This window comes from Sturnira hondurensis, unplaced genomic scaffold (genome assembly GCF_014824575.4).
Source record: "Sturnira hondurensis isolate 20B ecotype Veracruz unplaced genomic scaffold, ASM1482457v3 Scaffold0022977, whole genome shotgun sequence".
Taxonomy (NCBI): domain Eukaryota; kingdom Metazoa; phylum Chordata; class Mammalia; order Chiroptera; family Phyllostomidae; genus Sturnira; species Sturnira hondurensis.
The window spans coordinates 2,088,659-2,375,594 of NW_028095608.1; the positions used below are offsets into that span (position 1 = coordinate 2,088,659).

Below are 286,936 nucleotides of genomic sequence, written 5' to 3' on the forward strand. Positions count from 1 at the left end.
TAGCTGCATTTAGGTATTCATGATGCATAGCACACTGCTCTCCATCAAATAGAGTCAAATATATGACATATTTGTTTACCATAGTATCTACAGCAATATATAGCTTTTCTATGTTTATTTTTTAATTTAATTTAATTTTTAAAAAACATATTTTATTGATTATGCCATTACAGTTGTCCCATTCCCCCTTCACTCCCCTCCACCCTGCACACACCTCCCCCCCATTCCCCCCTTTTGTTCATGTCCATTGTCACAAGTTCTTTAGATTCTATATTTCCCCCACTATTCTTACCCTCCCCCCATTTATTTTCTACCTACTGTCTATGCTATTTTCTGTATCTTCTCCCCGCTTCTCCTCCTCCCACTCCCCTGTTGCTAACTCTCCATGTGTTCTTCATTTCTATGGTTCCATTCCATAGAAATGATCTAGCTGTCCTCTTGGTTTGCTTTTGTTTTAGGTGTGGTTGTTAAAAACTGTGAGTTTGCTGTCCTTTCACTGTTCATATTTTTTATCTTCTTTTTCTTACATAAGTCCTTTTAACATTTCATATAATAAGGGCTTGGTGATGATGAACTCCTTGAACTTGACCTTATCTGAGAAGCACTTTATCTTTTCTCCCATTCTAAATGAAAGCTTTGCTGGATAAAGCAATCTTGGATGTAGGTCTTTGGATTTCATGACTTGGAATACTTTCTTCGAGCTCCTTCTTGCCTGTAAGGTCTGTTTTGAGAAATCCGCTGACAGTCTGATGGGAACTCCTTTGTAGGTGACTGTCCCCTTATCTCTTGCTGCTTCTAGGATTCTCTCCTTCATTTTAATATTAGCTAATGTAGTTATGATGTGCCTTGGTGTGTTCCTTCTTGGGTTCAACTTCTTTGGGACTCTCTGAGCTTCCTGGTATTTCCTAGAAGTTTATTTCCTTTGCCAGACTGGGGAAGTTCTCCTTTATTATTTGTTCAAATAAGTTTTCCACTTGTCGCTCTTCCTCTCCTTCTGGTACCCCTATAATTTGGATATTGGAGTGTTTAAAGATGTCCTGGAGGTTCCTAAGCCTCTCCTCATTTTTTTGAATTCTCATTTCTTCCTTCTTTTCTGTTTGGTTGTTTCTTTCTTCCTTCTGGTCCACTCCCTTGATTTGAGACCCAGTTTCCTTTCCATCACTGTTGGTTTCCTGTGCATTTCCATTTATTTCAATCAGGTTAGCCTTCATATATTCCTCTAATTTGTGGCTAAAATCAACCAATTCTGTGAGCATCCTGATCACCAGTGTTTTGAACTGTGCATCTGAAAGGCTGGCTCTTATTGATCACTTAGAATTATAGGCTCTGGGGCTTTGAGCTGTTCTTGAGTCATAATGTTTGGTCTGTTCGCTCCTGTTACATATGAGAGGCGGAGCCTTAGGTGTTCACCAGGGCGGGCAACCCAGTTGCTGGGTTGTGACGTGGTCTGGCTGAGTGGCTCGTTGTTGTCAGACTTCCGTACAGTTTAATTTTCACTGTTTTGGCTGCGTTTTGGTTTCTAAAACTTAGCTGTCTCCAAATGTAGTTGTGAGAGGGGGCACAGTGTTTCCACCTATGCCTCCATCTTGGCCAGATTAATTTTAGTAATTAAAAAATTCAAAGTGTAGGGTTCAAATTTTCAGATTTTAGGGATGTCCATATACTTATTGGTTTATTTATTTACTATATTAATCATTATTAAATCATATCAATTATTAATAAATGAAGAGAAACATCTGAAAGTAATTCAAGGGTAGACTTTAAAAATAATATATAAGAATATTTAATTTGTTGGAAAATGTCACAAGACTATGCTAAATATAGAAGAGATACAAAAATGTTTATCTCAAATTATCCCTGTTTAGTAATCACATATTTTTAATCAACCATATATGCAGGGAATAAGATCTTGAAAGAAATGAATGTAAATATTAACTGGACAGTTAGACTGATTTCTGTTTTCTTCTCTATACTTCCTGTGTTTTCTGTTTTTTCATTTTGTCAAAAGTGTTTTCATTTGATATCAGAAGAAAATTTTTTCACGAAAATCTGGAAGCCAATATAATCTAAAAACAATATTTCCTGAATGTCTTGTGTGTGTGTGTGTGTGTGTGTGTGTGTGTGAATAACAGTCAACTTTAGGCAGTCCTGGAATACAGTGAGCTAACCACGTGTTAATTTATGTGTACTCTTACTAGTGAAGGAGTTGAATGGAATTTTGATCTTTTCAAAGAAAAAATGGTTATCAACAAAGAGAAAAGGAGATCAAAGGTCAAGAAAAGATAGAGAGAAGGCGAGTAGGCTGCTTGCTGGTTCTCCTGCTGGGACTCAGATTTTAGATGCAGAATGTACAAAGCCAGGGGGCCTCCCAGCTGAGACTCAATGGAAGAAGCTTAACAAAAACAAAAGAAGGAAGTGTACTCTGGAACGACGAGAGCGAGCGAGAGGGAGGGGGAGGGAGGAGAGAGGGAAGGGGGAGAGAGAGAGGGAGAAAGAGGGAGAGAGAGAGAGAGAGAGAGGGAGAAAGAGAGGAGGAGAGGGAGGGAGAGAGAGGGAGAGAGAGATGAAAACTGTTTGGGCACAGACCAGGAGCAGGCAGCTGGGCTGTCTCTGCTCAGTTGTCCTTTCCTCCCTCTTCCTCCAGCCGGACTCAGCACAGCGTGCAGCACGGGCAGCCTCCCATTCACTGTAGGATGAGAAGTGGGGAAGGTGCAGCAGCAGTCAGCCTCGGTGGGATTGAGGCCGAAGTCACAATTATAGGGGGAAACCCACCAAGAGGCTGCACTACATGAAGATGTTGTCGTTGGGTAACTTTGTTACTCAGCTGACATCGGAAGAGTCTGTCATTTAAAGAGCTCTCTGGAGCCCCGACATATCTGTTGAGCAAAGAGTAAACTAAAAGGAATATCTGAGCTAATCATCATAAAATATTAGAATCTCAGGAAAAAATAGAGAAAGAAAACAATGATCTATTTAGCTATTTCTTGTTTTATTTTCTTAAACATCAAGAAACTGGTGAAGAGGAGGTAAAAATGATCTCAGCCCCACCTAATACAGATAGATTGATCAAAAATATTAACATCTGTTATTTGATGGGCCACTTTGCAAATCATCTGTACATTTTTCTAGCCTCTTTCTGTGCTTCAAAATTCCCCTCTGAAATAGGATTCAAATCATACTTGCCCGTTATCCTTAAAAAATGACGAATTAAGCATCAAAGTGCAACAACTGACAGGACAACACGAACATCATGATGTTACCATTTTGTATGTATCTCTTACCCACTCACTCCTGGAGAGTGATGGTTTATTTTGGCTGAACTGAAAAATAGCAAGGAATCATTTACAGTAAGTTCCTGATGTTATAAGTGTTGTTTATTTGGCCCTTTAGTTTTCCTCTCCTCCATCCTAAAGCTCAAAACCAATTAAGTGCTCATTACCAACTCCTACAGTGGTGGTCCCAATTCGGAAGTGTGTTGACAATTCCATCCATTTTTCTACCCATCAGTACTTTTTGCAAAGTTGTATCAGGGAAGACAGCTGAAACCATGGATTAAAATTAAACGTCAGATTATCTGTGAATTTCACTTGTTCAAGCCATCCTTCACCACAGCCACTCAGCCTGCCGCCCTGACCTCCTGCGCCCCTGGCTGCGGTGGAGAAGGCGGAGTGGAGCTGCCTCCTAAGAAGCAGAGGGCAGGGCTGGGAGACTTTGTTTTTGTTTTGTTCGTAATCGTGCACATACATTTTTATTATCTGTGTATTCACAGAATATCTTAGTATTAGTTTTAAACCTCCTGAAATTCATGTGTTTGTTCAAGAACATTTAATTGTTTGTTCAAAAACATCAAATTGTTCAGGAACCTAGTTTGTCCAAGGGAGTTATGCTGGGGGCTAGAAACAGAGATAAACTTCATGGGCCTCAACCTCAGATAGATTACACTCTAAAACAAAAACTAGCGAAAGCTTCTGAAGCTTGGTCCTTCAATAGCAAAGTAATATGCCTCATTATATATTTTTTGCCTCATTATGTTTTTGATATGGCTAAGGAGGAAACATAACATCACTCATCACCCTTACCACCTACAGATAACCACTTTCAATATTCACACATACGTCCATGCATACATTTTAAAAGAACCATGTTTGAAATACTTACTGTCTTTTAAACTGCTTCCCCCAGAATATTTTTCCATGCCAAACCCTTTTAATAGCTACATAATTCAAAGGTACTAAAATGTGTGTATATCATAATTTACAGGGGTTGGCAAAAGTAGGTTTATAGTTGTGAGTACACAAAACAAACTTTATTCTTGTATTATTTGTTAATTATTGAATTATTTCCTATAGGAACAACTGCAAACCAGCTTTTGCTCAACCTTGTATTTAAATCCTTTGCAGCCCTGACTGGTGTAGCTCAGTGGATTGAGCGTGAGCCTGAGAACCACACAATCACAGTTCGATTCCCAGTCAGGGCACATGCCTGGGTTGCAGGCTAGTTCCCAGCAGGAGACTCACGAGAAGCAACCATACATTGATATTTCTCTCCTTCTCTCCTTCCCTTCCCCTCTAAAGATAAATAAATAAAATCTTTAAAAAAATCAAAAATAATAAATCCTTTGCAAACATCGAGACTGTAATTTTAAAAGATGTACAGCCGGGGATTCTGGGGATGCCAGTAAGACTCACTTATGACTTGGCTGTCTGTGCCTCATCTGTACCAACAGTCACAGCAGCAGCTAGGGAAGCAGGCCCTTTGCCCTGCGTGAGGTTTGCCTGCCTCTGGGGCCAGGGAAGGGCAGGGGGCTAAGAGCACCAGCAAGCTCTGCATGAAGGCCGTGGAGGGGAAGCTTCTTGGTAGAGCATGTCCTGCTGGAATCTACACCCCTCCTATGGTGGGTTGCCTTCAAATGCCTGAATGTGTCCAGTCTTCCAAGCCCCAAGATGCCAAGAAGAAACTAGTGGCAGATGGACTGTCAAGTGGTCCCCATGGCCCCTGGACTGGGGCTCATGCCTTTTTCTAGCCCCTTCCTTTTTGTGGGCATGGGAGCTGTGACTCGCTTCCAACCAACAGAATATGGTGGAGGTGGCATGATGCGATATCAGTCCCAGGAATCTCTCTTCCTGGCTGGCTTTCAGGATCAGGTGACTGCTGGGAAGGCCTACAGGACAAAGAGCAGAGGGCAGCCTCCAAATGACAGTCCTCAGTCCAACAGCCCACAAAGACCTGGATGCTGCCAACAGCCATGTGAGCCCAGACTTGGGTTCGTCCCCAGTGGCACTTAAATGGTCCCGCTGCCCCCACTGACACCTTACTGGCGGGTTGTCAGATGCTGAAGCAGATGGCTGGGTGCCTGACCCGCAGAAAGTGTGAGGTAATAAATGTGTGCTCTTTTGAACCACTAGGTTTGCAGTAATATTGTTACGTAGCAACGCTTACCAATGCAAAGCTCAACAAGGCTTCATCAGTCCTGAGACTAGGAAAGTAAGAAGAAAGTGTGAACAGAGAGACATCATCTGTGACCATCAGCAGAGCTGTTCCGCACCACCTTCCACCTGCCAGCCCCTGGGAGGGGCAGCTGCCTTCTTCACATGAAGGGGGGCAATCCAACGTCAGGCCAGAGCCACCCGAGCCAACAAAGAAAAAGGCATCTTACCTAGGAAGAACTATTACTAGCCAAGCAGAGACTTTTAAAAACACATAGAGACCAAGAGAGAGTTGCCGAAGACAACAGATAACTCTTGAAATAAAAAATAGTAATAGCCCTGGCTGAGTGGTTCAGATGGTTGGCGCGTGGTCTCAGACACTGAAAGGTTCCGGGTTCCATCCCCAGTCAGGAAGAGTGTGGGAGGAGGCCCCATTGCTGTTTCTCTCTCAGCTGGATCTCTCTCTCTTTCTTCCTTACTGTCTCTCTAAAATTCAATAAACATATCCTCAGGTGAGGATTAAAAAAAATAATAATAATAAAAGTCTCACTTCTCGTCCTGGTATAGTAGCTAGAATGGACTAATTTTCTCACAGATAAACATCATAAAAGCTTGCCCTGGCTGGTGTGGTCCAGTGGATCGAGTATCGGCCTGCAAACACCAGGTCACCAGTTCGATTCCCTGTCAAGGCACATGACTGGGTTGTGGACCATGTTCCCAGTTGGGGGTGTGCAAGAGTCAACCACACTCCTTCCCTTCCCCACTCTCTAAAAATAAATAAATAAATAAATAAATAAATAAAATCTTTTTAAAAAGATCATAAAATCTTCACAAAATATAGACAGCAGTAACATATTGTATAGAAATGACCCAAAGCAGACAGGCCCCGAAGAAAGGTTGTTCCTTGGACAATGAACTGTGTACCAGTGACATCTCTTAATACAATCTCAGCCCCTTTCCTTGTTTACTGATTCTCTGCAATGCCAGCCAGGCTCTGCTGAGCCTCCCGTGTCCTGGCCTTTCCCAGAATCGTCTCGTCTTTGTGCACTCAGTGCTCCCCTCCCCGATCAGCCAAAGGTGGAGGGTCCAGGTGTGGCCCCTGGCCCTTCCCGTCTCGTGGTTGTTCTTTCCTTTCCCCTTAGGGCTGCAGCACACTATTCTTAACTACCAAATTACAAGCATCCTCCTTGTCTACACCTAAGGTAAACTTGGCCTCTGAGTATCACTATCCCAGATTAGGATAGCCTAGGACACATTATCTGTAGTTCAATGACATAGAAGGCCCTAACCCCTTATATCTCTTTGCCCTCTTCTCTCTGCTTTTCTCTCTCAACTTCAGCCACATTGTCTCTTCTCTGCTCACTGTTTTTGCCGCCCAAGAGACACACTTCCACCTCAGGGCCTTTGCACTTGCTGTTTGTTCTGTCTTAAACGCTCTTCCCCTATATTTCCACAGCTCTCTCTGCTTTTCAGGTCTTTGTCCAAGTATCACCTCTTTGGCCAGTTCCTGCCTGGAAATGGCATTTAGAACTGCCAATCCATTACCCCAGTCCTGCCGCTCCTTCCCGCCCTCTCTCAGCATTATTACCTGACATGCTGGACGTAGCTGGTGCACTGTGTGTGGCTCCATCTAGGGCCCAAGTGCCGCGTGTGTGTGGCTTTCTTTCCTGTGTTGCTTCTGTCGGGTTTGGCACACTGACACATATCAGGCACGTGGCAATTATTTGTTTGGTCTCTCGGTTTGGCTGAAGACTTTTCGTGTAGTGTAATTTCTTCCTGGATGGGCGGGCTGGGACTATAGGGCAGTGGCATCTTGGTGACCCATGTCATGGTCTCCATGTTTCAGCTCCCTTTGGCCAGCAGAGGTACTTTTGATCCTTGGTGACTAGAGGAGAACGAAGTAAAACAAGGGCTCCCCAGTGTACAAAGTCATGGGTTCACAAGTTCACTTATAAGTCAATTGTTTGGACATCCTGCACTTATTTTCAGAACATGATTGGGCCCAGCTGGTTAACTGCAGGGAGTCAGAGAAGAGTGGAAGGTGCCAGAACTTGGAACCAGATCTGCCCACTGTGATGGGGCAGGCCCGGAAGGGACAGGAACAGGTGCGCTGAACTCTGGTGGCATCCAGTGGGGCCAGCAAGAGATACTGTCCCGAAGGCAAGGGCGCAGGCACCAGGCAGCAGGCAGCAGGCAGCAGGCCAGGGTTTCAGAGGAAGGGGCCGGCCCACTGGAAAGTGATCGGCAGCGGGGCCACCTAGGAGTGGCAATGGGTAAAAACAAGTGGACAAAAATCACCATTAAGACAAAGGCAGGCCAAGGGTAGAGAAAATACTTGCAATGTGTATATCTGACTAACGACTCGTGTCCAGGATAGTTAAGGAGTGCTTTCAATCAACAAGGAAAAAAATAGACAAACGGCCCCATAGAAACACGGGCTCTTTTAAACAGTCACTTCAAAAAGAACATAAACAAAGGCTTTCCTATGATGTGGCAGATGCACACACTTCTCAAGTGTGGAAATCCATGGTAGGGAGACACGGAGTCTGCCTGGGGAGAAAGGGAAGAGTGGGTCCTGGAGGGAACCTGAGGGGACGTTCAGCTGCTCCTGGAAGAGCGAGAGGCAGACGAGTAGCAGGCGCAGGGAACTCGGTCCGTCCAAGAGGAAGCGCAGGAGCGGACACCGCAGCGGTGTGTTGGATGGGGTGCGGGAAGCATGAGGGGAGGGGGAGCGGCCGATGCCGTGGAGGGCAGAATGGAACTGGGCTGTCAAAGACCTGTGGGTCACGACCAGACCTGGACCTTGTCCTGCAGGCATTGTGGACATGAGAGCAAGCCTCACTTTGGCAGCGTCCTAACTCTGCCGTCAAGAACGATGTCTCCAATGCTACCACCGACCCAGAACTGGATTAGGAACCCCTCAGGCCCTGGCTGGGTGGCTCAGTTGTGCATCATACTGTACACCAAAGGGTTGTGGGTTTGGTCTCTGGTTGGGACACATAGGGGAGGCAACCAATTGATAGTTCTGCTTCTCTTTCCCTTCCTCTTGCTCTAAAATCAATAAAAATGTCCTCAGGTGAGGATTTATAAAAATAAAAATAGTAAAAATGTAAGAAGAACCTTCTAAGTCTATACCACCAGCAAGGATCCCATAGTGTAGGACAGAAGTTACTGAGCCTTGGAAGCTGGAGAGGAGTGCGGGCAAGGACCGGCAATCCTAGAGGACCGGGCTGTGGCAGGAGAGGGGGCAGTGGAGGCGGGCTCCCACAGGGCAGGACCAAGGTGTAAATTAGAGAAAGCATGCTAGTCATTTGCTGGTAAGCTGTCTCCTCCTCCTCCTCCTCCTCCTCCTCCTCCTCCTCCTATATTAAGAACCTTAGAGGACATGAACAGACAGGGCAGGGAGAAGGGGCAGAGGCCACTTTAAGGGGTGAGGGTGATGGAGTGGCCCAGGGGCTTAGGAACAGTGTGGGACAGCACTGGACCCAATTCTCATCTCCTTCTTTTCACCAGGGACCTCCGGGGTGGGTGGGGTAGCAGAAAAGGGAGGGAGGTGCAGTGGCAGGACATAGGGGACAAGATGAGGGTCTTCCTATTCCTCCTCTCTCTACGTTCACTGTCAGGCACTAGTGCTGGGGTGGAAGGACCAGAGGGGATGGAATGAGAAGGTGGAGGAGAGGTAAATTCCCTCCCTCTCTCCATCTCTATCTCCTCCATCTCCATCTCCTCCATCTTTGTGTCTGTCCCCCGCCCCCCCCCCACTTCCTCCTCTTCCCTCTCTCCCTTTCCCCTCCTGAAGGTCTTATTTCCAACAGACACTCCAACTAGAACCAGGACAGGCAGCTGGGGCTTGGTGGTCTGAGACAGTACTGTCTGAAAGCAGACTCAGTACTACGCAGCAAGGATTCTGCAATGGCTGCAGAAGGGGACTGGGAGAGGCTAAGCGCGTGTGCGCGGGTACACATGCTTCCAGGGTCACAGGGTGAGGAAGTGGAATCTCTGGGATCACGAAGTGTGGGTGGGAGTGGGAATGTGGGTGGGGAGCGGGTGCCACTGTGCAGGTCAACACATTGTCGTCCAGACAGGCAGCACATGGCAGGAGCCTCCTTGTGGGCAGACAGGGTGGCAAGCAGCCTGGCATTGTGGTGCCACCCCTCCCGACCGTGACGCTGAGGTCCAGAGCCAAGTGCTGATGGACTTTCCCAAGAGCGCTGCTGGCCTTTAATGGAAGACGGGCTCCCACAGCGCAGGACCAAGGTGTAAATTAGAGAAAGCATGCTAGTCATTTGCTGGTAAGCTTGCCTCTCTCTCTTTCTTAAAAAATATTAAGATTGTTAGATGACATATTTCAAATTTGCTTTTGTGTCTTTACACCAAACTCCTAGAAAAGTTCCACTTTGATGCACTATTTTTTTAAAAAAAAACCCACGAAATATGTTTTGAATTGAACACTCATCTTCTCCACCAAGACCTCATCCCACTATTATTAGAAATAGCTTTTCAAATTTAATTGTAATGGAGTCAGTTTAATTAAAAGTTTATAAATGAACAGTATTTAGATTTAAAATAACACCTGTATATATTTTAAAAGGTTCAAAATATTTTTAAAATTTGGCTCTACAACACCAGTATTTTTTTATACATCGAAACGTCAAAATACTGCCTTGGGGAGACCTTATGCTAAAAAATGTTCCCGTACGATATGCACACGTCTCATCCTCACAGCAAAGGAAATCCCTCCATGTAGCCTTGGCCCAATGAATTTTGCATTTTACCTTCCCTGCCCGGACTCAGGATGATGTCGGGGGGATGGCGTGGACGACAAACCTTTGAGCAACAGATGGCTAGGCGGTGGGCTGTGTGTCCTCTCTGGCGTCCCGTGGAACTTGCTGTGGAAAAGGAGGGATGTGCGCTTACGTTACACGGTCATCTGATAAAGGCATGACTCCTTCAGTGACAGAAGGAGCCACACATACACTTACAGAGAGGACTCACTGTAACTTTTGTAATACAAAATCTTTATTGGAAGGAAGGTTCTGGAATCTTTCCCTGGTGTCCAGAATTCCAGGGGTAAAGAGTCTAGAAGCATATTCCTGTGAGTCCTCCATAAAAATAGCCCTGCCCACGTGGACACGATTCGTTCACTTACAAATGTCCCACCCAGCGGAAGGTGCTGTGGCCGTACTCTGGGACCCTCATCTGCACAAATGTGTACTGTTATGTGCGCCTGAGGAGCAGCCCTTTGTGTACTCATATATGTCCTCTCTGCCAGCCAGCAGGTGCCACGTCTGTTCTACCTTTATCTTTCAGCCCGCTGCCTTGACTGTGGCAGGGACTCTGTTGGCCCTTGTTGGCTGGTGCATTTCGGCCAGAGAAAAATGTCAAAGATGACGCAGAAGAGGTGGGTTTGGACAAATTTTGCTAAAAGAAATATCACTCTTTAAACGCATAAATACCATCCTCTTCCAGAGCACACGTCCAACACCAAATATTGATGAAGTCCACGAGCTTTGCTGTGTTTTCTCCATAACAAGTAGGCTCGTCGGACAGGACACTTTGAGCAGGGAACAATATACGATCCCATAACGTTCTCTGTGCGCAACGTCGTTGCAGCACGCAGCCGCTCAGCCGGTGTCTTGCTGGCTCTGGGTGTCGCCTGAGGTCACAGTATCTACCGCTCCGGCACCTCGCGTCATCACTTTCCATTCCCTCCAGCCCCCGGAGTCTCATTTTAGCTGTGGGTCACGCGGTATGGCATGTCTATCATGTCACTTGTAGAGATACCGTGACCCTTTGCCCCGTTGTCCAGGGCCCCCACTCCAACGTCAAGTGTCACGTACCGTGCACGTGACTGAGGAGCAGAGGGTCTAATCAGAGGGCTTTGCCTGCCACACGATTCAAAGAGAGAGTGTGGGCAAACAGAGTCTCGATGGTCGGCAACACATGTGGCCACGGTGCCGGTGCAGCTCTGGGCTACATCACGTTTTCCTGAGGAGGTGACCGCAGAATAAGGACGCCCCCTCAGATTAGCAGGGACACCACTGACCCAGAACGCGGGCCGCTGGTGGGTTTGGGTAACTGCCCAGGCAGGGAGGCCTCCTCAGGACAACGGCTTCTTTTCACTGCTCTTCAGTTCCAGACCCACAAACGCCGAGAGGGAAAAGCAGAAACAGAACCAGAGGCACGAAGAAAGCAAGCAGCGGGACAAAATACTTCTTGAGAGCTGCATGGACTTTACGGAATTTCCTCTTTAAATAATCCCCCGGGATCGTCCAAAATAGGTCCCGACTGCCCTTCTTGGTCCCTCGAAGTCCAAGGTCGAGGACCCCTCCTAACCGGAACGCCGAGTTGGCCGGGTGGGGCTCAGGGCTGGGGTCCCTGGCACAGCAGCTGCTCAGAGCTCGGTGAGCCCAGGCTGCCAGTCCTGCCTTCCGCCGTTGCCAGGCGTCTGCGGTGTTGGAATAGCAAACAGCTGTTTCTCAGAAACAGCGATAGGGTTATCCACAGCTTCACAGGCTAAATTTAAATTTAATAAAGCTCTTTCCTAACAACCTAGATCAGGGCTTTGCAACCCGGGTGGGGCCAGGAGAACTTCTCCTCCAAGGGTTTGGGGGAAGGGACCAGCACGGAGAGTGTGAGCAAGTTCTAGGCAATTCTGAACCTGACTTGCCAACGCGAATACCTCCTCTGGAAACCTGGCTGGGGGCTGTTTTCCAGAGCTTGGAGGCTGGGGGTGGGGCTGTCCAGCTTTTCCTGCAATTTGCCGACAAAGCTCCTGACACTTGAGAATTAAACTCCTGAGCTCTCTGGGGAAGGTGGCAGCGGGAGGTGTCCTGAGTCCTGGCCCCTCCCCATTGTTGCCCTGTGAACTCACAGTGCTGACGGAAGAGCTAAGAGCTTGAGTAGTATAATGAGAACGAGGTGGGTATAATTAAACGTTGACAACAGTTGACTGAGAGTCTTAGGTTTGATCCTAAGATTTAGAGAGTGACTTTGGATGTCATCAACTGTGTCTTCTGTAAGCCCTGTAAACAGGGCCGTGCACACACAAGTGTCCTCACAACCTGGAGAGAGAGGCTGAGGTGGGAGTGGGCCTGCTTTCCCTGCCTGAGTCTCCCACCCAGCCCGCCACCCAGCCCCGCTCAGTGCGGGAGCTGGGGAGGGAGGCTTCCTGCTGGCAGAGGCTCCTGAGAGGAAGAGGGAAACCGATGCTGTCTGAGTCGGGACTGAAAAGACCCTATGACCTTTGACACCCAAATGCATAGAAGGAAAACCCAACGAACCCATGCTTTCAAAGTGCTGGTAGTTCTCTGTGCAGTGAGCCATGAAGACTCGTATATACTGTGGACATGACTATTTCTTAGTTCTGAGACTAACACTTGAATTGGCTATTTAGTTATGCAAATAAAAAGCAAAGGCCAAAATTGGAAACGGGGACCGTGGCAGACACTCTTTGATGGCTAGCTCAGGGCTTGCTGGCTAGTGAGCAGCTCCAAGTCACACTGGTTCTTGGGGTGGGCCTGAGGCCCTGTCAGGGGTGTGGGAGCGAGAACTATTTTTATAATAACAATATTTGATAAGAAAATGAAGACAGTGCCTCTCTTTTCCACTCTCATTCTGTGTGAGCCTGCAGTTGGGTTTCCCCAACGCCTTGTTGTCTGAGACAATGACAGATTGAAGGAGCAGAGGAGAGCCCAGCTCCCTTCTAGCAAAGTGTGTGATAGAGATTCGCAAAATTGCAAAAAAAGGCTGCTACTGATTTTTTTGAAAAATAGAGTTATGTTTCATAAAAATATATTCTTTGAAATCTGTATTCACATGTAACAGGTTCCTTATTGTTATATTTAATAGTCTTAGAGTTTCTTGGCTTTAATGTCTTGTATGGTAAATATGGATAGATATAAGCCAGATAAATAACAGCTCTTCATGGTTCCCTGATTTTTGAGAGCACGAAGAGGGGCCAAGATCAGAAAGTGAGGCCCACAAAGTGAACTGGGGTAGGCCTAGGGCCAGCAGCAGCCTGCCCGAGCTGCCCTGAGGGACTATTTCTGCACAGTGAGCTGTGCCTTGGCACCTGCAGAGAAGCTCCTGGACCCACAGCCATTCCTGGTGCCGCTTTCCCTTGTCTCCTCTCACTGCAGAAACTGGGGACAATAAACAAGCAAACAGAGATTTGCCCTCCTGGCCTACTCTGCAGTCAGCGGTGACCACGCGTCTCCAATGAACCCCAAAGGGAACTGGGTGAGAGCTGTTCCTGAGAAAGTGTCCACTTCCTTACAAAAGGAACAGGTGGGAGGAAGAACAGGCTGGCGTCACCCCTTGCCCTCCTTCTTGCCTGCAATGCCTAGAGCAGAGGCAGCCCTATTGCAACCGTGGGGGCCAAGGACATGAACTCTGGATAGTAGAGCTGTCATTGTTGCACAGCCTTCACATTCTTTTTGTCACATCAGAAGGATGAATGCCCTTTGTTTCACCTCCTGCTATCACCACTGGTTGTTCTCAGCATCCAGAGCACTGCCAGGGATGCAGTTACCTGAGCAGCTCAGGAAGTGGAGTGTGGCGCAAGCATGCTGCAGACTCTGGCTGCCTTGAGAAAAACGTTTCATTCGCGTTTATCTTACATATGCTGAGAGATTACTTCATGCCTAGAAACAACAACAAAACAACACACAGAAGAAAATGTGTACTATGGCTGGAGGGTGTGTGTTCCGTCTGAGAGCTGGTGACAGAGCTGGTGACGGAGCAGCTGCTGAGCAGAAGCAGGGAGCTGCCCCAGCTCTGGGGAGGGCAGCTGCTCCAGAGACAGACTGTGGGGCACAGCAGGGAAAAGGGCCCAAGGGCCTGCCTCCCCTCGATGAGCCCCCCCTCACACTAGCCACACCCTAAGACCTCAGGAATGGCAACTGACCTGCCCATGCAGGGGCACTGAGACCAGCAGCTGGAGACAGACACTCAAATCAGCTTCCCTCCTGCATGAGCCTCAGCTGCTTTCCCCGGACACGTGACTGGTTCTAACTGCTCAGCTCTGTCTCTGATTGCAGCTTCTCTAGTCCGGTGTCCATCTTGGCTCTCAACTTGTCTCCGCATATGGAGTTCAGGGTTCCTTCTCCCTTTACCCACCCCTCCACCCACAGCATTTCCCGTCTATTTAGATGAAAACATCCTGCCCTTGGTTCCGGCCTCTGAGAACCTTATGACTCCCTCCGAGCCTCCTTGCCAGTCCTCTGCAAAGAGGAGGGGTGGGGAACATGGCCACGTGGATGAATGGAGCCGTCAGAGTAAAGCCAGGCTGTGGGCTTTAACAGAGACCTGCAAACAGATACTGTCGAGCAATACGATTATTAGTCCCACGTTCTGAGCTTTGGAGGGTGTTGAGGGTAGAATGGGCGGCTGGTTCTCATGCCTCATCCTCTTTCACGTTCCACTCACATTTTGCAGCTGCACATTTCCTTTTGTGCCTTATTTTTTTCTTAAGATGGCTTAATGCTTGCTTTTAGTTTGTTTCACCTGTAAAACTTGTGTGCCTGGGAGTGTGAGGAGCAGGTGGCTGCCTGTATGGGGTGGGATGGGGTGGGGTGGGGTGAGGTAGGGTGGGAGACAGTGTGACTTTCCCCAACCCTGTCCTTCAGGCGTGGGGCCTCGAACTGTCAGAGGCCACCTTTAGGACCCAGGACAGAAATCCTGCAGAGGAGGGGACAAGGGTGGGACCCAGGAGCATCTCCTTCTGTGAGACAGACTGTAGGAGCACTCCTCTGTTCATCTTTCTAACTGCCCAGTTCTTTCTTTCAGACGTGACTTCTATGATTCCAGGGCGGAGAGCTGCCCCAGGTGCCTGGAGTCTTCCTTCAGCCCAGTGGCCATCCCTCCAACTCTTGGTTCCCCTGCCCTGAATGTGTACTGGGAGAAGGTGGGTTGATAGAAGTTACTGAATGCCACCCACTTTCAGCTTAGGTGTGAACCAAGGGAGGTGTCTCCACCTGTGCCTTCTCACCTCTGTGGCCCAACCACATGATGGAACTGGTGCTCAGACTGAACCTTGGACCTCTCAGCTGTCGGCCCTCCTCTGCCCCTTCCCGGATCCAAACTGGAGCCTTACATAGACACTGTAAAACTGACTTTCACGCACAAGTTGGTACTGGAAAAAGGAATTGCTACAGAAAGAAAAAAAATCAAAGAAAGAGGGTAAAGGGGTTTTATTTTGTTTTGTTTTTAAGTTAATAACAAGAGACAGACTAAAACTAATTCCGAAACCTAAGGGAATATATTCTTTTATCTGTAAAAATGATCACAAGTAATGGATTCATGGAACTCGAATACTTACTATATTTTAGTTAAAGAAAGCAAGGCAGAATGGGGGGGCAGCAGGGGAGAGAAAGAGGAAGAAAAGGGTAAAGGAGCCAAGAGCAGCCTCAGCAGTGATGTCTCTACAATAAAGCTGCGATCTAGACGTAACTAGTAATGTATGTAGTGCACTATCAATAGACATTCACAATTAGTATGTAATTACAAACGTAATTTACTAGGTTATTTGGTATTTATGTTTAATTAGAAAATAATGATCATGTATATAATTGCACATATAAAATTAATAATAGCTTTTCTGTATTTATGGAGTTAGTAAAAATTATTCACAGATATCCTTCTAGAGTACTATTGGAATACATATAGATATGAGACTAAGCAAACAATATTTTCTCTTTCCAATCTGCTTTCTATTATTCGATTAAATGAGGTGATGTAAATGAACATTGTGCTCTTTGTCAGTGTATGGTATGTGCTTCACAAACATTGGTTGTTCATGTTCTGTTCCTGGGATCACACAATCAATATGTATTTTCCGAATGGTTCAACTGCCACGTACGGATCGGGTTTGGAAGACAAAAAAAATCAACTGCTAATCCCCGAGGTCATTCACAATGAAGCTTCTGTGTTTAGAATCGACAGCTCCACCTTCAGCGTCCTCCTAACATTCGCTCCTGCCTCCAGTGTGGCTCTCGTTCTGTTTCTGTACGGCATTTTGTCGCACGCGTGTCTCCTCTACTCGACTCTAAATTCCTTGAGGTCAAACCTACAGCACTGTCACCTGTGATTTGCACATAGAAAGTACTCAGTAAATGTTCTTGGAGTGAAAACTTGACTTACTGTGTCAGACTTTTCAGATGTCTTTTGATATGCTGTTTTCACGCCAAACATGCAACGTCCCGAAAGGACCTAGTTACCAAACTAATGTTTTCCTCTGGTATTTATTCATAAGGTGAAGACTCGCAAGTACAAGATTTTCCTTTACCGTTGAAAGTGTAAATGTTGATAAAAGGGTGAGTGAGATCAAGATTGAATTAAGAGTTAAAAGAGGCTCTGGTACAGCTAGGCTATGGAAGACCGCGCAATAATGAAGAAGAGCGCGGTATGTCTGAATGTCGCGGCACTGAAAGACCTCAAATACTGCTAAGAAGCCCTACTCCGGAGCTTCCCTATTTCTGTTCCTAGTGTTCCATCCTTATAATAACAGGGCTCGCTCCCTTCTTTCCTCACACCGGCGAGTCCCACAGCCCTCCCCACCTCAAGACCTGCCCCTTCACTCCCGCCTCCAGCACTGCGCCCCCTGCTGCAATAGGACAGCCAGCCTCTCTAGTGTCCTCGTGCTCTAAAGACGTGACGCTACACACCTCATGTCCTTGGCCCATGTTTACCCTGTTTTGCTGTATGTATAGTGTGCTCTCATGTATAATGTGCAGCCATGTTTTAGGTGCATTACACACGGTATTATTATATGCATGGTATGCAATCATTATACCTGTGTATGATGCATACCCTATTTTTCCCTCAAAATTTGGGCAAAAAGTATGCATGATACATGTCAAAATATGGTAATAGTTTTAGCCTAGCATTCAATAGTTTCATAATGTTACCCCTACATAAACTGGGGTTTTAATATTATCTCTCACATCTACTTGAGTTGTCTTCTACACAAACCCAGTTAGGGTTGTTCATAACACCTCACTCTTGTTCCCAGAACTGTGGTGACCATGTGGCCCTCCACGGTGACTGCTGTCATGGAGGGCACTGAGCCTGCAGCAGAGCCCCTGGCTTCTCTTCTGCACCCTGCCCTCAGCAGCAGGGAGGCTGGCTGGAGAATCCATCTCCTGTCTGCTGTTTCGCCTTTGAACCAAAAAGATGGCGTCTACCTCGCTAACCTCTCCTACTGGTAGCTGTTAGGAGCAACTGAGCTACATACTCCAGATTTGTAAGGTTTAATGACGTGAAAATGCAGACTGGGCTGGACCTCTTCAGTGACGCCTTTCATAACTATCTTCTTAGGCTCAATGCCCCTGATTTAGCTGCCTTGGGGTGCGTTTCTTTTTTGTAAATATCTTCTCTCCTCACCTAAAATTTTGGCAGCTTTTGAAAAAAGAAATTACACTTTTAGCCTCTTTACTCCCCCAATATGTCTTATAGTCCCTGCATGTAAGGAGTGCTCAATTCATAGGCACTGTCCCCTCCACAACTATGGACAGTCTCCCTTCTTCCACTTCCAGACACCCCAGTTTGGATGACACATTTTCTGGGCCCCTAATGAATAAGTGACTGTGGATGGTGATAGTGGAGAAGCGTGCCTCATGCTGCATTTTATGGCTTCTTTTTTTCGCTTTCCTTCCCATCCTCCATGTTACAGCTAGATTTTTGATGTTTGTTTCTGAAAACAGAACAAAACCATTCATTAGCGCTTCTTTCACATGGAAATGTAGCATTATAATTTTCATCTCAAGTCCAGCCGCACGTTAGAATGAGAAAATCATCTCCTGAAAAGCTGTGTGCAAAATATTGCTCTTCTCCCTTTGGCTTGGCTGGTTGGCACAGCGATGGCGGGGGATGGAGTTGACATTCTTCGGGTGCTGCCTTTGGGTGTCAGTGGAAAAGCAGCATAAAATCAGCAGAGGACACAATGGGACAGCAATTTGGTTCCCTGCTCTTTTAAAGCATCATTGTAATGACTTGCATAAAGAAGACATGTTTTCAGATATCAATTATCAGTGGTATCGAAGAGATTAATGAATTAGAATGTAATTTAGTCCCTTAGTAGCCAGTTAAGATGTGATCCATCAAACCAACATGATTTTTGGATTCAGATTCTTGTTCCAGTTCCTTTGGGAAGTGCAGATATGGTGTTGATCTGAAGGCAGCATGGTAGTTTGGCAAGAGGCACAGCTGTGAGAATTCTCCTGTCCGTGGGCACATAGGTCATCTCAGCAGCCATGCACAGAGGCCTGCCTTTGAGTCTGGCTCTGCTTCAGCATAAGAGCGTTGATGTAAGAACCACACTAAGTTCTGACGTGGAAGAGCCAAAGCCATTAGGGGCCAGGTGGATCCAGAACTGACACCTGTGGCCAGACGTCCCTCCTGGAGTTTGTGAGGCTCTGGTACAGTGATGCAATGAGAGTGTTCAGCGCGCAGGGCATTTCAGGGGTGAGAGGTGTGCTGGGTTATCCCTGGGCTGTAGAACGAAGGCAGCTCTTCGCTGAGAGTGAAGTGATACCACATTGCTTTGGATGATACCTCTGTCTTACCCCAGGGACAGGCATACTGATGCAAATTTTAATCCTCTCCTGACTTGGTTAGATGGAATCGTGACCTGGCTTCTGTTTTTGGTCCCCTTGTTCTGGGGAGTGTGTTGCATTCCCCACAAGGACCATGTAGGACCTGCCTTCAGAGGTGTCTCCACCTCTGCTTTTGCAAATGCTTGCTTGCTCTGCATTCTAACCCAGGTGTTCCGGTGAACTCAAAGAGCAGTGACTGTTTCAACCTTAAATTATTTTTTCCATATATATATGTGTGTGTGTGTATACACACACACACACACACACACACACACACACACACACATATATTAAAGTTAAGCAGTTGGAGCCCTGGCCAGGTAGCTCAGTTGTTTATAGCATTGTCCTAATATGCTAAGGTTGTGGGTTCAAATCCCCAGTCAGGGCACATGCAAGAATCAACCAATGAATACATAAACAAATGGAACAACAAATTGATGTTGCTTTCTTTCTCACTCTTCCTTCCTTTTCTTCTCTTTCTACAAATCAATAAATAAAAAAAGAAAAAACTTGGCCAAAGACAAAACGAATAAAAATTTAGCAAGAAACTATATGTTGATAGGTTTTCTGTTTGCCTTTTTATGCTCATACTGATTGTTATAATTTTGTATTGCATCTGTGAAATAGATTTGTCCTTTCTTGTAGTCAAGTTGTCTTGGTTTTGATAAGGGAACTGAATGTATTGGTAGGTACAGCGGCCAGCGCGGTGCAGGCACTTGGTCAGTGTCTCTGGAACCCTGATACGTGCACGACCATGTTGCCATCTTCCCGGAGAGCCTGGCGTTCTGCAGAAGAGTCTCCTGCCTCTGAAGAAGTCGGCGAATTGCCGACTGACAGAGCCTTCCCTGCCCCCTCCCCCACTAGGAGAGATAAGGAAGACCTCAACAGTCTCCACATTTTGGAAAACTGACCATCTTTGGCAAAATATGATTGCTGAAATAAGGCAAGAGCACACCTCTCTGTACAACCAGATCGTGAAAGGTAAGTGTCAGGAGGGAGGGGTTTCTCAGTGGCAGGTTGACTTCATGGTGGTTCCAGTACTGAATCTGGGCCCTGGATAAAAAACTGGGTGTTAGAAGCACAGGTATGTGGAATGAATTGCAGGGCAAATGCAAAAAGTGGGAAAGTGTGAGAGCAGACCCAGCAAACCTTGGGTTCTGTTTGGTGCCATGAGTTAAAGTGAACTGGGGCTCCTCTGGGTGGGAAGTCCTGCAGGCTTCGGAGAAGAGGTGAGGGTTGATTAGGTGAGCAGTGGAACCCACCAGAAGGTGTCGAATGGGATGAGATATGATGTGATAGAGCTGCTCTTTGGGACGGTCTGTCTGTATGCGATGGATTCGCTTCTCCTGCAGGCACTGGGTGGGGTGCTGTCATCTGGGGAAGGACAATTAACGGTAATTCCGTGTGCTTCTGAGTCCTCATTCCACAGCCATGCCAAGGTCAGTATGCAATAAAAATTAATTCTCGACAATGATCTGTAGCCACTACCCCTGAGGAAATAGTAGCTGATAGGTCTGCCCCAGTCCCTGTGACCTTGGGTCCTTGGACAGGGGCTCTGCGTGTAGGCTGGGTGCATTGTGCCATTCACTTCAGGGCATCAGATCTATTTGGCAAGGATGACAATTTTCTGGGTTATGGCTGCAGAGGTTCCTGAGGAAGTGAGACCCTTTTTTCTAAGTGCACATTCTTCCTGTATGAAACACTGGGGCTGCAGGCACCTGACCTTTCAGAGGAAGAGTAGGCTAAACTTCTTGGTATTCTTAGAGTAGCTTCTCCAAGTTAGATGGAAGCTAACTAGTTCCTTCATCTTAGGTCTGCTGACATCTCATCTTCCCCATCATTCTTTACTAAAACAGAAACTCAGGCGCTGGTCACATCACTCCATTCTTAGCATGTCCTCATGTCCCCAACTATCACTTTGAGAGCAAGACTCTTTCTCAGACAGTCTGATAAAATCGTAATCTAGGCAATGGCTTTTTAAAAAAATCCTCATCCAAGGATATGTTTATCGATTTCAAAAAGAAAGGAAGGGGGAAAGAGAGAGAGAAAGGAGAGCAAAACATTGATCGGTTGCCTTCTGTACGCATTTGACCAGGAATCAAACCTGCAACCTTTTGGTGCATGGGACGTCGCCCCAACCAAGGAAGCCTCCTGGCCAGGGCTAGGCAATGGCTCTTTCACTTTTTTTTTTGTCCTCTTGGAAAAGTTTCTTTAAATTGTCTGTTTCTACCAATGAAATGCCAGTTACCCCCCGGCAAGCAAAATAAGCGAGCTTTGGCTTTCCACTTCCTTACACTGTTGACACGCACAACTAGAGAACTATATAAAACACAGTGCTTTTATTAGCTCTGACGGAAAGGAAAACAAGTCAAGAGGTATGCCAGTGTAGGAAATCCCGTCCTAAAAAAAGAAGTGGGTGTCTTCATTTTGCTTTGCTGGCCTTGACCCTGCTCACAGTCAGCTCGCCCATGTAGCCGGTCTCACTTGAGCCACACCTAAAGGGTCTCTGGAATTAGGGCTAAAATGACAGTCAGCCTGGTCTGAGAGAGCCTGAGCAGACTGCCCTTGAATGCTGTCACTCAAAGCGTGACGTCCTCCACCCTCAGAAATATGTATAATTATACAATAATACTGCTTTCTCTCTGGAGGAATTCATCTCTGAAAGGCAGGCATCCCTGCTAGAGCCTCATCCCTGCTAGGTGGGGAGAGGAAGGAGGGAGCAAACAAGGGGTGGATGAGATGGGCCCCAGGGCACCCTGTCTTGGCTGAGGCTTGGCCCTCGTGCACACCAGCCTTTGCTGGGTGGATTAGCAGGGTGGAAAATGCCAGTAATAATAGAATAATTTCTAAACAAGCCTGTTTCTTTGAGTGTAGAGCAGCTTAAATGTTCTTAGTAGTTTTTAAGGTGTCTTTCCAAAATGACATTTGTTCGTTACCCAAAGTGTATTTGTAGAACCCGAACGAGGAACAGGAACGGCTTCGTAATTTATGGGGCCCAAAGTAAAATGAAAACACAGGCTACCCTGTTCAAAATTGAAGAGTTTGAGTGGCTGGTGACAGTCCGCACATTAACTGAGTGTGAGCCCCTCCCGAGGGGCTGTGGGCTGCGTGCCCACCAAGCAGCCTGGACTGTGCACCTAGGTGTTGCTCACCAGATCTCCTTCGGTCAGAGTTTCTCAGCTGCTGCAGCACTGAGGGGCAAGGTCCCCAGGAGAGCAGCAAGACCGTCTGTCTGTCCATCCATCCGGGACCTTGTCAGGAAGGCCCAGTCTTGGGCTCCACCGGTGTTTTCACAAGCCCTCTGGGGTCTGTCCCATGCTCAGGCCTGAGCAGCGCCACCTGATGGGCCGCAAGGACAGTGGGTGGATTTTGGGTTTTGGAATGGAAACAATCTTGGGGTCATGTGGCCTTAAATGGCTCACGGAGCAAGGCCTGGAGTTCGTGTTTAACTCTACCCATCCACGGAACAATTTACAGAGCACCAAGTGGCCTATTTCATCAGTTAATTACTCACAGTCACCTTCCCAGTAAAGCCAGCTCATACCCCACTTTTAAAGATGAGGAAATCAACATGCCAAAAGCGTTCAGTGAGTAGACAGCTGGACCTGGGATTAAAACCCAGAGCTTCTTAAATCCTTCTCTGTGGCCTCTGCCCCGCCCTCCAGGTAACCAGACACAGCTGACAGGTGAGCTCAGCTGCTCCCCGTCCAGCAGCTTCCCAACACGGCAGGAGCCAGTGGCCCAACTGTCCTGGGAAACATGCAGTTTGTAGTGGCTCAGCATAGTTTGTGGCTGACGACGAGCTGGTGTTCGCGGGACTGGCCACACCGACTCGGAGGCTGCAGTTTCCGGTCCCTGTCTGAGGGCCGGCGTGAGAGTGGGAGGCACCCAGGCCCAGGCGCTCACAAGTTCCCTGAAATCCTGCACTACAGCCCCTGTATCCTCAGGTCTGCCCCTTGCATTCCTGTCACTAAGTCACTTTGAAAGCCTTGGCCCCAGCGAATCATTTTTTCCACTCTGAGGCCAAGGCTATTTGTAGTTTCTCCACCTGTCACCGTACGCGTTAGGCTGCAAAGGGCAAGCCCGGCTTCATGAGGAGCACGATACCCCAGCCCATTTGGGACACCACGCTTTCTTGGAATGTTCCACCATGGGGACCCTTTCAGGGTCTTCACAGCTCTCCACCCGTGCAGCTTCGCTTGGGTTGGGCGACACATACTGAGTTAGATACACTTTGAGTTAGTTTCTTTCTGGGCCTGAATCACAAGCATTCCTCATTTGTAAACGACGAATCTTTGACTATTATTAATTGCATAATATGCTCATGATTAAAGAAGTTACTGCATGGGTCCAAGCAATACAGATGTTATAAAAGGGTCAGTACAGCCCCAGCCAGTGTGGCTCAGCTGGCGGGAGCATCACCTTATAACTGAAGGGCTGTGGGTTTAGTCCCTGGTCAGGGCAAGTACAGTCCCCAGTCTGGGCACGTACAGGAGGCAACCAATTGATGCTTCTTTCTCACATTGATGTTTCTTTCTCCCTCCCTCTCTCTCTAAAAAGCAATGAAAAAAAATGTCCTTGGGTGAGGATAAAAAAATAAACAAGATCATTATAGAAGGAATATCTATGGAAAGAAAGCAGGAAAACATAGTGCAATAGAGGAATACATAATTTTCAGAGTATAATTTATTGTGCAAAATGGAAAACAATCAGCAATGTAGCAATTAAAGTGGGGGAATTATGGAGAGTATTAATAAAAAGATAAAACAATGTATCCTAATAAACTCCTGGAAAATAACAGAGAAAATCTAGGTGAATTTAGGCTTGGTGAAAGTGTATAATCTGTGAAAAAAATGATGTTGGACTTCATTAAAATTTCTTTTAAACTTCTGTTCTATTAAAGACATTATTAAGAGAAAAAAAGAGAACACCCTGCTTGGGAAAAAATATTTGCAGAACACATACCCGATAAAGGACTGGAATCCACAATATGTGCAAAGAACTCAAAATTAAACAATAAGAGAACAAACAACACGGGTTTTAAAATGGACACAAGATCTGAACAGTCACCTCAAGAAACAAAATAAAGAGAAGGCAAAGAAGCATAAAAGATGCTCTACATCACACGTCATCAGGGAATTGCAAATTGGAACGACAATGAGACACCACTGCATACCTGTTAGAATGGCTAAGTCCCACCTGCTACCATTTCCTTCTGCCTGAAGGATTTCTTTTAACCTTTTTTGCTGGTAACAAACTCCTCCAGGTTTTATGAGTCTGAAAAAAAGTACTCGCCTTCATTTTGAACTATAGCTTCACTGGGTACAGAACTCTAAGTCTACAAATGTTCTTTTAATACTTCAAGATGTCCCCTGTTGTCTTTGTCTCACATTGCTTCCAGTGAGAAATCTGCTGAGGTCCTGACTTGCTTGTAACCTCTTTTCCCTCTGTGTAAAACATGCCTTAGCCCTGGCTGGTGTAGCTCAGTGGACTGAGCGTGGGCCTGTGAACCACACGATCGAGGTTCAATTCCCAGTCAGGGCACATGCCTGGATTGTAGGCCAGTTCCCGGTTCCTGGCGGGGGACGCACGAGAGGCAACCATACATTGATATTTCTCTCTCTCTCTCCTTCCCTTCCCCTCTAAGATAAATAAATAAAATAAAATAAATCTTTAAAAAAGTGTTTCTATAATAAAGATTTTTCCAAGTTTCAAAACATTAAAAAAATAAATAAATAAAACATGCCTCCCCCCCCTCCCCGCCTACTTTCAAAATGTTCTCTTAATCATTGATTTTGAGCAATGTGATATAGTTTTCTTCATGTTTCTTGTGGTTCAGATTCACTGTATACCTTGGAGCTATGAGTTAATAGTTTTTGTCAAATTCAGAACATTTTCAGCCATCATCTCTCCAAATGATTTTTCTGTTCCCTCCCTTCTGCCCTCTTCTTGAGGGATTAGTTACTGGATGTTCCACCCTTCACTGATTTCTGCTTTTGTTCTTTAAATTCTGTCTTCTTCCTGTTTTATATGTTAATGACTTCTCTTGGTAAGTCTTCAAGTTCACCCATCTTACTGATGACCATTTTAAACTAAACTCTCAGTCTGAGATTTTTAGAAGTGTGATTTGGGGCTGCAAGGCCACACTCACGTGAGAGCCAGCTTATAATTAGAAGTTCTTGAGGAAGAATGTCTTACTCTTTCCTGCAGCCCCAGCATTGAGGACGGATGGTGTTTGCTGCCGTCCTCTCCCAGGCATTCCAGTCGGCTGCTCACAGACGGGGTGGCCTCTGGAGCCGAGGGGAAAATCGCAGGCTGTCTGCTGGAGAAAAGAACCCGGCCTTTTAGTATATTCCCTAAATTCATACATTCTGTTTAAATTCAAACTAACAATAGCAATTTTGAATCTCCACTAAGGAAAGTTTGTCCTCCTTTGCTTTCTGTTGGCACCAGAACCTCATTCATACAAAAAAACCCTGAGCAGCACGTTTTTTTACTCTTTTTACAATTTTCTTTTTCAACTACAGTTTACATTATATATTATTTTGTATTAGTTTCAGGTGTACAGCATAGTGGTTAGACAGTTACATCCTCTACAAAGGGTTCCCCTTGATGTCTCCAGTCCTCACCTGGCCCCGTACATAACTAATACAACACTGGTGACTATATTCCTGGTGCTGTACTTTCCATCCCCGGGATGATTTTGTAACTACCCATGTGCACTTCTTAATCTCTTCACCTTTTCACCCCCACCTTCCCCTTTGGCAACCATCAGTCTGTTTTCTATTTGTATGAGTCTGTTTCAATTTTGTTTGTTTATTTTGTCCTTCAGATTCTGCATATAAGTGAAATCATACGGTATTTGTCTTTCTCCGGTTATTTCACTGAGCATAATGACCTCTCGATCCATCCATGTTGTCACAAATGATAAGATTTTATTCTATTTAATGGCCAAGTAATATTCCATTATATCTATGTACCACATCTTCTTTATCCGCACATCTAGTGATGGGCACTTGGCTGCTTCCCTATTTTGGCTATTTATACATAATGCTTCAGTGAACCTAAGAGTACATATATTCTTTTGAATTAGTGTTCAGATATATACCCAGAAGTGGAATTACTGGGTCACAAGGCAGTTTCATTTTTCAATTTTTGAGAAATCTCCATACTGTTCTCCACAGTGGCTGCACCAGTCTGCATTCCCACCACCAGTGCAGAGGGTCCCCTTTTCTCCACATCCTCGCCAGCACTTGTTGCTTGTTGATTTATTGATGGTAGCCATTCTGACAGGTGATATCTCATTGTGATTTTTATTTTTTTTAATTTTTAATTTTTAATTTAATTTAATTTATTTATCTTTAGAGGGGAAGGGGAAGGGAAGGAGAGAGGGAGAGAAATATCAATGTATGGTTGCCTCTTGTGTGTCCCCTGCTGGGAACTGGCCTGCAGCCCAGGCATGTGCCCTGACTGGGAATCGAACCATGGTTGTTTGGTTCCCAGGCCCATGCTCAATCCACTGAGCTACACCAGCCAGGGCTCATTGTGATTTTTTAAAAAGATTTTATTTATTTATCTTTAGAGGAGAAGGAAAGGAGAGAGGGAGAGAAATATCAACGTACGGTTGCCTCTCGTGCATCCCCTGCTGAGAATTGGCCTGCAACCCAGGCATGTGACCCTGGGAATTGAACCGAGATCGTGTGGTTCGCAGGCCCAGGCTCAATCCACTGAGCTACACCAGCCAGGGCTCATTGTGATTTTAATTTGCATTTCTCTGATGATTAGTGACATTGAACATCTTTTCATATGTCTATTGTACATCTGTGCACCCTCTTTGGAGAAGTGTCTGTGCAGGTCCTCTGTCCACTTTTTAATTGGGTTGTTTGGTTTTGGGGTTGTAAGTTGTATGGGTTCTTTATACATTTTGGATATTAACCAATATTGGATGTATCATTGATGAATATGTTCTCCCATTCAGTAGGTTGTCTTTTTGTTTTGTTGATGGCTTCATTTGCTGGGCAAAATTGTTTTAGTTTGATGTACCATATTTTGCCAAGTATAATGTGCACTTTTTTCCCAAATTTTTGAGGGATAAGGATATGCATTACACATGTGTAGTACCTGAAATACCTTGTATCTGTTCTTGTGTTTTGTAATTATTTGTTACATAAAATTTCTTGTACCATAATATGTTCAAAAATAAATGCTAAAATTCCTTTAGATACTTAAAAAAACAAGTATCTGAATATAAATAAATAAATAATTGAATTAAAAAATTAAAACAAAAGACAGATTTTTTCCTGAAAGTTTGGGCCAAAAATGTGGGTACACATTATGCATGATAAATACGGTAATCCCATTTGTTTACTTTTTCTTTTGCTTTCCTTTCCTTTCTTGAGGATATTTATTGGCAAAAATATTACTAAGACAAATGTCCCAGATTTTACTGCCTATGTTTTCTTCCAGAAGTTTTATGTTTTTGAGTCTTATATTTAAGTCATTAATCCATTTTGAGTTTATTCTTGTAAATAGTGTACGAAAGTGGTCTAGTTTCATTTTTAGCCTGTATCTATCCAATTTTCCCAACACTACTTACTGAATAAACTGTTTTTATCCCATTGTATGTTCTTGCCTCCCTTGTCATATACTAATTGATCATATAGGTGTGAGTTTTTTCTGGTCTTTTTATTCTGTTCCATTGATCTGTTTTGATTCCACAGATCTGTGTCTGTTTTTATGCCAGTACCATGCTGTTTTGATTACTATGGCCTTGTAGTATAGTTTGATGTCAGATAGTGTAATACCTCCAACTTTGTTCTTTTTCTCAAGATTGCTGGCGCTCTTCGGGGTCTTTGGTGGTTCCATATACATTTTTCGATTATTTGTTCTAGTTCTGTGTAAAACACATGGTACTTTGGCAGGGATTGGGTTGAATCTATAGATTTCTTCAGGTAGTATGAACATTTTAATAATGTTAATTCTTCTCATATGCTTCCATTTATTTGTATCTTCTTTAATTCCTTTCCTCAGTGTCTTAAAATGTTCCAAGCACAAGTCTTTTACCTCCTTAGTTAAATTTATTCCTAGGTATATACATATATTTTTGATGCAAATGGTTTTGATGCAGTATGGTTTTCTTAGTTTTCCTGTCTGATACTTCATTACTGGTGTATAAAAATGCAACTGATTTCTGAGTATTTATTTTGTGTCCAAGCAGCATGTTTTCAATGAGCAGTCTCCTTTCCACCAGAGCTGGTGCTTCCAAAATCTCTCCTTCTAACCATTCTCCCTCCTGTGCTCCAGGTCAGAAGTTAGGTGTGACTAGTAAACACGCCCCAGACTGAATCCACCATGTTGCCCACCCTTCCCCACATTCCCTGCTGATTTTCCTCTATTGTCTCATTGTACATCCACTCACTGACCAACTCAAGAACCAGTAGGAAGCCTAGGTTCTTTGATCTATCTTGCTCTGCTTCCATTTAATCAATTAGAATATTTCTTCTACTTTCCAAATGTTTGTCATAGCCCTCCCCTCCCCATCCTCATTGCCACTGTCCTAACTCCCACCTTATTATCCTTTGCTACTGGAATGATCTTTCACCATAGTCCAGTTAGGAGACCCTGAGTGACTTCTTTACGGCTCCTTCTCTTGAGCAAATCTGCACTGTCCAGGCTGGTACACAAGGCCCATCCTCAGGGTTTGCCGCAGCCCACGTGCCCATGTGTTCAGCCTTTTGTCCTGCTCTGCCCAACTCTGGCACCTCGTATTAGACTCTCACATTCAGGGCTCTGACAGGCCTCTTGCCCTGGCAGGCATTTCTCCTTCTTCCTAAACAGCCCCCTGCTTATGTACCTGGAAAACTCATCTTTAACATTTCAGCTCAAACTCCACCTCCTCTGAGATGTCTGCCTTGTCTCACCTAATTAGACCCAAGCCCCACCTTCCTGTACACCCACACACTTGTACACACTCCAGTACACCTGTTACATTATTGTACTGAGCCTTCACTTGTGTGCTTGTATCTGGGAGCTCCTTAAAGGGGAGAGCAATTTATATTCAGCACCTACCATGGTCCTTGATACTGAAAACGCACCCAAAGATATTTTCTGAATAAAGAAGTGAGCTTCTTGACCTGTTTGTCCACACTATTTGGCTGAGCCAGAGCTACTCAGAGATAACTCTAGAAATTCCTTTTATTATATGAAATATTCCTAAATTGGAGGAACACCTGGGGGGCAGTCATCAAAAACAAGAGTTGAGCACTGGCTGGGAAGCTCAGGTGGTTAGAGCATCATCCCAGTGTGCCAAGGTTGTGGGTTCAATCTCCCATTAGAACACATACAAGAATCAACCAATGAGTGCATCAATGTGTCGAACAATTAACTGATGTTTCTCTCCTCTCTCCCTCTCTCTCTTCCCTGTTTCCTCTCTCTTTAAAATCACTTTTTAAAAAAAGCTTGACTTCACAAAAAGGAAGTTTGTAAGGGATGATTTCAGCCACCACCCAAGTCGCAGTCAAAATCGTGAAGTGTGCAAAGCCTTCGCTTTCTCACCTCCTCCTTCTTGTCTAGCACTGTGCTGTGTCCTCTATGCATCCATCGCCTTACATGCCACCCCCTCAAGCCTTCCCCTTTTCCACACATCCAACTTAAACCTCACTACCCAAACTTAAATGCACCAAGTCTGTCTCAGACATTGCCTGGATGAAAGCCTACGAATGGGCAAATGTAATCCTGACCATTGCTTGACCTCCCAACCTCCATAGGTTTTGCGAATGCTCTCCTGGGCTAATCTGGTCTGAGTGGAACCTGAAGGGCAATTCTGGCAGGAAGAGGGTCCCTTCCTTGGAGATTCACATCTGGCAAGACAAGCATTAGGGAAAGTAGAGTCGGCTGGAAGGAAGAGGACCTAGAGGCGTTTCCAGAACAAGAGAAAAGCACTGAGGCAGATGTCAGAGATGGAGGGAAAAACCAGGGTGGGGAGCAGCCAGGGGCTTGAGACTAGAACCTGGTGGGCTGAACAGATAGGAGGGGACCTGCAGGAATGACAGAGACAGGCTGCTGCCGTCCAGGTGTTTGCCGGGCTGTGATGTGACAGTCACTTGCAGAAGCAACATCTGTATCCTAAATGAACTACCTATATACGGGGGACATGATTTTTGAGCAGGTGGACTTCCAATATTTCTTGCCTTCTAAAATTCAGGAGGACGCATGCCCTTCCCTTCTCTCCCCCTGCTCCTACTCCTTCTTCCTCACCCCTCCCACAAACACACAAAGATTGATCGTCAGGAAGTTAAACTGACATCACTGAGAAAATGCTGCCTTTAGGAAGAATGGTCTGCATGCAGTGATATAGAAAGATATCCCAGAAAGAATGTTACATTTAAAAGAGGAAGTTGCATACTAGTTCATATAGTTTAGTTTTAAGTTTTATAAAATAAAACTTATGTATGTGTGAATATGTATACAAAAATTCTGAAAGCATTCACCAGAATCTGTCAACACTAGTTGTTCGCAGGGTTAAAGAAAAGCATGACATTTACAAATGAACATTTATAACAAACAAATTGCAATACCCTCAAGCACCATTGAATAGCCAGGCCACCTACCTGTGCTTTATCCCTTAAGAGACTCTGAGCCTGGAGGCAACTCAAGAAAACCCTAAACATCCTCAGTAGGAAAGAGATGGGTGGGCAGATGCACGAATGAGTGTTGAAAATGCCATGGATTTCATGGTGTTCTAAGTCTGTTCTTCACAATAAGTAACAATAATGAGATTGAATTTTATCTCTTATTTACCCACGCTGCTTTCTGGTTCTGTGTAAGTCGAGGTGTTCTCATTGACAGCAAGTCCAATTGAAGCCAACTGTAGGCGGACAAAAAACTGAAAGCAAAGTTAAACTGGATTAATAGATGAGATTTCAGTTCTTGATGACATATTGTTCTCAACCTGGCGAGAACACCCCTGGAGTAATAGAGGCTATTATTTACCATAAAGTTAACAGGAAATGACTGGAAAAAACAAATAGCACAAAACCACGTGAGATAAATAGTTCAAATTCCTCCATCTTTCCACCCCTCTATTCCCTGTGGTTCGCTGTTTGTCTAAATACAAATATTTTAGAGACATGTAATTTTCTTCCACAAAGGAAGTCACTTTTGCAACTTGCTTTTTATTTCTAAATCACAACATAAAAGCTTAGAGATGTACCATAAATTCCTTCATCGGTCCCCCCACAAGCATGCTTGTCCATATCTGTAGGGCAGATTCATTAAAACGGGATTTTTGGGCCCTGGCTGGTGTTGCTCAGTGGGTTGAATACTGGACTGCAAGGCAAAGAAAGGGTCACCAGTTTAATCCCCAGTCAGAGCACGTGCCTGGGTTGTAGTCCAGGTTCCCAGTGGTGGGAGACGGGGGGCTACTAGAGAGGGAACTATGCAGTGATGTTTCTCTCCCTCTCTTTCTCCTTCCCTTCTCCCCTCTCTAAAAAGAAATAAATAAAATCTTTAAAAAGCATAAAATGGGATTTGGGAGCAAAGGGTCAATTTATAATTCTTGGTAGGCAGTAACAAATCCTTTCCAAAAAGACCATGTTGAAAACACATTTTAGAAAGTTTATATAGAAACATGCAGAAGTGTGTCCAGAAAAAAATTAAGAAGGCAATATGACCTACCTGTTGGATATATGGATTTTGTGACGACCCACTGCCTATTTGAGCTGTGTGACCCCGGACGGGTTCTATAACCTCTTCAAGTCTCAGTTTCCTCCTTTGGGAAATGAAAGCCACAGCTCCTCCCTCCTGGGTGGCTGGGCAGATTCAAGGAAATAATCTATGTGACGTGATTACCACAGTCTTCATCACGTACGGAGCCCGTAATAGATGGCATTATGGTGCAGAATCTGGAAGACAAGTGTCATGAGATACTAGAAAAGAACTTTCTGTGTATTATTGGCTGCATTTGGAAGGCAACTGTGTGGAATTACATCAGATGTCTACTCTGGAGCTCTAGGCAATGGGGCTCCTATGGGTAGGAGTTACATCACATCTTCCAGAAACAGGAGGAGTTCAGGACCTGGCCTGTAGTTTACTCAATTTGTGGGCCTCACCTATGAAAACAGAATGCACAATCGTGAATTCTAAGTTTGGCACAAAGTTTTGGAAAGTGTCATGCCAGTGAGGATCTCTGAAACTTGATATTTCTAATAAATCAATCGCAATATTAGTTATTATTCCTTAAACAATCAGTAGCTCTGAAAGTGTAAGTTTCTGTTGGAACAAGAATTGCGCAGTGGAAAATTGGAAAGTGGACTGGGAGGGCCCAAGGAAGGCTGGCAGGAAGGCCTGAATGTTAACACAGCGAAGGGAAGCGAGCCAGCACGGTGTGAGCATCCCTGGCTGCTCCTATGGGTGCTTATGCACATCAGGAATATTTGGAAACATGGACAGAGGTTGAGAATCTTGAGCCATGAAATTTTTCACAAGTTTGAGGTGAGAAAGTAGCTGGCCAAGAGTTTGGGCAGGTGACCTACAAGAAGTCCTGAAGAAGAGCCAGTGGAAATGAAGACATGGCCTCTAACTATGGTTCCGTCACTCAGGAGTTGATCTCAACCAAGGGCCCTAATTCCTGAGCTATGGTTAACAACAGTTCTGGGTTCAAGTTCTGATCTTACCACCTATTAGTCATATGACCTTGGTCAAATCACTTCACTTCTCCACGCCACAGTCTCCTTACATGTGCATGGGGAGGATTACACTCACTTCCTACATAAGGTTTTTGTGAGATTAAACTAGATAATATTCAAAATATTCTCCATTATGTCTGGAACAAATTAAGTGTTCAATAAACATTAGTTATAATTGTATGAAGTACCATTTTGTGTACCAAGGGTTGTGGGTAACCTAAATTGCACGAGGTAAGAGCCACAGTACTGAGGCAAGATCTTCCTAAGTACCCAACCGAGTGCTCTGGGACTTAGGAGTGTTGCGATCCTGTGGACGGTGGGTGGGGGGGGGTAGGGCATGCAGGGAACCACTGGCCTTGCCCTCTTCCCTCTAATCCTTCAGATGGTTCTTTCCTTGGACTTGGGTAGTTTCCTCACAGGCATGTCTGATCAGTAGCACTCTGCTGAATCCTCAGGGGGGACACTGAAGACCCCCAGAGCTCTCTCTGTGTGTGGCTCTCTCCTGATACTCTGTCCTGTGAACACCAGCAGCTGCCTTCTCCCATGACTCAGTTTACTCTCAACTCAAGGCATCTTCCAGACTCCAGCCCAATGCCCTGGCCCTCAGGTGCTTTCAAGGCTGCAAACTGATGCAGCTAGAGGACTTTCCTTTGTTTCCATCTCTTAAGATTCCTGTCCTTTGTTGCCTGGTGTCCAGTGTATTGGAAACCATGGTTTCATATGCTTTGTCTTCTTTTTTTTTGCGGGGGGCGGGGCAGGGATTGTTTCAGAAGGAAGGGTGATCCCAGTTCCCATTACTCTACCTTGGCCAGAAGTAGAAGTTTCCTCACTTCTATCAGTATTTCTTGAATTAAGCCATTATTCCTGCAAATATTGTTTCCTATTTTTTTGGTATCCTTCTACTTCAGGGACTCTGACTGCACAGACAACAAGCTGCTTGAAGTTTTCCCACACCTCACTGATCCTCTGCTTATCTTTTAAAGCCTTTTCTTTCTCTATGTGTTTCATATCGGATTGTTTCGATTGTGATGTCTTCAAGTTCGCCTATCTTTTCTTACGCAGTGTCTCTCCTGCAGTGTAGCCTGTTCAGTATATTTTTCATCTCAGATATGCTTTTCAGCTCTAGATACACAATTTGGGCTTTTAGAAAATAACTTCCATGGTCCTACTTAGCAGGTTCAGTCTTTCCTCTAACTTCTTGAAATATGGAACATAGTAATACCATATTTTGCCATGCACTTCTTCACCCAAATTTTTGAGGGAAAAATAAGGATGTGCATTATACACGGGTAGTACCAATACCACATTTATATAAATGTTTTTAATTCTTTTATTCATGCTTATACATTAAAAGCATAACTCTAGAAAGCAATAATGATATCTGTATGCAAAATAATACCATTTATAATACAAAAAAGAAGTATCTAAATATAGGTAAATAAATCATTGAATTAAAAAATTAAAACAAAAGATTTTCTTCTCTGAAAGTTTGGCCAAAAAGTGTGGGTGTGCATTATACATGGCAGTTATCACTTCTAATGCTCTTTTCTACTAACACTATCATGTCCATTTTGGATCAATTTTGATTGATTGTTTTCTTTATGGATCATACTTTCCTGCCTCTTTGCACACCTGGTAATATTTATTAGGTGCTAAAAATTGCAAATTTTTACCTTGTTAAATATTGAATGTTTTTGTATTCCTGTAGATATTTTTGAGCTTTGCTCTGGAAAATAGATAAGTGACTTGGAAACAGTTTGATCCTTTCACATCCTGCTTTTAAGCTTTTTCAGGCAAGGCCTGTACATTATTCACATTAGGACTAATTTCTCCCACATCTGAATACTCTACCTGATGCTCTGTGAATTATGAACTTCTCCACTCTGGCTAGTGGGAACAAGAAGTATTTCTGGTTCTTTATGAGTTCCAAGGATCTTTTGTTTTAATCCTCTTGGGCGCTCTTACTTGGTCGGCCTCAAGTACCTTCTCCCCTGCATTCACCCATCTGACTACAGTGAGCCCCTCTGTAAATCTCCCGGGTTTGCTTTTTGCAGCTCTCTCCTCTTCTGTAACTGGTCTTGCAAATTCTGGCCACACTGGTCCTTTACCATATTACATCTCAGAAAACCTTCTCCAAGCTGGGACAATTGTAGTGGTCACGTGGTTTATTTTCTGCTTCTCAGGGATCACTATCCTTCTTTGCCTTATGACCAATGTCTTGAAAATCTTTGTTTCATTAATATCCCCACATATTTTAGCTGTTTTATGTAGGATGGAACATCTGGTGCCTATTTCCGCATTTCATCTGAAACCTGGAGTTTCCACAGTTCATTTTGATGACTAAGGTGAACACATTTTATAATAGATGATTCAGTTTCTAATAGTGAAAACTGACTGATAAACTTGTTCAGAGAGCATGATTTCAATCTAAAATAGAAACTTTAAAATTTAAATTTAAATCCAAGCAAATTAGCCCAGTCACTGTTTCCAAGGATACATGTTCCTTCACCAAGTACTTGAGCACCTGGTATGAAATAGGCACACTTCTAATTGCTGGCACTACAGCTGTGAGCAAGGCAAAATCCCAGCCCTCGTGGAGTTCCCATTCTAGTGAGTATGCTTTTCAAAAATGTTAATGCAGTATACTGCTAATTTGCCAAAGGCATTTTGCAGAAAGCTTGAAAAAATAAAACTAAGAGATATAAAAATTCAAAGGAACTATGACAAATCCAGGCCCACTTTCACCTTGAAACACGTCACCAAAAGATGCAGTGTTTAGGTCACAGTAGGTGCGTAATAAATGTGATAAAAATTTTCAAACTGCTCATCCCAAGAGACCTAACCTTGGTTCCCTCAGGCGCATAACTGATAGGGGAGCGTGAACCAGCACTATGGGGATGAGAAGGCTTAAGGGTGACAGGTCAGGACAGCGTGGACATATAACACGAAGTTGCTTGTCCTCCATTGTCAGTTCCTTTAAATTTATGACTGGCAGGTGAGAGCTGACACTTCTTGTCGTGGTTTTGGTTCCTGACCTTTTAATGTGGTTGGTCTAAGTCCCATGCCTTGATTTCCCCAGGTGAGGATGTAGAGAAGGGGAAGAAGATTCTGTAGCTCTCCAAAGTTCCTTTTTAGGAGTGTATGTATTTTGTGTGATAGCTAATGAATACGTGCAAAGATATGGAAACCGTGAATATGCAAACGATGCACAAAAAACATGGACACGTTGGGGGTGGTCAGGGACTCAGGCTACGGGGGTCCCCGATGGCCCATGTACACCCACCCATCAGGGTACTCACCCAGGCACCCACGAATCCAGCCGCCACAGCCGGAGCTGGAGGAGCAGGTGGGCGGGGTGGGAACTCAGATGGCGGCGGAGGGGTAGGGACAGCAGCGGTAGCGGGTTGCGGGACCCGGCCCCGGAGCGGCCAGGAGCCGGTGCGCCCCAGCCCACCTGCTCCGACTCCCCCTGCGTGGGCGTGGCGCGGGCGTGGCCAGGGCGTGAACGGGCGTGGCGGGGGCGGGGTGCGCGGCCACGTGACGGAGCGCAGGTATTAAGCCGAGCTGAGCGGCTCTTTGCTCGAGCTGGTGTTTCCCCGCGACCCAGCGCCCGGCTCGCCGCCCAGAGGAGACGCGTCTCTGCCCGCGCCCGCGCTCCACCGCGTCTCCCATCTCCCGCCGTTTGCTTGTCAGTCCGAGTCCGCCGTCCAGCCCCCCAGACACCCAGCACCATGAACCAGGTCGAGCCCGGCGTGCAGTACAACTACGTGTACGATGAAGACGAGTACATGATCCAGGAGGAGGAGTGGGACCGCGACCTGCTGCTGGACCCCGCCTGGGAGAAGCAGCAGCGGAAGGTCAGTGGGCGGCGTGTCCGTCCTCGCGTGTCTGTGTCACCCCGAGTGTCTGTCGCCGGCCGCGGCAATGAGCGGGAGGAGTCGTGCTGCCCCGGGTCCTCGCAGCCGGGCGCCGTTTAGGGAGGGGAGCAGGTCCACCGCAGGCATGAAGCCAGGTATCGTGTGCGTGCGCACGTGCGCGTGTGACTGGAGAGCACAAACCGGTCGGTGTTCAGTGTTTCTCTTCTGACTTGCGTCTGACCAGACCCCGAGACGCCCGAGTCTGTGACCTTGGCCACAGAGTTACACTCTCCTGGCCCCGTGGTGTGCACGGAGCTACCCCAAACAGTCACTGAAAACCGTTTCTTAACTGTCTCAGGCTCCTTAGAGGGGTTGCCGTGTGAACACTGGATATTCACGATAAAGTAATGATTATCCACACTCTATTTATGGGTCACTGAGGTAAGTGCACAGGACGAGGGACTGAGCCAGCCCTAAAAGCTTCATGCCATCCTGGTTGGCACTCTCCCGGGCCCGGTGGAACATTCCACTCTTCAGGGTTTCTTCCTGATCCCCTTGGCTGGAACCAGCAGGGATGCTCACCAGGAGGATAAATTCACCTCCTGCTTGACTGGCAAGAGTTTGGCTGGGTCAGGCCTGCTAGCACAGACCTGCTCACTCAGCCTCATGACCCGCCCCCTGGGGGGGGGGCAAAGTGGATTCCCTTCTTAGGTCCTACTTTTGAGCTGATAACCTTATGTGTGCGAGGGAAGTGCTGTGTGTAGCTGCCACTGTGGGTGATCATGCAATAGTGTGTGGTGAATTAGTATATGATTGGAAAACACATCCCATACTTCCCTCCCAACAAAATGTTAGCTGGAAGAAGTGAGGTCCTATATTTAGATAATTATCAAATATCCAAGAGTTATTTTTATGTAAGGATTTCTCTTTTGTTGTCTGCCCTCTCTTAGAATGCCATTTATTATTATTATTATTATTATTACTATTATTTTTTAAAGCTCCGATTCAGCTACATTTCCTTTCCCATCTTAGTTTCCTAAGACTTCCAATCAATCCTACCTTCTTGGAAACAAGAGAATGGGAGTGATAAGCAGAAGTTGAGTCTACAAAGGAAAATAACATTTCAAACCTTCTACCAGGTTTATTGACTTGCTGTGAGGGAAACCCCTGGCCCAAGGGTTATTTATGTGTCATCTGGACTAGCTACTGTGTCACTAATTAGCAAGAAGTTAAAAAATAACTTTAATTTTTAGCAGTGAGTATTTCTTTTAAAAAAATTTTCTCATAATTTTCATTATTATATTTTTCATGGATTAAAAGAACTTAAGTCTGTTTCAAAGATTGCTTTTTTTCTTATAGGAGGAATAGTAAAATAGCTAATGAATGGGGCAGATAGTCATCTAATAATTTTTGGAAGTAACAGTCTAATCACAATGGCCTCTGTTGTTTTTTTAAAGTAATAGCAGAACAGAGCTAATGTCGGTTTCCACAGACCCCAGTGACATATGTCTTCTGATGTATTTAATTTTTTAATGTATTCACAATATTTTTAGATATAATGGTTTTGTGTTTTTTTAGGCTGGAAGCTTGGCTTCCAGTGTGAATATTATAATTATATAGCATGTGGAGTATGTCATTAAAAAACAATTGTACTTCCTGATCCTAGTTCAAGATAATACTAAAATGTTTAGAATGACAATTTATTTTTCTTCTTAGATAGTTGTGTATAGACGCCAGGGGGGGAAACACAACAGCACACTATGTTAGGACACAGGCCCGAACAACCCTGAAGATACTCTAGTTCCACTTTTGGTGTGGAACCACTCAGGCCAGTGAAAGAATGCTGAGCTCTGAGGTCAGCGCAGCCAGAGCCGTGGCCTCTATTTGCGTCCTATGAGACAAACCGCTGGAACAGGGTGAGGAGAAAATGCCATTGTTTCTATTGTGGGCCACCTTCTCCACACTTGCCATTTCAGTGATATCCTGGGTATGAGATCTGTCAACAGATGCAGGGAGCACACAGTGACGTCCGCAGCGTCGGAGCAGACGTGGTGCCTAATTATAGCCACAGTTCAGAGTCTCCTGTGCTGTGGTGATCCTTGCTATAGAAGGACTTAGTAAAAATGTAGTGCTTTGTTTTTTTCATGAGAGGTTTTTTAAAAATTGTGGTAAATTCATATAACACAGTTTACCATCTTAACCATTTCTAAGTTCAGTAGTGTCAAAAGTACATTCACTTTGTTGTGTTACCATCTCCAGAACTCTTTATCTTGCTCAACTCTTAGACCCATTAAATGACAGTTTTCCATTCTCCCTTCTCCAGCCCCTGGCAACTACCATTGTACTTTGTCTCTATGAGTTTTAACTACTCTAGATGCCCCATATGAGTGGAATCATAGAGTATGTATCGTTTTGTGACTGGCTTACTTTACTGAGCATAATGTTTGTAAAGTTTTTTCATGTGGTAGCATGTGTTAGAATTTCCTTCCTTTTTAAGGCTGAATAATATTGCACATTGAGTCTATCCATTCACTGGGTGACGGGCATTGGGTTGCTTCTGTCCTTTGGCTGTTGTGCATGGTGCTGCTGCGAGCGTGGGTACGCCAATATCTCTTTGTGACCCTGCTTTCAAATCGTTTTGGTTTTATACCCAGAGGTGAACTTTCTGGATCATGTGGCACTTGTCTTCAATGTTTTGAGGAAGCGCAGTGCTTTTTCCAAAAGGAGGCAATTCAGAGGATGTTGCATTCGGCGTGAAGAGGTACAGGCCTTTTCACCCACTCCCCTTCTCTCCTGGGGCTGTGTAGTAAATGAGTAGGAATATTCTTATTCACGTAGTTTTGGCTCTTTTCAGGGGACCTTAGAAACGCCTAGAGCTTCAGTGTTTAGAAGCAAGCTTGTCCTGGAACCAAGGAACACATTCAGCCCCTAATTCCACTGAAGCCTAATCAGGAGGTGACTTGTCAGGACAGCAATGCTGAATATGTGCGCTATCTCCCCAAGCACAGGGAACTGTCCTCCCCACTGCGGAGGCAGGCGCAGACCTTTTAAGGAAGCGGCTCATGTTTCCGTGCAGCAGGGGCCTTGTCGTATGCAGGGGCCTAACCTGTGTGAGGCAAGGTGATGGATAAGCATGTCTACCAGTTGTAGGAAGCGTAAGAGTCCTTCATTTGTTCTACATTCAGAGGTCTGATTCACTTCATCGTTCCTAAGGAAATTGAAGTTCGTCTGCATAGTCACAGTTTATAGATGGAGTAACTCACCATTCACCTGGGAGCACCTCCTGCCAGTCCTGTCATCCAGGATAAAATGTTGTCCTGTGGGGTCAGGCACATGGAAAGATTCGTATGTGGGAGCAGCTGCCCGCAGGGTTGGGGTTAAACGCAGAGCTGAGAGCCCAGAGTCACCCGGTGAGTGCCCCTTGAGAGCAGCTGCTGCTTAGAGGCTAAGGTGAAGGGCCTTTGCCCTGCACAAGGAAATATGTCCGCGCATGAATTTTTCCTAGAGAAAAGGCGCTAACAGTTCCAACAAGGTAAACAGTGAATAAAAAGCTTGTGAAAATTTCTCAGATTCGTGAGACCCAGATGACGACTCAGCCGGGTGCTCTCTGACCATAATCAAGTCACTAAACCATTTAAGTTTCCATGTGTCCATCTAGAAAACACCGATAAATGATACCTGTGACAGGGTTTTGCAGGATCAAATGGTTAAGCTAGTTTATGCTGAAGCAGCTTTATGCACTGTAAAATGATCTGCGGACGTTCAAATATTATTATCCTGTGCAGCAAATCTAGTTCATTGTATCAGGTGCTGTGATAGTAATCAGCACCACACTTGGACTTGAGAGGGCAAAGAAGCATAAGATTTGCCCCCTCATGGCTTTGGTGGGTTTTTTTATTGTGGTAAAATATACATAACACAAAACACACCATTTTAGTGTATAAGTCAGTGACCTTAATACACTCATATTATTGCACAGCCAGCCCCACAGTCCATCTCCCAAACTTCTCTGTCGTCCCAAACTGGAACTCGGTGCCTATTAAACAACTTCCCCCCATCTGCTGATGTACTTTAGGTAGGATGGACACATTCAGACACTTAGGACATAAGAAACTATTTTATATTAAGTTGCGGGTGCTTATTATATAAAGGTCAAATGAGGAAAATCATTGTGGATAAGAATAACAATATAACAGCTTTATAAGGAAGTAGAGCTTGGGATGGGCCTTAATTTCAGTAATAACTCAACATTAGCTGAGTGGGGAGGAAAGAGAAACGGCGCATTCCTGGCTAGAGAGGTAGTGTGAACAGCCTATTTTGGGTTTTTGGGGGGTGTGTGTGTGTGTGATAAGTGTGATGTCATAACAATAATGTGTTTACGTAACCCTTTAGCACTCTCATAGCCCCTCACCTCCATTATTTTGTGGGACCCCCTCACCCACCCAAAGAGATGAGGAAAGCCCCTGTGTCTGGGATCTGTCTGCTGCTTAAGGTGCGATGGAGGGATGGAGGGGGTGCAAAGAGGAGACGGCTTCACTGAAGCTAAAGATGCAAGTTTAGAGAGAAAGTTGGGTTGGTAACTGGGCCAGGACATAGGCATCGGGGTGCCGGTGTGAGTGTGGGCTTCACCCTCCAAGCAGAGCAGAGATCTGCAGGCTTTGAGCTTGGAAGAGACACATTCGTGTAGGGTATTGTTTGCAGAAGAGATCCGGGTGGGTGAGGGCCCCTGCTGGGGGCCCCAGGCAAACAGGTTAGAGGCTGTGGCAGCAGTGGTGAGGAAGGCATTCATTTGAGAGTGATCAGGAGGGATTATAAGAGTATTAAATAAGCCCATGTTGTTCCAGCGCAGGCTGTGGTATAAATCCAATTCAGCAGACAGGTTCTCACCATTAGAGCCCCTGGACTTAAACCTCAAAACAGTGGTGTTGACAAGTAGCGGACAGCTCGTGAACAGAGCCTGGATGTGCACCGGGAGACGGTGTCTGGACGCAGAGCTAAGTATGTACAGGATGCGTCGTCAGGTGCAGGACAGTGAACTGCAGTGCTGAGGGTCACATTATGTGTCCAGGTCGCCACCACGTGAAGGAGGGCTGGGGTCTTAGGTAGCCTTTGATGGCCAGTGGAAGTCGCTGATGGGCAGGCGGGCAAAGGCAGAATCCAGGATAAACCCTGAGAAACCTCTGCCCCCAGAGGGACGGTGTTTCCAAACGTGCCCTTGGTTTGCTGTGGACGGCCAGGTACAGGAGTTCTAAGACAGAAAGTTGTCTTTTGTCTTTTTGTTCTAGGGGGCTGCCCTACCCCTCGGCCCCAGGGAAGAGACTCGAACCCCAAGTAAGATGTTCCTTGAGGATGGGGTGGGGAGAGGAATAAAACACTTGGCTGGAAATGTAATGAATGCAGCTTCAGAAGCTGTCAGAAGGCGCTGCAGTGGCGCAGCTGGGGACACCTACAGAAACGCGGATCTGGAGTGGGCGGCGCTGCTGTGATGAGCAGAGGAGTTGACACGGAATACGTTGGAGGACAGTCTGGACTGTACCACCGTTTCCCTGGGAACGGTGCTGATTCTTCCAGAAAGAACAGAAAACAGAGATGAGGGTAAAGTGAGCTAGCTCCTGTGCTCAAGAAATTTCAAAGGAAGGAAAATCTTGAGGGCAAGACATTGGTCTTTCTAAAGAAGTCAGGGACCATGTGTCACACGCACCCCCCCCCAGTTTTTTAGATCAGAAACTAAGGGTAATTTTACCTACTGAAGAACAAAACATAAGGGAACACAGCCTGACTGTCCATTCTTTCATTCATAATACAGACATGTATTATGCCTGCTGGGCACCAGGGACAGTGACAGAGCTTTCAGTGAGTTCAGGGGACAGAGGTCAGGGTAAAGCCCAGAGGGGTGCCCAGCGCAACAGGCTGGTGAGAAAGACTGTTCCTCACTGCCCCTCCTGCATGGCTTCCTGACTAGGAGAGGTCTTCTTCCCCGGCACCCAGCCAGGAACCTGAGTGCCATCCTGAGGCCTCCTTCTCTGCCACTTCCTGAGGAGCCCACCCCAAACGTCCTCTGGACCCTGCTCTTTCTTCCACTCTGTGCTTTTGGGCCACAGGCTCTCCGTGCTTCCTGCCTGGACTTTGGTGGTGGCCTTGTGCTTTGTCACTCTCTGCAGACCATGCTTGTCTGCAGGCTTTTCTGCATGATGCTGGCAAGAGTGATCTTTGTGAAACACAAGCCTGGCCACAGTGCTCCCAGCCTCAAGTCCCTCTGTGATTCCTGTTGCTTCAGGAGGGCTGCTTACAGTAGCTGGGGGGCTAAGCCTGTGCTCCCAGCCCTCTGCTCTTCCACTCCCACAGGTGCTTTCTGAGCCAGCCCTCCCCCTCCACAGCCCTACTCCTCCACAGCTCCTCCATCGCCTCCTCAGCTCCTCCTCCTCAGCTCCTCCTCCTCAGCTCCTCCTCCTCAGCTCCTCCTCCTCAGCTCCTCCTCCTCAGCTCCTCCTCCTCAGCTCCTCCTCCCTTTTCTTAGCCCCTCCTCCTCCACAGCCCCTCCTCCCCCTCTACAGCTCCCCCTCTGCAGCTCCTCCTCCATAGCTCTTCCTCTCCCTCCATAGCTCCGCCTCCTCAGGTTTCTGCTGGGAGGCATCTGTCCTGGTGCCCCTGGGCCCACACTGGGCCTGGTCAGTGTGCACTCGCATTTGTGGAATGTTTTTCTGAAAAAAACTTAGTGTAATAAAATTTTTAAGCTTAATTTAAAAATAAAATAATTTGGAATTTAGAGATTTGGGAATTCAAAAAAAATCATACATGTACTTTTATTGAAATTATAATAAAATTCATTGCCATGTTAATGAACAAGGTTTTGATAGCCTAAATTTGATTTAAATGACTTTTTTCCAGATCAAAAATCTTTATCCACTTAAAAAAGAAAATTAAAAATTCACTTATGATTCAGGTAATTATAAATTTCAATTTTGTGTTTTCTTTTTTTTTTTAATTTTATTTATTTATTTATTTATCTTTAGAGGGGAAGGAGAGAGGGAGAGAAACATCAATGTATGGTTGCCTTTTGTGCATCCCCTGCTGGTAGTTAGCCTGCAAGGAACCGGCCTGCAACCCAGGCCTGTGCCCTGACTGGGAATCGAACCGCGATCGTCTGGTTCGCAGGCCCGTGCTCAATCCACTGAGCTACACCAGCCAGGGCTGTGTTTTCATATATAAAGCATGACAAAACAAAATTTTTGGAAGATGTGCTATGCTTCAGAGTAGTGGTGCGGGAAAACGCAGACTGCTCGCAGGCGATTCTGAAGATGTGTGCGGTCCTGGAGCAGAACCGGCCTGAGTACCTATCGGTGCCATCACTCCCAAGACTTAGAAGGGAGCAGGACTTTGAGTTGTGCGGTCTTGTTTGTTTTTGCTAGGGAGCAACTGTGCTGGTCATGGCCCTTAGAAATTATTATATGTTGAAAACACATTCTTATTATAGGAATTTTTCATTAATGAAAAGGCATGCTTTCCAAAGGCATGCTTGGGAAAAACTCATTTTTTAATGATTGTGAGGACAAGGTGACCATGAGATTGTTCTGGGGGAGTGAAAACAGTGTTTAATATGAAGCTATGTTTGAGTCTTATACAGACAATTGTAATTGCTATTGTAAACTAAGAAAGCCTGTCTTCTGAAGTCCTAAGGAGTCTTTTAGGTACTTTTCGTTCAAACAGGTTGTGAATAACTACTAGAATGTAGGTAATTTCATTGCTCTGTATTAGGACTTTGAGATACTATATATGTATTAGGTTGAATCATATGAAATTCTTGGCACAGTATTTTTTTCCAAAAATTGTAATTTTTAAAGGTTCAACCTAATAAAACCTGTTACCATTATGACATCATTACATTCAAGGCCCTTGACCCATTCTGTACAAGAACAAGCCATAAAACTGAGTTCTACTCATTTATACCCTTATCTTTAATGCCTTTCTTCTTCATTTGAGAAAATAGGAGGGTGAGTCGGGTTTAGATTGAGGGCTGGCTATTCAATGGAAGTATCAAGGTCAGAGATGTAGGTGTGGGAGTAACATGGCACTAGGAGGGGGGCGGCGGGGAGGGGAACAGACCTGGGAGGCGCAGCCAGGAGCTGAAGCAGGGACTCTTGGAGGGAGCAGTGGAGTGATATGATTGTCTGCATCTCTTAAAACTCGCATACACTAGACGAGTTGAAACCATTGAACTGTTGGTGGCCTTGGTCTTCTTCCTGGAGGAATCTCACCTTGGTATTCCATTGGAACTTTGCCAGTCGATGTGAATGTAGTGTTTCCACTGGTTAACTTGCTGGAACAGAAGCCCAGAGACTTGGCGCTGTGGAATGGGTGTCTTTTAGCTAGTGAGGTAAGTCATGCATTCGCAGGAAGTGAATAGCTGCAAGGCATCATTTATGGTGTTGTGCTCAAGTCTATGACATAGATCCTTCTGCAACCAGAATGGTCCTTGATAGCTTCACTGAGCGAGACTATTTGAAAATTGGTGAGGATTACTGAAAAAGGTCAGATTTGTTTCATCTTAACATGCTAAATGGAGAATTTAACTCCAAAATAGTTTTCCTTTTTCTATTTTATCATTTATAAAATTAAAAGAAAGAAATTGTTGTTCTCATTTAAGAGTTTTAAGGCTTAAAAATGTTATCAGTATTTTGGGTGTTGGAGAGTCCTGGAAGTGTAAAGGATAGACACAGAGTTGCATTCGGTTTAGACTTTACCCAGAGAGGGAATATTTGTCTGTTTTGAAGCAAACAGTTGTCAGGGAAGCAGGGTGAAATGGGGTGTGGGAGACCATAGTAGTTGGAAAAATGCTCAGAACCGGCCTGGGTACTGATAAGGTGTCGAATCCGAGACTTAGAAGGGAGCAGGCTTAGAGTTGCCCTGTCTTGTTTGTTTCTGCTAAGGGAGTAACTGTGCTGGTCATGGCCCTTGGAAATGCACAACTTATCTCACAAGCTAAAACATCATGTGTTTTACATTTTGCAAACTATAAACTTTCCATTGTGTATATCATTGCATGAAATAGGAAGTGTCTAGTTATTTTTGCATACTTTGATCTTTTATGTTAAATTTTGGCATGAAAGGATGTTTTAAAATTTCTTCAATGTGACCCCCCAAAAAAGAATGCCATAATACAGTAAAAGTGATATATTAATGTATGGATTTTTGTCACTGAGTTGAAAAATAAGGGGAGGCAGTTTGATAGTGTTCCTACCATCTATCCCGACTCTTCCGCCGTCACTGTTTTGACCATACGTGTCATTTTATTAGATTTTCCAAACAGCCGTGAGAGATGGGTATTGTTCTGCTCATTGTTTTATCTAGGAGGGTAAGTAACTTGCCCACAGGTGGCAGAGGGTGGAGAAGTGGTAGCTGAGAAAAACACACACAGAGTTTTGTCTAACTTGTGAAGATATAGTTCTGTCTCACAACTGGAATTTTATAAAATGTAGAGGTGCTACTTACTTCATTGCGCATTTTCGTTTACAAGTGGCAGAGCTTTTAACCACCAAACTTTTCTGTTTTTGTTGCTTTCTGCTGGGGTCTGTAACGGACAACCCAGAGCACAAGCCTGGGATTCAGCATTCCTGACGTTTCACTGCCTTTTGGAAGGGTGCATGTGTGTGTGTGTGTGTGTGTGTGAATTTTTAATTTCTAACTGGTAAAACCAGGAACACCTGATGAGAGTGAGAAGACTGCACTCTGGGGGTGGTGCATGCTGTCGCTCGCAGGTTTCTCTGTCAGGCTCTCGCCGTAGCTTTGTCCAGCAGAAATACTACAGTAGAGGAAGGGACCCCAGCAAAGCCAGCCTACCCTCCCCAACCTCGTGGTATGGGATGAGCCGTCGGGTGCACATCTTTGGGATTAACTGCTGGTCGGCCTGACTCAGTTCCAAAAGAACTGGAGCTCAGGATGCCTAAGTGTTTGAGTCACAATCCCTTTTGGAAAGAGAAGATGAGGCTTCCAGAAGCAAGAGATTAGTAGAGATTAGTCGACCAGAGTCTTCCCCCTTGGGCCTGGTGTCTCAGTGGACAGGGGTGCCTTTTGAGACTGGGCTCTGTGGAGATTTGCTCTAACATGCTGTGAAATGGCAGTGCCTAGGACCCCCTTGCATCCCCAAACCCTGCTTTTCTTTTATGTATCTCACTTATTATTGTGGAAAACTTCAGACGTACATGAAAACTGAGAGGATATAGAATGTGGCGAATCCCTCTGAACCCCACTGACCAAAGAAATCCCCAGTTTCCCGGATAAGGGGCGTCCAGTCCCCCTCTGTTCCAGCTTTATGGTGGTGTAATTGACAAATAAAAATTGCATCTGGTTAAAGCGTACAACATGTTTTGATATATGTAAGTACTATGAAATGATTACCACGGATGTCTGATTCCAAAAGGATAAAGGAGTTTTTATATTCAACAAATGCTTTACTCTCTAAGTGACATTTTGAAAGAAATCATCATGAAGCAAAACAGCAAAGCTGGCTGACTCACGCCTTCCCCTTGGGAGCCCCTCTTCACCCAAGACCCCACCCCTGGACCCCTTCCGGCTGTGCAGTCTTCCCCTGTCCCCTTCACCCGAACACCTTCTCTAACCCCCAGGTTCTCCAAATGATTTTGCCTGTTTGTGACAGTGTCATTTCCTCCTCCTAAAAACTAGATTTCCAAAACCTGCCTTCCCAGAGTTCACCAATGTTTGACAGGTGACTTGCGGAGACAGTGACCCTGTGATGGAATTCCCAGGTTTCTGGCACGACAGGAGGAGAGTCGTGCTACGAAAGCCCTTTTGTCTCAGGAAGCAGAAGTGGGGCCTTTTAGCCTCCTGGAGACGTGGGTGGTTAACCGCTACCGGCGCCCACGTGTGAAGTCAGTACTGACAAGGTGTATTCTCTGCTCCTGCTGCAAACCGACCTGATTAACCGACCTGTGACCTCCCTCGGATCTCCAGGTCTGGTCCTCTCTTCTTCGCTCCTGTAGCCATTGCTTTGACGGCTGTGAGCTGGGAGCCATGTCTGCGGATGCTGCATTACCTACTCGAGCATCGTGATTTCCATCTCCCCACCCCCAGAGCACAGCCGGAGGAAGGAGCAAGGCAGACATTTACAGGGTTCTTGAGGAAAGGTTATTTTTAGGGGCAGTCTTGCCAAGACGGCTTCCGGGGAATTTATTTAGACACAGATCAAGCCCTCCACCGCTGAGATGCAGATTTCTCGGGCAGCCTTGGAAGTGAAGAGGCCATTCCAGGGCACCTCATTCCATGCAAAGATTCAGTTTATTTTGTTTTATTATTTTCCTTTTTAAAATTGTAAGTTAATTTTATTTTCACATAAGTCGTTTACGTCTTAGCTTCATTGAGCCGTCACGGTGTATGTTTGTGTTCAATGTGTTGCTCATTACCGAGGGCCTCTGTTCCTCAGGAAGGAGATGCTGGAGGAGGGGACTGATTTCAGGGGCAGGGGAACCCTGCACCCAGGTGTGCCAGGACAGTCCCACTCAAGCTGTTGTCCTACGGTCATTATGAATGATCCCCTTGGACTCTCAGCAATGGTCCAGTGAAGACCACAAGCTCCGTGGCCACCGTGTGCCGAGGAGACACTCCAGACAACCTCAGAGAAGGTCAAAATAATGTGAGACCAGGCAACTGATAATATATGCAGGATGGAAATGCGCTTCCTCAAAGTACTGACTGGCCTGTTTCTGAACTTTAAAAAAATGCAAACATTGCAAAGTGCCATTTCTAAGGCTTTGACAAATTGATACCAGACTCTAGTAATTTCTGACTTTCAGTTCATGAACCCTTTAGACTTACAGGGTGTCCAGCCTGCAGCCAGTGGGCTGCATTTGGCTTAGGATGGCTACGAATGTGGCCCAACACAAAATCATACATTTTCTTAACACATTATGAGATATTTTTGTGATCATGTGTCACAGCACGTTTAATGTGTGGCCCAAGACAACTCTTCTTTCAGTGTGGCCCAGAGATGCCAAAGGGTTGGACACCCCTGGAAGGGGACCAAGCCTTGAGTCCGGAGGGAGCAGGACACCCAGCCCTGCTGGGGGCCTCCTGGGGGCCCGGTTCCCCCGTGATGCATGCCGCTGCTCCACTTTGGAGTTTTATATGCTCTCCATATGGTTGCAAATGGTAAATATGCTCACACATCAGACAATTTGATATTAGTATATGCTAGGCGTTAGGGTGCTAATTTTGCACATCTCAGAAGCTAAGAGTTAAACATGATTTAAATATCTGGACCAAAGTTAGAGCTCTAGGTTCGTTCTTCTGACAGTTTAAGTCTTTTGTTAAAAAAATAACTTACGTGTTCAGATAGTTGAAAATCTGGGAATGAAGTGGTGGTAGATATATTTACTGCAAGATAAAGACATGTCTGATGCAGAAATTTCCCTTGTTTCCGTGATGAGACGGGGGGGTGGGGGGTGGGTAGGGGAGGCGGGCACTGTCTCCCTTAGAGCCTTTTAACGAAACCCTGGTGGGCGGCAGGTTGGGGCCAGGGGACAAAAGATCACAGAGGAGCTCCGCCCTGTGGCCCGCAGGGTGGCCAGTGTGTGCCTTCGGCACCAGAGCTTTCAAATGTGGTGTCGAAATAGTCATTTGAAGTAGCACTCCACTGCGTGATTAAGTCAGCAATCTAGGGTTGCTGGGCCTTAGCGAGTTCCGGTTCTTTACTTCTTCAGGTAGAGATGCGGTGGGTCAGTGGACTGAAGCGAGGTGACATAATTACAGGCCACCAGGGGAGAGCAAAGAACCTGGGCTCACAGATTGGATGCACGTTCCGGTTACTGTTTAAAGATACGTTGTTAAATAATCGCATAAGTCATAGGTGTTCATGATAGAAAATACAGATACAAAAATGTTAAGTCATAACCTAGCGGAAACTAGTGTTAACGTTTTGCTACCTTGCCTACTGGACTACTTCATGCTATAATCTATTCAGTAGGAGTACATACCTATGGCTTTTATGTTCTAATGTATAATTGTCTGAAATGGCTCAGGATACAAACACTTCATTATGTATTTTTACAAGCACTCTCCGCCCAGCGTGAGCCTTAGTGAAGGGCTTGGAGGAAATCCCAGCCTGCCTGCCTCTGCTGTGGAGTGCGTGGGACTCCGGAAGGGCCCCGCTTCCCTGTTTTGACAGACCCTCTGTCAGGACCCAGAGCTCTTCCCTCGTGTAGAGATGCACCTGCCCGGGGCTGTCCCTGAGGTAGAACGTGCTCTGGTCCAAAACACCGATGATGCGGAGAGAGTGGCGTGCAACAGAGAGCCATCCTGTTGTAAACGAACACCCAGTCCCTCTGTGTGGGCAGCCGTTTATTTAGGCCCCTGAAAATAGTAACGGAGTGGCGAACTTGAATTAAAGAACACTTATTTTGCCGTCTGAGTAGTACAAGCTGCTTCTCCAGTTGCCAGGATGGGCTGGGGGAACATCAGTGCTTTTGGGGAAGCTTGAACCCAGCCTCAAGAAGAGAACGATGATAGTCCAATACACGTTGCCATTGCCTAGAGTGGAGCAGCAGTCGGGCCTGCCTGTCACAGAGCCACTGTGCATGTAATTCCCCGGGCTCCAAGGGAACAAGTTATTCTGGGAAGCACAGCTCAGAATCAGTCATATACATGGCTTTTTGCTGGGAGCCTTAAACGCTTGCTTACCAGAAAGTCCTCACAGGAATGCCCCACGCAGGTTGCCAGCCTGGGGGAGGCAGGTGTGACCGCAGGGAACTGCAGCCAGCGGCCGAGTCAGGCGCCTGGCTGCGGGGCTCTCTGAGCTCCAAGGACCAGGCTCCAACAGTGCGCCTGTGGTTCTTGAGCTTGCCCCTTTTTCTCTCTTACCTTTTAGAGCAAAATTGACTTTCATTCTGAAGATACCTGATCGGTTAGTTTAACATGTGCTTCCAACCCTAAAATAGTTTGATAAGAATCTGCACATCGTCCCTGGCTGGTGTAAGCTCAGTGGAATGAGCGTGGGCCTGCAAACCAGACGATCGCGGTTCAATTCCCAGTCAGGGCACATGCCTGGGTTGCAGGCCAGTTCCCTGCAGGGGATGCACGAGAAGCAACCATACATTGATGTTTCTTTCCTCTCTCCTTCCCTTCCCCTCTAAAAAGATAAATAAATAAAATATTAAAAAAACACTCTTTAAAAAAAAAGAATCTGCACCTCTCTAGTCTTAACTTGTTTTTTTCATTTAACAATTAAAATGGGGAGTTTCATCAAGATCATTAACTGTTCTCTCAGAGAGAGAATGCTATTATCTTTTTTTTAAATTAGAATTTTGTTTCAAGAGTTTTACAACACCCCTTGGAATTAACGCAGACACAGCCAGGATTGCACAACAGCCAGTGGCTCGGAGAAGTGTCCCTTGTCCTTGCTGCACCACCTGACTCCACCTCGAGGAGGACAGAAGTGCAGGGATGAGCAATTGCCGCCGAAAAATAAGGATTCGGAGGATGAGTGATGAGGACTCCTGGAAGTGGCAATAAAATGCTTGTCGGGTATTTTCCTGAGCAAGAAGGAAATTAACAGAGGGAAATACTTTGGTTTCTAGATAAATGTAAGATGTTCATGAAACAGAGAAAAGTGCTCAATAATTCAACACCAGCACAATGTCATTCATGGTGTGAGAGGGCACTTGGGGACACATGCTGGGTTTGATGTGGAGAACGGAAGTGGTGGGCAGAGCCTGAAGGCAGTTGTCATCTCCCCGGGGTGGGGGGTTGGGTGGGGAGCTTGCTGTGATTGAGGACCAGCCGTCCGCAGGTCGGTTAGGTCAGTGTGTCGTTCTTGAGAATTAGTTACTCTTTGTCTTCTGCGAAATCAGTCAAATTAGACAAGAATGATAGTGCATGTTTTAGCTTGTTTGATTTTTGACCTCTTTTTAGAAAAAAGAGTCTAAAACTGTGCATTAAAGGACAATTTTTAAAGGTAAAATCATGATATACAAATATAAAAGTGAACATGAATTAAAGATGTTAACGAATTAATGACAGCCTGGAGAGGGGTTATACCAGTTGCAAAGAAATCCAAGGGACAGGCACACCTGTGATGGGGGCCAGGGGCTGGCGTCTCACGGAGGCAGACCGCCTGCCGGAGGCGGGAGGTGGGCGGTCGCCTTGCATGGAGCAGAGCACACTCCTGTCTCCCAGGCTCAGGTGAGGGGGCTCGCTGTGCAGTGCTGCCCTGTGTCCGGGGAGTACGGGCTGGTCGGGTATCCCACAGGGTGCTCTGGACGAGGCGCGTGTTCCCACGGACACTCAGATTTTTCCCGATATCAAGGAGCCTTATTAGCCACTTTCCCTTTCCAAATTCCACACCATCAATCTGTTCCATTCTTTCTAGAAGTTAGGCAGGAGATGCCACCTATCAGAGAGGTTACTCCTTAAGCCAGAGCTAGTCTAGGGTGCGTTTGGCTTTGTTAAAAATCCCGAAAAGCCTTTTTTTTTCCTGTTAGGCAGTCTCGGAATTTTAGCACCTTTCTTCATGTTTTCCAAACAGCTCGGGATCTAAATGAAGTCAGTTTATGAGCCTGGCGATTGAAGCCTGAAACTCCTGGCCTGGGGTTTCTGAGTGAAACCAGGCCTGGACAGGACCATCTTCAACCTTGATAGCGCTGCCTCTGGCCTGCGCTCCTAAAGTCTCACCCTGGCCTGGTCCTATTTTTAGGTGCCCCTGCCGGGAGGTTGCCTTTTATTTTTTACAAGGTTGTACTGGTTTTCTTTTTTTGGCAAGATTACAGAGAGAGTCCTTTTTAACAGTTAAGGATTCTGTAGCTCAGTTTGACAGGGTAATGAGCAGATGCAGATTTTTAGCTCCTCCGTCTTTTTTTCTTCCAACTTAAAAAATCTGACGGATGTTCTCTCTCATTTGCCCCGGAAAGTCTGATGAACGAGATGCCATGCCACAAATAGTTACTGTCACAGTGTTCCAGGCACCGGCAAGAACAGAAAACAAACCGCCGCCCCTCCCTGTGTCCCTTCAGTGGCGGTGGCGACGTTTGTGGCTTTCATGCCCTCAGTATGGGAGTGTTAGGCATTCTAACACTGGCAGAAAGAGATCCGAAATCCTGCTCGTAGGCAGACTTTGTTGGCGTGGATCAACGGGAAAGGGCTGCCTCTCTCTTTCTTTGTCTTCGAGTAATTAAATTTGTATTTGTGAGTCTCCCTGGAACCCAAGGGAAAAGCAGTATTTTGGTACAAAATGTGCGGTTACAGTTAACTGACAACTGGAATTGTCACAGTTCCAACTTGAAGCACCGGAAAATTGAATAGGCACTACTTCTGTGCCTGTGAACTGAGGCGCACCTGCTGGGTGCTGGGTGGTTTGGATGACCCGAAGGCGGAGAAGGCAGGATTAGAGGCTGCAGTGTCCATCTGGTTCTTTAATGTAGGACTCACGAGCTCGCAGGGACACAGAGCTGGGGAGAACAGCGCGCACCTCCCCGTGGCCGTGGAGTGCAGTGGGGTTTGCCTTTCCCCACGAGCTAATTTTAAGTCTCTCTATACCTGCTGCGCTATGAACCAAGTCCTGATTCAAGCGTAACCCTTTATATTCACTGTCCCTTAGGGACAATAGTCCATTTTTTTAAATGCACAGACAAAATATTATTTTATTCCCATCAGCAAAACCTAACGTTCTGAAGCCTTGTCCCCTGAGGAAGTTGAGATATGCTTGTGCTGTCCTTTGTCCTTTGAACAGAGGTCATGCACTTTGGTGAATCCGACCTGGCGCCCTTCTGGGTTCTCACGTCCCTTCCCGCCTGCGCACAGCAGCGGCCTGCGAGTGTGCTGAGTGCGTGTGCTTTCTTCTTAAAGCGGGAATATTTCCTGTGCTCGAGTGAACTGCAGGCACAACTAACTGTCTTTGCTACTCCTTTGCAATGGCCTAATTCCACTTCAGTTTCAACCCAAAGCACCTCAAGTTTCTCTGAATTGCTGTCACTGACTGCCATTCTCCTGTGATTCTAAAGCGTTTTTATTTCTGAGATATTTTTCCAGTCTCTCAGAATTCATCAGACTTCTAGTTGAATTACATGAATAGTGCAGCCCTCAGGGGAAGAGAGAAGCCGCGGGAGAGGGGGGCTGACTTGCCCACAGCTGACATGGAGCTGGTCCCAGAGCCCAGCTTCGGGTTTTAGGGAGGCTGATTCTGAGGGGTTGCTAACCTGAGCTGTCTGTCGCCTGCCATTTTATCTAGCAGGATCTGGGAGGCAAAGCAGAGACTCGTGGGCGGAGAGTAAAAGTGCTGCTCCCTGTGGAGAGAGGGGCGTGCTTATGCAAGTTCTGAGAACAGTAGGCCCCGGTGGACTCCAAGGCATCTGGTAATTGATGGTAGCACGCACAGGATCCTCAGAATTAACACTCTTCCACTTACATACCTCTCGCCCCGAGGCCATTTCTTAAATGCTGTGCGAGTAGTTGAAAGGACACTTGGCAACCTTGAAGTTTCGGAATCTTTCAAGTCCACAGGATCACCCTGTGCGTGCTGAGGGTCAGCCACCACTGTGAGTGGCTGTGGGTCCGGGGACCTTCCCTAATCTTCCTGTAACGCCAGCAGAAACCTGTTACATGTGTTTGAAAGAAGGTTGAGTGTCCGAATACTTAAATTTAGGTCACGCTGCTGATTTCTCACATGACTTTGGGGCGGCCCCTTGTTTGGGTCAGTGTGGCATTTGCAAGGACCCAGAGCAGGTCCTCCTGTGATGGTGGGTCCTCCTGTGACGGTGGGTCCTCCTGTGACGGTGGGTCGGGGCTTCCTGGCTGTGGGGCTGTGCAGCTTGGTAGTGAACCAGCGCCTGCCGGCCCCTGCTCTTCCTCGAATGCCAGAGCTGAAGCCACAGTTACTTCAGAGAAGCATCCCTGACTCTCTGCCCTGACCTTACCCAGAGATTTTGCACTGGTGTGCAGCTTTCTAGAGCCCCTTACTTTTCCAATATGTGGAAAGGGCCAGAAAGCGATCGGAAGAAGTCTTGGCAAATTGGGAATTTGTGAGATGGAAGAGAAAACACTACTAGTGATTGCTGCAAATGGAAACGCCAATGGAGACACTAATGGAGCGCCTTCAGAAAACGAGCTCAGCAGAGTAGCAGTTGTGTTGACCTGCGGCACTTACATTTCTCCTCCTGATGAGCTTTGAACTGGGTCATACAGTTACTTGATTGTGACAATTATTATTCCTTTTTTATAGCTGGGGACGTGTCAGGATACAAAGGGCAAATAATTGCATGGTGTCAGAGTCAAAAATAGAATCTGAGTTCTGAGCCACACCTACAGCTGGGCCGGCCTTTGCCTGTTCCCCAGGCTCTCTCCCAGGGACCATGTCCCCAGTTTCCTGGGGCTCAGCTGTCCCACCCCAGAAGGCACAAGGCTGGAATTGGCACTGAGCACCTTGTGATGTCTTTACTCAGGGAGGAAGGTAAATGATATGTAAACCCCAAATCACAGAACACTCTGACGCTGCCCCAAACCTCTGGGCCCTACAGACGATGCTGTTTCACCATCGGCGCATCCGGAGGTGAAAGCATCAGGCCTGCCTGCCCCCAGCTTGTGCTGCAGGCCCTGCCCTGTGCCCCAGCCCTCTGCAGACCCCACTCTGTTTTGTTCAGAAAAGCCCCAAGACTGGGCGCATCTCCATTTCAAGAAGTGTGGTCTGAAATTAGTGTTTTATGTAATTGTTATCAAAATAAAAGCTGGCTTAAAAAGTATAAAGGAGATTCATAGATAACTGTGTTGCCAAATTCTTTGTTTGGAGAAAATGATAAAGTAAGTTGAGCAGCTCCGTGCCCAGGAGTCAGCCCTGGAAGATTTACCTAGAAACAGTGACAATGAACTAATCCCATGAAATGCACTGTGTCAAACTCAGGGCTGATTTTTTTTTTGTCCTCATCTGTGTATCCAGGTGATAAACTCACCCAGATGAAGATATGAACTTGTGTTATGTAAGTGATAGAAATAATCACAGATACTACTCATTTTGATTGAAAGGCCCTTTGCCCCCTCCCAGCGGGATGCAGGGGTGTCCACCCTGTGGCCTGCGGGCCACATGTGGCCCAGGATGTCTATGAATGCAGCCTGTCACGAAACTGTAGATTTACTTAAAACATTATGAGCTTTTTGTGATTCCGTGTTGCAGTGTATTTAGTGTGTGGCCCAAGACAACTCTTCTTCCAGTGTGGCCCAGAGACGCCAAAAGGTTGGACACCCCTGAAGGCAGTAATGTCTATAGAGTTAACTAACCTGAAAAGAAGCCAAATTCAAATGCGCAGCATTCAGTAACACAAGCTTATCTCAACATTTCAGCAAGGACCCCAGTGCTCTTTGCCGTTCAGCTCACTGTGCTGGTTGTCGTGTTGTATCATTTACCTTTGAGAGAAGTAGCGGTGTCACAACTCTTACGGATGTGTTGGTCTTTGCCAGTAGGTTCTTCATGAAGGAAGGAATGGCCTGGCCTGCCATCAGATGGGCTCACAATTTTTGGTCACAGACATTCTTGGGAAATTCCTTCAGCTAGTATTTTTTCTCAGCCAACATGTCTCAGGGGCTGAAGAGAATTTTCGGGCCTCTAGCGTGTGTCCAGAACCTAGCTGAGGACACACTGCTGACGGTCTGGGTAAGTTCCAGACTTACCGTGTGCAGATGCAATGCTGTGAGTCCTGGGGACTCACCCGCCATAGCCCCGGGCCCCTCCTCCACTTCTGGTGCTCGGAGAGTCTCTGGATCACAGCACTGGGGGCCATGCGGGGGTGGGGGCCAGCCTGCGCCCACAGGACTGCCCTCCTTGGCCTGTGGGTTGTTGTCGCTTATGCTTGGGGAAGAGAGGCTGAGATCTACCCTGGTGTCTGCGGGGCACATACAGTGGGGCAGAGATCCCCACTGCTGCCCACCTTTGCTTGGTGGCGACCTGGCACTGTCCCTTAGCTCTGTCATGAGCTTCTTTATAGGGTAATGAGGCCTTGAAGCACCCGCCTTTCCCTTCCACAGACAGAAGCTTCTGTGGTCTCCCGTCTGAATTCTCTTTCCCGTGAGGTGTGGAGCAGTGGGGGAGGGCTGCTCTGCTGGGGAGTGGAGTGGGAAGGGCTGAGTGGCAGCCTCGCCAGGGGGCTGGCCAGAGGTGACAGGGCAGCGTCCAAGTTCGCTGTGGGCTGGGAGGCTCGGCCTCTTTCCTTGATGGTCTGTGTCCCAGTCACAGACACCGTGCCTCTTAGGAAGGGTCAGCTCTTGGTAATCTGGTTTGAACCAGGGGGCCTGGGCCACCCTTTAGTCCATCCTGGTGCTCCAAGGTTTAATTCCCACAGGCCTTAGAGATGCCTGTCAGTCAGCAAGAAAATCCACAAAGAAGCCTTCGAGTAGAACAGGTGGGGTTTGGTTGCTGTGCTGTGGTTGCTGTTAAACCCTCCAACATTCAGGCTTTTCACCGAAACCTGGGACAATGGGAAACACTAGGAGCGGTTTCCACAGGCTGTGGGAACTTAAACTGTGGATGGAATGAATTGAAACATTTTGATGCCTGGTTGAATGAAGCTCCTTTTCAGAGTACACTGGCTTCTTTGTAGGCTGTTATCACCGGGCAGGGATCCCTTTCACATTTAACTTGTTTAGGCGCCCCTGATTGGCCCTGAGGGATGGTCTTTAAAGACGGGGACACTCACTTCCAGTGCAGACGGCAGTCCAGGTAAACGCTGTGCTCAAATCCTCCCACGGTCAGCGTTACACCTACACTGCAGAGCAACCCTCGTGGAGAACCAGCTGAAGTCTCGCCGAACAGATGCCCTGCAACTAAGGATTTACAGAAGAAACAACATCCAGACTGTAGGAGGGGTGGAGACATGGAACAGGCTGGACCCGCACCCACGTGTGGCGGTTAAAAATCAGGAGGCATAGTTCACCTGCGGAGGTACCCTGAGGAGCAAGGGGTCCCAGCCGGGACCCACGCCGGGCTTCCCAGACAAGAATCAGCTGCCAGTGCTTATAACCATCAAATCCATATTGCAGGAAATGTTAAAAGGACTTCTTTAAAGTAAGAAGAAAAAAAGATAAGTATGAGTAATGAAGTGACAGTATCAATAATTCTTTAAATGCAAATGGATTAAACGCTCCAATCAAAAGACACAGCGTGGCTGAATGGATGTGAAAATGGGCCCCTACACATGCTGCCTACAAGACTCACTTCAGATGGAAAGACAGACTGAACGAAAGTAAAGGGACGGAAAGGCATTCCGTGAGAACTGCAACAAGAAACATGCTGGGTAGCAATACTTGTACCAGACAAAATAGACTTAAAACAGAGGCTGTGACCAGACACAAAGAGAGACCCAGCAATTCCACTTCCAGGTATTTATCTGAAGAAACCCAAAGCATGGATTTGAAAGAGTATAAGCACCCTGAGTTGGATGCAGCATTATTTACAGTTGCCAAGATATGGAAGCAACTTAAGCTCTCATCAATAGATGAATGCTAAAGATGTATTGGTATACATACATACAATGGAATAAGACGCAGACATAAAAAAGAATAAAATCTTGGGCTGGCTGCTTGGCTCATATGGTTGGAGTGTTATTTTGTGCACCAAAAGGTTACTGGTTCGATTCCTGGTCGGGGCACATGCCTAGGCTGCAGGTTCAAGTCCTAGTTCAGGCACTTATGGGAGGCAGCCAATTGATGTTTCTCTCTCACATCAGTGTTTCTTTCTCTCTCTCCCTACCTCTCTCTCTGAAATCAATGAAAATGTGTCCTCAGGGGAGGATAAGAAAAAAAAGGGGGCGAAATCTTGCCACCTGCAACAACATGGTTGGACCTCAAGAGTATTGCGTCGAGTGAAAGGAGTCAGACAGACAGAGATAAATGCTGTATGATTTCACTCATCTGTGGAATCTAAAAAACAGAATAAAGGAGCAAATCACCAACTCGAACTCATAGATGCAGAGAACAAATGGATGGCTGCATGGGAGGGGGGTGGCAGGAAGGGTGACAAAAGGGGAAGGGATTAAGATATGCAAATTGGTGATGACTAAAACAGTCATGAGGATGGAAAGTACAGCATAGGGAATATAGCAACAATATTATAACAACTTTGCATGGTGTCAGATGGGTGCTAGATTTATGGGGGTGATTGCTTTGTGAGTTATATAAATGTCTAATCACTGTGTTGTACATCTGAAACTAATAAAATAGTGTATGTCAAATATAATTGAAATATTAAAATTGTTAAAAAAAAGATGGGGCATTTCATTGGACTTAACTCAAAAATTGACTTTATGATTAAATCTGTTTTCAGGACTTGCACAGCTGAAAATTACTTATGGTAATTTACCTTTATGGTATGTATACCTATGGAAAGGTAGCCACAGACAGACTTTGCAGGATTCCAGAGTGGGGTCAGGAAGCTTGCTCTGATTTCATGAGCAGCTTGGGGTTGCATCCAAAAGTGCTCCTGATACTTTCATCACGAAGGGACTTCACATGGTAACAGGGTAAGGTCATTTACACCAGCAATATTTGCCTATTTTAAGTAGCATCTAAGTAAAAACAACTGTATAAATATTTACCGTACTTTCTATCAATTCTATTAAAAAAATCATAACCTGCTATCCTCTTGTGCCTTTCCTGGGAGTTAGGCATGTGATTATTCATAGCATTGAGGGTGTGCAGGGTGGAGGGGAATGAAGGGGGGGGGGATAGGATGACTGTAATAACATAAGCAATAAAATATATTTTTTAAAAAAGAAATACCACCTTTAAAAGAGTTTTGCTTGTGGTGTATGGGGCCTGCAAAGTTTTTTTTAGTGGAAAAACTTAATTATCTGGAAACAACCTCACCATCCATCTATAGGGAGTTAGTTACGTGAAGTTACGTAAAGGATGGTGTATATACCACAGTGGAATATTCTTCTGCCATAGAAAGAAATGACCCTACTGATAGGGAACGCTCCCTAGGTTACATTTTTTACGTGGGTAAGAAAGCCAGGTGCAGAGCTGGGTGGGGTCCAGGCCCCACGTTGAAGGACTGAAGGAGAGGCGTGCGCCTGCGTCGATGCCCGTCCTCTGAGCAAGGACACTGTGGGGGGCTTCCCGCCTCGAGCCGTTCGTGCCACTTGAATTTTGAACTAAGGGAGTGTATTGCCTATTCAAAAAGCAAATACAAAGAATTCATATTTATGTAAGTAAATGATGGACTCCTGTCATAACGTGAGCTTCATGAAGCAGAATTTGTAGGGTGGTGCTGTCGAATGGAAATTCCCGTGATGCTGGAGGGTGGCTTGTGCAGCCGAGGAGCTAAAACTTGAATTTACATTTACATAGCTCCCTGTGAAAGGTGCCTTCCACACGGGCTGGACACAGAACTGGAATATACGGCCTAGAGTGCCTCTTCTATTTAGACCTGACTAGAATTTACATGAGTTTTAGGAAAAGTAGTTACTAGTTTAGGTTGTCAGGAAAACTTAACTGTTGCAAATCCAAGAAAATGTCTACATTTTCTTTTCGCTCTAGAATTGAATGCCGTCACATGTTTCTGGCAATAAGTGGCTATTAGTCAGATTTGAAAGTCCTCTTTATTACCCAGGAAAATCATTTTTATGGAAACTGCCTGTTTGTAATCTTCCTTGGAACAGCCTGTTTTTGAGAAATTCACTTCCCCATCTGTAACGCCGCTTGTTTGTGTGTCCCCGCCCGTGTGTGACACGCGGGCACTTTGTTCTTGAGCCCAGCAGCTGTTGAGAGACTGGGGACAGTTCGCATTCTGAGCCAGCAGCTGCTGGGAGTGTTTCTAATCTGGTTTTGGCAGGAAATTGTGCACAAGTGGAAGCCAAGTTCAAAGACCTTGAAAAAAGAAGCAGAAAGCCTTTGGGTGCCATTTCACGTGCAGCCCGCCTCTCCTCTGAAGGTCGCCTAGAGACTTGCTAGCTGGGCCGGGCTGGGAGCCCTTGCCGTGCAGCGCGGCGTCTGACCATCTGTGTAATCCAGGTCTGAGTCAGGAGGAGGGTATTATCACCACTGCTCTTGTGTTTTGAAGACTGACAATACTGCAAATTTGTTTACTTGACTAGTTAGTAGTTTAAGATTGTTGTTTATGCAGGATAACTCGTGGATAATTAGGGGTGATGGGCCCCTCCTCTCTTCCCTTTCCTGCTACACAATACCACTCACCCTCTGTCTGAAGTAAGACATTGGATGTAAGTAAGACAGTCTTCATACATTATTTACTCACTGATGTTGCAGGCAAGCTTATTTTTGTTGTACACGCAGTTTTCTGATGGCACAGTTGTAAACGTGATACCTTTTCAGACTGAAGGCAAAAAGCCCTCCGGTTGGTATACCAAATAAAAGGTCTTTGTCTCTAAAGAGGAAATTTTGCTACCATCTTTCCTTCGGGCCACACGTCCTTCCCATCACATTCTGTTTGGTGGCCCCAAAAGCTCCAGAAGGTGTGAGCCACCGTGCGTGGCCCCCACGGAGGGTCCCCCGTGGCAGGCTGTGCTGAGCCTCGTGCATTCTCTTGCAGACATTCACTGCCTGGTGTAACTCCCACCTCAGGAAAGCTGGCACCCAGATCGAGAACATAGAGGAAGACTTCAGGAACGGCCTGAAGCTCATGTTGCTGTTGGAAGTCATCTCAGGTTGGTGGCGAGCGTTGCTTCGGGGCCACACCCACCCCGCCCTCATGCATGTGAGCAGCAGACGGGCCTCCAGGTAGACGTGCTGCTTCGCAAGTTCCCTTGAACCCACTGGTCAAGCACATGGTGTTATTGGAAAAGAAAGCCTCTTGAAGAGCAGTCTACTGGGAGTTATTTTTCTGTGTAAAAGGGAAGTGTCTTCTGTTTAAAACTGGCATATTAGTGTTTCTATCACCCACCTTGTAACAAAATTAAAGAAGAAAAAATGAGTTATGTGACGACCCACCATGCTGCCCTCTGCATCCTTAGTCCAGCCTCTGTGTATCCCAGACGTTGTCTGTCGAGCAGAAGCCCAGTGTATGTGTTGGGCGTAACTAGGGGGCTGTGCTTTGCCCTGAATTTCAGCTGGCTGGTTTAGACTTTGGACTAGAGACTAGATCGCCCTGTGGAGGTGTGATGGGAAGGGGGATGGCGAGTCTGCCTGATCCATGTATCTTCACAATTCGGTGTCTGGGAGGAGCCCTGGAAGCCGCCTCTGTGACTTGGACTAGGCTGCCCTGCCTTCCTTGCACAGCTAGTTAGCAACCCCAGATGCTCCCAGACACCGAGCAGCTTCCTTCCTAACTCCTTTGTAACTGGGCTCATGGGCCCAGCTGGACACTGAGCAGATCTGAAAAGCACATGGCCTTAGTAACATGGCTCCCTACTGGTCTGTCTGCTCTTGGGAGTTTTGGTTAATGTTCCCTCTGTACTTTGAGAAGCCAGGGGCACATCAGAAACAGGAGACAGGTACCCATTTCCATGAAGGAGAGCATGACTCTGAACTTTGACATTTCGATTCCACATCCCGGGAGGTGAGGGTTGGGGGAGGGCAAGTACTTTCTCTGCCTACACCCATCTGTTTTCATCTGACAGGGGAAAGGCTGCCCAAACCTGACCGAGGAAAAATGCGATTCCACAAAATTGCCAATGTCAACAAAGCCTTGGATTACATAGCCAGCAAAGGCGTGAAGCTGGTGTCCATCGGGGCCGAAGGTGAGCTGTGACAGGAATGGCCTGACACCGCACTGGCTGGCCTCACAGTGGCTCTGGGCCCCAGGGTTCCCGGGTGGGTCAGGCTCCTGCTGGCTCTGAGCACAGACGGATGAGAGCAGGTGGTGCCGTGAATGGCCAGCCAGGCTCCAGGATTGTTTGCAAAGAACGGTCTATTATCATGCTCTCCACTCCAAATCTGTTATAGGAGTGAGAAAGAACATATGCGTCCCATCGGCTCTCGGTGAGAACTCATGACTGAGAAAGAGTGTCCTCTTCCTTCTCTGTGGGGCCCTGGGAGTCCCTGCCTGCCACTGTACACAGCTAACCCATGAACCTGCCAGTGGGGGCTGGAAGACGGACCAGGGTGACGATGAGGTGGAATTCTCTGTGTTTCATTACAGTGGTCCCCCCATGTCGGCTGTTTTTCTTTCCATGGTTTCCATTACCCATAGTCAACCATAGGCCAAAGATAGTAAATGGAAAATTCCAGAAATAGATGGTACCTAAGTTTTTAAATTGTGCACTACTCTGAGTAGTGTGATCAAATCTTGGCCTGCCCCACTCCGTCCTGGGATGTGAGTCCCCCCTTTGTCCCTCGGTTCCACGCTGCGTGTGCTCCTCGCCCATTCACCACTTCGTAGCCCAGCGGATATTGGATCCTCTGTGGTGATATCTGGGGCTTGTGTTCAAGTCACTGTGACTTTCTTAATCGTGGCCCCAGAGCAGGGAGCAGTGGGGCTGTCACTACCGATACGCCAAAGTCCTTAAACTTGGTGTATACCGATACTTGGCACTACCGATGCGCCAAAGAAGAAGTCTCGTGTGCTTCCTTTAGGTGAGCAGGTGTGTGGGTGTAGGAAAAACACAGTATGTACTCGGTTCAGTGCTGTCCTTGGTGTCAGGCATCCACTGGGGGTCTTGGAATGTACCCCCTGAGGATGAGGGGATACAACCGCATTTCGAACCTTAGCTCACCTAGTCCTTAAACTTGGGAAACTCGTGGGTTGTTTTCACTGGTTATGCATATGCGAGATTTGTGCTTGTTATTAACTCAGAATCCATTTAAACAGGAGACCTTTGGTTATGAGTGTCATGTTTGTAACTAGACACACTGCGACACTTATGAAAACATTAAGCTGTCTTTCCGTATATATTTTTTCCAGTAGCTCTGAAGTCAACACTTACGGGAAACGTAACTTACAGGAAAGTGTTGTGTACGGCATATGGTATCTTCACACTAATTTGCTGTTGGTTTTCCTCCCTAAAGAGATCGTCGATGGCAACGTGAAGATGACCCTGGGCATGATCTGGACCATCATCCTCCGCTTTGCTATTCAGGACATCTCAGTTGAAGGTGAGGGACACGGTGAAAAATCTGACTGTATTAAGAGACACAGAGTGACGTGTAAACTGAGCTTGCAAACTCTAATTTCCACGTTTTATGGAACGTAGTTATACAACTGAACAGTCACTTCTGGGACTGATGAAAGATCTGCAAACTGGCCCTTCACAGCTTCCCCTTTGGGTGGGGACGACCCCGGCCCTGCGGTCCCAGTCCTGGGGGGCAGAGCCACTTTGGAAGAGATAAGCGCCGGTTCCAAACAGAAGTTGCTTTTTTTAGATGGACACCTTTTTGAGCATCTTTATTGCTTAATATACTAGTACATTCACAAGTGGAACAGAATTGTGTAGATTCACGGCTGAGACACTGATTTTCAGGTGCAGAACCTGATTAAGTGAAATCCAAGTTTGTTCATTATTCTTCCTTCCTCCCCTCCTTCTTTCCTTCCTTACAGTAGTTCCAGTGCTTGGTGCTACAAGTGAGGGTGGAAATCTTTAGTCTTACGTCCACTGTACTCCTAAATATTTCTGATGAATTCAGCACTGTTGAAAATGGTGAAATTGACCTTCTTAAAATTAGAATATTTCATATGAAGGTCTCAAGTTACAGAACATACAGCTGAACATATTGAAGGGTGGTTTGAATCATCCACTCAGCCGGCTCTGACTTTGTCACTTAGCAGATAACCAGGTACCTGGATGGTGAGGGTGGGGCCATCATTTGTAACTCTGCCTAGGACCAAGGACCCTCTGACACTGCTCTTTTTAAGGGATTTTAGTTACTAACCAAACAACAAATAATGAAAATCAGCAATTTGCCACCTACTGTTTACCAGATGACGTGAAGCCTATAATACTTGCCCTTACAGAGTTTCTGATGCACTTAGGTTATTCCCAAACAGCACCGAAACTCCACTTATATCACCTGAAAAGCAAAGATGTGAGGGTATTAGCACCTCCATAATTCAGTCTCCACCAGATAGAATTAATAAATACTTTAAATTGGAAAACTTCGGACGATGTACGTTTATTAACGTACACTGCTTTCATGCTATTGAAAATAACAAGATGCTTCTTAAAAGTTCCTGCTTCATTAAAAAAGAGTAACTTATAATCACTTTATAAATTTGATATACTTCTAAATTTAAACACTTAAACAGTTGAACCTACTTCAAAGAACAAATGCCAATTTAAAAAATCTTGTTCATACTACTGCCTGTGTTAGAATAGCAGATCCTTTTTTACAGAGGTGAACTTGACCTTGGGTTTTTTCTGATTGGCTACATATTTCAAATTGTGGTGATATGATTTGAAAACTTAATTCTGGTTCAGGTGTAGCTATGAATGGTATATTATCTGTTAGAGAGTTTCCCCCAAATTATTACTAATAATTAATCAAACCACAGTATTTTGTGAATGATCATGATATACAGATATATTAACCTGCTTTTCAGAAGCTGCTGAAATTAAACACTCAACAGTGATCATTTCATTAGCAAAGTGCCTAAAACTCTTGAATCAGCTTTCAGTGTCCAACACAGCAGATGACGTTAGTTTGCTAACTTATGTTTTTACTCTTTTCACTTTATGAAGTCATTCCTTAACAACCTCACTTAACTTCTGCAAGTCGGTAATAAAATCATTTAATTGGTTTCAATGATGCATATTATGTAGACAGAGACACTGTTACCACTTGATTCTTTGAGGAGCCAGTCTCCTCCACGAGTGGGGGGCCTTGTCCCAGAGGCGAGCTCGAGGTGAACGTTTCGGCTGGTGAGGGCGGTCAGGTGCACGTGCGGGGGTTCCCGGTGCGTCACGCTCACCATGGAATGACAGATGACACGACCTGTTCATCACGTGCTCTTACACCCGCAGTCAGGGTTTGGTGTGTGGACGTGTGTGTGCCAAGTGGCCATGTTGCAGGTTTCACCTGCACCCGCGGGCAGTGGGGTGTCCCCCGGGCAGGGGGACAGGTCTGTTGACGTTCACTGAAAACCTGGACGTGGACTTGGAAGAGAGTCAGCTTCGACTGGAGCTGCCAGTCAAATGGGGAGAGAAACTTGTTCCACGGTGAGAGCCTCAGGGTGGTCAGGGCCGTCAGACAGGAAGAAATTAGGTGAAACTCACTGACTTGTGAGTCTAAACTTCGGTAGCAGTGATAAGATTTTATGGATCTGCTTCACATCTGTGTCTTTCCTAACATCATTTCCATTTAAACTGTAAAAATATAGTTTTATTTCCCCTTGCTGTGCTTTTTCTTATTAATTATATTGGGCAGAACTCAAAGGCAGGCAGTTGTATATAGCAAATCAACTAGGCATGGAGTTTCATATTTCAACACCTATACCAGTTCATATATTAATAAAGTCTTCATCTTTTTTATTAACAAGAATTTGCTAGGCAAGAGACATGAATACAAATCATTGAAATTATTCCTATAGCACATGAAACTTTGGGAGTGTATTTATTTCAACTGGGTTATGGGTCAGAGAAAAATCTGAACTAGAAAGACAATTTAGATAAAAAATGATGGAATATTTATTTGGATTTGGAAAAATTGACTAGAAGCCCCTACTAATGTGAAAGAGAGTCTATGTGTTCACAAGGATTCTCCAAACTGGTAGAACTCAACCAGGAGTAGAACCCTGGGTTCTAGCCGTGGCTTGGAGGAGCGCTGGGTGTGTGCAGCTGTGGGCGCCCAGAGGCAGCGGCTGGGGCGGTGTCTCATGGAGCGGCTTCCGCAGCAGAAACTTCTCTTCTCGAAGCCCTGGGGGCCAAGTCCAACATCAGGTTCCAGCACAGTTTCTGCTGAAGGCCCTCTACGGGCCTGTGGACGGCTGCCTCCTTGCTGTGTCCTCACAGAGCAGACAGACAGGACATGCGTGCGTGTGTACTCTGATGTCTCTTCTTTGAAGGCCACTAATCCCATCGTGAGGGCCCCATCCTCGTGACCTCATCCCACCCTGTTGCCTCCCAGAGGCTATATCTCCAAACACCATCACACTGGGAGTTAGGGCTCGAAAACATGGATCTGGGGGACACAGATATTCAGTCCACACGGAGGTGCACGAGAGTTGTTGGAGAAGTATCTGTGCAGGGTGAAGAGGGAGAGCAGGCGATGGCAGAGAGAGCCTTCAGGCCAAAACCCTGGCTGACCCCTGTGCAGGAGGAGGGCAGGCAGGCCGGGAACAAAGAGCCCTGTTCTGCAGTGCCATCCCCAGGCCAGTGGGGCGTCCTTAAGCCTTAGTCGCTCTTAGAGGAGTCCCCCACTCAGCAGGAAGGTGCCCTCTCTTGCTGATCTGTGTCTGGAGCTGCCTGAAGAAGTGTTGGGAGGGCAGGGAGGGGCAGCTGGGACTGCAGTGCCGCCCTGCGCCCAGGCAGCGGACGTCCCCCAGCTCAGCTTCCTGGTGCCCTGGGGCTGGGTGTGGGTCATCTAGTTGCTCAAAACTCAAATTTACCAATAAAAATCTTTAAGTATTATAAAATCTGTGGGTAAGGGTATACATTTTAGACATAGTGGCCTCTGTGGATTTCATTTACCAAAGAATGTGAATTATAAATGAGGTGAATGACAGTTAAGTCAGGAACTATATACGTTTTTATATTTTCACATGAAAGGTAAGTTTCATGTGTTCTATGTCATAACTTGCATTCGTTCCTACATGTGTCCTTTTTGAGTCCCTAAGTGTCCTCAGAAGTTGGTCACTGGGCCCAGGGCTCCAGCTGCCGTCCTCCTGCAGAAGCTAAGGGAAGAGAAGGCGTGGGAGGCCTGGGCCCCCTGGCAGTGTGGCTGACGTAGCGCGAGTGAAGTGGTAAGTGTGTCCCTGCAGACACTTTTCTTGGCTGTCATTCCAGAAACCTCTGCCAAGGAAGGCCTGCTGCTGTGGTGCCAGAGGAAGACCGCTCCTTACAGAAACGTCAACATTCAGAACTTCCACACCAGGTGGGCACGCCGGGCCTCCCCTCCTCGCTGGGATCCCGATGGCCCGGACCATGTGCATTCACACTCACGTTTTTGCTTCCTGCCTGAGAGGCCTGTGTGTTTGTAGCAGGACCACGGCTATCGGGTTTTTCATTCTCAGGGTTTCTCAGGGAAGGCGTGGTTAAGATGAGGGTTGCTGGTGAGACAGCTCTGTGTTTGAGTTTGACGTGGCGCCAGACTGGGCCTTCAGAAGGTGAGGGTGTAGGAAGCCGCCTTCTCTGGAGCTCACCTGGCATTGGGAGGTGGCGGCAGGGATTGCTCCTTAGTGGGGGGAGAGACCATAGCAGAGTCCAAGGTCCCCGGGGCCCACCCCACCCTGTCCCATCTGCCTCAGATCAGCTTCGTGCACTGAGATTTAGGAGCAATAGGAGAATTGTGTTTGAAAAATTGTAGAAAACTGGACGGAGATCCGGACGAGTCTGAGACCACAGTCTCGTCCCTTGCTTTGGTCTCTTTCCTCAGTGCAGATCTTCTGTGGCTCTTAGGTGTGAGTGCTTCAGTGTCTCACCCTCTGTATGGTGGTCAGCCTGAAAATACACGGAGAATCAGAGAGGTGGAGGATGAGCCCGAGACACAGGAAAACCTGGGGAGGTTCCTCTGGGCCCACAGACACTGTTAGAACATCTGCCAGGTGCCTGGCCCGGAGTGACCTCGAGCTGCAGAGGTGGCCCTGCACGCACTCTGAGGAGGGTGGGGCCAGGGCCAGGGCCAGGGCCAGGGCCAGGGCCCGGGCCCGAGGCCCCAGACGAGCTTCCCATGCACTTTCCTTCTCTTCTCCTGCTGAGAGTGGCCCAAGCACTGTGGCGGTGTGGCTCCAGCTCCGTTCCCCTGGCCCTTTGAGGAGCAGACACCCGCCCCAGCTGTCAGGGGACCCTCTGGTCACCCCGGCCTATGCCGTGGCTGGGAATGGGTAGGGCTGGTGTCTGAGAGGAGCAGACTGACACTCATGTCCTCTCTGCTGAGTCTCTTACATACCTGCATGTCTTTGCCCTTTTAAAAAAATTTCATTGCAAGGAAAGACAGTGGCTACCTGAGAACTAAGAGTGGCCCTGAGGGGTGTGAGAACTCACGGTGGGATGTGTGTGCTGGGCATTTGAGGTTGGCATCCTTGTGCAGGGCGAGTGGGCTGACTCTGGGTCCAGAAGGGAGATGGGAGGGGGCAATGGGGAATGGAGGGGCAGTGGCAGAAGAGGACAGCAGGACAGCTACCGAGAGACATCTTCCCTCTGGTCACTTCCAGTACTCCCAGCACTGAACCTGACTGGGGGAGGGTGACTGGGAGGAGGCCCAGCCGTGGTGGGGGGGGGCCTGAAGTTGAAGGTGGGAAGCGGACATCAAGGGGGTGGCAGTCCTTGGTGACCCCAGGAAGAAAAGGGGTGTTCAAGGAAGGGGCACAAGGCCACAGGGTGGGAAGGGCAGGAGGTCTGGGGGCCTTTTGTGCATGAAGCCAGACCGAAAGCAGTCAGGGGCCGTTTGGCCTGAATTTTAGGCCACCGCCTGAGCAGTGCGGCCCCTGTGGCTTTCTCTGCACTAACTCGTGTCCCGTTCTTCCTGATGTGGCGCAGCTGGAAGGATGGCCTGGGACTCTGTGCGCTCATCCACCGGCACCGGCCTGACCTCATTGACTACTCAAAGCTGAACAAGGTGGCTGGGCCCGCATGTCTGATCTGCCTGCCCCGCCCCCCGCGCCCCTGCATGTGGTCCCGAAATGAGCACATCAGCACTGAGCTCCTCCAGCCCCCGGGCAGCCCCAGGCCGGGCTCACCAAATGCGGGCAGGGCAGCCGAGAAGCTCCCGTTACCACGAGGACAGGACAGCCCCAAGCCAGTCACCCGTTTTGCCTCCATTAAGCCACTGTTGATTGGGCTTGACTTTTACCGTGAGGCTTTGTGCATGTTTGTTAGAGATGTTGCATTCCTACCCTGAATATGAGACGGGGACAGCAGGACAGCCGCCAAGAGGTGTTTTTGGCAGCAACGCTGCGCGAAGTGTATGTTTTGGCGCTGGGGGCTGAGGTTCAGGCCCTCCCGGCCGTCTCGCTCCAGACCCTTTGCCTTTTCCGAAGGCCTGAGTTGCAGACTAATCCACCCAGAACTGATTAACGTGTCACACAGAGGCGTTTCTTAATGATCTTGCTGTCGATGCAGATATTAGTTGCAACTTCAGAAAGAAGGTTGAGGATTTGGCAGGGGGCTTTGCTTGCTTCAGAAAACTCAATTTAGGAAATCTTAATTCTCCCTTTAGGCTTAAACTTCAGTGTGCTTAAGTAGTCTTTGAATTCTTCCTTTGAAAGAAGTGTAAAAATGTAATCTGTGCTGGAAAAAAGGAATCTGTGCCCATCCACCCATGGTGGACAGTCTCTGCTGCCCTAGAAGTAATGTTGTGAAAGGTGTAAGCCCGAGGGCGCCCCTCTCCCTGGCCACCGTGGTCCCCCACTGCAGTCTCCCATGGGACTGTCAGGGCCCAGGTCTTTGTCGCTGGTGTGCTTAGCTGTCCCCTCACATTGCAGTGCATGCTGCCCTCACCTGCGTGGCGTGCATGGTTGCTGGCAGCGCCCTGGCTGTCTCCACGTGTTAGCGGTCACCCACTCACGACCACGCCTAAGCCTCGTGCCACCGCTCTGTGCTGGAAGGAGGTGGCCTAAGGGAACAGAGTCACTGGAGTTTCTCAACTTTTCAAAGTGTGTATTTTATCCCTGAGCTTTTGGAATGTTTCATACATACAGACAGTGTATAAATTGTATCCATTAATCTTTATTTCATTTGCAAAATGAGGGGACTGTACTAGACACACAGACCTAGGTTCACTAGCAGTTTATAGTCAGTTTTTATTACAAAAGGTGAACAGACCTATGCTACTTGGCCATCTGTGATGGGTAAAAAAATGATAACAGTAGCAGCTAATGCTTATATAGCTCTAGATAAGACATTGTTATAAATAAATGCATACGCGTTTATCATATATGTATGCATGTATTTATGTGTGTGGTCTATAACATAGTAATGTACTTATACACATATACATTCATATTGATGCATATTAATAAGTACTACATGTATATTACACATATTAATTTAATCTTCATATGTACAGCAAAATATAATCTACTGTACATATGAACTAGGCATTATTATTATTAGCCCGGTTTTACAGATGAGGGAAGTGAAGAATTCAGTAATCTGCCCTAGGTCACATGGCCAGGTGCCGAGCCAACAAAATGCTTCATTGCCACACGGTCTCTGTGAGCGACAGTCTAAGTGAGGGGACTCCCACAGCCTCAGAGTCACTCCTCTCCGTTTTTAATGCTGAAGTTCTTCTCATATATCAAAAGCAAAAAGAAGGACAGCTTTGCTCGGCACCATGGCTTTGTGAACATTTGCGTGAAGCGGCCGGTGGGACTCCCTGTTTGGCGTGGCTGCTTTCTGTGTGGTGGTCCTGGTCTCGGTCTAACAACGCCTGGTCGAAGTAGCTTTTTGCCTGAGATAAGTAGGTGTTCTGCGAGGCAGGAAGCTTACTTTGGCTTCTTCCCTGAATGCTCTGACTGTGTTTTTGAAGCCTGCACTTTTGAAATGTTTAACCATATTCAAATGAATATGCTCATTGCAAAGCATGGCCGTTTCTAACATGTTTAAATGGCTTTGATGTTAAAATTCATCAGAGCCAATCCTGGACTAACACTGCTTTTCATTTTGATTTCTCTTTCTTACGCCCCCTCCCTATCCTAGATTCATAGTGTTCAATCTCTCTAATGGGTCAAAACAAGAGATGTAAATTCTTTTGACTTTTCAGTATTTCACTTCTACACCTTTGGTTAGATTTCTTTTGTTGCATTATATACAGGGTCTGGCACAAATAACACCCCCTTTTTATTACAAAATCTTTTATTATAAAATCCTAAGCACATAATTCTGTAACATAACAATATCACACTCAAGCACACCATATGACATTTTAGGTGAAATGTTCAAATCAAACCTATAAATTATTACACCCATATTACTACCCTAGCAACCACACTCAAGCAAGCCTTACTTCTGCCGGACCCTGTATATATAATCAGGTTTTACAGTGTAAGAGAAATGTAATCTTAAGAAGAAAACTTTCTTCACAGTTTTCATTTGCAATTTCAGGTCTTTGTAATTTCTTCTTATCTCTGACATGCAGAAACATGATTTTGCTCTTTGAGCCATTTGGTAACATTCATCGTGAGCGGGCACTCCCCTGGCGGTGGCTTCCTTCTCTTTGTCCCTTCCCTCTCTCACATTTAAAACCAGGGTGTCGGACTGATTCTCCGTGATCACCTTCCAGATCCTGCCCAGAGAAAACACCCAACCACGTTCCTCCCACCTGCAAGGCCTTTGTTCTCTTGAAACTTGGCTCCCATTTTATGAATTGCATGGTGCATGGATTGTGTGGTTTTTGTATCATTTTTGACATTCTCCTAAATGTTCAGAGTGATTGGGAAGAGAGAAGAAGAGAACTCACTTAGACTATTGCAGTTTTGTGTGTCAGGGAAGCTCTCCTCCCAAAGTGAGGTATAGAGAAGACATTATCTACATGTCTTGTTCAAAAGTGCATTTAAAAAAACTGATGATGCTGTTTTTCGTGCAGGATGACCCAATAGGCAATATTAACTTGGCCATGGAAATCGCAGAGAAGCATCTGGATATTCCCAAAATGTTGGATGCTGAAGGTGAGGCGAACTGTGTTACTGACTCGCATAAAATCTGGGCTGCATGTGGTGGCCACGCACGGGGCTGGCAGGACTTCCCAGTCAGGCCACGTCGGAAGCACTTTGGATTCCTTAGGGAGTATTAGGGGGTTTCCTCTGTAGCTCATTCATAAATTATTTTAAAAAATTCTGCACACCACACACACACACACACACACACACACACACGAGCCAGCAAAACTATGGTGAAAGGATTTGGTAAAATGTTCAGCTTTGACCAAACAACAGGATGCTTTAGTTTGTGGTTTTCAAAGAAAAAGTTCATGTTTTAATTCAACAAACTGAATTTTCTTACCACATCGAGACAATTTTAGTAAATAAATTTTCTTGTAAAGTGCTTAAGACTCCACAAAGAAAAAGTCCTTCCTTCCAACTGGAAGATATGGAATGAAAATGTAGATCGGACTTTGATTGGTCTAAGTTAAATTTTGTTTAGTTAGATCTGAAAGAACTTCTAAATACTCTGCAGTTTAGCATCGTTCCTGCAGGGAACGATGTGCCTTTTGTGCCCTTTATACACGTGCATTTGTGAGCTGTGCCTACGGCACTCCCTTCAAAGCACTGATGGAGAACATCCATTCAGTTCACTCATCACTCAGCAGACACTGACTGCACACTTACTGTTAACAGGACCCTGGGTACCGCAGGGCATAATGAGATGTGTAAGGTGGGGTCCTGACGTCCAGGAACCTCTGTCACTGTGTTTGTTGTGAGTGTTATTTCCGAACGGTCCATTACTTCCACTACTTGTGTTGCTTGGAAAAGCAAAGAACTCAATTATAGTCAATGGTCCGTCCATCTTCGGTTCCTCCTCATTTTTGGTGATTGTATTATGGTTGCTAACAAATTACCAAAAACTGGGTAGCTTAAAACAACAGAAATTTATTCTCTTACACTTCTAACCCAAGGGATTAGCAGGGCCACACTCCCAGCAAAGCCTTAGGAGAGCATCCTTCCTGGCTTCTTACAGCTCCGTGAAGCCCTAGGCCTCACCCAGCCTGTGGTGGCTTCACTTGGTCTCTCTCTCTACGTGGCCATCTTCCCTCTGTGCCTGTCCCTGTGTCTCCTTCCCTCTTCTTGTAAGGACACTCATCACAATGGACTAAGAGCCCACCCTGCTCCAGCATGACCTTGTCTTAACCTGTATATCTGCAGATCAGGTCATGTTCGCAGGAACTGGGGGTAGGACTTCCCCGTAACTTTTGGGAGATGTAACATTGATCTTTCCACTAGGATTCTAACTTTACCTACTTATTAATTTAACCATTATCAAACACCTGTGTTATTGGTGTTAACACTTGAGCACACCCTTCAGAGTTCTACTTACAGTTTCTTCACAACTCTTCAGAGGGAGAAAATAAAACCATGAGCTAGCACCGAGACAAGTTCCTGTCGCTGTTTCTCCATCTGTCCTCCCTAAGTTTGGGCTTGCGTGGTCTCCCCTTTGGTCTTGCCATACAGTAGACAACTACCCAGAGTCCCAGTTAATGGCTGAGATACCAAAGTGAGGACAAAGCTGGTGTCCTGAGTGCATGCATCTCACAGTTCACCCGTGCCTCCCTGACACTCTGCTGTTGGGGGAGCCAGGATCTGTCGCGCTCAGTGCTTTCAGTTCCCCCCGGTCCCCTGGTTTCCCCCTGGTTGGGGCACACATCTGCTCCATTTATCCTTTGCTCTTGATGGGATGTTTCCTCCTCCCTGTGACACACCCCAATCTTCCACTTTTTTTCTTTATCCTTCCTTTTGAATGGTTTTAAGAAAGCCTTACAAACTATGCTAATTCCTTTGTGGAGTAATTTCTCATAAGGATCTTCTGACCAACCGGGGTGTCGGGACACTGGGATGTACCTGCCAACCCAGCAGATGCCCCCACATCAGCCTTCGTACCTGGGACCAACGCGCACACTTACATCAGCACAGCATCACGCTGACTTGTCTTATGCCTGCCACCTTTCATTGTCACGTTGTGCCCTGGTCCCCTTCTCAGATCACTGGCTCCACCTGCTGCTGTTGACCTGAACCCCCGGTTGGAATTTTCTGGTGGTTAATTGGAACTGTAACCTGAGGCAAAAACTGGAGAAATGCTTCCTCATCCTATCTTTACATTTTAGAAGCTTATGACTGTTGCTTCCCAGTTTTCCTCCACAGACTGTTTTTGAGGTGGGCACAAGGTTCAGACGTGTAGGTGGACCTGTCCTTTGTGGGCTTTCAGAGGGTCTTGGCTGGCCCCGGCCTGCTATGTGCCCAGTGACAGACATCTCTGGGACTGTCAATTCCTTGATTCCTTGTCAGTTCTCAGAAGTACACAGAGGAGTGACTAGGCAGGTGTGACTTCTTTGGTTTGAAGTTTTCCCAACATAAATGAGTAGGGAGACAGGGAAGATTCGTTGCTCTGACTCCTCTGAGGCAGCTCAGCAGGAGCCCAGGGGTGTGAAACATCAGAGCGGTGGCCTTGTTTCCGCCACACGGACTCAGTAAACCTGGCCAGACCTGATGGGCGAGCCATAGCAACTCACATCTCCTGTCACCGTCATGCTATTGTGGTGCACAGGGGTGAGGACATCAAACTTGAGTCACCGCTCACCTTCACCTTGTGGGTCTTCATTTCCTTTCAGTTGTTTTTTTCTCTTTTCCCCTCTCCTGTGAGTAAGGAGACCCGTCTGGTTCTGAGGAGGCAGTTGTGTGTTTTTTTAAGTCTAGTTTTCTTTGAAACTTTCTTTCTGTCTGTGTACCAGTATGCCGTTCATGTTTGTTTTCCAGAAGATTCCACACTATTACACAACCCGGTGTCCTTTCTATTAATATCCTCTGGAAACCCAGAGACTGGGTTTCACTTCAGGGAATTTTAACTTCATTCCGTCCCGTGACTGAGTACCATGTAAAGTGAAAAGACAATTCAGCGAAAATGGCTTTGCTGAGTCGGAGGAGGAAGGGAATGTGTCACATGGTTCTGTCTCTGTCTTCCTGTTGGTCAATTCGGCAGCCAACACAGATGGTAGCAAGGGTCGGGGCGTGCACAAGCCATGCACACCCTTCTCTCTCAATGTTTGGTCGCCCCGGGTGACCTCTGTAAATGGCATGGTAAGTGTGCGCGCAGAGGCCTCACCTGCCATGCCTCTCTGGGGGGTGCAGCCAGTCGCCGAGCAGAGTGCGTGCAGGCAGCTGTGGGTGTGATGGGGAAGTGGCTGGAGAGACGGGGCTCTGTGCTTGGCTGCTGTTCCCAGCATCTCACAGAGGGACGCACGGGTGCCCCACAAGTCAGTGGGGAGTGGGCCCCATGAGCCAGTGGGAAGTGGCCACAAGCTCTGACTCTGACCCGCAGCCACGGCTCCTGTGGTAATGCCTTGATGGCATTTCAAAAGCCCACCAAGGGGAGGGAGGAAAAGAGGCCTCAGTGTGAAGACTGGGGAAACACTGGTTTAAATCATGCTGTTCACGAACCATCTGTCTGAGGTTTGGGACTGTGGGCCCGAGAGACACGGAAAATCGAGCGGTGCAAACCGACTTGTCCCTCCCTTGTTCACCCTGGTTTCTGCTCTCCGTGTGCGTGTGTGTTCTCTGTGCTGTTTTTCCCTCCCTCAGACATTGTGAACACCCCCAAACCGGACGAAAGGGCCATCATGACGTACGTGTCCTGTTTCTACCATGCTTTCGCGGGCGCGGAGCAGGTACCCACCACGCGTCCGTCGGGGCCACGCTGCCCCTCCGCATGGGCGTTGGTTGTGTGTGTGTGTGCGTGTGCGTGTGCGTGTGTGCTTCACATCTTACCTTGGAATCTTTCTGAGTGTTTCGTGATGACCTAATATGGCAAGTTCCAAACTGTGAATGCTCTTTTTTTAACAGCATTAACTTGAGATAGTTCCTGAAGCATTTGCACCCTGCCTTCCTTCTGTGATGTTATTTTACTAGTAAACTGTGGGAAACATGGTGCTTTAGGAACCAAAGGTGGAGTAAAGGGGACTTTCCCCAATGCGAGCGAGTGCCTCCCTGGGCCCTAGTCCCCAGAAGCTGCCTTCATTGCTCCGGCATTGCTTCTAGCATCTTTCAAGACAAATCCCATTTTAACTGAAATGGGGAAAAGATTACAGTGTTAGAACACCCCCCTAAAAAATTCACATTTCTTAGGACAAACAGCCTGAGGGGTGGACAGTATGGGTAAATGTGTTCTTTCCTCCGTATTTATCTGTTTCTGTCTCTGGCCCCCTCACTTGGCTCCCCTTGGAGAACCCTGGTAGACTGGGAGGGGCAAAGGCTGTGTTTCTCTTCTGGTCCCTTTAAGACCGTCAGCAGCATGTGAGGATAACTGGACATCAGCCCATACAGGGTGTTGAAGGCAAGGCTTTGAGACAGGCTGTAGGCCTGCGAGCCCGGATGGCATGCGGCTCTTCTCCACTCATTCTGTGACCGTGGATCGGGGCACGTTGCCAGTCCGGGCCCAGGTTTTCCTCCACAGAAGGATGATAGAGAGTGATTACCTCACCAACTTCTCATGCAAGTTAAACAAAGTGGTAAGGCAGGTTCAGCTCTGGGGAAGGATCCCATCTGAACTCCGTGCAATGACGTGTATACTCAGGACCAGTCATTTGAGCTTTGGTTCTCACAGGCTGAGGTCATTCAGAGAGTTCTCACCCCGTAGTCCTGAGGCCAGTAGCGTGCTCCAGTGGGCCAACGTTCAGGGACCTGAGAATTTGGTTTCCTCGACCCATACATTTCTGTTACTAACTTGCTTGATGTTTTACAAAGCTTGTGTTCAGACTAATGTTATCTCCCCATTGTTCCCTACAGTACATTCAGCCTGCCGTGTAAGTCTGTGTGAAAACTGTAAAAAAGGTGTGAAATGATTCATGCCCTCAGTCTTATCCTCCTTCACCCAACTCTGCACCATGTACGGCACCCCCACCATCCCCCTCACGCCCGCCACGCTCAGTTTTGTGTGTGCGTGTCCCATCAACGGAGCTGTCGTGTTTACCTATTGTGTTTTACAGGCCGAGACAGCGGCTAACAGGATATGTAAGGTTCTTGCTGTGAATCAAGAGAATGAGAGGCTGATGGAAGAATATGAGAGGCTAGCGAGTGAGGTAAAGGCAACGGTGACCCTCAGTCCTGTCTGTACCCACCCAGACGGTGAGGCGAGAGGGTGAACACGGGTTGTCAGTATTGTTTTCTTTGCATTTTTCATCCCAGATGGAAAAAAAGTAGGAAAATACAGTTGAACTGAGAGGTGGTTCATCTGTAACCACAGAATTATCAGCACTGAGGGGCTCCTGATGGGCTTTGCAACCAGCCCAGAGCACGGAGGCAGTTGGCATGTTCGGGAAGCGGAGTGTGGCATCATTTCCTGCTGGGCCCCTCCAGGGGAGAGTTCCCCGAGATGACATTTCACTGCATGACTTCTTCATGGTTCTGACATCACAGTGGCTGTGCTCCGTGGTCAGAGGCCTAGTCCACGGTGACCCGGCTCAGAGGCGCGCACCCAGCCTTGCTAGACATGGCTCAGCCTCCAGCATAAGTCCCTAGAGGGAAACACAAGGGAGGCCAAGCCCTCTGGCCTGGTGTCTGCACATGACCTGGTGCGCGGCAGCCAGCTGCTCGGTGAGGACAGCACTCTCCCTGGGCTCTTTCGCTCCAGTTTTAGCATCAGTCGGAACTCAGCAGCCTCGTCGCCCACGGTCCGGGCCCCTTTAGATGGAACTCGCTCACTATCACGCAGGCCACACACCAGATGACCTTTGTCCTGACTGCACGTAGCCCATACACGGTCTGTTCTGGGGAGAGTACCAGGACACTTGCTCCAGCCTGACCGGGGGTTTCTCTCTTCTCCCTGCTGCGGTGGAGGAGTCCGCCTGGCCTGTTGTTTGGTGCCAGCGAGGCACCAGGGGCTGAAGCCCGGCCAGGAAGGAGGACGATGAGCCTCGGGAATTGCGTCCCGCCCGTTCCTCCGCAGACTCTGAGGCCGTGGACGCATTGCCACTTTAACTAACTTTTATTGTGCTGCCATTTTCTAAGCAATCTTAAGTGGAAATTTTCTGTGGCTTTTCAGCAGGTCCTTTCTAAGACTTTGGTAGTAATTCAGGAGAGTATGCCTTGTCCTCAGGTATTCACTAGATATCAAATCAAAATATACTTTGGCATTGAGTCAGTCCCAGACTTACAATACATCAGTTTAGTACATAAATTCATTAGGTTGGAGCTTGAGTTAAACCCACTTCTTCGCTGATTTTATTACACTACATTTTGCCATGTCAGGTGATTTTTTTATTTTATTTATTTATTTTATTTAAAAGCTCCATCCAGCATTTGTCTGCTAATGTCTGGTCCCCGAGTTTTCTGTAAATGTCACACATTTGTACAACATGACTCGTGCTGACTCTGAGTTCTCGACTGGTGTGTGGTGTCGCTGGGTGATCGCTGGTGGCCCTGGGGGGGATGCTGGCCTGTCTGTCCATCACACTCAGACGTGCCTTTCCTCTCCCTTCAGTGGGGCATCGCACTTCTGCAGTGGTAGGAACATTAAGTTAATCCATCCCTAATTGTGAGGTCTTTTTTACGTGGGGACAGTTTGCGGGTGTGTTTAACAGCACTTACGTGTTTTGGCGCAGCTTTTGGAATGGATCCGCCGCACGATCCCTTGGCTGGAGAACAGGACCCCTGAGAAGACCATGCAGGCCATGCAGAAGAAGCTGGAGGACTTCCGGGACTACCGCCGCAAGCACAAGCCCCCGAAGGTGCAGGAGAAGTGCCAGCTGGAGATCAACTTCAACACGCTGCAGACCAAGCTGAGGATCAGCAACCGGCCCGCCTTCATGCCCTCCGAGGGCAAGATGGTGTCGGTGAGTAGCCCGGACCTCTTCCCAGGGGCTGCTGAGGGGTCTCAGCTCGGGAGCAGAGCTTCGGCCCGGCAGCCACTTCATTCTCGGTGTCTCCTCCCCACCGCCACACAGCTCTGACTGCCCTCTGCGCTGGTGCGGTGCCTCCCCAGTGGGGGCCTTTAATGAACCTTGATGAACGGCCTCATCCTCTCCTCCCTCTGCGTGCCTGGCCAAGTGTGCCAGCACCTAGGCCCCGTGACCTCTGCTCCCCACTGTTGCCTCCCCTGTTCTACCTTCCTCCCTTTATTGGATCTCTCCCATTGGCACACAGAGACCTGTAGAACCCACCAATCAAAAAGTAAGGCCTCTATGACCCCATGCCCCCGTGGAGCGTCCTGTTGCTCAGCTGCCCTTCACAGTGGAACATCTAGAAAGTGTCCTTAAGAGACTGGTTTTCAGCGCTCCACCAACTCCCCCACCCCGACTCTTTCTACTCTTCATGCTGAAGTAACCTGGCTCTGTCCCCTCCCCTGAGACTGTTCTCATCCATGGCAACAGCATCCATGTTGATGATCTGATCAATAGTCACTTTACTTTCTGTTCCCTGTAGCTGCCAGCCTGTTTACCGTTGCCTCCTCCTGAAACTCTTTCTGTCCTTGAACTTACTGTTTTCTTCCTCACCAACGGGTCCTTCTGTCGCTGCTACAAGCTTGGCCTCCTCTGCCCGGCCTGTGCATAGAGGTTCCTGGGTTCTGCTGGCCGTCTCCTCTGTCCTCAGGCCACTGGGTGATCCTGCCCAGGCGTGTGGCTCTGATTGCCTCCCAGACGCCTGTGCACCCAGATTCTACTCTCCAACTCCGAATGCTCCTGAGTTTAGGTTCATGGATTTGCTTGGATGTCTCAAAAGCGCCTCACGCAGCCCAGAATGCCCTGTAGTGCTCTGTTAGTGGATGGTGCCTCCCAGAAACTGAAGCCCCAGACCCTGGTGTCACTGCTGACCCTCCACCCCCTTTCTGTCATTGCCTCGAATCCAGTCCCTCACTTAGTCTCAGTGGCTCCACTTCCAGATCACATCTTAAACCTGTCCCCTTCTCTGCACTCACTGTCTTCCCCTGACCAGGCCACCAGTCTCTCTCCTTGGACCCCGTACTAACTTTCTCACAGCCTCTTCTTTTTCTTTTGCCCCTAAAATTTATGCTGTTCATAGCAGCCACCACTATCTTCCTGAAATGTAAGTTGGAGTGTGTCTCGTTCCTTCTAAAATCCCTCCAGTGACTTCACAAAATATTTAGAATAAGGTGCAGACTCATCCTCCTGGCCTCCAGGTTCCAACGTGCTCAGTCCCCTCCCCTCCTGGCCGCTCTGTCTCTCACTCATCACACGAGCACGCCCCCCAGGCCTCCGGCTTGCTCCTGGGGCCCGGAACGCTCACTCCACTTCTGCACAAAACTGGCTTTTCTGTCACAAGGTCTTTGCTCAGATGCCACCTCCCCAAATGGGAGGGCTCTTCTCTAAGTAACCTACCTGAAGGACCCTCCCCTGTGGGTTCTCAGCCTCCCCAGTCCTGCATAGTTTTTCCGTCACAGCACGTCACTGTCTGACACGGATGGGCTTAATCATTGACTGTCTTTCTCCACAGCCAATGTGAAGCCTGCACGGGACAGGGACTTGCTAGGTGTTGCTCCTCTTACATGCAGTCTCTGGCTCATGCCCACCCAGCATGTGCGTGATGTCTAGGAGATGGCAGCTGGCCACCGGCTGGCCGAGCCCGGTCACTGAGGGAAAGTGGTTGTAAACTGAGTCACTTTCTAAGTGGTTGTGAAAAGGCATCCACATCTTCTGGCCAGATTAGTAAAGCCCTGTATGCCTCTGTCCATATCTGGAGAGTCTCAGGCATTTGTTCACTCGTGAGGACAACTATGCCAGTTTTGAAGGGCCCTGGCGATAAGTAGACATTTAGAAGCTGGTACGTTTGACTGGTTATGGGGGAAGGTGAGGAAAGGGAAAGAAAACAGGAGGACAGTGTCCACCGTACAGTGCCCGAGAGGCTGAGTGGGACACCAGGCCTGGCCTGTCCTTGCCCCCAGGACATCGCCGGGGCCTGGCAGAGGCTGGAGCAGGCGGAGAAGGGCTACGAGGAATGGCTGCTGAACGAGATCCGGAGGCTGGAGCGCGTGGAGCACCTGGCCGAGAAGTTCCGGCAGAAGGCGTCCACGCACGAGACCTGGGCTTATGGTGAGCGACCCAGCTCGGGGTGGGGACAGAGCCATGGGCGCAGTTACTCACTCTGTCCTGATGTCGGGGACCTGCAGGCGGGGGTCCTCGCCTGTCTCCCCTTTGCTCTCTTGTACTAAACCTCTTCTTTTCTGATCAAGCGAATAATGTATCTGTCAAAATGCCTTCTTCCCACACTTGCCTACGCAGAGCCTCGTTCTGTCCCCCTGACTTTCTTTACTTGGTTCTACAAGTATCTGTTCATCCCCTAACTGTGCGTGAGATAGGCTGGCTTCTGCTGACAAGATGTTTGTTAAATGCCACAGAGCAGCCTAATTTCCTGCCTAGAAAGTTGCTTGGAATGGAAGAAGGCAGGCAGCACTGTCTACTCTTAGCATCCATGTCACCCAGACCTGCCTCCCTCCCTCAGCTCTGCTCAGTCCTGTTCCCGCAGCCTCGAACGGTGGTCCTGCCGTCGCCTGCAGGCTGCTGTTTGCTGCGCTAGGTTCTTGTCCTGTCATAGAATGGGGTGTGCCCTCATCCTGGGGTCCTGGGCGCCTTCTCAGGGTGTGACTGATGGGATTGCCCCCAGGAGACTTACAGCCCCAGCCTTGTCACCTGTTAGCTCTGTGTCTCCGAGGAGAGTCCTCACCTCTTAGTGCCTCGGTGTCCTCTTCACAGTGGGAGTGACAGAGATCACCCCCTACCCCACCTCACGCACCTACACACACAGAGTGTGGAGGAAGATGCCGTGAGTTCACATTTATAAAGCATTGAAATCAGTCTCTGCCACATAGCGCTAGGCTGTCACTATTAAATATGTGATCATTTGCTTTCTGTTTCTAGCTTTAAAGAATTAAATTCTTAAAGGTCACCAACCAGGGAAAGAATGTGTGTCTAGCCATTGCTTGATGTAAGAAATACTTGTGGGGAAATAGGTAGACATTCAGAGAGGAACTGTCTGATTTATTAGGAAAAAAAACTACAGACTACATTTACCATGGAAAGTAAAGCTTTCAAACAAAAAGGATTAGAGTAGTCAGACAGAGTTCAAGTGCTTTGCCTGATGAGTCCAGGTGACTGTGAGCTAATAATTACCAAGTTAACTGAGGGGCGCACTGGAGAATCACATCCTTATTACCAGGATCACAAACAAGGCAGGTGTGTTATTAGAAGCAGCCTGCCAGCTTCCCCTGTGTTTGGAGACCGGGGCTTTCATCGTCCGCAGAGTGATGCCTGAACCTGGGTGTGATGCTGCCACCCGTGTTCGGCCTGTCTCCCTGGCCCTCTTCTCCAGGTTAACAGTCCCTGAGAACTGTGCAGGCACAGAGAGGCTACTGTGTCACTTCAGAGTGTTCTCACTCTTGTGACAAACTTTGCAGGCAAAGAACAGATCCTGCTGCAGAAAGACTACGAGTCAGCGTCACTGACCGAGGTGCGGGCCCTGCTGAGGAAGCACGAGGCCTTTGAGAGCGACCTGGCAGCGCACCAGGACCGCGTGGAGCAGATCGCCGCCATCGCTCAGGAGCTCAAGTACGTGCAGCCGCAGACACCTGCAGGTGTGGGACCGTGGAAGGCTCCCGGGCCTGGCCTTCCTTTTCTGTGCATAATTTAGGGAGAGTGAAGCTGGAGGAGTCTGGGATAGGATGTGTCCTGTTTTTCTAAAGGACGAACTGTTTTGCCTTTGGTTCTCTGGTGGTGGGGGATCCCCGTGTGCCTCGTCCTGCAGCACCCAGTCCCCACCTGGGACTGCAGGCAGTCTACCTGCAGGAACATGTGGCACAGCAGGGGTCCCAGGGCGCAGCCGGCACAGGGCGCCCACCGGGTCCGGGTGCAGGTGGCGACCACACTCCCGTCCAGAAACTGAAACAGAGGTAGTGCCTCAGCTCTGCAGGAGGAGACAGGGCGGCCCTGCTTCACCATCCGCCAGTGCCGCTCTCTTCGGGATGCAGCCTGGGGCCGAGGCCGCCCTCCGGGAGAGGCTGCCCGTTGGTCTTTCCAAGTTTCTCTAAAGACCCTTGCCTTCTTTTCATAAACATAAAATTTCATCCCTACTCCTTTCCCCTCATCATAATCACTGACAGGTTTGCAAATTTTTAGAGCTTGTCACTTAATGATAACATAAATGTTTATTTCATTATGTTGTATTTTAAAATTCCCGTGGTCCGTATCTCTTAATTAACAGATTTGTCCTATTTCAAGAGGTTTTTTTTAGCTTAGACAGCCTCTTAGCAGCGTGCTGGTCTCCACATCTGTCTGCGCGGCAGTCTCACTTCTCCCACTGACACTCGCACACGAAACGGGGGGTGAAAGAGACTCAAGCCATTCAGTGCTCTGCAGTAGCTCCCAGGAGTCAGTTGAAATGGTCTTAAGTGTTGCTCATAAAAGTTAAGTAGTACTAGTTAATTATTCCTATGATTCTGGGTATATTCAATGCCTATCTCTTCACATAGTCGAGAGAAGAACCGCGTACAGAATTTAAATCTGGGCTCCTCTTCATGTTATCAGTGACCCTGTCCCTTTTAACTTTCCTAAAATAAGAACTCAAACTGTGTGTGCAGTTCTCAGACTGTATGTAAAACAGTGTGCCCCGCCGTGCAGGCCCCGACTCCTCGAGAGAGGTGTGTGTGGCTCCAGCTCGTGTGAGTTAAGAGGGTGGAATGCTCACCCTAAATATAACCCCAAGCCCCCAGCCTTGGTGCCTCCATTACTCAGCAGTGCGACTCCCGGCTTTTGTTTTGAAGTCTTTCTTCTCTTTAATGACAACATTTTGAAGAGCTGCAGCCTTTCCACTTCACATTCAAGGCTGTGCAAAGTGCTGGTGTGTTTGGTTATTTAGTTATAAAAACAAGCGTAAGAATCTTAGTTCCTCTCAGTGACACCTATGTGTGTGTAGAAAGCTGCTCATAAGTACCCAACGAACTCTAATTCGGTGACGGAGAGCTTCTCAGCCCCTGGAAGAACTCCAGGATCTCAGCCATATGCGTCTCCTTTACTCAGTGACAGAAACAGTGACATTCAGTGAGGACAAGTTAATGTTATTTAAGAGGGGAAAAACAAGTAATGAACAGCCACTGCCCAAATTTAAGGTCTTATTAAAAACAAGGTTTGTTAAGAACTAAACGTAAGTGTAGGGACTGGGTGTGGTCGGAGAAGGTGCCCTTGGCTGGGCTGCTTGGGGGGCGTCTCCTGAAGATGCCTTTAAACCTCTGCAAGTCTCACTTTGATCTTAACTAGAGGGTGTTTAAATTCTCTACAGCATTTAGTCTTTTTTATCCCTGGAGATACCAGGTTGACCTTCCAGTCGAAAATTTGCTTGGTAGTGGCTTCACATTACATCACAAAAGCCCCATTAGGGTGTCTAGACGGGCTGGTGGGGCGAGGAATCACTCGGTGAGAAGTCATCTTCTCGCTGCCACACGGTGGCCCAAGACAAGTTGGAACCTCTTTGTCCACCAGAGGGAGGGCTCTGTCCTGCCAGACATCAGACGTCCCTCCAGGGCCAGAGTCCCATTGCCCCTCAGCACAGGATGCTCACCTCACTGTGACAGGTGAGGCCCAGGGCCCTTGAGAGGCACCAAGGACACACGGGTGCAAGCTGACGCCTACGTCCCTTGACTCATTTTGACAGTCCAGTTGTCGTGGCATCAGCACGGCCTGCGGGGCTGTCCTCAGGTCAGACAGTTGGCTTCGCTTACCGGTACACTGCCACCTCACATAACGCTCTCTGGGGGTCCGGCCAAGAAATCAGAGGGAGAACAATCAACCTGAGGCATCAAAAAGACAGCCTTTGTCTCTGTTTAGAAACCTTTTGACCAGCAAAGTTTTGCTACTTTTTCTCAGAATTTGTCAGAATAGTGATAATGTTTGCAGTGGTGATGGTTAAGGAAACGCTGAAGTACCTGCCAGTTCTCTCAGAGCCTTTAAAAAATATATACGTGATCTGTTTATTTGGACCCATGTTCATTTTTCCTGATGTCTTCTGCGAAAACCAATCTTTCTTTTTACTTCTGACAGTGAGCTGGACTATCATGATGCCGTGAATGTCAATGATCGTTGCCAGAAGATCTGTGACCAGTGGGACAGACTGGGCACGCTGACACAGAAGAGGAGAGAGGCCCTGGAGGTGAGGTCTCGGAGCCACCGATGATGTGCAGCCTTATTTTTTTAAAGTATTGATTTGAGAGAGAGAAACATCAATTTGTTGTTCTACTTGTTCATGCATTCACTGGTTGCTTCTTGTGATGTGCCCTGACTGGGGATCAAACCCACAACCTTGGAGTATCGGGAAAATACTATAACCAACTCAGCTACCTGGCCAAAACAATGTGAAACCTTTTAATAGAGGCTTTTTTTGAGAGAGAGAGAAGGGGAAAGGGAAAGACAAAGAGAGAGAGAAACATCAGTGTGTGGTTGCCTCTTGAGGCACCCCTACGGGGGACCTGGCCTGCAACCCAGGCATGTGCCCTGACTGGGAATTGAACCAGCAACCCCTTGGTTAACAGGTCCACACTCAATCCACTGAGCCACACAAGCCAGGGCAAATAGAGGCTTTTTAACTAAGTCCCTGTTGTTTATTTCTCGTTTTTCTGTGGCACTACATGTATAAAACAAAACAGATTATCCAGTGAAAGGAGCCTCTAAAGAGAGTATGAAAAGTAGGAAAAAGAAGCAAATGGGAAGTTGGAAACTTTGTACTGTAATTTATCCATACAGCAGTGTATTGTACTTTTGAATTAAAAAATCCAGAGGTCACGAGATATGGTATAACTGATTTTGTATCCAGTAGTGATTACAGTTAATTTCGAAAAGTCCTTATATGAGAGTAAATTGAGCTGTGACAGAGTCAAGGTCAGGCAGAGCTTAACTCAATATGTGCAAAGGGAAATGGCAACAAATGTTGATGTAAGAAAAATAATAGAAAAAGAGTCAGGGTGAATTGGCTTTACTCAGGTTTAACACGTGGATACACAGCGGGCAGTAGCTGGTGTTTAACTGTACTGCAGCCCCCCCCCCATCCTCAGGGGAAAGACCAAGACCCCCAGTGGAGACACGAAACCTCGGACAATACTGCACCCTGTATATATGTTTTCTCCTATCGATACATACCGATGATAAAGCTAACTTTATAAATTAGGCCTAGTAACAGAGTAACAAAGACAATAACAAAATAGAACAATTTAAAAAATATACTATTGTAAAAGTTATGTGAATGTGGTCTCTCTCTCTCAAAATATCTTATTATCCTGTCCTCACCATCTTGGGCTAGTGTGAGATGACACGGCGCCTGTGAGGAGGTGAGGGGCGCTGAGCCATGCAGGTCAGGCTGTGGCTGACCTTCTGGAAATCCCCCTGAAGGAGGGTCGTCCGCTTCTGTTGATCCCGGATCATCGAACTGTGTGGATGCTGATGGTCGGGTGTCGGAGCAGAGGGTGTCCATGGTGGGGGAAGCGCAGTGTTTTCAGATGGTGCTTGACCGTGGGTAGCTGAAACCGTGGAGAGTGAAACCGCAGATAAGGGGGGGATGACTGTATCCACTTGCCTCACACCATGAAGACTCAGAGGACATGAAGGAAAGAAGCAGTCATCGGTTTTCTGAGACTTTTCGCCCTGACTGGGGAAATTTTAAAATACACGATACCAGATGCAATCCTAGATGCCAAGCGGCCGTTACATGTCCACCTAGAGAAAGCAGTGTTGAGAGAGGAAGGACCGGGTGTGTAACAGACACAGCTCATATATTTTAGAACGAGAGGGAAATGAATGTGATTATGGAAGACGTGTAGGTACCGGGTGCTTTTCCTGTTGTCTGCTCGCCTTCCTCTCCGCCACACGGCACAAGTGCTGCCATGCTGTGGCCGGAAGCCTTGTGCTTTCGTTTGCCTGAAAGGCAACCAAGGAGTCTGTGCTAAATGCTGAATGAGGACTGGAGAACATTACACTGTGGTTCTTCCTGCCTCCATGAGGTGAGTGGCTTTTGAGAAAGGCATCTTCTCCGCAGAGTATTGAGGAGAATGAGGAAGCTGCCCTGACTTTTCTGTTACCCAGCATGGCTGGGGAGTCACCTCCTCTAAGTTGAAAACCGGTTACTGCGGTTTCTGTGGCTTCTCAGTTTTCAGGGAGGTGGCACCTGGGGGCTCTGCTACAGACAGGGAGGGAGACCCAAGTCAGGAGGCCTCCCTTCCCCACCTTGGTTCTCATCTCGCCGCATGAGGTGAATTCAAGCAAGAGACAAACATGTAGAGTGGAAATGAGATAGCAAGTTCCTGCAGGAAACGCATATGAGCACAAAGCTGCAAGCAGGCGCCCAGCTAGTCGGAGTGCCCCAAGTATGGAGGAAAGGAAGTTGTTAGTAAGATAGTGAATTTGCTGTATACACTTGGTCTGAGGCTACAAATGGGTGGTTAGCTGATGTAAAGTACCCCGACTATTGGGGTTCAGGAGTTATGTACCTCAGCTGGCTTCTAGGTGCCTCCTCCTTCCCCTTGGGAATAATGTACAGCTGCAAAGGCTTTTTCTCTCAGTTAGTAAAGGCTCTTTGTCTTAGTGAAATTGTTACAGAAGCTCCCTTTCCCAGCATAGAGTCTCAAGGACTACTCACCCGCTCCCTGTATGATTCTTGATTGTGATGTTCAGGACAGCCAGCAATCTTAGTCATATTATTACAGAAGCCCTTTTTCTCAGCACTGTCTCAAGAACTCTCCCCTCTTCTGTGCAGTTTTGCTCGTCATGCCCGCGACACCCGACAGTCTCATCAAACTGAGCTCAGGACTGCTGAGCCAATTGCTGAGACATGCTTTCCTTTTGCTTCCAGCCTCCTGTGTTAAGTTCTTGGTTAGACAGGAATGGCGAGGGCCCTGGCTTTATTTTCACACTGGCTGCTCATTCCCAGCTGCTACCTAACAGATCTCTCTAAGTACTTTCAAAACCAGGCTACTTCAGAGGTTATCAGATCCTTCTTTGATTGAGAAGACCCTTCAGAGACCTGCAGGGCTCAGCCTGTCGGAACCAGGGCTGGGCTTGTGTATAAACACAGTAATGATGAGAGCATCGTGAGTGACCACATGTCAGGTGATGGTGCATTGTTCTGGAACACATGTACATTTTCAGATCATTTTTGTTTCATCTCTGACTACACTTGCTTCTGTTTCATCCTCAGAGAACTGAGAAATTGCTAGAAACCATCGACCAGCTCCACCTGGAGTTTGCCAAGAGAGCCGCTCCTTTCAACAACTGGATGGAAGGCGCCATGGAGGACCTGCAGGACATGTTCATCGTGCACAGCATTGAGGAGATCCAGGTGGGCCCAGTCCTTGCCATCCGACCCTCGTCAGTTTGTTTCGTTTTTCTGCTGAGAGAAATGTGGTTAGAAAGCCATGTTACCCTTTGAGCTTTAGCTTTAACATGTGCTGTCCACTGTCTGCTGCCAAGTTGACCGATGAACATCAGTCAGATGGTGGTGATTATATCTAAAAGGATCTGTTCTTTAACAAAAATGTGGGATCATTGAGCAAAACAGACATGAATGCTCTTGGCATCACTCATGGACAGTTACAAGTTTCCTGGCTGCTGAGTTAACTACGATGGAGAATGGGTGCACATTGCTGTTTATTGAAGTCTACCGAGTTTTGCCAGATGATAAACTATCAGCAACCACAAATCAGCACCGTATGCCTCCCACAATACAAATATTCTTTTTATTCCTGCTGGGCATAAAAGTTGTAAATAAGACAGGTAAGTGGCCATGTTAAGGGGGAGAGTTACTCTCCAATAGCCAGGACCCAATATAGTTAAAGATCATTGTACAGTGAATTTGATTTATAATAGAATATAAAAATAAAGTACTTTTAAATTCTTTTTTTACGTAAAATAGAGAGGTCATCAAAAATAATCCAAATATAAAGGAGATACTGAAGACTGGCATTTGAACCCACTTCTCCCTAGCAAGAGGCCTTCTAGAAGGGTTTGCACCTGGGTGAAAGGGAAAGAAATTACTTTATTGAACATTGCTTTTGTCTTGTGGAAGAGGCTGTGATGGTGTGTCTTGAGTGCACTCTGTCAGAGATTAGCCACCTAAACTCATTATGTTTGGAGTAAGTGAGGCTTCTAAGATGCCCAGGGAGCCATACTCAGTGCCCAAAGTAGTTTCTTTGTTCAGTGCAAGGTGCTGGCAGCTGGGCCGTGGTAGCACCTGAAATGAACATTACTTTGCACTAGAAGGTCGTCCACGTGCCGTCCACGTGCCGTCCACGTGCCAGCTGAACTGAGGGGCTGCTGTCTCACAGCTCAGGGCCAAATGGTCTGTTTGGTAGATGGTGGTTTTACGAAGCCTGGAGGGAACAACTTGGTTTCTCTTGGTTTCTGCATCTATTTTTTTTTTTTTGAGGAGTAAGGGAAATACTTCCTAGTGGTCTCTAGGTATAAAGGCAGCAAGTGCTGGGTTATTTTGTTGGACTTTAAAGGTAAAACTGTCATTAGAAAGAGCAGTGAAGTTCTACTCCTCAGTGGAGAGTAAGGCCTAAATAATAGCTGAGGATTGAAAATAATGAAAGCAAATAAGATTTTTTTTTAAAAAAAGAAAACATAGAAGACAGAAAACTGTACTTGAACAACAATTAAATAAAAGAGAAAAAAAATAAAAAAGAGAACATTGTTTTTTGAAGACTTTGTATAGTCATCAATTAAATAGTCATCCTGATACCTTTTGTTCCATGTCAAGGAACTTGACCTTTGTGCACAAAATAGCTTTTGCGAAACATCCAGAACTTGTTTCCCCCAGAGGTCTGTGCAGTTACAGAGACTTTTACACACGTGCCTGCAGGAACATGGGAGACTGTGAGGCTCACGTAAGTGAGATCGGTTTCCCCTCTGTGTCTCTGGTCAGAGCTTGATCACCGCCCATGAGCAGTTCAAGGCCACGCTGCCGGAGGCGGACGGCGAGCGGCAATCCATCATGGCCATCCAGAACGAGGTGGAGAAGGTGATCCAGAGCTACAGCATCAGGGTCAGCTCCAGCAACCCCTACAGCACCGTCACCATGGACGAGCTCCGGAACAAGTGGGAGAAGGTGGGTGGCAGGGGCTGGGCGTGGGGCTGGGCCCTTTGTGAACAAGCCAAGCCTGAGGGCGGTCATAAAAACCCAGAAGGTTAGAGTGACTGCTTGATTCTGCTTCGTTTACCCCACATTTGACAGACAAAGTATGTTCAATTCTTAGATTCCATTCAGCAACTTCTGTGGTTTGTCAGGAAAGCAGAGATGATTTTTCTTCCAGAAGGTCTTATAAATGTTGGCAAAATCTGTAAAAGTTATGATACTGGTACCATAAGGGAAACCATCTTTAAATCCCCAGCTGAAGATTTGGTGGCATCATCTTGCCTGTAGTGTTTTATTAAATAATTTTTTTTAAAGATTTTATTTATTTATCTTTAGAGGGGAAGGGAAGGAGAGAGGGAGAGAGATATCAACGTATGGTTGCTTCTCATGTGTCCCCTGCTGGGAACTGACCGGCAACCCACGCATATGCCCTGACTGGGAATCGAACCGCGATCACCTGGTTCGCAGGCTTGCACTCAATCCACTGAGCTACACTAGCCAGGTCTTTTTCTTTTTTTTTTTTTTTTTTTAAGATTTTATTTATTTATCTGTAGAGGGGAAGGGAAGGAGAGAAGGAGAGAAGGATCAATGTATGGTTGCCTCTTGTGGGTCCCCTGCTGGGAACTGGCCTGCAACCCAGGCATGTGCCCTGATCATTAAATAATTTTTAGAATATGGGATAAACATGTCCCAAATGTGTGTGAATTTTCAATTCAGAAGAATTGCTTAGAAAACTCTATCTGGGGAACTAAAGTACTCTTCCTACCTAACTTGCTTCCTTTTAAATTGTGGGGAACTACCCTTAAATTCAATAATAGCCCTGGCCGGTGTGCCTCAGTTGGTTGGAGCATTGTCCCATAACCAAAAGGTTGCAAGTTCAATCCCCAGTCTGGGCTCAGGTGCATGTGACCCCCTGGGTCCAGATGTATATGATAGTCAGTCTAGGCACCAACCCTTCCGGTCTGGGCACAGGAGGCAACCAATCTTCTTTCTCGCATTAATGTTTCCATCTCTCCCTCTGTCTCTAAGAGCAATGAAAAAAAAACGTCCTTAGGTGAGGATTAAAAAAATTTCAATGATTGTGAAAATGAGTTCATTTGAACCTATCGTCCCCTTCTTAAGAAAGAATCGTTGTCATGGTTAAGATTACAGCACAGTCATCTGTGGGCTCACACAGTTGTTAGGGAGTGAGTCCCATGGCTGTGAGGGGCTTGCTGTGAAAACACACACACAGTAGTTGTGTAGTTACAAACAATGCACAAGGGAAAACCAGGCATGAGAAGGGGACAGTGGGGAGTCACTGCTCCCTGGAGTGTTACACTCAGCCCCGGTCTTCTGTCAGCCAAGAGAAAAGGGAACATGTTCAGCTAGGCAGATTCCTCGAAAAAAGGGAAATATCATTTCTTCAAGGGAGACGAACTCTTCTCCATTCACTAAGTTATAAAGCAAATTGGCCACAAGGACTTCTGTGGAAGGGAAGTTGAATGATGTCTTCAGCAGCAGTTTTGCAGAAGACACCAAACAGACTTCTGAAGCAGCTCTTTTGTCTGTTGATTCAGAGAGAGAGTGGGGGATGGCATTAAAGTGCGTGTCTCGGGGCGTGAGTGGATGGACATGCAGGGGCAGGTGGGCACAGTGCCTTCCTGGTGCCAACATCCCACAGGACTGAGCCAGGGTCCTTGGCTTGGTCTGTCTTGGACCCTTTCACAGTCTGGGGAAGCCTGTAGATCCTTCCTGATAATACTATTTGTAAATTCAAATAAACACTTAAAGGTTACAACAGAAAGAAATTACATTAAACTACAGTCATTACAATATGTTCTAAAGTTGGGGTGTAGTAATGTATGTGCTGCTTACTAACACATTAAAGCCAAGCTCTAAGGGCGGGTCTGAGGGTGCTGAAGCCGAGGTGTTTTGAGAGGCAGGCCATCACCAATGTTATGTGAGAATGTCTGTGATTTCTATTGCGGTAAAGTCACAGTATTGCTAAATGCTACTGTGGACTTGCTGTCCACATTCATAATCCAAGGAAGTCTAACTTTCAATTAGAGAGTGAAAATGAAGATGCCAGTTTTCCCTCATTCAAGTTCATAAATCCTGTGTTGTACTCTGGACCTGGGCCCATGGTGTGAGAGCTGCAGCTGAGAGGAATTTCAGTGTCCCCAGTGCAGACATACTCAGCCTTAAGCAGGCACTGGGTGGCGCCGGGTGGCAGTCAAAGCTAGAATGGACTGTCCCTTTAGTCCTAGGGTTGGGACTCCCACACTCCTTCCTCTCTCTATACCCCACACCCTTCCCTCTCCCTCACCCCCTGCCGTCCCCAGCCTTTGGACCATCACTCCATCCTTTGGTCACCCCCACTGGACCAAAGCTGGCCCCTAATGCCCGTTGCCCTTGCCCCCGGCAGGTGAAGCAGCTTGTGCCCATCCGGGATCAGTCCCTGCAGGAGGAGCTGGCCCGCCAGCACGCCAATGAGCGTCTGCGGCGCCAGTTTGCCGCTCAGGCCAACGCCATCGGGCCCTGGATCCAGAACAAGATGGAGGTAGGTTGGAGCTCTCAGAGAGTTTTCCCCAACTTGGAAGTCAGTCCTGGAGCTGATGCAGCTGTGGTGCCTCTCGTGCCGTGGCTCTGGTTGTGCCCAGGCTTCTGCACAGGTGCGCCCATGGGCGTCGCAGAGCGTGGCACACTCATGGGGATGAGGTTGTTCTTGTTGCCACCCGTTCACTTCGTCATTAAAAATGACCGTGGGGCTTTTTCTCAGTTTAAACCCTGCAGGACCTGGGCTGTCAGCCATCCCCAGCCCAGGAGGAGGGACCCATGAAGGGTCACAAACACTTGCATTTTCAGAACTTTAAATCATACAGAGTGATCTTTGAACAGCACTGCTGTCTGGGTTCGTTTATTCACCAGGAATAGGCAGGAGATGTGTAGTGGCCCACTTACTCTTCTCCCTGCCTCCCTTTTGGTGATAAAGTGTTAAACTTTCTTCTGAGAGGAGCACATCTGAGGCCGGGAGGAATCCTTTCACCCCGAGGCTGCACCATTGCCCCGACCCACGTGGCTGATCCAGGGACCTTGTGGCTGGGAGCTGCCTCCGCTGCACCAAGGCTGGAGTGGCCCATTTCTTACCCCTCTTGCTTTGTTTTTCCTGATCCTAGTTGATTCGTTTCTCCTTTTCTAGATGGACCAGAACTAGAGCTGGTTCTGTTCTGTGGCACTTTCCGTTTTCCCACCTCATCTGAGATAGTGAAGTAGTGTTGGCTGCTGCCAGCCTAGCGTCCAGAGCAGAGGGGGGCGTGCGGACTCCCACTCACCCATGTGTCCCCTGTGCTTTGCATCAGGAGATTGCCCGGAGCTCCATCCAGATCACAGCGTCCCTGGAGGACCAGATGAATCAGCTGAAGCAGTACGAGCACAACATCATCAACTATAAGAACAACATTGACAAGCTCGAGGGAGACCACCAGCTCATCCAGGAGGCCCTGGTCTTCGACAACAGGCACACAAACTACACCATGGAGGTAGAGTCACCACGCACGCCGGTGCCACTGTTCCTGATTGTGACCATCTCACTTGGGGTGTTTTCTCCCACACCTGTCTCGTTCGACCCTGTTAAGTTCTGCAGGTGTGGAAGGTAGGGGTCTTTCCATCACCACTTGGGAAAAGGCTTGTGAACTACAACAAGCACTACATAATGGTACCATCAGCAACACCATCACAACAGGAAGTCATTGTGCAGCTTCAGAGAGATGACCAGAAATTACATGTCTACCAGTGTGACCCAGTTTGTCTCCCTGGGAGCCAGTGGGTATAACCAAGGGCCCCTCCTGCTACTTTGGAAATGGAAAGATATTTCTAGTGACAAGGAGACTGAACAGTCTGTATTTTGTTTACAAAGTGTCGATTGTCACTGTTAGAACCCTGGCCTTGCTTCTGAGTAGTTCCCACTGCAGAATCTTGCAAAACATGGAGTAAAATGGAGTAGAAAGTCTATAGTAAGTCCTACTTATCTCCCTGTGGGCAAGACTGATGTCCTGGGAGCCCCTATTGTCGATCGTTCCTTTTTCCTGGTAGCACATTCGTGTTGGATGGGAGCTGCTGCTGACAACCATCGCCAGAACCATCAACGAGGTGGAGACGCAGATCCTGACGAGGGACGCCAAGGGCATCACCCAAGAGCAGATGAACGAGTTCAGAGCCTCCTTCAACCACTTTGACCGGGTACGGCCCCCTCCTGGAGACATTCAAATATGTTAAAGATAATACCCATGCTAGTAGATTAAGTCTTAATGCTCTAGGAAGGCTACAGGGACAGGGGGTGATTAACACCAAAGGGAAATAGACACCACAGTGGAGTGTGTTAAGCTCTGATGTTGTCCGGGTAACAGACATCGAGGATTGTGTGCTGTTGTGTGCAGGTGACTCCGTAAATCCCTTTGTACTTGGCAGCAAAGCTAGTGAAGGTTCTACATGAACACTTACCCTTCACAAAAAGGGGTCTTTGGATTTAGGTCACTAAATACAAACCTCTGAGGTAGTTTTCCTAAGTAACTATCTAGGTAAAGTACATGATAGAAATATAACCCATTCTTGTGACACATAAAACTTAATTTTCTTTTTAATTAGCAAAATCCACTCTTGAAATGTTTTAACGAAAATGCACCAACAAATGGTGATCATTTATAAAATGTTAAGTGTACGTTGATTTCAATATTGACTAACACCAATTATCTATAAGAAAATTCCCAGTTTGTTTATCATAAAGGCCACATTCCATTTGTCAAAGATATGAAAAAAAGGCATACCATTACTTTGTTTGGGACCCCGCTAATGATTTACAAATATCAGTAAACGGTTAATATGCTTGTGGGCGGGCCTAGCCAAAGGCAGGCCCATTAGAGATCCCAAACAGTAGACTTCTGACCTGGGGCTGAGGCCTGAATAAGGAATTCTATGTGGCTGTAGAGATGGAAGTCGGCCTGCTTTCGGCTTCTTAGTGTGGAAACGTGCTGTGGTACTGCCCTGACTTCATTCATTGACAGTCGGGTTTCCAAGGTGGGAAATAATTGGTCCTTGTTCCTGGACAAACCCTTCTGGGCTTGTTGGACAGCTCTCGCTCATTTGGGCCATGTCACATTAAATACGCATCTTTATTTGAATCCAAGATAATGAGACTGTCCTTTGCAATAAAGTCCAAGGAGGCGGATGCAGACCCTTCCAATTTGGAACATTCATTTGAATGAAATGATAAGCATTATGTGTCTTGGAAGGAAACAGAGTTTGCTGGAAGTCATGGGGAAGTCAGGGACACAACCCACTTCACTTCCTCTTCTCATTAAAAAGGAGAGACAGGAATAGCAGAGGCCCAACCCTGGGGCCTGCAGGCATGTTGCTGGAGCTGTAGAGAGTAGGTGTGGTGGGTCTACAGGGGCTGGTTTCAGAAGAATGTGCCTGGCAGAGGTGGGTAAAGGGGCTGCATGGATGGGGGAGGGGAGAGACAGTGAGCAGAGGGTCAGATGTGAGGGGAGAGGAACAGAGAACTTCCCAGCTGAGGGATCGGAGCTCTGGGAATGAAGAGAAGAGAACAGACAGATCAGTTATCACAGAAATCTGACAATTTAAAGGCAGGTTGCTGAGGGAAAGATTAAAAATGACCTGAAAACTCAGCCTTGAGAATACAAGACAACGGTGCTGCTGAATTGGAGATGCCCTGTGCAGTGAGGCATCCCGTTCTGGACTTCAGGGCTGAAACCAACGGTCATTTCTGGCAAGAGAAGGTCTAGAGAGAAAGAAGAGAGAAAGCCCAGATCCCAGGGAATTAACCTGCCACAAGGAGGCAGAAGAGCCTGAGGGAAGCGGTGGAGGGAGGAGTGCCCACAGCGGGAAGCATCGCTTTGGAGACCGCTGCAGAGAGGGGCAGGGACTGGGCTGATCACAGAGGTGTGAGAACAGGCATTCACAGAAAAAGGAACCTCTGATGTGAGCTTTGGGGACTATGAAAACATCAGAAAAGAACCTCTACTTATTAATTGGCTTGGCTAATACTGATAATGTTTTCTTACCTTTAGTTGTGTATTTGGTGCTGGCACCTTAACTGTCCTCTCAAAACCCTCAAGGCAGGCTTCAGCGCAGCCTGTGCTCCACATCACACCCAGGGCTTGGGTGGACACCCGTGTCATTAGAACCTGGGCCACCATGCATCCACTTCATTGGGGGGGCCATTGTCCACTCGGCCCTGCTGCACGCTGCTCTGTATAGACCTTCACAGGATCAGGGCTAAGGCCAATTTTGCCACACGGAGGGGCCACTCCATCCCAGCCCAGGGCCTGAGAGTGGTGTAGGGTATGCTCTGTCATGAGTGGGTGGCAGTGGTCAGCTCCTGACTAGGTCATTTTCCATGGCACTGGGTATGTCCTTCCATTGCTTTCTTGAGTGCATGGTCTTTTTTCTTTTCAGTCTATTGTCCACCTCCCTTCTTAAGAATTCATTTTGTAACATCTGTGTGTTGGCTCCGGTTTTCCTATAAGTCAGTGGTGACCTTCACAGTCTCTTGGCAATACTCCGGGTGTCTCCTGTCTCACTGGGTTTTGTCCCTTGGATCAAGTACAGTTGCTCATTTGCCTCTAAGTCTCAGCTTGTCTGTTTATATTTGTTGGCAGAGGAAGAATGGCCTGATGGATCACGAGGATTTCAGAGCCTGCCTGATTTCCATGGGCTACGATTTGGTAAGGCAGGAGTGGAAATCTCACTAAGGTTGGATGTGCTATTGAACTTGGAATTTTTACAGGAGGTGGCTGCTGTAAAGGACAGTAGCACATTTGGGATTGGTCCGTTGTCATTGAATAGGATAATAGCTTTGAAGGTTGATTGCTACTATATAAAGTAACTTCACAGAACTAGAACATATATTTTTATTTAGTAATTGATCAGATTTTAGAGGGAGGGAAGGAGAGAGGGAGGAAAAGAAACATCAGTTTGTTGTTCCGCTCATTGATGCATGCATTGATTGATTCTTGTATATGCCCTGACTGGGGAATTGAACCTGCAGCCTTGGCATATCAGGACAATGCTCCAAGCAACTGTGTTACCTGGCCAGGGCAGTCAGATATTTTTTAGTGAAGGAAGAGAACATAAGCTTTCCTGATAATATTTAACAGCTTTATTGAGATATAATTCACATACTATACAGTTCACCCATTTGAAGTGTACCCTCAGTGGCTTATAGTGTCCTGATGATTTTTAAGTGGTGTTTCCTCTAATATTTTACAAGGTTAACAGGTTTTAGTAATAAGTCACTAAGAAAGTCTTAACATTTCCCTTTGGGCTGCGATGATACCTCTCACCTCACTTCTCTGTTACCCACTAATGTGTATTTTCAACACGAGCTGCCTCTCAGACCTTGAAAGTAAAAGTCATGAGAGCCATCTTCTGAACAGTCTTCTATTTAGCATGTTGCTTTTCTCAGTTGTCTAGAAAGGGCCCAACTCTCTCCTTGAATTCCTCTTCTTCTATTCAGCCCTGGAGGATGAGTGCCAGGGCGGAAGGAAGTCTGACATTCAGGAGCTTCTGGCTTGCAGCCAGAGCAGCTGTTACAGCCATTGGATGGAGAACCTAGGTCATGCTGGGAATTGTTCCAAGGACTAAAGGGGATGCAGGAATACTTACATTCTTTCACACAAAGGAAAATGCAGGCAGTAGGGAAGAGCCAGAGAATAGTTCTGTCTGTCACTGTGAGCTCTTGAAGTAAATGTTTCTTTGCAATCCTGCTTCAGGGTGAGGCCGAATTTGCCCGCATCATGACCCTGGTGGATCCCAACGGACAGGGCACTGTCACCTTCCAGTCCTTCATTGACTTCATGACCAGAGAGACGGCCGACACCGACACAGCTGAGCAGGTCATCGCCTCCTTCCGCATCCTGGCATCCGATAAGGTCTGCACGGACGGGTTTCCCTCTGTGCTTGCACCAGCCCACTGCATTCTTGTAATGAGCACAGGAACAGCGTTGCACGTAAAACCTGTTCAACACCAGTGCTTGTTCCACAGCAGCACTGAACCCAGAAAGTGGCAGGGAAACAGCAGTGGTTTGCCCAGACCAGAAAAACACATTCTCCCAAAATTTGAGCTTGAGCCTCACAGTGAGTTTATGGGAGAAACCAAGAGTGTGTATTTTATAGTTTTTTTTGTGTGTGTGTTTTACTGGTTCCACCCCATTTTGCATCCTGAGTTGGTAAATAAGACTCAAAAGAAAACACAATTCAGACATTAGGGAACTGGGACCTTCTCTTAAGGATCGATGACCCTAACTTTGTGCCCACACAAAGTTTAAAGAGCTGTCCAGTGGTTAAAAAACTGGCAAGCTTTTCATTACATATTGTCTAAAATTAAGTAAGAGTTTAATTGCAAGTCTAGAATTTTTGTATCATCCTCCAAACAAAAAACATCTCAGCAGCTATAAAGTCAGTTTGAGGTATTCGATTCTTTTACCCAGTGTTCTGGGTGAGGCGGAAAGGGAGGTGGGTAATAGAGCACATTAGCAGGGTCATGATAGTCCCTTATACCATCAGAGAAGGGAAAGTATCATAAGAGGACTGTTTATTTGAAAATGAATCTTTTCTCACGGGGAGGAAGTGGAGGGGAGATAGCCCACTTGGGCCTAGGAGGTAATAAGCCATGGCTCATCGAAGCCCCCAACCCCCTTTTGTAAATCACAGTGTGACATTTGCTATTCATTTATTGTGACTCTTACCAGCCAGTTTGTTTTACCAGAATTCTCCTATTTCCTGTTGGACATGTGACATTTTTTTTAAAGATTCCATTTTTGAATGGCAGTTTTTATTTTAGAGCGAGGTCTTCTCCATTGCAGCCTGTTTCTGGTATTTTAGTAAGCCTATCGGGGAACTGCTCCCCTTTCTCGTGCACAAGTCACACAGGTCACACGCCGCCTGTGTGTGGGGTCCCAGTATCCACCCCTCGCCCCCTCCGCAGCGGCTCAGGGTGAGGAAGGTGGGTGGGTTGTCGCTCCCAGTGCTTTCCACCCCCGACGTCCCCACGTGGCGACAGCAGCAGGAGCAGCAAGCTCCTGCACTGCAGGCTCCTGCACTGCAGGAAGCACTGCAGGCTTCCCCGCGACTGACCGGCAAACCCCGTCTCTTGCAGCCCTATATCCTGGCGGAGGAGCTGCGGCGCGAGCTGCCCCCGGATCAGGCGCAGTACTGTCTGAGCCGCATGCCCGCCTACAAGGGCCCGGGATCGGTGCCTGGCGCGCTGGACTACGCCGCCTTCTCCTCGGCGCTCTACGGGGAGAGCGACTTGTGAGCGGGCCACACCAGCCTGGCCCCGCCCCTGGCCCCGCCCACGCAGTGGAAACTGACAAGCCTCGTTAAGTGAAGGGAAAGGCTTACCTGCTGAGTAATGCCCGGCATTGTAACACCGATGAAGTTCAGTTTCTACGGCTTAGGACGCAGTGTGCTTCATAAATAGGATTCTTTATTTCTGAGTTGTTAGCTACATGCAATGAAATATCAGCGTTTGTTGTTTGTTTCTTTGATAAAACAAAGCAAATTGCTTGAGTAGTGTAAAATTAGGAGGAGCTAGGGTCAGAAAAAAAGTATAAGATGGGAAATTCCAAAATACCCAAAATTTAAGACCAGGAAAAGTATTGGTAAATAAATGTTTGATATCTTTAAAAATACTCTTGTATCTAATATGCTTATGTGATTTTCACCAGTGAAATATGTTTGGGGTATCAATGTTTTACTTTCTTGCTTATCCAAAGATTAGCAATATTAAGTATAAATGGTAGTATTGTCTCTTTAGCTGAATTTAACATTGTGAGGTGGAACTTCCAGGGAATAGAACCAGACTATCGAAAATATCGTTAGTACTTAAAGTTTAAATAGAGACTATAGTCAACTCTTCGTTGTTTAGGAGTATGCAGTCCAGTTAGCGGATTTCAATGCCTTATTCATCCTCTAAAGTAGAGGCCTCAGGAAACACAGCAGGCAGTCTGATTGCCAGAGAGGAAGATGGAATCACTAGGTAAAACTAGAATTTTAGAAGTAAGTGTTGATTTCAGGTTTCTGTGCCTTTGCTTGTTAGTATAGGTTCTCAAGAAATGACTGTAGGTACGTGCTCTGTTTGGAAATAAACAGGTGTTTGTAGGAGATGGGTCAGAAACCACCACCCTGACCTATCACTCACCAGGCTGAACTTCTTTATGCCTTTGGTTTTCTTACCTGGAGAAGGAGTTAGTGGGAAAGGACTTATTCTTAGCAGCAGCACAGATAGGTTCTTGAATTGCAGAGCCTTTACATATTTTGGGCAGATTCACTTTGTGTAGTAGGAATGACTAGATGCTTTTGCCAGCACCGGGCGCGTGGTCACTGAAGTGTTTGCATGCTGATCCAATGAGTGCTGTGCCTGGCACTGTCCACACCTGAAGCCCGTTACAGAGGACGCCACACGTGCTCCTAGCGTCGATCTCTCAGATGTCCGTTTGTTCCAATGCTTGAGCTGCTGTGTGCTACGAATCCCCTCTGTTTCTGTCTTGTCAACAGCTTATGGAGAATAAAGCAGGAATTCTGTTTCTGAGTCCTTACTGATCAGGAAATGGATTATAAACAAACAAAGAGTTGCAAGCGGTAATTCAAGTGTTACTAGAAAAGCAGCAATGTGCTTGTTACTCACAGTCTGTTTTCTCAGATATTTATGGATTTCCACCAACAGCTGGAAATGTGATGTTTTCCACTCATAACTGTGGGGTAACTTCATACTTTTACTACACTGGCTCATTTAGAACCTTCAACCTTTATAAATTTCATTTAATTTGCTTCATTTTATTAAGTGTTTGGTAGTTAGAAAATTCCTGAAATGCCCAAGTCCTTATGTTTAATACCGAACACTTTGGGTGATGTTTAGAGGAAACCTGACTTCCTGTTTCACTTCACACAGGTGCTATATTCCAGCCATAGACATTATGGAAAAACTGGGAAGTCATTCTTTCTTTGAGGCCACTGGGAGGACTTGCAGTGTTTTAGGATGGGTACGGGTAGCTCATCTACCTAAAATCTTAATTTCTTTATAATATTTAGGCAAGAGAATAGATTAGTACTGTCTGCTAATAAATGAAGAAAGGAGATAAACTCTGAAAAACACTTACTAAACATGTTTATACTCTCATTTTAGAAGTTATTTTTATTTCTGAAGCTGAATTATCAATTAAACTTAATTTGTAAAAGAAAAAAAGAATCCATGCTTATTTTTTTTCAAACAATAACCAGTTTCTTTGGTTAACCACACACTTCTTCACTTAAATTTTCCATCATAGTTAAAAACTCTCATTTGGGTTAGTATTCACCTTCCTTAAAGAATTAGAGACTGATGTGTTGGGAAAGGGTGAATTGGGGGGTAAGGAGTGAGGGTTGACTGAGAGAGGTGAATGGGTTGGGAAGGAGTTTTTAACCCAGGACATCACTCCATAATCCCCAGCAGGTATTTTAAAAATGTGTCCATATGGAGCCCTAGCCCTGATTTTAGGTTGCGGAGGTCTGAGTTAAGACCTGGATATTTGCGTTATTTTAGAGCTCCAGGGAGGATTCTCATCACCCTCAGTTGAAAACCACTGGGTCAGAGGGAAAGGGTCATTAGCAATCAATCAAAAGTCTAAAAGAATTAGAGAAGCTCTCACTGGCCAGGCTAGTAGGACATGAATGGACAGGCAAACGCTGGCACCATCTAGTCAGTCACACAGAAATGCCTGGCAGTGACTTGGTCTCTTTCCTGCCATGTCTCCAGTTCCTGTGTGCTCGTGAAATAAGTTGGACAGGTGCTCTCTGCAGCTTTGACGTGAAAGCAGACAAATCGACATGACAGAGTCAGAAACTTGTATGTTAAGAAGTTGCTGATTGTTAACAAGATGACAAATGCACCCAGTTTCCTGTATTATGTGACAAGAAGGCGTTGAGTGGGCCCAGCTGTCCATGAGCTTTCTCATGTGCCGGGCAGCCCACGCAGTGACCACACTGTCCGTCTAGGGTGCTTTTGTATTTCAGGTGGGAGCACAGAGGAGACAGGATTTCTTTCCTGTTTAGATTTGTTAATTAATAACTTACTACGTAACTGACAGACGTCATTCTTTTTAAGGTGAGAGCTGGAGATGTTGAGACTTGTCAGTGAGGAGCCCCCACCAAGGACCCCCAGAGCCTGAAAGTCTTTCCCTGTTGCCCCCTCAGCGGGGCAGGCTTCCCCGAGGGCACATGAAATGCTCAGGGGTCCTTCAGGCCCCACCCCCAAGTCCTTGTGCCTGATTGGGGCTCCCAAGAAGCCAAAGCGGCAGGTGTGCTGATAAACATGTGATATGTGTTTACAAGGCCAGCTAGGGATGGAGAAAGCTTCTCTATTTAAGTACGGGGTGGGGGGGGGAGGCTCACCATTGTTTGTATGGAAAAAGACAGGTTATGTTTATAACAACTTGATTAACATTCAAGAGACATTCAAGAGAATGTCACAGTGGCACAGTGCCCTCAGGTACAATGTCATAAATGCTTAAATTGCTGGCCTTCATTATGTACACAAATAAATAACATGATAATAATACAAGAATAAACTTTTGTCTATTCACAACTGCACACCTACTTTTGCCCATCCCTGTAGTAGCTGTAGAGGGAAAAAAGAACTTTCGAATACTCAGTGTGAACAATAAAATGGTATTATGGTCCACATTTAATTCTATTATTTTGACATGACCTGAGTGACCCCTGGCGAAAACCAAGAACGGCCACCCTTGCCAGAACCACCTTTCCTGTGGGCTGCATACTTTCTGCAGGCCCCTTTGAGCACTCACAGAGCTAAAAAATTTTTTAAAAACCTGCTCTGGAATTTGCGGGGCCTCTCCCCAAGCATTGTCAGGAACATCTCTTTCCCAGACTGGGTTTCCCCGTGTGGTCCATCCCGCATGTTTCCCTGAATGTTCCACTGGGTTTCCCCACATGGTCAATTCATCATTGAACCGAATTGCCTCAACTGCAGGTGCATATCAGCTTCACCAAGGCTGCTTTTAAAAATTCTCAATGAGCCCAAGGCTGGTGTGGCTCAGTGGATTGAGTGCCAGCCTGCGAGCCAAAGGGTCACCAGTTCAATTCCCAATCAGGGCACATGCCTGGGTTGTGGGCCAGGCTCCCAGTGTGAGGTGTGCAAGAAGCAACCACACATTACCTTTTCTCTCTCTTTCTTCCTCGTTTCCTTTCTCTCTAGAAACAAATAAATAAAAATCTTAAACAAGAAATTCCCGATGACCCCACCCCAGACCACTCTGACCAGTCTTTGGTTAGCAGTGGAGGTTCAGAAGGTGTTGGCAGCAAGGTTGAGAATCACTGCTCCAGGCAATTGAAACAGTCTCAACCCTCAGGCCTCTGTTCTCTGCTGTGTGACTCACTAATGGGAGATGCCAACAAATATGAGGAAATGCCTTTACATCAGTGAGTGCCAGTGAGCACCACCAGCAGGGAACCTGCCTTCACCCTGGCTGGCTGTGGTTTCTTCATGCATTTCATACTCAGCATTCCCTGAGCAGTGCTATTCCCAAAATGTCACCTTTTCTTCCAGTCATTGTTTCAGATGTGGGGTGGTTGCCCTTCTCTGAGTCTGTTCCTCCTTTGCGAGGCCTTCCCTCCCTCCCTGCCTTCATGGGCTTAATCTCCTCTACTTGTACAGCTTGTCCCTGCCCCTGCCATGAGCACCCCACACACTGCCCAGGAGGGATGCTTTGCTGGTCAGCCTCCCCTGCTAGGCTGAGGTCACTCAGGGCAGGCACGTGTCTCATCCCTGCATCCTTTATTTAGCACAGGACCCACACATGGCAGGTAGTAAACACTGGAGGGACAGTGGTGCGAGTCTGTGTGAGTTTGAATGGCACTGAGGAGCACCCACAGGAATGAGAAAAGGTGGGAGTCATCAGGCCAGTGGCAGGAGAAAGGAGGGAATTCAAACTGATGCGTGATGAGGGGAGTGGTCTTTCTAGCAAGAGCTCCTGTGCGCGGGAAGATGTCCAAGTGCTTCGGAGAAATGGATGCTTCCAGTGCACTTCTAGGTCTCCGACTTCCACACGTGCTCCTCCTATTATCATAGGGTCTCCGCTGCCACTTGGCTTGTCCAAGCATCTTTCTCCCACTTTTCAAAAGAAAAGACCGCTCTCCACCCATTCTAAATCTCACAAAAAGGTGTGCTGACCTAGGGTGTAACACTTTCCCAGGCACCAAAGAGGCCGTCTGAAATAGTGCTTATTTGGGGGCATGCTTAACAAAGGCACCACACTCCCACCCTAAACTTTCTATCTTTTCCTGTCTTATTCATCATTCTGCTGATGGTTAACTGTGGCATGTTTGACCTTAGTCAGGACATTCTGAAATCAGACATGTGGCTTATAAAGTCTTGGGGTGGCAGCGAAGCCAGGCCTCCCTTCCTGACTTCCTTCTCCTTTCCTTGATTATTCTCGAAAGAAAGAAAGAACTGCCCCTGAGGGAGGTTACAGAGAGAGCATCAACAGTGCGAACCATCTGAAATGAACCGCATCATGTATTGCAGTCTTTTCAACCACTCTCACGAACAAAGCTGATTAGAAGGGCACCACCGAACCCCCAAAGCAGCCCAGGCCAGTGTGGGAATGCTTTCTGAGGCTTTAACGGAGGGGGGGGGAGGGGGCGTCTGGCCAGATCGCTGGGGAGCAGGAGAACCCTGATGCCCCAGGGAGGCTGTGCTCCGGGAGTGGGGAAGGGAACCTTGAGATGGGAGAGAGCCTGTCTTCCCCAGAGAAGGGGGAAGGGTGGCAGGAAACTCCAAGGTGGCAGACTGAAGCCACAGCAGGCTGTGCCATACCCCGGGGTGAGGGTAAACAAACTGCGTGGNCTCTCACGAACAAAGCTGATTAGAAGGGCACCACCGAACTCCCAAAGCAGCCCAGGCCAGTGCGGGAATGCTTTCTGAGGCTTTAACGCGGGGGGGGTGGGGGGGGGGTGGGGGGGGTGGGGTGTCGTCTGGCCAGATCGCTGGGGAGCAGGGGAACCCTGATGCCCCAGGGAGGCTGTGCTCCGGGAGTGGGGAAGGGAACCTTGAGATGGGAGAGAGCCTGTCTTCCCCAGAGAAGGGGGAAGGGTGGCAGGAAACTCCAAGGTGGCAGACTGAAGCCACAGCAGGCTGTGCCATACCCCGGGGTGAGGGTAAACAAACTGCGTGGGACACCCCACTGGGCAGAGGCACTGTGTCCCCGCATGCCTAGAAATACCCTCCTTTCTTGCAGATCATGGTAGTGGGAGCAGGGCCAGAGCCACTGCGCGGGCTGATGCGAGCGGTAGACGTTAGCCGTAATTGGCTAGCAAGTTGGGCACTCCACGGCACGTAGGATTTGGGGACAAAAGATTTAAAACCGAGCTCGCGTACAAGCTCGCTCAGAAGCTCGCTCTCTTTCCTCCCCCTGACTATCCTAGTCGGGGCCGGGGTCCCACAGGTCCTGGAGACCCTGTGGCCAGGCTACAAGCCCCTCCCCGCACGAGAAGCAGCAGCAGTGCAGACAGGCAGGGGAAAGGGCAGCAGGCGGGAGAAGGACACCGGCGCCTACAGACGCCAAAAGACGCCTGGAGCGAAACTGCGCCTGGGCGTCAGCTAAGCGGCCTGCATTTCCCAAAGGGGAGTGTTTTTGATTGGAAGAAGGGAATCCAGGCACATCGTTGAGCCGAATTGGCAAGAGGTGGAGGGATTATTTGCCTTTGCGGGTATTAAAGGGAATGGACTTTGAGTCAGAAGTCCGTTATTCTTCCGAAATTGGATAGCCTTTAAGTAAAAAACCCCTTTTCCTTTTTGACCAAACTTCTGCCTCTGGACTTCGTGGGTGGTGGGCAGCAGGACCCCAGGTGGCTGTACAGAACAAGGCAGCCCCCCCGCTTTCAAGTTTTACTAGACAAAACATGTGCTAATTTTTACATTTCTTTTAGGTTTGGTGCGTATTATACAGGAAGGTATTGAAAACATACCTGTCCAAGCACACAAACTATTCCAGTTACAATTGTGAACTTACTATATTTTATTTTATAAAATATTTTCTATGTTCTATTTCATGTTAACAAAACATAACATTTATACATGATTAAAGGATTTTTAGAATCTATATTTTCATTGAATACATTGAAAAAATTTCACTAGTATGTCTAACAAAATTAACAGAATTACTTATTAACTTTATACATGACCTTTATTTAATTACTCCCAAACACCAGTTTAGGACGCATACATACACACACACACATTTACAAAAGGAGTGAGCTACACATCACACTGCACAATTCACGAAGGGAACTGCAAGGGATTAGGTGTATGCAGCTATTCAATGGCCAGGCTCTTTCAATCGGCTGCTCCCAGGGAGGGTCAGGTGAGTGATCACCTGCAGGAATGCTGACTCCAGGGTTCCCAGGTTTGAGGCCCAGCTCTTAGAAGGGTGACCTCGGGCAAGTTGTTTAATTTCTTTTGTGTGTTTTTCTTCCAGGTCAGTCAAGTGAAGCAGTGGGAGTGGAGCAGGAATAAAGAAATCTGGGACTCTGTGATCAATCACTTGTAAATAACCAGTGCACTCTGACCAGCCAACATTTTTTTTTAATCCTCACCCAGGGATATGTGTACTGATTTGAGAGAGAGACAGACAGACATCCATCGGTTGCTTCCCATACACACCTCCACTGGGGATGGAACCCACAACCAAGGTATGTTCCCTGACTGGGGCTCAATCCCACACCTTTTGGTGTGTGGGATGATGCTCGAACCAAGTGAGCCATCTGGCCAAGGTGACCAGCCAACCTTTGCCTTTGGTTTTTCATCAGTAAAACAACAATAAGGACAGCATGCGCTTGTAGAGATTCTCTTCCCTGGCCCTAACTTTTCTTTATTGTAACGTGAGGATTCTCATTTGTCCTGCCCTCTAGGCTGCAGGGCCTTGGTCTGCCTGTCTTGTCATTTTAACTCCAGTGATGGGTACATGACAGTGCCAATAAATATTTGTTAAATAAATACTCCACAAGTCATAGGATGTTAACAACTGATCTTTAATTGCCAGTGTACCAAAAACTCTTACCTGTTAATGACTTTGAATTGTGTCCCAAATACTACAGAAATTCCAGGTTTCAACTTGATTGTTTAATCGGAACTTCCCTTCCAGACAGGGCCAGAAGACAATACTGGCTAGTTCACTTGATTCTCTCAAGTCATCTTTATTTTAAAACTTGCCCTTTAAGGAAAACAAAAGCGAAATACTTAGTTTTGTGGGGAGCAAGAAATTTTCTTCTTCCCTCAAGGTTCTTCCGCCTGGTCCGACAATCAAACAGACATGAGACAGACCAACAACAGGAAATGACCCAATTGAAAACATATGCACTGGAACTGCACTTACATGAGTTCAGAGACCCCTCATGCACGGAAGGTTCAGAGGCAGAAAGGGAACATGGGTGTGTAAGGCATTCTGAGCCAGGGATGAGGGAAGCTGCCTTGGAGGCTTCAAAAGGTCACTTCAGGATGACGAGAAGAAAAGATGTTTGGTAAATAGAAGTTTGTCTTGACATATGTGTGGGTCAAAAAGAAAATCCGCATACCACAGAGGCTCATCTTGGAGGGACCAGCTCTGAATCCCCGCAGTTTCAGTTGATGAAGAAAAGCATTAAAAATAAGCATTGAACATTAATCAATTTCTTTGTGGAGAAAAGAATTTGTTCTCAGTGAACTAGTTCCAATTTAAACATTATTTCTGTTTTGGTTCCATGTTTATGATGTAAATTTGCAGGATTCAAAGACAAGACTTTAAAAAGTGTTTGTCAAAACATTTTCTCCTTCTTGTTCTTCTACCTCATTATTAAAGTAAGATAGATTAGCAGTCAGCAAATTTAGCCCTCAGTTCAACACCTGAAGCTCATTAAGTACCACATTCCTGTTTATGAAACAAAAATAATTTGCTGTATTCTTAGGCAAAACTGAAAAACAAACAAATGAAAAAGCCCATAAACACAAAATACTCCACACTTTGGATTTTCTAAAAAAGTTTAAAAGTAATCCTTACAATTAAATCCACAAATATTGTTTCCTGAATACTGATATTCATGGTATTTGGAATTAAATGTCTATTTAACTCATAAGTTACTGTGTTAGGCTCTGGGATCGGGCTGTTGGGGTCCCCACTCCATTGCTCTCAGGTTGTATGAACAATGGAATACTTTTTTCTTGCTTAATTTCTGCCTCCGAAATATGGACGAGGACATGAATCCTGTTTTATAAAATGAAGATTAAATAAGAGATTGCAATAAGACATTAAGTGTTCAACATTTGATACCTGGTATTATTATGAAATTAGATAAACCCATTTTTGCATTTCCTTTCAGTCAAGGGATGTCTATATTCAGGTGCTGATGTAATTAACCAGATCAAAGGTGAATGATCTTTTGGTAATCAAGAATGCCTGGGGGCTCTGGCCAGTGCTCAGGTGGTTAGCATGTCTCCTCCACACGCCAAGGTTATGGGTTTGACTCCTTGTCAGGGTGTTGTGGACCACTCTGACTGGTTTCAGGAATTGTAACTGTACCCCCCATGGCTAAGGATGAGTGAGTGACTCTGGAATTCAAGCTACAGGAGACAAAGCTTGTCTCTGGTAGCAAATGCTGCCTCAGTTTCCTCCCTGCCCCCAAAGCATGGTGGGAAGTCAATGACCTGTAAGACCCCTCACAGTGAAGGGCAACCTAAGCCAGACATGATCACTTGGGAGGTCATCATGGAAGAACTTGGGGGCTGCAACAAAGAGCGAGCAATAGATCCTTGCCCTCCCGGCTATGTGACATAGCCCGAGTCCCCATGCCCTCTGGGAGAAGTGCTTCCTGGCTCTAATCCCCTTAAGCCTGAATACCTGATGGGGAGGGGTGCAGTCCCTTGCCTTGCCCAGAGGGAGAAATCTGGCATCACAAAGAATTCCTCAAAACCCTGTGAAACCTGCTCTGCTAAGAGTGCTTTCATTCATATGTTAAGGGTCTGAGCAGGAGACCCTAAAGTTTCTGCCAACTACCTTCCAGACAGACTGACTCAGACTAAGCCCTCAGATTTCTTTGAAATGTTATCTACTGTTTGATCCTTGTAGCCCTGTATTCCTGTGTATTACAACCCAATAAAAGCCCCTGGAGGAAGGGGCTCGGGGCCCTTCCCTTCTGAGGGATCAGTCACCTCTCTTCCCCAAGCAGATCATGTCTTCACAGTGTTTACTTTCATCTGTGGCGGATGGGGGGACTTATGGGAAAAGTTGCCCCCCACATCAGGGCACATACAAGAATCAACCACTGAATGCATAAATAGGTGGAACAACAAACTGCTGTTTCTCCCTCTCTCCCTCTCAAACCAATTTTAAAAACAAGGATGTTTGGGAGTCAGTGGAGCAGATGGCACGATCCTTCCAGGTGTCGTGTCCTACAAAGAGAGAGAGTAATTCGCTCAGTGCAGAAGAGGGAGCAAGGCCTCCTGGGGTTGTTGGTGACAAAGTAACTGCAAAGTTCCTTTACATTCATTTTTACTACCTTGTACTGTTGTCAAATATATATCCCACAGACTCAACACACTCAGCTCATTTAGTACAATTCATGTGGGTAATCACAACATGACTTTGGGTGGGTGGGTCTAAGTCTTGAGATTATGAAAGGATTTTAGAAAAGGAGGTGGTGGGCTCAGCTTTGTGGCAAAGTCAAGGGTCTTCTGGGAAAAGCCAGCGGTCACCCCGATGGGCCCCAGAAGCAGAAATGCCTGTTCCAGAACTGACACAGGTAATATTCTTAGGACTAGTAGGATACAAAAGCAGCCTAATGGGTTTAACATTCATAACCAAGCCCACAGAACAGCAAGTAAAGCTGGAATGCCAGTTTACTACTGGCCATAACAACAGTGGGATAGTGAGGTTTGCTGATCAGTGAAGACAAATCCACTGGGAAAGAAGCCACAAACCACCGAGAATGAAGTCTTATCTCTTCCCAATGGGTTTATGTGGGAGGAGCTGAACGAGGGTGAGGGTGAAGGTTGCTGTGGGGCACCGGCTAGCCAAACAAGATGGTAGACGCTCTTCTACAGAGAGCAAGGAGGTTTTGCTTCTGTGTTCCCACTCCATCCACAGATACATTTTTTCCTAGGGCTACTATCACACGGTACCACAAAATGGGTGGCTTGAAACAACAAAAATGTATTGCCTCACAGTTTTGGAAACTAGAAGTCCAAATTCAAGGTGTCAGCAGGGCCATGCTCCCTTGGAAACCTACAGGGGAGAATCCTTTCTCATCTCTTGTAGCTTCTGATGTTTGCCGGCAATCTGTGGGTTCCTTGGTTTGCGGGTGCATGACACCAGTCTCTGCCTTTGCTGTCACGTGGTTGTTTCTTCCCGTGTCTCTCCTTTTCATATAAGGGTACCAGTCACATTGGACTAAAGGTCCTGTCTACTGCCGTAGGATCTCATCTTAACTAATTACATCTACAATAACCTCATTTCCAATTAAGTTTATGTTGGAAGTGCTGGGGTTTAGGACTACAACATACTGTTTTGGGGGAACATGATTCAACCCATAACAGAATTATTGGGACTCATTTAAGTTGTGAATTTGTGTACTAGTAGGCACCCACTGCTCCTTTAGGCACTATGTATTGCTTTAACCTTATTACCATTTTATGACTGAGAAAAATACTGGATTTGGTCAGTTTTAGCCAAGAAGTAAACTTCTGATGACCTTCTGAAAACAAAGACTGATTCACAGTTTCTGGAATTTCTGCTAGGATAAGCTGCCTGAAGGATTATTTTTTCAAGAGACAAATCAAAAAAACTTTGTGAGATTAATGAGAACTTAAAAATGGCCCTTAAAATCAGGGTCTTCAGTTATTAAGGGACATCTCATTCATCCTACACTGTTGTTTCATTTTCTCTCACTACTTACTCTGCCTTCCCCTGACACCCCCCAGGCATGACCATCTTTGCTAAGAATGCTACTCATAGTATTACTGTTAGTTTTGTAGACTATTGAAATATAATTACATACAGAATAAGAATGGCATGCAAACTTGTACTTAATTTCATCTCAATTTTATTTTTTTCTAGATTGGTTTTTCCTCCCATCTACCCTGCTCAGCCTCAGTGCTGTCCTGTATTTTCAAATTCTCTCAAGTGCTGAGTGGTGCTCTCCTCCCAGCTGGAATGGCCTTGCCCAGCACACACTGTCCTTCTAGGCCAGAGATTGTCCTCTGGTGTGCGGAGACAATTTTCACATGAAATACCTGACTACTTAGTCAGGGGGACCTGCCCTCTTTTCCCTTAGATTTTCAAATTTAAAAAATGACAACAGCCAAGAAAGACAATAGCTATCCAGTGTGAATGAATCAAAAGTATTCAGATTCACTTACTGATCTGAGAAAAATTATACCTACTTTTGTCAGATCAGTAAAAAAATATATTTTTGGGTGTGCCACAGAATTTTAGTAATTGGTTTATGTGCCATGAGATGAAAAAGGTTGAAAATCACTGCTTTAGACCCAGCTTCTTCCCGGAGGCTTCCCCTAACACTCCGGGGTCCTGCAGCTGTCTTAGCACACTGTAGGCACACTTTTATCTACTTTCCTGCTCAATTATCAGTCTTATCTAGGTCCTGAGTTCCTCTGAGGCGGAGGTGGTGGTCTCTGCATTCCAAGGCCCACACACGGTAAGAGCAAATAAACGTTTACTGCGGGTTAGAGGCCGTTAGCATGCATCTCACGCAGCCACAGGCAATACCGCGCCGCGACTAGGGCCTAGTCGTCTATGGAACAACACACCCTGTGCTGAGTCAGCGTCGGCCTCCACCCCAGCGGCCATGTGGCCGCAGTTGTGGAGGCAGGACCACACGACCTTCTCCCCGGCCCTCCTCGACCGACTACATCTCCCAGAGAACTCTGGAGCGAGCCTCAGGCGATTGCTCAGGCGACAGCCAATCGGAGGGCGGAGAGCTCGCACACACCAATCACAGCCCCAGGGCGGAGCTCCGCGCGGAGGCTCGTTGGCGGCAGAAACTCTGTGCGGCTTGAGGTGTCTTAGCCCTGCGGACCGAGGGCTTGGCCCGGCCTCAGTCCACGTCGTGCAAGCCGTGGTCCTCAGGTCCTCCCCGCGGCCTGCCCTGCGCTGGCCGGCGCCGCTCTCAGCCGTTTGCCGTGGAGACTTCCCCGCTGCGCCCCGCGCCTGAGGAGGAGCTGCAGACGCGGCGGCATGTCCCCCCCGCAGCAGGAGCGCATGCCCTCGGGTAACACTCTGTGTGGCCTCGCGTGCCGTGCTTTCCGACTCAGGCTGTGCGCTCCCAGACGCCTGGTGGTGCTCTCACACCCTCTTACGCCTCGCAAGTTTCTCGCGAGTAGACGGGCGGCCCCTGTGGGCGCCCGGAGTACCCATGTGTCTGGCCGCTCCTTTCTCCGCGGACACCCCGTCCCTCCCCTGCCAGCATCCAGTCCCGCCCGCGGCATCCAGTTCCTGCTCCCCAGCACCCGTCCCTCCCAGCCGGCACTTCCAGTCCCTGCCCGCGGGCATCTCTTCCTCCCCCGGCAAACCGGCTGTCACATCCTGAACACACCTGTTTTCTTGGGGCGACACACTGCTAACGTCCGAGTAAGAACTTTGCGTTTTGACAGCCGATTTCAGAGGGCAGTTTTGCCTGACTTTATGTTCTCATTCGGCAGGTAGTTACTGAGCACCTCCTGTGCTCAGCCAAAGAGAGTTCAGGTGCTGAGGGCAGGGGAGGAAACCCAGAGGCCTGTTTAAACAATACTGAGTGTTTATTTTGCACTCCGGAGACTGAGCAGTCGTTCTTCAAATAACAGCCACGCTGGATCACTATTAAAACACATTATCAGGAGCTCAGCAGGTGGTGATGGGGAGTAAAGACCTCAGGTGACTCTGACTTCGTCCCTGTGGGATCACCACCTGGAAAAACACTAGCCTGTACTGAGTATGATTTCCACTCTACGGGAAGGACAGCTGTGGGTCTCCGCGGTCATGCTGGTTGGAGCCCGTGCAGATACCTCCACTGAGTGTAGGCGCGAGGTGGGACGTGCAGCGACAAGGAACTGTAATGGGGGCAGAGCAGCAGGGCCCTCATCAGTGGGACAGGGACGGAGCAACGCCTTATCCCTCCGGCCGGCTAGTAAGGCCTGTACCTCTTAAAGGGTATCATATAGCTATTTGAATCCTGTCTCTAATTTGGGACTTCTGACTGTTCCCTCCCTGTTTAATTAGAAAGGAAATACGTGCTTTCTTTTTGGCAGGGATGCCTCGGTTCAGTGGGTGACTGCGGCACCAAACAGCAATACCGGGTTCACGGAAAAGATACCGGGGGAGTCTGCTCCAAGGCATGCACACTGTTCCGGACGTAACCGGCTGAGTCCTGATAGGGTTTGTGTAGGGTTTGGGTCGTGGTTCTTCCAGGAAGAGACGTTTCCCTGACCTCTGGCCTCGACTGACTTGTGAGAGGGTTCTGTGCGGTTAGAAGCCCCTGGAAGATAATCCCCTGGCCAAGGATAAGCACAGACACTTACTTTCAACCAACACATCTTATGCTAAGGATAAGTAAGGATGTGGGAACACGTAGAAGCAGTGGGCTTTTGAAGGACCTCAGTTGCAGAGGAGTTTTATATTCTGTCCGTGCAATTCCTGTTTATACTTGGTTTGTTAGGTTTCCCTTTTATGTATTTGCTGTTCCATAAGTAGCCTGTTTCAAATATGTCCAGGTATTTGTGTGTTTCTCTGGACTCTAGTTTGTGTATATATGTATTTTTAGCCTATGTAAATAGTATCATGGTAGTTAACCATTGTTGACTTCGTCACTCAGTATTTCAGCCTTGCCGCACAGCATCACAGTGGTCTGTCTGGTTACCACCGCATTTTATTCTGCGTGGGTGTCCACCCCATTCACTTCGCCCGTCCCAGCCAAGGTTGTCTCCATCTTGCCATTCCAGCAGTTACCCTGTTAGGTCGTTAGGTGGTCTCTGTGGGTCTGTGAGAGTTTGAGAAATACACCCAGAGTGAGATTGCTTGGTTTTCTGCATTCTTAATTTTACTGTCTGCCAGGTTGCTCTCCAGAATGGCTTGTCTGTGTGCCAGCGCGCGTACTTGAGGCATCAGATTTTCTTTGGCATTATCCAATCTTGTAATTATTGCCCATTTGTAACTTGGATGTGAATTGTTGTTGTGCTGTTTTAATTCACATTTCTCTGGTAGTTCATTAGTTTGAGTATCGCTTCATCTACTCCTTGGTTATTATAGTTTTCCCCTCCCTTCCTTGCCTATTCATATCTTTGGCCCATTTTTCTATTTGATTTCTTATTGATTTGTAGAAATTCCTTTTGTACGTTATAAATGTTAGTCCTTTGCAATTGTAGATATTGCAAAATGTTTCTCCAGTTCATAATCTATCTGTTTTGTTTGTGGTGAGTTTCTTTTAAAATTTTTAAAATTTTATTTTTTAATTACAGTTTAGACTCAATATTATTTTGTATTAGTTTCAGATGTACAAGGCAGTGGTTAGATAATCATGTTTAGTGGTCGCTGGCCTCTTTGGCACTAGGGACTGGTTTCATGGAAGACAATTTTTCCGTGGACTGGGCGGAAGGGGTAGTTTGGGGATGATTGCAGCACGCATTACATTCAAGCTCACCTCCTGCTGTTTGGTCCAGTTCCTAACAGGCCCAGAGGCTGGGGACCCCTGATATACTTTATAAAGTGTCCTCCCCCAATATTTCTAGTACCTACCTGGCACCATGCTTAGTTATTACAATATTACTGACTCTGTGCTTTGTGCTGTACTGTACATCCCTGTGACTATGTTGTAACTACCAATTTGTACTTCTTAATACCTTTGCCTTTTTACCCAGACCCTTAATCCTGCCTGTCACCTGGCAACCATCAATCTGATCTCTGTATCTATGAGTCTGTTTCTGTTTTGTTTGTTCATTTATTTTATTCTTTAAATCCTACATATAAGTGAAATCATCTGGCATTTGCCTTTCTCTGACTGACTCATTTCACTTAGCACAAGTACCCTCATGGTCCATCTATGCTGTCAAAAATGGTGTGGTTTCATTTTTTTATGGCCACTGTAGATTATGTTCAATAGCCTTTTTTATCCACTGTGGTGAATTTCATTTAATAGAAATTCTTAGTTTGTATGTAATCAAATTCATTTTTTAAAAACATTACAGGTTGAACTTTTTGAGTTGTAAGAAGTCTTTGTCTTTTCTAAGTAATGCAAATTTTCTGTATTGTAGATTACTTATTTTATGATAGGGGTTCATTATATATTATAATATTTGGTGGGCCTAGTAACCTCTTCCTATTTTTTCAAAAGTAGCTCTTTATGGGCTTTTAGCCTTTCACATAAGTAATAGAATAAGTTTGTCAAATTTTCCATAAAAATCAGATGTTTTGTTTAGAATAAAAAAACCTTTGATCTCTCACATGTATGATGACTCTTAACAAGATCTTGGAATTTGTATGTGTGGGGACAGGGCTTTTTTAATGGTAAATAGTGAACTGTCTTAAAGTATGAGAACAGTTTATATTTCTGGTTGAAAAGTAAATACAGTGCGGTCCCAATGGAAAAATGCTTAGACTTTTTAAGAAAATTAGGAGCAGAGTCACACTCCACTGTCGGATTTGCAGTGAGTAGAAAATGCCAAATACCCATGAGGTGGACTAGGATGGGGGAAGGTGTGGCAGTTTCCTTACGCCAGTCTCTCCTTTCTGACTAGCGTGTGCACTTACTCAGTGCGGGAGATAGAAGAACAGAGAAATGTAACTAATATGGTATCAATTGACCATTTTGCTGAAGCCAAAGGACATATTTCATTGTGAAAAATACTGCATTTTTTCCATAGAAAGTTTAGATACTTTTTAAATTAAATTACAAGTATACAACCTAATCCTCCCACATTCACACCCTGTTCCCCAACCAGTCCAATGAATCAGTCACCCACTTAGGCTCACATAATCTCATTTCAGGGTAGATTGCAGCTATAGTCCTTTTTTTTAAAAAAAGATTTTATTTATTTATTTTTAGAGAGGGAAAGGAAAGAGAGAAAGAGAGGGAGAGAAACATGGAACAGTTGCGTCTTGCACACCACCAACTGGGGTCCCAGCCCACAACCCAGGCATGTGCCCTGATAGGGAATTGAACCGGCAGCCTTTTGGTTCACAGGCTGGCATTCAAATCTCTAAGGCACACCAGCCAGGGCTATATTCTTTTAAAAAGAAAGGAATTCAGTTGGGCATACAAGTTAAAGTTTTTGAATTTTTTCATTCCCCACTTGAAACTCTGCATTTTATTTTTTTCACTGAGTATTGCCTTCTGTCTGCCAGACTAATGTTCATTTCCTCACTTGCAAACATGCCATTCCTGCCTTCTGTCCCAGCATGAATAGGACTGAGAGCTTGCAGGTTTATGTGTTGTTTTTTTCATGGCCCACTGGACTTTTATGAGGTTGGCCACAAAGCTCGTTAGGACATAGAGCTGAGACATCCCGGGGTGTTCGCCAGTTATTTCATAGGTGGAGCAGAGGGGTGTGAAGCTCTTAGTTCTGGCAGTAGGTGGAGAAGTCTGTCAAAGCTCACAATTAAATGGAGTTTGGAATTACTGATCATTTTCAATTATCCCGGTTAAATCTCCCTATGAAGGGAGCATGTGCACAGAATTAACAGTGGCAGAGTCAGCCCTGAAGGCGGCTCAGCAGCTTGGCTGGCCTTGCATCAGTTGGCTCATTGCTGCCCTTTCCTCCTCTCTGGAGCAGTAACTGCAGCCTGCTTTAACATCTGTTTGGTGCTTCACTGGTGATTTGTGTGATGTATAATCTTGGCATTGTAACAGCTTAATGAAAACATTTTTGCGCAGCAATTTTCTAATGTGGAGCTATGAGCATATCTTTTATGAGGCCTATTAACTCTATTGTGAATGGATATACATTACCTAAACTCCCTCTCCACACAGCATTTTCCCCTTTCATTTTTTAAAGTCAAATTTGCACTTTCTTTAAAGCAGGCATGAAGAAAACCCTGCAGGATGAGATTGAAGCCATCCTGCAGGAGAGGATCATGGTGATGGATGGAGGGATGGGGACCATGATCCAGCAGCACAGGCTCAGTGAAGAAGACTTCCGAGGTCAGGAGTTTCAGCACCACACCCGGCCACTGAAAGGCAACAACGACATTCTAAGTATAACTCAACCTGAGGTCATTTATCAAATCCATAAGGTAAAGTGTCACCAAGTGCTTGTTTATATTTTCAATCTGTCGTTCTTCACACCGTTTCGTGTACTGAGGGCAGAACTCTGGGCTGAGTGCTCTGGAGGGTTCAGAAGAAAGAGGTGCTTTGTTCAGAAGCAGGTGTTGGGCACCAAGTAGAAGTCATGCACTGTGTTGAGCATTCAGGGTAAGGACATGAGGAACGTAGGTTTTCTGCCTTTGAGGTGTTTCACCTCGAGTGAAAAAACCCACAAAATCCTGGACAAATTAGTTTTCACATCCACTATATTACTTAAGTCACCAAAACAGCCTTGATGAAACACAACGAAAGGTAGTTGTTATTTTCAGTTTTTAGATTTGGAAACAGGATCACAGAGGTTAAATAACTTGCCTGATGGGATAGGACAGAGGTTTACTGAGCTGAAATCCCATATTCTTTCATTCTGTTGTTTTTGTCTCCATAATATGCCTAGCCAATGTAAAAGAGATGAGGAGCAAGTAGCTGGGTATTGCTATACTTTTGAAGTTTTAAAATAAACATAGAACAGAGTTGTTTCATAGGTGATCATAGAAATTTCATAGAATTATGACTAGAAGAGATAGGTGATTTAATCCGTTTCCCTGGTCTGCAATCAGTGAGAAGGACAAAGCTTATTTATTATTTAAGTGAGAAGATTTTATTTTCTGGAGCCTTACTGTTATTATAGGTGTTTCAGACTTTTCTTAAGGGGAAAAAATTACCTAAACAAATCACTGGGTGGTTAAGTGATTCATGGAGTGGAAGGGATCATTTTACTGGACATTCAAAACTGTGTTCTAAGCAAGATTCACAATAGTTTTCCATTGAAGAAAAGCTAAGAATGCCTTTTCTTTGATTATAAAGGGAATTGTAGGTAGTGGAAGATTTCAAATTGGTCTTTGAAGAAGTTTGGTTCTGCAGAAAGAATAGTAATTCAGTTTTTCTGCTAGGTCTTGAAAATGTATAGTCAATTCTCATAAAAGTTCCAGTGCATTGAGACTGGGCATGTCATTGGGGGTATGAATTGCTTGGAGTGGTTACAAAACTCAGTTCTCCTAGTAGAGCTGGTGAGTTACACAAATACCGTGCCGTGTGGCTGCGTTCTTGTGGATTATCACTAGTGTCTAAGTTCCTAAGGGTAGCAATTCATGCCTGTGTTTCAGTCCTGAATAGCTACTGCCTAGAACAGTATCATGCATGGGGTTAGTGCTCAGTAGGCATTTGTCAAAGGAACAAATCCTGTCCTGTGTACTAGACAGGCCTCTAGACAGAACAACAAGATTCCCAGGATAGTTACATGAAGCAAAAATGGCTACAATCCAATAAGGTCTATCTAGCTATCTCATTCCTGGGAACGTATTTACTGACTGGAGTCTTTGAATGTAGACACCATGTCATGTTAAGAGCAGAAAAAGGCTGGGTTATTTTCACACTTAGTTATTTCTAGTGAAATTAATGACTGTGGATCAGATCCTCTGATATTTAAGTTTAATGGACTCTCTGTTATATGTGTAGTATAAGTACCTGACATTAAGCTTTTGATTACAGAGGCGTCTGTCTATTTTAAAGATATTTACCTCAAACAAGCACGTTGGCAGGTGTATAACACAGTTGCTGCCTAAACAATTAGATAAGGAACTCGGCCACTTTCACCTTTGAAATTCCCCTTTAAGAAAGCTGTGGGTAATCTACATAACTGACCGCTTGAGTGACAGTGCTCTTCCCTTTATGCCCCCTAATTCCCACTCTTATGTTTTAAATTTGCCGGGAAAGATCAAACTTGGAAAACCCTAGAGCCCCAACTTTGACCTTAGTAAAGGCTGAACTCCAGGTTCACGTGTGCTCACTTGCTCACATACACCTACCCCATGCCGCCTTGCTGTGTGGCCCCAGCAGTGCCTGCATTGTCCTGGAGTGCTGAACAATAAATCCTGCTTTGTGCAAGGCTCCCTGATGCTTGGTGTTGAAGTGCATCTGGCGGTCACAGCCACAGGCATTACTAGCCAGGCGCCTTGGATGTAGACCAGGACCGATGTGTGAAACCCTATTTCAAACATCTGTTAGTCCCTATAAGGGTCGTCTTTAATGTTCTCCTTTAATTTTGATGGCCTTCTTCAGGAGAAAACAGGAGCAGAGGAACTTCGCAGCTTGCCCCAGACCACACATTCCCTGAGTCCATGAGAATAGGATTGGCCTGGGGGTGTCCTCTGCAGAGCCCATGAGTGGGGCAGTGCCCGAGGAAAGGTGGAGAGAGAGGGCGACTAGCTAGAGGCAGCGCCTTTGAACTTTTTGTTATGGAAATCTTCACATCTGTGGGAATTGAGAAATATTTTTTTCTCTAATTTTAAAGATAGTATGTATTCACTGTTTTAAAAAAAGTAGGCTTAGTGCTCACTTCCACAGCACGTATTGAAAAAAAACAACAAAACAAAACAGGTCTAGGTAGATAATATAGAAAAGCATAAAAGAGAAAATAAAAACCACTTGTCATATCAATACCAAGAGATAACTACCATTCACATACTTTATTTTATATTTCAATCTAGTTTTCTGTATTTGGATTTTAAAAATTAAATTGTGACTCCATCCTATTCTAAGATTTTCATTTTTTACTTATATACCATGAGCATTAAATGTTCCAAAAATGGTTTTAATAACTTCATATTAATCTATTCTATGTATACATCATCTGTTACTTAACTAATCTGCTTATTCCTAGACATTAAGAAATTTTTCTTGCTCTTTTTTTAAAAATTAAATTTTAATTGATTCTCATAAAACCCACAGATAAGAATAAATTCCTTTTAAAGTTCTATTTTCCAAACTTCTATTTTTTTGCCAAGACAACCACTCATGTTAGTTGACATATATCTTTCCAGATGACTTTGTGGTGTACTTTACATAAGTATATGTGTGTACAGATATGTGTGTGTATGTGTATACATATATATCTAGGGAACTCACATACAGTTTTTGTATGTGTGTATATATGAAAGATGTCCTTTACATATCAGTCAATCTTGTTTTCCTATTCAGCAGTACGTTGGAGATCTTTTCGTGTTAGTATATGTAGATATACACAATGTTTTTTAGCTACCACATGGCATGTAATAAAATAGCATGTAATGTTACAGTGTATTTAGCTGTTTCTTTACTGATAGACATTTAAGAAGTTTGTGACTTATAAATGTGTGAATCTTGGTTTTCACTGCCCATCTCTTCTGCAAAGAGTTTTATCAGCTAGAAGGGACTAGGTTCACTCACTCTGGGAAAATCTGGGAGGTTGAGAGATCCCAGAGTGCCCATCGGGTGGAAGCTGAGAAGAAAGGCTTTAAACAGGGAGAGAGGAGAGCATTAGGCCCTCGAGCTCCTGGTGGGAGTGCCGGCCTGCTGCAGAGGGACAGGGAGAGGTGGGCGGGACTGCGGGGTCAGCTTCGAGGCCTAGAGACAGTTGGGTTCTCGGTGGGGCCAGCGTGCAGTGAAGCGGTGGGAGGGCGGGGAGGGGACTGCAGTCTGTCGCCTGCCATCCTGTGCTGGACACTGATGTGTTACTGTGTGTCGTCATGCAGCCCCCCTGTGAAGTAGGATTTGGGTTCTTTCAAATGAGGATACCGAAACTAAGAGAGTCTAGGGAACTTGACTCAGTTCAGGGACCTTAGTGCGTGAACTTGTCTGAATTCAAGGGCTGTGTTTATTTACACCATGTGCCTTCCTATGAAAGTCTTACATCTGTGTGCATCTCTACCCTCCAAGGCAGTGCTGTGTGCTTAGTGAGTGGTCAGAGGCTGCTTGGGGGTGATGGTGATGAAAAGGCATACTTATTGTTGGGGGAGACGGATTCTAAGACTCAGCATTGACAGTACTGTCTCGTTGCAGAATTACTTGCTGGCTGGGGCAGATATCATTGAAACAAACACTTTCAGCAGCACTAGTGTTGCCCAAGCTGACTATGGCCTGGAACACTTGGTAAGCCTTGCATCTCCCCTCATAACTAAGATGTTCAGGAAGCATGTACCACATTGCTAGTTGCTGATGAGAAGACCACCTGAAGCACATGCCTGGTTATCTGTTGTTTGTGCTCAGACAGGGAAATGGTTTGACCCTCTTCTGCTTGTGAATATAGCAGCCCATTTATTTTTCCAGCTGGCTCCTTTTATGGGTGAGTAATAATCAAATAGAAATGATGCTTATTACACAGTGATTATTGATAAAAGCATAGTGACTGGCTGTGTGCATTGTTTTGTGAGGCCTTCTTAAGTATTGCATGGTAAATTTGATTTCCTTTTTAAAAAAATATGGCAAAATACCTGTAACATAAAATTTACCTTCCTAACCATTTTTAAGCATAAGTTGAGTGGCATTAAGTACATTCAGTTGGTGACACCATCACCAACATTCATCCACAGAGCTCTTTTTCATCTTGCAGAGCTGAAACTGTCTCCATAGAACGCTCACTGCCCGTTTCCCTTCCCCAGGCCCTGGCACCCGCCATTCTCCTCTCAGTCTCTGAATCTGACTCCTCTAGTTCCTCATCTGAGTGTAATAGGAGATCATGTGCCTTTTGTGTATCATGGAAAAATTAGTGATTTTTGCCACTTTAGTAGTTGCCACTAAACTGCAGTTAGTGATTGCAGTTATTTTTGTGTTATTTTAGTGTAAGAGTTGGCAAACATTGTCTGTAAAGGGCCAGGTAATAAATATTTTGGGCTTTGTTGGCTACATGCAGCCTCTGTTGCAGCCCACTCCACCCTGTCGATGGGGCACAAAAGCTGTCCCAGAAGATGTGTAAGTGATGGGCTTACTTGTGTTGTGATAAAGCTTTATTTACAAAATTGTCAGCAGGCTAGATTTGCCCTAGGAGCCATAGTTTGATACCCCCCAATTTTAGGATGATACGGTTTCTTAACACACAGATATGAGGATCCAAGGCACAGAGGGTCTTTTAATTAGGTGGAATCTTGAAGATCACAAGTCTAGGGCTTCCTAACTTGGCTTGTGGAAGCCCTTCAAGAGGCCTTCAAACCTCTTTGAATTGTAGGCAGTACTTTGTGTATGTGTGCATACTTGCTTCTATTTCCTAGTAAGTGGGTTCATGGGCCTTTACCGAATTCCAAGAGGGTAATAATCTACAGAAAGTTCAGAATCATTGATTACAACCATTGTTTGGTGAAGGAAGTCAGGGCCTGAAGAAGTTGCCATGGGAACTGCCTGGCTGGCAGTGACAAAGCTGGTCTTATAAAGCCTGTGCTTTTTCCATCACTATTATTTTTTCTAAATCTCAGAATATTTGACTACATTATCATATTCTGAGACATGCCAGATGTCCAGAGATTGTTCTTTTGCCACCTCAATTATGGTTTTGGGGAAGAACCTAAAAGCATTTCCTCAAGACTTTTGTCTTTCCTGTTGCTGTTGAGGCTGGGGCAGCTGACAGGCCTTCTTGGCCAAGATTTCATTCAGACATCGGATTAATTTGCTTTCCATTTCCTATTGAATGATACTGGGTTTTAGAAGGTCATGAGTTCCTTATTTAACATGTGGAGGCAAAGAAGGGTGAGCTAACATTTGTAGTTCTACCTTAGGTCTACCGGATGAACCAGTGCTCTGCGCGAGTGGCCAGAAAAGCAGCCGAGGAGATAACTCTCCAGACAGGTAAGGAACATTGTTCTTCCTTTTTTTCTTTTTAGATTTAAAAAAAATATGTATTTATTTATCTTTAGAGGGGAAGGGAAGGAGAGAAGGAGAGAAGTCTCAGTGTATGGTTGCCTCTCGTGAGTCCCCTGCTGGGAACTGGCCTGCAACCCAGGCATGTGCCCTGACTGGGAATCGAACCGCTATCATGTGGTTCACAGGCCCGCGCTCAATCCACTGAGCTATGCCAGCCAGGGCAGATTTTTTTTTTTTTTTTTAAATTTAGAGGAGAAGGGAGGGAGAAAGAGAGGGAGAGACACATTGATGGGTTGCCTCTCACATGCACTCCAGTGGGGGACCTGGCCTGTGACCCAGGCATGTGCCCTGATGTCAACTATTTAATTTGCAGGGCAATGACCAACCAACTGAGCCACACTAGCCAGGGCTCTCCCTTTTATAGAGATGATTTCTTGGAAATTTTCAGCTGTAATATGCTGTCCTTATTGCACTTTTCTCTTTAATAATCATTGGCTTTCCAGCAACCCTGCAAACACTGTGTTGAACTTATTTGCAGGTTACCTCTCTGCAATTTCATAGTCAAGCATTCACTGCCTCTCTGGATTGACTGTCCCTGTGGGCCTTGGGCTCAGGGTTTATTCTGTGTTTACTCTGCTGCTAGCACCATGGCTCCTTGTACGTTACAGCTAAAAAGTTTTTTCTCCCGTTGGAAGCATACCATAAGGTTATTAATGCAACAGCTGACTGTTTTGGTCATTTGGGTTATTATTCAGGTATTTGATCTTACCCTTTAAAGCTTTTCCCATCCCTGTGGTTGGCTTGTCTAGGTAAAGAGATACCATCTTTGGAACATTTTCCACTCCATACCACTAGTGTCCTTGAAGGCTCTGTGTAGCGCACAGCAGAGTTTGTCAGTAGATTCAGTCTTGTAGGAACTTGGAAAGTGGCTCCCTAAAATAACCAGCCTCCTGGCTGGCTGCCGCAAGAACACTTGGGAAGCAGCTGGTGGGGAGGCTTTGAGGGAGGGAAAGGAGTAGAAAAGTATGTAGAGTTCTTTAAGACTTGAAAATGTGAAATTACTGCCAACAGGAAAGATGAAAGAAAAGTGTTGGAAAGTTAGACTCAGCATACTAATGAATGAAGGCGGGTCAATTTACAGGAACTCTGTTTCTGCCCTGGCTGGTGTGGCTCAGTGGATTGAGTGCTGGCCTTGAATGGAAAGGAACAGTATTTCTGAGAGAGAATGTTTAAATCCGTGGAGATGTGTAGACTGTTACCCCAGCAGAGCTGCAGGTCAGAGGATGTTCAGCCAGCAAAAGCTGGGAAAGAGAAGGATATTTTTCTTATTTCCACATTATTGTTCAGCTTTGGAGAAGATAAGGAATGTTTGGGCATGTAACCTGTTGAATGCTACTGCAAGGAGCCTTTGCAGAACCCATGTTAATTCAGGACCTTCAAGAACAGCGAGAGAGAATTTGTCCAAACATGATTATGGTGTTAGAAAAGAATTACTTATGGAAACACTTGGAAGCCAGACATGTGAGAATTCAGAGCTTTTGAGATTGGCTTGGTGGTAATATGTGCACATGCCCTGTATTCATCGTTTCCCCAGTGGGGTCCAGAGCAGCCCTGGGATCAAACGTGTATTTATAGTAAAATCGATAAACCGGCCCTCTAAGTGGGAGAAAGACGATAAATAAGCCTCTTGTTAGTTCAAGAGAGGTCAAGGTTTGTGGTCAAATGAAATAAGAAGAAAGTTTGGGTTTTTACACCTTTTGGATTTCAGAGTTTTGGACAAAGGATTAGAGACCTATATCCTAGGGAAATCTTATAACTTACTGCTTCACAATGAAAACCTTGAGCTATTCAGAGATTTCATGCTTGCTTTTCTTTCCCACAGGGATTAAGAGGTTTGTGGCAGGAGCTCTGGGTCCAACTAATAAGACACTGTCTGTGTCCCCCTCTGTGGAGAGACCGGACTACAGGAACATCAGTGAGTGCTCGTCATGTGTGGTCATTGATCTGGACCAAGTGCTGCTGTTTCAGTGACCTCTGAATCTGCGTGATGAGACCGATGAAGGAGTGTCCCAGAGTCTGTGGAATGTAGCATACATCTAAAGAAAAAGTTAGCTGGTGTTTGTTTTGAGCCTGCTTACAAATGTACATGGTGGTGTGTTAGTTATTTTTTTGTCAGCTGTGGAAATAAAACCAATCAAAAATAAAGGTTTAAACTGACAAATTGAGAAATTATGGACACCAGACCTGGGTGTGTTAGAGAACGACCTCCATTTTATTTATAATAATGCAGTCCAAACTGTATAAACATACCAGTACTATAAAAGTTATAAACTATTATATAGAAGCATATTTGCATTGAGATTTTACCAAAACAAATCTAAAAAGCTAAGTCAATTGCTTAAGCATCAGACTATAAAAAATGATTGAATTTTCAGAGCTGAATAGTAAGATACTATGTATGGTCATGGATTTTGTGTAGATGACAAGTTCAGGAAGCTGTGGTTTCTATTGGTTACATTGGTTTTTGGTCACAGAACTTCCCATGCAGTGATTTCCACTTTGTCTGCACATTGTTCATGCTCCCACTCCCGTGGGCTAGGCGTGACAGTGAGGTCGCGATCTCCCTGATTCTGCGCTGTGTAAGATGAGGTTCACTTGACGTGCTCTTCAGGCTTCTCTGCCAAGTACCTGAGCATTTTCTCTTTTGGTTGAAAAGTGAAATGGGGAGAGGGATGACCCCTCAGATGGCAATAGACAACTCAGCATGTTTCTAATAAAGACTTTGCCTGCAAGTGACGGAACACTTTTCTTTGAGGCGGAAATTGCCCAGGAGGCAGGTTTGTTCTCTGGCAGAGATGGGGTCGGAGGGCAGGAGCCAAGTCCACAGGACTGAGCCTTTTGCCCCGGGGAGCAAGAGGATGGGACTCGCCCTGCGATGAGTCTGAGTCAGTGTGACAGGTTTCTGTAGTTCCTCCTCATACTCCTCCCTGTGAACTGATTCAAACTGTCCCTGGAAAGGATGGTCTCTCCTAAAGATATCCGCAGCTGGTACAGGGCTCAGGAAATCCGGAGCTTCCCATTCACTCGCTCTACCTCTGCCCACACACGGGAAGTGCAGGCTTCGTGCAGGTGTTTGGGGGCGACTGTGTTCGGTGACTGGTTTAACTTCCATCTTTGTTCCACTGCCATGTTTCTGTATTTTGTTTCTTAACAGAAGGTGGCATTGCCCTTAAACTGTGCGTTATAAACCAGCACTGTGTAGTTCACAGGTGCCAGGCCTGAACTCAGTGTGTCCTGGCCATTCAGAGGATCTTGATGATTGATGTACATACTGGATGATTGATGTACAAAAATTTTCTTTTTTGCAGCTTTTGATGAGCTTGTTGATGCGTACAAAGAGCAGGCCCGAGGGCTTCTAGACGGCGGGGTGGATATCTTGCTCATTGAAACTGTTTTTGATACTGCCAATGCCAAGGTGAGTTAAGGGAGGAAAAGGGACAGGGCTGGGGTTGGGGAGCTGTGGTGAATCCCCTCTGTAGTGAGAAGACAGTAAGAGCCATTAATGAAGTTAAATGAAATTCCTCTGTTGCATTTTATTCTCAACTCTTAACTGAAGCCAGTAGAACAGGAAAAAAAAAACTTCAAAAGGTTTTCTTTTAACTTTTAGAAAAGGTTTATTATTTTAAATTACAAAAGTATATTTTTTCATGTATAGACACTGTATATACATATATGCATAGGTAATAAATGTATACACATGGTTCTAAATTCAAGGGATGACACGTAAATGTATGCAGTGAAAACTAACACCCTCCCACTTCCTGTTCCCTGGGGACAGCTACTCTCACCTCAGTGGAAGTCCTGATGGGCATTCTGTGCAGGTCTCCGCTCACGCGCGCGCGTGTGTGTGTGTGTACACAGGTATATAAGTGTATGCAGTCAAAAGGAACTGGCCTAATATGCGTGTTTTTTATTTGTTCACTTGTTTAATTTTCAGTTACAGTTGACATACATTATTAGTTTCAGGTGTACAACACAACACAGTGATTAGACATTTATATAACTTTCTTTTTTAAAAAAATGTATTTTATTGATTATGCCATTACAGTTGTCCCATTCCCCCCTTCACACCCCTCTACCCTGCACACCCCTCCCCCACCATTCCTCCCTTTCATTCACATCCATGTGTCACAAGTTCTTTAGATTCTGTCTTTCCCCTACTATCCTTGCCCTTCCCCCTGTCTATTTTCTACCTACCATCTATGCTACTTATTCTCTGTACCTTCTTCCGCCTTCTCCTCTTCACACTCCCCTGTTGCTAACCCTCCATGTGATCTTCATTTCTATGTTTCTGCTCCCAATCTAGCTATCTTAGTTTGCTTTTGTTTTAGGTGTGGTTGTTAATAACTGTGAGTTTCCTGTCCTTTCACTGTTCATATTTTTTATCTTCTTTTTCTTAGATAAGTCCCTTTAACATTTCATACAATAAGGGCTTGGTGATGATGAACTCCTTGAATTTGACCTTACCTGAGAAGTGCTTTACTTGCCCTTCCATTCTAAATGAAAGCTTTGCTGGATAGAGCAATTATGGCTGTAGGTCTTTGGATTTCATGACTTGGAATACTTCTTTCCAGCCCCTTCTTGCCTGTAAGGTCTCTTTTGAGAAATCCTCTGACAGTCTGATGGGAACTCCTTTGTAGGTGACTGTCCCCTTATCTCTTGCTGCTTCTAGAATTCTCTCCTTCATTTCAATCTTGGCTAATGTAATTATGATGTGCCTTGGTGTGTCCCTTCTTGGGTCCAACTTTTTTGGGACTCTCTGAGCTTCCTGGATTTCCTGGAAGTCTATTTCCTTTGCCAGACTGGGGAAGTTCTCCTTTATTATTTGTTCAAATAAGTTTTCCATTTGTGGTTGTTCCTCTTCCTCTTCTGGTACCCCTATAATTTGGATGTTGGAATGTTTAAAGATGTCCTGGAGATTCCTAAGCCTCTCCTCATTTTTTTGAAGTCTTGTCTCTTCATTCTTTTCTGTTTCTTTCTTTCTTCATTCTGGTCCACTCCCTTGACTTGAGTCCCAGTTTCCTTTCCATCACTATTGGTTTCCTGTGCATTTCCCTTCATTTCAATCAGTTTAGTCTTCATATATTCTTCTAATTTGTGGCTAAAATCAGTCATTTCTGTGAGCATCCTGATCACCAGTGTTTTGAACTGTGCATCTGAAAGGCTGGCTATTTCTTGGTCACTTAGAATTATAGGTTCTGGGGCTTTGAGCGGTTCTTGAGTCATAATGTTTGGTTTGTTCATACCTGTTATGTATGAGAGTCGGAGCCTTAGGTTTTCAACAGGGCTGGGTGACTCAGTTGCTGGGTTGTGATGCTGTATGTGGGGGCGGGGTCAGAGAGGGAAAAAAATGGCGCTTTGCTCTGTTCCGCTCTCTCTCAGATTTCTGTCCCCTCTGCGGCTTCCCACAAGCAAATTGGGCCCCTCTGGTGCTGGTTCTCGGGTATGTGGGCCTGTGTACTCTCCAGGACCCTGTGGGTCTCTCCAACAAACTCTCTGTGAGCCTGAGAGCCTCTCCCAGCCCCTCGACCCTGAGAAAGTCTTTCCAGTTGGTGCTTTCAGGCTCTAATTGCCATCTCTGGGGCCCTAGCCTGAGCGGTCTGTCTCACTGTTTGCTCCTTTCCTTGGTTTATCTGCGTGTGAATGTGTGACCACAGTCAGCCAGCCGCCCTGCGCCCTCACTGTGTCCGCCCATCGCCACCCCATGCCTGGGATCCACCAACCGCCTCTGCCTCCGCTCCTGGGACCGAATGGTCTTTCCAGCCCAACCCTGCTCCGCCGCTGACTCTGCCCCTCTTACCGGCTGAGTGGTTTGTTGTTGTTGGATTTCCGTACAGTTCAATTTTCACTGTTTTGGCTGTGTTTTTGTTTCTAAAACTTAGCTGTCTTTAAATTTAGTTGTGGGAGGGGGCACAGTGTTTCCACCTATGCCTCCATCTTGGCCGAAAGTCCATTTATATAACTTTCAAAGGGATCCCTTCTGTAAATCTTGCACCCACCTGGCACTGTAGGTGTTTGTGACAATATTACTGACTATATTCCCTATGCTGCACTTTACATCCCTGCGACTGTATTATAACTGCCAATTGGTATTTCTTCATTCCTTTACCGTTTTCACTTAACCCACAACTCTTTTCCATCTGGTAACCAGCAATTTATACATACGATTTTTTGGACAGTGTATCTAAAGAATAAACTTCTACAAGTAAAATTGCCAGGTCAGAGGGTTTGTTTGTTGTTAACTCTGATCTTTAGTGTCAGATCAGCCTCCTTCGATGTGTGCTCGTTCAAACCCCCGCCAGCAGCCAGTGCACAGCATGCTGGTCCCCTCACGCCTTGCTGACACCACCTAGTGTTACACTTTTTAAAAAAGATTTTATTTATTTATCTTTAGAGAGGAAGCGAAGGAGAGAGGGAGAGAAATACCAATGTATAGTTGCCTCTGGTGTGTCCCCTGCCGGGGACTGGCCTGAAACCCAGGCATGTGCCCTGACTGGGAATCGAACCGCGATCCTTTGGTTTGCAGGCCTGAGCTCAATCCACTGAGCTACACCAGCGAGGGCATGTTACACTTTTTGATCTTTTCCAGTTTGATAGATGAAAAATGCTTCCTCACTGCAGTTTCATTTGTCTTCTTCTGACTGTAAATGAAATAGAGTATCTTTTGTTTTAATCCTCACCTGAGGATATAATTGTTGATTTTAGAGAGAATGGAAGGAGAGAGGGAGGGAGAGAGAGACAGAGAGACAGAGAGTCAGAGAGAAAAATAAGTGTGTGAGGGAAACATTTATTGGTTGCCTTCTGTACATGTTCCAGTTGGGGATAGAACCCACAATATAGATATGTGCGCTGACGAGGGCTTGAACCTGCAACCTTTTTTGGTGTATGGGACAACACCCCAACAAATTCAGCCACCTGACCCAGGCAGATAAAGCATCTTTTTAAAGTTTTACAACCATTTATATTTTTTGTCCTGAGATTTGTGTCTTGTGCTTTATTTTCTGTTGGACTTCTGGTCTTTTTTTTTTTTTTGAGTCTTTCCCTAAGGAAATTATCCCTATTAGTGATGAGTAGCAAATATTGTCTCCAGTTTGGTGTTTGACTTTTGACTTCTTATGTGGTTGTGATAGTGATACAGTTGTAGTGTTTTTTATTTCTTTGATTTAGTTTTTAAATGGTGCAAGAAAATTTTATAGATTTTGAAAAATTTTCTATAGATATAGAAAAATTTATAGATTTTAAAAAATGTTCTATAGATATAGAAAATTTTCTATAGATATAGAAAAATTTTGGTTTATAGATTCTGATTTATCTGGTGGCGGGGAATTATATTTGCAACGTCACTTGCCATTCTGAGATAAGGATAAAAAATGGTCTCTTTTTATCACTAGTACTTTACATTTCATCAAATGTTTAATTGTTGTGAAATAAGACCATCGAGTCAGAATTTTTTATAATGACTATTCTGTAACTATGAATTTATGCTTTAAAAAAAGATTTTATTTATTTATTTTTGGGGGGGGTGGGAAGAAGAGATGGAGAGAAACATGTGCAAGATCCATTGGCTTCCTCTCACACACTCCCACCTAGGCACCTGGCCCACAGTCCAGCCATGTGCCCTGACAGGAATCGAACCTGTGACCTTCCAGGTCACAGACTGGTGCTCAATCCACTGAGCCACACCAGACAGGGCTGTTTTGTTTCTTAGATTCTACAGATAAGTGAAGTCATTTATCATTTGCATTTCCCTCTCTGACTTATTTCACTCTCTAAGTCCATCCTGTTTTTACAGATAGCATGATGTCGTTTTTTTATGGCTGAGTCATATTCCATTGCATATCTGAACCACTGGTTCTTCATCCATCCATCGGTTGATGGACACTTAGGTTGCTTCCATATCTTGGCTATTGTAAGTCATGCTGCAGTGAACATATGGGTTCATATGTCTTTTCAGTTTAGTATTTTGGGTTCCTTCAGAAAATACCCAGAAGTAGAATTTCTGGGTCCTTCTTTGTCCCTTGTTACAGCCTTTGTTTTAAAGTCTGTTTTGTCTGATATAAGTATTGCTACTGCAGCTTTTATTGTTTTTTTCATTTCCATTTTCATGAAGTGTCTTTTTTCATCTCTTCACTTTCAGTCTCTGTGTGTCTTTCAAATGAAAGTGAGTCTCTGGTAGATAGCATATGTAAGGGTCTTGTTTTGTTCATTTATTTTCCATGTGTTTTTTGACTGGAGCCTTTAATCCATTTGCATTTAAAGCAGTTGTTGGTAGATATATTATTATAGACATTTTATTCATATTTTAATTTTTTTCCTTCTTGAAGAAGTCCATTTAACATTTCTTGTAATACTAATTTGGAGATGATAAACTCCTTTAGCTTTTTCTTGTCTGAGAAGCTATTTATCTGGTTTTTGATTCTGAGTGATAGCTCTGCTGGAGTAGAGTAATCATGGTTATGAGTCCCTGCTTTTCATCACTTGAATACTTCTTGCCAGGCCCTTCTGGCCTGCAAGGCTTCTATTGAGAAATCAGCTGATAGTCTTATGGGAGTCCCCTTGTAGGTAACTAACTGCTTTTCTCTTGCTGCTTTTAAGGTTTTCTCATCGTCTTTTTCTTTGGCATTTTAATCATGATGTGTCTTGATGTGGGCCTCTTTGGGTTCATCTTATTTGGAACTCTGTGCTTCCTGGGCTTGTGTGTCTTATTTCCTTTGCCAGGCTAGGGAGGTTTGGGTCATTATTTTTTCACATTAGTTTTTTAAAATAAAGATTTGTTTACTTATTTATTTTTAGACAGAAGGGAAGGGAGGGAGAGAAACGTCAATGTGTGGTTGCCTCTTATGCGCTCCTATTGGGGACCTAGCCTACAGCCTAGACATATGCCCTGGCTGGGAATCGAACTGGCAACCCTTTGCTTCCCTGTCTGGTGCTCAATCCACTGAGACATACCAGCCAGGACCCATTCTTTTATTTTCTGATGAGAGGAATCATGTGGAATATCACCCACATTGTCTAAATTCAGGAGTGCATCGGTCTAATCTATTCTAATAATCTATTCTAATAATCTGTCTGCTGATGCCACACCACTGTGCTATTATTTACAGGACAGCATTATGCCACGATACATAGTGTTATAATTACAGTGTGTCCGAGTAACTGGTAGGCTGGCAGGTTTTTCATTAAACTCATCTTTTCTTCCCACGACTTTTCTTGCTATTCTTTCTATGTTCATTTTCTGTAAGATCTTAAGGATCAATTTGTCTAGTTCTAAAAAGAGAAATTCAGATTTTTTTCCAATGGGGAAAAAAAATCCCACCACCACAGTGAAGGTATGCATAATTACAGGTTGCATTCTTTTTTTAAAATATATTTTATTGATTATACCATTATATTTGTTCTATTCCCCCCTTCATTCCCCTCCCCCTGCACACCCCCTCCCCCCATTCCCCCCTTTAGTTTATGACCACATGTCTCAAGTTCTTTAGATTCTGTATTTCCCATACTATTCTTGCCCTCCCCCGTATCTATTTTCTACCTACCATCTATGCTATTTTCTGTACCTTCTCCCCTCTTCTCCTCCTCCCACTCCCCTGTTGCTAACCCTCCATGTGTTCTTCATTTCTATGGTTCCACTCCTGATCTAGCTGTCCTCTTGGTTTGCTTTTGGTTTAGGTGTGGTTGTTGATAACTGTGAGTTTGCTGTCCTTTCACTGTTCATATTTTTTATCTTCTTTTTCTTAGATAAGTCCCTTTAACATTTCATATAATAAGGGCTTGGTGATGATGAACTCCTTGAATTTGACCTTACCTGAGAAGCACTTTATCTGTCCTTCCATTCTAAATGAAAGCTTTGCTGGATAGAGCAATCTTGGCTGTAGGTCTTTGGATTTCATGACTTGGAATACTTCTTTCCAGTCCCTTCTTGCCTGTAAGGTCTCTTTTGAGAAATCCACTGACAGTCTGATGGGCACTCCTTTGTAGGTGACTGTCCCCTTATCTCTTACTGCTTCTAGGATTCTCTCCTTCATTTTAATCTTGGGCAATGTAATTATGATGCGCCTTGGTGTGTGCTTCCTTGGGTCTAATTTCTGTGAGACTCTAGCCTCCTTGAAGTCTGTTTCCTTTGCCCGATTGGGTAAGTTCTCCTTCATTATTTAATTATGATGTGCCTTGGTGTGTTCCTTCTTGGGTCCAACTTCTTTGGGACTCTCTGAGCTTCCTGGATTTCCTGGAAGTCCATTTCCTTTGTCAGACTGGGGGAAGTTCTCCTTTATTATTTGTTCAAATAAGTTTTCCACTCGTGGCTGTTTCTTTTCCCCTTCTAGTTACCCCTATAATTCGGATGTTGGAACGTTTAAAGATGTCTTGGAGGTTCCTAAGCCTCTTCTCATTTTTTTGAATTCTTGTTTCTTTATTCTTTTCTGGTTGGATGTTTCTTCCTTCTGGTCCACTCCATTGATTTGAGTCCCAGTTTCCTTTCCATCACTATTGGTTTCCTGTGCATTTCCCTTCATTTCAATTAGTTTAGCCTTCATATGTTTCTCTAATTTGTGACTATAATCAACCAGTTCTGTGAGCATCCTGATCACCAGTATTTTGAACTGTGAATCTGAGAGGTTCGCTATTTCCTGGTCGCTTAGAGTTATCGGCTCTGGGGCTTTGAGTTCTTCTTGAGCCATATTTTGGACTGTTTGTGCCTGTTATGTATGAGGAGCGGAGCCCTAGGTGTTCACCAGAGCGAGGCAACTCAGTCTCTGAGTTGTGACGCTGTATGTGGGGGCGGGGTCAAAGGAAATCAATGGTGGTCTCCTCTGCCTCCTCCCACCACCAGGGCCGCGTGGTCCATCTCACTGCTCACTCCTTTGCTGGTTTATCTGCGCGTGGGAATGTGTAGCTGTGGTCAGCCTGCCCTGCAACCTCACTGGGTTCGCCTCTGGGAACTGTGGGGTTCGCTGCTGGGGCCTGCCCAGTCCGCCGCTGGGGCCTGTGGGGGGTCCGTCTCACTGCTCACACCTCTGCTGGTTTACCTGCACAGATGTGTGACCACGCTCATTTTGCTCCACACCCTCACTGGGTCCTCGATTCTACCCCAGCTGCCTGCGCACCTGGGTCGCCTGGGTCGCCTAGGTCACCTGGGTCACCGGGGTTGGGGGATCTTTCCTGCCCGACCCTGCTCCACTGCTGGCTCCACCCCTCTTACCGGTCCTGGTTGAATAGTTCGTTGTTGTCAGACTTCGTATAGTTCAATTTTCTGTTCTTTGGCTGCGTCTTTATTCTCCAAACCTTTGTTGTATTCAAACTTGGTTGTTGGAGAAGGCACAGTGTTTCCACCTACGCCTCCATCTTGGCGGAAGTCCACAGGTTGCAGTCTGATTTCAGCAAACTAATTATGCAAATATGTACATCTTAGAGTCAAATATAATGATGAAAAGAAAGAGAAGACATCTTGCCTAGAACTTAACAAATACGCTCAGTGCACAGTAACATGGGGTTTGTGTCTGTACAGCCGGTTCTGAGCTCACACTGGTTTTGACATGGCACACAGTGTTGGTTCACTACCTTCCACGTATGGGAGGGTGCGGAAGGCAGGGGCATTCTGACTTCAGTTTTGGTTGAGCAGCTCTCGTTGGCTCCCCCTCAGAGGAAATACTAGTTCCTAGGTGGATTTTCGGCCAGTGTTTGTTTTCTTGTAGCATGACAGTGTGATCTTGAGATGGGTACTGTGTTGTGCATTATAGGGAGGACACATTTCTTCTTCCCCGAGAACACGATGTGGATGTTACCGGAACTGGTCTTAGGCCCTGACTGTTGGGGCATCGTCTGCAAAGTGAAAGGTCGCCAGTCTGATCCCTGGTCAGGGCACATGCCTTGGTTGTGGGTTTGGTCCCGATCAGGGAGCATACGTGAAGCAACTGATTGATGTTTCTCTCTTGCATCGATGTTTCTCTCTCTCTCTTTCTCCTTCCCTTCTCCTTTCTTTAGAAATAAATGAATAAAATCTTTTTTTTAAAGAGAGAGGTCTTACAAAAGCCAGGATTCAGATCAGCCAGTTAGACTGACCTTGGTCACAGTCTCTTTGAGATAAAGCTGATGTTCCTTTTTCCCTGACAGGCGGCCTTGTTTGCACTCCAGGACCTTTTTGAAGAGGAATATGCTTCCCGGCCTATCTTTGTAAGTTCTGAAATGTTGATTTTTGTTTTTTATTAATGCCGTCATTTTGGGGGAAGGGTTTTTTCTTCTTGCAAAGAACTATTTTATTTTATTTTATTTATTTATTTATCTTTAGAGGGAAAGGGAAGGAGAAAAGGAGAGAAATATCAATGTATGGTTGCCTCTCGTGCATCCCCTGCAGGGAACTGGCCTGCAACCCAGGCATGTGTCCTGGCTGGGAATCGAACCGCAATCCTCTGGTTCGCAGGCCTGTGCTCAATCCACTGAGCTATACCAGCCAGGGCTCAAAGAACTATTGATAGTGTCCTTCAGGAACCACCTACTTTAACTTTTTTTATTCACATTCCTCTTACCACCACCTCTAGCTGAAGACAATTAATCCAGAAGTGGTTGATGGAAGGCAAAGTGGCCTCGTTGAATTGGGCTCCTGAAGCCAGAGGCTTAGGGACTCATTCTCCTTAGGGCCCAAGAGGGGTGGCCTTGCGTGCTGACTGTAAAGTGTCCAGCGCTGAAGACAGCAGATTGCCAGTTTATTAACTCAGTGGGCAGATGCACTCGAGAGGCCTAAGGCTGCTTGGTGAGAATAAATAGAATCAGAACTAGGGCCACGTTGCAGCAGGAGGCCAGGCTACCAGAGGTGCATGGGAAAGCCTTCTCTGATGGGACTGGATCTGAGAATCCAAAGCTGTTCTGGTCCTGGCTTTTGCCTCTGCGACTTTCCCTTCTCCTGGCCTCTGTGGTTCACCAGCCCCCCTCCTCACTTGGCATTTTTCTATCCAACCATTGTAGAAAATACTGCCTTTCAGACCCACAGTTCTCTTCCCTGTGCAAGAACACAGAGTCAGCCTGCATGTTTTATTTGGTCTTTGTGACTTCACTCTTAATTTGAGTCTGTATTATTGACTTGAGTTTACTTTGTTAATTCAGGTTTCAGGGACAATTGTTGATAAAAGTGGGCGGACACTTTCCGGACAGACAGGAGAGGCTTTTGTCATCAGTGTGTCTCACGCAGACCCACTCTGGTGAGTTGTCATTCTTTCCTCAACGCTATCACTTTTGGGGGATCTTCCCCGATGACTATAGACTGTGACCAGTGTGACTTGAGAAGGGGCTGCCTCTGCACATGTGCACTGTCCCAGCTGCATGGGATGCTGGCCGTCCTGCATGCGCCTTCGGACTTTTCTCTAAGGGTGGTCGAAGACCCCTGCCTAAATGGGTCCGTTTGAGGGGCTGGGAGAGCTCTCACAGCTCCCGGGCCAGCCAGAGGGCTGACCTTTTGTCTGTGAGGGTTCCCCTTAGAGTTTAAGACTGTGCTTGTTGGTTCGGTACGTCTTTTGCCCTGCTTTACAAAGTTTTCTCATTCTCTATTTATGGAACCACCAGAAGCAGTCTAGCTTGGGATAAGATGGGAATTTTAAAGCTCAGTATTTTTATCTTTAAAATTAACTTGACTTTTCCATTCTATTTTAACATATCTCCTCATGTTTTCTTATCAAAATGTGAATGGAATAGAAGCTCCAGGAGAATATGCTGTTTTTCTCCTGTGCCTTCTCCATACACATGCTCTGTATACTTTCTGCCTAGAAGCTGAGCTCACCCTCTTCAGTATGTCTCTCTTTCTCTTTCTGTCGGTCTGTCTGTCTCTCTCCCTCTCTGTCTCTCTTGGCTCCTTGTTAGCCGTTAAGACTCATCTCAAGAGTCCTCTTCAGGGAACCTGCCTTCTCTCACCAGCTAGGCTGTGTAGTTTTATGATAGCCTTTGTCATAAAAATAGCAGTAATGGACCTCTATTGAGAGTCTGCTCTGTGGCAGGCTTGGTTCTAAGTGCTTTATGAGAGTTACTTCTTTTAATTCTGCCAGCAACACCTGGGGGTGGGTACTGCCTCATTTCAGTGACAAGGGAACTGAGACTCAGGGGCTGTGACGTGCTCAATATCAGTACACAGGGCACAGGGACAGGGGCATGCTCTTAGTCACTTTGTTGTACCACATTTCACCAGTTATGTGATTTATTTCTCACATTTTTATGTTTATAATTTCAGGGAAGACCTTCCGGTTGATGTAGTGTGGGGACGTGATTTTGTGAAGGCTGCTGTAGTGTAGGATGTGTTATGCTGCTGATCAGGCCTGATAATTAAGAAAATACCTGCGTCGAACTGGGTTGTGATTGGCTCCTTAACAACGTATGAGCCTTTTAAGGGTAATCTCTTAATGACGTGTATTTCTGTAGTGCTTGATAGGGTCCTTGGCCCGTGGTAGGGATGCAGTAAACATTTAACAGAAAAAGTAAAGATAGGAATGTATAGGGGTCTCTGAAGACATGCTTTATGTGGTTTATTTTACATTTTCTTTGTCTTCTCTCAAACATTTTGAACATTCCTCCTTTCATTTTCTTTTTCTCTCCCTCACCACATTGCACTTAGGAATTGTAGTAAAAAGGAAAAATACAGGGTGAGGCAAAAATAGGTTTACTTTATTTCCATACAAAATAGGTTTGTATGGAAAATAATATAATCATTAATAAATAATAAGTTGTGAATATGTGAAACAGTGTATTATTTTCCATACAAACAGCTGTAAACCTACTCTTGCTCTGCCCTGTATAAAAAATAAAAGATGACAGGGTCCAGTAGCTTCACAGTTAGTTCCTGATTCCTGTAGGCCTCAGGGGTCCCCACAGAGATGGGTTTTGGAGGAGTTTCAGGCCCTTCACTCTCCAGACAGCAGCTCTGCTTTGATCTGTTGTATCGGAGTCAGTTTCATCTGCTAAACAGAGAGCCCCTGGGTTGTGTAGAGGAAGAAGGCAGCTTAACTTACAAGAGGACAGATTTTGAGTCCTGGGTCACCTTGCAAGTCAGTTACAGAGCAAGGACTGAGTCTCGGCTGTCTAGCCTCCCAGAATGGCTTCACATGCTATTGGTGCTCCTTCCACATCCAGGATTTCCCTCGTCCTTTCTCCCAGGTATTGCTTTCAAGTCAGATGTTCGTTAGCAGTGGTGGTTTGCAGGTGACTCTGTTGTACAGATGCCATTAACCAAGCTGTGAACTTGTTCATGGCAGGGTCCTTTAGCCCTAAGATATCTGACGTCGGAGACATGGACAGGAATAGTACGCAGGGCTGCACGGTCCTTGAGTGACACGGTTTTGACCGTAGCTTCATAGAAGTGCTTTGTCAGGAGATTTATTATCTCTTTGGTTTTAGATACATTCTTCATTTTAACTTTTTATATGTGTAAACATTTTGAATAAAAGAGGATGCTCCCAATAGCTTCCTTTTGTTTTTCCAGCATTGGATTAAACTGTGCTCTGGGTGCAGCTGAAATGAGACCCTTTATTGAAGCAATTGGAAAATGCACAACAGCCTTTGTCCTTTGCTATCCCAATGCAGGTGTGTATTGCGAGGGAGCTGCGTGGGGGGGAATGCAGATACACAGACATGGGTGGACAGGGTAACAGATCTTGATGAAAGTGTTTTGTAGATCTTGGTGTATAGTTAACACTCAGTAGGAATTTTCTAAGTGGAAAGTGTTTGGGTCTAGACCGCTGTTTCCCTTTAGACTAGAAGGAACAGTTTGGCTCAGGGGTTGTGACTCAAAACTTCAGAACTGGACAGAACTTCGAGGAATGAAGCCTCGTTCCCAGTGCCTTGCTTCTGGCCACAATGCTTCCCTACCATGTGGACGGTGGCCAGAGTGACAAGTGCGGAGAATGTGGGGGGAGCCCTCTTCATTTCAGTCTGCTCACAAGGAGCAGACAGAGGACTTGCGTCTTGTGACCTTTTTCCTTTCAGAAAGTTAGGACTTCTAGTTTGCTATATATAAAAATTACCAAGAGATTTATAGATAATTCTCAGACTGTCCAGTTAAATAGTGGAGAGTTCGTTCTGGGTCAACCAGATTTCCCAGTGAATGTTTTTGAGCACTGCTTGGCTACTTAGGGCTAAAAATCACTTCCCAGCATTTTACCCCAAGTATATGTACTTTACACACAATAAATTTTATTTCCCACATAGAGCAAGGTAACTGGGAGGGGATAAGAAATAAAACAGGAAATTGGGAATGAGCTATTAAAGTCTTAGCTTGGAAAAATTTATTTGGAAGGACACTGGTTGTGTTTGGTGTTAATTGCATATCAGGTGCTCGTTAGTTTGAAGGGTGAAGTACTCTCCCAGCCACCCCCCACCCCAAGTAGTTGGGTAACTGAATTTTCTTTGTGGGAAGGGGAGGGGAGGTGGGGTTCTGTCCAGCATAGTAGTGACGCTTTTCTTTCAAATGGAAAGGGAATAGTGGGTGTTGATATTCTTCTATGACTTCTTTTTTTTAGTGTGATATCTCTATATACTGTGTTTAGTATTAACAATCATTATTTTATTTTGCGAGTAAGTAATTATTATACACATTAATTGGTAAACATAAAATTTCCTAACTTTTGAACCTAAAGCCATTACAAATGCAGTCATACCTCGGTACTTTTTAGCTTCAGAACTTGTTAAATGCTGTACTTGTTGCATTTTGACGAGAAAAAATGTTTCAGCACTGTGCGCTTGCTTGGGACTCATGTCACCTGCTAGAACTTGTGTGGGTCACGAAAGTATGCTGTCCCACCAGAGAGCATACTTCTAACTCGTCACTTGCTCGGCACTTGTCACGAGTTCCTGAACAAATTAAAGACAAGTACTGAGGTACCACTGTACTATGTCTGCTTGTTAAAGTCAGTTCCAGTGATGGTTGCAATGTGCTTCCTCAGGTCTTCCCAATACCTTCGGTGACTACGACGAAACTCCACAGATGATGGCCATGCACTTAAAGGTCAGGAGTCCTCTTTCACTTGGTTCCTAAGAGAGAAATGAAATTTCAGATTTTGACTATTTAGAAGCAAATTTTTTTCCTAAGTGAATTCCAGTGTGTGTATAATGAATGAAGGTTCAGTTAGGCTGATTTAAGATGGTGGTGGTAGAGGGGAAGGCTAGCTGTCAGTGCCCTTTTCCCCAGTTGGTACTGGTGGCTGTTGGAAAATTCCCAGTGAGGCTCAACCAAAACTAATCGAAATTTGGCTGTCCTGCAGCCCTCTCACGTGGCGCCCCCAGCCCCCAGACTCCTTGTTTCCCATTGTCACCTCGCCCAGACTCCTCCCCAGTCACCTGCCGCCCAGTCTGCCCCAGACTACCGGCCCTCCCTCTTTATTACTAATCCCTGAGTCTTTTTTCCTCCTTCCTTGAATGTGTAGCTTCTGGCTCACTGACATTCTCTCCTAAACTATTTCTGACTTACTCTTTATACTTTTAATGCCTAATATAGATGCTCTTTTCAGTGTTCAGTCTTCTCAGTTGCTTGACTTCCTCTCTTGTCCTTCAGACTAGCCTGTGGTTGAACTCTGAGCCCACATGGGGCTGGTTATTGGAGCACTTGAAATGTGGCTATTGTGACTGAGGCACTGAATTTTTAATTCTTCAAAATTGTTAATTAACTTAAATTTTATAACTTTGTGTTATTTAAAAATGCATTATCTAGTTCATACTTATTCAGCTTAGCAAATGGCCAAAATCTTGATTATGATCAAATAAGCAAACAAATATTTTATTATATATTTTATTGTTTTTAATGATTTTTAAAAAGATTTTATGTATTTATTTTTAGAAAGAGAGGAAGGGGGGAGAAAGAGGGGGGGAGAAAGAGAGGGAGAGAAACGTCCATGTGCGAGAGAAACATGAGTTGGTTGCCTCTGGCACGCCCCCAGCTGGGGACCTGGCCTGCAGCTCAGGCATGTGCGCTGACTGGCAGCTGCACTAGTGAGCTTTCCATTTGCAGGAGGACACCCAACCCACTGAGCCACACTGGTTGGGCTCTTATTTCATTTTAAATGGTATGAAGGATTTCACAGTATCTGAACTGTTTGAACATTATGAGGCGGGGCATTAAAAGATTTGTATATAAAGTGTGTTTAGCTCTCTTTTTAATATAAAATTATTTATCCAAGAAATGTAGGCTTTGTTTTTTCTGCTGAACGGCTAGTGGTGAGTGTAGAATTCAGGTAGACTCCCTGGAACTTTCTTTTCCCGAGTGCAGGACTTTGCCGCGGATGGTTTGGTCAATATCGTTGGTGGCTGTTGTGGCACGACCCCGGATCATATCAGGTAACAGTCACTTCTCAGTACTTTACCTTCTGTTACCGGGATGAATTGTGTCCTCCCCAAATTCGTGCTTCGAGGTCCTAACTCCAAGTCTCCCAGATGGGCTGTACGTGGAGATGGGGACTTTAAAGAAGTGATAAGGTGAGATGAAGTCACGTGAGGAGACCCTAACTCAGAATGACTAGTGTCCTTATAAGAAGGGGAGGTAAGACACAGACACACACAGAGGAAGGAGCCATGCGAAGGCCCAGGGAGCAAAGAAGCCAAGGGGAGAGAGGCCTTAGGGGAGAACAGCCCTGTACACACCTTGTTCTCAGACTTGTAGCCTCCAGAACTTTGAGAAATAAATTTCTGCTCTTTAAACAACTGTGTTCAATCTGTGGTATTTCCTTACGGCAGCCCTAGCAACCTATGAAACCTTTGTATCATAAAAATTCCAAAAATAAAATGAATGCTCATGTGCTTATCACATACTTCTCATAATTTTTAACATTTGCTATTCATATTTCATGTATTCTCCAAATTTTCCCCGCTTAGGCCAGTGATTTTCAAACTTTTTCATCTCATGGCACATGAGTTAATTACTAGAATTCTGCAGCACACCAAAAATATATGTTTGACTGCTCTGACAAAATAATAGGTATAATGTGATTCATTCACACCGGAGGGCTGTGGCTGTGTTGGCTGTTGCCATTTTTTATTTGACCATCGAGGGGAAGAGAGGTCAATGCTTTGGACTAAGCAGGCATGCAGTGCAGGCTGTAGACGTTCCTGCTACAGCACTCGGGCTGGAAATCGCTGCCCTGGACTACTGAAGAGCAGATCCCTGGTATGATAGTATTCCGTCCGTAAGTACCTGACCAACGTATGGAGGCTCAGGAAGGGACGGCTCCTGTTTCTTGTGGGCTGTGACATGCCTCCGTTAGATTCCCACGAAAGAGACAGTAAGACCACACTTCCCTTGGGGTTAGGGGAAGTGTGTCTGCCTGCCCAGCACGCAGTCGTCACTCAGTCCAGGTTGCCAAATGAGGCAGGAGGGAGGGAGTGTGAAACTGGAGCCTGGTGAGGTTGGCTAAGTCCTTGCAGTTTTGAGAGGGTTGGAATCCGGTAGAACGTATTTACGACTGTGTGTTTAGTTTTTCCCTTAGAGGGACTGGGGGTCATATTTTGAGCCAATTATCTCACTGTTCTGAGTCTGTTGTCTTGTGTATGATCTGTTCCCTGTGTTGGGTTGCCTACAATTTCACTGATTTGTGGACTTCTGTGATACATTCTCTTTGGGTCTCTCATTTTTTAAACATCTTTTAAATAGTCTCTGAAAGCTATCAATAGTTGAGTATGGCTTATCTTTGGATCTCTGTATTTTTAAGGTTATCCCTTTCTAAAAAGTTGTTTTAAAACTAAGTGTGTGTTAATATTAATATACACACAGATATATCTATATATCCTACCAGTCTTCTATGCATGTGTGTGCACATCTGTGTATATTATAATGTATCATATAAATAGCCAGATTTTCCAGGTCGATCAAAGACATAATTCATTAAAGCTGATAAGGTTAAAGAGAATATGAATAATTTAAACACATTTTTAGTAGTAATTATTTTGAAGTTTTAGAGATGTATTTCTGTGTACCCTCCCTGCGCTGTGCATACTATGATTGGAAAAAACAGTTCTCAAGGATTTAATTTCCTTCACTCCTGGCATCTCCCCCCCTTGTTCGTGCCTCCTTCTCACTGATGAAGCCTTTTTTCTTTCAAACAACTTGAATGAGCAGCAAGGACGTATTGTGTGCAAATTTGATGAAGTAAAGGACATCTGTGGGTCCGGAACGGGAAGAGGAGATGTGCCATTTGCGTTTGTGCAAACCGTTCCCCATCTCTAGGTTCCCATGTCGGGGTGACGGCGGGGACTGGTTCAGTCACACACAGCAGAGTGGGCAGGTACAGAAGAGCCAGGTGCAGGGATTCATTTTGTGCATTACTGAGGAAACTGGGAGGTGTAGTTGTGGCTGCACATTGGGAACGAGGTATATAATTATGTGCGTCATTGTTTTAGACTTAATTTCATAGCTGGAAATTAGTTTAATTTTATTTTATTCAGAATTAATGGATACACTGTTTTCTCTTTCAATTCAGGGAAATTGCTAAAGCTGTGAAAAACTCCAAGCCTCGCGTCCCACCTGCCACTGTTTATGAAAGGCATATGCTGTTGTCTGGTACGTCATCAATACATGGTTGGTAGGGCTTCAGGAGCCATTTGTAGGTTAACTCAGTGTGTTTGTGTTGAGTGGTAGCGATGTCTGTGCTGACCGCTTGTTCACTGCATCAAAGAAGAGTGTGTATTGGCACCTAAGTGAATCCGGTGAAGAATCCTTGGTTTTTGTAGGGATGACATTAAAGTCCAGGGAAATGTGAGTGAAGGCAGGTGATTCGCCCAGGGGTCCTTGGTTAGAATTAGCACTCACACGGCCCCCTTTCTAGATGAGCACCGCTTTGAAGACATGCCCTGTCCACAGCATTCCAGTTCTCATCAGATTTGCTGCTACCATGGGTTTGGCTGTGTGTGGTGCAATCCCATGTACAATACACAGCCACATTTTTGTGCATGTTATACACGGGGTTGTTACACCCATCGTATGTAATCATTACACCCATGTATAATGTGCACCCTTATTTTTCCTTCAAAAATTTGGGCAAAGAGTGCACATTGTACATGACAAAATATGATAGTGATGGAAAATTTCAAACTGCCAAGGTTCAGTGTTTTGTAATGACCACAGCCACTTCCTAGAAAATTTTGTTTGTTTCTAAACTGTTTTCATGGTCTCACATTTGTCATGTGTTCAAGACTTTATAAAGAGTTGTGGTGTTTATTTTTCTGTTTTGCCCTCAGCAATCCTATGAGGTAGGCAGCCTCCCTTTTCAGAATGAGTTTTGATGTTCACTTAAGGATCATTGGTAAAATAGTTCATTATGCCAACTATTAGAAAATCACTTTAAATTTTCCCCACAATATTTTAATGACGTATACTTAGATAGTATCTTTAAGTCAAAAAAATGTGTAAATAGGTTCTTAGAGAACCCTCAGATTGTACCCTCAGATTATACACCCTGATAATGTAGATTGAACGTTTCTCTAAATTGAGTTAGTTTTATTCTTTATGTCCTTCAAAGGAGAGTGAAATGAAGGACAAGTGCTCGCAGTCATAACATCCACTGTCTCAGGACGCCCTGCACGGAGAGTCCCAGCAAGTGCCTTGAGGCTGGGTTCACACCGGGCCTTCTCAGGCTGCCCCACGTCCTCCTTGCCCTCCAAAGACAGGATGGGGTTCAAGGAGCAGGGCTTCTTGGTACCCCCATGTGGCTTTTGTCAGAGAGAGGTGCGGTAGTGTAGTTCATTTCATCTGTAGATTTTACAGCTATTAAGTAACTTTATCCAACTAGTAACAATTGAATTTATTGATCTGTACTAAAGTTGAAACTGGAAGAGAACCATTTAGATATGATTTTTAAAAGAATTTAAATAAATAAAATCTTTAAAAAAAAAATTAGACCCTGGCTGGTGTGGCTCAGTGGATTGAGCGCGGGACTGCGAACCAGAGTATCATGGTTCGATTCCCAGTCAGGGCACATGCCTGGGCTGCAGGCCAGTTCCCAGCAGGGGACGCATGAGAGGCAACCATACATTGATATTTCTCTCTCTCTCTCCTTTCCTTCCCCTCTAAAAGTAAATAAATAAAATCTTAAAAAAAAAAGAATTTATGTGTAAGAATGAAAGAACCCTTTTTCCTGATTTGAATTTCTTATGCTATTTCTAAGTTGCTTTAAAAATCATCTTTAATTAGACCTTTTAAAGATTTTATTGATTTACTTTTAGAGAGAGGGAAATGGAGAAAGAAAGAGGGAAAGAAACATCGATTGGTTGCCTCTTTTATGAGTCCTTTTTGGGGATCAAACTGGGGATCTTTTGCTTGGTAGGATAGCGCCCAACCAACAGAGCCACACTGGTCGGGGCCTTTAATTAGATTTTAAGAGAATGACATCAAACACTCTTTTAAATTGTTCTTTTATACATGGCATACTGGTGGAAAGTGTAGTTTTCAGCACGGCGACTTGGCCCTCACAGTAGATCAGAGTGCTCTGTATGGAATGCTTTTGGAGCAGTGATGCAGGGTCTCTTCAGCACTGAAATGCTCCGCCCCTGCATGCCTGCCCCATGGGCCTCGAGGCCTGCCTACGGGTCAGGGGTACCTTGAGGCTGACAGGGCCTGAGGGTGTGGGGGCGAAGCCAGAAGGGTCATGTCAAATGTGGAAGCATTTTTATGAGTTTATTTGAGCAAACTGACAGCAATTGCTGGAAAGGAACATCTCAGTGGATTAAGATTATGGTGCAGAGAATGGCAGTTTTGTACCTTTTTTTATACATTACAATCGAAGGAGCAGACCTAAGAAAGGTTTCATCAAATCCTTTGGTGAGAGATTAGGGAGACGGGAGAGCAAAGCAGAGAAATGTGTGGGACTGGATAGAGTAGAATGAAGAGACAAATACTTCTCTTAACATTGGTGGGTCTAGGATAGTTAACAATGAACGTTTATAGCACATAGGAATGCTCTGTGGGGGAATGGGATCACAGTGAGGGGTTCCTGTGGTCTTGTGCTCGGGTAAGAGATTGTGCTCTGAGGGGTCTGGAGAAGGGGATTTGCTCAGACTTTCCAAAGGTGTGTTATCGTAGATGCAAAAAGACAACAGACAGGCTCAGTTAAGGTAAGACTGACCTTTGTCAGGAAAGATACTATCCTAGGACATGACCACCTGCCACGACTTGCTTTTGGTTAAGAAGTTGTAATTTCAGACCGTCCTGTGTGGTTACTTTTGTTCTCTGAGTTTGTAAGGCCACCACACAGGCCTCCCCTGAGCTCATCAGGTTAGTATGTGGCTCCTTTTTTGCCCACAGTCACTACCATGGGAAAGTGAAATCACAAGCCCAAAGTGGGAAGAAGTGGTCTCCCCAGCTGATGAGCAAATACCTGTCTGTGTTCATTATTCCCCTCTCCCTTATCTCTGTCTCTTCCTTAACCAGTGGCTTGGCGGAGGATTCAGAAGGCATTTTATTTTATTAACAACATCTGTAATTGCTGGTGCTAATTTTATGTTTGTTAATGTATCTAGTCTCATTTTTACAGTAACATTATAGGACAGGTACTTTCACTGTCTATTCTGTCAGCTCTGAGGCTGTGAGAAGTCACCAAGTTCACTGAGATGGCTGGGAAGGGTTTAAACCCAAGGCTCACTGTCCCCAGAGCCTACCAGTAACCACCCAGTGAGATTCCCTCTCCTGACACATTAAATACAGTGCATAGAACAAAGCAGTTAAAGGCCTTTTCTGTAGTGATACTTTATATTGCATGTTGTTTCAGTTTCCTTAGGGAAGAAGGTGCTGGTCCCTTTTCCACATCGCATCTCCTGTCTCGTCAGATGGGCTGTGGCACAGAACCTTCTTCACTTGCTTAAGAAAACGTTTGCATTCCGTCTGCAATATGTCACCATATGCATTTTCAGAAATTTTTCAAAGTGCTTCTCCTTTTAAGGTCTCGAGCCCTTCAGGATTGGACCCTACACCAACTTTGTGAACATTGGAGAACGCTGCAACGTGGCAGGATCCCGGAAGTTTGCCAAACTCGTCATGGCAGGAGCCTACGAAGTAAGCATCTCAACACGACCCTTGAGGCATCTGCCTTCTTTTTTTTTCTTAGCATGTAAACGAAGCAGCTCTTCGACAGCCTTTGGTCGGTTATTAGCAGAGCTGCTGGCGGGTGTGAGAAGGACTGGATGTGCGTTTGCAGCAGGCTGGGTTGGACGGAGGGTGCTACTTTGCCAAATTCAAGCGCTCTTGTCGTCGTTTGGCAGAGTGCTGCATTTAGGCTAGGAACTGGGGTAAGGTGGGGGCGATCTGGGGTCTAGCTATTTCTGTTCATCGGGAAGTAGGTTTTAAAATTTGAGAATGCTCTTCATTTTGGCTTCTCACAAATCCTTCCAGGGAAGGGGAAAGCCAAGAAAACTTCAAGTCCTCATGACCACATGAAACAGTGACTAATGTGGTACTGATTCTGTTAGCTGTAGACTGACATAAATATGCAAACACAAAAGAAAGAATAGGCTCCATGTAGTCATTTAGTGAAGAGTATTTCTAAGCTCTATCCTTCTGTAGATGAGCAAAATGTAATCCAAATAGAACGCATCCTAAACCTCTGGATAAAGGTTTTTTTTTTTTCCTTATGCAAACATGAAGTTAAAAATGGAGGAATTTGGTCTGGGCTTTACTGATTTATCATCAGACTTCTCTCACTTGAAGGTTTTGCAATCTTTAGGAAATAGATCTTCCAGAAACCACTATCAAAGTGGACTCTGTTTTAATCATAAAGGGCCCATTTATAATCCTTTCTGGACCCACTGGTTACTCCTCTGTGGCTCCCTCTGCAGCACATAGGCAGGGCCTGGGCACCTGGCTCCTGACAACTCCGTCGATCCTCTTCCCTTCCTCCCCGCTGCTGCTCCTGCCGGTGTGCTGTGTCGCGTCCTTCCCAGTGCAGCAGCTTTCACCCGTGACACGCTCTGTGTGTCTTCATTCAATCCTCTCCACTTGGGCAGCGCACTGCCTTCCCTTCCTGTTACCTGAATGTTCGTTCCCCTCTGAATCCTGGTGACCCTTCATGGTGTGCAGTGTTCTTCAGCTGGCAGTGTTTCTGTTTCTGTTTTGTTTTTATGACCATTCTGTGGTGTCCTTTTAAGCTTTCAGTCTTGATAGCTTTGATACAGAGAACAGAGGGCATTTGGGGGAGAAGCAAACAGATGGGAGTAATATCTCTTGTTTAATACGGTCTTACTCTATGCCGGTCAGTGTGCAAAGTGCTTTGCCACATTACTTATTTAATCTTCACAGACCTATGAAATAAGTACTGTTGTTATCATTTTACAGATGTGCAATTGAAGACTGTTGTTTCGCAGCAAGTAATGATAGACCTGAGTCCGTCCAGCCCGGCCCTTACCCACTCCCCTCTCTGCCTGGGTGACACAGGGCGGGAGGTGGGAGTGAGTCCTCATTTGCTTGGAGCGTGTGTTGGTGATCTGTTGAGGACCAAAGAGCGTTGGCCTCAGAAAACTTCCAGTCCTTTTTGCTTAATTTGTACATCTTTAAGAAATCGCTTTGTCTCTCTGAGCAGATTTGGGAAGATTGGACCTACAAGCTGTTACTCTGTGACTCTCATGAAATAGAAAGGGCGAGTATTGGCATCTCTTTTTTCCAGGTCATTTGACCTCTGGTCCAACCAGGTCCTTTGCCATCTTCTCCCGGCACTCTCCGGTCCACCTCCCAGGCCCCTGCTGAAGACCCTCCCTTGGGGAGCTCTCTCCATCCCAGTCCACAGACACTTCCCCTTCGAGGTGTCCAGGCCGTGTCGGCATGTGACTCACACTCCACAGCAGCCCTGGCAGCTTTGTATGACTGTGTTGCATGCCCTCAACAAGGTCTGTGGCCTTTAAGAACAAGGCTTGTGACGTACACATCTTTTTATTCTTTACTGAATTTAATACAGTGCTGATACTCAAAACTTTTTTTGATGTGCTATTTTATTTATTTATTTAGTTAGTTTTTTTTATTAAACTTACTGGGGTGACATCAGTCAGTAAGATCATACAGACTTCAAGTGTACGATTCTCCGACTCATCCCCTGTACAGTGCACTGAGTGCCCACCACCCCAAGTCGGATCATCCCCTGTCACCACGTGTTGGCCCTCTTTCCCCGTGACTGCCCCTCTGCCCCTTCCCTCTGGTATCCACCACACTGTTGTCTGTGTCTATGAGTCTCAGTTTTATATCCCACATAGGAATGAAAACATACAGTTTTTAGCTTTTTTTGACTTATTTTGCTTAGCATAATATTCTCAAGGCCCATCCATGTTGTCACAAATGGCGGTATTTCATCTTTTCTTACGGCTGATCAGTATTCCATTGTTTATGTGTGCCACATCTTTATGCAGTCCTCTGTCAAAGGACACTTGGGTTGTCTCCGTGTCCTGACCACCATGAATAACGCTGCAGTGAGCATAGTGGCGCACGTATCTTTGCAAATAAATGTTCTCGAGCAGGTACCCAGAAGGGGGATTACTGGGTCACATGGTAACTATTTTTCAAGGGACTGCCGTGTGTTTTCCATTGTGGAGGTATCAGTTTACATTCCCACCAGCAGTGAAGGAGAGTTCCTTTCTCTCCACAACCTCTCCAACACTTGTTATTGCCTGTCTTGTTGATAATGGCCATTCTGACAGATGTGAGGTGGTGTCTCATTGCCACTGTGATTTGCATTTTTCTAATAGCTAGTGAAGTTGGACATCTTTTCATCTATCTGTTGGCCACTTGTATGTCTTCTTGGGAGAGGTATCTCTTTAGGTCCTCTACCTGTTTTTAATTGGACTGTTTGGTTGTTTGGTGTTGAGTTGTGTTAGTTCTTTGTATATTTTATTTGCTTGGAGATGTTATTTGCAAATATCTCTCATTTGGTTGGTTGCCTTTTTGTTTTATTGCTGGTTTCTTTTGTTATGCAAAAGCTTTTTAGTTTGATATAGTCCCATTCATTTATTTTTTCCTTTCTTTTCTTTGCCTTTGGGGTCAAATTCATAAAATATTTTCCGAGACCAAGGCTCATAATTTTAGTACCTATGTTTCCTTTGATGTACTTTATTGTTTTAGATCTGATATTTAGGATTTTGATCCATTTCGAATTAATTTTTGTACACAGGGACAAACTGAAATCTAGTTTCATTCTTTTGTGTATGGTTTTCCAATTTTCCCAGCACCATTTATTCAAGAGGCTTTCTTTCTCCACTATGTGTTTTTGGTTCCTTTGTCAAAAATTATTTGCCTGTTGGCCCTGGCTGGCGTAGCTCAGTGGATTGAGCACGGGCCTGCGAACCAGAGGATCGCAGTTCGATTCCCAGTCAGGGCACATGCCTGGGTTGCAGGCCAGTTCCCTGCAGGCCAACTCCCAGCAGGGGACACACAAAAGGCAACCATACATTGATGTTTCTCTCTCTCTCTCCTTCCCCTTTAAAGGTAAATAAATAAATAAAATCTTTAAAAAAATTATTTGCCTGTATACATGTGGTTTTACTTGTTGGTTCTCAATTCTGTCCCATTAGTCTGTGTGTCTGCTTTTCTGTTTTTCAAATCAGATAGAAATCAGATAGTTTGATTCACCTGGCTTTGTTTTTTCTCTCTCAGGATTGCTTTGGCTATTTGGGGTCTTTTGTGGGTCTATAAAAATCTGATACTTTTTTTCTGTTTCTTTCAAAAAATGGCATAAGAATTTTGATGGGGATTGAATTAAATCCTGTATATTGCTTTGGGTAATATGGCCATTTTAACTATGTCGATTTTTCCAATCCATGAACACAGAATATCTTTATTGCATTATACCTTTTTCACTCTCCTTTAAGAATGCTTTGTAGTTTTCTGTATATAGGTCCTTCACATCCTTTCTTAAGTTTATTCCTAGATATTTTATTGTTTTGGTTGCAAAACAAATTTTTGAAAATTTTTTTTCCTGAAGTTTCATTGTGAGTATATAGGAAAGCAGTGGATTTTGTATATTGATTTTGTGTCCTGCAACTTTATTTGTGTACTGTTCGTAATAGGGTTTTTTTTTTGTGGACTCTTTAGGGTTTTCTATATATGGAATTGTGTCATCTGCAAAAATGACACTTCATTTTCAATTTGCATGCCTTTTATTTCTTTTTACTGCCTGATTGCTCTGGCTAGGGCTTCAGAGCTATGTTGAATAAGAGCAGTGAGAGTGGGCATCCTTGTGTTCTTCCTGATTTTTGAGGGAAAGCTTTTAGTTTCTCACCATTGGCTGAGGATTTGTCATATATGGTTTTTATTGTGTAGAGGTACTTTCCTTCCTTTGTTTTATTGACTGTTTTGATTATAAAGAGATGTGGTATCTTATCAAATGATTTTTCTGCGTCTATTGATCATGTTTTTATCCTTTGTTTTGTTCATTGATATGCTCCATTTTATTGCGATCCCTTTGCTCTGTGTAACCTTGGGTTGTTACGAAGGGCCTTTTTTTGTGGCATATGCTGAAGGGTCTCGTGCCTGTTCTGTCACAATGATTGCTAAACATTTCTGTTTGGTTCATTTTGGCTAAGAAAAAAATTACCACGCTATGAAGTATACAGTGAAAATTAAATTCTCTGTTCTATCCATCAGTTAGAGAGGATTATTGAATGTGTTGTTTTGCCCACCATTGTTTGAAGAGTGGGAAACACATAAGACCTTCAGATTTCCAAATAGTTAAAGTCTGCTTTGCCCTGGCTGGTGTAGCTCAGTGGATTGAGCACGGGCCTGCGAACCAGACGATCGCGGTTCGATTCCCAGTCAGGGCACGTGCTTGGGTTGCAGGCCAGTTTCCGGCAGGGGCCAGTTCCCTGCAGGGGATGCACGAGAAGCAACCATACATTGATATTTCCTTCCTCTCTCCTTCCCTTCCCCTCTAAAGATAAATAAATAAAATATTAAAAAAAAAAGTCTGCTTTGAGGAATAAGCTAATAACTTATGAAATAACAAGGAAGTGGTCATTAGTAAACCATGTGATAATGATTATAATTGTTACAGAGGTTTACAGGCAGCAGATCATTGTGGAATAAGCAGTGTTTCCCAAAGAATATTCTCCAGAATACTGATTCTGCAAGGTATTCCTTAAGTGATTGTAGTGGGAAATGCTGCAATTCATTCTGTTCTCGGAGATTACAGTATATAATATGTATGTTAAAGGATTTGAACAGTCTTCCAGTATAAAAACTGGCTGGGCATTTAACTCACATTTCACGTAATTTCCATCAACAGCCTTCAACAAATGGTCTGCATGTTTTGGCCAACACTGAAGAGTTAGTTATATACGTTTTGGATGGTTTCTCTAAGGAATTTTCTTAGAGATGGGGCTTGGCAATATAGACAGGAAGGGGCTATGTTTCCAGCAGAGGGGACGACATGACCTGTGACACAGAGGTGGAAATGGACTTGGCTGGGGAGGTAAGAAGTTAGGGCCAGGTCTCAGGGGCCCAAACTCCAGGCCGAGTTTAGATTCTTTATGGCAGGAAAGCAGCCCTGGTGGATTCTGGGTAGTGAAATGATGTGTTGGGAGGATGCCATTAGGGATAATCTGCGGTGATTGATAGAAGGAGAGTAGGCCCAGAGTCTTGGAGGCTGGCCAGCAGGTGGAGCATAATTTGAAAGGACTGCTCAGGACAGTAAGGGATTGCTTCGTTCGCCTCTCCTGCCCCACCCGGTACTCATGCTGCTTTCTCTTGCATTCTTTCCTCAGGAAGCACTGAGCGTTGCCAAACAGCAGGTGGAAATGGGAGCCCAGGTGCTGGATATCAACATGGATGATGGCATGCTAGATGGTCCAAGTGCAATGACCAGATTTTGCAACCTCATTGCTTCTGAGCCCGACATTGCTAAGGTTGTACAAAATTTTTATCCATGAAAGGAATTTATGTGTCATTCTGTCATTCATTCAACTTTGTCATTTGTCCCATTGATCTGTCATCTCACACTGGTTTTCTGTTTTTCTGTGTCAAAAGCCTAGTGGTTCTGTGCGTTTTCTTGCTTAACGTTAGCCTTATGATAAGAACCAGACTTCTGAGGGAGATGTGACTTCAGTTTGGCTCTTTCCAAGGCTTCTGGAATTGCTCACAAGAATTGTTAGTCTCCTCTGATGTCTGGATAGACTAGGAACCCACTTTTCATGTCTCTGAAGGATATTCTTACCCTTCCTACAAAATCATTAGTTCCATTCCTTTAGTAGATAAGGGAACTCAGCTAATTCTTCCTGTCATGGGAGGAAGAGACCTTTGTAAGTTTATCATAGTAAAACAAAGTCACAAAACAAGATTAAATCAAGGTATTTTGTCAGCTTTTACATTTGTTCTTTAAAAGATGAAAATTAATTTTTGTGTCAGTCTTTAAAAAATGTTTTATTTTATTTTATTAAATCTTATTTATTTTTATAAAATGGGAAAGGGATGGAGAAAGATAGAGAAGGAAATGTTGGTTGGTTCCCTCTCATATGCACGCCAGCGGGCATGGAACCTGCAACCAAGGCATGTGCCCTGACCAGGAATTGACCTGGCGACCTCTTGCTTTGTAAAATGATGCCCGACCAACTGAGCCACACTTGTCAGGGCAGTCTTTTAAAAAACTTTAGGTGGATTCTAAAAACTTTAAAAATTCTACTTTATCTTTCTACCATTGAATTTGAGATGAGGAGTGATTTTTCAAGTTTTTTTTTTAAAGAAATCTACTGAAACCAGAAAAGCTGGTGTTCGTGCTGCTTGTTACCTACCAGACCCAATAAGCAGAGACAGGGATTGAATCTTTGTGGGCACTTTATTCAGATGGCCAGAGATCTGAGAAGATGGTGGGTTTGAAACCTAACAAACTGTCTTAAATTTCATTTTCAATTGACCCTTTTTACAAGGAGAAGAAGAGTGTAGGTAAGGGGATTGGAATTCAGGGGAAAAGTTAATCACATAAAAAGCTGCAGCATTCTTTCATTTGTGTCCTAGGGGGTGAGGGCTGGGCGTCTCGCCCTGGAGCACAGGGGCTCGGGCACTGGCGTGATTGCTTGCCGTCCTCCTGAGACACAGGGTGGACCTGCTGGTGGTCTCCTGGAGCCAGGGTGGGTCATGCTGATAGTTCGTGAGACAGTAGCTTTTCCCATACACTGATCACTGAGCTTATTTAGGTATTAGCTNTAATCACATAAAAAGCTGCAGCATTCTTTCATTTGTGTCCTAGGGGGGCGAGGGCTGGGTGTCTTGCCCTGGAGCACAGGGGCTCGGGCACTGGCGTGATTGCTTGCCGTCCTCCTGAGACACAGGGTGGACCTGCTGGTAGTCTCCTGGAGCCAGGGTGGGCCATGCTGATAGTTCGTGAGACAGTAGCTTTTCCCATACACTGATCACTGAGCTTATTTAGCTATTAGCTGAAACAGAATTTCCAGCACTTGAACCCCCATCACCAGTGCGTTAGGAGAATCGGGCTGTCGGTTTTCTTAAGAGGTTTCAGCAAATGCTTAAGTTGGACGTCTTTGTAGTAGTCAGTGAATTACATTAACCCTTCCTTCACTTTTGTCTTAAAATTCCTCATTAAGAAGCCTTATAATGGCCCTGGACACATAGCTCAGTTGGGTAGAGCATTGTCCCAACATGCCAAGGTTGTGGGTTTGATCACCAGTCAGGGTACATACAAGAATTGACCAATGAATGCATAAATAAGTGGGACAACAAATTGATCTCTTTCTCTGCCCCCTTTCTCTTTTTCTCGTAAATTGAAAATTGAAAAAGGAGCCTTATCTCTCCTGTGGGATTAAATATTTTGATAACATAAGGTGAAGAGAAAGTAAATGACTTGCTCAAAGTCAGAGCAGTTGTTTATCATCTGAATAGCAGGAGGAGGGCTGTGCCGGGAGCCGGAAGACCCACCTTTTAGTCCCGTCATGTCAGTCAGTTATCTGTCCCTGTAAGAACAATGTAAGAATGTCCAAACTGTAGAGAATTTTTATGACCTTACTGAGCCAAACCGAGGACTTATGCTGGGGAGCAAGGTCTCAGATGCTCCAGAGAATAACAGTTTGCAGTTTCTTTTGTGCATTTCAGTATAAGGAGGGAGTATAAGGACGATTACATGGAGGCGGAGAAAGCAGGTTGAGGATTGGATTACAGGATGGTTAATGGGGCTATGTGCTCTTAAGTGTGGTTATTCCAAAGGTGTGTTAACTTGGATGCACAGGGTTTGCCCACAGCAAGGATAGACTTTTACTAAAGAAGTTACGTGCTTGGGGTGTGACTACCACCACGACCTGTTCAGTTAGGAATTTATGATCTGATCACCCCGTGAGGCTACTTTCCATAGAACCCCCTTTTCATCCACAGACCCTAAGTTTTCTTTCTCATATCTGAAATGGGCATAATCATATTGGCTTTGTCTGACTTCCAAGTTGTAAAGATAAAATGCCTTGTTAACTGTGAAGGATCCCAAGGAACTTAAGGCATTATTAATTAATTAGTGTCTGATTGCGACAGTGATTTTTCTTTCTTAATCTTTTCTGATTTTGGCCAATTTATTTGAGACCAAAGTTTGAACAATTGGGATGTGCTATAAAAACATAAGACCTGCAAAGTCTGGACACCAAATGGTCAGCAAGCGCTTTAAAACATTGGCCTGTTATCATCATTGTGTTGACCCTTTTCCGAGCACACCTGTCATTACCAGTTTGCCAGGAAGGAGCTAAATGCATGAATTCCTGGTTCTGTTTTGTTCTCCTTAAGGATGAGCCACCTGCCCTGGGACCCTTTTCCTGAATCTCCCTTCCCTTGTCCTCTGTGTCATGCATATGCTTTCCTGGTGGCTTGTGCTCTAGCATTTTTTGCACTTTCTGCCATTATTTGTTTAAACATTTAACTTAAATAAGTTCAGGGGAGCCAGGGACTGGCCTGTCTAGCCGTTGTCCTGCATTCAGCGTGGGACACTACATGTTGTCACTTACTAATTTATTAAATGATCAGCTGCCCTGAAGTTCTCTTACCTTTCCTGGAATAAGAGGCACGAATGCATGGGGAGTAACGGGCCTGTTCTCATTGTGCATACCGATTCTGTCCTTTATTTTAGTTACATGCATGAGTTGAATGTTACATCTACTTTTTTTTTCTAGTCAGGAACTTGATTTTCCAAAGGGCAGATTGAATTTTAATAACATGGCTGGATGGTTGTCCTCAAGGGCATGAGACCACACATTAATTCCAAGTCAGATCCGGGATATGGGAATCGAGTGAGGGGCTGGCCTCACAGTACAGGTACTTGTGAATTGGAATGGATACTGAAGCCAGTGAGCTGACCTCTGGGATTCCATTCTGATGTCTGGCTGTGACCTCTGAGTTAGAAATTTCAGGTGCTCCATGCATATGGTCTCTTGTAAGACTGGAATAACTTCAAGAATTTGGGGCTTTAAGAACAGGTCCATTAAAGTCCTATTTCTGTGACACTATCATTTGTTTATTGTTCTCCTACAGAAGAAATGGGGACTGTTTAGGACAGGAATTCCTTCAGACAGGAATTGGTGGTGACGTGTCATCTTTGTGTGACTTTCTGCCCTTTCGGTCTCAGGTGCCCTTGTGCATCGACTCTTCCAATTTCACTGTGATTGAAGCCGGCCTGAAGTGCTGCCAGGGCAAGTGCATCGTCAATAGCATCAGCCTGAAGGAGGGGGAGGAGGACTTCCTGGAGAAGGCCAGGAGGATCAAGAAGTTTGGTGCTGCTGTGGTCATCATGGCTTTTGACGAAGAAGGACAGGTGAGCGGCTTTTTTTGACCAAGCTCCATTGTGTTGCCCAGACTAAACAAACTGATGGAAAAGAACTGAGTCTAAAACAGCCATCTGTGTGTGTATGTGTGTGTGTGTGTGTGTGTGTGTGTGTACCATAATACCATATATCCACACATGCTTGTATATGGAAATTTGAGGTATAATGAAGTCTTTATGCCAGTCGAGAAAGGAATTATTCAGTAAATGCTATTTGAACAACTGACTGTGGGTTTGGAAGAAAATAAAGTTGGAGTCCTGTTTCCTGCCGTATACTAAAATAAAATCTGTATCAATTAAAGATCTAAGTATATACAACAAAATTCTGTCTGAAGACTGTATGGGAAAACATTCATCTAAACTTGGGAAGGCAAAAAGAAAACTGATAAAGCTCTCAGTAGAAAAAAGTAAAACTTTGGCCCTGGCCGGTGTGGCTTGGTTGCAGTGCTGTTCTGTAACTGAAAGTTTGTCAATTTGATTTAGTCGTGGCACATACCTAGGTTGCAGGTTCGNAGTCCTGTTTCCTGCCGTATACTAAAATAAAATCTGTATCAATTAAAGATCTAAGTATATAAAACAAAATTCTGTCTGAAGACTGTATGGGAAAACATTCATCTAAACTTGGGAAGGCAAAAAGAAAACTGATAAAGCTCTCAATAGAAAAAAGTAAAACTTTGGCCCTGGCCGGTGTGGCTTGGTTGCAGTGCTGTTCTGTAACTGAAAGTTTGTCAATTTGATTTAGTCGTGGCACATACCTAGGTTGCAGGTTCGATCCCCACTCTGGGCACATATAGGAGGCAACCAATCAATGTTTCTCTCTCACATTGATGTTTCCCTCTCTCCCTTCTTCTCCCCCTTTTTCTCTCTCTAAAAGCAATGAAAAAATGTCCTTGGGTGAGGATAAAAGAGAATTGTAGAACTTTGTATGGTGAAAGTCATGATGCTGTTCTGAATAGCTAATTTACAGAAGAAATACAAATAACCAATAAACCTATGAGAAGATACTACATTTTGTAGTGATTAAAGAAATAAAAAATGAAACAATATCAAATTAGATTCTTTTATTAAATTTTTTAAAAAGGAAAAGATTGATTAATGGCAACTCTTATGTCTCTACCATGGACTCAGTAAGGGGCACAGGAAGCCTCAAACACAGTGATAGTTCACCTGTGTGATAGAGGTGTAGAGATTATTGTTTTCTTGTTTTACACCTCACAGTACTTTTATAAATATTTCTGTATCCAATATTTAATTTAAAACGATATTTTAAAGTTCATGCACTATGATTCCGCCCCTCCTGGGAATCTTGTAGTAGATGGAGTATGTACGGGTATGTGTTCATATTCATTGTAGCATTGTGGTAGGAAAACATTGAGAGTACACTAAATTTCCCTTGATAGGAAAACGTTTCAATAGAGTAAATACTGGGCAGCAGTCAAGAATGAGATGGTGGAACCAGGCCCACAGTAAACTGAATGAAAAACAAGTGACTGATCTGGATGTTCCATAAAAAGTGTTGATGTGGCGATACCTGTGTCTGTATCGGTGGAGAAAAAGTCTGTAGGTGTCAACGGGAGGGCAGGGATGGTCTCAGAAGGGGACACACTCACTCCTTATTTTGACAGGTGGTGGGATTTTATGCCCTTTTTCCTTTCTATTTTTTGTATTTTTAAAATGAAATTGTTTTTAAAACAAATGTTACTATTTTTGTACAAAAGATATATTTTCCTCTTGAGAGAAGTCCAAAAAAGAGATCGTGTTGATAAAGGACATTTATTTGAACCTTTACTTTTACTAAGTAGGCACACTACACATGTAAAATCAGCAGTTTCCTCCCAAAATATAACTGCTGGGTATATACACTGGATAATGTTCTATTCCAGAGCACAGAGACGTTGCCTGATTCCCTGGTGTCACACAGGTGCAAGTGCTGTGCTTCCAGGCTGGGAGTCTGGCGTGGCTCACCAGGGCCTGTGCTGCAGGGCTGCGGCTAGATTCCGGTGCAGGAGCAGGGAAGAGTGGGCTGTGCTAGACAAAGTGGTTTTGTAAAGCCCCTCTGAGAAGAGAATATTGGAAAACCTGAATAAAATGAGCAAGTCATGTGGCACTTAGGAAAAGAGCAGAATTTCTAGCAAATTGATAATTTTGTGTAAATGAGATTATGTGATCCTGTAACCTTTATGCCTGACTCAGAATGTTGGCATCTACCCACCTTAGCGAATATGGGTTTACTCTACAGATTATGGTTGCCTTATATTCCAGTATATGCATGTTCTATTACTTAGTGTATTATTGAATGAAATTGCAATTTTAATTTTTAATATTTAAAATTTTTATTGTTTATGCTGTTGACCCAATGTTTCCTCCACCACTCAGCCTCCCCCTGAGCCCTCAGGCAATCCGCACACTGCTGTGCATGTCCATGGGTCATGCATCGATGTCCTTTGGCTGCTCTATTCCCTGTGCTGTACTCTACAACCCCATGACTATTCTGTGACTACCAATTTGTACTGATACTTCTTAATCCTTTCACTTTTTCCCTGCATCTCGCTGACCCCCTCCCATCTGGCAACCATCAAAATGTTTTCTATATCTATGATTCTGTCTCTATCCTGCTTGTTTACTTTATTTTTTAGAGTTAATTGTTAATAGATATGTATTTATTGCCTCTTTATCATTCATATTTTTTAATCTTCTTTTCCTTCTTCTTAAAGAAGACCCCTTAACATTTCATAGAATACTGATTTGGTGGTGGTGAACTCTGTTAGCTGTTTCTTGTCTGAGAGCTCTCTACATGGCCTTTGACGCTAAATGATAGCTTTGGTGGGTAAAGTAATCTTGGTTATAGGTCCTTGCTTTTCATTACTTTGAATATTTGTTGCCAGTCCCTTATGGCCTACAAAGTTTCTTCTGAGAAATCAGCTGGTGGTCTTATGGGAGCTCCCTTGTAGGTAACTAACTGCTTTTCTCTTGCTGCTTTTAAGAGTCTGTCTTTGTGTTTAATTTTTGGCATTTTAATTATGATGTGCCTTGGTGTGGGCCTTTTGAATTCATCTTGTTTGGGACTTTCTGTGCTTCCTGGACTTGTATGTCTATTTCCTTTACCAGGTTAGGGAAGTTTTCTGTCCTTAGTTTTTTGAAAACCATTTTGCCATCAATTTGACATGACTAAAGGCATAAGATACTGTTAGTGGTGGTGTTGCAATTCATCTAAAACAGTTTTTAAAATAGTTGACAAAAGTTGCATATTTTACAGCTTGGACTACATTATACATTAGCATTTTTAAAGAAAACATTTCTGTGCCCTTTATAGTTACCATAGGTTCCCATTAATCTCTCTAGAGGTTTCTAATTTCTTGCTCTCTGTCCTCTCCTTCTGGTACCCCCATGATGTGAATATTGGTATGCTTGAAGTTCTAGAGTCTTCTTACATTGTTCTCAATTTTTTGGATTCTTTTTCGTTCATGCTGTTCTGATTAGCTATTTTTGTTCCCTTATTCTCCAAGTTGCTGATTTGATTCTCAGCTTCATCCACTGTACTGTTGATTCCCTGTAAGTTGTTCTTTATTTTAATAAGTGTATCTGTATCTGAGTAGATCTCTTATGCTGTTGAGGTTCTCACTAAGTTCATTGAGCATCCTTATAACCAGTGTTTTGAACTCTGCATGTACTAGATTGCTCGTCTCCATTTTGTTTAGTTATTTTTCTGGATTTTTGTTGTGTTCTTTCATTTGAGCCATATTTCTTTGTCTCCTCATTTTGGCTGTCTCCCTGTGTTTGTTTCTATGTATTAGGTAGAGCTGCTACATCTCCCAGGCTTGGTAGAGTGGCCTAATGTAGTAGTGAAACCGGAAAAGTTGGTGTTCGTGCTGCCTGTCACCACTAGAACCAATAAATAGAAAGGTGATTTGAAATCTTACGGGTGCTTTATTCAGATGCTGGTGATCTGAGAAGACGGCGGATTATGTACCCTCAAATTTTCTTAACATTTCATCACAAGCCAACATTTTTATAAGGAGAAGAAAGGGTAGGTAAGGGGTTTGGAAAAAACGGTTAATTGGGTAAGATTTTCAGTCTGGTGGTGATTTTCCTGGTACTTCTTTATCTGTTGATCAACAATTCTTTATCTGTGTTCGCTCCCTGGAACACAGTGGCTCAGATACCATCTCCATGGCTTATAGACCCTCTGGGGCACCAAGGTTGAATTGCTTGTTTTTTGGAGTCTTCTGGAACAACAGCTTTCCACCTGCATTAATCTCTTAAGCCTATCAACTGTAGCTAAGGCTGGAGTCTTTTAACTCTTCAGTTCCCCTATTATTCTCCCCACTGTTAGTTTTTAATTATCTTATTTCTATAAGATTACTTTTTTTAAAAAAATATTTTATTTATTTATCTTTAGAGGGGGAGGGAAGGAGAGAAACATCAATGCATGGCCGCCTCTCGCGAGTCCCCTGCTAGGAACTGGCCTGCAACCCAGGCATGCGCCCCGACCGGGAATCGAACCACGATCATGTGGCTCACAGGCCCACGCTCAATCCACTGAGCCACACCAGCCAGGGCTATAAGATTACTTTTTAAAAAATATTTTATGTATTTTTACAGAGGGGAAGGGAGGGAGAAAGAGAGGAAGAGAAGCAACAGTGTGTGGTTGCCTCTCATGTGCCCCCTACTGGGGACCTGGCCCACAACCTAGGCATGTGCCCTGACTGGGAATCAAACCTACAACCCTTTGGTTCCCAGGCCAGCGCTTAATCCACTGAGCCACACCAGCCAGGGCTCTCTAAGATTACTTTAATTAAAGAAATACAAACTAAAACAACATAAAAGCAGATAAGATTATTTAAAAATAATTTTGCTGTTGCATAAACAGTCTTTCCACATATTAGAAACCATTTTGCCATCAATTTGACATGACTAAAGGCATAAGATACGTTAGTGGTGGTGTTGCAATTCATCTAAAACAGTTTTTAAAATAGTTGACAAAAGTTGCATATTTTACACATTTGGACTACATTATACATTAGCATTTTTAAAGAAAACATTTCTGTGTCCTTTATAGTTACCATAGGTTCCCATTAATCTCTCCAGAGGATTACCAACATCTGTAAGACATGAAATGAAAGTCTGTTCAGCATAGATTCCAGTCCACTCTTCTTCTAGGTGACTCTCCAGGGGGTCCTGTCTCCCAAGACTTGAGGAGCGCCCTATCTCCAGGTTCAAAGGAATGTCGTGAACCTGTGGGGGAGAGAGCTCCAGCACACCTGAGGTCATTAATCACAGCTAGGATCTGACTTAGGTGCTGTACCTCCATACGTATCTCCCATCCCAAACAAAGCCTGAAATGGTTGACTGTACACAATTTCATAAGGACTCAACTGAATCCCATTTCGAGGAGGCACCCTTATCCTGAGTAGGGCACTAGGCAAAACTTGATCCCAATGGAGATGAGTTTCTTGACCCAGTTTGGTTGTATCTTTCTTCAAGGTGTGATTCGTCTTCTCTGCGTTCCCAGAAGCCTGAGGTCTCTATGCTGTGTGGAGTCTCCACTTGATTCCTATAAATTTACTAATTCTTCCGTGTAATTCCTGAAACAAAAGCATCTCTGTCATCGCTCTGGATGGTGGTGGGTAGGCCACAGTGAGGGACTGTTTTCCTCAGTAGGGCTTTCATTCATTACCTCTGAGAAGTTCTCAGTTCTGGTAGGATAGGCCTCTACCATCCTGAAAATGTGTGACTAACAAGTATTTTCATCCTCGGGCCTCAGTGTCTGGATAAAGGCTCTTTGCCAGTCCTCAAACAGACACTGTCCTTGGTACTGTTTCCCTTTTTTTTTTCCTAATGGGGATCTTTCTTGGGGTTGTTCTTTTGGCACGCAACACGCCTGGCTATTGTTTTCCATACGGCTTTAGAAATTCCAGGACCCGCAGCCTTAGTTATGGCTGGTTAATGAGGCCCTTCCGTAGTGAGTGGCCTCCTGCAGACGCTTCTCATGACTGCCTCCACTAAATGTTCAGGAAGCAGTATAACTCCTTTCTTATTTTTTCATTTACTGTTGAGTATGTCATCAAAACTCCAGCTCCTAGTTTTCTCTAAGTCTGCAGTAGAATATTCAGGGTTGAATTGTGACAAGTCTAGAAAAGGTACCAAAGATGTTAATTATAAATGTTCCTTTGGCAGCCTCTTTCGCTGCTCAGTTGGCCGGATCCTCTGGCCACTTCAGTGTTTTCTTCCTGATGCCCAGGGTAGCGTATAACAGTCACCTGTAATTCTAATACATTAAAATTTCTGTTGCATGCCTAATTTCTTTTTTATTGGAGGTTAATAGTTCTCTTTCCTTCCCAATACATATTGCTCTCTCTTAAATCTATTCTGCTAGAATGAACGTCATCAATTATTCCAGCACAGTCATGCATTGGCATGGCTGAGTCAGACTCTGGGAGGAGGGAGACAGGATTTAACTCAGTTACAATTTTAAGTTGTTTGGTACCTGCCCATTCTCCAGCAGTGAGCCACAAATTTCGTTTTCGCTCCAGCAGGCTCAGCACTCAGTAGGGTGCATAAATGGTGATGGGATGTCTCAAGAAAAACTTTTCAGCTTCCCGTCAAAGCTCTCATGCAGGCTGATCACTGCTGGGCAGTGTGATCCAGTTTCCCTTCTATTTTCCTATTCTGACACTTGCTCTGCTTGTCTGTTTCTAGATATGTTTTTTTTTTTTTTAAATATTTTATTTATTTATCTCTAGAGGGGAAGGGAAGGAGAGAGGAAGGAAACATCAATGTATGGTTGTTTCTAGATATGTTTTAAGGTAGAGCCCGTGGGGTTTGTTTTCACCTTCGGCTGTGGGTTGTGAAAGGAAGAGGGGTCAGGGATAGTTTCAGGGGTCTTTGACCAGAGCACTTGAAAGGACAGGAGACTGAGAGAAGCAGATTTGGGCTGGGTGAGGATGGGCCACGGTTATGGCGGCATGTGGAGTGCGCTGTTGTGCAGGTGGTTCTGGGTTTCATGAGCACGGTCTGGCCTGGAGATAGAGTCCCTGTCTTGGGCGTGGTCTGTATGTAGATGGGGTTTAAAGCAGGGTGACAGAGCTCAGCAGAGTGGTGGCTCCGGAAAAGGGGCCCTTGGACTGAGGAAGTGTGGGAGCCACTGTGCTGGAGGGTGGAGAGGAGAGGAGGCCCTACGTGGGGGGTGGGCGGAGCAGCCTGTTTGGTAGGAGAGGGGCCAGAGGGCGGGTTTGCATGTCTTGGGAGTGAAGAACAAGCTTCCAGAAGGGCTCGATGAGCTATTTTAAAGAGTTGTGGGTAGATCTGGTAGAGGCGGCCAAGAATTTACCACTGGATTTAGAAATGGGGTAGTGAGTGTTCTTGCTGTCCTGTTTCCAAGGAGATGAAAGCTTAATTGGAGTAGGTTCAAGAGAGGATAGGAGAATTGGAGCCAGCGGGTATAAGCGACTTTTTCGAGGAGTTTGACTGTAAAGAAGAAGAGAGAAATAGGGTGGAGACCAGAAGTGGCTACGAGGTGAAGAAAGGATGTGTGGGGGCCTGTGTGTGTGTAGACAGATGATGTGACAAACTGTTTTGTAAGCTGCTGGGAATGATCCGATAGAGAAGGGGGCATCTGCTAGGTCCCTGCCCTTGTGAGCAGAGCGGGGTGGCAGTCAGTGTGCGGAGAGGAGGGAGGCGGCTTGCTCGCAGTGCTGGAAAGGAGGCTGGCAGGCAGGGGTGAGAGCACAGATGGCAGGCAGGCCGGGAGCTGCTGGGTGTCTGTCGGTCTGATGGTGTTTTCTCAGTGCAGCAGGGCACAGGGTCAGCTCTGAAAGAGAGGACTGGTGTGGGCTGGAGCGAACTGCCTGCTTAACCTGAGTGTGAAGTGGAAGCTCTCCCACAGGGACGGGTGGGCCCTGCCTGGGTTTTTAAAAAACACACACACCCTCTGGGCTCGATTTTCAGCGCCTGTGGTCTGGGGTGAGACTAGGCTTCTGTAATTTTAAAGTCTTAAAATGATTCTCACGTAAACTTTGGTCAAAACCACCAGCAGTTCATCTCGTTTAGTCCTCCCAGCCGCCACCTGGGGTAGCTGTTGTCCTATTCACTGTGAGCCAAGGTCAACTGTCCAGAAGGAGACGAACCTACTTGGAGACTGATGCAAGTGTCCCCGACCTGGGTTATCCCCAGGCTTTGTCTGTGAGCAGGCTGGTGCTGGGTCTTGTCAGAGAGTGGCTGTCCCCATTGCAGTCAGAATGTGCCCACAAATAAGAGTGTAGGGAAAAACTTTTAGCTTGCCAGTTATGAAAGAAATGCAAATCAGAGCGATATTAAAGTAATGTTTCCTCCCTTCCGGCTGGTGACAGTAAACTGAGAGGTGCGCAGGCTCTGTGCCAGGGCCACAGAGAGCCTGCCTCCCCGGGGGGCGCGGCCTGGTCTGGGATGGTGCTCGTGGACGGCTCTGTAACACCTGCCAGGGGAGAACGACATTTGTGTCCTTGGTGCCGATGATCTCATTTCTGAGAAATTGTTTCAATAAAAGGGGTTGGCAGCACAAGAATGCTATATATGCAGTTTTCTCACCATCTTTATTGAAGGTATAATGACCTAAATGCCCAACTGAAGAGAAATCGGTTACTTATGTTACATTACTCTGTTGGAATGGTAAATAAAACTAGTAATTATCAAGCAGCATGAGTGCTTACAAATCTGAATTAAGAATATAAAATGAAAAATTAGGTAGACACTGTATATATGGCTATATTTAACTACATTTGATAAAGGCGAGCAAAATGTAAAGAAGACAACTGTTAGAGTAAGATGGAATTAAAGATGCATTTTAAGGACTCTTTTTCCTAATTAAAATGTTCCCCTATGTTTATAGACATGCATACTCATTATAGAATTGTGGTATTGAAAATTATTATGACCGAACCAAAAAATTTCATACACTTGCAACGTTTAGAAACCAACAATATGGATATTTCGGTATTAAGGCCTATCCTCTTTCCATTGAGTTCAACTGATTTGCTCTGCCTCCGTGATTCCCCCGCTGATACGGAGAAAGCCGGTCTTTGCCATGAAAACCACTGTTGTGGCTGAACAAAGCAGGGAACTCACTTCCCTTGTCCTACTGTCTGGCTGCAGTCTTCGGTGCATGGTTACGATCCTTGTTCCAGACGCAACTGCAGGGTCGGAGCCAGCTGTGGCAGAGGGGCTGGGCTTGAGGCTCTGGAGTAAAAGGCAGATCGGAGGCATTTCTGTGTTTTTTGTTGATGTTATTTTGATCACCCGTTATTTTTAACGCTAAGTAACAAAATACAAAACACCTCTATTGTTGAAATTTCTTTGGAAAGAATAACTTTATCACTACTCACTCTCTATATGTAATTTTCCTTTACTAGTTGAAATGATTATTTTCATATGACAGTTTTTGATAAGGTTTCCTAGAAATATAATTATCATGTAATAATAGATTGCATTATTTTTTTATATGCACATGCGTAAATTATATCAAAGAATAATCAGTGTCATCTATAAATGCACCCATTAAATTCAACACATTTTCCTATGTTAAAATTATTTGAAAATAAGTTTCCAGTTTATGGAGAAATAAAGCCCCATTGGGATATTGATTAAAATTTAATTAATTTTAACCGAGAAAAGAACGAAGAATTGGTATCTTGGCACTATTCAGATTTGTCATTCAGGAATATGCTCTGTCTTTCTGATCACTGTTCAATCAAGTTTTATAGTTTTACTTAAATAGGAAAGCTCTAGGTATTTTGTGTTGCTTTGTTGGTGTGATGGCTTATATTTTTTTAAACATAGTTTTCCTTTTGGTAGTGATTTTTTTAAAGATTATTTATTTATTTATTTATCTTTAGAGGGGAAGGGAAGGAGAGAAGGAGAGAAATATCAATGTATGGTTGCCTCTTGTGAGTCCCCTGCTGGGAACTGGCCTGCAACCCAGGCATGTGCCCTGACTGGGAATCGAACCACGATCATGTGGTTCGTAGGCTCACGCTCAATCCACTGAGCTACACCAGCCAGGGCTTGGTAGTGATTTTTTAGATTTTTATTTTATAACCAGCCTTTTCCTTGAATTTTGATAAGTGGATGCTGTTTTTTAGTTGCATATGTTGTGTTTTCCAGTATGGCATACACCATAGTGTTAATTAATAGTTCTAGGGAACTGAAGGCAGTAGTTCTTAGTTTTCCTTTATTTTTACCTTGCTGAAGGTAATGAACCCTAACCTAGGAGATGAGTCTCGCATTCCTCCCCCTGCACTCTGAACTTTGTGAGAATCTGACATAGTTTTGCATTTTAGGAGCCTCCTCTGTAGTGGCTAGGGGAGGTCACCCCTCCCCAGTAAGGGTTGCGTGGTTGAGTGTGTCTGTTCTTAGGCTTTCTTTATCTGAGAAGCTCTATTTTTAAACTGCTTAGTGTGTAGGAAACAGACGCAGCCAGGTTCCCTCAGAGAGGGCAGGGTCTGAGGCCGTCCTTGGTCCCCAGACCCAGGCCTGGTGTTGAGTTGTCTGGCAGGAGCCACGGCAGAGCGTGCGGTTAGCGTGCCTCCTTGTGTGTCTGTGTCTGTCTCCTTCCGTCTCCACCACTCATCTGTGGAGCAGCGTGGGAGAGTGGAGGAGACCAGGGGGCACACAGCAGGAAATGCCACGGTGGACTGCGTCGGCCCTGAGTCTAGGGAGGATGGAAGGCGACTGGGTCTTGAGAGGGTGCTCTTCTTTGTAGGGCCAGTGTTCTGAAGACCTGTACCAGTGCAGTTTGTACGCACGGCCTAAGGCCATCTGTGTTAACCAGCCATGGAGATGGAGAGCACATATGTGTCCTTGAACCCACACGTGTAGGGAGGTCCGAGAGAGCACTGGCCGTGTGGCCCGGGTGGTGGCTCAAAGCTCTGCAGGGGGCTTGGGGGGGACTTGTTTGTGATTTTTTCTTTAGTAGTGTTTGAGTCTTTGTCACGTGTGTGCATTTTTTAGAAACCTGTTTATTAATATACCATGAGTGTAAGATTTGATTTTTACAGAAGCAGTGTAGCTGTCATGCTGGTGAAAACACAAAGGGACTTTAAACCAGTTCCTCCTTTGAGAAAATTTGATAAATGTTGAGAAGCTGCTCAGCGTTTGGATTTTTATGAAATCCAAGCATTAGTACTGCAGTACCAATGTGCCTCTGTTTTTGTAGATAACACTTTTTCTGCTTAAATTACAGTCAGTTGTTCCTTTTTCCAGGCGACAGAAACAGACACCAAAATCACAGTGTGCACCCGGGCCTACCATCTGCTTGTGAAAAAATTGGGCTTTAATTCAAATGACATCATATTTGACCCTAACATCCTCACCATTGGTACTGGGATGGAAGAACACAACTTGTATGCTGTTAATTATATCAATGCAACAAAAGTCATTAAAGTAAGTACAGGTATTTTCTGTCTCCTACTCAGGATGTCAAATTGACCACATGGCTCCAGTGAATAGTTTGAATATCATGTATATATGAGTACTTATTGGCTGGGAATGTTGATATTACTGTTCTTAGGTAGTAAAATGGTTTTTTGAAGGGCCCTTTATTATTTCTTTTTTATATGTCATTTTAAACTGTGAAATATAACACATATTGCAGAATATATAAAAATAGAATAATAATTAATTATAAAGCATATAATAGCTCCCATTTAGGCCATGAATAGAATGTGGCTATGGCCTGTGTCTCTTTCTGGTTGCACCCTCATCTTGAGTTTTGTTGCTTTTTCTTCAAAACTTTTATCACTTGTATTTGTATAGTCAGCCTGAATTAGCCATGGATTCTATGTTTGCATATTCACCTCCTCAGTAAATTTTACCCGTGACCCCAAATCAATACTCATGGGGCCTTTGCCATTCTTCCTGGCTATCTCCTTATACAGAGTGGCTCAACCCACCTTTTCCCAGAGGAGGTCAAGCAGGACACATGGTCTGGTTGTTGTTTCAGCACCCGTTCTGTGAACAAGTGCCCTTTTCACGGACACAAGTACAGTGATTTTGTGCTGTACTTGCTGATTTTTAGCTTTTCCAGGGGGTAGATTCCCCTCTGTAAGGGGGGTGGGCCCTGCGCATGGGGCTGCAGTGCTGTCTGTGCTCCCGAGAGCCGGGCGGCAGGAGGTGCCTTGTGCAGAAAACACAGGTGTTAGGGAGGCTTTGTTCAGACACGAGTTGTGATGCTGTTGGCCGTGAGCTCAAGGTTGGTGAATCAACGAGGTGTATTAAACAGGTGTCCTGAAATGGGAACACACATAAAACAAGGTCACATATTGATCAGGTGATGGACATTTGGGACCGGAGGGCCTAAGGAACCCAACTCCGTGTGGTTTCAGTGTTTCAGGAGCAGTGGTTTCAGTGTTTCTGGTGACTTGAGAGAACTTAGTCACCACAAATAATGAGAATCACTGTATAGAGAGCTACAGCTTAGTTTTCCCTGTTTCTGAGCTTAAATCTAAGATTTTTCCTTACCCACCTTCATTTTAAAGATTGATTGGGGTATAGCTATACTTCGTTAACATACAGCGTTCCATCGTGGGACTCTTCCGCAGTTAACACTCCTCGCTGCTGATTGGCATTTGGTTGGTCCCGTGCGGGGACACTGTGAGCAGTGCTGCTGCGAACTTTCCTGGGTGTGGAGCTTGGGCACATGTGCATGCGTGTCTCTGGAGCATGTGACAGGAAGCGGGATGGTCAGGTTCCAGCAGATTGTGGAAGCCGTCTCCCACTCAGGCAGTTTGTACATCAGCCGGCAGTTCCACGTAGATGCTTGACATTGGTATAACATGTGATGGGAGCCTCAAACTTGAACCTTTTTCTTTCCACTTTTAGATATAAAATATAAGGGATGTCCTTGCCCCTTTTGGCAAAATAGGGGGATCTTTTCACATTTTATTTTTTAAAATATATTTATTTTTTAAATGATTTTTAAAATTTATTTAGAGGGGGGAAGGGAAGGAGAAAGAGGGGGAGAGAAACATCAGTGTGTGGTTGCCTCTGTGAGTCCCCAGATGGGGACCTGGCCTGCAACCCAGGTGTGTGCCCCGACTGGGAATTGAACTGGCAACCCTTTGGTTCACAGGCCTGTGCTCAATCCACTGAGCTACACCAGCCAGGGCTTCTTTCACATTTTACATTTTTTTACTAGGAAACATTAGCTGGAGCTAGAGTGAGTGGCGGTCTTTCCAACTTGTCCTTCTCCTTCCGAGGAATGGATGCCATTCGAGAAGCAATGCATGGAGTTTTCCTCTACCATGCAATCAAGGTATGGTGAAACTCCTGTTTCCCTGGAAACCAGCTTTTGCCTAGGGCAGGGGTTTGTAAGCCTGCAGACCAACTCTGGCCTGCTGCCAGTTTCTGAGCATAAAATCTTACTGGAGCAAAGCCACAGCCACTCGTGTATGGTCTGTGGTGTGTTCACTCGACAGCAGTGGCTGAGTCCCGCTGACAGTGACCATGGCCCAATGTGTTTTCCACCTGGCCCAAACAGACCAAGTTTGCCGACTCCTGACTGGGGGACTGTCACTGGGAGTTCTCACTTTGCTTTGTCTTGCCCTTAGTTTGGTATGGACATGGGGATAGTGAATGCTGGAAGCCTCCCTGTGTATGACGATATCCACAAGGAACTTCTCCAGCTCTGTGAAGATCTCATCTGGAATAAAGACCCCGAGGCCACTGAGAAGCTGTTACATTATGCCCAGGTAGAGCAAAGGTGTTCTGATGGGAGGCTTTCCTGTTTTTGAATTTGTTGCTCATGTGTGGGTATTAGACCTTTGTTGTAGACTAGAAGCAAGGATCTCATCACTCTTAGGATCATTGAAGCTTTTTACAGAGCGCTCCAGGGGCGGTGCTCTGGTGAGGGCGAGAACGGACAGGTGGGCCGCGTGTAGGCTGCTCGCTGTTCTGAATTTATGCTTATAAAATTCATATCAAAGTCACATAATTCTAGAAAACTTACAAAGTGCAGATAAACAAAAGAAGGAAATAAGAATTACTCATAATCCTACTACCCGAAGTCAGATACTGTCAAGAGTTTGTTATAATCTTATTGTCATAGTTCTTTGTTTTTTTTAAAATTTTTTTCCAAAATGTGTACTCATAGGTATGTCTACACACATATACACTCATATTTTTTACAGAAATAGAACTGTACCCTAGATGCTTGTTTGGTAACTTATTTAGTGGTATGCTGGGAACATCTTTCTATTCTATTAGATATTTTTCTACCTCACAATTTAAATTGGCTCTTTCGGATTTTCTTACATGGCTAGAATTACCTGGCTCTTACATGTTTACATTTGTACACCTGTTTATGTTAGGGTCTTGTTCATCTGTATCGGGGTTCTATAGTTCAGGGCTTGAGGTGTGTACACATTCAAAATAGATGTGAGAACAATAGTTGATCTAAAAATTAGTTCTTTGTTTCCTACTTATTCTGCATTGGGCAGTCCTAGGTACATTAAATGTCGGTCATGGTGCTGTTTCTTAGAATTCAGTTTAAGGAAGGATGAGATCTTTACCTCAAAAAACCTTAGTTTTACATTTACTTCAGAAAGTGATGCAAGGGAAGACACTTTTCTCCTACGGGCTGGGAAAGTGGTAGAATGCCTTTATGTATGTTGCCACCTTTGTTAATGTTTTCCATGTTAAAATCAATCCTTCCTTCCTCCATCAAAGAGCATTCATTTGTTCTGTGAGAAAGGTAGGACGGTTTGGGGCGAACCGTACTGTTGATTCGCCATACCCAGGGTGGCACTCTTTAGATTTCCAAGACTGCTCGTGATGGTGAGCCTTCTGCACAGCCGCCGAGCTGACTGCTGTTGGGGACCGCTCTGCCTGGTTGCGGGAATTGTAAACCGTCTCCCATGTCTAAGGCTGTGAGCCATCTCTGGAATGCGAGCCACCAAAGAGACAAAGCTTGTCTCTGGTAGCAAACGCTGCCCCTGCTTCATCTCCCTGCCCCCAAAGTATGGTCAGATGGTCAGAGACAGGTGAGACCCTCAGAGGAGGGGCAACCTAGGCCAGACACAATCACTTGGGAGGCCCTCATGGAGGGACTTGGGGGGGCCTGCAACAAAGAGGGAGCAATGGATCCTCACCTTCTCCCCGCCCCTCCCTGCCCCCGGCTTTGAGGAAGCCCAAGTCCCCATGACCTCTGGGAGAAGTGCTTCCTGGCTCTAATCCACTTAAGCCTGAAGACCCATGCTGGGGAAGGTGGTACAACCTTTCACCATCTAGGGCAGGGCCTGGGTGATCTGGCAAGATAAAGAATTCTTAACAAGCCTGTGAGAGCTGTTTTGCTGAGAATGCTTTTAGTTAAATGATAAAGGCCCGAGCATAAAAATAATTTATGTTCCCAAAGTTCTGTAGCCTTTTAGCTGACCGACCCTGACTTAGGACAAGCCCTAATGGTTCTTTGTGTACTATCTACTGTTTACTGCATGACAATGATTAATAAGTTGTACCTGAACTCCTGTGCAAAAATCCCAATAAAAGGCTGTCTAGACAGGGTCAGCATGCTCTCTCTCCTTGAGAGAGAGTTGCCAGGCTGCTCCAAGCCACTCTCCCCTTGAGAGGGCGGCCAGGCCGTTCTGAGGCTCCCCCCCCTTGAGGGAGCAGCCGTGCTGGCCCTTTTCCTCCACAGGACTCGGTAGTCCATGTGAGTTTGTCTCATGTCTCATCCATGATGCTGCGGGCACTGCTGGTCAGTGCAGGCGTCAGACTGAAGTTCAGACTGCGTGAATATGTGGCCCTCTGCTCAGCTTCTTAAAACCATTTTTCATGGGGACCCAAGACAGAATGTCTCTGGTCTCGCTCACTGCAAATGTAACCAAGTTCTGCTTCAGCCTATTCCATAAGAAATGGTTGCTCCATGTCTTTTTTCATTTTCTTGGCTGCTTTTGTTCATGTAGACAAAGTACTTAACCCTTTACTATTCTTTGAACATCAAGACATGGGTGTGAAACACTATTCAGTGTTTGTCTTAGTCTGTCTTCCACCTGGCAGGCGGCCCTCCTTTATCACTGGCTAAGGGCTCTGTTGAAGGCCAAAAGGGCATCACGGCCTCTCCGGTCGTGACAGTGTGCTAGAACGTGTCTAAAACCCACAGAAAAATGTTTCGTTTCTTCTCTCTCTGCCGTCCAGATGAGACGGCACTCCCACTCAGGAAAACCGGGCCCCTCATTTGTAAGACTGGTCTCATTTAGGGTTTCGTGGGCTTCGTATTCTATGTCAGTCATTCTTTTTGGTCTGTGCTCACTTTTAGCATTTGTTCACAAGTTTTGTTTATGTACATGGCGCTGAGCCGCCAAGAGGTTTTTGCCCCTGGGGCACAGCATAATTGAGAAATCCTAATAGCAACTTTAAGAGCTTAACAGTTGTCATGTAAGAAATCACCTCTCTCTTAATGTAACCACAAGGACTTACTACAAAGCACTGTCAGGTAGGTGATCTACAATCAGGGTGACCTCTGTTTCCGTAAGTGTATCTGTTAATAACAAAACAGATATGCGTTAATAATCCCCAGGATACACTGAGCACAAATAGAGCATGAAAAGCAGGAATATTATGAGGAAAATAGGGGTGGGAATATTTTTTTCTTTATAAGAGAATGATTGTCCCTGTATTACATGAAGATTAAATGAAGAAGTCTGCAGCCATTAATGTATTTATCTGATACATATTGAAAAGGATGAAAGAGTCCTAACCTCTAATCCCACTTTAGGGAAATAAATGAGTGCATTGGGAAATAATTCCCCAACTTGGTGCTGACTGACCCATGACGAGTAAATGTTTTTGGTGTCTAAGGGGTCAAGGTAATATATCGCTCACATGGCATTTCTTTATGAAGTGGTACCCAATAGAGGTCATGACTCCTTTGGGCAAAGACTGGAAACATCCCTTGCTCTGAATGGGATGGTTCTTAAATGACCTTGGATTGCAAGAATATTCTTGATACTTTTCTGGAGAAAAGATCTTCTGTTCTTTGATCTGGCTTTGATCCTGCCCATTGCCTCTGGAGCTCTCGTTCTTCTCTGGCTTCCTCTTGGGTGGTTCACTCCCCCGGATACTGGTCCAGTCTGATACCAGAAACAAAACACAGGTCGTCCTAGGGACTCTGAGAAGCAGAAGCTACTCGAGAGCAGTAGCTGCAGATACAAGGAGTAGCCAGGCGGCCATGGCAACTGGTCGGTGGGTTTCTTGGTAACTTTCCGTGTGATGAGCTTCCAGCGTATCTGCTGTCTGGTCTAACTCCGTGTGTGAAATTGTGCAGCAGGCTGTATTCAGGTCCTGGAAAATGTCCTTTGGAAGGACTAGTTGGAAAGCCACGTTGTGCTCTGACATAGCTGCTTTAAAATGGTGCCGTTTCCCCGCACGTGCTGACTTCCTGAAGCATGTGCGTCGACTGGGGTCTTTCTCATTCTCTGCAGCGCCAGAGACTCGGGTGGAATCCTCACACAGCCCTCACTGTGTCCTCATTTGCCCCTGTTAGTGGTCACATGTGTGCCGCAGCCCGCTGCAGCAAGGGTGGTCACGAGGTGAGGCGAGGGACTTAAAGAATGGAGAGGACCATAAGCTCTGCTGGCAAATGGCAACTTTATTCAAGGAACTGCTGGCTTATATGCAGAACTGCAGTGGCCTGAGGACAATGTTGTTTTACAAAAGTTTGTACACTCCCGAAAGCTATCAAGAGGGCAAGATGTTCTCATATCTTGAGAACATTAGCCCAAAGATAACAGTGTCCTCATGACTATCACTTTCTTGGAACATGACGCATATGCCAAGATCTTGTTCTTTCCTTCAAGGCTGAGAAGGAGAAGGTCCGGAAAATGTCAAGATACCCGCCGGCTCCCGGGACCAGAAACCAAGTCTCTCCACCATTTTCACAGTGGGGGACTCTGTCCTTGGTCCCCTGCGGCCTGGCGGGCTCCCACACATGTGTTTTGACCCCTCACGCCCCACACGTGCTACACACTGTGATTTTTTTCGTGAACACACCAGGTCCTTTTTCCAAGAGGATTTGGAGCAGCCCGCCCTGTTTTTACCGATCAGACTCATCCCACGGGCAGAGCCGGTTGCTTTGTGGTTGACAGAACACCTGGTGCTCACGTGTATCGGGTGATGTGGGTGTGAGCTTCAGGTCTTCCTTCTTTCTTTTTCTTTCTCCTTACCATGCCGCTTAGCTCTGGTTTTGTGAGTTTTCCCCTTCAGTAAGGTCATAATATATAACCTATGAAGTTTGCAATTTTTGTGCTATTTTTCAGTTTTTTTAATTGAACTATATTTGATGTATAGTATTAATTTCAGGTGTATAATATGACTTGATATTTGTATGCATTGCAAAATGATTACCATGAGTCTAGTTAACAATTTTCACCGCACCTATTTATGAATTTGTTTTTCTTGTGACGAGATCTCTTAAGATCTACTCTCTTAACAACTTCCAAATATTAGTACAGTGATGTTAACGGCCTGTACTGCGCACCGCATCCCCAGGGCTGTACCTTTTGACCCCTTCAGTCGTTTCACCCTCCCACCCCCAACCCCTGGCAACCAGCAGTCTGTACGTATGAATTCATGGTTTAGATTCCCCGTGTAAGTGACGTCCTACAGTATTGTCTGTCTTTATCGGACTCATTTCTCGTAGGATACGGCCCTCAAAGTCCATCCATGTTGTTACAAATGGCAGGGGCTTTTTCTTTATACTGAGTAATACTCCATGTATTGTATTTCTTTATTCATTTGTCTATTGATGGACACTTCCATGTCTTGGTTATTGTGAATAGTGTTGCAAATAATTTTTTTAAATGATCATCTTCTTTAGATTTTGTGTTATGCAAGGGAGGCATCGGTCTTTGGTATGTGAGAAAGCCCTTGGGCTGGCGTTCTCCCAGTTAACTGCCCCAGCCTGGACTCTCGGAGTTCCTTCCCCTAACTGCTTTCTTCTCTTACACAGTGTCTGTTACTTTAACGCCTTTCCGTCAGTCCTTTTTCCCCCTTCCCCTTACTGCCGTTATAGTCCAGGCCTTTGTTCGTCATGGACTATTAAGTCATTCTCCTCCTTCTGGGGTTCTCTTTAAAATAGTACTTTTAATGTAATTCTGCAGCTTTGGAACTTTGAACTGTGTTGTCTTCCAACTCCTGACCCCACAGTTGCCTGGAGGGTTAAATCTAAATATAATAGCCTGGATTTCTGGCCCTGTGTGACTTGGCCTCTACTATCCCGTACAAACGTTGCTCCAGAAGCATACATTTTTGTGCAGCATTATATCATTCAGGTAATACTGACTGAACTCGTTTTGTGCTATGCACTTCACTGAATGTGGAGGGTTTCAGTGGTCAGAGGGTCTGCCCCTGCAGAGCCCAGTTTCGTGAGCCATGCAGAAATGGGTGGAGGCAGTTGCAGTGCAAGGCGACAAGAGCTCTGGTGGGGTGGACAGGGTGCTGTGAGAATGCTTGTGAGGGACACTGAGCCCAAAGGTGGAGGAGGTCAGGTGAGACCCGAGGCTGCATGAAATTAGCCAGGCTGAGTTTGGTGTTGGAGGGTGGTGCTGGTGGTCTCTGCCAGGGCACACATGCTGGCATCTAACTGGAACCTGGCAATGCGGTAGGTGCCGAATAATTGGTGTCAGATGAACAAATGCGTAGGCCTGGAGGTGAAGAGACGATGGTCGGCGTAAAGAACTGGCTTGTTCAGGGTAGCTAAGCTTTCAGGGAAGGGCAGCTGGTAAAGCTACAGGAGAAAGTCAGAAGGGTTGTCCAGGGAATTTCTTCACAAGTGGGTGGTTTGACCTGGTTTGCATTTTGGAAGGTCCCTCTAGCTGCTGTGCAGATGCATGGAGGCCAGGTGAGTCTGGGCTACAGGGACCCGTTAGTTGCTTAGACTATGAAAGTGGAAGCAGGTAGAGAGAAATATTGAGGAGGTGTTCAATATTATCATTAGGACAGGGTGCGCCATGAAATGTGAGGAATGGATGGGTGTTCGAGAAAGATACTTAGATTTACCATTTGGGCAGCTGGTGCCACCAATGAGGAGGAGAAAACAGATTAGGTGTAGTCGTGCCATAGGCCTGTGTGCTCTGATCATTGCACCTCTGTCCCTTTGCCGAAGCTGTCAGCTTCTTCAGAGTCTCTCTCCACCCATCTGTGATGGTCACTCCTTCCTCAGAGTCCCTGGTGCAGTGTATCGTCTGCTCCGTCAGCCCGTAGCACGCCCTTTCTCTTGTAGCTGGCCTTTCCACCTCCCTCCCGACAAGGCGATGCCCTGGCAGCACCTGTCTGACTCAGTGTCGTTACAGCCCCTCTGCACGTACCTGTGGGTAGTGGTGCTCCCCGTTGAGAGCCCTGCAAGCTCATCAGGTGTGGGGCAGAACTTCTTGGACTGTCCTGCCAATCTTTTGTCCTAGGCTATCTTTTAGGAAAGAAGGAAAGAAAATATGGAACCTTGCTCTGTCCCTCTACTAAAAGTTCAAATCCTAAAAGATTTCTGCTTCCCTCAGACATTTGTGGAGATCCCACTTCATTCGGGATACGCTACCAGGGGCTGGAGGTATAAAAGGAAAAGGCCTGGTTTTTGCTGCCGGATAGTTCAATAAAGACCTGTTGTATGTGTCTCTGTCCTAATTTCATTTAAGACTCATGGCACAGGCGGGAAGAAGGTCATCCAGACAGATGAGTGGAGGTGTGGCCCTGTGGAAGAGCGCCTGGAGTACGCCCTTGTGAAGGTGAGCCCTTGTGAAGGGGAGCCCTTGTGAAGGGGCGCCGGGGGCCCTGCGCCAGTTGGGGGTGGGGCTCGGTGCCCATCTTTGTCTGATGTTGTTGCTGCAGGGGAGGAGCTGCCAGCAAAGGAGACTCCCCAGATACCCCTCCCCACCCCATCCTCCAGCTTGGGCACATTTCGCAGTGTCCAGAGACATTTTTGGTTGTCACAACTGGGGTGGGAAGTGTTCCCAGATCCAGGGGCTAGGAACGCTGATAAACATCCTACAGCGCACAGGACAGGCCTGCATGACAAAGAATCATTCAGCCCGAAATGTCAGCACCAAGCTTGAGAAACGCTCTCCTACACCCAGTTGCTGTGATTCGATCGAAAATCAAGTCCTGCCTCTTCTGCTGATAACTGCAGTGTCAGGCAGGGTGATCTCTTGGCTTCAGTTTCCTCATTTGTGAATCTGGAGAATTTCAGAGTTCTTTTCCTTTTTTTTGGCTGTAGAATTTTAACTTTTAACTTCCTGAGATTCCCACATTTAAGGTTGTGGAACTAGTCGGCCACAGCCACAGACCCTTGAACTAGGGGAGGCTACAGGACGGGGCTTGATCACTGGAGCTGGATTAGCTGACGGAGGCTCTGTGGGCTTGAATGTCCCCCATGGGTCCCGCCCACTCTTCCCTCTGCAGCCCCTGGTGCTGCAGTGAGAAATGCTGGTTTCGTAGGAGATACTCATTAATGTAAAATCTGTTAAACCCCTGGGATAAGACATATATTAATTTGAACGTTACTTATTTGGGCTCTTTCTCTCACTTATAGCTTGCTTTTACTGAGTACTTACTTTGTGTCGATAGAGCCCCCAAGCCCTTCTTACAGGTGTCTGGTTTAATCCTAAGTGTAGCCATATGAGGCAGGTGCTATGTGACACTGTGGTTGGGGAAACTGAGGCTTACTGAGTCCCCTGAGCTGGTGGTAGAAACCAGGATTGAACTATGTAGTCTGATTCCAAAACCTGTACTCTGAAGTATTTCCATGATTCATTCTTTGTTAGCTGTTTAGACTTAAGCCACGGTTTTATGTGATTTTCCCCTATTTTTTTGTAGGGCATTGAAAAACATATCATTGAGGATACTGAGGAAGCCAGGCTAAACCAGGAGAAGTACCCCCGCCCTCTGAATATAATCGAAGGGCCTCTGATGGATGGCATGAAAGTTGTCGGTGATCTTTTTGGAGCTGGAAAAATGTTTCTACCTCAGGTTGGCAAAGATGGGGGGAGGGGCGTGGTATTTTTCACAAGTAAAAGAAAAAGACTTTGTCTTCTGATAAATAGCATTTGAGTATATTCAAATAGCATTTGAGTATATTCAGGTTTTAATTTTGAAAGAGCTCACAAGCATTGAGATCTGCTCAGTTTTTCTCTAAGTGTAGAGGTTACAGGTCATGTGGAAATTCTTAACTTCTGATCTCTGTGTCTGACCTTGCATACCACCTCTTCTCCCCAGCAGCTACCTCCCCCCATGTTAAAGTAAGACCCAAGGTTAATGTAAAGTCAGTGTTAGTAACATTGGATTTGACCAACCAGAATTCATCTTTTAGAATGCATGTTTTGAAAATGTCTTATTACTTTAAGTAGTGCTATCCAGTAAATATGTTTTTAGTCAAACCGGAACTCTCCTTTTGATTTATTGCAGCTACCAACCACAAGTACATGTTGAACCGTTGGGTTGGGGCAGGGGCCTACAAAAATTAAAGCACCATTCTTTTTTTATAATCACTTGTTCCTTATTGTTAATTGCCCATTGTTTCATAACGTTCATCCTTTTTTAAATAGGTTTATTGTTTTATAATTAACACACACTGACCTGCACACATTTACAGGATAGCTTCACATTCCCACACTCACCGAGGAGCGGGACCTTCCGTCGTCCCGTCCTCTGTTTTGTCCATCTCCTCCGGTCTGCGCAAGTTTGTCAGTCTTGGTTTTTCATGATTTGGCTTATTTTCAACTGTTCACATTTGTGTAAACTTCTGACCTACAGACAAATTGCAAATGTCATTTAAAACGTGCCTCTCTGTCCCTCACCCAACTTCTTCCCCTAATGTTAACATTTTTGCTTGACCGTAGTGCAGTTATCAGAACCAGGAAGTTAGCATCGGCGTAGTGCCGTCAAACAAAGACCCTAATGGGGTTTTGCCAGTTTTTCCACTGCAGTTTCCTTTTTGTTCTAGATGATCCTGCTTTCCTTTTACCCTGCCTTCTCTGACAGTTCCTCTTATGACCGTGACTTTTGAAGAATCCAGTATAGTTATTATATGGACAGTTCCTCAGTTTGAGTTTGTCTGCAGTTTTCTCACTTTTGGCAAGAGTAACACAAAGTGATGTAGTTCCCTTCTCTGGAGATCATGTCAGGAGGCCCATGAAGTTGCTCTCTCGTTACTGGTGATGTCAATTTGGATCATTTGGTTAATNCGGCGTAGTGCCATCAAACAAAGACCCTAATGGGGTTTCGCCAGTTTTTCCACTGCAGTTTCCTTTTTGTTCCAGATGATCCTGCTTTCCTTTTACTCTGCCTTCTCTGACAGTTCCTTTTATGACCGTGACTTTTGAAGAATCCAGTATAGTTATTATATGGACAGTTCCTCAGTTTGAGTTTGTCTGCAGTTTTCTCACTTTTGGCAAGAGTAACACAAAGTGATGTAGTTCCCTTCTCTGGAGATCATGTCAGGAGGCCCATGAAGTTGCTCTCTCGTTACTGGTGATGTCAATTTGGATCATTTGGTTAATGGCGTCTGCGAGGTTTCTTCACTGGAAATTTACTCATAGGGAGAAACCCCGACACTCTGCAGACGCGTCCTATTTCTTGTCATACTTCCCCCCATGAATTTCATCACACCTTAATGGATTTTGTAAAAGGCCCTGTTCTCACTTAGCATAAACCTTAATTATAAGTGAATTATAATGCTGGGGGTTGTGGAAAGAAGGCTGAGAAGGAGCTCATGGTGGAGAAGCTTGAAGCTTGGAGACGATGGGGGACTTTGGAGGTGAGAGAAGGTAACGTGCAAAGCTCAGAGGACAGGAACAGCCGAGTTGGGTCTCTCGCCTGTTCTCTTCCTGTGGTAGTTGTTCATGGGCTCTCCCCATAGGACTTGTTCCTTGCCCTGCCCACTGTTGAATGTGGGCACCAGTCCATCAGCAACCGTTCGGGTGGTTTGACAAAGATGCCTGACTCTGTGTTTTCCCCAGGTTATAAAGTCAGCTCGGGTCATGAAGAAGGCTGTGGGCCACCTTATTCCCTTTATGGAAAAAGAAAGAGAAGAAGCTAGAGTACTCTCTGGCACAGTGGAAGAAGAGGCAAGTCATTTGTCCAGGCCTGTGGTCCCTGTGAGGAGCTGGCCTCGGAGACTTACTGGAGTGGGGCAGGGACTGTGGGGCTCAGCTGTGTTTGTCACTGAAGGTAATACAGAGCAGTTCTCTCTTCTTCCAAGTATCAGCATACCCTGGGATTTGCCTCTGAGTGTGGCTGTATGAAAATTTTAATAAGAACATAATTTTTCAAACAAAGCCTATGATTTCGAGACAAAATCAGTTCATTCTTTCATTCATCTGTTGCCCATTTACAGAGCTCCTACTAGGTGCTAGGTACTATACAGTAGACACTGTAATTAGTCCCTGCCCTTGAGCTGTTGAGTGGTATTTGGTTTTGGAAACCTGTTAACTGAATACCCCCCATGTACTGGTCATGTCCCGGCACATGGGACATGTGGATTCAGTCGGTTCTGTGGCTGCACCACCAGGGGAGACACTAAGCTTAGCTCCTGGGGAGCTAAGGCCCCTCGGAGCTGAACTCCTAAAGTGACCTGAGTTTGTGAATGGCCCAGACGAATGTAGTGTTTATAAAAATCTTGCTTGCCTTGCATGCCTTTGTTTTTGAGGGTAGGGTGGCGATGGGGCACAGAGCAACAGTGTTGAAGCTGCAAAGAGATAATCAGATGCCCCCCTTCGCAGGGCTGCTGGGGGTTCAGACTCCGATGGGACGTGTGCTGCTCACCAGCTCATCCTCTCCCCTCACTGCCGACTGTGAAAATTGTCACACAGTTTTGGGGGTTCAGGACATAGCCTTCAGCTATGGGACTGTTTTGTATTTGAACCTAAGCTGCTCTATAAGGTGTGGAACCCGTGATCTTGGTTGAAGCTCCCTAGGCTAACCAAACAGCTAAGCCACCTTTGAGCTGCTCAGGCTTCCAACCTCCTGCCTCCAGAGTGCATGGCTTGAGTTCTGGGTCTGTCCCAGAGGTTGTCTTAGTTGAATTAGATTGCTTCCTGGGTCAGTGCCAATCAGGCTGTAGAGAACCAGGTGATCTGCTGTGAAGTGATTACAGCATTGTCTGGGGGCTTACCTCCCTCTCTAGGACCCTTACCACGGCACCATCGTGTTGGCCACCGTGAAGGGGGACGTACATGACATAGGCAAGAACATCGTTGGAGTGGTTCTCAGCTGCAATAATTTTAGGTAAGTGAAGTCTCATCGCTTCCAACTGCTTTCTTACTTAAAATTAGAAATATTGCCAGGATAATTCTTTAGTGGGTGGGAGGGGGGTGTCGTCGGATGTTAGAGGCTATTTTTAGTTTTTTTCTTACTTGTTTTCAGAATTTTTCTACACTGAATACACCTTTTCAACTGGTATAAGTTAGTAATTATTTAATTGGTTGTATGTTCAGTAAGGAGAAAAAGAAAAGAAAAAAAAACTATTCAAGTAAGGCCAAAACTCCCAAGAGGCTTCTTGAGAATTGACCTTGAGCCAGAGACTCTGGTAACCAGAACATTGGGCTCCTACCCATGGCCAGAGGCATGCAGCATATTTTCTTGTTCTCAATGAACTGCCGTACTTCAGAGCCAAAATCTTATGATATTGGCTGAGGAGAGTTTTATAAGAAGCCTTTGACCAGACAGTTTTCTTTTTTCTTTGCTTAAACAGGACCACACATGCTTCTTGGTAATGATGAAGCTTGGTTTTAGAATGCATACAAGTAAAATCCATTTCTGACATATCTCATCATAGCAAATAAATATTCAGCACGAAGTTATGTCCTTGTGAGTGGTGATGACCTTTTAGTAAGTGTATGTTTTGCTCATTTTAACATATTCTTTGTAGTCAAGGCCCAGTGTAACTACCTAGTGTCTTCTGTGGTCCATGTAAGGTGCTCCGTTCTCTGCAGAGAAGAGAGCCACGCTGCTGCTGCAGCTGTGCCCCCAGAGTTCTCTCTCAGGTGACAGTTATCCGGACAGCCCCCTCTGCTCCCAGCGTGTCTCTCCCTCTGTGCGTTCAAGGCCGATTAAGTGCAGCTAAGCAGCTCTCAGGGCGGCTGGGGGGCGGGGAGCCGCCTCACCCTCACAAAGACCTGTGCTTGCCTGCCTACTCCCTGTCAAGACCTAGCGTTCTCTCCGTGTCCCGAAGATGAGGACTGTTCCTCGGAATGTATTTATTACTTTTTAAGAAGATAAATACATTGGGGAGACAATCGGGGTTGTTGTAATAAGGTTTTGCCTATAGAATAAATATCTGGATAAAGTTTTTGCATCCTAAAACCTGTAAGACATTTCGGCTTTATGTCATCTTTTCAGATTTGATGTTGTTGGCTTTGATTTTATCACTATTAGTTAAAATTTGGCTCAGCTAATTGAAAGTGTTTGTAGGTCCTCTGCTGTGTGCCACGCATTGTGCTGGTTTGGTTGACTTTGTTCCATGCAAGGAGTTTACTGTTTACCGGGCGAAATGGCCAGGTGCATGTCCAACTGTGAATGGGGTAAGAACTCTTGAAAAGGTGACTTGTAGGTACAGTTCATAAAGCATTCTTGAGATCCCGTTGGTCTGTGTTTATCAATTTTTATTTTGAAAAATGGATAAGTAGCTGAGAGGATGCTACTAGGAATGTTTTCCCTCTAGTAATGATGTTTTCAGAGACTTGGGAGAGCAGTGGCGTTTCTCCAGAGTGGCAGCCTCTGTGAAAGCCTGCTCCCCCTCTCCCGGCTTCCTCCTGCACAGCCAGCGCCTCTGACTTGTGCACTGCAGGTCTGCTTGTCTCTGCTAGTAAGTCTAACTAGGGAAACATCTGCTGGTGAAACTTCAAAGATTCCTTTTACCGAGACATAAGTGTATGTGCAAACTTCTCTATCAGGTCAAACACCCCTTTGGGTCTTGTGTCTTGTAACAGTGGACTCTTGGCGTTGGTGAGTTTGATTTCATAGCATCAGCTAGTGGGAATTTGCTCCGGAGATGTGCCATAGGTAGTGAAACCTGCTTCTGCTGCTTGGGTGAATCACCCAGCTGGTGAGTGAGCCTAGTCAACCATCCGGTACCAAGTCCTAATTCACCCTCCTTGTTCCTGATTCTTTGTCACTGACACAGTGAATTGCATGAAATGATAAAAAAAAGTTTTTCTTTGTGGGAGGAAAAATATAAAGAGGACTAACAGTGATAGTGCTGTCTAGACAGAAAACACATTTTTCATGGGAATGATACAATAGAGACTATGATGCTATTAACCTAAAAATATAAAGGCCTTTCTGAGTGAGAGACATCAAACATTTATTGAGATTAAAAGAATAACTTTTCAGGAAACACTGATTCGGGCAGAAGGCCACATGATATTCTGCTTAGGAGACAAAGGCAACCGGTGTTTATTAGGAGGGCAGGGGGACAATGACGTCCGCAGAGGGAGGGCATTTCTGTTGGTGCGGATAGCGCAGTGGCATTATTCTGAGCCGGGTTTTCAGTGCCTAGTGCCTAGTGCCGTACTCATCAGTCCCGTGGCCACCAGTATCTGCTCTCTGGTACACTGGGAAACAGTTCTCTTGGAAACAAGGCTGCTTAGGCCAGGCCAGACATATTTTGCCATTTTTACTTTCCAGAAGTTCGAGGCCTGGGTTGTGCAAGGCGGCTCCTTTGTGCTGGCATCTCCTGCCCTGATTACATGGTTGTTTGCAATGCAGTGGAGTTTGAGAATTCGAATAGATGTAAGGATGTATCCACCTGCAGTCTATTACTACTAACGTTTGTTTACCACTTCACAATTCATATAGGGCCTTTTTTTTCTTTAATCCTATATCGAGGACATTTTTAAAAAATTGCTTTTAAAGAGAGAGGAAGGGAGAGAGAGAAAGAAACGTGGATGCAGAAGAGAAGCATCAATTGGTTACCTCCTGTGTGCGCTCGGACTGGGTATCATACATTGCCAGACCAGGGACTGCGTGCACCCAGACCACCGACTGAACGGGCAACCTAGGCATGTGCCCTGACCTAGAATCCAACCCGTACTCTTCGATTACGGAGTGATGCTCCTCCAACCAGCTGAGCCACACCAGCCAGGGCTGTATGGTATTTTTGTTTTTAAGATTTTTATATATTTATTTACTTAGTTTTAGAGAGGGGGGAAGGAAAAGAAAAAGGGGGAAAAACATTGATGTGAGACAGAAACATCAATGAGTTGCCTTTTGTACGCACCCCCAACTGGGGACCAAACCACAACCCAGGCATGTGCCCTGAATGGGAATCTAACCTACATCCTTTCGCTGTAGGATAACGCCTAACCAAGCTACATCAGTCAGAACTATGGTGCTTTTGTAAAATTAATTTTTATCTTTTCCTGATTTTTTCTTTTCCTTTTACCCTTTAAAAAATTAATGATGTTGATTCTGCTCTGCCTGCCTCAATTACTGTATTTGTCATTCAACAGTTGATAATACTGAGGCTCAGTGAAGGTCAGTGATTTCTTTATGGTCACACAACCAGTTAGCAAGTGCAGGCCATACTCAGGGCATCAAGACTCTGTGCTGTGTCAGTTCCTTTGCAATATGTATTTAATTTATAACATTAAACAACTTTAAATGTAATATCTAATATCAATATTCTAGTTAAATTCCTTTTAAGAAATAATTTAGAATATTTTTAAAATCCACACCCAAGGATATGTTTATTGATTTGAAAGGGAGAGAGAGAGAGAGGAGGGGAGAGAGAGAGAAACATCAATGTGAGAGAATCATCAATCAGCTGCCTCCCATACTTGCCCCAGCTGGAGAGTGAACCCACAACCTAGGTATGTGGCCTCACTGGGGATCGAACCTGCAACATTTCGGTGCACAGAACAGTGTTCCAACCAACTGAACCCCATGGCCAGGGCTAGAATATTTTTAAATATTATTGATCAAACACTTGATTACATGAAAGTAGATTTTAGATACACTTTAATAATAATTGTATAAAGATAAATGCGGACTTTCCCACTTAACAGATAATACACACTATTTAATTCTATAAGAAAAAGTGGTATATAGCAACAGGAAATTTAAAATTAGATACCATACATCTAGTACTTTAAAAACTATGGATTTGGTGATACAAATAGTGAGGCATATTTATATTTTAACCAGTGGTTCTTAAAATAACTGCCTAGTATGTATAAAAAATAAGCACTATGTAGCCAAGAATGAAATACTTTTAAACTGTGTCATCATGTTACAGTGTTTAGCTGAGTGAGGAGAGTGACTGCGACTAAGTCAAGGGTGCACTGGTCTGCTTCCCCTACACACCTCACTCAGAGGCTTTCAACTTGATGTATGTGAGTGTGTGTGCGTGCGTGTGTGTGGACATAAAAAATACACAACATCGTTTTCCAGTGTCATTGAGATATAATTGGCGTACATTGTGTAAGTTAAGGTGTACAGGGTGTTGATTGGAGACACCTATATACTGCAATGTGATTGCCACCACAGCGTTAGCTAACACCTCCGTCATGTCACATACTTCCCATTTCTTTCTGTGGTGAGAACACTGAAGATTTACTGCTCTAACTCTGTCAAGCACACACCGCAGCATCGTTGACCATGCTCACGGTGCCGTGTCACATCTCCAGAACTTACCCATCTTCTGACTGGACGTCTGTAGCCCTTGGCCAGCGTCCCCCCGCTTCCCCTCTCCAGCCCCTGGAAACAGCCCTTCTTCTGCAGAGTAAAAGGGACTTCACTGTAATATTTATTTTTACGTCCTATGTATTCTTAAATAGTAGGATGTTTTTGTAGAAGTGTTTAATGCAGCTTACATTTTTTCTGAATTAGAAGCCCAAATTAAATGTTTTTATTTACAGCTCTGTTATAAATAAGCACTTTAGAAATATGATTATAAAATTAACATTTTTCTATAACATTTATTTTTGTTCTTTTTAATCTCTCAAGTGGCAAAATAGAAGACTGTCTTTAAGGAAAGGCCTCCAGCAAACAGGCGCAGAGTACAGCTCAGGGTGGAGATGCAGGTGGGGGTGGCAGGAAGGGAGGGGAGAGACGGGGGTGGGGTGGGCAGGGTGGCGGCACCCAGAGGGTGCAGGGGCGTCACCCACACTTCCTCCCCAGGCCTCGGGCCCCTTCCCTCAACCAGAGTTCCCAGGGCCAGTGGGTTCAGGATTTGCCACTAAATTGAATACTTAAAAATGGTTAAAAGGGCAAATTACATATTACCTATTTTTGGTATGCCAAAAGCTATTGAACTATATACTTTAAGTGGATGAATTTTATGCTATGTGAATTATATATCAATAAAGCTGCTTATAAAAGCTCAGCACAGTGCCTGGTATTTGGTTAGGTACTCAATAATTCTGCAGTTGTCAGAATTCAGTGAGCATTTCAGGGGATTCAAGTTTACGTCCGAGCAGTATTTGATGGCTGAATAAAATGTTCATGTTTGTCTCTAATGCGTTCTCTTCAGTCTTCTCACGCCCTGTTTCTGTACCTCAGAGTCATCGACTTGGGAGTCATGACTCCCTGCGAGAAGATTCTGAAGGCGGCTCTTGACCACAAAGCAGGTACTGCGCAGCCGGGCTCCGGGCACCTCTGCAGCGCCTGTCTGTGGGGACTGGCAGGACAGGTGGGACAGGCGGGACAGGCAGGCGCTGGCCGCTGCAGTGTCCTTCCTCGGGGAGGTTGAAGAGGTGAATGGCCCATGGGACTGCTGTCCCACTCTGTGGGTGGGAATGGAGACCACTCTCTCACAGGAGAACGGGTCGTGTCAGGCTTTTTTTTCTGTGCGTCCTGTTTGTGTTTCTTGACACACTGTGACGTGTTCGAGTGTGGGCCATCATACCTAAATACTTCATGGACTACCAAAACTGTGGCAAGTACACTATTGCAGCTTTCAGGTACAAATCATCTCTACTGCCAAAAGCAAGCAATACATTGAAACCCCCAGTCAGAAAAGATTTCTTAGAATTAGAAATTGGGGATTCACGTTATGTCTTGTGGTCTTTATTACAAAAGTTTTTTAAATGACTCTTCACACTGTTCGTCCTTTTCTGTCATCCTTCTAATTTGTCTTTTTTTTCTTTTTTAAATAATAGACATCATTGGCCTGTCAGGACTCATCACTCCTTCCCTTGATGAAATGATATTTGTTGCCAAAGAAATGGAGAGATTAGGTATAAAGATCCCGTTGCTGATTGGAGGGGCAACCACTTCGAGGTAAGTCACGCTCACGAGCTTTGTGCCCTGCTTCCCGTTCTCGGGAGTGCTGGTTAGGACACTGTCGGGTGCCCCCGAGGACAGTGGCAGGACCGGCGTTGCTGCTCCTTACGCTTCTCAGTGCGTTGGCTCCTTACGCAGAAGCGTGTGCGCTCTCCGGGGCCTTCACCTGGGCGAGGGGGAGCGCCTTTGGAGCGTGCTGTAGGAAGCCTTCCTGGTCCCCGCCGCAAGAGCCCTTTCCTCAGCCCTCTCACTGGCCATCCAGTGCCTGCGACTTGTAGTGAATGCTTCTCTCAAAATCAGACTAAGCAGAGAAGCTGTGTTTTGGCACAAAGGCCTGCCCTGAACTTTAGCCACTCTCGGTCCTGAAGCAGGAGTCTGGTGGGATAATTACAGGTTCCCTTGGTGAAAAGTCAGCCTGTGGTGGTGGAGACAGACAGCGAGAAGGAACCAAAGGCTCGCTTTGGGATGTTTTTAAAAGGGGGGAAGCTTTGGCTTAAACAACTGAAAGAGGAAAGAGTTCAAATTTAGTCACATGATCATTATTCAGTTTGTCAGATTTTTCCTAGGGTTATGATCATAATGATATTTGGTAAGAAATGTTCATTATTACATGGTTTAGGCTTTGTATGCCACTTTCATTATGCTGCACACGTTCACTCTGTCAGGGAATAATGCCCAGTGGAGCATTGAACTTGACAGTCCCATGGGCATGCAGGAAAGGGTGGCCAGAGACACTGCCAAGCTCCTTCTTCTGCACTAGAAACCTGCATGTCAGTCAGGGTTCTCCAGACCCGGAGTCGCTGCAGTGCACACACGTGCAGGGAGAGTGAGAGGACTGGTTTTAGGAACTGGCTCGTGACTGTGGGAGCCGCTGAGTGTGGACTCCTCGGGGAAGGCGGGTGTTGTCTGTCGGGAGGCAGGTGCCCTTCCCCGGGGCACCTCCGCTGTTTCTTGCACAGCCTTTAACTGACTGACGGGGCCTGCCCACGTTGTGGAAGGTTGTCTGCTTCACTCGGGGTCCACTGGTTTTAATGCGAATCGCATCTAAAAGTGCCCTCACAGTCTCATCTAGAGCGGTGTTGGACCAAAGCCCGGGCTCCATGGCCCTGCCGGATGAACATGTATGATCTGAAGGGATCGTTTTCATGAGAGTCAGAGTGTTACATGTGATTGGTCCAGTAGCTTTTCATACTTGAGGACTGAGTAGTGTGGCTGTTGCTCACAGCAGAATACAGGGTTTGGTTTTCCACGAGGGACTGCCCCAGGAGGAAATGTGGCAGATTGTTCTCCAGGGATGTGCCTGACCACCGATGATGGAGGTTTCAGGGGGCGTGGTCTTGGGTAACTGATGATTGTGGGGTGACTGTTTACTAGCTTAGTAAAGAGAATGGTGAGAGAACCTGCAGACCACTGTCAGAATGCCCTTTTAAAAACCACGGTTATAAAACAGAATAAATAAATGAGCAAATGTAATGAAATGCATTGAGTTTTGTAATTGTGATGCTGATTTCTTCCAAAATAAGAACCATTTTGTATGGTAGGACACCACTCGGAAGGAAGTTCAAGATCAAGAAACCACATTTCTTGTGCAAAGTGGAGCATTTCCAAAGAGTCCATTCTTTTATATCTCTTACAAGTGAGAGTCACCAGATTAAAGAGATTTTTGAAAAAAACATTCAGAAGCAACATGAATAGCCTCTCAAGATACATTATAGGCAAAATCAGCCATAAGTGACTCTTTAACAGTTGTAAGTTGATGTGTCAGACCAGAAGTCCCCCACTGCCTCTTCGTGCTGTTGTGAAGGTGTGTTCTCCGTGTCTGGGACACCATGACTGTGTTCTCGCCTGAAGGCGGACAGCTGGGACCTAGGACCCCCCAGGTTTGTTCCCACTCTGCGGTGCTCTGTCTCCACGAGCTCTGTCCTTTCGGTTCTGTTTCCTCCCATGCCTGTTGCAGTTTCTGGAATGTTACTGGAAAATAAAAGCTAGTCTCAGTGCCTCCAGGAACTGCCCCCTTCTCTGTCATGGTGCTTGAGCAGCCTTTGGAAAGCAGACCCTGCTGCAGCCTTCGAGAACAGCACTGTGGATTCTCAGGTCTGGCTGCACTCAGAAGTAGTGACCGTGGGTGTCTGAGACCTGGAGTCTTGCTTCGTCGAGCCTTTTCCTTTGTGAGCACTTACACTGAAGTCTAGTGGCCATGCTGAAAAGCACATGTCATAGATGTCCAGCTTGATTAATTTGTGCAAAAAAGAACCCGCCCCTGTAATGCCCTCGGCTCAAGAAGTAGAACATGAATGGCACCAAGAACCTCAAAGGGCTCCTTTCCAATGGCAGTAACCACTGTTCTGTCTCTGTCACCACTGGCTGGGTTTGCCTGCACCCCAGCTTTGTCTCGGGCCACATGCACCCTTCTGTGTCTGCTGGGGGCCCACACTTGTTATAACAGTTGTTTTTCCTGTTGCAGTTTTAATGGTCCATCGTGTAGTATACTACGTCTTCTTTCTTATCCACGCTGTTGTCGGTGGACACTTCTTGGCTTTTACAGTTTGGGACTATTACACAGTGTGCTGCTGCGCCTGAGTCCCCGCCCTGAAGCCAGCTTGCTGGATCATGAGGCACACCTATGGTCCTCGCATTAGGTCTTGCCAGGCAGTTTCCCAAAGTGCTTGGACCAACCCACAGCTCCCCCCAGCACTCCCAAGATGTGCAGCTGTTCCTTATCACATTCTGTGTTACCTGTTTTTTTGTGTGTGTAATATCTTGACATGATTTTCATTTGTATTTCTCTGGTGACTGGTGATAATGAACTCTATTTAATGTCTTTGACCACTTTTTTGACCATTTGGGTGTGCTTTTTAAGTCTTTTAAAATTGCTTAGTCTGCCTTTTTTCTTATTGATTTGCATGCGTTCTTTATTAATATTATATACAAGCTCTCTATAAGAAATACATTTTACAAATAGATTCTTCCAATATGGCTTGCCTTTTGCTGTCTTAGGGGTATTTTGGGGTAACAAAAGTTCTTAATGTTTATGAAGTCGGATTTAATCTTCTCCTTTGTGGTCAGAACCTTCTGCGTCTGTGTGGAAACCCACCCACCGGCAGGGACAGCTGTGCTAGAGCCTCGGGGGCTCGAAGGCCCAGCTGCCCTCTGGGAGCCTCGTTCTGGCCTCCTGCAGGCCTGCGGAGGGCCCGGCAGCGCTCCAGATCCGTCCTCTGCTAACTGTGCTTGAGCAGATGGCGGGCGTCTCAGGACGTCCAGGTTGTCATGAGAGCAGACCCCTGAGGGGCTGTGACACCCCTGTGACATGGAGGCCTTTCCGGCCCCTGGTGGCCTGCGGTAGCATCACAGAATTAGAATCCTCTCCCTGAGACACTGGAAAGGAGTCTGAGGGCTGTCTATTAGAGAGCTGGAGGTTATACTGTCAAGAGGTTATACAGACTTGTGGCAAAAATATGCTCGGAGTGTCCCCTTTTAATCTGGAGCTGTGAGGAAATGGAAGGCTGAATGTTCTCCCGTGTGTGAGGCAGGCGGTTTGGTAGCACAGACTAGAAACGCCTTTGCTGGAAGTCTGGTCCTGGCAGCCACACGGCTTCTCAGGGACGTGAGTCTGGCAGTTAGTGCTTGGCTTTTATCTGTCTTAAAGCCAAGAGCTGTAAAATGTCCTTTTCATTTATTTTATTTTTTATGAATAATAAAGAATTCATCAGGATGTCATGTTGCTGAAAGCTAGAGGTAATTTTCAGATTTGTTTTAATTGCCAAGAAGTAAGGTGCTGACTTACAGAATTAATATGATTTTCCTCTTGGAGTTGACTGCAGGGAAGCTTAGCACCCCAGCCGGTGCCCTGGATTTCACGGAATGGATTTTATATGCTGATTTTACTCCTGATTGCATCTTAATTTCCCCTCTCCCTCATTTTTCTCATCGCATTTGAAATTTTGGTCATGTAGCATTTATGCAAAACGTTAAATTAATTCTGGGATAGGATACGACCTGAAATAAATGTTTGGTGTTCCTGTTCTTTTTCAGAGTTTTACAGATGATTTTCCAAGGTTAACAGGGTCATGCCCACGTGGCAGGTATGGGGGATGATGACTTAAACCAGAAGTGTTGAGGACTTAGCAGAGGTGGATTTGGGACTCAGACTCAGCATCTAGCTCTTTGCTCTTGGTGGGCAGGACGGGGAAGAGAGAGTCCAGTGTTCTGTAGTCTTTCATACTTCAGAGAGAAGTCTTTGCCCAGCTGGACAAGCCTGCATAAATGAGAGCCTGGAAGAAAGTGGAATCGATGCCTTATTATTTGATTAGGAAACCAAGAGCACTCTCAGTGGCTGAGCGGGCTCAGATTTCGTGCCTGTGCTCATCTAGGTCTGTAGTTTTGTGTTGGAAAGCAGCACTTTGCTTCTGATTTATATACTTACTCCATCCGTGGAGCCCATCAGGTGCTTCTCGGTGCCCTTGCCCAGAGGACCATCAGAATGGCCAGAACTGCACTGAGAACCCTTGGATGCTTAATAAATATTGTGGTGATTTTAAAATTTAAAATTGTACTGGCTCTCTTTAAGACAAATACCACCTAAGTACATCAGGCCTAAAACAATGTTCCCTGGAGGAACTTCCTGCAAAGTCTCTACCGAGTTATATTTGTGTGTTCGGGAGCTGACCGTCTGAAGAAGAGGAAGCAAGCAGAGTCTGACCTGTGCTCTTTTTTGAAACTGGAAGCAGCTACCTGCCCTGCTCTTTGAAAACCTCCCCCTTCATGGAATACACGAGAAACCTTCAAGTCTTTGGTCCCTGAGCACACAGTGGGCACCAAACAGGTCCTCAGGAGGCAGGGAGGTCTCCTGCTCCGGGGCCGTGGTCTGGCGCCCGCTGCCCTGACACCCAGCTCCCCCGTGTCTTGCAGTAACTGCCTCAGGCCTGAGCTCACCCCCTACGGCTCAGTTCTCGTGGCTGCTGTGGCTTTAGTCCTTCGCTACCTATTCATGTACCAAGATGTGCTTAGAAGGAAAGAGGCCCGGGAGCAGCCTTGTCACCCTCATTTTAAAGGAATTTCTAGAGCCCTCCCTGAGAAGCCTATGAAAACCTCTCACATGTACTGCATTTTTAACTTCTTCTTGGTTTTTAAAAATCACCTCAGGGACCCACCTTTATGAGGACATGTCAGACAATCCAGAGGAATGAAAGTAAAATTTGAGCTCTCCCTGCCCACCTTCAGTGCCCCCTCCCCTCCGCGTAACCAGTGCTGGCGCTGTGACGTGTGTCTCTCGGTGTTCTTTCTAACTATTCAGAAACATCTGTGAGGTTCGTTGGTTGGGGCTGGTTGAGGGTGGTAGTGTTTGTTTTTTAAAAAAAATAGAATTGTATTAAACCTATTGTTCTGCATCTTTGTGTTTTCCTCACATACTAGCATCTTCTGGACATCACTGCAAATGAGAAAACATATCAGTTAAGGGGAACAACCTGGAATGTCTGGCTCGGGGCGGATGCTGCTGCTGTAGAGCAGAAGGGGGGAGGAGAAACGGTGGCGAGCGCTGCCCATGGCCGGGGCCGTGGCTGCCAGCCCCCTGGTGGGGTTTCAGGGCCCAGGTCTGATGCTGTGAGGGCGGGTAATGCGTTGTCAGTTCTCACTTTACTGTGTTGGGTCGTAAATGAAATAGCAGGTATAGAGCCTTTGCTGTTGCTGTAAACATTCAGTAATCAGGGAGGTTTGTTTTGCAATTTACTTAATTAGGTAATTTTAAGGATTAAAGTGTGTTCCTTGCCAGTACTAACATTTTCGGGTTCAGCAGTAGGGGTTTGGGGCTAAGCCAGTGTTGTTATGAAATATTTTTGTTGCTTTTGCCTCTCTGTGGTGTTTGGTGTTGCATTTACTTGGGGCCTGAGGTTCCTTAATATAACCAGACATTGAAATTAAGAACAAACGGACAGTAACCAGAGGGGAGGTGGGAGGGGATAATGGGGGGGGGAAGAGTTTTCAGGAACAACTATAAAGGACACATGGACCAAACCGAAGGGGGTAGGATTGAAGGTGGGAGGTGGGGATGGTTGAGGTTTGGGGGGGAGGGAATGGAAACAACTGTTCTTGAAAAACAATAAAAACAGTTTTTAAAAAAGTCAGACAATTAAATACTGATGAAATAAATACATGCACACACACACATACAGAACAAGGTAGGGTTGAGCCAGGGTGTGGTGGTGTCTCCCAGGAAGAGCATGCAATAGCCGAGAGTGGTGTCCTGCCTGGCGTCTGGTTCCGCAGGAGCCCTGGCTGGTACCCCGGCCCTATTAGGAGGAAGAAACTCAGCTTGATCTTTATGACATCAAAGTGCCATTGCCCGGACTGGTTGGCTCCCTTGGTTCAGACAGGCTGCTGATTGACGAGGTCACAGACTTGTCCCCCACTGCAGAGGGCTGAGGGCAGAGTCTTTCTCACTCATCACAGACTTCTTTATAGCCTGGGCCAGTGGATCTGTGTCTTCCCCCCATCTCAGGGTGGGAGAAAGTCTTTCTTACAAGGAAAATTTGAAGTTCAATACGTGGAAGTACCTTGACTCTTTCTCTGGAAAGTGCAGTGGAAATGGCTGCCTCTGACAGTTCTGAGCAAGGTTGAGTGGGAGCTACAGCACTGATGGTGTGTTTTCCTTCTGATCTCTGTTTTCAGGACCCACACAGCAGTTAAAATCGCCCCAAAGTACAGTGCGCCCGTGATCCACGTCCTGGACGCGTCCAAGAGCGTGGTGGTGGTGAGTGCGGGGCTTGCCTTGCTCAGTATGTTGGGAAGGAAGGGCCGAGAGCACTGCAAGTCAGGGGTGTCACCCAGTGTCTGTTTATTTTTGTCCAGTTCTACTAAAAATGTGAAAAAATAGCCTATGGCTTCTGATGGTGTCCCTGCCATTGTGTGCGTCGCTGGAAGGGGGTCACTGAGTGTGCCATGGGCTTTCATAGTCCCTTGACTGAACAGGCAGCAGAAGTGCTGATCTGAGGCTCAGGAGGGTAGGACCAAGGCACCTCTGAGCTGGATGTCAACCCAGAGAGAGTGTTCCCAGCCACCGAGAAACGTGTGCAGACACGGATGTGTGCTTTCCTAACTCCGTGCTGGAGCTAGAGGAATGCAGAATTGTTTTAAAGTCCTGTTTCCAGATCAAAAAAACATTTAACCTGGAGTGGGCCAGAAGACCCTACCTAAGACAGAAAAACATTCACCTGCCCTGGCCAGTGTGGCTCAGTTGGTCAGGCATTGCCCTACAAGCCAAAAGGTCACCGGTTCGATTCCCGATGAGGGCACATGCCTGGATTGTGGGCTCTGTGCTCTGCAGCCTCAGGGTGCCAGCAGATGGAAGAAGGCATCCAGACAATATTTCTCTCCCACATCACTATTTCTCTCCCTTTCTTTCTCCCTCCCTTCCCTTCTCAAATAAAAATTTTAAAAACTTAAAAAAAACATTCACTTGATATTCAAAACCCAGAATGATAGGTTTATTTCTCAGTGAGTGCAGTCAACAATTTAGTTCAGTGTTTTTCCCTCCTTTTCTCCATCCATGAAGCCCAATGCCCTCTCTCACTGCAGCTTTTATTCTTTCCACTGAGTGAAGGAATAGTATAGCAGGAAGGTGGCTGGGTGGCCCTGTGGCCAGCAGTCTCCAAGTTCTAGCCACAGGAGCCTTGTTCTCAGGGGACATCTCATCTGGAAACACAGAGTGGCACAAACGAGAGCCGCCCTTCCCCCCTTCGCCCCACTCCCAGTTCTCATCGATGGAGCACCATTCACAGACTGCTCGTCTAGTCCAGTGTGCCCAGTACCGAGGGGCTGGTGCCGTGTGAGCTCACGGCCCAGACGAGGGTGACTGCGTTTCCTGAGCTGTTTTCCAGAGGAGTCTTTCAGACCTATGAATTGATGTGTATGAAAGTTACATTAGAATTGCTGAGATTATTAAAAACTTACAGTGTGGTCTTCCGGCCAAGATGGAGGCGTAGGTGGAAACACTGTGCCTCCTCACACAACCAGGTTTAAAGACAACAAAGTTTTAGTAACAAAAACGCAACCAAAACACAGAAAATTGAACTGTACGGAAGTCCGACAACAACGAACCATTCAGCCAGACCGGTAAGAGGGGCAGTGTCAGGAGCTGGCGGAGCAGGGTCACACAGGAAGAAGGGGCCAGACGAATCCAGGCACACAGGTGGAGGGTGGAAGATCCCAGATGTGGGTGGCAATGGGCAAACCCAGTGAGGGCGCTAGGCAGCTGGCCGACCATGGTCACACATTCGCGCACAGATAAACCAGGCCAAAAAAATGGGCAGTGAGACAGACCACCAAGGCTAGGGCCCCAGCACTGGGAATTAAAGCCTAAAAGCACCAATTGGAAAAACTTTCAGGGGTCGAGGTGCCAGGAGAGGCTCCCAGGCTCACAGAGAGTTCATTGGAGAGACCCACAGAGTCCTGGAGGGTGCACAAGCCCACACATCCAAGAACCAGCACCAGAAAGGCCCAATTTGCTTGCAGAAAGCAGCAGACGGGATCAAAATCCGAGAGAGGGCATGGAACAAGCACCACTGCCCCTCTGTGACCCCGCCCCCACATACAGTGTCACAACCCAGCAACTGGGTTGCCCCACCCTGGTGAAAACCTAAGGCTCTGCCCCTCATACCTAACAGGTGCAAACAGACCAAAACATTATGGCTCAAGAAGAAGAACAGCTCAAAGCCCCAGAGCCAATATTTCTAAGCGACCAAGAGATAGCCAACCTATCAGATGCACAGTTCAAAATACTGGTGATCAGGATGCTCATAGAATTGGTTGATTTTAGCCACAAATTACAGGAACATATGAAGGCTAAACTGATTGAAATGAAGGGAAATGCACAGGAAAACAATAGTGATGGGAAGGAAACTGGGACTCAAATCAAGGAAGTGGACCAGAAGGAAGAAAAAAATGACCAAACAGAAAAGAAGGAAGAAACAAGAATTCAAAAAAATAAGGAGAGGCTTAGGAACTTCCAGGACATCTTTAAACGTTCCAACATGTGAATTATAGGGGTACCAGAAGGGGAAGAGGAACAGCCACAAGTGGAACACTTATTTGAACAAATAATAAAGGAGAACTTCCCCAGTCTGGCAAAGGAAATAGACTTCCAGGAAATCCAGGAAGCTCAGAGAGTCCCAAAGAAGTTGGACCCAAGAAGGAACACACCAAGGCACATCATAATTACATTAGCCAAGATTGAAATAAAGGAGAGAATTCTAGAAGCAGCAAGAGCTAAGGGGACAGTCACCTGCAAAGTTGTTCCCATCAGACTGCCAGCGGATTTCTCAAAAGAGACCTTACAGGCAAGAAGGGGCTGGAAAGAAGTATTCCAAGTCATGAAATCCAAAGACCTACAAGCCAAGATTGTTCTATCCAGCAAAGCTTTCATTTAGAATGGAAGGGCAGATAAAGTGCTTCTCAGGTAAGGTCAAATTCAAGGAGTTCATCATCACCAAGCCCTTATTATAAGAAATGTTAAAGGGACTTGTTTAAGAAAAAGAAGATAAAAAATATGAACAGTGAAAGGACAGCAAACTCACAGTTATTAACAACCACACTTAAAACAAAAGCAAACTAAGAGGACAGCTAGATCAGGAGCAGAACCACAGAAGTGGAGATCACATGGAGGGTTAGCAACAGGGGAGTGGGAGGAGGAGGAGAGGGGAGAAGGTACAGAGAATAAGTAGCATAGATGGTAGGTAGAAAATAGACAGGGGGGAGGGCAGGAATACTATGGGAAAGACAGAATCTAAAGAACTTGTGACACATTGACATGAACGAAAAGGGGGGAGTGGTGGGGAAGGGGTTTGCAGGGTGGAGGGGAGTGAGGGGGGAATAGGACAACTGTAATGGCATGATCAATAAAATATATATATTTTTAAAAAGGACCTTGGTGGCAAGCCTTAAAATGGGCTTCCAAATGGTATTCCCAGCACCAAGTATTTGCTCACCTTACACGAACCCCACTTCAGTGAAGTCCTCGTCCCAGCAAAGCTCAAATGCCAGTAAGAACGGGGTTTCTGCTCCCAAGCTCCCCCACATCCGCATGCATTCTGCCAGATTTTAAACTCTGAGAAAGCCAAACCCTAACATCCAAAGAACTTGACACTACCTGACACAGGTACACTGTGGGGAAGAACCTACTGCTAGTCTGGGGGCACCCCCACACCTCTATAGAGCCCCTGTTCCCAGAGCACAGTGACAAGCCCCACCCTGTCCAGTCTGACTTGCCCATGGAAACACAAGTCCATGGCCAGTTATACCCTACGAGGGTTACCCTACGTGGTCCTTCCACCACAAAATCAGTCCATCGTGTGTTTTCATGTCAGCCACTGAGACAGTGCATAGTTTTTCCTTTTACTTTTTATGGCAATAGCAGCACAATAAGGGTATCTATTGAACATGTATTTTACAATTTAATAAGAACTAAATATTGGCACCTTATTTTTATTTTTTTTAAAAAGGAAAGGGGCACAACATCTAAATATCCAACTATCATGTACGCCCCGTTTTGGAATATCTCAAGGGCACGAGACAGTTACTCAGAGCGTGGGCCCAGGCCACGCTCACTGCACTTGATCTGAAAACTGTCACTAGCAGTTACCCAAGTAATTGCTCATCGGACTCATGTCTGAGTAATTTCTAAAGGTGGCGGTCCCACCCTGGCCAGTGTCCCTGTTAGTTGGAGCACTGTTGGACCAAAGGGTTATGGGTTTGATCCTGGGTCAGGGCACCTGCCTGGGTTACAGGTTTGATCCCAGGTTGGGGTGTGAATGTGATTGATGTTTCTGTCTCTCCCCCCCCCCCTCTCTAAAAGCAATGAAAAGATGGCCTCAGGTGAGGGGGAGAAAAGGGGCAGTTCAAAAGAGCCGATGACTGTGGCGCCGGCTGGCCCAAACAGTGCAGAGCGCAGACACGGCGCGCCAGCCTCTGCCAGCTCTCAGGGTGGCCATGCCACTAGCTCTTCAAGGTGGTGGAGGAGTCTGTCCTCAAAATGGAATCAAGGGGCCACTTCCTTCCCAGCTAAAGGCCTTCCCCCGCTGCGGGGGTAGTGGTACCACTGTACTTAAATAGGTCCAACAGCCTGGCCTGCAAATGGAAAATGCACAGTCATTCATTAGCACTTGAAAATGATACAAGCCTTGAGTACCCACTGGGTACTCAACCATGGACCTGATATAAGCTCCTTATGAAGCACAATCCAAAAACAAAATACAAAAAGTTGTTTTGAAGTTGAATTATAGAAATAGTTTATTTACATGCTATCTATAACTACATCAATGGCAAATTAAAAAGCTGCAATTTATAACTCCAGACTGACTTAAAGGGACATCGTTAAATAGTATTAACGGGAGCAAGTTTCACGTGGCCTAGAGCAAGGCCAACTGCATCAAATCCTGGACCTGCCGCCTGATGGATGTGTGACCCCAAGGAGTCACCTCGTCATCCCATTTCCTCATCTCTAAAATGGGGATAATGAAGGTGTCTACCTCCTAAGGATTCAGTGAGGAACCCAGGTACAGCATTTAGCACAGAATCTGGCACACTGGTTTTTTAAAAATATTTTATTGATTATGCCATTACAGTTGTCCCATTTCCCCCCCTTCATTCCCCTCCACCCTGCAAACCCCTTCCCCACCATTCCCCCATTTCCTTCATGTCCATGTGTCACAAGTTCTTTAGATTCTGTCTTTCCCATAGTATTCCTGCCCTCCCCCCTGTCTATTTTCTACCTACCATCTATGCTACTTATTCTCTGTACTTTCTCCCCACTTCTCCTCCCACTCCCCTGTTGCTAACCCTCCATGTGTTCTTCATTTCTGTGGTTCTGCTCCTGATCTAGTCCTCTTAGTTTGCTTTTGTTTTAGGTGTGGTTGTTAATAACTGTGAGTTTGCTGTCCTTTCACTGTTCATATGTTTTATCTTCTTTTTCTTAGATAAGTCCCTTTAACATTTCATATAATAAGGGCTTGGTGATGATGAACTCCTTGAATTTGACCTTACCTGAGAAGCACTTTATCTGCCCTTCCATTCTAAATGAAAGCTTTGCTGGATAGAGCAATCTTGGCTGTAAGTCTTTGGATTTCATGACTTGGAATACTTCTTTCCAGCCCCTTCTTGCCTGTAAGGTCTCTTTTGAGAAATCCGCTGGCAGTCTGATGGGAACTCCTTTGTAGGTGACTGTCCCCTTAGCTCTTGCTGCTTCTAGAATTCTCTCCTTTATTTCAATCTTGGCTAATGTAATTATGATGTGCCTTGGTGTGTTCCTTCTTGGGTCCAACTTCTTTGGGACTCTCTGAGCTTCCTGGATTTCCTGGAAGTCTATTTCCTTTGCCAGACTGGGGAAGTTCTCCTTTATTATTTGTTCAAATAAGTGTTCCACTTGTGGCTGTTCCTCTTCCCCTTCTGGTACCCCTATAATTCGGATATTGGAATGTTTAAAGATGTCTTGGAGGTTCCTAAGCCTCTCCTCATTTTTTTGAATTCTTGTTTCTTCCTTCTTTTCTGTTTGGTTGTTTCTTTCTTCCTTCTGGTCCACTCCCTTGATTTGAGTCCCAGTTTCCTTTCCATCACTATTGTTTTCCTGTGCATTTCCCTTCATTTCAATCAGTTTAGCCTTCATATGTTCCTGTAATTTGTGGCTAAAGTCAACCAATTCTGTGAGCATCCTGATCACCAGTATTTTGAACTGTGCATCTGAAAGGCTGGCTATTTCTTGGTCACTTAGAATTACAGGCTCTGGGGCTTTAGGCTGTTTTTGAGTCATAATGTTTGGTCTGTTCACACCTGTTATGTATGAGAGGCGGAGCCTTAGGTGTTCACCAGGGCGAGGCAACCCAGTTACTGGGTTGTGATGCTGTATGTGGGGGCGGGGTCAGAGAGGAAAAAAAATGGCGCTTTGCTCCTCTCTGCTCTCTCTCAGATTTCTGTCCCCTCTGTGGCTTCCCACAAGCAAATTGGGCCCCTCTGGTGCTTGTTCCTGGGTGTGTGGGCCCGTGTACTCTCCAGGACCCTGTGGGTCTCTCCAACAAACTCTCTGTGAGCCTGGGAGCCTCTCTCGGCCCCTTGACCCCGAGAAAGTCTTTCCAGTTGGTGCTTTCAGGCTCTAATTGCCATCTCTGGGGCCCTAGCCTGAGCGGTCTGTCTCACTGTTTGCTCCTTTCCTTGGTTTATCTGCGTGAGAATGTGTGACTGCAGTCAGCCAGCCACCCTGTGCCCTCACTGTGTCCGCCGTTGCCACCCGACATTTGGGATCCACCAACCGCCTCCACCCGCTCTTGCGTGGGTCTGACCTAAGGATCTTTCCAGCCCTACCCCACTCCGCTGCTGACTCTGCCCCTGACTCCGCCCCTCTTACTGGTCTGGCTGAGTGGTTTGTTGTTGTTGGGCTTCCGTACAGTTCAATTTTCACTGTTTTGGCTGCATTTTTGTTTCTAAAACTTAGCTGTTTTTAAATTTAGTTGCGGGAGGGGGCACAGTGTTTTCACCTACACCTCCATCTTGGCTGGAAGTCTTCGGCCCTTTCTGAGTATGGTGCATTCCTTCAGAAAACAATACAGTTTTATATTAACTCTTACGCTGCTGGGTTGGTATTAGAGACACTTAGAAAGTTCATGTAGCATTCTGGACATTCAAAGCTGGCAGTCACTCTAGCCATCATCCAGTCGCACGTCCTCAATTTCAGGGATGCTGTTGGAGTTCCCGCCTTTTTGTGTGCGAGGAAGTTCCGCTGGAGGATCCCGAGAGGGGCAGTGCTGTGGCTTTTGAACTGAGGTGATCAGTAGCCGTAATTTCTGGTGTGTGTGTCAGTTTACTTTGAGTTTTGGTGATAGCCATTCTATCAACCTGATAATCATCAGCATGAAGAGTATTCAGCTGATCCCAGTTTCACGGTTTCCTGAGTAGCCTCACATTTCTCAGATGATAGGTTTCCATTCTTGTTCCAGCAGAAGCTCCTGATTGACTATGAAGATCAGCCTCATTCCTTCTGCAAACATTTAGGAGGATGCACCTAGCACATGCCAGGCACTAAGCTGCAAACAGGGACACAGTCCACCTCACAGGGTTTGTCCTCTATGAAGGGAAGTGGGTACACAGGCAGATACCACCCTGTGATAGGCACAGGGGTGGGGAGACGAACAGAGCATCTTTGAAACACTATGAGGACTGCCCAACTAGTGCGTTGTGTGAGTCTCCAAGACCACCCTCACTTTCCGTGACTTGCTAGAAGGACTCACAGAACTCAAAACACTATTCTACCCACAGTCCTGGTTTGTTACTCTGACAGGATACAGATTAGAATCAGTAAAGATAAAACATGCAAAGAGTAGAATCTAGGAAAGACCAGGCATGAGCTTCCGGGTATCCTCTCCCCATGGGGTCGTAAGGACAGGGCTTAACTCTGCCATTAGGGGTATGCGGCAGCACGTGCCGGGCGCTGCCAGCCAGGGAGCTCCCCTGAGCCACGGCGTCCGTGCTTGTACCGGGATCAGTGACCTGGGCCTCCCCTCCAGGGCCAGGCGGATATAGCGTGAGCCACGTTCCCCCAGGCATCGCACTGTTAGCATAATGTGCCTGGTGGGGACCAAGGCTCCAGGTCAGGCCAGCAGACACTTACAGACAGGATGTTCCAGGGGCCAGTTTGTAGTGGTGGTTGTGGTGTATGTTTGTCTATATTGGAAGGTATAAGATTTAAACCTCCTAGCAAGTTAACTCTTTATTGCACTGCCAGGCAGGTGAAGGGGGAGGAAATGGTGTCACCACGGGAAAGCTTCCTGAAGAAGGTGTCACGAGAACCGAGCGGTGTTGCACGTCTCAGCTTCTTTTGCTGCTCTGTGGCTCTTGCTGACCATGACCTTGCATTTTCAGTGTTCTCAACTATTAGATGAGAATCAGAAGGAGGAGTACTTCGAGGAGATCACAGAGGAGTACGAAGATATTAGACAGGACCACTATGAGTCTCTCAAGGTAAGTAACAAAAACAGGTCGTGGCTTGTTTGGGTAATAAAACGATCCTAGGGTTTTTAATGTGACTGCACTGTTTTGAGAAGGGCAGAGGTTTAGGAACATTTTAGAGAAGTCCTATTTTCTACTTCAAATCAGACTTCTTCAGTGTCTGAGTGTCCAACAATTTTGGTTGTGTTAAAATTAATTCTTTTATTCCTGCAGACAAGCAGTGGATAGTATGCGGGAGGTGTTAGGTGCCGTGCTAGATGCCTGAGTTCAGGGAATGAATAAAATATGAGCTCATAGCCAGCAGGGAAATGGGACCTGAAGCAGTGTGCGGAGATGGCGCTGCACACCCTTGTTCGTGAGAAGTAGTGGAGAAAAGGAAGGCGTTAGGGCCGTTGGAAGCCTCTTTCCCTGGCTGCCAGGCACTGACTGCAAAGGGCAGCGTTTCCTGCCCCCTCTCAGTGGGCCTCGGGGACCCAGGAGGAGTAGGCGTAATTACTCCTTAGGAGTCACTGGAGTATTTCTTCCTGGTTACTTTCCTACTGGGCTTTGTGCAGGGGTGCATTTTAGGGGTTGGCTAGGCAGATGAGAATTGGGATAACAAGCAGCATGAAGAAAACAGGTGTTTCTGAGGGTTGGCCAGCCCTTGACACTGGTTGGCTCTCCCTCTCCTTGGGTTTGCCCACAGGTGACAGTTGCTTAGTCCTTAGTTCTGCCTTCCAGCCCTCTGGGCTGTGGCCAGTTAACCCCAGCTGCATGTTCTGAAAGTACAGGCTGGAGATATTGCTGGTCAGGCTGCAGGTCCACCTCATGTTTATGTATCAATATATAGTAGGTAGCCCTGGCTGGTGTGGCTCAGTGGATTGAGTGCAGGCCTGAGAACCAAAAGGTCGTTGGTTTCTATTCCCAGTCAGGGCTCATGCCTGGGTTGTGGGCCAGGTCCCCAGTTGGGGGTATGCGAGAGGCAACCTATCGATGCATCTCTTGCACATTGACGTTTCTCTCCCTGTTTCTCTCTCCCTTCCCCTCTCTCTAAAATTAATTAATTAATTAATTAATTAAAACTATTTAGTAGGTATTTATTGAATCTTTATTGTCTAATGTTCTGGTACTGATGTGAAGTCATATTGGATGGAAAAGGAATAGTATTTCAGGTTATGAATTTTCATTAGTAAAAGAATTTTCTTGCAAAACTTACGTACTAGCTTTCTTGGACATATGTTTGTAGTAGCAGCTGAAAACCTAAGCATCTCTGATTGAATAACTTCTTTATTTCATAGGAGAGAAGATACCTAACCTTGAGTCAAGCCAGAAAAAACAGCTTCCATATTGACTGGCTGTCCGAGCCCCGCCCAGGTGCGTTGACTGGAGTGGAGGAAGGCTGGAGTGGAGGTGGTAGCTGGGGGCTGAAGGGCTGTTTGCATTAACTTGGCTGCAGGATGAGACAGGCGGTTAGAAACTCTTGATTGTGTCCAGTATGATGATGAGCGACAATGAGGACTGGTAAGTGGGTCCCACGTGTGGAGACCCAGACATTCTTCTGAGAGGGACCCAGTGCAGTTCCTAGTCCTGGCTCAGCTCCGTAATGAATGTGCTGCTACCCCACTTCCATTTGAAGAAACACTTTGGGGTGATAACTTGGAAGGTGGTAGGATTCTGTTTCTGATCTGCTTTCTGTGAACCCACACTTTTTCCTCTGTGCTGTGCTTGACTGAGCAAGTTCTGGAGACCTGCCTGGTTGCTCCGTCACTGTGTTGGCCTGGGTCCCAGGCAGGCCCGGGCACAGACATGGATTGTCTGAAATTGAAAACGCCCTCGCGCTGAACAGACCTTTAAAACACTTCAACAAAACAGGAGAGCCTGTTTCTTGTTCACTCGCTCATTCTCTCTTAACTTCTTTTATTTGGTTTCCTTCCTTGTGTATCTCTAGCCACCGTTCTTGCCTTAAGTCGGTGTTCATGAGGGAGTGAAATGTGTAAGGTGCTTTGACTGACTCAGAGAGGCATGAGATACAAATGCGAAACCGAGACAGGTGAACGGGGGTTATGGTAATGAAATCTGTATTTCCTAGGTAACACCTCACATCAGCTTTCATTGCTCGTGCTGGTAGAGCTGAGAGAATTAGATTGGAAGTGCTGAGCTGAGTGGGGTTCAGGGGGAGTCGGAAGCCTGGTTCTGACCCCAGCTTGCTGCTGGCTCTGCCTCATCATGTGACTTTGAGCATCTTCTGATGTGCACAGAAGGAGTTACTCTATGGAAATGGAGGATAGAATAGTATGTGTATATCTTTGAAAACTATAAATCACCATATGGTTCAAATTATTATTTTCTCTCTACCTTTCACTGTGAAAGTAGAAAAATTTCACAGGGGAAGTTCATTTCAAGCAAGTCTAATATGCAAACACATCTCAGTGGAAACGGGCCTTTGCGGGCCCCGGCTGCAAGGCAGTGGGTGGCGGGCTCTGTTCTGGGGGCCGCTGCCCCCCAGCAGGCCTCTGCAGGGCTCTAGGCCTGCTGCCCGAGGGCATTGGGCTCAGAGGTCCAGCCTTCAGTCATGTTTTTGAAGGTAGCACAGTCTTAGGGTCCTTGCAGGAAGTCAGTAAGGGGAGAGGGAGGCCCCTTCTCAAGTTCCTTGGTGGTAAAACCTCAAACAGATCAGAAACTCGGGAAGATAAGCTTACTCAAGACCAACACGCCGCCACACAGTCCCCCTGCCTTTCCAGGCCAGAGGGAACTTTACTAGAAGACTATCTATGGTTTCCTTTTAGTTACCAAACAAAGAAAGGCTCATCCTAAAAGATAAAAAGATGACCACGAATAAATGGGAAAGAGTTACTGTGAACATGTAGGAAAAAGGTAGATTTCTGGCCAAAAATAAGCTACGCGTGCCTTTCCTGAACTTTTACCTCTCACTTTGACTATCTGACGAGAGCAAGACACTCCTGAGACTTCTGCTCCCCTCAGAGGGGAAAGTGCATGCTCTCTGACCCCCCCGCCCCCACCGTTTACAAGGCAGGAAACTGAGGATGGCAGGGCTGGGAAGTGGCATGGAGTTGGCATTGGACCCTGGCCCGACCCCTCACAAGCCTGAGGGTGGGGGCTGTGTTGCTGCTCTTGGTGTGCAGGAAGGCTCTGTGCATATGTAGCAGTAGGTGGTACAGATTGTTGTTTCATGTCTTTAAACTCTGTATTCCTGTCTTTCTACAGTGCTCTTTGGTGCAGCATTGTTTCCATTTGTAGGTGTGAAGAGTATCTGTCTTTTTTCTTGGGCAGGGTTGGGGTGGGAAGGCCGAGGGAAGTCTCCAGGGGTGATATAGTCCATTGGCTACATGGGAGGACGGTTTTATTTAAGTTTCCCTGCAGAATGACTCATTCTCCATGACAATTTAAAGTTCCCCTCTTTGGGAAACAGCTCCCACGGGTGACAGGACGGAGGCATGGCGTGGGAGCCAGCCGAGTGGGGAGAGCTGGCTGGGAAGGCCTGTGGCAGGCGGCGCTGTGCGCGGGGCCTCCGCCTAGGCCTGTGTTGCCGTTGACATGGGCGCGTCTCTCCTGCAGTGAAGCCCACGTTTCTTGGGACCCGGGTCTTCGAAGACTATGACCTGCAGAAGCTGGTGGACTACATCGACTGGAAGCCTTTCTTTGATGTGTGGCAGCTCCGGGGCAAGTACCCGAACCGAGGCTTTCCCAAGATATTCAACGACAAGACTGTTGGTTAGTGCAGTGCTTCTTTCTTCCTTCTCTGATCTTGGAGGCACAGTGCTGGGGCTTGGAACACGAGACTAGGCGGTTTGGATTATGTAGGATGTGGTTTATTGTCACATAACATGGGATATTGCTTTTACCCATTCTTTAGTAAATGGTTGTTGACATCAGTTCTGTGCCGGGCTCTGTGCTGGGCACCAGGGATACAACGGAGAAGACGGTATAATCCCGGCCCCCACACCTGGCTGGCTGGTGCAGCCACAGTAAAGGGGAGCCCAGGTTTCTGTGGACACGAGAAAGTGAGGTGGACCTCAGGCTGGGAGGACAGGGGAGGCTTCCTGGAGGAGATGGCATTTGAACTGATTTGTAAAAATTGAGAGTTACTGAGGCCAGGCCAGGGGCTGTGAGGTGGCGCTGAAGAAAAGGACATTCTGGCAGAGGGGGCGGCGTGAGAAGGCACAAATGTGTGCTGATTTGTGGACTGCGATTGTCCCTCGTGCCTGGAGCCTTGGTGGGGAAGGGGCATTTGGGGGGATAAGCTGGAGGAGTGGGTGAGTCCAACCCCACCCCCCAAACTTACCCCGAGAGACATGGGATCAAATGCCGAGCCATTCAGAGGACTGGGCAATAGCAGAGCAGGAAGGAGGGGCCTGGGAGAGAGATGTGTGGGATGAGGGCTGAGTGGAGCCTGAAGAAGCGGCCCCTGCCTGCTTCCCAGAGGGTCCCTGCTCTGTGACTCAGCAGCTCTCAGGCCAGGCAGGGCTGCAGCAGGCGGAGAGGGGGTTCTCATTCTCACCTCCTGAGTGACCACAAGTGAGCACTGGAGAGGCCAGGAGAAAGCTGGACAGAACATGCCCTCGACAGAGGACTAAAGACCCTGCTGGCCCCTGACTGTGGGAGAGGCAGCTCAGGGGCCCATGCAGAGTTGGAAACCTGGGGGAGAGCATCCCAGGGCCCAGGCGCACTGTGCAGGAGAGATCCTTCGAGAGCCCCTGAGCCTCGGCCGTCCGGGAGCAGCGCTGAAGCCACTACAGCCTCCTCGACCTGCCGCCCGTCCGCAGAGGTCCCTGTGAGGTCAGGGGAGTGGTGTGTGCAGCAGGAGCAGCAGCGGTGGAGGACTCGGCCTGCCCTGTGTCGCTCTGTGACTTTGGGGAGCCACAGGTTTGGCGTTCTGCCCTCTTTAGATGGAAACGTGTAAGCAGCATGAGCCGGGGAGGCAGACTGGGCACCGTACTTAGCAGGCAGCACAAACGCCCCGCAGCTGAACACTGAGAGGACTTTGAGGGGAAAGAGGGGTGACAGGTGACAGGGGAGGGTGGTGGGTCTAAAGGAAGCATTTGCTGGTTATTGACATCTTTTAAGAATGCTTATGGTATCTTTCTAATAGGTGAAGAGGCCAGAAAAGTCTATGAAGATGCCCAGAATATGCTGACGGCACTGATTAGGGAGAAGAAGCTGCAGGCCAGGGGCGTGGTTGGGTTCTGGCCGGCGCAGAGCGTCCAAGACGACATCCACTTGTACGCACTGGGCTCCGACCCCCGGGCTGCGCAGCCCATCGCCACCTTTCATGGGCTGAGGCAACAGGTACGGCGGGCGGCTGGACCACAAGCAAGCTGCTTCTGCTTTTCAGTGTGAGCACTGAAAAAACGTAGATAAGAATGAAGTAAGTCTGAGCTTTGTATGAAGGACAGCCCCGCCTCACCTCACCCCAAATGACCAATCCCAGGCCAACCCCAACGCCTCTGTGAGGACGTGGAGAGAAGGCTGGAGTGCAAGGTTTGCTGATGTGTCGGGTGGTGGCTGCCTCAATGGTCATGTGCATCAGCTTGTATACAAGCCACTGAGGCAGGCTGGTGGCGTTCTCTTCAAGGGGCGACAGGCAGGAGCAAACCTGCGCTAAAAGTGTCAGGTGCTTGCAGGGCTCCGGATGGGCCATCTTGTTTAATTCACACACAGCCTTGTTTTGGGGCACTCGATGTGCCCATTGTGCAGAGGAGAAAATGAAGGTTGCAGAGAGCATGCTGAGTCCATGGCTTGGAGGGGAGAGCCCAGCCTGTTCTCACCCCGTGGCTGTTCTGTCTTAGCTCCGTCTTCTGTGGCGTTGTGAGAACAGGATCTTTGTAGCATGGCCTCCTCTCATGCGCCCCCACCTTTCAAAGTGCAGACACCATAGGCACGTCCCGTTGGCTGCTGTGAAAAACCATTGTCTTAATGGAGAATGGAACCAGAATTCACCAGAGTTATCACTAAGGGTTGCAGTAGATTATTCTTGCAAAGCTTCACTACCATCATGTTGCTTTGAATCACAACCAAAGAATAGTTCATAATGACAGGTATTTTTACTGCAACAACATCTGAAGACATTCTTAAGTCGAGGACATTGGACAGTACCAGCCAAGGTCAACAAGGGCGGCTGCATCATCAGTCTGTGCTCGGGCTCAGATACCACACACACAAGGCAGGGTCTCACGTCAGCTCCGGCTCCCTGCCTCTGGGGACTGTTGACTTTTCTTATCCAGGTGGAACTCAAGTCAGAAGCCTTTCCTGGCCCAGTTTTTCATCCTTCAGGTCCCGTGTCCTCTGAGCTCCTCTCATGTCCAGACCCATTTGTGTCCGGGCATTCTGTGACAGACTGTGTTAGGGCATTCATGTATGACTTCTCAGTGTATATCTGCTACCTACTCGGATAGGTATTTCTGGAGAGTTCAGGCTGCAGCGACTTCCTGCTTGGGAGTGTGTTCTGAGCAGCTCTGACGGCAGCTGCAGCCCCTTCTGACATGCGGTGGGGCGCTCTGACCCATCTCTCCTTGCGCCCGGAAGCTTTGCACCTCTCTTGTACTTTGCTGTCCTGGAACAATTGATGGCAGCGTACATCTGGAACCGCTCCTCCATACACGGCTGGCCCTGGGCCCGTGACGTCTCCACATGCCATGGTCAGACACCTTCTTGCCTGCCCCATCTCTACCCAGTGCCAGGCTGTGTACTTGTGTACCGAACCAGCGAGCACATAGCTCCTAAGCTTCTGATTGGCCACTTGCTTGTCAATTGATCAGTTGTAACCAGTGCTGTGTAGTGGTCAGGAGCGTTGGCTGTGGCATCAGACCCCGGGCCTGCCACTCTCTGACCTGAGCTAGTTGGTCAACTCTGCCTCAGATTCCTCATCTGCATTGTGGCGCTGGTGGGATCACAGGCCTGGCATATAGCAAACACTCGACAAAAATTAGTTATTGGTTGTTTACATTCTCTGCAGAATACTGATTGTGAAGTAGTAAGGTCTAATTTGTCAGTTTAGTGGCAGGGAAGAGTCTGTGAGCTGAAATTGAAAAGTGGGAGAGGCACATTTTTTATTAAATTTTTTAATTTTTGTTCAATTACAGTTGTTCCCTTTTCCCCCATTACTCTCCCTAGCCCTACCCACACCCCCCACATTCATTCCTGCCCCAACTGCATTGTCTTTGTCCATGGGTTCTTTGTACATGTTCCTTGACTTGACCCTTCCCCTCTTTTCCCCATTATCTGGTCACCATCAGTTTGTTTTTTATTTCCATGTTTCTGGTTATTTTTTACTTGCTTGTTTGTTGTGTTGATTAGGTTCCACTTATAGGTGAGATAATCTGGTATTTGTTTTTCACCACCTGTCTTATTTCACTTAGCATAATGCTCCTGAGTTCCCTCCATGCTGTTACAAAGGGTAGGAGCTCCTTCTTTCTTTCTGCTGTGTGGTATTCCATTGTGTAAATGTACCACAGTTTTTTTGATCCATTCATTTATTAATGGGCACTTAGGCTGTTTCCAGCACTTGGCTATTGTAAATGGTGCTGTGAACATTGGGGTGCATAGGTTCTTTTGGATTGCTGTTTCAGGGTTCTTAGGGTATAGTCCCAGCAGTGGAATTGCCAGGTTGAAAGACAGTTCCATTTTTAGTTTTCTGAGGAAATTACCTACTGTTTTCCACAGTGGCTGCACCAGTCTGCGTTCCCACCAACAGCACACTAGGGTTTCCTTTGTTCTACAAACTTGTGGGCGCTTATTGTTTGTTGATTTGTTTATGATGGCCATTCTGATTCGTGTGAAGTGCTACCTCATTGTGGTTTTAATTTGCATCTCTCTGATGGCTAGTGATGCTGAGTATCCTTTTGTGTGTCTCTGGGCCCTCTGTGTGTCCTCCTTGGAGAAGTGTCCATTCAGGTCCTTTATCCATTTTATAATTGGATTGTTTGTCTTCCTGGAGTGAGGTCATGTCAGTTCTTTATCTATTTTGGAGATCAGACTCTTGTCCAAGGTATCATTGGTAAATACAGTTTTCCATACGGTTGGTTCCCTTTTTGTTTTGCTGATGTTTTCTGTACCTGTTGAAAGACTTTTAATTTGATGTAGTCCCATCATTTATTCTTTCCTGTATATCCCTTGCTCTACAGAACATACTGGTGAAAATATTGCTGCTGATACAAATTAGACCTTACCTGAAATACCTGAAATTTTCCTGCCTGTGTTTTCCTCTAGGACTCTTATAGTGTCATGATTTATATTTAAGTCTTTTCTCCTTCTTGAGTTTATTTTTGTATATGGCTTAAATTTGTGGTCAAGTTTCATTTTTTCACATGTAGCTGTCCAGTTCTCCCAACACCATATGTTGAAGAGGCTATTTTTACTCCATTTTATGCTTCTTCTCCCATTGTTGAATATTAATTGCCCATAGAGATTTGTGTTGATTTCTGGGTCTCTCTTCTGTTCCATTGGTCTATGTGCCTGTTTTTATGCCAGTACCAGGCTGTTTTGATTACAGTGGCCTTGTAATACAGTTTGGTGTCAGGTATTGTGATCCCTCCTACTTTGTTCTTCTTTCTCAGAGTTGCTGAGGCTATTTTGGGTTGTTTATGGCTCCATGTAAATTTTTGATATATTTGTTCAGTACCTGTGAAATATGTTATTGGTATATTAATAGGTATTGCATTGAATCTATAAATTGCTTTGAGGAGTATGGACATTTTGATGATGTTAATTCTTCCAGTCCCTGAACACGGTATGTGCTTCCATTTGTTTGTGTCTTCCTTGATTTCTCATTTCAGTGTTGTGTAGTTCTGAGTACAGGTCTTTAACCTCTTTGGTTGGGTTTATTCCTAGGTCCTTTATTTTCCTTGTTGCTGTAGCAAATGGGAATTTTCCCTCTAATTTCTGTCTCTGACACTTCGTTGTTGGTGTACAAAAATGCCTTTGATTTATGCATATTGAATTTGTATCCCTCTATTTTGCCAAATTCACTTATTAGGTCGAGTAGTTTTTTGGTGGAGTCTGTAGGGTTTCAATTTGAGTCAAGTGAAGAAGCAAATCTGCTGAGCTCCCTGTTTTTGCTGTCAGGCTGGCCCCCGGTCTCCTGAGCTGTCTCTCTCCTGAGCCCTGCCCCTGCCCCCACCCCCACACGCAGCAGCCCAGGCCTCTGTGGGGCTGGCCTGGCGGTGTGTTCGACTTCTTGATGCAGAGTAGAGGCTCCTATTTGGTGGTCCCTTTCTGAACATAGAACTTCAAGATTTATGTTGATTTTGAATAGAAACACTTTGGGGAATTTTTTATGTGATTGTTTAGGGTTCCAGTTCCTGGCACAGTGTCTGTGGCCTTCAGTAAGTGGTCAGTGTGTGAAAGAGCAGTTAACTGGTTTCCTGACTACATATGTCATGTCATATGTCTAAAAGCTCATTTCATTTGCTCATTCAACAAACCTTTATGGATGGCCATGCACTGTTCTAAGTGCTGAGGACGGCACAGTGCACGGAACAGACAGATGTCCCTGTCTGAAGCCTGTACTCTGACAAGAGTCCACTGCTGTCCACTGTGTGTGTTGCCCTGTCTGTGCTCACGGCCCCTCCACCTGCCCCTTGGATTTTCAGGCTGAGAAGGACTCCGCCGGCCCGGAGCCATACTTCTGCCTCTCAGACTTCATCGCCCCGCTGCACTCGGGCCTCCAGGACCACCTGGGCCTGTTTGCTGTTGCCTGCTTCGGGGTGGAGGAGCTGAGCCGAGCCTACGAGGACCAGTGTGACGACTACAGCAGCATCATGGTCAAGGCGCTGGGGGACCGCCTGGCAGAGGTAGTGCCACAGCGCAGTGCTCTGAGCACAGAGCCCGGGTGGCACCCGGGACGATGCCAGAATGCTAGGCAGCCGCCAGGATCAGATGAGGCTGGTTTTAACACGGTTTAAGTCGCGTATTCTCAGATTGTTCTCCCACATCATCTTCTGGGCAAAGGTGACCCTTCCATGGTGCAGTTGGAAATCACCCTTAGACCCTTCACTTCATTGGGATGTTTTCCTGAGGAGCCTGCAAAATTAAAACCAGACTTCTGTTTCGGAGCTCCTGTTCTGCTGGAGGGGTCCTCTGTAGCAGGCGTCCCCAACCCCCAGGCGTGGACAGGTACTGGCCCGCAGCCTGTCACGGCCTGGGCTGAGAGCAAAGTGCACCTGAGCCCCACCTTCTGTCTGTCCCCCTCACCTCCCGCACCCCTCTCTTCCATGAAACTAGTCCTTGGTACCAAAAAGCCTGGGGACCTGCTCTATAGATTCCTCCCCTTCGTGGGCCAGGAGTGGGGTGCACTGAGCAGTTGGGGGGCCAAAACCAAGCCAGCAGAGCAGCTAATGACTCTACGCAGGAGTCAGGAGTCCAGCCCGTGCCCTCCTGCTGGACACCCCCGAGCTGGTCCAGACAAGGGTGCTGCCCGGTGGCTTTGATCGAGGGGTGTCGGCAGCACTGACCCCCCTTGTCTTGGGCTCCAGGCCTTTGCGGAGGAACTCCATGAGAGGGTCCGCCGGGAACTGTGGGCCTACTGCGGCGACGAGCAGCTGGACATCACTGACCTGCGAAGGCTGCGCTATGGGGGCATCCGCCCAGCGCCCGGCTACCCCAGCCAGCCCGACCACACTGAGAAGCTCACCATGTGGAGGCTTGCGGACATCGAGCGGTGCACAGGTACTTACCCGGAAGGGAGTGCCCTATTTCCCAGATCAGCGCAGATGGGGCGCCTGCGGCTGCTGGCCCTGGACACATGCACAGTTCTGTTGCTCTCCAGGCATTCGGTTGACGGAGTCATTAGCAATGGCACCTGCTTCAGCCGTGTCCGGCCTCTACTTCTCCAATTTGAAGTCCAAGTATTTTGCTGTGGGGAAGATTTCCAAGGATCAGGTAACTTAGCTGTTTCATTGTAGCTGGCTTCCTGGGATTCCTGTCTTGTTTAAGTGGAACTGAAAAACCTATCGTACTTCACATGCCAATGAGAAAACAACACGAGGGAAAGGATGAACCAGGTTATCTCAGTGAAGGTCCTCATTTGACTCTAACCCATTGCCCTGATTCTGGCCCTCTCATTTACATGCAGGCCACACATATATGCATGCCTGTCTACACGCACACACACATGAGCACACATGAGCACACACACCCCTGCTCACACCCCAGCCAGCTTCTAAGACTCAGATAAGATTTACCCTGTGACCACATTTTTCCTGCCTGGAGAATAGGCAGCTTGGTGAGTGGACAAATACCCATCTCTATTCAACTCAGTAGGCTGCTCATAAGACAAGAAATGGAAGGTACTTAATGTTTCTGGGCCAATCCCGTGGCAACTTCAGCTCAAAGAGCTGCATCAGCTTGGCCTAATAAGTTGCTTCTCCTCCTTGCAGGTTGAGGATTATGCTCTGAGGAAGAACATGTCTGTGGCTGAGGTCGAGAAGTGGCTTGGACCCGTTTTGGGATATGATACGGACTGACTTTGTGTTTTTTTACCTTTTATGTACTTCGGGGGTTTCCCACCCCTCACCAGAAACAAAGGTTGGGGTCCCTGCTGTACTTGACCCTCAGGGAAATCGAGTCCAGAGTGCCTTAAAACAAGCAGCCATGGCAGCAGCCCCAAGCCTGTCCGCCGCTGGGCGACCCCTGCTGCCTTGTGTTCGGTGACACCGCCTGCGAGCCTCAGAGGAGCGAGTCCTGCCTCGGTTCCCAAGAGACGGGCTGCTGCCCGTCAGGGCCTGGAGCGAGCAGAGCTCTGGCTGCGTCTGGTCGCTGGGGCCCAGGTTCAGGCTGAAGATTAGAGGTCTTCTGCATTTCAAAGCAAGTCACCTTGCTGTTTTCATTTTTACCTTGGACCTAGGAACACACTCCTCCCCCCCCCCCCACTCTTAGAAAAAAGGCTGAAATTCAGTTGAATAGAGCATGTGATGCTGTGGCAAAAGGGCAGTTTCATCCAGTGGCTACCACAGTGGGCGCTGACAAGGAAGAAAGGATGACGGCTGTGTTTCCCGAAGACCTCATCTTCTGCAGACCCGTGTGGAGGGCGGCAGAGGTCCCTTTGGCGAAAGCACACAGAACCCCTGGCTTGTCAGACACACTCCAGCTGTTGGTGCTAGTGTGGTCAAATACAGTCCTATACTCTGAGCACTTTGTTTCTCGTGATTCCCTATTTCTTAGCCCTAAGGAGAAAAGAAGGAGGTGGGGAGAGAGTGGCAGCTATGTTTTTTAGTTGTTTTCCGAAATTGAACAGGCTCACCGCTGAGCTGCGCGTGGCGTCCTGGGCCAGTTTGGACAGGTGAGCAGCTTAATTCCACTCTGGGTGCTTTTCTGCTGTCCCCTAACTCCAGACTCACACGACTTGGGAGTAGCACATTGACTTGTCGGCCACTGCAGGGGGGTGCGTAAGAGACAGGCTTTGGAGTCAGACACGCTGGGTTCAGCGTGTCACCTGGGTTCAGAGCTGGGTTCAGCTCTGCCACCTACTCACTGCGTGACGGTGGTGAATCACTGAAACCCCTGCACTGGTTCTTCCCCTGCGAGGTGGGGCAGTGGCACCGGTCCCATCATGTGGGCATGAGGTGATGCGCATACAGCAGGGAACCTGGGTCTGGTGCAGCAAGTGCTGAGGGAGCTGCAGCGTCTTCCTTACTGCTCTGCACACAGTAGGTGCTCACAGGGAGGGAGTGAGAGCTGATGGGAAGTGAAAAAACATTGGGGAAATGCACGTGGCAATGACTGCAGTGCATACAACAGGTGCCCTGTGCCAACACTGTGCATTTGACACTGGGACTAGGAAGGAGAAGCAGTCCCTGGGTCACATGCTCCCCTTGGGATGAAGCCAGCATTTCCCCCTGCGCACTGACATCGAACGTGCGTGCAGGCACTTTGGAGGTGAAAGGGGACAGACAGGAAAGGATGGCCCCGTGCCTCTGTGGTGTAAACATGTCTGCCTGCAGGCTGACACCCTTCTCAGGCGTTGCTCACCCTTCAACTGAGGAAACTTCTTTGGTGCATTGAATGTGTGCCAGACTGAGAACAGGACTCGGCCTCCTCAGACACTTAGCTGGGGGGCTTACTTTCTGTTCCCTAGCACGTGTGTTATTCTGGGCTCTGGAACACTCTTCTGTGAAAAAGAGTGACCTTCAAATTTAGTCAGGTGCTGAGTAACGGCATTTCAGTTAACAGCAGGCTGCACATTTGATGGTGGTCCTGTGAGGTCGTATGGCGCCAAACTGGGAGAAACAACAGGATGATGGTCCTGGGGGCTGGGGCGTTGAGATGTGGTGTAAGGGCACAGACGTACGACCAGGAGATCTACTGCACAGCAAAGTGTTTAATTACAGTCAATAATACCGTATTGTGAACTTCAGAGTTGCTAAGAGACCAAACCTTAACTGCTCTCCACACAAAAAATAAACGAGTAACTGATGTGATAGAGGGGTTAGGTAATGCCACTGCAGTCATTTTGCAGTATATAAATGTATCACCCCAACACCTGAACTTACACAATGGTATACGCCAACTATGTCTCAGGAAAAACCAACACAACCTCCCAGAACAGCAAACCCGCTGGGGCTGCAAGCTTCTCCAGGCGCAGTCGGAGCTGAGGCGGCCCTGCCCGCAGCCAGGAAGCCTCCGAGCCTCAGCAGGTCCCACGCTCGCTGCTGCCTCTGCACCTGCCAACGGGGGCTGATGCGTCAGAGGCCTTGCAGTGTTCTCGCAGCCCCCGAATCCTCAGAGACCCGTTGAAAGTCAGTGTACCTTCCATGTGAAGTGCATCTGCTGTGCCCTTGACTGTGTTTGAAGGTTGGCTACCCCAGTAGTGTGAGAGTGAGCCCCCTCCTTTAACCAGAATACAGTCAAGAAATTTTCTCCTTCATTAAGTCAGGTGAGAGCATCTCCTGCCATTCACCTGCATGGCAGACAAGCCACACTTGACAGGTTGAAGTTAGAGGCAGGCTGCTGTGGGGAAGGGGGTTCCTGTGGATAAGGAGACCCCGAAGGAGGGTGGTCACAAAACAAGAGCGTCGTCCTGGGACGTCAGCTGAGCCTCCGGCAGCTGAGGGGCTGGGCATGGGGCAAGCCCTTCAGAGCAGTGGCATTGAGGGGAGGGGAGGCCCGGCGCTCTGGGCGTCCGCGTCAGACGCACAGGAGCATCTGACGTAAGAAGGCAGAGCAATTGTGAGGCTTGGTTTCGGACACCACCTTTACATTTTTACCCAGTGCATAGGGCTGGAGGGGCTGGGGAAGGCCTCAGGTGGTGGGCAGTGGGAACAGGCTTTACCAAGGGTTTGGTAATATGAGTAGGGTTGTTTGTGGGTGTCTGAGGGGAGGGCACAGGGCAGGGTCGTGGAGCCATGACGGCCCTACACGGGCAGAGTGGGAAGGCCTTCACCCTGATGCCTTCACTGCCTGATGCCTTCCTACCAGCTCTGGAGGCACGAAAAGCCCACCTTCAGCAGGGAAAAGGATGTGGGTGCTTATTCCGGTGGGGGCGGGGGGCATCGCCATTGGTTCCCACATTATGAGTGCAGGCCGTTTTTATCACTCCTTTCAGGTGGGAGTCTGAAAAACTAGGGTTTCTGTAAATTTGGTATCAGGCCCTACTCAGGTACAGCCCGACCTTGCTGTCAGACCTACCAAGGCTTGCAGCGCCAGGGAGGAGCATTTACAGGCACCCTGTAGCCAGCTTCTCCTGCCCTGAGTTCAAATGGTGCTGGTGGTGGTTGGGAGAGGAATGCTGGCTGGGTCGGTCACCTCTGCTGCTCATTGGTTGCGGTCCCCGAGAGGAGAAATGTTCATCACAACAGGCATTTGTGCGTGAACTCAGTCCATCCGTTTATACGTCCTCTTGTCAAAAGCTTCTTGGGCCACGTCCTGTTCTCAGGTGGTGCTGAGGGGGTGACATGAGGTAGGTTCCCAGGCCTCATGGAGAGTGGCCTGTGCTGTCACTCAGGTCCTGGATGCCCTCCACTGCAGGTTTGCAAGCAGAGGAGGCAGCTCCTGGGCTCCCTTATGTGTTTTGAGGAAAGTTACCACCACTGTCTGGCCCCTTCCCCGGATCGTACTGCTGCTAACAGGGTTGGGGAGCTGTGACTTGCTGCTGCGCCGCGTACCCCTGGCAGTTGTGTGTGTCACCAAGTGCATGTGGTTCCGTCTCTTCTTTTTAACCTGGGTTGGAACGAGGATGCTGTGTGCTGTTACCGAAAACACTGGAACGATGGCCTGGTGACAGCGGTTTCTGAGCATGACTCTCAGTGCTTTGCCAGGGTCAGGTGTGATGGCGGTGTGCATGTCGCTGTGCATGCGTGTGCACATGTGTTCAAGCCCCATCCTGTGTGTCAGAGGGCAGGCCTGTGCTTAGCCATAAGTATAAAGGCAGTTCATTGCTCCATGAACACGTGTGCAAGAGCAGCGGTCAAGCTTCCCTCCTCGCCGCCTCCAGGCCTGTGGGGAACAGGAGCGCCCAGCACCCCCTGCAGATCCCCAGGCTGTGCTGACCGGGAACGCCCACCTCCCGAAGAGAAGCGGCACTTTCACGGACTGCTCCTCAGAGGCTAGAGACACAGCTCGCCTCCCTGCCGTCACTCTGAATCATGACTCTCTTCTTTGTCCTCTATTCTTCTTTTCTATAAATTTGCTCTTTGAGCCGTGGCACACCAAGGGGGCTTTAATTTCACAGTAACATAGATCGTTAAAAGCGTTTGCCACACTCGAGAACATTTTTTGTTTAGCCACTGAAGGGTACTTAGGACGAGTGCTGCCTGTAGAAGGACCCTGGCTTACTGCACTGAGCGGGGGTGCCCTCGGGTGCCCTCAGCCACCGGAGCCCGTGTGTGACGGACTTGACCGTCCTGCAGTGTGTGTCCTGGCCCTTCCGCCGGCACCTGTGTGTCTCATTTTGGGGGCACATACTGCTTTGTAACCATCACATCTTAAGCAGTAGGCGTGGTCTTCTGAATTAGATTGTAAGGCATTGATCTCTTCCATTTTCTTTGTGTGCTTTGGAACTTTAGAGCCTTTGGGAGCGACTGTGTCAGTGTGTGTGAATCCGTAGTCGGACCGGGGAGGAATGGCTGTGGGAGGGGCCCGGTGCACTCAGCAGCGGGTGTTTTCTGCCTTGCTTCATGCCTGCTGCCTCTCCCCGACCCGCACCTCCAACAATGACTAGCCCAGAGATACAGGGTCACTTATGTGGCTTCTCCAAGTTGCAGCCTGTCCATCTGGCAAGTGGCCTCACCTCACAGATGGTGCAGGAACTTGAATCTGGTGCAGAAAACACTCGGCACTGCGTCTGGTTTCCCGACAGAATCTTCACGAACTGAGGACCCTGGGGAGAGGTTCAGCTCTTTCAGCTCCTCACCGTGCTTTACCAGAAAGCGACGCAGCACCACGTCAAGTGTGCTTGCTTTATGGACGATGTGTGTGAGCCCAGCAGAGGCCCATGGCCCGGGGGCGTGGAGGGACAGGGTCCTGACTGGTGAGGCTGGCAGTTTGGCAGAGGGACCTGTGCCACAGCGGGGGCAGGCGGGGTGTGGACCAGGGGTACCCGTGGAGAGGGGTGACTTGGGTCTTGTCAGTGCCTTGTCATGACTGCAGCATCACATTTCTGTACAGTGACCTGTCTCATGTCATTTTGGCCTTCACTGTGTTCATTCCTTTAAGGTTTTCACTGTGTTCATTCCTTAAAGTCATGTGTGGTCAACAGGTTTTGGTTCTTCAGTTACAACCAATATTCCTGTTGCAGGGTTCAATCTTACAAGCATTACTCCGGCCACCAGGAGAATTCTACCAGACAGGGTGGGTGGCTTTGTGAAATCCTTCCCACTGCACCCTTGCACATTAAATCATGTTTGCACTAAACACCCCATTTAAAAATAAATGGCATTTTTTCGTTATAAAACACATGTGTTGCAGAAAGCTTATAACTACTGAAAAGTATACAAAGGAAAACAATTCTTGATTGTAAACCCATGTTTAGCTGGATGTTTACAATGGATTTTTTTTATAGCTCCATCCATTGCCTTTTCTTCTCCCTTTCCTCCTGCCCCCCGTGTGTGGGCAAACTGAACAGTGGCCCCTCGGATGCTGATCCCAGGTCCTAATCTCAGACCTGTGGATACCGCGCTGTACGTGGCCAGGGATCTGGTTCTGTTGATGACCCTGGGGTGGGGAGATTACTCTGAGCCGCTGTCCCCTGGGGCCTAAATGCAGTCACCGGCACCCTTAGGAAAGGGATGCGGGAGGAGCGTGGACAGGAGAGGAAGCCGGGCACCGCAGAAGGCGCTGCACGCGGCCCTGCAGCCAGGAAGGCCGTGAGCCAGGGAGAGCGGGCAACCTTGAGGAGCCTTAGAAAGCGTGGCAAGGGACCCTGGGAGCGTCCGCAGAGGGCACAGCCCTGCTGACGCCTTGATCTCGACACCTGGAAGTGTGAGGGAATAGATGTAGGTTGCTTTCAGTGGCTGAGGTAATTTGTTACAGCAGCAATGAGAAATAAATACAGCACAAATGTATCGGTTTTTATACCTTACCAACCAACTCACCACATACCTTTTTATGTGATGTAAATTACTATATACACACACATGTATGTGTGCAAGTGTGTTAAATATGTAGCATATAGTGAAAGTAAAATGTACATGTATGTATACATTCATGTATATATTTTCCACTTTTCATTGTGGTAAAATACAACCACTTACTGTTCCAGTCATTTGTACGTGTCCAGGCCTGTGGCATGAAGGCCGTCAGCACGGCAGCCTGCACCGCCGCCTGTCTTCAGGGCTTCTCAGCTCCTACACCAGACGCTCTGCACCGTTCACCCCGACTCCATGCCCTGCCCCGCCCCCCAGCCTCTGGCAACCACCTCTGTACCTTTTCTATGAATTGCATGCTGAGGCGTGTCATATAATTGGGACCATAGAGTATTTGTGACTGGCTCATTTCACTTAGCATAATGTCCTCCGATTCATGTTGTGGTATAGGCCCAAATTTTCCTTTTTGTGGCTCTATAATATTCCACTGTATGGATTAGACCACGTTTTGTTTATTCATTCATTTTGGGTTGTTTCTACCTTCAGGCTTTTGTGCACAATGGTGTTGTGAATGTAGGTGTGCAAATAGCTGTTGGTGTTCCTGTGCTCATCTCTTTCGAGTCTATGCCCAGAAGTGGAGTAGCTGAGTCATAGGAGAATTGGTGTGATTTTTTGAGAAACTGCCCCACCGTTTCCAGAGTGACTGCACCATTTCATATTCCTACCACAGCTACGGGCTTGAGTTTCCCCATGTGCGCACCAACATTTGCGATTTTCAGGGTTTTGTAATAATACCTCTCCTAATGGCTGTGAAGTGCTATCTCATTGTGGTTTATACATGATTTTTTTATCTCCCCCCCCCAGTTTTATGTCAAAGTGTAAAGATTTTTTGAAAGTCTATATATCAGTCTATTCTAACTACCTACTATATATAACCATCTTCCTGTGCAACACGAGGCCATTTCTAATTTTCACCTTGTAGATTATAGAAGTGTGAGCATATTTGCACACATTTTTCACAGCTCTGAGAATGTGCCGTTTGGGAATTACAGGAGCCTTGCACTGGAAACCACTGGTGTTTTTAACCAGATTGCTTTCTGAAAGGGTGTCCTGGTCAGCAGACTGTTTGAAGGCTGAGTAGCACTTTTTAAACCCTGTTTCATCAAGTTTCTCTAGAATAGCAGTGAAAATACCTGTGACCTTGAGAAACCAGAGGAGTAGAATCCACTTGCTTATTTGGGAGTAAAAAGGCTAATTTTCAGTGTTGGAATGTTGATTTTAAGGACAGTTAGACCTGGGTTTCCCTTAGGTTCTCAAGAGAGACAACCTCCATATGGGAAAAAGGCAGGTGACTGGAAGGAAAAAAATATTGCAAGCAACTCACAAGGTCTGTGCTCTGGTCTGGCTCAGCCACTACAAAGCATGCGACTTTGGCAAGTTGTTTGAAATCTCGGGGTTTTGAGTGATTTGGTTTCATGCATGTGGGTTTGGTCCTCGAACTTTCTCGTGTGTCGTGTCATAGATGCTGAGTGTCTGCCTAGTTGAGTTCCATCTGCTGGGACCCTGTGTTGGCATGCAGGTGTGCCCTCCAACAGGTTTGCTTCGGGCACGCCAGGGTATTATCAGCCGGGGTGGTCTGCGTGTGACGCACTCCACACAGGCACCTCCAGACCACAGGGCAGCGCACATCCAACCCACACACATGGAGAGCAACAAGACACGTGGTCTTGTCACATGTCTTTGCTGATGGATGGATGTTATTTTTTGTTGTTGCTTTTAGTGAGAGAGTAAGGGAGAGAGAAACGTTGATTGGTTGCCTCCCATCACTCCTGGACTGGGGATCGAACCTGCGGTCTCTCAGTGTACGGAGGCAGTGCTCTAGCCAACTGGGCCACGCCAGCCAGGGCGGGTGGGTGTTACTTTTTTTTTTTTAATTTAGAGAGAGAGGGATGAGAGGGAGGGAAACATCAATGTGAGAGAGACACAGTGATCAGTTGCCTCTCGCATGTGCCCGGGCCAGAATGGAACCTGTACCTGGGTTCCCTGGTACCAGACCAGAATCGAACTGGTGACCTTTTTTTTTTGTGGGATGATGTCCAACCCACTCAGCCAGCCGGGCAGGGCAGGGTGGGTGTTATTTTTAATCCACACTTGCTGTGACCAACAGCCTTTAAGGCCTTGCTCTAGCTGAGAATCCCCTTTCTGTCTCTGGGCAGGGCTTAATTACCGGTCCTCACCTGGCTGTTCACATGCTAGCCCCTCGCTGTCCAGTCTAGCAAGACCCATTAGGGCAGTCCAAACGTCTGCTTTTTTTTATCTCATTTCAGGCTTTGCCCCTGGGATTTTCCTTATCTTTTTGCATGTTTAGTTATACATTTAAAAGGATGTGTTCTCAGTAAATCTTATCTGCCATTTTGCCAGAAATAGAAGTCAGCCCTCTATGAGTGTGTGGGTATTAACCACTTTTCTCCCACTTAGCTAATTTGGGTATTTATCTTATTTCATCTTAATGAATTGGGTGTTCTGGGTCTAGGATGTGTTGGAACCATCCTGATTCCTAATGAAAAACTGTATCAGTGAACTAAAAATGCAGAAAGCAAAGGGCTGTAACTCTGGCTGTTCTGCTTATCCTCTGATATGGTGGGGAACAGCCCCCTGGAAATGGTAAGGGGCAGGGAAGCACTGAAGAGGCCACCTTCATGCTTTGCCCCAGCAATAGGGACCAAGCCTGCGTGATTCAGCAAAGAAGAGGCACGTAGGGCTGGCGCCAAAAGCCAGGAAGGTGATTGGAGGGGAGGGACACACCCTTCCGTCTACTTCTGCCACCCAAGGGATTGTGGGGAGGGCTCTTTAAATGCAGAGCATGCAAACTTCATGTGCTTCGCTTCCCCATCCCCTGGCTGGTGGGTCCGAAGCAGGGGACTGAGGTTCCTGAGGCAGGTGTCCAGCTGTAGGGATTCTCAGTGGCCCCAGCCGAGTGCTCCAGAACCTGCCTGTCCAGGAGTGCAGCAGGTTTACGGTGGGGGGCGGCAGTGGAGGGTCCTGCTACAGACTCAGGGAGGCTTGGGCCCGCAAGCCCGGTGCCCCTGCCCAAGGCGGGAATCTATAGTGGCTGCTGCCCGCCTGCAGCAAATGCCAGCGTGGGCCTGCTGGGTACAGCTGCAGCACAGCCAGGGGTGGAGGGCAGGCCATGCGCCCCTCCCTGAGTGCTCAGGGCTTGACCAGGGGCACTGCTGAGCACCAGGCTGGTAGGAAGGGGGCAGCAAAGGGGGGAGGAGGTCCCAGGAGGCAGCCAGGCTACAAACCCCACACCTGTCCCCTGCGTGCAAATCCACAGTGCTGGCCAGCCACCTGCATGCTCTTCTTGGGGGGTTGGAGGGAAGGAAGGTGGTCATCAAGAAATCTACTGTGTATATTTTTAGGTAAATAATTTTTTTTTTCCCTTCTACTGGGCTGTCTCTGGAATTAATGCCTGTGGGCGGAGGGCGGTAGGACCCCACTTGTGTTTGGTTACAATGGTAGCATCATGAGCAGTTGGATGGGGGGCTGGCCCTGGCCCCCCACACAGCCCCACACATCCACAGCCACCTGTTGGCCACAGCTCGGCTGGCACGAGGCAGGCCAGCCGCACTTCATTTTCTTCCTGGATGTCAAAGAAATAAGCCAGCCTCTACTCCCTGCCTCTGAGGAACACCCGTATTTCCTCAGTTTCTTGAATGGCAGCTGTGTGTGCTCTCTGCCTGGAGAATTTAGCGTTGGCATCGCCGCCTCTCGAGTGCCCCTGGGACAGGCGTCCTGTGGCTCCGAGGTGTGAATTTCAAAGTGTCACCCAGCGCAGGGCAGTTGGGAAGCCGGTGCAGCTCCCGCGGAGGCGAGTGGTAGTGGGAAATTCTGTGATTCTGTGAGGAAGGAGGAGAATGGGGGCCTTCAGCTTCCTGTGAAAGGAACGAGGCGGTTCGGTCAGCGCCACAACAGAGGGCGTCCTTGGAACATCTGAGTCCAAGGAGGGCAGCCCCTGACTTCTTCCAAGGACGCCCCTGACTCAGCCCACTGTGCCTGGGGAGGACGGAAACCTGTCATCACGCCCTTGCTCAGAGAACATGGGTGTATGTGTGTCCGCTCACACAACTGTGAGCATACGGAGTCAGAAACCTGCTGGAGCTTTGGAAATGAAGTACTTGACAGGTGCAAAATAATTGCATCTCCTTAATCAGGGATTTCCTATCCTTCGCTAGTCTGGGAGGGATGCTCTTTCATATCCACACACACGCGTGCAGCATTAAAAAGCCAGACGGAGTCTTCTGCTCCAACCTCTGTGCTTTTCACAGAAGCCGATGCTCAGCTCACGCCCCGCCCTCAGAGTAAGGGCCGCTTTCTTCCTGGTAGTCGTGCGGCTCTGAGCTGTCTTGCAAAGCCTGGGGTTTGCCCTTCACCTCTGAGCAGCCAGCAGCCTGCTTGTGACGGCCCAGAATCCCTCGCGAGCTGCAGTCCCTGCCAGGAGGAGCGGTGGGAGCTCCCCACTCGCCTGCAGTGACAACGGAACAGTGTTGGGGGGATGGGCAGATCCCCAGGTGGGCGGGCACCCGCCACCAGTGGGGCAGGAGGTGGGTTCTGCTGAGGAGCTGCCGCTGCCTCGACCACAGGAGGCAGGAGGAAAAGGTGCTTTCTGGGCAACAAAGGGGATCACCACTCTCGGGAAAGAGGAACAGAAAGCAAGAACAGAAATAGAAAAACCCCAAGGGGTAAGTAAGATTCTGTTGCCCAAATGAATGAAAGGAAAGGTCTTGTGGTGCCTGGCTTGAGGTAGGAAGTAAGAAGTGAGGAGGGGCTGAGGCGCGGGTAAAGGGACGCATGTCCGGGTAGGCTGTTACACTGTGGTGACAACCCTGGGGTGTCAGCAGCAAATGGAAGTCTCTCTTGGGTGATCACCTGGGAACTGGGCCCGTGAGGCTCCATGTTGACTTTGAGACAAGGAGACAAGAATGTGTTTTGAAGTTATACTGAGCCCAGAGTCTTAAAGCTTCCATACAAAATGGACACATACAGACTGTCCCAAGTCATTGCCAAGGCCAGACGCTTGCTCACCCCTAACTTCCAGGGGTGAGGAAGTGCAACCTACCACACGTAGAGGGAAGGAAGTTTTGGTGGCTAGCACTAATCCGAGCAGATGCCACAGGCGGAGCAGGAGGGGAAGGAGGCGTGGTGGGGGTGGGGGTGGGAGGCTGCTGGCCAGGATCCCACTCGCGGAGGAGCTGGTGGTGGGCTTTGGGAGGGAGACCTGCATATGTCGGGGGCTAGAGGGTGGTATACATTGGGCAGAGGGGTAATTCCTACTCCAAAACCCCTGTGGGGGCAGTCTTTCCCATGAGCTGATGCATTGTTCTAAGAGTCCACACACTCACAAGGCCACTGGGAAAAGGCCTAATGCAGTTAAACTGTTGTCCCAGATAGAAGGGGTGGGGGGTGCCCAGGTGGTTCCTGCAGAGCCACCAGCTAATGGATGGGACTTTACAACAGCGGTGGGGCATGGGGACAGTACACTAGGGGCTGTCCCACCCTCCTTACTTCTCCCTCCTCCTTTCCCCCCACTGCCTATTGCTTATATGCCGCGTGGTACATCACCCCAAGTCCCCACACGAGCAGGCCTCCTGCCCCTTTGCGTGTGGCCTGTGCCTGGGAAGGGATTTGTGCTGAGTGAATGAGTGTGTGGCCGAGTGCACCAAGTGACAGAAGGTCTTCTCCGCTCGGCTCCCCAGAGAAGCTGCTCACCCAGAGGCGGCCATTAACCCCAGGCGACAACAGGCGCCGAGTGGGAGCAGGATTTCTAGTTATGTTTCTTTTCTCCAGGAAACATCTGGGGACCCTAATGCCTGTTCTCAGCAAAAACCCCACAAGTTTTCTCCATTCCTGCCTCACCACTTGGAGGTGGCCCATCACCTCAGGACCCTCTGGACACAGGGGTTACTCTTTCTGGGAGAGGCTCTGGTGTGGGAAGCAGGGACGGAAACAGCCCATGCTGGAGATCCCATCCCCAAGACTGCAAGGGCTCACGAGGCACCCAGTTCACGGCACATGAAGTGACCCAGAAGTCCTACTTGTGGCTTGAGGGCTCATCCATGACTCCTAACACTTTGTTCACCACGAGCCAGGAAGCCTCCTAACCTCAGAGGCCACTGATACCAGAGCCGCAGAAGCCACCCCGGCAGGCAGAACATCGGGGCAGAGCTTCATCCTGGCCTGGTGCCCGCGGCCCCTGCTGGGGTCTATCCAGTGATGCTCTGGGCTGAGCTGCCCCAGGCTGCGGGTCTGGATTTCACGCAGTCCTGGCGATTGGTCTGAATTCAGGAACAAACAGCTGCAGGATTGTGCCACCAAGAGATAGCTATGAAAAAAAAAGAGGAAAAAAAGTAGGAAAACATCTTTCTTTGCATTAGCATTCCTCAAATGGCCTTTTCTGTCACGACGTCCTTCAGGCGCATCCCGCTTGCAGCGGGTATTTTCTGGGCTCGTGAACGCATCTCCTGTGGGAAACACAGCCCACTCCATCTGGGAGGGCGCCACGTGCCTGGTGCTCTCCTGGGCATCTTTTGTCTCTTGTGCAGATGACGTGCCACGAACGCAGCCACGTGTGCCATGCACTGTCCTGGCTCAAAGGGCTAAGTCCTCTCCCCTGAGCCCATTGCCGCTTTCTGAGACGTGTTGGATAAGCCGCACAGCATCCTGAGTCTGCCGCTCCGAACTGGCCAGGAAGGCGGTTCCACACTAAGTTCTGACGAGGGGATTCGGTGGCAGAAATACTCAAGGACAAGCAGCTCTGGGCTCCAGAAATGGTGTCATTTTTCTTCCTCGCTGCTCTGACTCGGGCAGTTAGGATCTGACGTGGCAGCAGAACACAGGCCCTCCTGGGGGAACTCGTAAATCTGACTCCAGAATAAATCAGTCAGACACAGGAAGCTCCTGCAGACAGACGCCCTGCAGACAGACGCCCTGCATGCAGGAGGGCCAGCCTCTGGTTCCCGCCTTCCCCGCTTCCTCTGCGTGTGACCTCTTCCTTGGCACAAGACACAGAGCATCTCGTGAGAAAGAAGTGGATGAGCAGAGACATCATTTTACAAATCGTGCCAGAGTTTTCTGAAGAATCCAACTCTATGTCCAAACTCAGGACGGGGAGTGTGCTGTCAGCAGCACCAGGGCCAAGTCGCCAGAGTCGCTGACTCAGTGATGTTTGTCAGGGGGAGGGGTCTGGTGCTAGGGACTGAGAGTGTGGCTGTGACCACGCGATGTGATCCCTGCTGGCCTGCAGCTCTTGTTCTAGAGGAGGAGACAGGCAGGTAAGAGGACACACAACACTGAGGTCACAGCACCACGAAGGACCTAGACCAGGGAGGTACTCTGGAATGTCGAAGACCAGAGGTGAGGGGTCGCGGAGGAAGGGGAATCCAGGACGCCAAGACTGAGGGAAGGGCTGGAGCTGGCTGAGCACAGGCTGGGCTACGGAGTGTGCGAGTGAAGAAATGGCAAAACGGCTTGGCATAGTCCGGAAATTTCCACAATGTCAGACACCCCAGAGGATGGTGAACAAGGGTCAGAGTGGCAAAAAATGAACTGCAGATGATTAAAAATAATAACAAATCACTGGTTACAAATTACGGAATGTAGCTCATTCAAATAACGAAAACACAAACAGGGTAAATGCTAGACTGGATATTGTAATTGAACAACAAAAAATGGAGGTTCAGTTGCTTGTCTCTGCAAAAGCCAAACTCACGAGGCAGATACTCACTCTCAGCGAGACCAAGACAAAGCCAGCGTCCAGGGTTCCTGCTCCGATCTAAAGTGCAGTCCTTTGGAGCCCACAGGTGGCTGCTCAGGGGTCACAGTCCCCCTCCAGGTAGCACAGCTTGTCCCCAGCTGCCGTTGATTTCAGGCTTCCTCCTGGACCTGCACAGGCTGCGCAGCCACGGGCCACGCGGCTGCCGGGGCCACGTCCTCGCGTCCTCCCAGGCCAGAGAGTGTGTGAACACGCCTGCCCGTGCATCAGCAAGTGGGAGAGAGACAGACCGCTTCCCGGAGGCCATGGCCATGTGGCCTGAGGCGAATGCATCGTGTGAGTGCAGGTCACAAGCAAGTCAGCCACGAGCAAAAGAGAGTTTCTTCCATGTTCCCCTGGGTGTGGCACAGACCAGGTGGTTTCTCAAAACGACCAATCCACTTCCCAAACGTTTGCGCACATTGGGCGGGGCCCCCTCCCAGCCAATGCCTCTCTCCCCGGGGCTGACTGCCTGGCCTCTCTGGTCCAGCACCTCCCCCTGCGCCATTTTGACTTCTGTGGCAGATGTGCCTGCCTGCCCCTGGTCTCAACCCCAATCTGGTACCCGAAGGGGGCGGGGGGTGCTTTTCCTCATCCAGTGAGCATTTGTAGCTTTTTGCATGTTTAGTCTAATAACCTCCCTGGGTGCCACGCTGGTCCATCAGGGAAACTTCCTGGTGCTCTAGACAGACTGTCTACCAGTAACAATACAAGAGAAGAGAAAACTGATGAATTGGAAGACAGTACCAAGAAAGTGACCCAGGCCTGACCGGTGTGGCTCAGTTAGCTGGGCGTCATCCTGCAAAGTGAAAGGTCAGCAGTGCGAGTCCTGGTCAGGGTGTGTGCCTGGGTTTGGCCCCTGGTCAGGGCATATGTGAAGGCAACCAATTGATGTTTCTCTCTCACACCAATGTTTCTCTCTGTCTCTCCCTCCTTCCCCCGTCTCTAGAAATAAAAAAATAAAATATTTTTTAAAAAGGGAGGGTCCTGGAAAACCTCTTACAGATCCAAAGACATTAACATCAGGCAGCTAGAAAAGCTGGAGCCATGTGGAGGAGGAAGACGCAGAGAGCAGCGGAGCCGATGCAGAGAGAGAAATCCCTTAAAGTGCAGAAAGACATGGATCCTCGAATCCTTGGACACTCGGGTTCCCAGGTCTTCCAATGGAAAAGGCACACCAGACCTCTAAAGAGATCAGCACAAATGAACCCAACCCCAGACGCGTGGCAGTGGAACTCCAGAGCATGGAGGAGAAAGAGGAGATTCTGAAAGGCTACGGGGGTGGGGGGAGGATGAGGGACTGGAAACTGATGTTTGTGAGCAACTGAAGGGGCCAGAAGCAGTACTGAGGCGAAGTAACAGCTTTCTGGGGGTCTATTGCCCATTAAATCTTACCCAGGAACGGGGACACTTCCAGAGACATGTCAGCGAAGAGTTCCTCACCCACAGACCTTCCCTGGGAGAAATGCCAATGAGCCCACTGGAGCGGAAGCAGAGGAAGCCCGAGTTACAGGTGCAGTGTGACGAGAACGGTCAACGAGGACTTCGGCCAGATGTGTGGGCAGACCTAGCCCACCGTGGACCACTCGTGAGAACCACTAGCATTTTGTATTAAAACAGAAGTGAAGTGGCCCTGGCTGGCATAGTGCAGTGGACTGAGTGCGGGCTGTGAACCAAAGGGTTGTCAGTTCGATTCCCAGTCAGGGCACATGCCTGGGTTGCAGGCCAGGTCCCCAGTAGGGGGCATGGGAGAGGTAACTGAGGCAACCGCACATTGATATTTCTCTCCTCTTCCCCTCTCTCTAAAAATGAATAAAATCTTAAAAAACAAGTGAAGTGAGGGAGTGGTGATGGGTAATTCTTTGAAGACGTCTGTGAGGGCCTTAGGGACAGGCTCCCAGCAGGGCTGCGTGTGGGTCAGGGTCGTCACCAGGTGTCTGCACCTTCACACCATCCTGCCAGCATGACTTGACCAGGCCAGCATCCGCCCTCCAACGTTATGGCCATGCACGCGGCAAAGAGCTGAGCCATGTGGGAAACGCGACTATTTCTCCTCTGCAAAATCGGTTAACCATTGTTTGAGAGCTTTTTGTTCATTTGCATATTCGTCTAAGTATTTTTCAGGAACCGGGATCATACTCCACAAACAATCGTGTGAATCTCCCCCTAAAGCATTTGCCCACACCTGTTATTCTGTCACTGGATGTTTGGGAGAGAATCCCTCCTGCAGACTGCTTCCAGGGTGGGCACTGCCCGCGGTCGCCCTGCGACCCCGGGCCCTGTGGCTCCAGCGCTCACCTGGAGACCCCAGGCACCGAGGCTCTAGGACTCCACCACCACCTCCCCCGAGTCTCCTGTGTCCCGCATCCCTTGTGTGGTGTGCTCCAGCCTCTGTCTTGAGTCGCGTGCCCCGTTTTCTTCCGCATTTGTTTGCTTGGTTTACTGCCTTGTTGGGATTGAAACATCTTCCAGGGGAATTGTCCTGACCAAGGCAGAGTGGGAGTTCATGACACTGTATTTTGGTCACTGTAGTTTGCTCACGTATTGATGTCGTACAGGGCAAGGCACCACCCCCAGCCCAAACTTCCTCTTCTTCAGAATCAAGGCCATTCCCGGCCATTTATTTTCCCATAAGTTTCCACTTCTTCACTTACTAGTCAACACACACCTGCGGACACCTCTCTCGCGGGCACTCTGGGCTCTGGACGCCGCACAAGAAGGTGGACAGACTTTCTGCTTAAGGGGCTCTCATTCACGTGGGGCAGACAGACATGGAACAGACTGGAACGTGTAGAGACATAACGTAATGTCACACGACAGACGAAGCAGAGTCGAGGGACTCAGAGGGGTAGGGATGGGCGGGGATTTACCGTGTGGGTGACATGCATGGGCAGAAGGCTGGGGGGAGCGGGGCCCTGCCACGTGGAGTGTGAGTGTTCGGGAGGGCGACCTATGCCATGAGGCCCTGCAGCGGGAGGCAGAGTGAGGAGGCTGGTCCACGCAGATGGGGTGAGTCCAAGGGAGGGGACAGAGACAAGCGCAGAAAGGAGGCGGGCCAGGCCACACAGGACCATGGAGACCACCTCCAGGCCTCTGAGGCCCCAGGGCGGGGGTTTGAGGAATGCAAGAACAGCTTGTGCCTTTTTAACTAAACCGACCAATTTGCAGTAACTTTGGACTCACAGAGGAGCTGTCAGGTGGTGGAGAGAGCTCCTGTATGCACCCCGCTGTTCTCGGACTGTGTCCCTCTCACTCGGGGGCGACTGGGAGGCACAGGTGTCACTGTGATTGGGACACACTGTCCCAAGGGCACTTTGGTGGAAGAGTCCCCACTAAATGCAGGGCAGGGTCTGCAGGTGGATCTCGGAGCCCAAATTCCCAATGGGAGGGGACACATCCCTCATGGACACCCACGCGCCTGTTCTGCTGGGGGAGGGCGGGAGGGGGCGCTTTGCTGCTGGGACTCCTCCCGCAGCCCCAGGTGTCCAAGTTCAGAGAGGAGAAGCCCCTCATCACCAACTCCCGGGCTTCTCTGGTTGGTGGCACCTCATGAAGTGTCCACCTCAGGACTTCCTCTGGCTTTCTGTCTCCTCCTCCCATCCTACCCCCTGCCTCTTCCCCCCTCCCTCCCTCTTCCCCCCTCCCTCCCTCAGACTCACAGGCTCCGTGGGACTCTGCCAACTCCGCCATCTGCTGGGTGGGTGAGGAGGCGGGCGGAGGTGCTGCCGGTCCAGCTGCACCCTCGCAGGCAGAACAGCGCCATCTACGGCCTGGGGAGGAGCTCGCAGTGGCCACAGGAGCGATTTCACTTTCTGGTGTCACTCCAGGTCTCCCAGCTTCGCCCATCGGAATTTTTTGCTTTCCTGGACTTTATCAGTCACACACTAAAAATAAGGCTCTTATCTCCGTCATTCCGGTAGAAGAGGGTGGGCACTGAAAGCTGGGAGTCAGCGAGGAGAGGGAGTTGAATGTCCCAGACAGGACAAGGGTGCTAGCGGCAGTTTTTGAGGAGGCGGGGGTGGGGTGGGGGGGCCGAGGAGGTGGGTCGGATGGCTGGCCTGGGTGCATGAGGTCCCTGGGGGCGGCCAGGGGATGAGGAGCGCTGGCGAGCGGGAGTATCTAATCCTCTACTCCGAATTCTCAGTGAGACTGGATACAGCTCAAACCCCTGCCCTAACCCCCCGAATCCCAGCCAAACCCACTGTTCGGATAGTAAACAGTGTCTGTGGCGAGTCAAGGTGAAGGACACTCTGCTCTCTGCTTCATTTGTGGGGCTGCCCCCTGCACCCCTCCTGGCCCTGAGGAGGAGGGTGCTGGGCCCCAGCTCACCGACTGTCAGGCCCCATTCTCTCACCCACATTAATGTCCCGTATCTACTTGGGAGCTTCGGACTCAGAGAAGGAAAAGCCTACCACTTCAAGTGGCCATTACTTTTTAAAATCATTTGCTAGGGACAGAGAGAAATGAATATCTCTCAATGATTATAAAATGAGTACATTTTCTATCTCATAACAGGATCTAGGAAGCTCTCCAGGGAGGGAGAGGTGTTTAGAGTCTGGTAACTATTTTTCATCAGGAAAGAGCCAGGCAGACAGAAGCATGTGTGTGGGGGCGGGGGGTGGGCAGTCACTTGGCTCAAAGGAATCAAAATGGGAGATTTCTACCTGCATTTGATGAGGCAGCTGCGGGGGTCGGCCTCAGGTCAAGGCCATGGATGCTTTAAGGAAAACACCCGGTGGGCCCCACCCCCGGCCAGATAGATCAGGATGGCAAGTGACAAGAGAGGGGGGCCCCGAAAACTGGCCCAGCGGCAGGTTCTGTGAGAATGTGCTAGTCCCGAAGCACCGGGAGGGTGCAGGCAGGAGAGGGGTAACTCGGGCGTGAGGACGGTTTTGCACGGACTCCGGATCACAAACACCTAACTCCCAGGCCCCCTCCCGACCCCCTAGGACCGGAGAGGGAAGTGCTAGGGGGCGTGAGCCGAGATGGACACGCCTCCCGGACATGGGTGCCTGGGGGGGCTCCACAGGGAGCCCCCCTTTGGCTTCCCTCAGCCTGGGGTTTCTTCTCTCTGGGGGTCCCAGCAGCCCTGCAGGCAGGGACAGTGCCAGGAGGGCAGGAGGAGCACAGCGGCAGGAGATGCTGGTGACGACAGCCGTTCGCAGCACCTGCGGAGCAGCAGCCATGGAGTCACCCCATCATCACGTACAGGGAAAGACACTTAGCCTTATTTTAAAAAATCAGATTTGGATTTAGCTCCGTGTCCTACTAACCAGTATTTTGAGTAATTCGATCTTAATCATGCATTTCTGGGGCTCGAGGTGGGACGGGAGGGAGGCCCGCCACTTCCAAGATCGGTTGAGAGCTCTTGGGCACCGAGTCGAGTCCTCCCCAGAAACTCTGTGCTGGTTTCCTCTGGCTGCCATGACCCGCACACGCAGCCTTGCTGCCTTCACGCAAAGGACAGTGACTCTCTCACAGGCCTGGCAGCCAGGGTCCTAGAGGGAAGTCGTAGGCAGGACCCCACTTCCTCTGCAGGCCCTGAGACAGGGCCCTCCTGCCCTCGCCTGTCACCCTCGTGTCTCCTCTTTTCTGTGTGACCTGTCTCTGCACGGAAGGATACCTGCGGTGGCATTCAGGGCCTCCAGCATAACCTACAATGATCTCCTCCGGGGCCTCAACCTCATCTGCGCAGATCCTTTTCCAGGTAAGGCACCACCATGGGCTCCAGGGGCTCCACACGAATGGCCCGCCGCGGAGCCATTTCTCTGCCCTGCCCCGCCCCCCCCCCCCCCCCCCCCCCCCCCCCCCCCCGCCCCCCCCCNGCCGCAGCGCTGTCCCAGAGTGTGCGGCCCTTTCCGAAGCTACAACCCAGAGACCACGGAGGGGGGATCTCGGGGGTCTTCAGGCCCAGTGTCCTGTGCTCTCAGGTCTCTGCTGTTCTGAGAAACTCCCCGCTTTCCTGCCTCCTCTCAAAGACCTTCCTGCGGGTCTGCATGTCCTCACCCCACCCTGGCACCCCACCTGCAAATCCTGCTGTGTCCACACTTAAAAACACCCCCGAGTCCGACTCCTCTCATCTCCCCACCTCTGGTAATTTAGGCTTCCCTGCCCTGACCATGCAACAGCCCCCTGACCGATTGGCCCGCCTCCTGCTTGCCCCTCATTTCTCGGTGCACACAGGTGAGGCAGTAAAGCAGCCTCAGAAATGGAAACGGGGTTGCCCCGGTGGTCCCGTGGCCTGGTCCCCACAGCGTTCACCCCAGCTCGGCCTCTTCCTCACCTCCCACAGCCTTAGCAGCTGGTGTCCCTGGTGTCAGACACCCAGGGAGGCGCTTGTCTCTCTCTTCCCGGAAACTCGCCTTCTACCCTCTGGGTGCACGAGCTCCAGTCACCTGGCCCCTGTGTAAAACAGGACCTGCAGCCTCCGCCTCCCTTCCTAGCTGCTCCATTTTTCTTCGCCCCACGTCTCCCCCGAGCCTGGAGCAGCGCCTGGAGCAGCGCCCGGACGCGTGCGCTCTCCAATCTCGGCGATGAGACGAAGGAGCGAGGGAGCGGCTATTCATTACACAGTATTTGCGTGGGCACTCACGCAGGTGCGGGCTGCGCTGGGCATGGTTGCCCTCGCCCACGCAGCAGGAGACAAAGCGGTTACTAGGCCTTTTACACCCGGGGACAACTTTTACCTGGATGACCTAGAAAACTGAGATCAAACTTTATTTTGACCCAAATATAGCAGAAACCACTTCATTTGCTTGCTCGTTTTGTCAGTGATGACGACGCCCTCGTTTGTTAAGATAAATTAGACTTTAGCCAAATGCAGTCATGGATCGCTGGTCTGCCTCATGATAAGGAAGGGATGTTTTCATTTCACCTCTTTTTAAAAGGAGACCTTAGGCTTCCACTCGAAGTTCTTCAAGTACGTCAAACAGACAACCGTTTAAGTGAACCCAGCTCTTTAAGGAGAGAGCTTTTGTTTTAAGGCTTAAGTAATCCTACTCATCTACTAAGTGCTTTATAAATACCAAAAGACCTCCTTGTTTCTCTTTATTCATCACCAACTGTGACCTAGGCCTCTTCTCTGCTTGGAGGGTATTGTCCTCAAACGTATATGGAAAGATAGAATTTGTGTCCCATCCTCCCAAGTCACCTCCTTAGTGGCTATTTGTTATCACTTCATGCTCTAGTCCTTCTATCCAAGGCAAAAATTAAAAATAAAAAAGCCCTGGCCAGGTAGCTCAGTTGGAGCTTCACTCTGTTACTCCAAGGTTGAGGGTTCCATCCCTGGTCAGAGCACACACAAGAATTAACCAACGATGCACAAGTAAGTGGAACAGCAAATCAATGTTTCTCTCTCTCCCCTCCTCCCTCCCTCCCTATAAAATCAATATATTAAAATTAAAAAAATTTAAAAGCCCACTGGAGAGATTTTTCATGTTCATGGATCAGAAGACTTGATATTATTAAGATGTCAGTTTTTTCCAAATTGATCTATAGATGACATGCAATTGTAACCAAAATCTCAGCAAGTTATTTTGTGGACATTGATGAACTGATTCTAAAGTTCATATGAAAAGGCAGAAGACTCGAGTCACCAACACAATCCTGAAAAAGGAGACAGAGTAGGAAGGCTGACTCGAAGCGACTTCGTGACTTGTTGTAAAACTGCAATAACTAAGTCAGTGTAGAATTGGGGTCAGAACAGACAACTAGATCAATGGAACAGAACAGAGCCCAGAAATAGACCCAAGCAAATACAGTCAACTGACCTGCAACAAAGGCACAAACATACCACACTGGAGAGAGGGTGTTCCTCTCTGCACACCGTGCAGGAACAAGGCCCATCTCTCTACACACGTATAAGGAAGAACTTAGACAACGACAGCACGGCCTTTGCACAGGTTAACTCAGAACACGCATTAGACCAAACGACAAAAACCAAAACTGAAAAGCTCAGAAAGAGAGCAGAGGAAAGCTCCAGTGACCTCGTGTTTGGCAGCGAGTGCTTGGATACACCAAACGCATGATCCACTGAAGAAAAAAGTCGACATTAGACTTTATTAACATTTAAAACTTCTGCTCTGTAAAAGACACTGTTAAGGGAATGGAAAGTCAAGCCACACACTGGGAAGAAATATTTGCAAAACACATATCTGATAGATGACTCATATCCAAAACATACGAAGAAAACTTAAACCTCCACAAGGAGAAAACAAACAACCAAACTTAAAAAGTGGGCAAAATATCTGAACAGACACCTTACCAAAGAAGATAGAGAGAAGCCATTAAGCATATGAAATGATGCTCAGCCTTATCAGTCATTAGGAAATTACAAATTAAAACAATGATGAGAAACTGTTACACATTTATTAAAGTGGCCAAAATCCAAAAACTGACAATACCAAATGCTGAAGTCTTTCTTACTGTGTATGGAGAATATATTTGTATCTGAAAATAATGTATTCTTGCCAGAAATGCAAAAAAGGGAATATTTGTATCACAATTACAACCAATACATTTACTCAAGAGGAATGATTACTACATATCTATAGGAAAAACCCAATATAGAAAAATGTGCAAAAGCTAAAACTGTGTTTCACCTAAGATGAACCACAGTAGTAATAAGTGCACAGAAGGTGTTAAGCCTAGAGAACTGCACAGCTTGTGCGCGGTTAGACACTATTCTACATGCATGCAGTTGTAAAAAGTAACCAGTCTGACCAAGCCAGGTAGTGGAGATAAAATGGCATTGGGACCTGCTGTATGTGGCCATTGTATTAAAGTGGCACAGCCACTCTGGGAAATAGTTTAGCGTTATCCTGTCCATTTGAATGTTTACACATTGGCAACTTCACTTTTGGGTACATGCCTGACAGAGTCTGTGGTGCTTATGTGCATCAGGACACATACACTAGTCTGTTACTGGAATTCCTGTTCTATGCAGGAAAAGACAAAATGGAAGCAGCCCAGTCCTCGAACAAGATAATAAATAACCGTGTAATAACCATGCAGTGGAAGATCACACCACAGTGAAAACAGATCACTTCCAGGTACATGTGACAATTCCTCACATATGCATGTGACAGGTGAATTTTAGCTATACAAATTCAGCAATGAGCAAACTTAAGTGGTATATCGGTTAGACATGCATATACATAGTAAAACAAAAAAGAAAAAGGGTAAGAATGGTGAACACGAAATTCAAAGGGCTAACTTCCTGCATGCGGCAGGCGGGGACCGGGCTGGTGGAGAAGGGCATTGGCAGCGCGTGTCGCTGGTTCACGTCCAACTGTTGAGTGAGGCTGGTGCAGCCATGCTCCTGACAGATGTGGAAGGGCTATGTAAGGGCCAATGATGGTCCTGTGTCTCGAGCCAAGCGTTGTCCTTGGTACACTTCCATGCACTTGAGGTGCAAAATCAAACAAGATGAAAGGCTAAGTAGGTAACTGTTATGACAACAAAGATGGAATGTCCAGCCTGGTCACGGGGAAAGCACGGGCAGCACCCAGCCAGAGGGAGGCAGCAGCAAACACTCCCCAGAGCTGCTCCTCCAGCCCCAGGCCTCCCACGCTCCGCCCAGTGCGGGGCCTGCAAACCTGAGCCCGTTCCCTTCCCTGCCCGAACTTCCCAGTGCCTGTGGGCTGGACCTCCTGGGCTATGGCCTGTCCTCTGTGTCCGTGTTTGACCTTGCCTCGTATTTCTCATATTTCCATTTTATTTTCCTGTAGACACTTTTAATTTCATTATGATTCTGCTTTTGTCTGAGAGGCTTATTAATTATTGTAATTTTAAGAATGAGCCTCATGGTGGGAATATTAACTGGTGCAGCCACTGTGCAAAACTGTATGGAGGCTCCTGAAAACATTAAAGATGGAGTCCTGGTCTGTGTAGCTTAGTTGGCTGGAGCGTCGTCCAGTAAATGGAAAGGTCACAGGTTTGATTTCAGTCAGGGCGTGTGCCTCTGTCGCAGGGTCGGTTCCCTGTCAGGGGCCGGTATGGGAGGCAACTGACTGATGTTTCTGTCCCTCTCTCTTCCCCTCCCTTCCTCTCTCTCTAAATTCAATAAGCATGTCCTCGGGTGAGGATAACAAAAATTAAGAATAGATATTATCCAGCAACTCCACTTCTGGGTGTTTACCTAAAGAAAATGAAGCCAATCACTGAAAGGCTACGTGCTTCCCCATGCTCACTGCAGCGCCGCTGATAGCAGCCAAGATGCGGAGGCTGCCTGGGTGTCTGTTGACAGATGGAGGGATAAAGAGGACATGGTGCGTATATCCAATGTTATATTACTTTTCCATTAAAAAAAAGAAGAAAATCTTGCTATGTGTGACAACATGAATGGATCTGGGGGGCATTATGTTAAGTGAAATTAGTCAGAGAAAGGCAATGCTGTATGATCTCACATGTGATCAGAACAGAACAATCCCCCGAAACAAGGGAACAACAGGCAACAAAAAGCCAAGCTCATGCACAGAGAACAGATGGGAGGTTGTCAGGATGGGGGGAGTGGGCAAAATGTGTGAAGGGGGCCAAGAAAGCACAAACTTCCAGCTGTACAGGAAGTCCCGGGAGGTAATGCACAGCGTGGTGACTCTAGTGAACAGCCCTGTCCTGTGTGATTGAAAGTCTCTAAGAGAGGAACTCTTCAATGTTCTCAGCAGGCAGTGCCCCGGGCTCCCCTGGGATCTCTCCAGGATCAACAGTGTTTGGACAAAACAGACCCAGGGCCACCTCTTCTTCCAGCCTCCGGCCACCCTCCAGCCTCTGCCAGTCACCACTTTCAGAACCATCTCAGACACCCTCGGCCTCTGCTACCAGCCAACATCTCTTTTTGACCTTGACTCCATGTTGCTGAGTAACCACAAGCCCAAAATTATCCCACCCAGGTGGATGCTGCCGTCCCCTGCCTGGCCAGCCTGGCCAGCCTGCTCAGCCTGCCCCGCAGGCCTCCTACACCAGCCTCTGTCTAGGCTTCTATCCCCACCATGATTATGTGGTTCTGGAGGGTGGGGTCTCTTCTGAGAGTTGGCTGAGGGGAAGCTTGAGGGAGCCCAGCATCTCTTAAAGCTGCAAAACCAGTGTGGTGGCCGCGCCTGCATTCCAGGCCAGGCAGAGGCCTTCCTGTGATGAGTGGGGTGACACTCAATGCTGTGGAAGCCTCCATAGTCCTGGAGAAGAGCCTGGCCCAGGCCCTGTGGATCTGCAGGCCCCAGGAGCTGCCCACACAGACCCTCAGCTCTGATTTCCTAGACGTCCTGGATGAGCAGGTGAAACTCGTCAAGAAGATGGGCGACACCTGAGTCGCCTCCGCAGGCTGGCTGACAGACCCCCAGGCTGGGCTGGGCGAGTGTCTCTTTGAAAGGCTTGTTCTCAAGCATGACTAGGGGTTTGTGGAGCCCAGAGGTCTTCGAGGGGCCCCTCTGCACCCTCCTGGTGTCTGTCTTCTGCCCGAGCCCCTCCCTGCAACCACTAGGCAGCCTTAGAACCGCCCAGGTCTGGGACCAAGTGGAAACAGTAAAGCTCTTTGCAGGAAAAAAAATGTTTTTTTCATCATAGGAAAAAATTTTCCAGCTGTGTGGTGACAGATGTTAACCAGGCTCACTGTGGTGATCATTTCCCAATATATGCAAATACAGAATCATGATGTTGTACCTGAAACGTTAAAAGTCCATTAATCTAAATTAAAAAGAACGAACCACAACAAGGCAGAGTGGGTGGAAGCAAGAGGCAGCAGAAGCCTTGCTGGCACAACTGGCTTGTTCCAACGCTGCATCGCCACTTCTCAACTCCATGTGTGGGGGCGAAAGATGATTTGATGCTTAAGCAGCAAATTGTTGGATGGAGGATTGTCCCAGCAGTGGTCTGTATCCAGGTTCCACCACGTGGGGCATGGCCACACCCTGCTGCTCTTGGCTTCCTTGTAGGCAGTCAGCGGTGTGGGCCCTGGTCCTGTTGTGGGTGATTGGGTGAGGCACCGGGTCCCACCAGCTGGGCCAAGCAGAGAGCAGGCGGTTTCTCCTTCTATGGGGAATGGCAACTTCTCTGTCTGCAGGGCTCACCTGGCCGAGTCAGACCAGTGCTTATGTTCTGGAAGAAGGGAGGGACCCCCCACTCCTGTAGACCAGCTGCGACACAGTCCTGGCCCAGACACAGAGATGCTGCCACCTGAGCGTCCCTGAGACTTGGCGCCAGGGGCAGGGATGGCTGCTGGGGAGGCAGGTAGTGGCGCCCGTGCACTTCAGCACTGGTGCCGTGGTGGTGACAAGGATGCCGTGTGTCAGCCCTTCACAGTTTGCAAATCCTTCTCACCACAACCAGGAGTGACACAGGGATGGCTGCCACTGTCCCTCTGATGTTCATCTCTCTCTCCCCCATCTTTAAAAAAATAAAAAAGAATAAAATGGCAATAAGTACCTAACTATTATCAATTATCACTTTAAATGTAAATGGATTAAATGCTCCAATCAAAAGACAAAGGGTAGCTGACTGGATACGAAAACATGACCCTGTATATGCCTCCAAGAGACCCTGCTCAGAGCAATAGATGCTCACAGACCCAAAGTGAAGGGATGGAAAATAGTCCATGCAAATGGGAATGAAAACATAAAAAGCCAGGGTAACAATACTCATATCAGACAAAATAGACTTCAAAATAAAGGTTATAGCAAGAGACGAAGAAGGTCAATCCAACAAGAGGATATAACCCTTGGAAACATTTATGCAGCCAACATATGAACTCCTAAGTATATAAAGAAAATTCCGATGGGCATAAAGGGAGAGACCAACGGTGATACAGTCGTAGTAGAGATTTTAACATCATATTGACATCAATGGATCAATCTTCCAGACAGAAAGTCAACAAGGAGACAGCAGCCTTAAATGACACACTAGATCAGATGGAGTTAAGTGATGTTTTCAGAGCAGAATAAACATTCTTTTCAAGTGCGCATGGAACATTTTCTAGGATAGGCCACACGTTAAGTCCCAAAACAAGTCTAAACAAATAGAAAAAGATTGAAATCATATCAAGAATATTTTCTGACCATAATGGTATGAAGCTAGAAATCAATCACAAGAAAAAAACGGAAACACACATGCAGAGGAGGGGAAATAACGTGTTATTAAATAATAAGTGACTTAACAATGGGACCAAAGGAAGAAATGAAAAGCAATCAGGAAACAAATGATAATGATCATACAATAACCCCCAATCCGTGGGACACAGTGAAGGCAGATATGAGAGGGAAATTCATAGCATTTCAGGCCTATCTCAGGAAGTGAGAAAAATCTCAAATAAACAATGTAACCCTATACCTAAAAGAACTAGAACAACTAATAAATCCCTAAGTAAGTAGAAGGAAGGAAATAATAGATTAGAGAGAAAATAAATGACATGGAGGCTAAAAAAACAATACAAAAGATCAGTGTGACCAAGAGGTGGTTCTTTGAAAAGATAAACAACATTGACAAACCTTTAACCAGGCTCATCAAGAAAAAAAAGAGAGAGGGCCCAGATAAATAAAACCAGAAATGAAAGAAGAGAACTAACAATTAACACTGAAGAAATACAAAGAAACATAAGAAAATACTATGAACAACTATATGCCAACAAATTGGACAAATGCATAAATTCCTAAAAGATATACATACAATCTTCCAAAACTGAATAGGGAAGAATCAGAAGAAACAAATAGACCAATTACAACTAGTGAAATCGAAGTAATAATCACAAAACTCCCAGAAAACAAAAGTCCTGGACTGAATGGCTTCACAGGTGGATTTTACCAATCATTCAAAGAAGAGCTAACATGTATCTTTCTCAAATTATTCCAGAACATTCAAGAGGAGGGAAGTTTTCCAACCTTTTTTATGAGGCCAGCATTATTTGAATTCCAAAACCAAATGAAGACACTACAAAGAAAAAAAGTCACAGGCCAATATTCCCAGTGAGCAAAGATGCTAAAATCCTCAACAAAATATTAGCAAACAGGATCCAGCGATACATTAAAAAGATCATACACCATGATGAAGTGGGATTTATTTTGAGGATCCAAGGCTGATACTATATTCACAAATTAATAAACGTGACATAGCACAAAAATAAAATAAAGGTTAAAAATAACATGATTATATCAATACATATAGAAAAAGCATTTGATAAAACCCGGCATCCATCTATGATAAAAACTCTCAAACCTGTCCTTGCCAAATAGAGAGATCATACCTCAACATAATTAAGGCCTTTTATGACAAACCCACAACCAACATGATACTCAATGGGCAAAATCTAAAAGCGATTCCCCTAGGATCAGGAACAAGATAGAGATGTCCTCTTTCACTACTTCTGTTCAACATAGTACTGGAAGTCCTTGCCACAGCAATCAGACAAGAAGAAGAAATAAAAGTCATCCAATCTGGAAAGGAAGAAGTCAAACTGTCATTATTTGCAGATTACATGATACTATATGTAGAGCCTAAAGATTCCACCAAAAACTACTAGAACTGATACATGAATTCAGTGAAGTGGGAGGGTACAAATTAATATTCAGAACTTGGTGGCATTTTTATACACCAATAATGAACTATCAGCAAGAGCAATTAAGAAAATCCCTTCACTATTGCAACAAAAAAGGTGCCTATGAATAGGTTTAACCAAGAGGTAAAAGATCTGTCCTCAGAAAATTATAGGATACTGAAGAAAGAAATTGAGGAAGACACAATAAGTGGAAGCGTATATCGTGTTCATGGATTGGAAGAATTAACATCATTAAAATGCCCATACTACCCAAAGCTACCTATAGATTCAACACAATTCCTATTAAAATACCAGTGGCATATTTCAAGATCTAAAAACAATAATCTAAAAATTTATGTGGAACCATAAAAAGCCTAAGCAGTCTCAGAAATCTTGAGAAAGAAGAACGAAGTTGGAGGAATCATGCTACTTGATATCAAACTATACAACAAGGCCACTGTAATCTAAATGGTCTGGTACTAGCATAAGAACAGGCATATAGATCAATGGAACAAAACAGAGAGCCCAGAAATAAACCCACGCCTTTATGGTCAGTTAATATTTGACAAAGGAGGCAAGAACCTATAAAGGAGTAAAGACAATCTCTTCAATAAGTGGTATTGGGAAAACTGGCCAGGTACATGCAAAAAAATGAAACTAGACTTACACCATACACAAGAATAACCTCAAAATGAGTAAAAGACTTAAATGTAAGTTGAAAATCCTTGAAAAAACATAAGTAGTAAAATCTCAGACATCTCTCATAGCAATATTTTTGCCGAGACAGCTCCTTGGGCAAGGGAAGCAAAGTAAAAAATAAGCATATGGGACTACATCAAACTAAAAAGCTTTGGCCCTGCCAGGATAGCTCATTCGGTTGGAGTGTTGTCCTAATATGCTAAGGTTGTGGGTTCAGTCCCCGGTTAGGGCACACACTAGAATCAACCAATGACTACATATAAGTGAACAACAAACTGATGTTTCTTTCTTTCTCTCTCTAAAATCAATAAAATTAAAAAAGCTAAAAAGCTGTGTACAGCAAAGGAAACCATTAACAAAATGAATGGAAGAACATATTCGCCAGTGATACAGCTGATAAGGGGTTAACTTTCCAAACATAAAAAGAATTTATACAACTCAACAATAGAAAGACAAACAAATTTAAAAAATGGGCAAAGGACCTGAGTAGACACCTCTCCTAAGAGGACATGCAGGTGGCCAATAGACACAGGCAAAAATGCTCAATATCACTAATCATCAGAGAAATGCAAATCAAAACCACAATGAGATACCCTTTCACACCTGTCAGAATGGCCATCATAGTCAGGTCAACAAACAGTAAGTGCTGACAAGGATGTGGAGAAAAGGGAGCACTTTTGCTCTGTTGGTGGGAGTGGAGATTGGTGCAGCCACTGCAGAAAGCAGAACGGAGTTTCCCCCCCAAATTAAGAATGGATCCGCTACATGACCTAGTGATCCCACTTCTGGGAATATATCCGAAGAAACCCAAAACGCGAATTTGAAAGAATATGTGCACCCCTATGTTCATTGCAGTGTTAATACAATAGCCAAGATTTGGAAGCAGCCCAAGTGCCCGTCAGCAGATGAGTGGATAAAATAGCCCTGGCACATGTACACAGAGGAATAGTCCTCGGCCATAGAAGAGAAGGGAACCTTACCTTTGCCGAAGCATGAATGGACTTGGAGATTATTATGCTGAGTGCAATAAGCCCGTCAGAGAAAGACAAGTATCATGTGATCTCCCTTATATGTGAAATATAATTAACAAAATAATTTAACAAGCAAAATAGAAACAGAAGCATAGATACATAGACTGAGAACTGTCAGTTGGGAGCGGGTGTGAGGGGTTGGGTGAAAAAGGTGAAGGGATTAAGAAAATACATATATCAATATGTGTGACACAGACACAGATGACAGGGTGGTGTTAGCCAGAGGAAAGGGGGCTGGGGGAGGTGGAGGTGGGCAAAGGGGGCTGAATGGGGCAAAAACAGACATGGCTTTGGGTGCTGCGTGTACGATGCAGTGTGTGCAGGTTATGCTTTATTGAACTGTGCACTTGAAACCGCTATGGTTTTATTAACCAATGTTACCCCAATAAAGTCAATTTAATAAGTCAACAGTTCAGAATTAAGGAAATCAGAAGAGAAAAATTGTAGATATAACGGAACTCTTACCATGCAATGTATTCACTTTTATAAACAAGGATTGGAAAGAAACAAAGAAAATAGAGAGCGAATTATGAACAGTTTCTTTTCTTCACTGTTGTTCTAATGTTTTGAGTGCAATATTTTTTTAAAATCAAAATGGTGACGAAAATAATTTGATAGTTTTAGTATCCAGTCCTATTTCAAGAGGGGTATATTTATCCAACTTTGTAAAAGTCAAAGAAGAAATAGAACAATATGTTTGAGGAAGGAAAGATGGGCAAAGGGAGGAAAGGATGGACGACAGGGGGCGAGTGTAAGAGGAGGTCCATCTGGAAAACACCCAGCCGTTGTTAACACCATGTGAGCGGCTTGCAGTCCGCAGGTGTAACCTGGCAGCCAGGGAGAGTGGGCTGGAATGCACATGCGTGAACAATGACGTCTTCGCTATACTAGTCAGTGGGGGCAGTAGACACCATTGAGCGAGCATGTGTATTGTGTGGCCATCGCATTTAAAAATATTTTGTGTTAAGCTTGAGTTGGGCACTGGGAACTATTCAGACGATTCAGAAGGCCACAGCTATGGGCAACTGGTGATTGGCAGCTTCATCATGACAATGTGCCCACTCATGCACCAGGTCTTGTGCAGTTTTTTGGTAAAACATCAAATCACCCAGGTGACTCAGCCCTACTACAGCCCAGATTTGGTGTCCTGTGACTTCTGGCTTTTCCCAAAACTAAAATCACCTTTGAAAGGGAAGAGATTTCAGGCCATCGTTGAGATTCAGGAACATCTGCTGGGGCAGCTGATGGCGATCAGGAGAACTGTGTGAGGTCCCAAGGTGTCTACTTGAAGGGGACTGAGGCATCACTGTCCTATGTACAATTTTTCTTGTATCTTCTATCTTCTTCAATACCTGTCTCTATTTTACATGGCACATGGCTGGATACCTTCCGGATAGACCTCAGATGTAGTGTTGGTGTTTGCTCTTGGATTATTTTTTACTGTCCTGTATTTTTTTTATTTTAAAATTGAATTTATTAGGTGATATTGGTTCACAAAACCATACAGGTATCAACTGTACAACTTAACCGAACATCACCTGCGTGCTGCTTCGTGTGCCCAGTGCCAAGAGCAAGTCTCCTCCCGTCCCTGTTTGTCCCCCTTTGCCCACCTCCACCTACCCCCAGATCCTCTCTCTACCTATCACCACACTGGTTCTGTGTGTATGTGTATACACAGTGCACATTATATGTAATAGAGTGTGCATAAAATGTACAGATATATATTCTTTTGCTTAATCCCTTTACCTTATTTCATCTGGATCTCCATCTTCCTCCCCTCTGACAGCCATCAGCCTATTCCATGTGTCTATACCTCTGTTTCTATTTTTTCATCAGTTTATTTTGTTCATTAGATTCCACATATAAGTGAAATCATATGGTATTTGCCTTTCTCTGACTGGCTTATTTCACTTAACACAAGGATCTCCAGGTCCATCCATGCTGTTGCAAAAGGTAAAATTTCCTTCTTTTTTAAACAACTGAATAGTATTTCATTGTGTAAATATACCACAGATTTTTTACACGCTCATCTACTGATGGGCACTTGGGCTGTTTCCGGATCTTGGCTATTGTAAATAACGCTGCAGTGAACAGAGGGATGCACATAATCTTTGGAATTAGTGTTTTCGGTTTCTTTGGTTATATTCCCAGAAATGGGATCGCTGGATTAGAAGTCAGTTCTATTTTTAATTTTTTGAGGTAAATCTCTATGGTTTTCCACAGTGGCTGCACCAGTCTGCATTCCCACCAACAGTGCACTAGGGTTCCATTTTCTCCACAACATCTCCAACAATTGCTGTTTGTTGATTTATAGGTGATAACCATTCTGACAGGTGTGAGGTGACATCTCATGTGGTTTTAATTTACATTTTTCTGATGACTCGTAATGTTCATTTTTTCATATGTCTATTTGTCATCTGTATGTCGTCTTTGGAGAAGTGTCTGTTCAGGTCCTTTGCCCATTTTCTAATTGGATTGTTTGTTTTTTTGCTATTGAGTTATGTAAGTTCTTTCTAAATTTTGGATATTAATTCCTTAACAGATGTATCACTGGCAAATATGTTATTCCACTCAGTGAGTTGTGTTTTCATTTTGTGGATGGTTTCTTTTGCTGTGCAAAAGCTTTTTAGTTTGATGTAGTCCCATTTGTTTATTTTTTTCCCTTTGTTTTCCTGGCTGGAGGAGATACATCAGCAAAAATAGTGCTATGAGAGATGTCTGAAATTTCACTGCCCATCTTCCTGTAGGATATTTATGGTTTCCTGACTTACATTTAGTTCTGTAACCCATTTTGAATTTATTCCCGTGTGCGGTGCAGGTTGGCGGGGGTCTAGTGTCTGGCTATTCCTTTTGCTCATGCTGTCTCTAGGCCCCCAGCCCATGAGATTGAAACTAAAGATCTAAAATGTCATTCTTGAATTCTGATTTGTTTCAGACTTAAATTCTGGTTTGTTTGGGTAAATCTGAACTTCTAGATTGTCACCAGCCATAGCAGATTAGTGAGGTCCAGCCAAGGCAGGTTCTCCAAACAGCTGTAAAAGTGGAAAGCATTTGATAACCACCTGCGGCTGCACTTGGTCGCAGTCTTTAAATTGCACGTCGAACTCTAAACACAGAAACTGTGTGTTTCCTGGATCCTGTCGTCTAAATCCCACCCCCCAGCCACCTGGACACAGATGACTCCATGCAGGATGACTATGAGGTGTACTTTTAAAATATCGTATTTCTCGTTTCCTAGATGGGGCAGGCTTTCATTGCAGTTGGGCAGCTGGGGTGACAAAGCACCGGAGCCCTTCAGGAGAGAGAGGTGACCAGGAAGCCCATGTCGCCGCTCAGTTAACACCATCAGCTTCTTGTGACTGGCTGCTTAGATCCACCTGCTGCCTCCTCGCTCTGTCCTGTGTCTTCAGGAGCTGCCCAGCTCCCCCGTGGCCTTGCCCTGCCCTGCTGAACCACTGTGGTGTCCAAGAGGCTGTCTTCTGTGAGTGACAAGATGGCCCTCACAGGTGGCTGGTGCCTGAATTTTCGGCTTGCCAAATGCTTTGAGATACAAAGCTAAAAATACTTGTGTGTGGGTATGTGATTATTTTTTGCAATTCTGAGCAGCAAGGAAAGTGACGATAGCATGTATGCTGCTGATGGGGCTGTAGCTTTATCATCCACCTAACGACACTTGTTAACCTTTATTTCAGCGGGGCTGAGGGTAAGGGCTCACCCGCTGTCCTGACACAGAACCCAAGCTCCTACGTTTCTTCTCCTCGTTCCAGCCTCCTATGCTCCTCGCCCTCCACCGGCCAGCCACCGAGGCGTAGTGCTTGGTTTCTGGACTCGAGCCAGGCTTGCTGTGGTCGAGGAGGGAAGGCTGAACATGTGAGCCTTCTCAAAGAGCAGGGAGACTGGCGAGCCTGTCTGACCGGGCCTTAACATGAATGTTGTCTCATGCACGAGGAGAAGCTCCTCCTCCAAGTGCAGAGCTTCTGCTTCAAAACCTCCCGAGACTCCTTCCCATGATGCATTGCGGTGGAGCGGGACACGCACGCCCTGGGGGGGTGTCTGGGTTGTCCTGTCGGGAGTCTGTCTACAGCGCCACCTTCCTGTGTGGCCCATGTTTCCCGATGGTCACAGCATGGGTAGAATGGCCTGTGCGGCTTAGCTCCACACAGGAAAAGGACCGTGCCCCGGGGACACTTCACGACTCACCACGATGTCCCAGTGCTCGTGTCACTGTGCTCTCAGTGTTTGGCCAAGGAGACCTGCAAACAAGGTTGGGTCTGGGAGGGTTTGGGGACTGAGGGGGCTGAGGCAGTCAGTGAAGGCGTGGTTCCCAGACGTGGTGTCCTGGGGGAAAAGAGGTGGGCAGGAGACAGGGATGCCCTCGGCGGGCACCATTGGAAGCCTTCATCCCAGGAGAGAGTCCCCGTCCTTGCCAGTCCCAGACCTGACCACATCGGGGACCTGAAACCTACTCATTGAAAGAAAAGCTGTGCCCTACAGATGAAGGGCCTGATAACAGTGTGACCAACATGCATGGGACATCCATCTCACGCGGAAGGACCGGGGACACGAAAAAGGACCGCTAACCATTTTAGGAAATGACTGTTGCATAGAGTCCCGGTCAGCATTTGTTGCGCACCAAATGTTTGTGTCTTGCCGAGATGCCTACCACGAAGCTCTGACCCCTGGTGGGAGGTGTTTGGAGCCAGGACGAGGGCTCTCACCAGAACCCAGCCCTGCTGGCACCGTGAGCTTGGACTTCCAGCCTCCAGACCCGAGCGACTGCATTCCCGCCGTGTGAGCTCTAGTCTCACTTTGTGTCACTTTGTTGTGGTGGCCTGAGCAGAGGACCACAACGTCGATATTTGGAGACCTCGAGCACCTTCACGGGCCCCTGTTAGAGTGAGCGGTTGTGGGAGTCAGGCATAGCATTGTGCTCATTTGTAAGAACTTTTTAATTATGGATATGAACCTTCAGGTTGCCACACATAATACTGAGAGTTCCCCAGTTCGCTGTTTGTCTCTTAATTTTTAAAAGTTCTATCTGTCTTTGCCATCCAGGACTGTTCAATTCTTATTGTCTAATTATGACTCTTCCCCCTCTTTCTGCTTTTTGCACCAGGATTACAGAGGCTTTTGTACTTGGAGATGATAAAAATATTCATCTGTATTTTTCTTCAATAGTTTAATTTTAGAACTTATTCAACCCCTTGTAGGGTTTTCAGTGTGGGGATTTTATTTGTTTGTTTATATTTTTGTTTCACCTGGAAGCTTTATTTTTTTCACAAATGGATAGTCAGTTGTCACAACAATGCTTATGGGAAAAAATCCAAAAAACGTATCTTGAAAAAGAGGTTGTCCAGCTGTTTGGAAAGCAGCCTGGCTGTTTAAGAGCTGTAGTATTCATGGAAACTAAAATGGGGAAGCAGCCCAGTGCCCATCAGCAGAGGTGGGGCAGGGGCGGGTGTGAACAGAATTGGCCCATCCGTACCAGGGAATAGTATTTGGCCAAAAAGGAACAATGTTCTGATGCACACTCAGCACGATGGTCTGTGACAACATTGTGCTCAGTGGCAGAAGCCGGTCACAGAGTCCAAACGTCACCTGATTCTATGCCTGAGAGAGTCTAGAACCTGGAAGCCTGTGGAGACAGAAAGCAGAGCCGTGTTTTCTGGGAGCCGGGTGGGGTACAGGGGGCAGGGGATGGTGGCTGAAATGCACGCCCCTCCATTCCTAGGTGATGGGAATGTTCTAAGGTTGAACAACTCTGTGAATAAACTAAAAACCATTGAATCATATACTTAAAAATTGTTTCTAATCCTCACCTGAGGATATGTTTATTGATTTGAGAGAGAGAGACATTGATGTGAGAGAGAAACATCAATCGGTTGCTTCCTGTTACACTTCAACCAGGGGTGGAAACTGCAACCTGGATAGGTGCCTGACTGGGGACTGAACCCTCAACCCTGAGGCGTATGGGACGATGTGCCAACCAGCTAAGCCACCCAGCCAGGGCTGAACTATACACTTTCAATGGGTGGATTTTAAGATATGTGAATACTATATCAATAAAACTGGTTTGAAAAAATAAAGGCAGGAAAACTTAGGTACAGAGATTGTACAAGTAAAAACTAGGCCTTCTGCTGAAAATTGGGGCAAAGCTCTGACCTTCTGTGCAGTAGGTGGCCATGGCCGCTGGATTCCGTCCAGCAGGGGGAGCTGCGTGCAGAAGGGGGCGTCTCACTGCTAGGTAAGCGCTCAGTCATTGGCATCCCACTGACACATTGCAACAGGCATCACTGTCCGGAATCTTCCAGCCCATTCACGGAGTCCATGCAAACCATCGGGTGTCTCCTTCCCCATTGGGGACCCCTCTGCAGGGCAGGCTGAGGGGTCTCCTGCCCAGAGCGGCTGGTGCTGGTGGTCAGGCCGAGGGCTTTCCTGGGCATCGTTGTCCCCTCTGCTTTGTCATTTCTTCAAGGGCCTCAGAGGTTATTTCACAGGTGTCATTTTCTTGGGAGGCATGATGACAGTAAAGGAGGCAGATTTTCCCTTAGTAACAGAATTGGCTTGGCCTCCAAAATGCTATAGATTCGTGGGAAAATCAATGTAACCAAATGTGGAAAAGCTAGATTTCCCTCATCTGCAAATCCAGAGGGCTGGACGGGGTGGGGCACTACCCCAGTGAACGGGGACCATCCTTTTTACCCGACTCTGGTTTGCAGGAGGAAACCTTGAGTCTGAGGTGAAATGAGCTGGCTTAAATGGCCTCCTTCCCACAGAAGTCACAGCCACCTGTCTTCCCCGGTCCTTCCCTGAGTCCTCTCTGCTCTGTCATCCAGTCCTGGGCTCTGTAGTGCCTCCTGTGTGCTTCGGTGACATCCCTGGGGCTCTGTAGCCAGCTCCTGCATCCATGCAATTCAGTAAATAGTTACTGAGCACCCACTATGGGTGCCCCTGGCCCTGGGGCTGCAGCCATGAGTGAGATACAAGCCTTCAGGTACTTTTCATTCCGGGATGTGAAGCTCGCACACAACATACTTTCCATCAATCTTGAGCACAGTGACAAAAACAAAACAGAGCAGAGAGCCCTGGGGTTGGGGTGACAGGACCCTTTTTAAAGGGGTCTCAGATGTCTTTTGAGGAAGTTAATCCAGTCTCCACGCGATATAGTACAAGTAATGGGGTCCGCATAGGAACAGAAGCCAGAGGACCCTCAGAGAGGAGGTGGAGATAAGGGGGTGTTTCGGACAAGTCTGCAGCTTCCCCAGCCTGATAGGGTGGGTGGGGTGGGAGGCATGGGAAACCGTGCACAGTGGGGGTGTGAGCAGGCTGGGGCAGGTTGGGGGACAGAATGGGCAGTGGGGCCGGTGGCCCAGTGAGCCAGTGTGAGGGGCCACATGGCCCCTGCTGCAGGGTCCCCAGGTATGGTTCTGTCTTGTTCGGGGAAGGACGCGGGCTCTGGGGAGGTCGGGCGCGGCCAGGAGCAGGCCGATAGGGCTGCACCACACCAGCTCCGATGGGTGTGTTTGGGGTGCAGGGGCGAGAGACACTCATTGTTCATCGCAACTGGTGATAAGGTCTTCGCCAGCCCGAGGTTTGGGGTGGAGCACTGAGCAAAGTCCGACGTCAGCGCCTGTGACCCTGTGTCCTCATCTCCCCAGGGCCATCTCTGGCCAAGCCACTCACCCAGTTAGGCGACCTCGTGCCTGGCTTTCTGGAATGGAGACCAAAGGCGCCTGACCTATCTCGGGGATGTCACCCTGCTTTGCATTGTTTGTCACCCGCTCCTGATGACAGGACTGCGCGCATGGGCTTTGGCAAAGCTGATGATGAAGGAACAGCTCCTTTCACTGGGCCCTGAGGCAGCACCTCTGCGGGTGGCCCCTGTCTCCTCCTGGGCTGTGGCCTTCGTGACACTGTGGCCTTGTTTCCCAGGCGCCTGAGGTGACTGACATGCAGGTCACTCAGGACACCGAGCTCCTGGAGAAGGCGCACGGGGTCGGAATGTGCTGTTTGTTCTGACCTTGGGGCAGCACTTCACCCACAGAACCCTCTGGAAGGGCCCGGCATTCCCCAGACTCACTGCCAGGGAGAGGAAGGACACAGTACCCCTGAAATGAACAGCCCCAAAAAGCACCCTGAACACACCACCAGTGGGGAGCCCTAAGGTAGACCGTGTGGATGGCGACGTGTCAGGGCTGGTTCCCTGATGTTACAAACGTCCCTTCCGGTGGGGACACTGAAATGGGCAGGCTGCTCGGGGGGTTGGGGGTGGGTGGGAAACTTTGTGTCTCCCCTCAGTTTTGTTGAGAACCTAAAACTGCTCTAATAATGGTCTTTGAAAACAGCACTGTAAATTCAGCACTAAATTTCTGAAGTAGGATTTTAAAAATGGATTTAAATTAAAGGCCATCTGACCCAGTCTATGCCTAGAAAACTTGACTAATGGAAAAGAGCTTTAAAAAAAAATGTTGTTTATTTTTAGAGAGAGAAGAAGGCAGGGAGAAAGAGAAGGAGAGAAGTATCAGTTCAAGAGATACATTGATCAGTTGCCTCTCACACACCCCCAGCTGGGAACCTGGCCATCAACGCAGGCATGTGCCCTGACTGGGAATCGAACCTGCAACTTTTTGCTTTGCAGGCTGGTGCTCAATCCACTGAGCCACACAAACTAGGGCTGGAAAAGAGCTTTTGTTTTTTTAAACATTTTTTTAAAATTACAATGGACATACAATATTATTCAAGGGCAAAAATCGGTTTACAGTTATGAATAGGTGAAAGTTTATTCTCGTATTATTAACTATTAATTATTGTATTATTTTCCATACAAATGATCGAAAATCTACTTTTGCCTGCCCCTTTGTTCTGGGTGCGCTGCCCCTGATTAGACGTGATACACTTACAGAGAGACCACCCGGATGCAGTCTCGCACCCACCTGGCACCAGACAGAGTGATCACGATGGTATTGATTATATCCTCTAGGCTGTACTTGACACCTCTGTGACTACTTGTAACCACATTTCTACTACTAAATCCCTTCACCTTTTGCGCTCAGCTCCCCAAACCCCACCTCCCATCTGGAAACCCTGAATTTGTCCTCTGATTCTATGAGTCGGTTGCTATTCTGCTTGTTTGTTTATTATTACTGTGTTTTTAGATTCCACACATGAGTGAAGTCGTCCGGCCGTTGTCTTTCTCTGTCTGACTTACTTAACTCGGCACAGCGCCCTCCGGGCCCACGCACGCCATTGCGGGCAGCCAGACTTCATTCTGTTTCATGGCCGAGTCACTTCCCGTTGTGTTTGTGCAGCACTTCTTCCTACCTATTCACCTATCAGAGGGCACTTTGGCTGCTTCTCTGTCTTGGCTACTGTAAACAAGGCCGCAGTGAACATACGGGTGCAGTTTTCGAATGTGTTTAGGTTTCTTGGAATAAGTACCCAGAGGTGGGACTGCTAGGTCCTTCCTTGTCCCTTGTTACAGCCTTTGTTTTAAAGTCTATTTTTCTGATATAAATCCTCCTACCCCAGCTTTTTTTGTTTCCATTTTCATGAAATATCTTTTTCCTTCTCTTTACTTTCAGTCTCTGTGTGTCTTTTGATCTGAACTGAGTCTCTTTTTCTTCTTGTACTGAAGTTATTGGGGTGACACTGGTTAATAAAATTATGCGGGTTTCAGGTGCACAGTTCCATAACACAACATCGGTGCACGGTGTGGTGTGTTCACCGCCCCAGGTCAAGTCTCTGTCCATCAGCATTTATCCTCCCTCACACCCTCCTCCCCTGTCCCCTCACTTGGCAATCGCCATGCTCTTATCTGTGTCCATCAACTTCTTTTGGTGCTCAGTCCTTACCCCACCCCTGACAGCTGTTGCCTATTCTCTGTCTATGAGTGCGTCTCCATTTTGCTTGTTAGTTCATCTTGTTTACTAGGTTCTACACAGAAGTGAGAAATAAGGCATCTTTTCTCTGCTGGCTTATTTCATTTAGGGTAATGTTTTCCAGGTCCATCCATGCTGTTGCAGAGGGTACAGTTTAGTGCTTTTTATGGAGTAATATTCCACTGTGCAGATACCCCATAGTTGTTTTTGCCATTCATACACTGATGGACACGTGGGTTGTTTCCAAATCTTGGCTATTGTAAATAATGCTGCAGTGAACATGGGGGTGCTTATATTCTTTCAAATTTGTGTTTCTTCAGATAAATTCCCAGAAGTGGAATCGCTGGGTCATAAGGCAGGTCCACTGTTAATTTTTTTTAATACATTTTATTGATTATACCATTACAGTTGTTCTATTCCCCCCTTCAATCCCCTCCACCCGCACCCTCCCTCCCCCACCATTCTCCCCCCCTTAGTTTATCACCACGTGTCTCAAGTTCTTTGGATTCTATATTTCCCCCACTATTCTCGCCCTCCCCCCTATCTATTTTCTGCCTACCATCTATGCTATTTTCTGTGCCTTCTCCCCCCTTCTCCTTCTCCCACCCCCCTGTTTCTAACCCTCCATGTGTTCTTCATTTCTATGGTTCCACTCCTGATCTAGCTGTCCTCTTGGTTTGCTTTTGTTTTAGGTGTGGTTGTTAATAACTGTGTGTTTGCTGTCCTTTCACTGTTCATATTTTTCATCTTCTTTTTCTTATATAAGTCCCTTTAGCATTTCATATAATAAGGGCTTGGTGATGATGAACTCCTTGAACTTGACCTTATCTGAGAAGCACTTTATCTGTCCTTCCATTCTAAATGAAAGTTTTGCTGGATAAAGCAATCTTGGCTGTAGGTCTTTGGATTTCATGACTTGGAATACTTCTTTCCAGCCCCTTCTTGCCTGTAAGGTCTCTTTTGAGAAATCCGCTGACAGTCTGATGGGTACTCCTTTGTAGGTGACTGTCCCCTTATCCCTTGATGCTTCTAGGATTCTCTCCTTCATTTTGGTCTTGGCTAATGTAATTATGATGTGCCTTGGTGTGTTCCTTCTTGGGTCCAACTTCTTTGGCACTCTCTGAGCTTCCTGGATTTCCTGGAAGTCTATTTCCTTTGCCAGACTGGGGAAGTTCTCCTTTATTATTTGTTCAAATACGTTTTCCACTCGTGGCTGTTTCTTTCCCCCTTCTGGTACCCCTATAATTCGGATGTTGGAACGTTTAAAGATGTCCTGGAGGTTCCTAAGCCTCTCCTCATTTTTTTGAATTCTCATTTCTTCATTCCTTTCTGGTGGGATGTTTTGTTCTTCCTTCTGGTCCATTCCATTGATTTGAGTCCCCGTTTCCTTTCCATCACTATTGGTTTCCTGTGCATCTCCCTTCATTTCAATTAGTTTAGCCTTCATATGTTCCTCTAATTTGTGACTTTGTTCCTCTAATTTGTGACTATAATCTACCAGTTCTGTGAGCATCCTGATAAATAGTGTCCTGAATTGTGCTTCTGAGAGGCTGGCAATTTCTTGGTCGCTTAGAGTTATTGGCTCTGGGACTTTGAGTTCTTCTTGCGCCATCTTTCGGGTTGTTCGTGCCTGTTCCATAGCAGGATCAGAGCCCTAAAGTGTTCACTAGAACAGGGCAACTAAGTCGCTGGGTTGTGACGTTGTATGTGGGGGCGGGATCAAAGACGGACAATGGCTCTCACTGGTATTGCAGGGCAACTAAGTCGCTGGGTTGTGACGCTGTATGTGGGGCGGGGTCAGAGAGGGACTCTGGCGTTCAGTCTGCCGCCTGGCGCCACGGCCCTCACCGGTGCCGTCACCGGGCCAACGCGTTTCGTCCCACTGCATGCGAGTGTGCCACCGCCGTCAGCCCTCGCCCCCTGGGGCCTGTGTGGTCCGTCTCACTGTGCGCGAATATGCGCCCACGGTCTCCCCCGCACCCCAACTGGTTCCCGTCTGCCTGCGCGCCTGGGTCGGGGGCCCTGTCCTGCCGGACCCTGCTCTCTGCTGGCTCCGCCCCTCTTACCGTCCCCGTTGAACGGTTAGATGTAGTCGGACTTCCATATAATTCAATTTTCTGTCCTTTGGTTGTGTCTTTGTTTCTCCAAACCTTTGTTGTATTCAAACTTGGTTGTGGGAGAAGGCACAGTGTTTCCACCTATGCCTCCATCTTGGCGGAAGTCCCACTGTTAATTTTTTAAGGAACTCTATACTGCTTTCCACAGTGGCTGCACCTGTCTGCATTCTCACCGGCAGTGCACGAGGGTTTCCTTTCTCCACCTCCTCACCAGCACTTTTTTGTTGACTCATTGATGACAGGAGCGAGGTGGTGTCTCGTTGTGGTTTTAATTTTCATTTCCCTAATGATTAATGAAGTAGAACATTTTTTTTATCTGTCTTTTGACCATCTGTATGTCCTCTTTATTTTTTCAAACAGATTTTTGATTTCTTGCTGTCTGTTTTCTCCTCCAGCATCCCCACAATGTGAATGTTGGTATGCTGGAAGTTGTCCCAGAGGCCCCTCACACTACTCTCATATTTTAAAATTCTTTTTTCTTTTTGCTGTTCTGATTGGGTGTTTTCTACTTCCTTATATTTCAACTCCCTCATTTGATTCTAGGCTTCATCTACTCTATTATTGAGTCCTTATAATGTATTCTTCATTTCACTTAATGTATTCTTGATTTCTGATTGTTCTTTTTCATTTTCTATCTTCATTTTATGTTTTCTGTCTCTTCATTGAAGTTCTCACTAAGTTTATCTATTCCTCCCCAAAGTTCTTTGAGCATCTTTCTAACCAGTGTTTTAAACTCTGCATTGAATAGATTGCATGTCTCCATTTTGTTTAGATCTTTTTTTTTTTTGGAGTTTTTTTCTGTTCCTTCGTTTGGGCCATGTTTCTTTGTCTCTTCATTTTAACTACCTCCCTGTGTTTTTTTCTGTGTATTAGTTAGAGCTGCTACATCTCTTGGGCTTGGTAGAGTGGCCATATATAGTACGTGTCTTGTAGGGTCCAGTGGTACAGCCTCCATGTTTTCCAATCTGGACATGCTAGGTGTGCCTCCCTTGTGGGCTGTGTCCACTTTGCTCTTGTATTTGGGCCTTGATCATTATTGGCATGTTAATGGGAGGGATTTATCTCCTGACCAATCAATTTCAATGAGTGACTGTGACCACTGACCACAGTGGAGGATCAGCTGTGAGGGGTGCACAGAGCTGAGTTTGCCCCTTGAGTGCGTTGCTTGGAGGTGGTGAGGGAGTGGTATTTCAGGGTGGTCTGAAGTTGTCCACTGGGGGTTCTAGTTCTAGGGTCTTCCAGGAGGTGCAGACCAAGGTCAGCCGCAGCCTGTGTGTTCTGCCTGTGGCCACCCGGCATGAGCTACAAAGTGACCTGCAGACAGCTGCTACTTGTGCTATCTTTGACGTGCCCAGGAGAGTCCAAACTGGGAAACAAAGCCAGCTGCCACCAATGCCAGGCCGGCGGGCACTCAGTGAGAGTCATGGGGCACACTGAGGTCAGATGCTGTGTCTTTGAGAGATTTTAGGAAAGTCCGAAGCATGAGACAAGACACGCCGCTCATATGGAAAAGCACTGGAAACAGCTTGGGCAGGCCTTCAGCTGGGTGGGGCGGGCCTCAGGGAATCCCCAAGGTGGGATAAACAACCTTAGCCAGGTTGATGGACACTCAGATATGGCAACTGCCTGCCCATTCTCTCAGGGGAGAGGTTATTAAAGGAACAATGGTGTCTGCCAGCCCTTCTGTCCTGGAGAAAGCTGCCCCTCCAGCCCTTGCTGGACAGTTCAGTGCCTTCCCGTGTGTCCCTGGCACATTTCAAGCTGAAGTGAGCCTGAGTGATACTATGCACGGCCCTTTAAGGGGAATGCCTGGAGCTCTAGAACCCTCCATCTCACTCAGCAACAGTCCCTACTGGTTTTTACAGCCCAGACTTTGGGGCACATCTCTTCCTGGCCCTGGGGCCCTGGGCTGGGGGCCTGGTGTGGGCCTGGGACCCCTCACTCCTCAGGAGGGACCTCTGCAGCTGAAATATCGCTCCCAGTTTTTACCCGCTACCTGAGGATCAACTCATCCCGAGTCTTTGCCCCTCTTACCAGTCTTGACGTGGCTTCTTCTCTGTATTGTTAGTTACAGGGCTTCTGTCCAGCTACATTTCAGGAGGTTCTGAATGGTGGTGCTTCTGCAGTCTGGTAGTCATTTTGATGTGGTTGTTGGAGGAGGCGATCACAGCATTTATCTACTCTGCCTTCTTGACCAAAATCAAGAGGAGCTTTGTCATCACTATGCCACCCACGAGCCCACTAGCTGGTGTGGCCACAGTGCCCTGGGCCCAGATGCCTCAGGACCACTGATCTAGCTGGCCCAGGTGTGGCGTGGACTTCACAGCCCACCCAGCCACCAGGTAGCCACAGTGCAGGACAGTGGCCTTGCTGTGTCTGCTCTTTCTCCAGGGGTGGCGAGGACGTCAGGTGCCTGGGGTCCAGTGGGGTCCTGGGGACCAGTCTCCATTACTTCGTGAGCCAGAGGTCCCTCATTCTGGTCCTGTGGTCACAGCCCATCAGAGAGACCATCTGACCCAAGGCTGCCCTTGAGTCGCCAGGTTAGCAGCCCGTCGCTGAACTGGGCGGCTGCTGCTTCTGCCACTGTGGTGAGTTTCGGGCCGCAAGCACCAAGTGCCCTGTAGTTCTGATGGCTTTCTGCATCTCCTGGGCCACTTCGCCTTTGCCCCTTTTTTTTTTTTTTTGGCAGGAGCTGAGCCTTTTATTGGGCTGAGGTCAGAGGAAGTGCAGGCAGCCCCACTCTCCGCATTAATGTTTCATGTTCCTCCTGCAGCTGGGAGACGCTGAGCAGTGGCCTCTGATGCTTTTTGGCAGCAGATGTCAGCAGAGCCCCCCCATCTACTGGTCACTGGGTCCCAGTGGGTGTCTGGAGAGGGGGCACAGCTTTCCCTTCTGTCTTCTCAGAGATGGTGTGGAGGGAAACAGAGAAAGACACACACACACACACACAGAGAGAGAGAGAGAGAGAGAGAGAGAGAGAGAGAGAGGGAGGCAAGGGTGGAGAGAGACAGAGAGACAGAGAAAGAGAGACAGAGAGAGAGACAGAGAGACGGGCAGAAACAAATAAACAGATGGAGCCAGAGAAAGAGCGGCTTGGGTGAGTACACTGCGGTTGTGTTCCCCGCATGAAGCTGTGCCATCTGCCCTAGACCACCCCGGGGGGAGATTATGTCCCAGCAGAGACTCACTGGAGCCCAGGGGGCCCGACGGCTTCCTGCAGGTAACAGATGGCAGTGTTGCACCTTCAGTTCCTCCGGGATCCTGTCACTGCAGTGGAGCTGCCTTTCCAAATCATCACTGCAGACGGAGGTGGGCGTCGCCATTTGCTGGCAGGAGGTTCTTCTCTTAGCAGAGAGTCCTGTGGGTCCCGCTGATAGGGCTCTGGAGGTCTGGTGGCCTGGGCCACACCTGACGCCCTGTCCCACTTGTTAGAGCTCATGTCCCACTGTTGGGACTCACCCACTGGCCTGTGATGCTCTGAAGAGGAAGTCCATCTTCTTCGTGGGGGCCTTTGTCCTGGCGCACAGGAGACGCCCATCACACAGCTGTCCAGTGCAGGGCACGCCAAGGGAGACAAATACGACCCTTGTTTGTGTCGTCTCTGGGGTCCCGGCTCTGGCATCTGGACAGAACCGTGAAGTTAATACAGGATGGTTCTGTAAGACCATGGCAGATGGGCACAGGGTCAGCAGGTTACAGCCCTGCAATGCATTCAATGCCCTGTACTCTGCATTTTGGTACAACCAGGAGGAGAGGTGCGTTGAATCTCACAATCATCTCCTCAGAGATCGTCTGCACCGTTCCCTCACCGTCCAGACACGATGGTGCAGAGCAGATGGATGACCAAATCACACCCCCTTCGTAACTTCCTGCACTTAGTGCACGCAGGCGTCTCGCTTCCCGGTCCTGTACTCCTGTTTCCATGTTACTTTGACTCTCTGTTCATTTGCTTCTTTTAAGCAAAATTGGGTAGAGTTAAAGACCACACGTTGAACACGGGGGGTGTGGTGTTCAGGAGAGGCTTAAGTGGCTGGCTTTGGACCGTGGGCCCCACTTCAAAGCTCTGCGGTTTTTTCATGTCTCTCTCTCTCCCTCTGCAAACCAGAGATGCCCTTCCATCAGTTTCAGAAGCGGCGAATTAAACCGATAGGCAGAGGATGGTCTCCCACTATTCCGCTATACATGAACTCTTCTCCCGTGTGGTCTTGTGGCTATGCCTGCTGACCGGACACTAGTAATATTCTGAAGTGAGAAGCATAGACGGGAGTTGTTGCCTCTGGGGTGCTAAATCGTCCTGACATGGCCAGGGTCTGGTGATGTTCGTCCGACTTTCCGGAGTACTTGCTTGTGGTTGTTTTCTGATTGCAGCGTAATGGAAGAAGAGATCTGAAATTATACAGGAATGCCTCAAAGAACACCCCGTGTTTATTTCACCCTGTTTTTACTGCTACTGGTAAGACTTACGGAGACTCTCATTTATCTTACAGTTGAGGTCCCAGTGTCTGAAGCTACCTAATTCTTAGTCTTTTCATTAGCTCGAATCCATATTTCTTATATTTTTTTATTATAAATGCTAGTGCTGAGAAATAAGCCACAGACCCAGAGTTCCCTGTGAGGTCGCTGGCCAGCCCAGCTCTGAGGGGCAGGGGGCAGGTTGTCTGCCCGGAGCTGACCCGATGGGCCTGGCCAGTGGACAGTTACAGGGTGGCGAACAAATGAATGAGTGAGTGAGAACAGTGTGCTTTACGTGACATCCGATAAGTCACCTGATGGTCATGCTTGTTTGTAACTGTCTCTCCTCAGCAGGGTGGGGCCAGAAGTTTTGTTCACAGCTGTGTGCCAAGCACTCGCCACAACGCCCGGCACGCAGAACCCATTCTGCAGGTGTTTCTCGAACAATTAATGACGCCGAGGCTGTAGCCACAAATTGCACTCCCTCACCTCCGCCAGACGGCTCTTAAATATATTTCTGTGGTCACAAAGGGAATTGGGAGAAACATTTCGCATGTGTTAGAGGACAAGAAGGGAGGCCTCACTGTTCCCGGCCCTGGCACACAGATGTCGTCTGCCCACAAGAGCCGTCGCCAGGAACGTGTGAAGGCAGCTCCAAAATTGGGTTAATTCTTTTTTTTTTTTTAAAAAAAATGTTGTCTATCTCTTTATTGAGCTTCTCGTTCTGTTCTTGTGTTGTTTTCTGATTTCATTAAATAGTTTTCCCGAGCATTATTAGAACTATTATTTTCCATTTTCGTTGGCGGTTTTAGGGGCTCCGGCGCTTTGGAGTTCCTTACTGGATTCTGATTCTTTGTGGCCCTTGTGTAGGAGTCTGTGCATTGGAAGAATCAGCCACCTTTCCAGACTTTATTGACTGAGTTCAGGGAGGAAAAAAAAAGGACCTTCACGTGCCAGGAGGGTCACCCTGGAAGGCGCTCTGACCCCAGTCCCAGCGGTGCGGGGGGCCGCCTGCGTGAGTGTGTGGCTGTGGGGGTCTGCAGAGGCTACAGGGTCTCTGGGCTCCTCTAGCAGCTGGGACCAGGGCTGGCAGCCGTGGTGGCTGGAGGCAGGGCTGTGGGCTCACTGGGCTATGGAGGCCGGCTCTGCAGGCTTGAAGAGCGTGTGGGCAGGTTGCATGGTGGGGGTCGGGGACAGGGCCAGCAGCTAGGGCTGGGGTCAACGGTGGGTGCCCTGACAGCTTCAAGGGGTCTTCTGGAGGTCGCCATGAACAACCATGTCTGCTGGTTCTCACCCTGCGGACACAGCAATGGAGGCTGGTGTCAGGCTGGGGGCATGCAGGTGCACTGCTGGCCTGGCTGGCTGCAAGTAAGCCCAGTGGTGCAGGCCGGTGGCAGAAGAGAGGGCAGATCTGGGTCCCAGGCAGTGGCGGGGGTCCTGGCCCTTGGCGTGCCCTCCTGTGGCTGTTTGTTCTCCCCAGGGGTGTGCATATGGCAATGGAAGCCAGTGGTGGAGGTGGCATCTGGGAGGGACGAGGGGGGCCCATGGGTGTGCACAGGACAGTGGAGGCTAGTGGGGCAGCCTGAGCACACACAGCGGTGGCGTCAGCTGCAGGGTCTGGGTGGGTGTCCTACACTGGGTGGACTGGGTGGGAGCAAGCACCGTGGGACTCAGGCAGCTGGCATCAGTGATGGTGAGTGCTTGTGACTCCAAAGCGGTGATATCAACGGGGCTCCCGCAGCGGCCCTGCTGGCCTTTATGCTGGGGCATGGCAGAGCAGGGCCCTGGGAGCCTGCGTCGCTCCCCTGTGTGGCTGCCTCTGCTTTTCTTCTGTGTCCTCGCATCTCGGCGTTGCTGTCTGGGTGTGGAAGCAAAGTGGGCCCTTCACATTGTGCCCTGAAGCCCAGGAAGCTGGTCGCTCCCTCTCCACACTGGGCCCTGCTGGCCTGGGGGTGGGGCGAGCTGGTGTGGCTCTTGGAAGCTATTGTTCCCAGGGTTTCATCCCACAGGGTTGCCCGAGCTCCTTCAGGGGACGCCAGAGCTCTCTCACAGCCGCTCTTATTTGTGCACCGCTGTCTCGTTGTTGATCTTTGATGGGGCAGGACGGCTGGGCCCTACTCCCCTCCTGGGCCACGTGGCTGACGTCACTCCGCCCCGTTGACTGCAGTTGGAGCCTCGTTGGGGTTTTCCTTCCTGGATTGTAGCTCCTCTGCTCTGTGCGGTTTCTTTTGTTTTGTTAAAATATTCCACACATGTTCCATATTCCAGAATTTGTCAAAAATTCTGCTTAATCGATATCTAACTTTTCCTATTTGCTGTACTATTTTGGGTGTGTTCCATTCGTGTATCTTCTGCCCTCTAGTGGCTGGGTCTAGGGAGGCAACAGCATTCGTCACGAGTGCCCATTTGCTCACCATTTGACTCCGAGGCAAGGCGTTCATGTCTGAATGTCCTGCTTGTTGACTCAGTGGCCCTTTAACGGCATTGAACATCCCTCGACCCAAAGCCAGTTGGTCTGTGCAGAGCAGGTGAGCAAGATACGCAGCAGCTCAGTCCCTGACCCTCTGGGGACTGTTGGCAGGGCAGGTGGCAATGCCCCAGGGCTGCGATTATACCCACACCATCACTTGTCCTGTGTGTAGGCAGCAGAATTAGACAGAACAGCCCAGCCAACCAGGCTGCAGAAGCCCTTGGGAGAACCCAACAGGCGAAGAGGCAACGCCACAAACAGTGCTTCACACACAGCAGCGCGGCCACAGCCCAGGAATCTTCTTCCAGCGCACAGGCAGCAGGGCTGTGGCTTCAGTGACGGCATTTATTGCTAATATTTCTTAAAGTGGTGTGATCTAGAGTCAGAAAACGATTATGCATGTCTGGAATGAGCTACGGAGAAATGAAGTCTATCATTAAGAACAGCGATGCACTAACTGGCACACTAAGGAGCACATTTTCTAATTCTACATCAGTTATGCACTTTAAATGGTTTTCAAACGGTCTCCTACATAATCCCACAACCATCCTATAAAGTGGGGCAGGGTGGAATTATCCACACCCTCATTTGACCAGTGGATTAGCTAAGGGCCCTGCCCGGGTCACGGGACCACAGTCTCATTTCAGTGCCATTGCCGCTCACCAGGGTTGGGGACCTCTCATTTCTGAGCCATGTAACTTGGTGTCTCCTGTTTCCGGACGGTAACCACATCTTCTCACTGGAAACTGAGTGAAACCAGTTTGGCTTCAGTTGTTTTTATCACCAGTTTGACCTGAAAAATGTGGTTATTTATATTCAAAATCACTTCATACACTTACAGAGATTTCAGTTTGTGTGTGTGTGTGTTTTAAGAGATTGACAAATGGAAACATTTTTCTCTGGTTCTGGCTGTGATGTAAGGACATTTAAATGTCACCACTGTCTACCTTCTGGATATGACAATCTGGAAGCTGAGGTGGCCTGGTCTGGCTTTGTTTTATAATTCACATTTTATTTTAGTGCACGTGGAATATTTTTGAATGTGCGTAGAGTCTCCCAGTCCCATGCTCAGCTCTTCAGTGTATAAATAGAACGCTATCTTAACAGTAATTACAATTGAGTGACTAACCCCACAGAGGGTGAAACTGCTTCTCCTTCGTCCAAGTGGGTTTTGCTGTGTCACAGGGACAGCGGTCAAGGACAGCAGGGCGAGCCTCCCCCACAGTGTCGTCGGTCACCCCACACTGGGCCCTGGACCACTGTCCTGAGGTCCAATCCAGCTTCTGCTCCCCAACTCAGCCACCCCTGAGCTAGGAGGTATGAACAGCTCTGTTCTCCCTGGGCAGGGTTCAGAGTGAGGGCTGTGAGGGGTCCTGAGTGACAGCTGGGCCAGGGGAGCCCGGTGGCTTCCGAGGACTGCCTCCTGCCTGGGCTCATCCCTTTCTCTCCCAGGCGGAACGCTCTGTGGAGAAGGTTCTGGCTGATCCCACTTTGGCCGGCGTCTCCACCCTCTGATGGGCTGTCTGGTACATCGGTAGGAACCTAGTAAGTCCTGGGAGCCAGGCACCCCATTGAATAGGTCTCAGCTGATGACTGGATGTTTAGGCTGTTCCTAACCTTGATGGCCATGTCATTGTACCTGCTCTGTCTCCAAGATTCCAGTATACTGCAGACACTGTGGCTTGCCAGGATGCCTGGGTCTTCGAAGTGAGCTTCCATGGCCTCTTGCTGTTCTTGGCACCACACTGCTGGTAGCAAACCTCCCCTGTGTGTATGTGCCAGGTTATGATGAAGGTGAGACAGAACCTATCAACGATGGCAGTGCTGTAGTGACAAGTGCCATGTATTGAGTATTAGTGATATGCCAAACATGCTACCCGTGCTTATCATACATCTTCTCATTGAATTCTTGCAACAGACTCATTAGTAAGAATTGCCCTCCTTTGTAGTTGAAGGAGCAGGCAATCTGCGGGAATACATAATGACTAAGTGAGAGCCACAGTTCAAACCCAGGTCCACGTGAAGCCACGCTCGCACCCTCAGCTGTTAAGGCGTGCTGACTCTCAACAGGGTTTGGGGCCCGCTTTCCTTCCCACGACTACCTTTTCCTGAGACTCAGGAGGTGTGGGTCACATGAGCATAACGTCCTTTGTCTCATTTGCATTATATTTTTGAGCACAGTAAGGCAGGTCTTTGCTTACTTACTTATTTTTAATATTTCCAAAGCACCTGGCTCAGTGCAGAGCACATAGTGGGTCCACAGGAGAGACTGAGAAATTATCAGTAGAGTCAGTTTCATAAACATAGTAGTGACAGTAGGGACAGTGGGACCCAGCTCAGCTTTGTCCCAAATCTGGTACCATTGGCAAAACAAGTCCTTGACAGCACATTGGCGACTATGAACTTGGCAGCGCAGGTCCCGCTATCTGCAAACGGTGTTCAGCCCACAACAGCCCTTCACATGCTGACGTCTTGCCCTCTATAAACATTACTTTTTAAGAACGATTTCTTAATTCCTACCCCCCTTAGTTTATCACTAGTTTCTTAAGAAAATAATCTGTCCGTGTCCTCCAGTCACAGGATGACGACTCAGGCCAGGGATGCGGGCCGTGCTCAGGGCAGCTGCTGGACACCTGGTGCTGGCCCTTTAGGACTCGTGGCCCTTTAGGACTCGTGCCAGCACAACACAGGAGGGTGGCCTGTCTCCTGCTGCTGACGGGGGCCCTGCACCCTGTCCCCATGCATCTGCTGTCACCCGAGCAACCGTGAAAATATCATTCATTCCATGAGCTCTAGGAGCACAATGTCAAGGCACTCTACTGTTGTCTTAATTTAGGGACAAAAGTGTGAAAATAACTGCAGCCTGGAAGGAATTCCTCTCCTGGCAGTCTGGAGAGGAGAGGAACGAGATCAGGATGAAGAGGTCAGGAGTAAAAACGGGACTCAGGTTTATTGAAAAGCCCTAAACTACTATGTCCAGCAAATTGGTGACTGTGCAATCAACGCTTGGGGAATGAACAGGTAAAAAATGTGACAAAACTGCTGAAGATTTTAGAAATTTTAGAGGAAAACTCCTAATTTTTGGATCCAACTACAAGTTCCAAGGTGGGGATGTAGTGGGTTGTATAGCATCCCCCCGAAACTCGTGTCTACCCAGAACCCCAGAATGTGACCTTATTGGGAAATGCATCTTTGCAGAGGTAATTAGTTATGGACCTCAGTGTGGGGCCATGCCGGATTCAGGGTGGATGCTGTACCCTGTGACTGGTGTCCTTCTAGGAAGAGGACACAGACAGATACAGCAAGGAGGGCTGTGTGATAACCTTGTGAAGAGAGGCAGGGATTGGAGTCATGCTGTCACGAGCCATGGGACACCAGGAGCCAGAAGGAGCCAGCAGGAGCTGGAAAAGGCCAGGGTGGGTCCCCCCCCAGGAGACTTTGGAGGGAGCACAGCCTGGCGACCCCTCGACTTCAAACTTCCAGCCTCCTGACGTGTGAGACAACGCATTTCTGTTGTTCCACTTACTTTCGGGTAGTTGGCTATAGTAGCCCTTAGAAATCGGTACAGTGCAACATTTAGGGTTAATGCTGATGTTTCCTTGTTTGCTCTGTAGTCAAAGGGCGTGTCAGGAACCCCCAGGGCGCGTGGGAAGTGAACAAGTTATAACAGTTATAACAACGCTGGTCGGGAAAGATAATCCCTCTTCGGCTCATTCAGAGGAGTTTCTCTCTCCTCTGGCCAACTTTTTCCTACAGGCACAGCTGCTCAGTGATGCGGATGTCACAGCAGGACATGCGGTCTGAAGTCCAGACGGATGGGCTAGGACAGCGAGGTTCTGGCTAGGGAGCCAACTTGGGTCTGGATGGGGAGGCCTCAGGAGCCCAGTCAGGAAAGTCAATGTTTCGTAGAAAGAAGAAATTAAATTGCCTGACATGAGAAAGTGAGGAGAACATGCAGTTTTTTCAGTTGTCCTCAAAGAAAGAAAGAGAGGGGACCTTAGAAAAACAGAGAGAAGGTGACAAATGAAGGTGTCAGGAGGTGAGAAGGAGAGTGGGGGGAGGGGGAGGGGAGAGGGAGGGGGGAAGGGGAGGGAGACGGAGGGAAGGACAGAGAGAAGGGGGGGGGATTTCTTATTTCAGTCCGACAATCTTGCCTTTAATTGAAAAGTTTAGACCATTTACATTTAATGTAATTAGCAATAAGTTTGGGTTTAAACTCACCACTTGCAATTTGTTTTGCTTGTCCCATTTTTTTGTTTCTGTTTTTTTTCCTATTTTTGTCTGTTTTTGATTCATTGAGCATTTTTATTTTGTATTTCTATTATTTTATTTCTTTTTTGCTATATTAACTAATTAATTTATTGTAGTTGCTCTAGGATTGAAAACATAGGTCTTTAACTTATCACAGTCTGAACCTCGAAAGAATACACCCCTTTCGCATACAGGGACAGAGCCTTGTAAGTGTGCCCTCCTATCCGCCACCACTGTGTCACCGCTGTCAAACCAATGTGTCACCCCAGTCAAACTCTTCTCAAAGTGTTGGAACCTGCTACACACTCCACAATGCATCGTCACTAGTTTTGCTTTAAATAGTCAACCATCACTTAAAGAAATTTAAAAATATAAAATAAGAAAAGTATTTTTCTTACACAAAAAAGTCAAATCACACGATAGCCTTGCTAAAAACTTTCCAACAGGCCCTGGCTGGTGTAGCTCGGTGGACTAAGTGCTGGCCTGCAAACCAAAGGGTCTCCGGTTCGATTCCCAGTCAGGGCACGTGCCTGGGTTGCAGGCCAGGTCCCCAGTAGGGGGTGTGTGAGAGGCAACCACACGAGGATGTTTCTCTCTGTTTTTCTCCCTCCCTTCCCTTCTCTCCAAAGATAAATAGGTAAATAAAACCTTTAAAAACCCGAAACCTCTTCAACAGTGTCTTGTTGCACTTTGAGGAAGATCCAAACTTGACAGGCTCCACGCCTTCAGGCTAGTTCGACAGAGAATATGTTTCCAGCATCTGGTTCCATGCTCATTTCATGAAAAATTCTCAAAAAGTGGTGGCTGGTTTCATTAGTAAGTTAATTTTTATGTCAGTGAAGTTTATGTATCTGAAAGATGAGGCAGTTAAACCTGAATGAGTGCCCAGCAATACAAACTCCCTCCCTCCCCCCACTTTTCTTCTGTCCCCGCCTCCTGTTTCGGCCTTTCAGAGAAAATGCCATGCACACGGGAACACGTGGGTTGTTTGTCAGAGAACACGACCGTTCGGTTTCTGAGGTATCTCTTACACTTGCCTTGTGTTTTTAATAATGTGTTTTGAACATGCAGAGATTTCCTGCAGGTTACTAGCTGTTTTTTACGAGGCTGCTCTCTTTATTGCCAGGTTCCCAGGTGGAGGCGGCCTGGTTCTGTCTTCAGATCTTGGAATGTAATTATGCCCTGATTACTGTCACGCACAGCTCCCAGCACCCCTGTTTTTACCAGGTCGGCGGACAGCCACTGTGCCTCCTCATGCGTGGGCGCCTGGCCCTGGGTTTTATCTGGCCCCTGGTCTGCGCCTGTGCCAGGTGGGGCTTGCCGCCAGTCTGTGCGGGCCACCCAAGTTCACCATTGTCACTGACTGACCCATTGTGCCTTCTCCCCAGGGCTGCTGGCCTCCTTGCTGGGTCTTTGAGCCGCACCGATGGGTGTGGTGTAACCCTCGAGGTGCCACTCTGTCCCCTGCGCACTCTGGCCCTTCCCACTCACGTGCTGAACTGAAGAGCACAAACATCCTGGCCCGCAGGACTTGCTCATCCCCCGCCAACAGCCCCCACTCAGCTGCTTCCAGGTGCTGGTTTGCGCAGTGGCTCCCTTGTTCCTTTTTTCGGTCAATGCCCCCTGACTCCCTACCACCAGCCAGGCACTGGGGCCCGAGGAGCTCAGAGTGCAGTGGATTAATTAGGTGGTGCCCAGGGACCTGCTGGCCCTTGGGGGTCCCAGTGGACCTTCTAACTTGCCCCTGCCCATTCTAATGGATGAGGGCATTGGGGCCAGGTCCTGTCCTCTCCCTGTGCTGATGGTGCTACCCGCGGAGGATGCGGCGTCAGCCTGCCTGGTCTGCTGGTACTGCCGGCCCCTGGGCCACGCTTCTCTGGGCACAGTGCTGGTGAACAGCAGCCGCCCCCTCTCCCAGGAGGCAGGCGGGGTTCCAGCAGCCTGAGCAGGCCCTCCTGCCTCCCGCACTCTCCCGAGAGGCTTCAGTTCTGGGTCGTGGTTTCGTAATTTGCCCCTTTATTTTGCTCCTAGGCAACTCCTATGAGCTGGATGCTGAGGCTCCTAGACGGAGGGCCCGGGTCTTTCCTCCTCCTCTCCCGTTTCCCGTCCGTCTCCCACTCCAGGAAAGCTCCTCCGTTGTCAGTGCTCCAGAAGCGTCCACTTCGGCCAACACTGGGAGTTCCTGAGAACTCTTGCTTTCTCTCGACTCTGCTTGCACAAGCACCTGCTCTTGCTTTCTGGACAGGGCATCCTGTCCTCTGTACTGTCTTTGCTGTCGCTGCTCTCTCGTTACCTGAACTCACTCCTCGCCCTCTCTTTCCTGCTCTCCAGTCTCGGGGCCCTTTTCCTGGTTGTTCTGGTTTCTCTTTCCATGGAAATGGCTCTGCCTACCCCTGGCTTTGCGTTTCTATTCAGGACTGATCTGTAGTGTCAGTTAGGGGTCTGGCTCAAGTTTCTGTTACACAGAGGCCCCCAAACTACAATTGCCTCAATAAAGCAGTTTTTAAAAAAATCTCAAATGGGCAGACTAGAGGTGTGCATGTCCCAGCTGGTGGCAGTTCTGCTCTACAAGGTCATCTCAAGGTCATGATGACAGAGGTGGTGTGGTAACAGCCAGGGCCAGTGGCTAAGGTGGGGGGCTGAGAGCAGGGCACGACAGGCCCTGACAGAGGACCAGGGGCAGGGAGCTGGGCTGGCGGCCACTACAAGCACAGAGAGGGGGTCAGCCAGCAGCATCACGCCAGCCAGCTCGAGGCTTGTACACAGCTCCCATGCCTGGTGGGGAGCCTGACGAGGGTTAGGCACACGCTCAGAAGAAAGAGCCAAGGGCTCAGAGCAGGACCTGAGGAGCAGGGTTGAGGTGCTGGGCCCAAAATGACCTGGAACCTCGGCGACTGGTGGTCTGCTCTACACTGTGAGGCCGGGGCTGCTGAGAGCTTCCTGTCGCAGGCCCTGGACAGACTGAACACCTGTCACTTCGGACCTCATGTGCTGAAACTCTGACTACCCATGGGGGGTGTTGGGGGCGGGCCTTAGGGTGGAGCCCTTGTGGACGGGATCAGTGCCTTGTGAGAGGAGACCCCAGAGAGCCCCTTCCTTGCACCGCACCAGGGCGCAGGGAGAAGACCAGGCCTGCTGGGGCTTTGGCCTGCACACCCGGCCTCCAGAGCTTCGAGAACCAGTGTCTGTTGGTGCGGCCACCTGGTCTGTGGCACTTCTGTTACAGCAACTGGACCGACCAGGACAGACTCAGACGGATTTGGGGACGACGGAGGGACCAGCATGTGTCTGAGGTTAGTGACTTGCGCTGTGGGGGGGTCTCTAAATAACAGGCTTGTAGTGAACAGAGTAAGACTGATGAGTAAATAATTAAAGTGCGTTTCAAGGGTGTGCAAACCGAAGAGTAGAAACTGAGAAGTAAGTAAAAAATAAAGCCAGAGCAAGCAAACCGGACATTTTTACACATACGTTATTAAAAACAAAAGAGTGCTTTCTGTATATGGAGAAAGAAAAATGTAACATGAAAAGTAGTTGACTAAACAAAATGCTTTCTAGGACATGAAATATAAACCAGAATCTTACAGGAGTGAAAGTGGGACAGTTTACTAGGAGAAACATGAAGAAATGCTGAAAAAAGTAGGAAAAATGAGAAAGCTAATGTGAAGCTCAGAAGGCAAATCGAAGCAGACTAAATGTCTTAGTGATGAAATAAAGTCTGTCACTTTGTAGGTGGGCATAGTGATCCGACTTTGAGCGACCCCTACAGGGTGGACCGTTTAAAAACTCCACTCGTCCGTCCTTCACGCATCTCGGTTAGGACAGAGCCACGTGGTTTTACTCTGGAGGTGTGAACCGAATCTAAGTGAGGATAAGAAGTCCAAGTCATGTGTATCCACAAGGTTTGGTCGTTTACAGCTTCCAGTGTGGGCACCAATAGAAATAAACAGTTACGTATTTGTGAGAAGAATACTCAAGTGCCTGCAGGCTGATACGCATCACTTCCACGTCAGGAAAGGTGCGGGAAGAGAAGCAGGGCACCTCCTGGGCGACACTGGCCTGGCTGATGGTGGGAGAAGGCCAGGTGCCGCCAGCAAGGGGGTGTGGGCGATGGGGGTGTGGGAAGAGATGGAGAGTGCAGGACGATGGACGTTTGTGAAATGCACCCCTCGGCTGCAGGGTGGACTGTAGTGGGCACCATGGGAGCTGGGAGAGGCTGCTGAAGTGGACAGAGGTGTGGATCAGGATGCTGGTGTGGACCAGGATGCTGGTGTGGACCAGGATGCTGGTGCGGACCAGGATGCTGGTGTGGACAGAGGTTGGAGGTATGCACCAGGGTGTTGCCAGGGGCAGAGTTAGGGCTGTCAGAGCTGGACTGCACTTGGAGGTGGGATTTGACAATGAATGGGTGTGGGAAGTGAGGAAAGAGGGATGACTCAAGGATGCAGCATGGGTCTTCGGCCTAATTGACTGAGCTCCATTACTTGAGCTGGGGGAAGACCCAAGAAACAGGTTTGCCTGGCCGGTGTGTCTCAGTTGCTTGGGGCATTGTCCCATAAAGCAAAAGGTCTTGGGTTCAATTCCAGCCAGAGCACAAGCCGAGGTTGTAGAGTCCTTTTGAGAGGCAATCAATTGATGTTTCTGTCTTGCATTGATATTTCTCTTCATCGCTCTCTCCCTCTCTTTCCCCTCTCTCTAAAATCAATAAGCCTGTCCTCGTGTGAGGGTAAAAAATAGAAGATGGAGGGGTTTGGAGAAGAGCTTGGGAGCCATCAGTGCTGGGGGGGTGGGGGTCGGATTTGACTGCCTGCCGCCCATTGCCATGAAGGGGCGGGACACTTGGCTGGATACGATTCCAGAGCTTGGGTGGTGTGGCTGGTGTTTGAGAGAAATTGCTTAGAAGTCACAGCACAGACCTGACACTGAGACAGCCTCTCTGAGACCCTCCTGGTCGCTCCTCGAGGGAGTTGTAAGTAACTCTAGGTGAGTGGCCAGCATATCTATGGAACCAGGAAGAAGTCCAGGGAAAGTAAGAGGGACGAGGAGGGCAGACCCCCTTGGTAAGGGGCTTCCGGGGCGGATCCTCTGTCCCAGGAGCACGGCCACAGCAGAAACAGCAGACAGGTGTTGCCCGGGACACACTGACACTCAAACACTCATTCGCTGTGTCTCTGAAGTTCAAATCTAGTTGGACATCCTGGGCCTCCTGGCCAGCACCACCTCCACATCTGCGAAGGTGTACGCCTCCACCACCCTTTTCTTCCTCCACGCTGGGTCCCATCTCCAGCTCTAGTGCTCTGGGTTGCACTTGCTCTACCCCTGTCCTTGTTGGACGCAGTGCTGCCCGCCGTCTGCGTGTTAGGCATTTTTGTGCAACTGTCTTGCTGAAAGACCAGAGTTGAATGAGAACATGCAAAAAGCAGCTTTATTCTGGCCCGTCACTTTCCCTTTAAAGCCACTTAGGGCCTGTGTTTTGCCCTCTTCCAAAAATGAAATCTCGGGCCCATAATTCAAGGGACAGACACTCCTGTCACTTGTAGTCACAAGAATAGTCTCGGTTCAATACTGACACATTCAGCCCAGTTTCACAGTCCTGATTTTAAACTCCATGTAAAAAGTCTCTCCCGTGCCGGGGGTGGGACCACCTGGCTGAGAAGCCCCCTGGGGACCCTGAGGGAGCTTCCCTCAGACAACAGTGCCCTGTTCTTTCTGCCCCGCCCTGCCCACAGGTGGGCTGGCAGCTTCGCCCCACGGAGTGGGAGGGGTCGCGGGAGTAAGCGTGGAGTTAAGTTACTTGCATTTGGCAGATCCTTGTAGGAGAGTTTTTCTCTCAGCAGGTTTTCTGGGGGTTGCAGAGCACCCTCTTCAGCTTCCTATTAGCAGGGGTACCTCCCTCCCCCAGCTTCTATCCTCAGGACTCCAGCCTCTGTGTGTGGCTGACAGGCCCTGGCAGGAAGCCCCATGGACAGGCTCCTTTACGATAGTTCTTTAAAAAAATTTTATTTATTCATTTTTAGAGATAGAAGAAGGGAGGGAGAAAGAGAGGGAGAGATACATCAATGTGTGGTTGCTTCTTGCACAACACTGACTGGGGACTTGGCCTGCATCCCAGGAGCATGCCCTGACTGGGAATCGAACCGGTGACCCTTTGGTTCACAGGCTGGAGCTCAGCCCACTGAGCCGCACCTGCCAGGGCTCCTTTAGAATCTTGAGCTGCAGGAAGACATCTGTCCATGGTCTGTGGATGCGGCTGCTCCAGGTGGCCATATCCCCAGGAACAGCCTCTCAGATTTGCCTTCCTCGGGCGTGAGTCAGATCCACGTCTCCAGTGGGCTTCATAGCAGTGTCCCTGCAGGGTCGAGGGCTTGAGGTGGGAGAGAAACACTCCTCTCCTCCCCCGGCCTTGGAAGGAAGGTTCAGAAACGGGACAGCACCCCAGATCTCTCCAGAGAAATCATCTCTCAGCCACTTCCCCCTCCATCCTTCTATACCCTCAAGGACAAAAGACTTCAAAGTGAAGTTTCCAGCACTGTCTTGCGGTTCCTACCTATGTTTTCTGGAGTCTCCCTGGAATGGCTGGTCTTTGCCACTCAGTTGACGTTGGCTCCGGTGTGCAAGCTGAAGCCGAGGCAGCGGAGGACCTGCTGTGTTTGTAGTTTTTGTTTTGTTTATTGGCTTTAGGATGAGAGAGAGAGAGAGAGAGAGAGAGAGAGAAGGGGAAACTTCTATTTTTTGTTCCACTTAGCTATGCATTCATTGGTTGATTCTTGTTTGCACCCTGACCAGGGACCGAACCCTCCACCTTGGGCACTGGGATGGTGCACGCACAGTGCAGAGTGTGCTGGTATTCCAGGCATCGTGCTCTGCAAGTTATGTTCACTGTCTCCTTCAGTGTTCTCAGCAGTCTTGTGCGGGACCATTGCTATCCTGGTGTTATGCACGGAAACACAGAGGACCACGAGGTAAGCTCCCAGTAAGTGGCGAGAAGGGACTGGCACTGAGATTGTTTGACTTCAAAGCCCACTCTTCTGACCACTACTCTCTGCCTGTTTCCGGGGCATGACCAGGGAGTGGGAGTTCACATGCTTTAGCCACTTGCCAAGTTAACAGCAAGGCTGGTGGAAAGCAGGTGCCCACGTATAACAGCGAATCAACATAATCCATCAGGCTGGACCTCCCAGCAACCTTCGACAGAGAAGGAGGATTCTTACTCAGGGCAGGATTCCTAATACCCAAGACTCTGAGTGTGGAAAGTAGGGTTAGATGCCAAGGTGGATAGCCAACCGGCCTAGTCTCACCAGCCTGAGTACACGAGACCCTCTTCCTGAGCAAAGTGACGGTGTGCCCACTGGGGCGGTGCCCACTGCCTCTCGACAGCACTGCCCCAGCCCCACTGACCGCCCCCCCCCTCACCACACAGCCTGTCTTGCTGTCCTGGGAGCATGTCGCACCCACCAGTCTCTCCGCCTGTGGACAGCTAGGAGGCTCATTCCCCTGCTTGATTCCGGTCACTGCTGCCATGTGGCTTCATCAGAGACGCTGTCCCTGTCCCTGGCCCTGGCCCTGTCCAGCTACCCTGCAAAAACAGCCCCTTGTGTTGGACTTAACCCCTTGCCCTGCTCTATACCCCTTCACAGCACTGGGTGCACCTGGCACGTACATTTGTGCAAGTCCGCTCTTCCCCGAGAACAAGCCCCGCAAGTACAGGGCCTGTACCTCATTCACTAGGTCAACGCCTGGTCCATAGTAGGTGCTCAGGAAATATCTGTTGGATGAAAGAAGCGTGAGTAAAAGCAATTTCCATGTCCTATGTTATGAGAAAGCGTGGGCATCATCAGAGAGATCAGTTCTGTTTGGGACAGCCTTTAAGTTCACAAAAGTTTTGGGGGAACTTACATGTTGTGAGCACTCTGAGGTGGTGGGTACCTTGCAATTAATAAATGAGTACCCCCTGAGAGGAGTGATAGAAAAAAAGAATGGCATTTCAAAGTTGCATTTTCTTTTTTAAAAATATATTTATTGATTATGCCATTACAGTTGTCCCATTCTCCCCTTCACTCCCCTCCACCCTGCACACTCCTCCCCCACCATTCCCCCCCTTTAGTTCATGTCCATGTGTCACAAGTTCTTTAGATTCTGTATTTCCCATACTATTCTTGCCCTCCCCCCGTCTATTTTCTACCTACCATCTATGCTACTTATTCTCTGTGCCTTCTCCCCATTTCTCCTCCTCCCACTCCCCTGTTGCTAACCCTCCATGTGATCTCCATTTCTATGGTTCCACTCCTGATCTAGCTGTCCTCTTGGTTTGCTTTTGTTTTAGGTGTGGTTTTTAATAACTGTGAGTTTGCTGTCCTTTCAGTGTTCATATTTTACATCTTCTTTTTCTTATATAAGTCCCTTTAACATTTCATATAATAAGGGCTTGGTGATGATGAACTCCTTGAACTTGACCTTATCTGAGAAGCACTTTATCTGTCCTTCCATTCTAAGTGAAAGCTTTGCTGGATAAAGCAATCTTGGCTGTAGGTCTTTGGATTTCATGACTTGGAATACTTCTTTCCAGCCCCTTCTTGCCTGTAAGGTCTCTTTTGAGAAATCCGCTGACAGTCTGATGGGTACTCCTTTGTAGGTGACTGTCCCCTTATCCCTTGATGCTTCTAGGATTCTCTCCTTCATTTTAGTCTTGGCTAATGTAATTATGATGTGCCTTGGTGTGTTCCTTCTTGGGTCCAACTTCTTTGGGACTCTCTGAGCTTCCTGGATTTCCTGGAAGTCTATTTCCTTTGCCAGACTGGGGAAGTTCTCCTTTATTATTTGTTCAAATACGTTTTCCACTCATGGCTGTTTCTTTCCCCCTTCTGGTACCCCTATAATTCGGATGTTGGAACGTTTCAAGATGTCCTGGAGGTTCCTAAGCCTCTCCTCATTTTTTTGAATTCTCATTTCTTCATTCCTTTCTGGTGGGATGTTTTGTTCTTCCTTCTGGTCCATTCCATTGATTTGAGTCCCAGTTTCCTTCCCATCACTATTAGTTTCCTGTGCATTTCCATTCATTTCAATTAGTTTAGCCTTCATTTGTTCCTCTAATTTATGACTAAAATCAATCAGTTCTGTGAGCATCCTGATCACCAGTATTTTGAACTGTGCATCTGATAGGTTGTCTATCTCTTAGTCGCTTAGACGTATTGGCTTTGGGGCTTTGAGCTGTTCTTCTTGAGCCATAATGTTTTGGTGTGTTTGTGCCTGTTAGGTATGAGGGGCGGAGCCTTAGGTGTTCACCAGGGTGGGACGACCCAGTTGCTGGGTTGTGAAGCTGTAGGTGGGGGCGGGGTCAGAGAGGGGCAATGGCATTTGTTCCTCTCTCGGATTTTGGTCCCCTCTGCTGCTTCCTGCAAGCAAACTGGGCCCCCTGGTGTGTGGGTCTGTGCACCCTCCAGGACCCTGTGGGTCTCTCCAACAAACTCTCTGTGAGCCTGGGAGCTTCTCTCAGCACCTTGACACAAAAAGTTTTTCCAATTGGTGCTTTTAGGCTTTAATTCCCATTGCTGGGGCCCTAGCCTGCGCAGTCTGTCTCACTGCTCCCTCCTTTGCCTGGTTTATCTGTGTGCAAATGTGTGACCACGGTCAGCCTGCTGCCCCACGCCCCCACTGAGTCTGCCCAATGCCACCCCACACCTGGGATCTGCCACCCGCTGCCTGCGCACCTGGGTTGGTCCGGCTGCTTTTTCCTGCGTGACCCTGCTCCACTGTTGACTCCTCCCCTCTTACCGGTCTGGCTGAATGGTTCGTTGTTGTCGGACTTCCATATAGTTCAATTTTCTGTGTTTTGGTTGCATTTTTGTTACTAAAACTTTGCTGTCTTTAAACTCGATTGTGCGAGGAGGCACAGTGTTTCCACCTACGCCTCCATCTTGGCCAGAAGTTGCATTTTCTTAAAAGGAAAACAAAAGTGGGAAGTTCTGTACAAGGCAGGAGCAGTGCCTGGTGATGAATGGCCGTGGAGAGAAGAGGTTCCAATTCACACCTGAGGGGGAGACACACTGCCTCTGCCTCTGCTGGTGGGCAGCGCAGCTGGAGGGTGGGGTCCTCCCCCGAGACCATCCTGGGCGGCCGAGGACGAGGGACCGGGATCCACAGGAGGGGTCATCACAGCCCAGGATCTTGGCGAATGGAACAGATTTTGACAGGATTTTATGGCCCGAGGTGCAGAGGAACAGCAAAAGAAAACGCATGGTTGACCAATGCACACCTTTTATCTGAGTAGCTCGGTCTCGGGAATACTTGCAATAAGTATTGAAACCTGTTGGCAGGTGCCTGGGAGCCATTGTTCAATGGCGCCTGTGGCTACTGGGCAGGAAAGTGGAAACGTTGTCGGACGAGTCTGGACTCACTGTGGAAAAGGACAAAGCCCAGAAATATTAGTTACAAAGTCGGGGTGAAATTTAGTGATACAATTAGCAACAAAGTTAGTGACATAAGGAGAGAATCGGGCAGACTTTTTTTACCCATGAAAGACACTGATGGTGGGTGGTGATGGTGGAAGGTGATGGTGGGAAAGTGTCTTAGTCAGCTCAGGTTGCAGTAACAAAATCCCGTGAACTGAGCAACTTAAATGACACATTGATTTCTCACCGTCCTGGAGGTGGGAAGTCCACGATCACAGTGGGTGCACAATAGGTGTCATCCTGGGGCCTCTTCTTCGGTCTTGCATGCAGCTGTTGGCTCGCCGAGGGCTCACGTGACCATTTTCCTTCCTCTTCCAACGAGGGCACTGCTGCTTTCCTGACGTCTACCTCTAATTACCTCTCACAGGCCCCGCCTCCTCCTACCATTGCAGGGCATTAGGCCTCTGCCCTGTGAATTTCGGGACCAGACACAAGAACACTCAGTCCACAATAGGAAGGGATCAGAGAGGATGATTGATTAGGTTTGGGTCCGGCATGTGGTAGAACAGAAGCAGGCAAACTGGGAGAAAGGTCTGCCCTGGGGCTGTGACGGCACAGGTGGCCTGCCTGTGAGGTCACCAAAGCCGGCCGAGTTGCAAATGTCTCTGGGGAGCCCATACCCGCCCAGGGACACCTCATTTGGTAGAGAAGGGGATCCTCAGCCAACACGGAGTCCTGTGGGACCCACCCTTTCTCAGTGCCAAGGGCTCTGCTGACCCCAAGAGCCGGATCGTGTCACTTACCTGCAGTCCAGTCACTTACCTGCAGTCCAGTCCTGACCCTGGACATCAGAATACTAATTACAATTTGGGGCTTCTTAATTTTTGGGTCACTTTAGGGAACTGATAAGATACGGATGAGGAGTTTCCACTTCTTGCAAAGCTGCATTCCCCTAAGAAGCCAGACTAGAGGAGGGTGGGAGCTGGATTTCAGCTCCAGGGTGGAATGATCCCGGTCTCCTCAGGATCTCGCTCCTCATTCCCGGAGCTGGCAGGACCCCGAGGGTTGGCTTGAAACCAGGAGCAAAGCTCCTGGGGCTGCCAGAGCCTTTTTTAGTTCCTGCTAGTCTAGATTCTTCCTGAGCTCACCACGCCGGGCTGGGGGAGGGGTGGCACAGAAGACAGTGACAAACAGCTCAGGTTCAGTTGCTGCATCACCAGGCAGAGCATGTACCTGCCGTCAAATCCCTTCACTCCTCTACGCTTGCTTTCCTTTTTTCTGAAATGGCATTGGGTGGAGACTGCAAAAGAAGCAAACTGCAGTGTCTGGAGAGCAATACGTGCTCAGGAAAAGAGCCTTTGCCTGGGCCTCATGGGCACCCTCCTTGCGCCGCTGCATTCCGGCCCTACTCTGATGCAGACTGGAGCTTCAGGGTCGGCGTGGGGTGGCTGCCCAGGGGCTGCAGGCACTCATCCCTAGTGCAGGGGCACATCAGGACAGCAGTGTTTTAGAATGCTGCAATCAAGATGTAAATAAAGTGAGAGTTTTCTAAAATGGCAGTTTGTTAAGTTCTGAGATGGAATAAGAAGAAAAGCCTTTAAACCTTCCCTGGAGGTCTTGAAACTGAAAGTGGAGTTGGTGAGGAATGGGTTAAATCTCCAGATGTCAGGGCCTCTTTAATCCTGGCTCCTAGTGACCTGGGGACAGTCCCAAAGGCCCCGTCTGTAACAGCCACACCGAGCTTCCAGCGACTGTGAGCAGAACCCTCGAGGCTGAGGTTTCTAGTGCTCATGGGCATCACTGGCCTGCACGGTGTGTTGTGAGTCAGCATGAAAGACCTTCCATCTGCCTCAGTTTCCCTACCTTAGGACTTCCAGAGTCCCGCCACGTGAACGACGGGCTGTGTCGGCCTGTTCTGAACTAGGCGCCTGCAGAAACATTCCACTGGAAAACATGCTCCGGTGACCAAAGGAGACGCAGCGTGGGGAGAACTCAGGGCATAGTGTGAGGGTCCTGTGGAGTCGTGTGCCTGGGACCGTGTGGCCGTCAGCCAGTGCCCCCCAGTCAATGCGATAAAACGGGGGAAAACAATTCTTTCCCTCCCTTGAAGGATAGAAAATTGGTGATAAAGAAAAAACACTTCCCAAATCTGGACTAAAAATATGGAAATATCATCCACTAAACTATTTTATATTATGACTAATGACGTCTTAAAATAGAGTGTTATGGGAAACACAATGTTTATTGAATATAAATATTCCAATAAAGCAATATTAAGATGACAGATCTCAGTAGCAAAAAGCAAACTATTACATATAATATGTATTTACAAAAAAGAAGTATTTTAATAAACATTACAAAACCAATAGATATCAAGTATTGGATACTCATGAAACTTCTAAGTAAATAAAATATGTTTTCTATTTCATGAACTATAGTTTTGTGGTTGTGAAAATGCAGATTTGCTAATTCCTTATAGCTTAAGTCGACCACAAGAATTAGACACTGAACATAAACTTTAAACTGTACCTACATTATATTTTCTCAATTAAAATTCTATTTTAGTTCTCATCCTATGTTCTTTCCAGTCAAAACAATTTTTTTAAAGATTTTATTTATTTATCTTTAGAGGGGAAGGGAAGGAGAGAGGGAGAGAAACATCAATGTATGGTTGCCTTTTGTGCGTCCCCTGCTGGGAGTTGGCCTGCAAGGAACCAGCCTGCAACCCAGGCATGTGCCCTGACTGAGAATCAAACTGTGATCGTCCGAATCACAGGCCCGTGCTCAATCCACTGAGCTACACCAGCCAGGGCTCAAAACAATTTTTCTTATTACAATTGTTCACCAGAAAAAAAAAACTAGAAAATCATACATAAACTAAAACAATCCAAACAGTCGAATTTAAAAAATACTATAAGTAAAACATTCCCATAGCTTGTAGTAAGTTTTGGTAGTTTTCTCATAAAAATTGTCTCAACTTTTACAATTTTAAACTATGTAAAAATATCAGAATGCCAACATAATATTACACCCATATACTCACCACCAATTAAACCAGTGTCTGTATTTGCCCCAGTTCTCTCTCATTAGACAGGGCCAGGTTCTCATGTTCCGAGCAGTTCTTACTCAATGCTATTTTTGCTAAATGTTAAAATGTAGTGCAGTATTTTGCTGATGCAGCTGTAAACAGGATACATATAAAGGAGGGGGCTGAAATTATCTTCTGGAGGGTGGACCCCTTGTAGTACAGGCTTCCCCCACTAGGTGAGTGTTCTAGGAACCCATCTGTATCAGTGCGCCAGCTGGCATTGTTGTGAGAGGCTGCATTTGGCCTCAGCAAAATTTTCTGAAGTCTTTTTCAATGTGTTTGCCCATTTCATGATGGGTGATTTATGAGTGCCCCTGCCCACACCATACTGAGTGTTCAGCACTTTCTGACTTCAAACAGCATGAACCCTGATCTCGCCCCTGACAATGTTTTTTGTTTCCTAGGCTGAAAAAAGTTTTCAAGGGAAATGTTTCACGGATGTGGAAGAGGTGAAACAAAAAATGGTAGAAGCTCTAAAAGGCATCAAAACTGATGAGCTGAAAAACTGTTTTGAAAGGTGGAAAAATACATCTCAATAGGAGCATTGCATCAAATGGAGAGTGTTTTGAAGGTGAATGAAGTTTAAACATGTAAGAATAAATATACAGTGTTTTATAAATAAATTCCAGTTTTTTTGCTCCCCCCTCGTATAATCATCCGAACAGTGTATATAAACAATGGTTCAGTTCCCTTCCAGACCCAGAGCTTTGGATGCTGATCCCCTATCCCCTTTACCTGCTGCAAGTAAATAAAACTGCCGTGTGACAACCATGTCTTGTTCTTGAATAGGGGACTCTAAACAGTGAACCCCTTGAGTGAACTGCTTGGATTTGGCAACGCTTTTAAAAACAAATATTACGGGCCCTGGCTGAGTAGCTCAGTTGTTTAGAGCGTCCTCTAGAGGCACCGAGGCTGTGGGTTGCTGATTTGGTCGTGGGTCAGGGCACACACAGAAATCAACCAATGAACGCATACCTGAGGGTACAATAAATTGGTGTTTCTCTCTATCCCTTCCTGCCTCTCTCTAAAAAAGTCAACAGAAAATAATAAAAAGCAAATATTATGCATCATTCTCGATGTGTTTTTATACTTTTAATACAGATTAGAGATCTAAAAACTTCATAGTATATTATTTTTTTGTTTTAAAGAACACATAAATGGTATATTTTGTGACCTTCCTTTGCTCTAAGTCTATTTGCCATCAGGCTGAATATGGGGAATAATAGTCACTGAATACCTAGGCCATTTAGCAGTGTATCACTTACACTGAGATAATTAAAGATATAAGAAATGTAACTCATTAGAAAAGTTTACAGCCTAGTTAAAAATGCCAAAATGAAAAACTGGTAAGATCTTTATACTTTACCTACCATGTGGGTAGAATGGAGTAACTCCCACACAGAATGTGTGTTTAGATAAGAAACTATGTAAAAAATACTCGAAAAGGTCAATTCGGTATGTCCTGAGTTTGGAAGATCTAAGGATTTCACCAAAGCGGTGAGCCAGTGTCAGAGACCCTGGCCGTCTGGGGAGCTGGGGCTCCTGGGAGCTCCTTCAGAGGTGCCAGGGTAGCAACAAGGCCGATGGCAGTGGCGTAGGAACCGGGTAGGGCTGGGTCGGTGCACGAACTCCGCTCAGGCACTCAGGTAAGATGACCCGCGTAAGACAGAGCAGAGCACTAGAAAGTCTGACCAGGAGGAAGGGTATTTGCAAACTTGTACTTTATGGTGTTCCTGCGACCGAAATATGCAAAATAAGGACATATGCAAATTAGGGCAGTCAGTGTAAAGTAAATGAAAGTCAAAAATGAAATGCAAACTGCTTTGTAACTTACTGGTAGGTTTTAATATCTAATTAGATGGTGGAAAATGTGTAAGGTAGGTAAACTGACGCTCATCCTTCATTTCACAGTTTCTGTAGCTTGCTAGGATGGGCATTGGAATTAGAACATACCGGCATTGGAACATTTACTTTGTATAGACTTATTTCTTCGTATCTTAGATGAAACAGTTGTGTTGTGAACTAGAAACAAGAGACAAATGTTTTCTTGTCCGGGTTATGCCCGGGTTATGCCTTGTCCCGGGTTATGCCTTGTCCTAGTCACCGCTGCACCGCTGTCCGTTAAATGGCGATATGGTGGCCATGGTGTGCAGGATTGCGGATTACAAGAGCTCCCTGTTGAAGAGCTCCCTGTTGAAATTCGAATGCTCGAATTTCTTTCTTTTTTTTTATACTTATTTATCTTCAGAGGGGGGAGGGGAAGGGAAGGAGAGAGGGAGAGAAATAACAGTGTATGGTTGCCTCTGCCGGGGACACACAATGTATGGTGTGTCCCCTGCCAGGAACTGGCCTGCAACCCAGGCATGCCCTGACTGGGAATCCAACTGCGACCCTCTAGTTTGCAGGCCCCCGCTCAATCCCCTGAGCCACACCAGCCAGGGCTCGAATTTCTTAAAAAATAACTGGCCTCATAGTGAGGACAACAGGTTCCAGAGGCTGAGTTTAGAGCTCGTCAGTGAGTCACAGGCATAGGTATTCTCCCCTCCTTAATTGCAATTGCTTATGGAGTTGCGGTTTGCTCCTCCCCTCGAGAGTATCACGCTCTGGCCTGCCTCGCACCAGTGTCGGGCACAGGCCCTCACCAGGCGTTTGCTGAGCGATCTGTCGACGGCCGGTGCACTATGCACTTTGTACGGTTAACCTTGCCACCCCGAAACTAGGTGGGGAAGAATTCTCACGTGGTTAGGGAGTAGAGGCAATCCAAGTGTAGAAAACTGTGTTGGGTAACCTCGACCTGAAGATTAGCCGCTCCGTGCACCGGAGGAAAGACGACTGTCTTTCGTGCATCCCTCAGTGCAGTGCCTGTTCCCGTCGCAGCCCTTTCAGAAAAAGAGACGCCGGACTCGGACTCGGTCGGGGTCTGAGGGCCCAGGGTCGGGGGAATGGCCTGGGGTCCAGAGGCGCAGGTGGAGCTGCGGGCGCCGGTGCATCCCGGCCGGATACGCGGCGCGACCAGTACGCGGCGCTGGCCGGGGATTGGGCGGTGGGAGCGGCTGCGGATCACCTGCCACCAAGGGGGCCGGCTCTCCCGCCGCCCCCGCTCCGCCCCCGCGCGCCAACCCGCCTCCAGCCCAGTACACTCTCTGACCCGGGGGAGCCTGCGGAGCATTCGCCGCTGCGGGAGCGCCGGGTGCGGATCCCCGCGCCCCCCTCCGCGCAGCGCAGGGAGGCCCCGCCCGCCGCCGCCGCCGCCGCCGCCTCCGTAGTGCAGCAGGGCCGCCTGCGCTCGGCACCCGGCGCCCGGCCTCTCCGCCCGGGTGTAGGCAGCGGCGGCCGCAGCGGCAGCAGGAGCATCAGCCCGGACAGCGCGCCGGGCGCCGGGCAAGCTGGCGGGAGCCATGGCCGATGCGGGCGAGGGCGAGGACGAGATCCAGTTCTTGCGGACTGTAAGGGCGCCGCGCGTACCCCCCGGGAAGAACGCCGGGCGGCCCCAGGGGGGGTCTGGGGGGACTACGTAGGGGGCGCAGCTGGGGGCAGGCCTTCCCGTCGGTGCAGGTGTGCGTGCTGGGCGAGAGAGGCAGCCTGCGTGTCCGCGCGTGTGGACAGCGAGGCTCGGAGCGCGGCGGGCGGGGGCGCACGGGCTCAGTCCCGGGCACCTAGGACGGCGTCGCGGAGCAGCCGCGCCAGGGAGCAGGAGGGATCCGGTCTGGGCGGACCGGCCGGCCGACTGGGGGACCTTACTGGCAGCCGGGGGACGGGCAGGCCGTGGGCGCGGGGCCAGGGGTCTCGGGCTGTCGGTCTGGCTCCGCGCTCTCACACACCCGGGATTTGCCTTGGCGCAGGGAGCGTCGCGGCCCGGGAGGGGTGCAAAACGCTGCCGGAGGTTCCCCCCAGTCCGGGGGCTGCAAGGGGATGGGGTCGCCTGCGCCGTCCCCGCGGTCCCAGGCTGGGCCGCGGTGCTGTGACCGCTGCGCTGGCACCGCTTTCGGAACGTGCCAGGGCCGGGAAGCCTGTGGTGCGGAGGCGGGGGGCCTCGCGGACGTGTCGTTCCCTGAAGGTTGCTTTTCACTGCCGAGCGCAGCAGTGTGTTCGTGCGTGCCTGTGCGTATGAGGGCAGGGGGCTGCCTGGAATTTTCACCCCGGCGGCAGCCTCGAAAGGTGGGCTCCTCGCTAGGACGGTGTTTTCTCCGTAAACGCCTCTTGGCACCGCTGCGTCCTCCTCGCTCCGAGCTCGCCGCAGAGTCTTCCCGGGCGGGCGGAGGCACTGCTCGCCTCAGCAGGGACCGACTGCGGAGAATAACCCAGTTAGCGTTTGCTCGCCTTTCCCTCCAACCCAGCCTCCCCTCCGGAGTCTTGTTCCCCGGACACGGCTCCTCCAGCCCCTTCCAGGACCGCAGCTTCTGCTGCTCGCTCTCTCCTTCGCGGAGAAAGAGGTATCAACTCCCAGTTCCAGTCACCTCCACAATCACAGAAAGTCACAGAGGTATTTAGATTTTGAAAAATTAGCCGTACAGTAACTTTTAGGTGTGAAAATAGTCTGGATGGATTTGGGTGCTAAGCAACCGAAAACTGTCCAAGGACATTGTAAATCACTGTTTTTTCCTCTCCTGTTTTTTTTTGAGGGGGTGGGCACTCGTCTTTGAATTAAGTGGAGGGGGCACTCGTTTTTGTATTTTTTTGGGGGGGGCACTCGTTTTTGTTTTTGAAAAGCCTTTGAGAAAGGATGGAATCCAGGGTACACGTCAGAAGCCAAACGATTTGAGCCCATGGCTGCCTATCACGCACCATTACGGATGCGTTTGGAGGCGGTGCTGGCCCAGGGCTTGGCTGGGCAGACCCTGTCTGCGGAAGCCTTGCTCGTGGGGGGGATATTAAGCCTACTAGGAATACAATTTATCTTATTTTATTTCCTGGAAAACTGCTTATAAGGTTTTTAAAACACATTAAAAGACACGTGAAAAGATGTTTCTTAGAACTACGAGATCTTTGTTCAGGTGGCAAAGTATGTAGTTACTGTGTAATTTTTAAATTCATTTCCCCCAAACCCCATAGGGTTAGCAGTAGCTAGAACAGTTGGAAGGCTCCCTGCCCTCAAGGCCTTCCCGCAGCTTAGACGTAAGCCGCGCTCAGGGAGGCCCTGTTCTCAGAACACCTCATGGGCGCGGAGGTCGGAGGTCGTGCTGCCGCCGCGGCTTCTGCACATATAAAGTAATGTTAAGTCTGGGCAGCAGACAGCTGCCCGTCAGCTGCACCCACACCTCTGATAAGGGGGTGCTGGGCGAGATATGGCAGCCCGAGGTCCGGCTGGCTCTTCTCAGAAAGCTC

At 47.1% G+C, this 286,936-nt stretch overlaps 2 protein-coding genes across 5 annotated transcripts; both read left to right on the top strand.

The window, feature by feature from the left end:
• Window positions 1-36,437: 36,437 nt before the first annotated feature.
• ACTN2 (actinin alpha 2) lies at window positions 36,438-101,156 on the top strand. Of its 2 annotated transcripts, XM_037037353.1 has the most exons (21): window positions 36,438-36,563; window positions 61,096-61,210; window positions 62,123-62,242; window positions 63,510-63,596; window positions 67,439-67,526; window positions 69,131-69,209; window positions 72,177-72,258; window positions 75,880-75,965; window positions 77,283-77,375; window positions 78,897-79,127; window positions 81,194-81,341; window positions 82,703-82,853; window positions 85,338-85,446; window positions 88,480-88,620; window positions 90,205-90,387; window positions 92,822-92,956; window positions 93,756-93,935; window positions 94,489-94,635; window positions 97,074-97,139; window positions 98,187-98,345; window positions 99,572-101,156. In XM_037037353.1, the coding sequence occupies exons 1-21, from the start codon at window positions 36,438-36,440 to the stop codon at window positions 99,728-99,730; spliced, it is 2,685 nt and encodes an 894-aa protein (XP_036893248.1). In that variant the 3' UTR covers window positions 99,731-101,156. The 2 variants fall into 2 exon arrangements, with proteins under 2 accessions (XP_036893248.1, XP_036893249.1); XM_037037354.1 differs by lacking the exons at window positions 36,438-36,563; window positions 61,096-61,210; window positions 62,123-62,242; window positions 63,510-63,596; window positions 69,131-69,209 and having other exon boundaries at window positions 67,462-67,526; window positions 99,572-99,730.
• Window positions 101,157-112,533: 11,377 nt separating this feature from the next.
• Window positions 112,534-215,520, top strand: MTR (5-methyltetrahydrofolate-homocysteine methyltransferase). Of its 3 annotated transcripts, none has more exons than XM_037037350.1 (33): window positions 112,534-112,725; window positions 117,502-117,716; window positions 121,603-121,692; window positions 123,309-123,378; window positions 125,276-125,368; window positions 126,762-126,868; window positions 135,565-135,624; window positions 136,552-136,646; window positions 138,911-139,011; window positions 140,370-140,431; window positions 141,689-141,756; window positions 143,892-143,971; window positions 147,345-147,457; window positions 153,139-153,279; window positions 156,984-157,169; window positions 168,414-168,593; window positions 170,347-170,463; window positions 170,759-170,899; window positions 177,833-177,922; window positions 179,010-179,162; window positions 181,151-181,258; window positions 182,317-182,417; window positions 187,692-187,759; window positions 188,291-188,411; window positions 195,081-195,162; window positions 203,313-203,411; window positions 204,677-204,752; window positions 206,955-207,110; window positions 208,489-208,685; window positions 212,987-213,187; window positions 213,869-214,061; window positions 214,162-214,274; window positions 214,772-215,520. In XM_037037350.1, exons 1-33 carry the CDS (start codon window positions 112,692-112,694, stop codon window positions 214,856-214,858), a joined length of 3,798 nt encoding a protein of 1,265 aa, XP_036893245.1. In that variant the 5' UTR covers window positions 112,534-112,691; the 3' UTR covers window positions 214,859-215,520. The 3 variants fall into 3 exon arrangements, with proteins under 3 accessions (XP_036893245.1, XP_036893246.1, XP_036893247.1); XM_037037351.1 differs by having other exon boundaries at window positions 117,505-117,716; XM_037037352.1 differs by lacking the exon at window positions 112,534-112,725 and adding an exon at window positions 112,761-113,084.
• Window positions 215,521-286,936: the final 71,416 nt, after the last annotated feature.

Bases quoted from the DNA above. Each gene is read 5' to 3' on its own strand.
- MTR (XM_037037350.1), top strand. From the start codon at position 112,692: ATGTCCCCCCCGCAGCAGGAGCGCATGCCCTCGG. The intron at 125,369-126,761 runs GTGAGTGCTCGT...TCTTTTTTGCAG, and splicing joins ACCGGACTACAGGAACATCA to CTTTTGATGAGCTTGTTGAT. The intron at 204,753-206,954 runs GTGCGTTGACTG...TCTCTCCTGCAG, and splicing joins GCTGTCCGAGCCCCGCCCAG to TGAAGCCCACGTTTCTTGGG.
- ACTN2 (XM_037037353.1), top strand. From the start codon at position 36,438: ATGAACCAGGTCGAGCCCGGCGTGCAGTACAACTACGTGTACGATGAA. The intron at 77,376-78,896 runs GTAAAGGCAACG...GTTTTGGCGCAG, and splicing joins ATGAGAGGCTAGCGAGTGAG to CTTTTGGAATGGATCCGCCG. The intron at 81,342-82,702 runs GTGAGCGACCCA...CAAACTTTGCAG, and splicing joins GCACGAGACCTGGGCTTATG to GCAAAGAACAGATCCTGCTG.